Genomic DNA, 280301 nt, shown 5'->3' on the forward strand with positions numbered 1-280301 from the left:
AGGGTGGGGTGCTGAGCCAAGGGTAAGGACTCACCACAGCAGCCAACGCACACCTCCCATCCACTTCCAGCATTTGGGTTTTGTTACTGGATGTGTGATTGCACAGCTGGTACCTGACATGCCTGAGGTTAAGATGAAGTGTGAACAGTACCCGGCTAAAGAGGCTCTGGCTGTGGAGCAGCTGAGCAAGAGGGACCATGGCTGATGCCTCCCCTTCCTCCCTTACATCAACAGCATCCCTGGCATCAGCTGCCTGGAGGGGAGCAAGTTTGTTTCCCCACCAGGGCACAACCCCCACCCCTTTCCTGCTCTCACCCCCTTCCTTGGACCCACCACTTGCCATGGGAGTCCCACCTCTTCAAGGGCACGGCCACAGCAAAGACTCAGGTGTGCACACTTGAAGTCCTTAAATCCCTGGCCAAACCAAAGCCCAGCACGGGCTGTCTTGGATCTCACCCCACCAGCAGAAATAACATCCACCACACTCCAAGCTGTTTCAGGTTTTATTTTAGAATTTATAAAATTCCAGTGTCATCCATACTCATGAGCCTTTTTACATGTTTGCATATAGTCTCCAAATTCCAAAGTTAAGGCCAAGGGATCATTGCTATGGAAACGTACAATATGGAAGACGTCAAAGAGAAGAAATGGACACATGCCACAGTCTGCTGCGGAAGGAGGGTGCTGGGGGGACAGTACTAGGTACAATCACTTCATGACCTTCTTTAGAGTGGAAGGTTGGGCTGTGGGGCATGAGCCCAAGGCAGTGGGTGCCCTGGATATAACTCAAGCCTTGCTGTGCAACTGGTGAGGGCACGGGGGAATTAAGAGGAGGAGGGGGTGATAGGCTTGGTGATGCAGGGCAGACCTAAGCTACAGGGTATTAACCATTTTCTGACAGACGCAGATGGGAAGGTACCACCCTAGTTCCCCTTCTCCCGTGCTGGAGGCAAGGCCACCCTGTCCTTTAGGGGCAGCCAGGCACCCCACAATGGGCCATGGTCTGTTACACTTGGTTCTCAGACTAAAGGAGAGCACTGTGAGGTTTTGGTTTGACTTCTGCATAGCAGTCTCTGCCAAGAAGAGCTGGCGCAGGAAGGAAAAGCATCGGCATGTTCAGCCTGTCCCAAGGAGGGAAAGGCAAGGCAGCTGGGCTCAGCCTGCCACGGTTGTGCTCTGTCAGTAGCACTAGACAAGAGAGACTAGGGACTCCTGCCTGTCCAAGAGCTGAAGCAGCTGGGACAGAGGAATGGCTCAGACTACAAGCTCTGTAGGACCAATGCAGGGAAGTGGGGGCACACAAAAAGCCCATGCTACATGCCTCCCTCCACGAAGACATGGCTTCCCTCTTGCTGGAGGAGCTCAGACATCATCCTTTGAGCAAGCTGTGGCAGGGCCCAGGCGCAAGAGGCCCCGAGTACAGATCATGGATCACCCTCTACCACATGATGGAGGTCTCAGGAGGGCTCAGCACACACATCAACCCCCAATGCTGTCAGAGCAGAAGCCTGCCTCGCACAAACTCTGCAGCCCAGGGCTACAGCACAGCTGCAGCCACGGCCCTGGGGCCAAGCCCTGTGCTAGCTCAGCATGCAGTCCTACGGATTCACAGCCTGCCTCAGCACCACCAAGCTCTGCTTCCCTCTGGAGCAGCTCTCACAAGGCTCCTCTTGCTTCTCCTCCACACTTCTGCTACGGCTGCCCAGGTGACAGCTGGAGCAGCTGCTAAGCCACCACCATCGAGAGGCCCCCATCATACTGCTGTTTGAGGTAGAAAGAAGGCAACAGGAACGGTGTGACTGCCGCTCAGGCCGAGCTGCTGCAGCGCTAACAGCCAGCTACAGCTTCTCCAGGCTGTGCGTCCCACCAGCTGCTCCTGAGCCGTGTCACTGCAGCCACCTTGGCCCAGCCAAACCTGTCCCATCTAGCCACACTGCCGTGTGCTGGCTCTCCTGCCTGCTCACACTGCTGGGAAGGGGGAACAAGGAGCGGGGTCTGTCATCAAGCACTGGAAGACTGGTCAAGTGTGCAGGCTGGGGCTGTGCTTGGTGCGGCGCAGGGACGCGCGCTCGCTGCGCTCACAGGTGTTTTCCTGACCAGGGTAGCCATACGTTGTTCTGGCCCCTTCCATCTCTGTTGTCTCTACAGCCTATTGAAGGTTTTGTTTCTTTAAAAAGCAGGTTTCTGACCTTAGAGATTATTTGAAGCTCTCTCCCCACAGTCAGCTATCAGCATTAAATGAATTTTTGGCAGTTAAAAGGAAAAAAAGTTGATTGCACTCTACAAAGGTAAGGTAAGGCCTGGGATAAACACAAAGGAAAGAGGGCAAACGTTTTGGCTTTAGAAAGTCAAGGAAATTTATTTCCTGAGGTCATGAGACAGGAAGTAGATTCCTAGCCACAGTAAAGGAGGTCTCCTAATGAAGGCGAGAATGCCTAGTCAGACATGCTCAAGAAGAGCAGATTGCTCTGCTAGCGCTTGGGAAGCTGCAAATCTTAGCCACTTGGAGTCAATTATGAAGTTTCTAACAAAAACACACACATTTAGTGTTTGAATCTGAGTGGAAGTCTTGTTCCAAAGGAGGAAAGAATATCCATCAAGAGATGAGGGTGGGTCCTAGACACGGTGATAGCTGAGGGGAGCAGGATGGGGTCTAGCACTCCAGACACCATTAGGAGACCTCTTGGGACAATTGATTTGTGCTCCAGCCACTGGGTCAGATTTCAGACAGGAAGTATTTGTGGCAGGTTAGTGTCAGGTCAGCAGGCTGGAGTAGTTTCTGCTTCCAGGTCATTATCGTTTGGGTCCCCAGGGAAGAGTCTTGGGGGCCACTTGAGCCCCAAAGCTGGGGAAGTCTTCAGAACTGCTCATATCAGGGGCCTAGAGCAAACAAAAAGGGAACAAGTTAAGCTCCTGCCCTGCTGTGAACTTACATGGTGAGGCCCTGAGCTAAGCAGGGTCGTTGATATCCCAGGAGGAGAGACAATGGGGAAGGGACAAAAAGGATCGTTGTGGCCCCAGGACATCTAGAGGTGACATTGAGGAGGGTGCAGATAAAGTGCAAAGGGCTCCAAGTCCCAGCTCAGTAACCGGGACACTGGAGCAGGGTCAGGCCAGCCCTGCAGCAGCACTGGGGCAGCTGAGGATGAGCTGCCACATGTCCCAAGTCAGAGCTGCAAACACTGAGCCAGTTCTGCGCTGCAGCATGAGTCTCAAGTCCCAGGCCCTACCCCTACCCCTACCCCTAAAAATAACAGCCTGGCAAAACACCTTCTGGTAAGGATCCCCTACTCCCCAACAGCTCCACATTGATGTAGCCAGAGTGACAAGACACTGGGAAGTGCTTTGAAAGCTGGACAGGAGAGCCCAGGCCTGTGCTCAGGCCTCAAAGAGCAGCTAGAAGTTGCTTTCTCTGTCACCAGGGAGAGAGTGTTGTGTCCCCAGCACAGACAGAAGTGTCCCCATGCTCTGCCCCCAGCCTGCAGCACAAGCAGCACTCACCTTCTCGTTGTTGACAGTGGCCCAGGGGGCATCTCTCACCACAAAGCCCTTGGATGGGGCCTTGGACTCTTCATGTGAGGAGGGCTTCATGTACACCTGCATTGCCTCGTTGTCCACCACATCTGCAAGCTGCAGTGACACAACCAGTGAGGGGGGATCTGGACAGCTCCTCAAACTGGAATAAAATGCCCACCCCTCCATCTCACCACACTGCAACCTGTTCAAGCTCACCAGCCTGTTCTACAATGACCAAAAATGGTGTGTCTGCACTAGTCTGAGGGCCACAACTTTTAGCTGGTGCAAGCTGCTACAAGGCAAGAACATGCACATCCTGGGTGTCCCAGCATTCCCATTCACTGTCCTCTCCTGGACATTAGTCCAGCTGGTTTGAGGGACAGCTGCAGTGGAGGCTGACAGTCACCTGCACAGGGCTCAATTTCTCTAATGCAGTGGAAGAAAATACCACATGGACATAGTTCAGACATCCAGCTCTGTGTTGGGAGAAGCTCTTGCTAAGCCCCATCACAGATTTGCTGAACACTTACATACTCCTCCTCCAAGTTCAGGATGTGATCAATAGCTTCTTCTACATTCTCAGGGAGTCCTGTTACAGTCACACAGTTGGGGTCAGGAGCTCCACTCTGGGGAAAGCGAATATCCACCTGGAACACAAGGAACAGCACAACACTTACACCTGCACATCTGAAATGCCAGAGACTCCCCATGACCCTTGTCACTGGAATCAAAGATCACTGTCACTGATGCCCTAATTACTGTCTGTTCACAGCCACAAGTCTGTTTCAGACCTGCACAGCTCAGACACTGAGGGGTAAGCAGGTATATAGCTGGCCCCAAAGCTTGCCCAGTTTCCTGTGGAGGAAAGCAGAGCAGTCTGACGTAAGGACCCAATTTCCAGCAGCCCCTGCTGCTCTCACTCCCAGAGGCTCAGTTTTCTGGGCAGTACAGGCAGGAGAGGGGCTGCATTTCCAGACAGTGTCCTCACACTGCTGCAAGCATTTTTACCCCTGATCCATCACCACAAAGCACAATGAGCTTTCTGTGTTTGCCACAGAATAATCCTGGCTGACAATGGCTTTATAGAGATGACCTAGTGCACCCCATGCACAAGCACTGTGCTCTCTCACACCCTGCCTTCTAGATAGGTGCCAGAAATCTAAATAAGACAGGACCAAACCCAAAGGCTGCTCATTTGGGAACCAGTTTGTTTCAATAACTGAGCCCAGAAAAAATGCAAGTCTTCAAAATCCCATCCCTCAGTATTCACATTCACTGCTGGCCCTGCACAAAGCCTGCTGCTGATGCCATAGGCTATCAGGGCAGAGGTCCCTGACCTTCCCAGAGCCAGCTGACGTTGCCACATCCACAGCCCTGAGAATACACCATGATTCCCAGAGTCAAGGGGATCCACAGTGGCCTAGAGGAAAGCCAGAAGAATTCCCTGAATTAAGCTCAAAGTAGCTGGGGGCTCCGGGGACAGCCTCCTTGCAGAGCCTCCCAGCAAGAGGCCTGGCTGCCCACTTCCAGTAATCAGAGTAGCTGACATACACACCTCCTCCTCTCTCTCAAGATCATCTGGGACTCTGTCTACAAAAAACCCAACAAAAGGGCTCCAGAGAGGGACAGAACTCAGTACTGCTTGCAGAGCTAATCCAGAGCACCAAGGAAGCATTCCCAGGTTGGACTTCTGTCTGAGTTCCAGCAAAACAGGAAAAGCTCCTGGCCTGGCTCCCAGAGAAACGTGACACAGAGCTGAGGTGGTGTGGGGATGCTTCAGCTGGTGTCTGACTATGGTGTCCAGACAGCCCAGGTGCCCCAGGCATATCAGGGTGCCCTGGGCCAGGGATGCTGCTCATATGCTGGTGGATTTGAGGGTGAGCAGGGCAGCGGGCAGCACTGGCTTTTCTTTCATGTCTGTTCTAGCTGAAGATGCTGAACAGGCACAAGACACAAGAACCATGAGATGTGAGCCTCATTCAGCACCAAGCTCTTTCCACAGGAGAACGTGGCTGCCCAGGCCAGCCTGGCCTGGCCTGTGTGGCACTGCCCCAGTGCTCACCTTGAACTCATCCATGATTTTACGGATGGCTTTTCCACGTGCACCGATGATGCGGGCGTGAACACGATGGTCCAGAGTCACATCCTCGGAAACCATCTGCTCCAGCTCGCCAACGATCTTCATGATGGCATCTCGGGCAGCCTCAGCATTCTTCTCATAGCCAGTAATTGTGATCTGGTCCTGGGCCTGGGGCACAGAGATGTGTGAGAGACCAAGTATTGCATTAGCAGGGACCCCCGTGGCACAACTCATACCAGAATCCAATGAAACAATCACCTGTGGGTAAACAATCTCCAAATATATTCCACATGAGCAAAACAGAGGAAAAGCAAATGAGATAAGAATTGTTTTCCTTTTCTCTGAGGCTTCTCAGCTTCCCAGGATTTTTGGGCAAAGGGATTTTTTCAGAGAATGTGAATGCACAACCAAGCTCATAAGCAGCTGAACAAGCTTTCTCCCTGCTATACCCCTTCACCATCCACCTTAACCAAAAGCAGTGGAGAGAGTTCAGAGCTCTCAAGAAGAGGATCAGAGACAACCACTAGCCATCCTTGCACTCTGTCTGATCTCTCACCTGGCTTTCATCATCCTTGTCAGGGAACTGGATGTTGACCTCGTGCTCTGTGCGTATCTGGGTGATCACTGCTCCCTTCCGCCCAATGATTTTAGGGTGATACTTGGGATCTACAGTGACTGTCAGTTTGAAGCTCCGCAAGGCCTGGAACAGGAGAAGCAGAGTGAGAGCAGGGAACACACCATGGCTGTGCCAGTGATGTCCACTTAAGTCACAGCATCTCCTTCTGACTTCTGAGATGCATGGAACAGATTTTGCAGGGCCATGCTTGAGTACCCAAGCCATCCATCCACTGGAGCCTTGTGCTTTTGCCAAGTTCAGAGGGAAACTGCAAACAGCAAACAACCACCCAACTCATCCCTTAACCTTTTATTCAGAGCTGTGATAAGGATTCAGTGAGGACAGGTAGAGAGAGACTGGCAGCACAGTGAGGTTCCCACCCACCAGTGTCTCAAAAGTACGTGAAGGTGCGAGAGAGACCCAGACAGTGCAAAGTTACACTCCCAAACTCTCCTGTCAGTTCATGGTAAATGAGCTACCTCTGAGTAAACCATTTATGTCCATTCCACACCCACAGAGCAGCTAAGGATGTCCCTAAAAGATGAGGTGTTCCACGAGTCTGCACCCAGAGGCTGAAGCCGTGTTTGGCTGGAAGGAAGAAGGACAGGCACAGGCCTTACCCGATCCTCTTGTTCAGCTTGCAGCTCCTTCACTCTTTCCAGGAGCCCGACCTTGGCACGGTCCAGGTTGGTAGCCAGCCCAGTGATTGTGATGATATCTGACTGCAGCTCAGGAGCAGGCACCTGGATGTTCACCTGAGTAACAAGTAGCAATTATTATTTTGTATCACTGCTTATTCTGTATCACTTCTGATGCCTCTGACTGCAAGCTGGCATCTCGCTGGTCTCCCCTGGCACCAAGCCCAGCTCCCACCCAGGCAGCCAAAAAACCACAGAATGGCTGAGGTTGTAAAGGACCTCTGGAGGTCATCAAGCTGGGCTACCTGGAGTCAGTAGCCTGGGACCATTTCTAGATGGTTTTTGACTAGAACGCTGTTTCTCCAGCCCCTGTGCTGGCCTAGACAGGCCAGGAAATAAATATATGTTCAACAACACTGACTGCAGCCAACCTGCATCAGCCCCAGAGGCTCTGGAGAATTCTCCTGAATGGGTAGGCACAGCAGAGCTGTTTCCCAGGGCCCAGGAGGAAAACAACTCTCACACTGATGAGGAATCCCTGCAGACACCAAACAAGTCATGCAACACTCACAACATCAACACTGACTGTACTGCTTCAGCATGAAACCTACCAAAACCTGGATCCAGGGTCCAAAACACCCAGGGATCACTTTTCTACCATGGAGCCTTGGATTCCATGGCAGAGCTGAGTATGTTTTAACTGTCCAAACCCCCAACACAGTCACTAACAGATTCTCCAGGATAGAGGAGATGGAAGGAAGGGCAACAACTTACTTCAAACTCATCCATCATCTTGCGGATCCCACTTCCTTTCTGGCCTATGATGTAACGGTGAAGATCAAAGGGAACTTCCACCTCAATGGTGACAGGAACCAGAGCCTGCAGGGGATGGAGCAGAGTTTACCAGGAAAAACTTCTCCTGTCTTCTAGCTTGCCATATACTTGCCCAAAAGAACACGTTGCTGAGGTACATTCCTTGTAGTCAGGATACAAATTTGACAGTAAGAAAGGACAGCTGGAAACACCAAAATAACCTGTTGCATGTTTTCGAAAGAAGCCATGTGAAACCCCACCTGTGGGACAGGTTGCTTTCATATCCTTGGCTTCAATCTAGCAGAGACTTGGAAAACATCACTACAGAAGCATGGCAAGGTCTGCTGAACCTGAAATGACTCAGCCTCAACCAGACTCCTCCTCTTCTCAGCTGTGCTCCATAAAACAATCATATCATGCTTTTATGGCTATTGGGGCTGCTTACAAGCACTAGCAATTACGAAGTCAGGCACTATGATTTCAAGCTGCCAGGCTAAGCCACAGAGCAGAGGGGCTTCCATTGAGCAGTGCAGACCCCTCTACAGAAAAAATCACTGACCATTTGCACTGCACCTGGACTGAGCAGCTTCTACTACCACCACCAAAAATTACATCCAAGCATAACCACCTTAACAGGGTAAGGGGCTGAGAAAGCCACACACCTGCAGCGCTTCCTTTGCTGCCTCACACTTCTCCCTGCGGCCAGAGATGATGATGATATCGCACTTCTTTGGAGAGCTGGGATCTGTGTCCTTCCCTTCCTTGCCTTCCCCACCTTCCTCACCATTCTCCTGCACAGCTGGCTCGACAACAGGGGCTGAAAACATGGAAAGTTTCGTGTTCAATGCACAGAGCCCCCTCCTCACTCATCATCTCCCTCCTCCAGATCCTAAGGCTCAGCCACCAGTGAGAGCTCAGAGAGATCTCACTAAGCCCATAGAGCCTTTTCTGTGAGGGTAAGTCCTTGTTCTCCCTGTACTATGCAGTGACAACATGTTCACAACACCCAGGTCTGCTGTTTGACCACCTGAAACTGTCCCGTTCCCAAGAGGACAAGGTTGATGCTAAGCCCAGATTCAAGGACACTGCAGGAACACCAGGAGTCAGTTCTCTCCATAAATTTTAAGTAGAACACACCCACTGGTACAGAGTGTAGGCTACACTACATTTATTTGATCATCCCAACTACCATCCAACCATTCATCCACAGGTATACCTGGGTTTTCCTCCCTGTCAGGGAATTTGATCTGGACGCCGTAGTCCCGGGTGATCTGCTGGATCCGGGACCCTTTGGGGCCCATAATGGAGCGGTGGAACTTCTGTGGAATGGTGCATTCGATTGTCACTTGAGCTTCCTGTGGGAAAGCAGAGTTGCTCTATTGTGATACAGCCTCTTTCACACCAGAAAACAGGATGTTTGTGCATGGTGAAATCCAAAATGGACACAGAGAGGAGTCAGAAAAGATAAAAATGGCTGACAGGGGAAGAACTCAAAATTTCCAAGAATTGTTGTTCTTTTAGAAGACCAGAGGATTTAAAGAAGGTTGCCTTCAACTCAGGACATTAAAGGCTTCCAAGAGCAAAGCTCAAACTCTTTAGTACTCTGAAGAGGAGGAAACATTAGAAGAAATTAAAATCAAAAAAAGCTAGATGGGGAAAGAATAGATTTGACACTTGTCTGCTTCCAAAACCCAATACCAGCAGTGCAGGAAACCGCTGAAAACGACCACTGGCCAAGGCCAGACATGGAGAGACACAAGAAGGCTCTAATCTTTTAATGTATCAATGTACATCAAGGAGTGGCCTCCTCCTTCCACCCCTAAAAACCAAGATTGTCAGAGGAGATTCATTCATGCAGCATTGGCATTTTGGAGCCAGCTGCTAGCCCCAAGCCAGGATCTAAAGTCTGCAGACCCCATATGTTGACAGCAAAGGTTCAAATCCAAGAACTAAAATGGGACTTGTTCACATAAAGCTTGGTCATACAGCAGGACACTGAGGGAACAGAGTACAGAAGAAAGCTTTTCTACAACATACCAGGTCCTCGATGATCTCCTGGATGCGTTTCTTGGCTGCCTCCACACAGTCCTTGGCTCCCTTGAGGGTGACTTTATCGCTCTGGGTGCCGGAGCGCGGGAAGCTGACCATCACACCACCGTATTCATCTGCAATCTCACGCAGAACTTGTCCTCGACGGATGACAAAGTGGCGGTGGTGCTTGGGGTCCACCACCATGGAGTCTTCAACCACGTTATCCTGCCAACACACAACAGCTAGTTCAACCCCACCCGTCCTGGTGATAGGCTGCACTCAACAGCAATCTGCTTACAACCTCACCCCAAGGTAAGGAAGGATCTTCCTGAGCTCCCACAAAGGGCAGCAAATGGTTTTAGGACAAGCAGGTCCTTTATGCTGACTCATTACACCTTGCAATAGTGAGAGGCAAGAAAGTAGAAAAAGTTCATACCAAGTTCTTGATGAGGGCCTCCAGCTCCTTCTGTGCTTCTTTGACAGCCTCCTCTGTTCCCATGATAGTGATCAGTTCCTGATCTTTGTCCTCAGAGGTGGGGAAGATGATGCGGGCCCCCGTGTTGTCTCGCACCTTACGGATGTTGCCACCACCCTTACCAATAAGGAATTTGTGGTACTCTGGCTTTGCACGGAGGTCCACAGTGTAACTCTTTGTTTGCTGAAAGGAGCCAGAGACCCATGGAACATGTCAATATATAGAAAATGCCACCAGCACCAACAGTCAGCATGTAGATATGTTACCTGCACCCACATGCGGAGTGCTGCAAAAGCAAAGTAGATGCAGCTCACAATTGAAAGTAAAAAAGGTATACAATGTCTTAAATTAAAAACTCCACCCCAAAGATGTTCTCAGGGCCAAAAAAGTAACTGTACACTCAGCATGACCAATGAAGAATATGAGCAGACTTCCCCAGGAGAAGGGTCTGACCTGCACAAAAGGCAACACAATCATTTGCTAACTGTTGCAAGCCAGGCTCCCAGAGGCAACCAACCAATTCCCATGGAGAACATGTTCACATGCTGACCCTAGAAAGCTTGCTATTAAAATGACTGAGTCAGTCAGACACAACTGAGAGCAAGGTCTTGTAACCAGAAGCTCTCAAATCTGAATATATGCAGTGACATGGAATAACTGGAAATGAAATGTAGAGATCAAGAAAAAAGTGAAGGAGATCTACAGATTAAAGTGCTTCAGAGAAGTGCAGGTAAAGAACATTCAAACCACAAAAGCAGGGAGCCTTAACTCTGAGTGTATCATCAGTCTGCCCAGAGATGGACTACAGGCAGTTCTGCCCATGAGAGAAGAACTCGTTGTCACAAGGATGGAAGAACTGCTTTCTTTTAATCATCCAAACTGCACTCAAATCCCTCTAAGAGGATTTGTTCTACTGATGCCAAAGGCTTCCATGCAGACAGAGGGAATCACTTCAACCTCCAAAAACAAACAGCTGGTCAAACCAACCTTCCCCTGCGAGGCAAGGCTCACCTTCTCCTCTGCCAGATGTAGCAGCTGTTTCTTGGCTTTCTCCACATCCTGGGCTGGGCCCCTGATGGTCACAGTATCACTGCCAGAGCCCTCTGTGGGGAAGTGGATGTGGACTCCACCACATTCCTCCATGATGGAGCGGATGAAGCGGCCTTTGGCGCCAATGAGGGAATTGTGGAGTTTGGAAGGAATAGAGACCTCCACCTCTGTGATGTTGGCCTAAGTGAGGACAGTATGAGATGTTAGTCAAGCTATAGCTATGTGTTTGCAGACTCTGCTTGCCCCCTAACTCCCATATTGCCAGGAGCTTAGCAGAGCTGAGTGTCAGAAACGCCTGACCAGAGGGAATTGGTATTGGCCACTCCTAACACATGAGCAGCCACAAACTTCTGCTGAAGCATCAAGAACAGACTGACATCCATATTTGTCTCCCCCCTGCCACGCCCCACTACAAGCACTTCTTTATTTGTATCTCCTGAAACTCCTATATTTGTGTTTTCAAGTCTCTAATCTGCCACAGGCCAGTTGTTTCACTTACCAGTTCCTTTTGGATAGCCAAAATTCTGTGGCGAGCAGCCTCACAGTTTGCTTTTTTGCCCGTGATAACAATTGTCTCCGAGTTGCTGTTCTCAGCTGGGAGATCTATTTTGGTGTTGCTTTCTTCACGGATCTGCCACCAAAAAAACCCAGAAATAATCCCAGCAAAACGATTTGAGAGGTGTCCCATGTCAGAAAAAAAGGCCTTGGAGGTTTTATTTTGCATTACCAATGAGCAGGGGAGACCAGGGAATGAGATTTCACTGCAGGCAATCATCGTAATGAGCAGCAAAGACAGGAAAGATATCTCACCTTCTTGATGTTGGCACCTCCTTTCCCTATGATGTTCTTGTGGAATTGTTTGAAGATGGGAACAGAAATAGAAAAGCTGTTTTCAACCTAAGAGAGAAAGGAAGGGAGAAATGAAGATTACACCATCCTGGCAAGTGAGACCCCCATCCCAGGAACTTGATAAACAAGCTTCTGACAACAGGCTTAGACCCAAGGAATTCTCCATATGGGACACTTCCAAGGATAAGCAAAGACATGTACTCTCTCCTATAGCCCTTAAATAACAGGTATTTCTTGCCTGCCCCCATACACATAGAACCATGTCCACAGCTCCCTCATCTTGAGGTGTGTCAGCCCCAGCCAAGCCACTAAGGCTCTCCTCTATTCCAGGATTACCCAGGCATGGAAGAGAGAATAGCAGATAGAAATCTCCCTTACCAGGTCTGCCACCATCTTTTGCATGTACTTGGTACACTTCTCCACCTCGTTTTTGGGACCTCTGAGTTGGACAATGTCACTCTTGTGTGCAGGGTCTGGGAAGTTGATGATAACCTGCAGGAAATGGTCACTTAGGGTCAACTCAAACAAATACAAGGATTGTCATGTCAGACATGTGCAAAGGTTGGGGGGATCCTGCACATCTCCTTTCCCATTTGGAAGCAGGTAACCATGTCAGCAGTCTCTGGCCAGAAGAACCATCTTCTCACATATATTAGATGAACGAGCAGACACATATCAGCTAGATATTTCTCATACTCACAGAGACACTACATTAATGACTTTACTGATCATGTGTCTATTACCCATGTAGAAACTATGCCCTCTGAATCCCTCACCTCCTAGAAAGACTTACCTCTGGGAATTTCTCCCGGATTTCCCGGATCCGCTCGCCCTTCTGCCCAATGATGGTCCGGTGGAATTTCTGCTCAATGATTAGGTCCTTGGTGCGTTCATTTTCCTGTGGAGAACAGAGTTTAGAAGGAGTGTTCAGCAGGAGAGCCACAAAACTGTCATTACCAGTTTGCTGCCTGACAGCTTACTTGTCATCAATGTTTTTCCTCCAGATATAATTCACTCTAGGCTGACAGAGAAGGGGATCCAAGGGAATACAGGAACTGGCACTTGTCACGAGATCCAAGTGCTCAATGGGCCAGGGGCACACATCTCTAGCAGAAGGTCACTAAGGAACAGAAGAGCTCAAACCCCGTGGCCTCCCAGGCATCATAACCCACTAACCATACGGGAAGCGAGTTCCAGCAGCTCTTTCTTGGCCTGTTGGACCCCCTGTGGGTCTCCTTCAATTCTGATCAGGTTGCTCTTCTCATTGTCCGGGGGAATGCGCACAGACACCTTGTAGAGGTCCTTAATCCTGTTAACTGCAAGGCAAGGGCTGTGGTGACACATTCTGCTAGGGCACAGTTTCGAAGCAAAGACACCTTGACTAGAGGCTTTAAGAAGTACATCAGCCTCTGAGGAAAGGCCAGAGGGATGGAGCTGAATCGGGGGAAAATGCCTCTTCACTCTGGGGTTCAGCAAGAGCAGATCCATGCTACACAGGAATCTGTACAATTAATGTACTTGAGGCATCTATGGCATTGAGAGGCAATAGTTCACTTGTTAAAGTGAGGAATCTGTTTCTTCCCTAGACAGCACCTGTCTTTTTGGGGGAGAAACTCACCATGCAGATTTCTACTCCCCCAACTGAGTTCTAAAATGAAATTCACATAGACCAACTTGAAAAAAAGAAAAAAGACAACTTTCCAACATCCCCAAAACACAAAAATTCTGCCAGGACACAGCAAAGTAAATTGATCAACTTTCCAAGACATTAAAGCCGTCCCATTTATATTCTTGTGCCAACTTCACTCCAGAAGGGCAAAGGCAATGTAATGGAAGCAGCATCCTGGCTGAGCTGCAGAGCCAGGATATGATAGGCTTATCACAGAGAGTCTGAGTACAGGAAGGATATGAAAGGCACCCCACTTACTGTTAGCTCCGTTCTTGCCAATGAGGTGTCGGTGGAATTTGTGGTCAACATTGATTTCTGCATAATCCATCCGGTTGATCTACAAAGAATTGTACAGGGCTAGGCAGGGCAGGCCCCCTCTGCTGCTGCCTGTGCCCACTGCCAGCACAGGCACTGACTCCAGCTGCCAGCTACAAGCACTCCTCCTGCTAGTGAGCAGAGCAGAACACTCCTCTGCTTTGAGCTGAGAGCACCATGCTTGTGAAACATTCAAAGGGACTTAAATGCCTCTCCAGCTGTGACTGAAAGAGAATCTTTCCTTCTCTGCATCGAAAGACTAAAAATGTGCTCATGATTTTTTAAGAAAAGCTTCATAACCAAGGTTTTTGTTCACCTGCCACATAACTTGCCTTCTGCAAGTTCTGTTAAGCCTGTGAAGGTACCCACAGACATAAGCTACACTTCATCTCTGTTCTGTTCCCCCACCTTTCCCCACTTTCTTCTTATACACTAGAACTAGCACCAGCAACTTACCAGATCCTTAACCATGACTTCAATCTGTTCCTGAGCCACATTCACATCTTCTGTAGGTCCTTCCAAAGTGATTTTGTCTTCTCCTTCAGTGAATTCGATGTGAACCTTGAGACACAAGGCAAGGAAACCAGTAAGAATTTTCCAGGACACAAGCCAGGTCAATGCTGTCAGTCAGGCCTACACCATCAATCCCTGCCACTAAGGGTACACATGATTTCTGAAGCAGGCAACCTACAATTTTGGCCATATTGGTGTCTAGAGCACAAGGTTTTGGTGCTGTCCTGGAGTCTGCAAGGGCTTTGGAGAAGTTCCTCACCTAGCCTTTCTCCAGATACTGTCTAACTCACAAGGGAGAAGTCTCATTGAACTTAGCATTTCCAGGTCTCCTACTACATCAATTCTCCAAATACTAGCACATAAAGCATTCTTTGAAGGACTCAATGCTTGAAAGTAGCATGGGATGGGAAGTGTTTGAGGCAGTAGAATCTGGTAGTTCCCCTGAATATGATAAGATCTGTGTCATTTCCTCCCTGGTTTTATCCATACAAGAATACATTTCTCTCTCTACAAAGAGTGAGCTGGATTAAACCACATTCTACTTCAACTGGTGCTAAGCTAATAGTTCATCCATACCTTTGGCATCTGCTGAGTTATTTTGGCCAGGTTTTGTCCTTTCTTTCCAATGATGAAACGATGAAGCCAAGAGGGGGCTGAGACCGAGGAGACGGTAAAACTGTTGGCCTGAGAGACAGAGAAGCTGTTGTGGACAGACTGGAAGATGCCTTCATAAAAATTCATTTCTAATTCCCATGCTGCACCCTCATTGTTAAGTTCTAAGCTGCATCTCTGACAGCCTGACAGAGACCACCCCCCTCCACATGACAGTGGCCCAGGGTTGTATCTTTGTGTGGCAGTCAATACCTTGGCATAGACTTCAGTCAATGCTTGCCCAAGCTTTTCAGGCTCGCCTCGCAGTATCACCGTCTCCGAGCTACTGTCAGTGGGTGGGATCTCGACAGACACTCCAGTTTTCTCCAAGATCTCCTGCAGGGAATTACCCTTGGGGCCGATGACATACTTGTGCTGGGACTTCTTCACCTCCACAGCGATGGTAGTAGTCTTCTTTTTCTGTAGGAGCAGAGGCACTGGAGCATCAATCACAAGGGGGCAGGGAAGGACAAAAGTGAAAGGAAGAGACACAAGATGCGGTGAAGCTCAGCTCCCAGGAAAGATCAAAGCAATGGTGAGCACAGGAGTTCTGCAGTACCCTAACATCTCTGGGACCTGCCTACAGAAAGCCCTATTCTCAAAAATTGACAGGTGAAATACAAAAAATTCTGTTTAAGCTCCCTGGGACACTGCATGGAAGAGACCACATACACACCCCTGCCCTTGCACAATGCCCAGCTGTCCCCAGGCAGTGCTGAAATGCAACACCAAGCTATAAGCTGATTATCTGTGTTGAAATTCAGACTGGTACAAATGCAGATGTAACCATGAGGAAAAACAGACCAACAACCCACAACAAGGATATTCACAGTGACGCTAGCAATGGAAAATAAACTGAAGTGAAATTTACTTTTCAGCAACTTCTACTCATGTAACAATTTTGATACTGTCAGTTGGCCACACTGTAGCCTTCACACTTCCCTCCTTCCTTTGCAGCACCTGTGAAAACACGCACCCAGAGAGCTCTTTGTGGTCTGCTAATTTCCATTACACAAAAAAGCAGGAGATCTGTCACCTCCCCAGCAGAATCACCCCAAGTCCCACGCTGTTGAGCAAGGAAATGGTAAGACCCAGGTCCATGTACTGCAAGGGCTGCTGAGCAAGAGCTGACACGAGGAGTATGCAACTGAGGGATGCACAGAAGTAGAACAAGAAGGGAAGAGGGGCTGTGAGCAGGTGGGGGGAAGATGGGAAGCTCTAGGGACCATCCATACCTTCTCCTCATAGATCTTCTTAACACGAGCCACAGCCTGGGCCAGCTGTTCCTTCTCCCCTGTGAAGACTATCTCTGTCTTGTTGACGCTGGGCGGGGGAATGTTGATGCGTGTCCCTGTCTCCTGCATGAGCTCGCTCACCAGCTTGTTGTAAGGGCCAGCAATGAAGGGATGGTACACCTTCTCCACATCCAGCCGCTCCACGGCACGCTTATCCTACAAGAATCCAGAACAGCCCTCAGTGGAAACTGTTGGTGATATTACCATCTCTGCCACACACAGCTGAATTCCCAGTGCTGTCCTGCTTGACACTCTAGCCCAAGCACCCCTTCCAGTTTGCAGGCTCCATCCCCAAACACTGCTGTTCCCAATTTATGATTTTTGCCTCTAATCTCTTGTCTTATCTCAGCTGGCATCTAATATGGTTCACTTCAAAATATGAAAAGTGCTTATCTGACTTCAGAGATAGACAAAAGGGACAAGCAGAAGGTGCAGAACCTGGAAGCAGTGCTCAAACAGCCAGTGGAATGGTATACATCTCTGTTCAGACTAACAATGTTACCACTGGCTGTGGCCATGGTGGCTACAAACATCTAATTTACCATGGAGAACCAAAATGGCTGTTCAGATAACGACATGAGAGATATCACAGGACTGAAGTACCTGCTCAGCAGAGATAAGCAAGATCTCGTGTCGGGCCTTTTCAATCCCTTCCTTAGTGCCAGTGATCTTGATCTGGTTGCTGGGGTCATCTGGGCGGGGGATCTGGATCTTGGTTGCAGTTTTGAGCTCCAGGTCCTGCAGCTTCTCACCATTCTTTCCAATGACAAAGCGGTGGTGCTCCTTGGGGATGGCAACTGTCGCTGAAGCCTGCAATACAAAGGCCAAGGATCTGTGAGAGCCCCTGCCTGTACAGGGAAAGCTTTTCAGATGCTGCTTAGTGCTACAACTGCGGAGTAAACACAATGTCTTCCAGCACATCCATCTAGCACAAGACTGATACTCTGTCAGAGGAGCTGATTTAAAGTGCCTGTATTCCAGGAGTCTAAACCCCACTATTCCCTAAAAACCCTTCTGTTTTCCCAGGACCAACACTCTGAACAAGCAAAAGCCTTCAGGCACAGATGAGGAGGTGTCTATGCTCCACTGTCTCACAGTCTCTCAGCACTAGAGAGCAACTGGGATGACAGCTCTGGGGTAGAGTTTATCTGAACTCTGATATCTGCTGCCAAGGCTACAGAGAAGAAGACATAGCCTGACTCCTAGGAAACTGAAACTCAACACCAGAAACTTATTCCAGCAGGCAGACAGCTCAACTATGCTTACCATTACTGAGTGCTAAGGTGTCTTCAAAGCAGCACACAGTGCTTCAGGGACTGCTCTTCTCTTGAAAAAGAGGGGTCCCCAGAACTTTTCTCAATCTAGCATTAAAGGGCTGGCTTGTAACAGGGATTCTTGAGAGCTTAGGACTGCTACTTTGCTCTAATCCCAGTGAATATGTAACTATTAACTAACTAGGCACTAACAATTCAAGCTACAATGGAAAAATAAATAAATCAAATAAAAACCAGATCACTTGGTGTGACTCTTCAACTTCCTGTTCACATATTGATGCCAGCAACTAGGAGAGGTTGCAACACAGACACACCTTTCAGAACTGGAGCCAAGTAGGAGGGATATTTGAGGACAGTGGGGCATGGGATCTGTGGCAGTACAACATAAACTATTTTTTCAGATGCACATTATGTAGAGTTTGTCCCTTTTTTGTCCCTCTGGCAGGGTATGACACATGGGCTGAACAGCACTGAGCAGACATGGTATTAACTACTGCATTAACTACCTTGGACATTACACTTTAAAACACACCATGACACCTGGCTATGATGGATCTTAATGAGAAATACCATTTTGATAATGAACTCAAGAACCTGAAAGTAAGAAATCAAAATGCAGAGGACTGAAAGGAGAAGCAACTGAAACAAGGAGTCTGTAATTATTTACCAATGGGGCTCAAGTTACACAACTCAGAACCCCAATCTGAAACTTCCAGCATTTGGAAGAACTCCCTCTTCTCTACTTTTCTTTCTCCCATCCCTCCACATTCTTCTCTGAAAGACTTCAGAGAAAGCACCATTCTGTTCTCACACACCATGAATTTTGTGTGAGGGGCCTGTACTCTGCCAGCACCAGCACCTCAGCACAAAGTCACAGGTTGAAGACTCCACCCTTCATGCAACACCACGGCCTGTAATTAGCTTTGAACCCTATTTTAAGCCTCATTTCCATTTCAAATTGCCAACTGTATGCTTTGAAAATATATGGCAAAGCTGAATTAGTCATCTAATAACACCTCTTTGGCTTATAAGCACACACACCCAAGGGTCTCAAAGCATTCAGGAGTCTTGGGGAAGAGCAAGAATCAAGTCAGAAACAGTTAGCTGCCCTCACCTGAGTCTGCAGCCGAGCAACAATTTCCTTCCGAGCCTTCATGACTGCTTCCAGCTTGCCAGAGACCATGATGGAAAGGCCCTGGTCCTTTGCCAGAGACAGCTCCAGGTGAGCTCCTGTCTTCTGCATGATGTCAAGGCAGATCTTGGCCTGTTCCCCTTCTCCAAACTGATTCATGTCCTTGTATTTCCTCTCCTCCAGCGGCACATGGAACACCTGCTCAGCCAGAGACACAAAAAAGAGCACAGCAAGCTGTCAGTGTGCTTTTGCCTGACAGTACCTCTCTCTCATGGCTATAGAGGACTTTAGTGGCAAGCTGACCTCCCAGGTTTGTGCAGCACATCAACCAGCTGTGCCCAGGGAAGTGCAGGAGCACTTCAGCAGCCAGTCTGCCCCACACTAGGACTCTTCTTAAAGGGGGATTAGCACTCACTACAGGAATTCTGCAATCCTCCCTCGGCCTGCTTCAGCTATTTGTGGAACAGGGATGCAGAGCTCCTTCTGGACAGTCTTCCAACAGAGCCCTCCCCTACACTCCAGAGTAGTCCTAGCTCTCAGCTGCAGTTCCAGGGTAAAATACAACAAAGAGGCTGACATACCAAGGATTTCATACTTCAGGGAATGCTTCACTTCACCTACTTTGGGGAGTGGGGAAAAGACAGGAGATAAGACATCCACTCCCACCAACCTGAGTGATGACAGAAGCCTTTATTGGTCGAATTTTGCTCCAGGGACCAGCAGGTTCCTGGGCAGCTTCCAAACATGGTGCTTTCTCAGGGAGTGGAGGGAAGGCTTCCTTGTAGGTTGGAGGATCATTCTCTTCTTCAGAGTTTAAAGCTGTAACTGGAGTAAAGCAAATAGGGCAAATGAGTCACTTTCCCTGCAGAAATGCCCCTGTTCACAGGCAGTGCAATTGTAATTAGGCACCACTAACAAGGGAGAGCAAATGGCTTGTGCCCTGCTATTAATCCTATTACAACTATGCCTATGGGGCTGCCAAGTCTGGAGCACGACTGACATCAGCATTGTACAGACTGCAGTGGATGCCACAAACCACCAGCCTTGTCTGAGCTGGCACAGGGGGTGCAGGGAGTGAAAAGCACCTTATTGCCTACTCTGTCAAGAGGAGTTCAATTAGGGGAAAACAGGCTGAGCTGAAAGAAGTGAAAGGACCAAAGGGTACAGGTCAGAAGGGGATAAGACAAACATAAGCTCAGGGAAAAGGCAGAGAAGGACTATAGTTAGGGCAAAGTCTAGGGAAAGCCTGTATGCCTGTACATTATGTTCGACTCACTTGTGCACTGGGCCATACCAAATGGCAGCTCACAGCTGGGAATGGATGCCAAAGCCCACCACAGAGTCAGTTTGTATGGTTAGTGACCACCCCCAGCACCTGGCTGAGCAAAGGGTGGAAATGACAGCCCAGCACACTGATCCATGAGGCTCTCATGCAGCTCAGTGCCCCACTCTTGCATGTGCCTCATCCCAGGGCTGAGAGCACTGGTAGCCAGAATTCTCTGAAGTGTTCAGGCCCATCTCCTCACAGCCCTGCATTGTGCAGCACCACCACTGTGCTGCTGGGGGTGGAAAGCTAGTCTGGCAAAACACTAATTTAGGAAAGGAAAATGCACACTTTTGGGGAACCAGACACATGGAGTGAGCTTGGGTAAGAGGTCTGTGCAATCTGGATCTAGAGGCACATCACAGGCACTCACCTTTCACTTGCTGCTGGGCCAGGCCGCTGCGGTGTTCAGCAAAGCTCTCCTGGGTCAAAACTGCCACAGAGCTCATTGTCGACTTCCCACCCACACACAATCCGGGTATGCCACTGGAAGAGATGGAATTGGCAGCAGTATTACCAACACCAACCAGGGTGAACAAAGTCAGTCCAGGAAGACAAAGTATATGTTACTGAGCACTCTTCCAGTCTCCCTCTTGAAAAACACCCCCAAGGCCCATTGGCTGCCTGATTTCCTTGTTGAAACAGACAGGAATTTTGGGGGGATTGGTGGTCACCAAAACCAGAGCTCTTCCCTAAGAAGGCAGAGGATGTGTTACCTAAGAAGGTCACTGGAAAGGGGGACACCACAAATTTTTAAAGCATACTCTAATTAACTTAAAGTACAGTCTCATTAATCTATTAATTATTAATGGTGTGCAATTTTTATGTGACTATGTGAATGTCTGGACAGTCAGTCCAAGGCCATCATGTACCCCTAGAGATAAAAGAAAAAGGACCCAGGAAGCTGTTTCCTCTTCATGAGAAACTTATTTAGGTGCCTGACTTAGGGAGACACTCTGACTAGCAAGCTCAGCAACAGCAAGATCTTTGGCTCCCCAAAATAAGAACTTACCAGCTAAATGGTCAGTAGCCAGAGAGTCCGTCCTGTAAGCTGCCTGTTTGTCAGCCTGCCAGCTTTTGCTGTAGAGAAAAAAAATTATTTAAAATAAACAAATTAGGTCCAAGACAACAGAAAAACATGACATCCCTCTTACTGTGACTTCCAACAGAGCGCTGCCTGTAGCTTTCAAAGCTGCACCTTATCCAAAACACTCTCATACCCAGCTGCATCTCCCCACACATGACACCTGTTAGATTTTACAAGCTGTGCCACTATCTACTCCAACTTCACAGCAGGAAGTCTGGAGTAGTTACTCTTTCACCACACTGGCTACAAGAGAAGCCATCCAATATCAGGCAAAAATATACTCAATTAATAGCAGATGTTCAAACCATGAAATTTCAGGGTTGCAAGCAAGACCTTCTCTAGTCAGAAGAGACTAACAACCTGAAAACCTGCCAACAACACTGCCATCAGTCACAAGTTAGGAATGTAGTTCAGTGGAGCTTGGGTGAATCAACACAGACATCCTCACAAACTAAGGCAAACACTTAGGGCTCTCTACACTCAACTGCTTGGCAGTCCAGCTCTGCAGTTTTTATTGCAATAAGATCAAGCACCAAGCAATAAATTCTGTCTCCAGGCCTAAATCTGAAAGTTTGAAGAAGAAAATTTACACTGGTTTACATGGACTATTTTAAATGTGTACAAAAGGCAGAACCAGGAAGAAAAATACACTGCTGGGAAAGGATTTCCATCTCCAGAACCTGGATCTGCAGATTTATTGAAAAAGTGCTTAGGAATACAAGTGAAAATGTAAAAGTCAGTACAGTACACACACTGTCAGTTGTACAATATCCACACCCAGAGTCCCCCAGAGCTGTTCTGTATGCTTCTGCAGAGCTTGAACTCTCCTAAAAACCCAGTGCCTCTGCCTGCTCATGGGACAAGAGGCTCCTCTCCCACACACACCCTGCAGTGCTGCTTGGACCATCTTCTGTACAGCTTGGTTGCTTTTCAGAAAAGTGACAGTTGCCATCTCTGACATTCCAATATGTTAGAAAAGGCTCCAAAACCAGGCTCACTCCTAAAAACGGTGTTGCTGATGGGGTGTCTCACTTTATGCTAGAGCTGTGATGCAGTAAGGGAAGCTGATGATGGCAGAAGGAACGGAGGGAAGAACAGAGAAAACTGTGATGCAACAGAGTCATACAGGCCTGATCTGCACCTCAGCCAAGGCCACTGTTTTCCCCTACTTCAACATGCCTTTAACAGGCAGAAGGCAGCACAAACTGTGCTGTCAGAGCAATAGAGCTAATGCTGCAATTAAGCCAGGAATGAGGCAGCAGGTACTGGGACAGCCAGTCATGCTGCTGAAGTACAGCTGCTGCAGCAATGCAGATCTCTGCAAGGCATTTGCTGTGTACAGAAAGGGTGGCTAGCAACCCGATCTTGAAGAAATCTCCTTGCTGTCCAGGGTTACACCACAGTGTAAGACATGGTTACGTGTCCATGCTACATGCCTGTGCTGCTCAAGCTGCTGCAGATCCAAGGAAAGCAAGTTACTGCCATGGCACCTGTTCCAGACTATCTCACCAAGGCTTGCAGACTCTGTGGCAGCTCCTCCAGCCCCTTGGGTCACTAACGAGGGTGCCACCACCTTGTGGCAAGCTCCAAATGAAGGCAGGAGGGAGAGGCATGCTAGACATCACAAACAGCTGTCAGGCTCTGGCCAGAGCCTTGCTAAAGGCACAGATGCACTTATAACTCATTTCTCCAGAAAACACCACCTGGCTGATCTTGCACGTATTTTCCTCCTTAGAGGAGGAGGGTAAGGATAAGAAATAAGGGAATGACACCCAATATAGCACCTACTTGAAAGACACAACCTCAAGGCACAGCTGCTGGTTTCACTGTGTACACACCAGCTGCACAGATCCTCCTTGCAGCCTCCACCTTAGAGAGCAGCCAGACATTCAATGCAAAATCAAAGGGCAGCATTTATCCATATGAATTTCTGCTTCGTCACCCATACAAGAAGCTAAGAACAAATACTCCTCATCTCCAGCAATTCCAAGCATCTGGTATATTGTAGGCCTCAGGGATTCATCTCTGGCCAAAACCAGAGGCAACCATTAGAATGGTATTTTAAATGTAACATCAAAACCAGCAGTTGAAGCACTGCATTTGGATCTTACACCTCCTTGGCTTCCCACTTAGGTTTTGAAATTAGGGTTACAGCTACGTCATGCCAGTATGGAGCTGACTGGGTCAACAGGTTTCAAACTGCCTGGTTGATACACTGCCTGTAGTGCTGGCCTTGTGCACCGAATAAAGTTACAGAAGTCTAGAGCACACTTCAATAAAGAGAACGAATTCTCAAATAAAGAGAAACATCCTAAAAATAACCTTCAGCAATGGCCAGACCTACTCACACGGGAAACATTTGTATGAAAAGAAACAAAGGCAAAGTCATGAGTTACACTGCCAATACAGTCAGCTCTTGTGGATGGAAATGTCAGTTACATGTTATTTAAAAGTATACTTAATAAAAACATTATTACTTTGTTAATGCCATAAAGTGAGGACCACACACAGCAACCGGGCTGGGCTGGTTGTAGTAGGCACAGTCCTCTGTCAAACGTTCACAGAGGACAGGGCAACCTCTTGGTTGACGAGTGGACACCGATGAAAATACTTGCTTTCTGAAAACCGACGGGCTCCCTCAGAGACTGGAGGCCCAGGCCCCCTAGTTTTGAGGGAATCACGCCGACAGACAGCTGCTGTGTGGCAGAACGCAGTCTCCCCTTCGTAGCGATTCCCGACTTAATGCATCATAGAGTGCAACTCGACCGCAGCCCTGGCCGCGGGCAGCCCTGACCCATCCCCCCTGTTTACTCTTCCACTAGCGCCGGCCCCGCCACCGCGTCTGGCCCCGGACAGGAGGAGCCCTGTGGCGGCCCCGCCACCGAGGACGTGCTCCCGGCCGCGTCCTGCTGGCCGGCCCGGTGGGGCAGGCAGAGATGGCGCCTCTGAGCGGGGCTGGGAGAGGGGCAGCGCCGGGGGAGCCTCCCGCGCGGGGCTGTCGGCGCCCGGAGCCTACCCAGGCTCGCACCGCCACCGTGACCCCGGAGCAGCGGCATGGGGCCGCCTGTCCACTCGGCCCCGCCGGGCCCGGCCGAGGGGCGGGGGAGCCGCCAGGCCCCGCGGGCCCGGCCGGGCGGGCGGCGCCGCCAGCGCCACCTCAGCACTGGCGGCACCGGGGGCGGGGCGGCGGGGCGGGGCGGGGCCCTTAAAGGGCCCGGCGGGCCCCGCTGTCACCGCGCCCCCCGCGGGGCCGAGCGGGAGGGGGCGGCGGGGGCGCGTCCAGAGCACCAGGACCGTACGGGAACGGGGTCGGGGCGCGGCCAGTGCCACGGGGCAGCTGCAGCCCCAGCTCCGGCAGCTCCAGCCCGCCGCGGCCCTGTGGGTTGCAGGCCGGGGGCGGTCGCATCAGGCGAGCGGGGGGCAGGAGCTCCCGCGGGGGCCCAGTGACAGCCTCAAGCGCGGCTCCGCGACCGCCGGAACGGTGCTGGTGGAGGGCAGGGCGGCGGGCACGGCCAGCTCCGGGCCCGGCGCTGGCACCTCCCCCCGCCGATGGTGGCCAGGGCGCTCGTCCTTCTATAGCCACGGCAGGAGGGGAGCGCTCGGCCCCGCGGCCCGGGGTAGGCTGGGCTGCCCGCCGCCGGCGCTCCGCGGGCTGACCAACACCGGACGAGCGCTCGCCTCCGGCCGCTTTGGCTCCTATCAGAATCAAACTCTGAGACAGCCGGGAAGGGCACGGAGCCGCCTCGGTCTGCGCCACTAACCCTCTCCCACCAACGACGGGATCCACGCCGCACCTCGGCCCGGCCCGGCCGCCCCTTCCCCAGGCAGCCGCGGGGCCCGGCCTCCCCAACGGCCCGGCCCCACTCGTCGGCCATAGGCGGCAGCTGCTGCCGGCCGGCACAGCCATGCCACCGCCGTCCGAGGCCGCGCCGCGGGGCCAGACTTTTCCCCACCTCCCGCCGCCGGATGCCCTCCCTCGCCGGACTTTGCCCTGCCCGGCCCGGCCGGCGGGAAGTTAGCGCGGACTTTCCAGGCAGCGCCGACACGTCGGTGCCCTGGGGAAGATGCAAGGCCGCTTCGGGCCGGGCCGGGCCGGGCCTCCCCGCCAGCCTCCACGTCGGCGCCGCAGCCGCGGCGGAGGGGCCGCCCCCCGTCCCCCGTGACTCACTCCGGCCGGTGCCCGCTCGCCCGCCCTTCTGGAGAAACGGAGCGCTCCTGGGAGAACGGCGCGGCGCCCGCCCCGCCGCCTATATAGGCCGGGCCGCTGCCAATCCCCGGCCCGCACGTCAGCGGGACATGCCCCTTCCCGGCGGGGCCGGCCCGCCACGCGTGCCCTGCGCCGCCGGGGACGCCCCGCTGCGGCCGAGCGGGCCGGGAGCCTGCGGCTCTGCTGGCGGCCCCACTCCCGCACGGCCAGGGAAGCGAATCGTGGGTGGCTACCGCCCGCTCTGCGCCCTCGGCACCGTGCTGCCGCCGGCTCCCCGGCTGATATCCGCGGTACAGGCCCTTTGCACCTTCCCTGCGGATTCATCGCGGAACGCGCCGCCCGACCGCAGCCCAGCGGCAGAGGGGGCTGGGGCTGCTGTAGCACCGAACCGCCCGCGGGCCCTTACCTAGCCCTGCGACGGCTACAGAGCTCAGGATTACCCCTGGTTTCACGTAGGGTTAGTGAGCAGTGGCGCATGAGGGCACTGATCAGCCTGAAAACCACGGCTTAGAGAAGAGAGCGAACAGCTGGGGCTCCTGCCAGGTCCCGCGAGTGGAGAGGGACCGCGAGGCCCCAGCCCCAAGAGGCCCCTTGATCCACCTCCTCCTGCACACACTGTATCAGAGCAGCAGCTACCCGAAGTGAGGCTGCAGGCAGGCAGAAGGGGCAAGGTAAGAGTACGAGGGAAAAAAACCCAAAAAAACAAAACCACAGAAAACCCCCAAAACCACAACACACCCCCTATCCCCCAAAAAAGTTGAGGGGAAAAAAAAGTACCCCCTTCTTATTCCAGTCTCTAATTTGGAAATAGCGAAGAGTGAAGGAGGGGAAAGGCAAGCCAGCAAGCACAATACCCTCCTTTCCTGCATAGAGGATGTTTATTACGTTGTGCAAATAGATGTTTTTAATTATTAGCTCTGCACCCTCAGGGAACGAAGGAAAAAAACCCTGTCACATTCCCATCACTGTAAAAATGCATCCAATGTGAACTGATTTTTGCATCAGCTCATTTTTCTACACGGCATTAATCTTTCTCATAATTCACAACTTACACTTAGTGACTGGTTTTCTCATTCCCACCTTGAGAGAGAGCACTCCCAGATCCTAGCAAACAAAACGAAAGCTGCTCTGTGGAGCTCTGACCACAAAAATCTGAGGTCTTTGGGTTAACTGCTTTTGAGTACATGCAGTAAATTTTAGACATTTCATGCACTGTATTTATGGAAACATGGATGGTATTTAGCCTTTAGTAAAATTATTACTTATTAGTAAACAAGAGTAGATTTCTCCATTTCTCCTCTTTTTATCTTATGACTGCAAGGACATCATGAAAACACTTGAATTTTTTGACACAAACAATTTATAACTGTAAATAAAGATACACTTGTGGGTGAAATCCGGAAGTCGGCTGAACAGAGAACAGTCATCAAGAACTGACACCATGGCCAGGCACCTCTGTGATCTCCTCCCCCAGCCCAGGCACGGGGCTCTCCACAGAAAGGCAGTGACCACTGCTGCCACGTCATAGCTGCTGCAGGAGCTGGCTCTGGCTGCTCTGACACAAACCACCTGGGCTGTGGATGCCACCAGCACCCCTAAGGCCCCCAAGCAGGCTGCTGCCTACCAAGGCATTTGGTGGTTCATGCAAAAGCAGAGCTCCAGGGACCTGGGCAAACCTCAGCACCCTCAGGCTCTGGGCAGCAGCTGCAGTGCACGGTGTAGTAATTTGGGACTCAGACCTTGTTTAAGGTGCAGGATGCTTTTCAGATGCTTTTGCTCCCTCGTGTTTATCTCCCCAGTACAAAGCTCCTCTCAACACTCTAACTTCCAATTAACTCTAACATGAGCAAGTACCACGATCCCCTGTGTCAGGGAACCAGAGAAGCATCACAACCTCCAGCCTACAGCATCAGCCCAAGGCACCAATATCATTGTCCCTTAACTCCATCTCATTATCTGGTTTAGCAGGGGCCCTCTGTGGGGACATGCCACCTTGTGCCTCTGGGATAACAGCGTGGCTCTCTCCTGCTTTCTCTATACAGTGCTGCTGCAGCCACAGATTGCCAGATCATTATGGATTTTTAGCTTCTATCACAGCTACCTCTCCAGGTCTGCTTAAGAGGCAACCCTCCTCTGCCTGTTGCTCTTCCTTTATTTGTAGTTGCAAGTGGTGGAGGGAAGTTTGCCAGTCCCAGAAGTTACTGGAAGGCCTGGAGCACCTCACTGTGTGCCACCCTCAAATAATGATTTCTGCTGAAGGAAACGTGTCACAGGCAGTTCTCCTTAGAGGAAGATCTTCCACAGGGAAAGAGGTGTATGTATGGGGGGAAGAGCTCACCTTTCCTCCCACATTCAGTAAGTGCTTAAGTGCAATATACTCTGCATGGACAAAAACACATTTAGAGGGTGCCAGGAGGCTCATTTCAACCTCCTGCTCCCACTAGCACATCAACCATCCGTGTTCCATCCCATACCTTTTCTTCAATGAGGCTATGGAGTCTGGGCAGAGATGGGTTTGCAGGGATTGCTTCAGGTCTGTTCTGTCTACTTACTTGCCTAAAAATGCAATCTCACATTAAAAAAATAAATTAAAAATACACTTGTCATGGAGATGTGTGTAAAATGGCTCCTCTACAAGCCAGGTGCAGGAATTTTTGGTAGCAGAGGGTAATGGAGACAGAAGAAGCTACCCAACCCCTTGACAAACACTAACTTACCACTCTCCCCCAAGCAACCTGTGTTTTGGCAGCATTACAAAAGGCCCCAATTTCTTGACTAGTTAGAATAAAGGAAAAATAAGCCTCCCAAAGAGAGCACCAAAGGGTGGCAGAAAGGGTAAAGGATTGGGCAGTCTGTAGTTTCCATGGCTTATCAGACTGGCAGCTCATATCACCAGTCTGAGGGAGGACAGGAATGGGACCAGCAAAAACATCAAACACACTGAGAGATAAAAGTAACACAGAACTGATTTGGGGCTTGTTTTTTTGGAACATGTGTTCACCCATGTGAAGGCAAGGTTGAGGAGTTAAGAAGCTTTCCATGATCACTTCACCCCAGAGCTCTTGGGGAAGGGAAAGGAAAGTGCACCTTAAACTACTGGAGCAAAAAGGCTGGTCTTTCCTGGCACATCTACCCTCAGCTGAGCTGGGATTTTGCAAAGCATTTCTTCTAGCCTATTCGTATTTTCTGTTGTTATAACAGAGCCCTATTTTTCCTGCCAGAAACCAAAAGCCTTATTTGGAAAGCAACCCAAGTATGTTCCAAAGAGTGTGTGCTGTGATTTTATTTCCTGTTAAATATAACTCCAGATTTCTAAAACAGTACAAATAAGCACCCTTTTTGTACTCTGGGTGCTTATCCCACACCCTCAAGTCAGAGAACACCACAAAAGAGCTACCCCCTGAAAGCATCCATTTCAGCACATGCCTTGCCAGTGGCATTAAGAGAAAAGGGTTGGGGGTATACTTTGCATCACACTAGAAAAAGCAAGCAAAAGAGGATTCAGGATGCAGGGCACTTGTATGGCAGAGAGTACTGAGGTTCCCAGCCAAAGCAGGATACGTGTCAGCTCCACAGCTATCGCTGTGGCTCGCCAGGGGATCTTCCAACAGAACATTTGCATTTCTACAGAAAATCTCTGTTCAACTGAAGTTAGGAGTCAAACTATATAGATAGTTCTGCTAAGAGAATAAAAAAAGTTTCCTCATAAGAAATGACTGAACATGAGCCCACATTGCTTACGTCTCTGACTTTGAGACTAGTTTTTACTTATTTACCACGAGGAAGAAAAGCTTCAGGGATGTGCAAATCAGACCCCCATCTTCCCCATTCACACGACAGTGCTGGGAAGAAATGATTCTGTAGGTTAAATTCTGCCCCTTGGCTATACTTAATGCAGCTCCACCATCTTCAGAGGCCCACTGTAAATACCCAATTAGAGAATTATAGGTAGAAAGAGAAAAGTCTACCCAAGCCTAGACACTAATCCCAGCTCCAACCACTTATGATGCTGTGAAGAAGAGAGGGTGGTGGAAGGAAGATGAGTGACTGTGTGTGTTTGTCTCACACAGGATCTGTGGTATAAAATAGATGGTCCCAGGTGGGTGCAATACCACTTGCCTTTCTCCTGCTAACCTACATTGTTTATTGAGGGCAATGCTCTTGCAGGAACAGAAGAGCACCCTGGATATTGAAGGAAAATGACAAACCTCGGCAGGGCTCTCAGGCAAATATAGGTCTTTAAAAGACTTATTTCACGGGCACTCTGACAATAAAATTATGCAACCATCAGCTAGCAAAGAATATATACACTGCCCTTCCTAGGCTATCACAGGGTGCTCTATAACAAGGGGCATGCAGAACAGGTAGGAAGAACAGGAGCAACTTACTGGTGTGACAGAGTTCTAGAGTGAACAAGGAGCATCAGGCCTTCTGACTGCAGAGGGAGGAAAAGCTGCTGGCTTTACACAGGGACACTGAGAAAAAATGAGATTTAATGGGAAAAAAAACCCAGTAAAGACACTCAAGCTCTGCTCTTAGATTTGCTGCAGATTTGGTGAACTGACCAGCAAAATTCTCTTGGTTGCCCTGGCTGTGCACACACACACACACACAGAGAGAGCATCTTGATTTTCTCTGTGGACTCGTTATTTCATTTCAAGTTGTCCAGAATGCTGTGATCCTTGGATGTCAGGTGCTGTGACAAAACAAATGCCTTTTCAGAGATGAGAAAGAAAAAATAAATAAAAAAAAAAAAAATCAATGGACAGTTTAATAAAATCAATTCAAAAGCAAAGCAGAAGGAAGCCACAGAGGACCAATCTGTGTCTGCCCTTCCACTTGCACTGTGAGAGCAATCTGATTTAACATAAACGTGGTTTTCAAGAAGCTGCTAAGGAGTAGAAGCAAATTTCAGGTTCCTGGCCTTGGGGAGCCAATAAACATTTTCATGAGGAATAAACAGGAGGGATAAAGTAAAATACAGTATCTTCCAGTTTCACAGTAAAGCAAAACACTGTTTTGACTCAAAATGGAAAAAGTGATTCAGAAAACAAAGATTCCAAATATATTGCCTGGAAAGTGGGAACAGCACAGAAATTACAGAAATTCAGAATATCTGGCAACTCAGGGAGGTCAGAGACTCTGGGGCCTGCTCAAAGCAGGGTCAGACCAGGGCATTCATGGCTTTCCTCCCTCAGGTCTTGAAAACCTTCTTAGCTAAACAAACTTTCTGGGCAACCTATTCCAATACCTGACTATCTTTACAGTAAAAAAGGTTTCTTACTTGCAGTTAGAATTTCAATGTTGGCTTTTTATGCTGATCTGAACTTGCTTTTTAGTTTAAATTACCACCACACTGCATGCTTATCACTCCCAGGTGATTTCAGAGTGGTGCTGCAGCACTGCTTGCCATTCTACACTGTAGAGAACAAAAATCTTCCCCAATCAGCGAGCTGAGAAGTGATTTCCAAAGCCTGCTAATATCCCAGCTACCCAAGAAATGAGGATTTTAGAGATACTGCAGAACAAAGCATGTACAATTTTTTTTCTCTGTTCTTCAAATGGAAACTTTCACTTTGCTCTCCTTTGGCTACTGGGTTCAAGTTCTTTTGTTTACCTTTCAGTGTCTCCTGATCTCTCTCCATTGGCCACTGCAATATAAAATGAACACGTGGCAATTTTTTTAAAGAAACGCTGCCAGCAGCTCTCATCCACTCTACATCACCAGCTTGAAAAGGCAAGGAATTTGCAAGCCCTAAACTTACCTTTTTCCACATTAACTGTCCTATACTTAGAAAATGTGAAGTCAACTATGTCCCTGAGCTCAAACCTGTCACCAGGCCCACTAAGACCCTCCCCCAGGTACTCTTAAGCTGATGTTTTGCAGGGCAGAGTCAAAGTACTTGCTTACAGCAGTTTATAAAGACAACAACAACAACAACCACTTCTTTTCATATTGATTGGATAAATATATACAGAAAATAAAGAAAAGAAAAAAGAACAGTAGCAAACTAAATGAGACCTCCCCAGTGCCACTTTTCAGGGGAGGAGCAGAAAAATTGCAACTTAAGCAAAAATGTAAACAGACATTTGGTTTTGTCCACTCTGTTTGGGTTCCAGTTCTTTTTAATCTTGCTTAGCTACTTTGATTTGACATATTATATAAAAAAACCTCAGCAAAGTCGTTCAAGGCTCCTTGAAAGATTTTAAAGATTCCTCAGTTCATAATGTTTATTGGATAACAAAGAGAAGAGAATGCCAGAGCTCCATTTTTATAAACTTCTATGTGCTCTGGTATGTTTTGCCCTGAATTCCAGTTTCCCAAGTCACATGGCTTCACGAGACTCTAATTCTGTAAATTTTATTTTTCTTTATTTCTATATTTCAGTTGCAATAAGCAGCTTGAAATTACAACCCAGAAAGTCAGTGTTATTGTGACAAACAAAACACTTGAAAGAATAAAAGCCTGAAACTTGCAGGGAGGCTAGTGCTTTGTTTGGAGCAGGACAGAACTATTTAAAAATGAAAAAAACCCACCTTCAGTTTGGCAACAATTCTTCTGAAAGAGCATTAAAGCAAATATCTGATTCCAACTGCCACTTTGGAAAAGCAATGCTCGGACCCTCACTATTTAAGCACTGCCTTCCCTTTGTCCTATTCATAGCACATGCAACAGGGGCTCAGTATATCCACAGACAAGCACTAATTCCTAATCTCTACTAGGCCAAGCAAAAGGATCTTCATGTGTTAGACAGAATTACATCACAGTGATCTAAACTGACAGTGAAAAACCCAGATGGTCTTCCCTTCCAAATTTGCAAGGCCACTCTAAGCCTGCTATGAAAGGAGAGAAAGACAGCTAGGGAGAACTCAGAGTAAAACTATTCCCCCTAATTGTTACAAATAATATTATTTTACAGTTAAAACCCCTTTTCATAACTGAATCATTCCCAGTTCTACCCTGCTCATCTTTGGGCTGAACTGGGACAGGACATGAACCATTTTGGGTACAATTTTTTTGTTTTGATACCTCATGCTGCTCAGTCCTCCACCCACTTGGAATGGTGTCCTGAGCAAGATGAGTTTTCAAATAAAATAGAGGGGTAAGGTTTCCTAAATTTGCAAGAACTTCTAGCCTTCTGTAAATACTCACTGCTTGCTCTCATTTTACCCACAGCTATGCTGCAAGCAACAGGGCCATCTACTCAGGATTTTAATTTAATGAAACCATTTATAAGAGCAAGAGTTAAAAAATCACTTTTAAGCTTCTTCAATGCTACATAACCAGCTCTACTTTTAAGCAATAGTCATATACCTACAACTTGCTATTCTCCAGCCATTCCAAGGCTCCTTGTAAGACCAAACACCTAAATCCCAGCACACTGCACCAACTGCTGAAGCATTCACTTTGAAAACAAAGGCGTATGCACTAGCAGGTCAACCATAATACATTCCCATTCCCACTCTCACCCTGCCTGCTCTTGCAGTTGTTCTTTTCAGTTTTCCTTTCAACTGCTCCAGCACAGGTTTATATTCAACTTTATCACTGGCACGGAGATAACAGCAAACTTACTTTCTCCTGAGCAATGGAAACTGCTGGGGCCTGCTGTACAAACAACAGACCCCTGCTCTCCTCTTTCAGAAAGGCAGGAGAAGTCAGGCAGTCCACACCATCTCCAGTGCCCACTGGAGACACAAACATGCCCCCCAAATTCTGGGGCAAGAAGTAACAAGTCCACGGCAATCATTCCTGGCCTCCTCCCCCAAAGTGGCTTTCCCTGGCTTTGCCTTTGTCCCTGCCAGTGGGGAAAAGTTAATTCTGTCTCTTACTCTCTTCCTTTTTCCTAACTCAACCCACGTACCCATCCCATGCCTGAGGTCCCTTTTCTGGCCACACAACCTGCCTTTGGCTTTGTTTGTCACTCATCTTTGGCAAATATCCAGTTTATTTTGTGAAATATCCAGTTCAATTCCCAGTGCCACAAATGTAGGGATAGACAAAAACACGGGACTACAAAAAAGCAGAAGAGAACTAGAAAGTGATGCCACAGCAGGTGGTACTACCTGAATCCAGCAATGGCCATCAAGGCAGTCAGTGTTCCTCTGAAAAAAAGCCTCTGCAGATTTTTACAGCAACTTGCAGTAAAACCTTTGAAATACCAGTCAACCAAAACCAGCATGGGTGGGGAAAAGGGACAGAGTGATGCCCATGCTGTGTGCCAATACCTGGAACCAAACCTGAAATCTGAATGATGTAAGAAGATTATTTGTTATCCAATCCCTGATGAAAAACATGCCAGAGGTTACCTTTGTGACAGTCAGCTATACCTGCCTCGTGGTATTTACTGGGAGATATGATACCAGTAACCTTCCTTTAAAACCAGAATCCTGACATGTGACCTGGGTCAGACAGCACCTCATGGGCTTTGAGAGAGATCTCAACAAGTAACTATCACACAGAGAGAAGGCTGGGTCCTGCCTCCTCCAAACAGGACTGTAATAGTCATAACACAAAGGGTTCCAAGTCTTTCCTCCTTAAAATCCAGTTATTTGCTGGGATGTTGCTGAATTCAGAGCACACAAGTATCAATTACCATGATATAAGGACTCCCAGAAACTTTCCTTCACAGGTATTTCTTTTGCAGGAAAAAGATGTGGCACACACCCCAGTTATTTATGTGTGGATACTTTTACCAGAATCACACTGATATACATTTATAAGCAAGTTCCTTACAGAATTCTGTTTTTTGGTTTTGTTTTGTTTCCAGGTTTGAGATTTTTTTGTTGTTGGGGTCTTTTATTCAGGGGGAGGGATGGGTGTGTCTCTTTTCTTTCATCAATGCTAAATAAATCTATCTGTTCCATCCCCAAACTTTTCCCAAGTGATTCTCTCATCACTGAAAAATTGCCAGTAAAACAGCAAAACTGTTGCTGGAAAACAGCTCCAGACACTGTGCTGTGGAGTTTAAGAGAATCTGGTACTACTTCCATTCTACGTCAACAAGTAAACCAATTTTATTTTGCAATTAAATTAAATAACATCATTTAAGGGAGGTCGCATAAACATGCCTCTGCTATTCAATCCTCTCAAAGGCAAAACTTCTCCTGTGAGTCACCATTTCTTTGTGTCTTGCAGCTACTGAACCAATCCCTTCCCTTCTTCTAGGGCTGTTTTTCCACTGAAGTTAAACTCGTTATGACGTCCTCTAGATGAGCCTTTTGTGGTCTATCTTTTCTCTCAGGTTTCTCCCTGATTTTTTTCTGCCTGCTGCTTTGCAAGTGCCTCTTTTGTGCCTCTAGCTGGACCTAACTCCTTGCTCCAACCCCTGCTCCTCACAAAAGAGTGACATGCTTCCCTTGCTGCCTCAGCAACACAGCCAGCTCCCCCAGGCCAGGCAGCTGTGGCCAAGGTCAGCCCTCTGCACCCACAGGAGTGCTTACGTTTACTAAGGGTACTCACACGCTAATATATCTAGAAATAAGTTGTAAAATATTAGTAGGTATCATGGAGGCTTGAGAGATTCAAGATTCAACAACACAGAACAAGTTGTGAGAAACAAGTGAAGTCTAGCAGCAGGATCAAAGTATCTCTATTATATGGCAGCTGCCAGAAGTGATTCCTGAACTTCTGCAAGACTGCTGGGAAAATATCAGACCTTGTGTAGTAGAAACACCACAGATCACCCAAATGAAAGATAAATTAACTGTTTCAGCTTTAATACACCTTTTTTATGAAACAAAGAACACTAATCACAGCCTGATTACGCCTCCTTGTTGCAATTAAAACCTTAAATGCTTTGGCAACTCAGTTTTTCCTCTTGCTTTGGCCAGAACTTTTCCTCCCCATTTATTGATACATCTTTTTCCAATCTGACTTTCTGATCTCCTCCCACTGAAGTCACACCATAAGAGCTAAGGGCCAACATGAATTCACAGAAGGAAGATGTGGAAAAAAATCACTAGAGTCATTAGGTATTCAGGATTTATCATTTAAGATGGGAATGCAAATTACAAAAATTTAATAGACTGTTTATATCCTAAAAATCTGATTTATTTCAAGGCTAAAGGGCAAATAAATTCAAATATAAATATAAATACAAATCTCTCAGATCTAATTCCACAGCCAGGATAAGCTAGTAACCCAAAACTGTTCTTCTAAACCTAGGAATTTCTAAAATGCAAAGAGCTCTTGAAACAAGCCCTAGATTCTCGACTTAATCACCAGTCTAGCATGAACACCTGGAGGCCAGAGACCACCTCCAGGTGCCCTGAGTTCTCTGCAATCCCTTCCCCAAGAGGCCAGAGCCCTCCCTTCCACTCCAAATGCAGTCTCACAGGCCTCAATAAACATCACAGACCCTGCAGGAATAGCTTCTAGACCAAAGGCCTAGAAAAAACAATAAGTAAAATAAAAAAACATGAGCAAAGCCCAACAAGCTACACAATAGCATTCTGCTTTCAAAGGTAGGGTAATTAGGAAGAGGAACAGAGACTTTATCCCACAGCTGGGTTTTATTTTCCTGTCTCTTCTTTATTTGTTTTCATATTTTAGTTTTAATACAATAACACCTACTTAATTTCTGCACAGACACATGCTGCAGAAGTTCTGCAGGCCCTGGGCCTCTCAGCACTGTGCTCCTGGACAAGTCAGACTTGTTAACACCTGGGTGAACACACCAGCCTGCTTAAAAAACCCTGTTGCAACTGCTTCAGTGGTGCACAGAATGCCAGAATCACAGACTGTTTTGGGTTGGAAGGGACCTTAACCACCATCCAATTCCACCCCATGTCATGGATTGGAACCTTGCACTAGGCCAGGCTGCTCCAAGTCCTGTCCAACCTGGTCTTAAACATTTCCAGGGATGGGGAAGCCACCCCTACTCTGTATATCTTTCTCAAGACTGTAACAACATTCCCCTAAGGGTTCAAAACACCCATGGGAACACTTGCCAGTCTCATTATTTCATTCTGAGGTTTATTTTATTAGCTCTGCACAATACAGGCCTGAGGATTTCCTTCTGCAGAATTCTTGAATACCAAACAAAATTGAACCATTGTTGAGTGAGTTTTTTTAAAGAGAAACATTTTCATATAAATATGATACTCTACACAAACCCACCATTGAATTGACAAAACCCTCCCAGTTATGATAAGTGAACCATTCATTCATAAGGGAAGGTTCAGATGGGATATTGGGAAGCAGCACAGGCTGCCCATCAGCCACCATCCCTGGAAGGGTTTGAGATGTATGGATGTGGGAATGGGTCAGTGGTGAACACAGCTGTGTTGGGTGAAGGGTTGGACTTGATGATGTTGGAGGTCTTTTCCATCCTAAATGATCCTATGATTCTAACCACACACCTGCATTCAGTTTGAATGCTCTAGACTGGTCCCAGTGCCACTGCTGACCACTCTGACCATCTGATTGCAGTAGTGATTGGAGGAATTACCCAAATTTTCATTTGCATGCATTTGTACCAGCTTAACAAGCTTCTATATACAAAGAGAATGGTATGCTTTGGAAAAGGCAGTATCACCTGAAATACTGTAACCATGAAACATCCCAATTTTCATCAAAAAGGTGCAAACTGCGCAGTTGCCTTGTCTGGGATGGCTCCCACTCAGATAACAGCTATGGAAAGCCCAAGGTTACAAAGCTCTCTTCTAAAAGACCATACTACCTTCAGAGGTACCCTAATGTTAAATGGGAAAATTCCAGCTACTTGACTAAGAATAACCACCCCTAACCTACCAAAATCAAGTTACTATTGATACCATTAAGCTGTGCAACAACCAACAACAACATTATGATCCACTTCTAGTTCAAGGGGAAAACTCCCTCATCATCCCAGTCTAGGTAAGTGAGACTAATGAAAAAGTAGGGTCCATAATAACACACAATATCCTAAGAAGATATGTCAACTTTTTCACCCTATCAGGCAAAACTGGGAGAGAAATGAAAAAGAAGCCAACAGAAAAAATCAGTTTATCTTGTAACAGAGGAAACAGGAGTGTGTATCACACTACCAGCTGTGGACACACCAGAATGATCTACATAGAAAAAACTGGAGAAATCTTTAAGTGTTTCTTATAGAAGCTACTTGGAAAACTGTCCTTTGAGAATGATCTGGATTAACTTTGCAGCAGCAGCAAAGCTCAGGCTGGCTGGTGACACTGCCTCTGCCACTCTGCAGTCACATACCACCATTTATCTAGCGAGAGCTCTTCCTGTGCCTGTCATTCTGATCCTTGTAAAACTATACTGAAAAAGGTTGTGTGTTTTTGCTGTGGATGGCTCTGCCTAAGATTTGGGCCATGCTTTATGAAAATCCATGTACAAATAGGAATACTGTTTTTTTTTTTCTTTTTAACAGATTGAATTTAAACAGGCAAAGGGTTAGCGAGACAGAGCTTTAGCAGATACACAGCCACACATCAGGTTATTGCTTCCTTTCCTGCTTCACCTCTGATATATGTTCCTTTACCACAGAGAGGGATGCCCAGCCCACATATAAAACAATACATGAAACACCACTTCCAATTCAGGTTTGAGGGGAAAAAAACCCCAACACAAATCTACTATTTGTTGTTTTCTAACTGAAGACAGTTGTCAGAATAGAACCAGAAGCAAAAATGGAGACTAAATCACCAGGCAGATTCCTAACCTACCTTACTGAACAGATGTGATAAAGCAATGCAGCACATATGAGTGTGCAGATTTTTCTCTGCCATTACACAACAGGATAAGACAAGAAATTACTCTTTCAAACACCTTGGGACTGAATGTCACTAATCTTAACTTCACAGGCACAGAACTGAGGATGTTTCAAAATCTACTGAATTCAAAGCCCTTGTCTCATCTCACAAGTTAACTGATCTCTATATTACCAACATTCCCAGCACAATCTCCTCTCCTGCACCTTGTCTTTCACTGGAAGAAATTATTCTTGCCAGTTACAAAACCTCCCCTACTGTTTGGGGAAATGCTATTTATCATGTGCCATTTCAGCTATAGCTCAAGAATCATCAGTGCCCCGTGCTTAACCCTCTCCAGGGCTGCTGGATCATCCCGGTCTATAAATAACCCGAAATAAAACCACACTGCGGGCATGGAGAGCAGGTCAGCTGAGGCTGAATTTCCCCTGCTATCATGCACAGAGGCGGCTGACGCTACCTGCAATGGCACAGGTGAGGCCAAAACCCTTCCCCACCGCGGCCCGCGGCGCAGCCTCAGCCTTCGGGACCAGCGGGAATGGAGACTACTGCCCTTGGAGAGCCCGCAGCCGTCCGGGCCCGGGGGCACAGGGCAGGACCCTCCGCCAGCCGAAGGCGGGGGGAAGGCGACCGCTCCCTCAGCCGCATCCCCTCAGCGCGGGGCCGGCCCAGCCCCGGCCGATGCGCCGCAGGGGAAGGGAGCGGGACATGACTCATGGCTTTTGTCCGCTCGCGGGCGGCCCCGCAGCACTCCCCAGCGCCGAGGCGGCGCGACCGGAGGAGCGAGGCCCCGGGGCGGCCCCGCGCCCCAGCTCGGTGCGGGGTGCGCGGGCGGCACGTGGCCCGCGCTGCGCCAATGGCAGCGGCCGCGACCATAGAGCGGGGCCGTGCACTCGCTGCACATCCCGCCTGCCGCCCTTCTCGCCGCTGCCGCCATCTTGCTGCAGGCGACGGAAGGCGCCCGGCCGCGGCGCCGGGCCCGCGCCTTCCTCCCCCTCACCTGAGGCGCTCCCGCCCCCGCCCCTCCCGCGCCGGGCCCGGCATTACCTCTAGTCGGCCCGCAGCGAAGCCTATGCTGGGTACGAGGCCGACGGCCCGGCCGCCATCTTGGTGCAGCACAGGGGATGTGCGTGACCTACAACATGCGGGCGGCCCCGCCCCGTCCCAGCGGGTTGCTATGGGGATGGGGCGCGCGCGTGCGCGCGGGGGCCTGCACCGCCCAAGGGCGGGGCCTGGGGCGGGTCGGCCCCGCCCCCTCCGCCGGCCGTGCGCGCGCGGGAGCGGAGCTCAGGGCTGGCGGCTGCGGGAGGTGCTGAGGTGAGGGGCCCTGCCCCGCCCCGGGGAGTCCCCGGCAAAGGGACCGGGCCTCAGGGGAGACGGCGGGCAGGAGCGTTGGGAAGGGGTCTGTCCTTTTCAGCCGTGCAGACGGACCCCCGAACCTGAGGGGTTCGGTTGAGGTGGGGTGATGCTGGTGAGGAGGGAGCGGGACGATGAGCGCTGCGGGCTGTGCCGGGGAGGTGAGGCGCCCTGGCCGCCCTCGCAGCGCGGGATCTGGTGCTGGTATGGGCCGCCATGGGACCCCCGGGCGGGGGCCCTGCCACGGTGTGCAAGGCAGTCGCTTCTGAACATGCTCTCGTAGAAAACTCCAGCCGCGCTATACCGACCAGCTCCCGAGGAAAGTCTGGGCTGCTTCGAAGCGCCCGAACCCCGATCTCAGCCCCAGCTTCCCCCGTGCGATGCTCTGGGCTCAGGTTTGCGGTGGGACGGGGCCTTGGCCTTCGGGTTGGGGTGTGCTCCCGCCTGTGTGGGGGCGCTCAGACCTGGCGGGAACGCTCTGGGAAACATCATTCCTGAAAGTTTTCTGTGCTCGGTCTGTATGTTAAAATATAATGTAGCTGTAGTCGTCTGCATAACCCTGTTCGCTGCTTCGTTTCCTCAGTAGCTGTGAGAAAATTTCCTCTGCTCTTAGCCCGCCTCTGAGAAATAGTTGGGTGACAGACAAGTCTCACAAATTAAAAGAATGTTCCTCTGTGTTCCAGCAGGATCTAGTTTTGTTTGGCATTGAAAACCTCTCATGGAGAATGCTTAAGCAGGAATCAATGACATCACTGGGCAGGAAACACTCTTGGAAGGAAGAGTTGCTATCAGAGCAATCTTATGTGATAAAAGGCTCAAGTTCTTCACTAGCTGAATACATCACGGGTCATAGATTGTTTTGTGGACTGAAATGCAGATGTTGCAGATACTAGGTTTTCTTTTTATCTTACAATTTCACTTGAGAGCCATGTTATCCAGTTTTGATTTTGTGTCACTAACCGAGTTGCCAGATTTTTCTCAGCAAATTTGGCTTTGTGAGAAAGGGCACCACGTTGCTTCAGTGTTTAACATCTTCAGTCTGTAACTCCCATCAAACCGAAATGAGGTTAAAATTGTGTGAACATACACCTATATGGTAGCTTTGAGAAGAAAATCCTGGGCATCATCCCCACATTGAAACAACTTTAGCTGGTGCCTGACACAAAAAGTTGGGCTTCTGCTGTCTAGTGCTGGGCAGTTTGTTTTGATTCCAAGGTGTCTCTTTGCTGGGAGGAACAGACTGAAGGGTGCTGCAGACTGAAGCAGTTTGGTGTAATTTCATACAAACCTGAACTTGCTGACAAAATCTGCTTGGAAGATGGAAAGAATCAGGCAGTGATAATATCAAATCCATGGAAATAAAGTGCAAGTGAGCTTGGTAAGAGGTGGCTGAAGGATTTGGGAGTGGGAACTGATACCTTGTGGTAAGAGGGTGAGCCAGGGGAAGGACTGGAAAGGGGAATTGAGCTCTTTATCACTTGCAGATACAGCATATGCAGACGTTTTTGTTGCCACAGTAAATCACATGTTCTCCTGAAATCATGAAAGCTAGTGGTTGGCGAGTCTTTGTTAAGAGATTTTTTTTGCACAGAAGTGTTAGATAAGAAATCTTTAAAAAAATTTTTTTGTGCCTGTCTTATATTTCCCATGCAGCTACATATGAAAATTTTATATTGGTAAACAGAAGATAGAATGACTGAGTATGCAAGCATCTAGTTAAAAGAGGAAGAGAAAAAGTTTCATTTTGAAGCTGTGAGCTCTTTACAAAACACTCAAGCATGGATGGAAATGTTAAGGAGAAAGAGGCTTGAAAAGAAAAATAATACATGAGTTAGGGTTTTTTTTGGCCTTGAAGAAACTGTTTTCTTTAAAGAGCAAGGGGTCTTTTAGCAAGGTGTTTGGTTTGGTTAGTTTCCGGAAAGGATGTGGGCTTTGAAGGCTTCAGAATGGTTTGTCACATATCTGCTGCCTTCAGCACCCCACATTCATCTTGCTTGAATTTCTTGTCTGACTGCATTTATGGGAGCAATGATAGCTGAAAATTCTGCCCCTTGTTAGTACAGAAGAGTCAAATACTTGTGCCCAGTGAAGAAGTTGACACTGTTTCAGAGTCTGGACATTCAGTCAGGGATGCTCCTTTTTCAATTTAGTGTGCAACAGCAGGTATTACTCTGGTTTGTGGGTGAGTCTTTTCCTCATACAATTTTTAACAAGCTGATAAACATTATTATTTTTTCAGATTTTTTCTCCTGTCCTTCTCTAAAAATGTCCAAGGTAAGAATAACATTTGTCTTCCAATGTAACAGTGGGAAATACATGTTTTGTTTTTAAATACTGATCTTCAATGACAAATTGTGCAACTTGCATCTGTTTGATGATGAGGGTTATTTGAAATTTGCTGTCTATGGGAGACACAATATTGAAAGATGAGTGATCTAAGACATAGATTAAAGTAGTTTCATGCAAATATAAATCTCTTCAGTTAACTAATACTCTTGGAAGGATTTCATTTTGGTCAGAGTTGTTTAAAAGCTCCCTGGTGCATCTTCATTGAGACTTCCTTTCTGCAATTTTTGAGCAGGCATCATTTAAGAAAATGGTGGTTTAGATTTAATTTATTTTTTTACTAATAGAATCAACTGGTTTTCCAATAAAATCCTTCATTTAAAACATTGTAACCTAAAATATGATTGTCATGCTGGGATTCATCTCATTTTTGTCTCCTGGCATTTGATATGATGGGTAGAACACCCATGTTGGTTTATTGGAGAGACATGAGTGATAAAAGGTGCTTGAGTAATGTGTTTGAAGAGGGAACTAAGAGATGTAAAGATTTCTCTGCCATGTCTGTAGCAGTGAGCATTCTGAACACTATTGTGTAAATTCCCCTCACCCTCCCTTGAAGAGAGCTCTCTGAAGAGCACTCCCAGCAGATGGCTTTCACTTCACAACTTGCTCAGGGTTTTCCTTTGGATGTGCTAAAAATGGATCAGGAGTAGCCATCTTTTTATTCAAGTCCATAGAAAACTATTTTATTTTAACTGTGTGTGAAGACTGTTCAAAAAGTGATTAGTGCCCACAATTAATACTTTGTCAAATAATTATTTGTGATTTTGTTTCTGTTTTACTTAAAGTGATCTTAGCTGGATATCTGAACAAGTGAAGCTTTGTTTTTTAAGCTCTAGGTCAATGTAGTTGTTCTGCACTTCTTTGTGAAACTGGTGAGTAATAGGAACCCCTGAGTAGTTTCCTCTCTATCACATAGCTTCAAACCTTTTGAGTTAAGTGAGGAAAGCAGTTATACAGACTACTAAGTCTTGAGTGGTTGCTTGTTGTAGTCTTATTTTATTTTTTAAGTCTTATTTTAGTCTTATTTTATTTCATTTTTAGCAACAGCCTGCTCAGTTTACCAATCCAGAAACTCCTGGCTATGTTGGATTTGCAAACCTTCCCAATCAGGTTCACCGAAAGTCTGTGAAAAAGGGGTTTGAATTTACTCTGATGGTGGTTGGTAAGGAAGCATTTTATAGTTTTTCTCACAATTAGTACTTGCTCACAGGGAATTTGAAGTTAAAACAAATGTTTTTTGCACTATTTTAAGGCTTCAGCTTGCATCAGAAACTTTGCTTAACTGTTGCATTTAGATTTCTTTTACATTTTGTTGATTCTTGCAGCAGTTGTTAACCACAGTGAAACCATGGTTGAATACAATAATAAGTTTGTGGGGGAAGAAATTTGATTGTGCACTCCAGCAATCCTTCCTTCCTTCCTTCTCCCCTGTCTTACAGGATTCCAGCACTCCATTTAAAATGTAGTTTAAAACTGGTTTTGCATTTGAATACTGTCTTAGCTCACTTGTGTGTTTTGATTAAGAGACTTGTATTAAGGAGGCCATTCTATTTAAAATGTTGTTTATGCTTCTTCAGTTCAAAACAATCTGAACTCTAGTCTTTTCAACCCTTCCAAATACTCTTGTGAAAGAGTGAGAAAGACTGAGAATTGAACCAGTTGGTTTTGATGTGAGCTGTTACTTTTTACTTTGATCATGACTTTATGTTAGCAGTAGTAACCTAAAGTGTTATTCTGTTTGATAATTCATTGGGAGTCTGTGTTGGTAAAAAATCTGATGTCTGCAGAAATACCTTGATCCTTTGAGAAATTGGTTGCTATTCTTGAAAATTAATAAGACTCCCAAGTTAGGCTTGGGTGTTTTCTCTGTTTGTGAGCCATAACTTGTGAGTTTTGGTGTTTGAACTCTGTAATTCTTGCTTTTAAACAGGCTTTCACAAAAAGTACCCTAATAGAATTAGGCTCTTCATTACCTGGCACCACAAGAAATAAATCTCATTTGTGTGCTAGATTTGCCTAAGAGAGATCACAGTGGGAATGAGCAGGAGAGGTGAGATAGAGCATGATAGGAGGTGTTTAACTTCTTAATGGTTTTGGATTTCAGTAGTTACAGGGAGAGTCTATCCTCAAACCTTTCATTAGTTTTGCCAGATGACAGCCCTAGCACTGCTTTTGTCCTACTTCTGTATTTTGTTCTTCAGTGTTGTACAAAGTTTGCCCTTATCTTTGTCTTCCTAGAGATTTATTGTAGTTTTTTACTGTGTCTTTCATTGGATTTGATTTGGATGACACCATAAGATATCTCATAAAATCTAAGAGTAAAACCAAACTATAAGTAGCTGCTTCAAATTATTCTGTCTACTGTAGCTCTTTAGAATTTACTGTTCAGTGATCCTACCAGTGTGAACAGTTCTGAGAAAGAAAATATTTGCTTTCTCTAAACTTCCAGATCTCTTTGAATTCTAATTGCAAATTCTGCCACGTAAAACAGTTCTGGAAAAAAGCAATGTAAAATTATATAGACCAACAGTTGTTTCTTGTCTCTTGTAAAATAGAAATAGAGGGGAAATGATATGGTGTAAGAGTAGCAGAAAGAGAATTAATCCACCCATGTTGGAGTGAAGTGGAACTTTACTGTTGTTGCCTGCCAGTATTTTAAGGGATAAATGAAAACTAAGGGAAGAGGACTTGGAAAAAAAATAATTTCATTGAAAATTTGGAGTGGTATTTTAGATACACTAGCAGAGGGAGACAGCTGATGTAAGATAAAATAAACTGTGCTTTAAATTGTTGATTATTTCAACAGTTTGGAATGTGAATGCTTTCTCTTCAAAGATGCCTGGAGTTTAAGTATGTTCTCTTGTGGGCTGTGTCACAGTGCCTGTTTTGAGCTAGCATTTTTCATTCAGTTGCCATCCTCCTTCATTTCTGAGCAGAATAATACATTAAAAGGTGCCTGTGCTGACAGAATCCTAATCAATGATTTTGTCTTTTACACAGCTTTTGCTAATGTTTTATTGCCCCTGCTATTGTTTACTGTGGTATCTGAAAATATGAGCTGTAGTTTATAAGAATTTGGCTGCTTGGCTGTGTTGCTCCCAGAGAAATCCCAGTCACTTGTGTTTATTTTTATGTTCATTCTCATTATTAAGCTATGACTTCATCTAAATAGTTATTTCACTTAAGAGTCACTAAACTGCTGTAGCCAATATAATCATTGACAGTGACTATGGAAACTGATTTGGTTTATGTGCAATATTTACCCTTACTGAGACAGTGGAATGTGGCATTGGATGAAATCATACTTTTCTGATTTTGCTGAAATGATTCCATGTGACTGTTGAGTTACTCTGGGTGTGTGTCACCTTCACTGGTGCAGGCTGCACTGGCACAATCTGATCTTCAAAGCTGCATTCTGTAAGGCATTTAAAACTGGCAGCTCCTACTCAAATCTTCATTTCAAAACAGTTTCTGTCCTTTTTTTCTGTTGTTCAGATGTTTTTGTCGGATTCATATTGCAGTGTTACTCAGAGATTCTGTGGCCCATCATTTTTTAAGATTTATTTTTTTTAAATTGAATCCTATCGACACCTGAAATAAAACTAAAATTTTAGAAAAAGATCTCTTCAGTGAACTCAAGTACTGAGCATTTCAAGTTGCTACTCTTTTTTATGCTATAAACATTTGTTCTGATTAAAATCTTCATCTTTAATGTGTCTAAATTTTCCTCATGGCCATCAGTATCTCTAGAACAAAAAAATACTTATGTTACAATTTGGTAATCCCCAAGTTCATCAGTATAAAAAAATGCTCAGTGGCCATATTCCTCTTGCTTTGAGTTCTTGTTTGCCATATTGGCATAAAACCCAGAAATAAATCCCACTTTATGTAGCCTGGCTGTACAGAAGTTCAGCAATGCAATTTTCATTGCTTAAATTGATGATAAAGCCTTGACAGGATATAGCTTCTCACTGGGCATGATATTTCACTTTCTGGAGTGATAACAGAAAAGCTTGTCTTAAGAAATCTGGAGACATAAAATGGAAAATATAAAGTCTAAATGGGTCATAACTCCACTTGACTAGCAGCATTAAGTACAGATCATCAGTGAAAGCTCTGGGAAAGTGCATTACAAAGGCAAGATGGAAAAATTGTTTTTCAACCTTTTTGTATAAACTTGGCTAATCCAAAATTAGAATTTGTAAATTCTTACTTGAAAAAAATATGAAAAAAAATCTATAGTCAGATAATACTGTCAGATACTTTTGAAATTATTTATGTAAATATTTTGAATTTATCTTTATATTGAATCACAGGTGAATCTGGATTAGGAAAATCTACATTAATAAACAGCCTCTTCCTGACAGATCTCTACCCAGAAAGGATAATCCCAGGAGCTGCTGGTAAATACATCTTTGCTCAATGGTTTTTGGAGTTGATTGCTTTTATCTTTGAGTTTTGGTAAAAGCCAGCAGTGATTTCTAGCTCCAGTAGTTTCTAATGCATTTCCTGACACTTGAGCTGTTTGATAAAACCATTTTCCTCTGCAGCCAGGATGTCTATCAGGTCTTTGTTATTTAGTCTTTGGGTGTATTTGTAGTAACACATAGAAATTTGATTCCTTCTTTTGCTTAAAAACAGTCTTTGTGTCACAGTAAGATAAACAATCAACTAAAACAGTCAGAGAATTTATTTAGTTTTTAATCTGTTGCAATTGTAAACATATGAATTGTTTATGCCTGTTTGCACCTTATTCCATTTACTTTAGATTGATATTTAGTGAATGAGAACTTCACTTCCTTTTCTTCTTCATTTGCTTGTGCTATTTTTGTTATGTTATTCAAGGTGTGCAATAATCCAGCAAAAGAGAACATTGTAATAAAAGAAAAGATGCAATTTTTCTCTTTTTGCTACCTGTTGAATGACTTGCTTTAATGATTTTATCATGTTAGCTGATGATTACTTTTAACTTCCAGCCTTAAGAAAACAATCCATTACATATAATTTTATATTGTTCCCTCATTAGTGATGGTTTTGTTTCAGTCCCTTTTGCCTTAATTTCTACATTATTTTTAAGAAAAATATGAAATCTGATACTTTTCTTAAAAACAATGTAGAAATCTCATACTCAGTCCTTTAATAACACTGAAGGAATTTATGTACTGAGTCTTTTTGTTATCAGGCCTTAGAATGCAATCGATAGAATAATATTTATGTGTTTTATCTGCCAGTTAATCTTTGGAGCTGATCTCAGAGTGCCATGGTCTCAGACTGGATTGGGCAGGATGCAGTTTGTTGTTTTTCAGATAAGATTGAGCGCACGGTGCAGATTGAAGCCTCCACAGTTGAGATTGAGGAGAGGGGCGTGAAGCTGCGGCTGACGGTTGTGGATACCCCGGGATATGGGGATGCCATCAACTGCCGAGACTGGTACATGCACAGAGAGCATCTCTTGATCTATCTATGGAGAATGACTTAGATTTCTTATCTCTCCTGGAGGGTGAAAGTGTGCTGTGTGTCTGGGAAATGCTGAATTTGAGGTGGGATTTTTTGTTTCCTAATTTTGAAGAAGCTCGATTTTGGTGTTATGAATGAATTCCAATACACGTGAAGAGGCATCAATAACTTCAATACAACTTGAAATAAATTTTGTGACACTTTTTCTTTCTTTCTTAACTTCCATTTTGCTTGAAAGAGCTTTAAGTGAGCAATGATCTTGAGTCTCAATAATACTCTAGGAAAGTAAATCACCTGCTCTTCAGTGCAAGTAAAAACTCACTCCTCGATCTTGTCCACATTCACTTGAGCATTCTCAGATTCTGTGCCTAATTTTTAAGTGCTTTTCATTGACTTAGATTTTGTTTGTTTGCTTAGGTTTATTTCTTTTTACAAATTTACATTATAGTAAATACTGAGAACTAATCTTGAGGTCAATAGCAATCAGTTTTCAGTGGTAATCCCTTTTTCCACGTCTCTCAAACCCCCGAACCTCAAGGCAACCTCTGCCTTTCCCCATAATTTTGGAAATGAAATTTCCTGATAAAGTGAAATTCAGCTTCAAGATCACATGTCCTGTCCTGGTGAGTCCAAGGGCTACTGCATGAACAATCTCTTGTTTCATTTATTCAAAAGCTTGTTGTTGTTCAGGACCACACTTGAAGTAATTCTTCTTCTGGGTCATGTGATAGAGAGGCCTTGCAATCTGACTGTGCTCTGGAATGTGCACCTTACAAAATCCCACAGCACCTGGGAAAGCCTGAGCTCATTCCTGCTGGTCACTGGGGACAGAGCTGCTGTATTATTGACCACATCCTTTGGAGTCTGACAATGCCTATTTTGCCATTTTACTCCTAAAAACCAGATTTCCTGAGCTGGTCCCTTGACCTTACTTTGTTTTATGGCAAAACCAACCTTCAGGAAGATCTGGATTCTCCCCTTGCTCAAAAACTTCCTCTGCCATGTTTCCTCACATGATGATGTCATCAGTGTTCTGAAGCCTTACACTTCAGGAGTAACATCAGCCCTTCTCTTCTCTCTGAGGATCTGCCCTCTTGAAGCTGGAGCTGCATTTATGCTTGAAGAATTTCCTGTGCTGGTTGTACTTCCTCTCAACTCCTGCACCCCTGCTGCTGAGGCAGTGGTGGGTTTTCCATCCCACTTCCTCATGTCTTTTCTGTGGTCATGCAGGTAAAACCACAGGTAACCACGTGGTGTACATCCTGTCTCTAGAGGATGGGGGTGTTTGTTCCCAGCAGCAGAGACTGGCCCATTCTGGTGGAGTATGGAACACTTCCTCTCTAGTTTGCTAGAGTTTTTCAAATCTGTTCTTAATCTTGGACAGTCTTTCCACAGCTGAGGTGCAGGTTGGTAGGGAAGAAAAAAAGTTATATTCATGTTGCCAGAGCTGGGTCACCTGAAGCACTGTTGGCTCTCCTTCTTTCATTGCCAAAGAGTTGACATACAGCAGTGGTGTGCTCTGTACAAACTTCTGCCACATGGATTGTGTACAGTGGACCTTATCTGGATTTAGAGGGGACTGATACTTATTTGGGCCCCTATAGATTGCTTCCTGCACAGCTAATTCTCTCAGGTACTGGATACCTTCCTCTATGGCCTTCCACCTGCCTGGTCACACCATTAGATCATCCTTGAGATGATACCTTTCCCTCACACTTGACAGAAGTCACCACCAGAGCTGAGAGTTTCTGTCTTCTTCCCAATGCCCTTGTCAATGCCCACATCCCAGGACAGGGGTTCCAGTTGCTTGGTTTCCCTGTGGTCTGGTTCCATGTGGTGGGCCACCATGTCCTGGTTCTAAAGCAGCCAGGTTGCCAGGGTCTCCCCCAAATGGCAGCTGAAATCTTTTCACATTATCTTGCAGCTCACCAGGGGTAGGAATTGGGTGATTATCTCTGGTCCCGCCTCTTCCTCCTCCTGTAAGGGCTCTGCTTCCTCTTCATCCTTCACTAGGCAAGCTGATTTGGTCTTGGTGGTCTTGGATTTCTTCTTCTGTGTAGGGACAGCTGTTTGTGGCACAGGTTGTGGCAGTGGTTCAGCTGCAGTTGGAATGGCTGTGGTGCCTGTTGCTCTGCTTTCCTCCTCCTTGCCTGAGGATGCTCTCTAGTGATGAGCAGTGTCCAGTAAATAAAATTCAGGGCTCAGCAAACTGCAATAAGTTGCTCCTCTCTGGAGTTGCCCCCTCCTGTAGATCTGGGCCAGAACCAGGACACCAGTAGACAAAAATTGGATATGAGCAGGCAGTCCCTGAAAGCCATTAGTGTCCCAGGCTGCATCAAAAGCAGTGTGGCCAGCAGGTTGAGGGAGGGAGTTCTGCCCCACTCCTGTGAGACCTGCATCCAGCTCTGGCCTCTTAACACATGGCAGACATGGAGCTTTTGGGGTAGATGCAGAAGAGGACCACAAAAATGATCCAAGGGCTAAAACAGCAGTAAGGAGAGGCTGGGAGAGTTGGGGTTCCATCTGAAAAAGAGAAGATCCAGGGAGACCTTACTGAGGATTTGAAATACATCAAAGGGGCTCACAGGAAACATGGAAAGAGACTTAATACCAGGGCCTGTAGTAGCAGAGCAAGGGACAATGGTTTGAAACTGAGAGTAGATTTAGATTGGATGTAGCAGAGACTTTTTTCCAGTGATGGTGTTGAGGCCCCTGGCACAGTTGTCCAGAGAAGCTGTGGCTGCCCCATCCCTGAAAGTGTTCAAGGGAACCCGGGACTAATGGAAGGTGTTCCTGCCCATGAGAGTAGCTTGGAAATAGGTGATCTTTAAAGGTCCCTTCCAACACAAACCATTTATGATTTTAAATCAGTTTGCAAAAAGAACCTTAAAATATCTTGAAAATGTGTAGTTAATGTTAATCAAGATATAAATATAAATTTTAAGGTCTGTGCTCCTCTATGTTCCCTGTTCTATAGAATCAGTAATTGAATTTTTGTCCAGCAGAAGACTGGTTCACCAGCAGCTTAGTTGTTTAATATTACCTTTGAAAGAGTCCTAAAGTTGAGGACCATTTGGTGATTGCTCAAATCTGTGTTTGTTTTACAGCTTTAAGACCATAATCTCTTACATTGATGAGCAGTTTGAGCGATACCTGCATGATGAGAGTGGATTGAACAGAAGGCATATCATAGATAATCGAGTTCATTGCTGTTTCTATTTCATTTCACCATTTGGTCATGGGTAGGTGCTTCTCTGTCATTTTTTTTTTTACATTTTATTTTAGAGAGGTGGTTTGTGCCTGGTGACTTAAATTTTCAGAATCAGGTTGCCATTACTTAAGCAACTGCTATAACTGCTGACATTAATTGGCTGCTTTCTTTCTCACTGTACAAAGAGAGATATTTATGTTGAAGTGAAAATAAATTGGTAATTTAGAATAAAAATAAATATTTTCCCCATTTTAATTTTAGCCTTAAGCCTCTGGATGTTGAGTTTATGAAGGCCATACACAACAAAGTAAACATTGTACCAGTGATTGCAAAAGCTGATACACTTTCTCTGAAGGAGCGAGAGAGACTAAAGAAAAGGGTGAGTGTTTTTCTGGCTTGCAGAAATGTGTTGTGCTTTGGTTGTGGCAGTGTGGTGGGTGAAGAGAGGGGCATTCTCATTAACCTTGCTCTGTCCTAGCTGAGGAAAATAAAATCTCATGCACAGTGTAGCATCACTTAATATGTAGTTTGATATCCTGTAAAATATTTTATTATGTATTTAATGAGAAATTGTCCTTAGAATGTTCTTTGCAAAGTAGCAGTCTGGCTACATTTACAATTAGATTGAGTGAATTTTGAAACTTTGGAAAAATATTTAAATACATTTGCTGATGGTAATTGCTCTGTTACCTGTTTAATCAGTCCCAAAGCAGAGACAGCATCTGCATATAGAATGTACATGTGTATATTTGGGTTTTTTACCCAGTCAGAATTCTGATGGTTAAAAAATAGGATTTTCAGAGATGTTTCTGATTGTGGGGTTGTTTTTCTTCCCTTTTGTCACTCCTTCTAAAGCATTCCAGTTCTGTCTTCCAGAGGCAAGACCTCTTAACACATCCAGTCATGCAGGACTTGATGCTGTATTTGCTGGGAGGAGGTGGGATTCAACAAACCATCATGAGCTAATAACAGCTATGAAGTTTAGAAAGAAGTGTTAGAATTAACTTGTCAAAGGCATGCTCCAGTCTTAGCTCTTGCATTGAAAACTTTGATTCTTGTCAGTTATTCTGGAAATCCTTATAGCTATTTTACCCAATCTGGAATAAAAATAGAGACTTTATCTATAGTATACTCTAATAAGTATGTTTAGAGTGCTACAATTCTGCAGAAGTAAAGATTATGCTTTTATAAAGAGCAAAATTTGGGGTCTATGGTAGATGGATTCCTGGTGCAGATGCCATTACTGTCAATCATGAAGAAAAAAGTATTTGTAGTGTTTATATCTCAGTTTTTCAAACACTCCCATTCCTACCCCCCCAAGTAGTAATTCAGAGGTAAGAGCAAGGAGGTTAAACTGTAGAAAGCAAGTATGACTTCTGAGTCAACTCCTTTATTATTACCAAAAAAATTGCAAAGGTTTAACATAGCACAGTTTCCACAAAGGATGGTGGTTTTGTGAACACTATTGTTTGTATGAAAGTCTGTGGCCAGTAGTTGTTGAATATCATGAAGAAATGTAATATTTAAAACTAAATGCTTGTTGAGCAATTTGGATCAGTAAGATAAATCCAGATTTCTTAAGAGACTATGTATTAAGTAATTTTATGTTAAGATTTAAAAGTACTGATCCTCCATGTACATTATATTGATTTATTTTATTGCATATCTCAGATTCTGGATGAAATAGAAGAGCATGGTATCAAGATTTATCACCTGCCTGATGCTGAATCTGATGAAGATGAAGATTTTAAAGAGCAGACCAGACTCCTGAAGGTGTGACTGGTTTAATAGATTATGTACATGGATAGTATATTGTATTTTTTCAGACTGTTCTGATGGCTTTAGGACAGGACCTGCAATGCAACCTGGAGTGAGTCACCCAGGTTCACACAGAAATGAGACACCTGAAGTGTCTCTGCCCAGGCCTCCCTAGCTTGGAAGATGGTGGCAGCAGTTCTTTTATTTATTTTACACCTTTAATTTAAAATAATTACAAATTTATTATCATAAAATGCAGTGCTGAGCAGAACAAAAGTTGTTCTTGGAGTTGTTGGTCCTGGTTCATTATAAGTAATTTTTGCTCTTTTGGCTTTCAGGCCAGCATTCCATTTTGTGTAGTGGGGTCCAATCAACTCATTGAAGCAAAAGGTAAAAAAGTCAGAGGTCGGCTCTACCCGTGGGGTGTAGTTGAAGTGGAGAATCCAGAGCATAATGACTTCCTGAAGCTGAGGACCATGTTAATGTAAGTTAGAACATCCCCATTAAATGGTAGTTTCGAAAACAATCACCAAGATAATCAAGCACTGCCGTGGGGGTTTGCAGCAGTTCTGTAATCCCTGGACACATTCAGAATTTGTGTGGCCATGAGCAGCCTTGACACAGCTGAGCTAGGCCTAGTCAGGGGTTGGACCACACAGGACCCACAGGTTCTCTCTGATCTGAATTGCTCAGTGATTCTGTGAAAATACTGATTTGTCTGCTTCTTTTGTCCAATGTAGTGTTGAATTGCTACTCAGATCCCCTGGAACACAAAGCAGGTTGTGCTGATTCCAGTATAAGTAGATACATTTGCAAGGGAGCAGACTTGAAAAGCCCCCTGGTTGTTTTTTTTTTTCCTGGTCTTTGCTACTCTGTTTTGCCTGCTCAGATTAGTGTAAGGCCTCGCCCAGGAGTGCAGCTTCTGTCAAGGCAGTCTCAGGGCTGAGGTGACCTCTCTGTGTCCTTTATTGCACCAATTTAACTGAAATTAGTTTTAAATTAGTATGCTTAGTGGGTGTGCATGCTGAGCACATTGATCCAAGACAGTGCTGAATGCCAGAGTTGCTTAAGCAAACTGATGTGACACAAGGATGTTTTATCTTTTAATTACTTTGCTTCCTCCAGCACCCACATGCAAGACCTTCAGGAGGTGACCCAGGATCTTCACTATGAGAACTTCCGCTCTGAGAGGCTCAAACGAGGCACCAGGTTGTCATCTCATGGTTACATGTTGCTTTTTCCTTTTCTGAATGTGTATTTTGCTGTCTCTCTGTCTCACCTACCATTTCATTGCTAGGATTTGGTAAACCAAGGGTAGCTCTGTAACTCCAGTCACCATCAAGTTCTATTGAGCAGCTTACAAAGAGTGTAACAAAAAAGATTTGGTAAATCTGAAGTGATGGTGGTGGAGTTAGAGAATCTGTGCTTTGGTCTGAGGCTTAATCATAGTTGGGTGGGAATGTTGAAGGTACTAAGCAGGACAGATGTCTATGATACATATCTTTAAAAAATGTGCAAATCAGATCAGAGATGATATCTTAAAAAGAGTGTGGGTTTTTTTCAGAATTAACAACCAGAATATTTGGATGGGACATTTCAAAAGGAATGATGAAACTTTTTTGCAATGCTTTATTAAAAATGACATACATAAATAGTAGCAGTCTGATAATGACTGTTAGCCCTGTTTTGAGCTGGCTTGGATAGGGCACAGCTTTCCTGGAAAGAGAACTGGGCAAAACACCCCATTTTTAAATACAATAACAGGGTCTGTAAAGATGAGTTGGGGAGTTCTTGAGGGTAACTATATGTTTCCTGGTTTAGGTGTCTCAGCTGCATCTCTTCTTACAGCCACTAGAGGGTTCCAAATTGCACATTTTGGGGTTTTTGGGGCATTTTGCAAGTTTCCCCATCAAGCTGTAAACAGACATTTTGTAATGTGTCTGGTCAGTTTTTAGCAAAAGGAGTTTTCCTTTTAGAGTTTTCTGCCTGTAGCATTGGCCTACAGGCAAGATAAAATGCTCTTCTCTCCTGATTTTAAACCCTGCTTTCTGAAATTCAAGGTAAAAGTCCCCAAACTTCCCAAGTTCTGGCACTTCTTATCCAGCAGGTGTGTACAAAGGCCTTAGAGGTAATGTGACCTAAGGTCATCCAATTTTTAGAGGATTTCAAGTTGCTGTTAAGTTGGGTATGTGAAACTAAAACATGTTTTTGTATATTTTCTAGTTAGGTGGCCCATTTGCTTTCACATTTCTGAAATGGTACTAGAACATGGTTAGGTTTACTGTAAGTGGGGATAGATTTCATGTGAATTTATTTCAAGCTTGCACTTCTGCTACCAGCAGTGCTTGACAATAGGTGTTTGTTTAACTGTACTTACTAATGATCTCAGAGGTTTTGGGGCACAGCAGACTTTTTTGCAAAGTATTTATTTACAATAATTTATTTATTTTTATTTACACAGGATTTTTTTACAAAGTATTTCTCTGTTAACTTTTTAACAAACACCAATTTGTTTGCTTTGCATGTTTGATGGCACTTGCTTGATTAGCTCCATTAGTAGATCTCTCCTGTTGTGACATGGAGAAGGAGAAAGCTATTAGCAAAGTGGTGGGAAATCTTGAATAAAGCCAGGTGGGAGGCAGTCACTTCTCCCAAGTAACAAGTGATGCAATAACAGGAAACAGCCTCAGGTTGCACCAGGGAGGTTTAGACTGATATTGGGAGAAACTTCTTCAGAGAAAGGGTGTTTGGGCACTGGCACAGGCTGCCCAAGGGCATGGTGGAGCTGCCATCCCTGGAAGTGTTCAAACTGCTTCTGGATTTGGCACTGGAGTGTGGAGTTTGTGAGGTCTCCAGGACAAGGTGAGAGATGAGGAATCTGACTCCATGTTCTCAGAAGGCTGATTTATTATTTTATGATATTATATTATATTAAAGAATGTTATATTAAAACTATACTAAAGAAAGAGAAGGATACAGACAGAAGGTTTAAGAAGAATGAGAATGAAAAACTTGTGATTGACTCTTCAGAGTCCAACACAGCTGATGGTGATTGCTCACTAAGTAAAAACAATTCACATGAAACCAATCAAATATGCACCTGTTGGTAAACAATCTCCAGACCACATTCCAAAGCAGCAAACACAGGAGAAGCAATCAGATAATTATTGTTTTCATTCTTTTATGAGGCTTCTCAGCTTCCCAGGAGAAGAAATCCTGGCAAAGGGATTTTCTAGAAAATATGACAGTAACACTGGGGGACGTGGTTTAATGGTGAACACAATGGTGGGTTAATGCTTGGACTCTGCAATCTTATGTTTTTCCAACCTTAATGATTTCATGTTTCTAACAATATTAATATTATTTTAGGAAAATAGAAGATGAAGAAGTAAATAAAGACCAGATTCTGCTTGAGAAGGAAGCAGAAGTAAGATGACAGAACTTTGTATTCTTGTAATGGGGGAATTTTTGTTCTTTTGTTGCTACTTTAGAGCAAATATTTATATGATCTTGGTAATTTATAAAGGAAAAACAGTTATATGCCAATATAAGGTTATTTAAGGTTCACTAAGAAAGCAGAATGAGAAGAGGTGAGAGGAGACTCAGGAGAGGGAGTTTTTGGAACAAGTGGAATCTGGTGAAACATGATTCCATTTTACTGATCAGCAATGGATGTAGCACACACTGTGTGGGCAAGGAGAACCATCCTCATGGGAATAAGGGTTCTACAGTTAACAGCTGCAGACTGGGACAAAGTCAGTTCAGCTCTGCAGCAAAAGAGAGAATGATGGTAGAAATGGTCAGAAATAAAAAATTAAACTGAAATTCTCATTCTGCCACTATGACAAATTCATAATGCATAGATCTAATGCTGCTTTTCCTGTTCCTCTAACCTGTAAAATCTATAGATAGGCAAGACTAGAAAAAGTGCAATGAAAAGCAAATGTGGGCAGAAAGGCTGAAGGGGAGACCTGAAGTAGGTCCTGTGCTAGGGTAGATGAGATTAATAGCCTTGTTGAGAAGTAGATGACAGAAGGGAAAGGGTCTGACATGATCAGATGGCAGCATGAATGGGAATCTACTACACAAGCAAGAGGTCATGGTTAATGGGATTCATAGATGGTTTATTTCAGTTTAAAAAGCTACTTCTAACATAGTCTGTTAGTCTAAAATGCAGTACTCTAAAACTGAGCTTCAACCAAGTTTAGTCATGCTCGTGTCTCACTGGATGGTTTGCCTGTAATACTTGCTTCCACCTAGTCATCCCTAGCAAGGGAGCTGGGGAATAATCCTGACAATTGTTTTTTTGGAGGACACATGCAGGAGTAGTTTGGAGGAACGTATTCAGGCTGCCTTTTTTTTTTCTTCCATTTACACTTTTTACTAAGTGTAAATGCTTGTTCAGTACTTCGAAACAATAATTTTTATACATGTAATGTCAGAGATTTCCACTTAGGGATGCTTAAAAATCCCATCCCACTGTATAATAATAAACCCTATTTATTTCAGTCAGTAAATGCCAGCCTCTTCAGTGATGAAGAGCAGTAAAAGAAGATGCCATAACCTGAATACATTACCTGTCAGATAAAGAAAATGCAGATATGTGATCCCTCTTTAATAATAAGAATTAGAGTGGTGACAGTGAAGAATTATATTCTGAGCTACAGAATTCTTCTGTGCTGCTTTTCCAGCTCCGTCGCATGCAGGAGATGATTGCAAGAATGCAGGCACAGATGCAGATGCAGATGCAAAGTGGAGAAGGTGACAGCAGTGCAGTTCATGGGCACCATGTGTAAAGTCTTGGGTAAGATGCTCAAATAGCCACTTAAAGGGCTTCTCCTTTAGCTGCTCTCTAATGTGCTTGGTATTAAGAAGTTTTGGGAAAATGTTAACGAGATGGGTTTCCATAGGTTTCAGTCTGAATTTTAATTTATAAGGATTAACTGCTGTTTGCAAAGTTAGATGGCTTGGAATCAAACTAAACAGTGTGGTGGTGTGTGTGTATACATATGAAAATTTCCCAGAAAGTCAATACAATATATCCTGGTAAGAATTATGGAAGAAGTCTTTGAAATAGTTTAACCAGGTTTCTTAATCTCATGATGAAGTCATTGTTTACTTGTGACTTATAAAATGTGTGCAGTTCTTTCAGGTTTCTTAATGTGAGAAGACTGCCGATCTGAGATGGTATTTTCCTGTCTTGTTTTTAGATTATTTTATCCCCTGACTCACAGGAGACCTCCTGGAGCTGGATTGCAGTGGTGGAAGTCAAAAGGATGCCTCTTGCTTCCATGTGATCTGGAGCTTGCTCTGGAGTTTAATGTGGAACTGTTTTGTGGTAACATCTTGTGAGATGTATTTCATAACATGTAGTCAGTTGGTATTTTTACATATTATACACATTTGACTTTCATTTTCTTTAGTCCTTCTTTTCTTGAGGTTATTTTAAATTTCCTATTAGGGATACAAAATAGTCATTGAAAGTTTTCTAGCCTGATAAGCAGTAGATAATAATATTTTTTTAATATACCTTTTTAGCTCCCTGCTTTTAACTTTGTATTCCATTTAGAAAAAAATAGCTGTCAGTGATACCTTGTTCAGTGCCAGGTAATAGTCACCTCACTAAGGTTGCACCCCTGCAAGGTTAATTTTATAAATATTGCAGTGTTTACATGTGTGTGTGAGACCAGCAGCCCTTTCTCTGTCTCTGCTCACAGCAGAGGATTTCCTTGGCCTCTGCAAAATATCAAATGAAAATTCAAGCATGCCTTGTGTCTTAGCAAAAGAAAGAAGAGGAGATGCCTCTGTGAGAGGCATACTGTATGTTACATGACAGGCATTATTTCTTTTAGATTTAACCTTAAGGGTTATTGTTCTCCTAAAATCTCTTACTCTATTGCAGCTAATTTTGAATAGTTTCTTGTAGGCCATCACAAATCACTCCTGCTATTTTCTGGCATTATTGTAGCCAAATAAACTTGAATAAGGCTGATTTTATTGTTGAATGAGGTATACTCCAAAGAGTAGTTTTCTATGCATGGGTGTTTCCTATATCCAAAGGATAAGAAATTCTATAATTCCTACTAAGTATTTTCATACTATTTTTAGGGCATTGAAAACTGTTACATGTAGTAAAAATATCTATTAGCACACTTCTCTTTTTAAAAGTGACCTGTTCCTGACAGGATCAATGCAAACTGTATTTTAAGTTCTTGCTCCAGGATGGAGTCAGCAGTATTACTTCAGGAGAGACTGTTTTCTTTTATTAGGCCAAGGTCACTTTTTTTAATCCTGGTAGCAAAGGAGACTGTTTTTAGCTTGGCTGGGCTTGTGCTGCAGATCATTCCTTGTGTTGTGTTTGCAGCAGATAATCAATGATCAACACAAGTGCCCAGGTGGTGGCTGACAGGGCAAGCAGTGACACAGCCTGGGTTGTTTGCTGCTCCTGATAAAGCCAGCAATGAGATTTCTTCATCTGATCTATCACAAAACATCCTTATCTGAGCAGCTAATAAACAGATAGATAGAATTGCAACTTCTTTTGGCTCTTTGAGCTCAGGTGCAGCTGTGACTTTTGTAATTTTGTTAATGTTCCTGTGAAAAAAAAAAAATAGAATTTCTACAGCTAATGTTTAATTCCAGTGGTGCTTCAGTGGCTAGATTAAATATAAATATCAATTGAAATTTTTACCTGCCTGAAACTGCTGTTTTATGTTTGAATCTTTCTAAAAATGTGAAGTAAAATCCTGCATTGTAGCTGGGGATCTCCAGCTCTCTCTTCCAAACAAAGTTGGACACAACTCATTTGACACGACTCATTTTCCCTTACCTTGACAAAAGTAAGAAAATGAGAACCTTTTTGTATGCACAGAAGAGTTAAATCCCATTTTGTCAAATCTCTACATATAACATTTGGATGGAAAAAACATGTGCTTCTAAATTCTTGAATTGCTTTTTCAAAAGAAGGTGTAGGACCAAAGTAATGTAGCAGCACTGTCAGAGAACACTCCACAACACCTTATTTATTTCTATTACCATGAGCCTGTACTTGAAGAAAAACTGTGAAATGTAAAATGTCTGCACAGGGGCCTGGTTGTACTTGTCACTCTCACTGTGTATATTGGGTTGATAGGTTTTTTCCCTCTATTTTTAACATAGGAACAAGAGCACATTGTCCATTCGTTTAGTGCTGTTTGGTCACCATCTGTGAAATTATTTCTTTGAAATATTTACATATCTATTAAAATATTTGTTCACGATAAAGCATTTCATGTTATTATTAAGCAAAAAAAAAAAAAAAGTAAGTGATCTAAAAATTCAACAGGATAAATAGTTTTGTATGTTGTTTTGGCATTTAATGGGAAAAACCAAGTTTGTGGCACTAGCCATTTTAGGTGATTAATTACTGCTTCTTCCCAAGCCTTTGGGACAGTTGTTCATAGTGTGCCTGATGTCTCTGAAGGTCTAGTTCCCCTTCACTTTTCTTGGGATTCTCTTGAAATGGATGGTTTTGTGCTAAGGCATGAAAAGCAAGACTACTTTTCTCAGAAAAGCTGCTGGTAAAAGAAAGATATGAGTAGCAGAAAGGCCTGGGGACAAAAGGTAAATTCTGTTTGGTGGCTTGCTGAACTGGCCACAGTTCTTTTGCTTTTACTGTGTTGTGATGGTTTTTATATTGGGAGTAAAAATACTTTGGCATTTGCAGAGCTTTATAGTTGATAGCAAAAATTACTAGTTCTTGGTACAAAAACCTGTTATGATCTATGTACTACAATTAGCTAAAACTGTAATAAAAATGCTAAAAAGCTGTTTTGTGTTTATTATGATTCTTTATTGTACTCAATACTAATTTGTGGTGATATGTTTGAAATATTGTCCTGTTCCAGCCAGGGCAGCCAGTAGGGCAGGGTTGGAGTGGCAGTGGGTGGGGTTGGGCTCCATGGTGAGCATTTTTCCTTGTGAAGCTCTCTCTCTCTTTTGTATCATTTTTGTTATTTAATATGGTTGCTATTACTGTTCTTTTTCTTATCTCATTACTGTTTCCAGTAAATTGTTCTTACAACATTTTGTGTTTCCAGTTCTCCTCTCCATCCTGATGCAGAAAAGAGGGAGCGAGTGATTGGCAGCCTGGTTTGGAGTTTCAGTGGGAACACTGAATTGGGGAATACCATTCCTAAACCAGGACAGCCTTAATTCAGCCCCAGTGTGGGGCACAAAGGGGTGAGATAACCACAGATCTGCCCAGAGCAGGTTGGAAACAGGTTTGATCCAAGCATTTTCTGTATTTGCGAAGTCACAATGTTGCTTGGTCTGTTCGTGTGGGTGTGGTGCCTAATTCTGTGTATATTGCCCTAGATGCTCCTCATGGGGTTTTTTCAGGGCAGGGAGAGCAATCAGGATTGCTGTGGGATGCCACTTTGACATGATAACATCGAGGACAATGAGGGTCACTTGCTGAGTATTCAGTGTTGCTATGCAGGGAGAACAGGGAAGGATGATTTTCCCCAGCTTTTCACCCCTTTTTCCTCCCTCCAGCCTGTTACAACAGCTTTTGAGAGTTTTGAATTCCTTTTGTATGTTAAGGAAAGCATGTTCTTGTTGCTAAGTGTGCCAGATCTACTCAGTGGGCTCCATACCATGTTGAGAGTCAGAGCAGAGATTTCTAGGGAGGTCATTCAGAGATTTGCCCCCAAGGATGAATAGACATGCATAGCATGGGAGAAAATGGGCCAGGTTTTGGGGAAATTCTCTCCTACAGTGGTTTGGAAATTCACCCCTAAAGAAGTACAGAATATTCTGTCACTGTTAAAGTGACAGAATATTTGCAAGGAGAATGCTGTGGCAACTCCAGAGAGGAGAAACCTCTTGCAGTGTGCTGAGCCCTGGCTTTTATTTACTGGAAAGCAGAGCAGCAGCCACCATGGCTGTCTTTAGACTCTCTCCCTTTCTTTGCTCCTTCCATTTGGGATCCTGCAAGCTCCCAGCTTTTTTCTTGTATTTCATCCATACTTTTGGGGTAGCATTTTGTAGGCTCCACTTATTCTGGTTAGAATGATGGTGGCTTGTATGCCCAAATGTTCCCTTTTCTGAGGAGAGTAGTTCAAGTCCACTCCCTGGCCATCATGGCTGTTCAGCAAAGAATGAGGAAAAACATCATTCAGAGCCTGTGATGTGCCCTTTTCAGGTGGTTTTGAATATGATGATGGCTGGGCTGGAGATCAAATTGACATTGCTTGCTCCCAGACTTCCCATTTGTGTGACACCTGTGGATGAATTAGTCACACCTCTGTCTTCATACACACTCTAATGACCTCAGAGTAAGCTGCTGAGGAGAAAGCTCTCCTGTGAGGTGAGTGGAAGGGAATGTTTGGCATTCATTAACAAATGCCACCAATCCCAACTATATTCAGAAGGCATTTAGTAGGAAATCCTCTCAGGACTGAAAGAAATTAAGTTCAGATTCATGGGTTGTAACTTCGATGTCAGTTGAGTCCTTTGCTGTTTCTGTCTCAGTAGACAGCATGAGTGCAGAGAAGTGCCTTTTTCAGGCAGCTCTCCTGCTCCACACTGCCAGATACTCCACTTGTCTGGATCTTCCTGAGTATTTGGACAGGGCTGAGCACACTTCATGTGTCTGTTTTGTTGGCCTCTCTGTGGTGCTCTTGCTGGTTTATCTGGCTTTTGGGCCTTGGAGAAGGATTTCTATCAGCATTTTGCTAGCTTGTTACACACATTTAGTGGTTTCAAAAAGAAAAAGAAAGTGAGCAAAATATCTATAAACCTTTTTTTCCTGACATCTGTGTAAAGAAAAATGAAAAATATAACTTTTCTTGCCTTTCTCTGGACACTTTGTAGTAGATCCTGAAATGCTACATGCTTTAGGGAAGTGTCTGAACTAGAGGACAAATGAGGTGATAATTGCTCGGAATGTGCAAGAATATAATCCATAAAGGCTTTGGGAAGAGTTGAAACTACTGCTTGGAAGGACATTGTACTGGAATTCAGTGCAAAGGACTCCATGGAATTATGTGCTCTTCCCTATTTGCTGTTTTCTCTCAATGCTATGTATGGAGTAGAGCTCAAAGAGCTTAACACAGGACTCCTGCTGTCAGAGAAAGCCAGAAAGAAATGCTTAAAGGATTCCTGCAGTGCAAGAAAGCTGTGATTAAAACACTTCATAACTCAGCTTGCCATAGTGATTTCCCCACAGCCCACGACTCCCAAGGGCAATTTCTCAGGAGAGATAACAGCTTGATGAGCAGCTTGTTGTCCTGAAGCCCTGTTCCTGCCATGGCTGCCACCTCTTCCCAGAGATGCTGAATGAGGCTCTGGGCTGCTGTTCCTTTGGACAGCCCCAAGGGCATGTGGCTGGGACTGCAGGTCAGTTTACCAGTGAAGCAGGGGTGTAATTGTTTCCTAAAGAATCTCTTCATAATCCAAAAGATGGGAGGTGCTGTCACCTGCTCATGTGTCCTTTTATATGAAGATTTGAAGGGTGCTGGCACCAGGCTGTTGTCACAGTGCCCAGGTGAGCATGTGTGCAGTGAAGTTACATTTGATGTCATTACAGGTCAAGCCCAGAAAGGGGGAATGGAGTATGAGGAGGAAGAGCTTTGTCTGAGGAGTGGTGTGATGGCCAGACACCCTGCCAGTGCAGCCCAGACATGATGGGATCACCTGGCTCTGGCTCACAGCCACCCCAGGGTGTGCCCAAGTTTCAGGTGCCTTGTGGAGTTTCTGCAGCATTTAGCAAGGCAAGATCTGATGTAGCTGTGTGTTTGCAAGTTTAGTTTCGGTGCTTGAAATGCAGAAGGCAAATGAATTTCACTCCCACCCACAGGAATGAGAGCCTGTCAGTCCAGCAAGGCAGAGGAGGTGTCCAGCTACCTCAGAGAGAGAACTACACACTTTTGGGGTGCTACCCTGGTGAGAGCAGACCCAGCCCTGCAGCCATCCTGCCTGGCTTCATGGAGCAGTGCCACAGAGAAAGCAGTGCAGCATTTACTGCTGTAGGAAACATGAACTCCTAGGTAGGAAAAGCATGAAGAGCTCTGCTCTCTCTCCCAAGCCTGGGGCTTATCCTGCTCCCTCTGAAACCTGCAGTAAACAGTTCTGTAGAAGAGCTGGAGCTGGTTTTGCTCTATCCCAGCCCTCCCTGGCTCTCAGCTTTGCACATCTCATCTGTGGTGATGTAAATGGTGTCAGGTTTAAGGTTTTGTTCCAAGAGTGATCCATGTTGCCAGATAGAAATTTCTGTTCAGCCCTGTAAGTCACATCCAGGAGGACATGATAAAAAAGTCAGGGAGATCTGAGTTATAAGATGTGCCTTCCATTAGTAACTTTACCATGTTGAGGCATCATGCTTAAAGTGCCTCAGCCTGGCTGTCCCCCTGTTTTTTATTGACAAACAATTTGAAGCTGGTGGGGCAATGAGGAATTGCCTCATTTTTAGAAGCAGAAGCCAAAAATTCATGGGGGAAAACCCATGTAGGAAGCATAGGAGCTCACAAGTGTTGTGATGGTAACTCAGTGTATTCTACAAAATAGGTAAATATACACACCCATGAGAACTAATGCAAAACTCATTAAACCAGATCCTGTGCTGCTTCAATAGCCTATTTATTAAAAAAAGGTAAAAAAAGGGAACTGGCAGTAAAAGGCTTTGTTCAGAACATGCTCACTCCTGTGCCTTGCAATTTCCATTTCCCCTGGTTTTTTTTAATTTTTCAATTTATTTTTACTTTTAAGAAGCTTTTCCATAAAGGAGAGCCTAAAACCTAGGCTGAGCTGTTCCTGTAGTGGTACTTGGTCTGAGTTCAGAGCTTCTCCCCTGCAGAGAACATGCAATTGGGCTCTCCAGGAATATTTCAGTCTCTTGGAAAGTTTGCACCCAGAGCAAGAAAACTGGTTTGAATCTTCCTTTCCTGCCCAGCAAATAGTCTCAGGCTGCTTTGAAACATGGAAGCAGCATGGCAGGGATGGCTGTCCATGTGTCTGACAGCTGGGCTCAGCTCAGGGGCTGTGTCTTGGCAGCAGTGGGGCTGCTGTGCTCTGTGTCCTGGCACAAACAGCTGCAACAGCCCTTGGGTTGAGGGCAGAGTGGAGAATCCACCAGTTTGTTTTGCCAGCAATCTGTGTTTGGCTGCCTCATTTCTGAAAGAACTCAATGCAGCAGAGTTGGTGTTACTGACAGCCTCATCTGTGGTTTATCTGGCAGTAAAATAATTGCCAAGCTTATCCATGTCTAGTGTTTAGAGCTCCTAAATTTATCCTTTTATTCTAAGTTTCCTGTCCATGAAATAGAACTAGACCTTTTTCTCTTTTATATTTAACTGGACATTTGTGCATTTGTTGACTCGTTGACTGAAGTTGATTGGTATGTGAGGATGAGGTGATCTTTCTTGTCAGAATTTCAGATGGTGGGGGAGCAGTGGTTTCTGTCTGGGGATGTCTTGTTCCCCACCCCCCAAACACACACAGACATTTTTCATGTAGATCTTTGAGGCACTGTACAAGGCATCGCTGACTTGAACCCTTGTGCATCTTATCTGAGCTAACAAAACCCAGGTTGATTTGATGGGCAGGGAAATGAGATGAACCTCAATGGGATTTAAAAAATAATAAAAAAATAAAAGGCAGGGTGAGCTTTTCGGCACTCCCAATTTTTTTGGGAGGTGGTGTTCAGGCCTTGCTGCTTCAGACATGCTTTGTTGCCCTCACTGTGCAGACATTATTAAGTGTGAGAGAGGAAAAAAATCAATATAATTGCAGAAAAGACCATTTGGTAGCAGCTTAATGTTTAGGCTGTTACAGTCACAGAACTAACATCTATCAAAAAACCTTTGGATTCAATTTAAAGCAAATTTAGAAGAATACTGGGCATATTTCTGCTTTTGTGCAATAGGATTGATGCACCACGTGGGGGCAATAAGGGATTGTCTGTCTCAGCTGCCACCTGTGGATAAGAACACAGCAGACACAGTTGTCAGATTTTGCCTGGACTTTTGTTCCAGTGTTGTGGCTCAGCAGCTCTGTTTTATTGCAGTTTGTAGCGTGTCTATGCCCTTGATTTTTGTGCTGTGGCCTCAGAACTGCTGCTGGCTACAGACTGTACCTTCTGGGCAGGGAGGACATGCTGGAACAAGTTCACTAGTCAGACTGAGAGAAGCTGCTGAGTGAGTGTGTCTGTGTGTGTGCAGGTAGGAACATATGCTGTGCCTAATTTACTTGTTCTAATTGCCACCTTCACCATGAGAGCCAAGTTAAAATAGAGATATAATTATGAAAGTCAAAGTAGGCGATTGCAAAAAGGGATTGCAGCCTCTTGGGGTTTTTCTGTGAGCAGAAGTTTTTCCTGTACATAAGTACCCAGGCCTGTTCTAAAGAATTGGTTAATAATGAGGGTTTAATTCCAGGTCATGGTCTAAGGCTGGTGGACTTTGTGCTTTATAAAGGCCAATATAATTAGAAGTTGCCGTGTGTGTAGAAGGGCTCTTGAAAAATACTCCAAAGGGGAACAATCTGAGAAGCTCAAAGAGAAGTGCTAGAGCATGATTGTGGGGGGCAGAATTATTTAAGATTGGAAGTGAAAAATCCCAACCACAGAGTCTACAAGTATCTGTAGCATGGAAATCAGTTGGTTTAGCAAGGTACTGCTACTGCTGAGTGGCTTTGCCATTCCATCTCTGCCAGTAGAAGGAGGTGTATTCTGACCCTTTTTGAAGCATCTTCATTCATTGCTCCTGAAGAACAGTATTTCTCCTATGCTTTCAGTAAATTTTAACAGTAAGTGAGCCTGGAGTAAGAGAGTAATTCTGGTAAGTGGCATGTACAGTATGTGTTGTTCAGTCTTTGTGCTCATCATGTGGATCATATCTCTGCTTATCCAGCAATTCCTGTTCACCTTGACTTGAGTCTTTTGTCATTTGCTAATAAGAGTTAGTGGATTGGTCAGATTTTATGATTTCACTCTTTTCAGTTTTTCTACCATCTGGGGTACTGGTGGGCTGTTAGTACAGAGCACCACCTGATTAAAATTGCTGAAATTGGCTTGATTTTGCTATTTAAGAAACAATCTTAGGCTCATTGTGACTGTTGGGTAGAGAACTTGTTAATCAGTGATGAGGCAGGTTGAGGAATGACTTGTTGATCCATGCAGACTGGTCCCTGCTGAGATATCTAAGGTGATGTGGGAGGCAATCCAGAGGATGGGTCAGTAAGACAAGACAACTGGTCTCTGTCTGGTTCTGCTGCACAGGCCATTACAGGCTGAACTCTTCAGGGCTGAAACACTTCCAGACCAGACACATGGCCAGGGTGGTCACTAATTACCATGACTTTTCATCTAACACGTGAATACAGTTGTGGAAAAGTGAGTTTTTCCCCTAGTGCACCTCTGAGGTGCTCTGCAGGTGGTGCAGTGTCACCAGGTCCTCAAAAGTGATCATCTTGTGGAGAAAGCTCTCAGCCTTTCTTGCTGCTGTAGACAGCAGGGAAGACACAATGTAAGCATTTGAAACTGCTTGCCTTGTTCTTATGAGATGGAGACCTCTGAGAGACAGAGCTTTGTAGTGTGTATTTGGAAAATATGTGCTGACAAAATCACCATTTTCAGTGTGCAGAGTTTCTCTTTGTCATGGTGAAGAAGCTTTCCCAGCTGTTATCTTGGTTGGTCTGCTTTGAAGGACTTCCTCAACCCTCATCCAGAGGATGATTAAAGATAAAGATGATATTATAGTGTAGTGAAAGGGTAATTTTAATTGTCCTGCTCAGGCCAAGAGGAGAATGTGGTGCAGATTATCTGTTGTATTACTTGAGTGAAAGAGTTACACCTCGTTATCAGTTTTTATCTCAAAAGGAGAAAGCTGTGCTTTGTCCTGACACTGCATCCTTCCAACAGCAACAGCTGGCTTTCATGTGTAGTGGCATTCTTCTTCTAGTTTTGGTCTCTAAACTTCTTCCTCCTCCTGTAAAGGCTTCAAACACTGTTTGGATGGGTGAAAAGTTTGATTTCATGGGTGTTACAGAAACTTAAAAGTCTTTGTGGACAGCTGTGAAGAACATACTGCTGAGTCTGGTAGAGATAACCATCCACTCCCTCTTTTAGTTTTCAAAATCACCAAACAGCACATCTCAAGCATGTTTTTCATTACAGATGCTGACGATTTATTAAATGATTGAGTGTATAGAACAGAAGTTTAACCTGATATGGCCCTTCCTAATTGTACCCTGTGGCTGCTCCAGCCCTGCAAAGTTGGATGGGGCTTGGAGCAACCTGGGATAGTGGAAGGTGTCCCTGCCCATGGCAGAGGAGTTGAAACTGGATGGTTTTTAAGGTCCTTTCCGTCCCAAACTCTTCTGGAACTCTCTGATATGATGGAAAAGATTTTTTGTTTTTGTTTGTGTGAGTAGACAGGTCAGAAACGAGCTGTGTGTGGAAACAGAGTATTCAGGATGAGGACAATTAAACACTGAACCTTTGTGCCTTTTCCTTACTGCACTGTTTCAGTTCAGTAAATTACCTGAGTTAGTTTTTGGTAAGCAACAAAGTCAAAACTCTTGAGTGAAGCATCAAGAGCAGCAGCAGGGTGTTGATGTTTCCAAAGGTTCTGCCACATCTGTAATTTTTGCTTCCTCTCCTGAATGTGGTGGTATGTGGCTTTAAAGTGATCACATCAGATTTGTTCTCTTAGTGGCAGCTGCTTTTTTGCACAAGAAAACTTTAGTGCTCTTTTTAGATGTTAAAGAAAGTGATTGAAATGAAGATGACTCTGAAGTGTCTGCCCTTTGAAGGATGTGAAAGTGTATTAGCAGTTAAGTTGCAAATAAAAAGCCATGCAAATAAGATACTGAAACAGCCTGTCAGTAATGAAAGCACTTCACCTGACTGAAATCACCATTGATCTTATAAATGGAGTTCTCTAAAACGTTCTGCACACTTTTGCAACTTTCCTATTTATGTTTTTTTTTTCTGTATCCATGAGATTCTTCAGCTCCGCATCACTTTTTAAGGAGAACAAATCATGGGGTGTATTTTTTAAAACCTTGTGTCTTTTGTTCTTTTGAAGAGATGAGAATGCTGTTAGTCAGGAATTACTCACTAAATTTGCAAGCTGCCTTTTTGTGAGTGAGAGTAATGAAGCTGCTTCTGTTTGAAAGTGCTGTTCTGCATAATTTATGTGCTTTTTATTACCAAAAGTCATATGCTATGCCAGTATTTTGTTTTTCATATTGCTGTGAAAAGGTCAAGTTCTCAGAAACAAGATGGCTCCTTGCATTTCTCATGCTGTTGGCCAACAATCCATATCTAGAGAAACCCAAGGATTTCTCTCATTCCTGTTGCTTGTCTTGAAGAGCAGACTGTAGTGAGCTATGGGTGACTCAGGAGTTGTGAAAGGTGGCCCTTTTCAGGAAGAGCTCTTTTCCTGGCTATCCTGTTATCTGCCAGCCTTGGCCTCAGCTTTAGGGCTGATGAAATCCAGACGGTGCAAAGATCTGTTTGTCCTGTGCTGAATTTCCTACAGTGTTTTGTTCTTGTCTGTGTCAGTGAGGGCTTGCTGGTTGGGGAGAGAGGAGGAGGAGGATGCTGCTGCTTTTGTGGTCTTCAGCTCCTTTGGCCAGCAACACTTCCCAATGCCCCTGTACAGCACCCACAATTTCTCCTGTTCTGTATTGCTGAGTCTGTTTCTATCCCCACTTAAAATTTATATCTGAAAAGTTTAACCTAGTAAAGACCTAAAATTTTCACTGCTTGGCCTGCTGCTGGGTACTGGCATGCTGTCGTCCCCTAGGATGGTGTTCCCCTGAGCAAATGAGATTTGTAGGGTGCGCCTGATGGATGGCTGGGGTGGCACTGGGGGATCTCATGTGCCTCTTTCTGGGGTGCAGGCCTTGAGCAGCAGCCTGGGAGCTGGCTGCCCTTCAGCTTCGCGTGGAAATATTGTATTAGAGCCTTCCTCGTGCTGCAAAACCACACTTGGGGTTTCCCTTCGGTATAAAACAATCCTCCAATCCCGGCGGAACCGGCCGGGCGGTGGGGCAGCGGGAGGGCTCGGTGCGTTTCTGTCTCGTTGTGCTGCAGCTCCGGGCGCGGAGCGAGCCGCGGGCCCTGCCCCGGGCCCCGTTACCCGCCCGCAGGGTGGGGCCGGCCCCGCCCCGGCCCCGCTGCCCACTGCCGGGCGGGGCGGGGCGGGGCCGCTCGGGGCCGGTGTGAGCGCGGGCGGCGGCGGAGCGGGCCCGGCCTGGAGGTGAGCGCGGGGCGGCGGCTCCGGGGCGCGAATCGAACCGAACTGGGCCGGAGCCGGAGCGCGGGGAGCGGGCGCGGGGCGGGAGCCGAGGGGGCCGGAGCTGAGGGGGCCGGAGCGGCGCTGCCGGCGAGCGGCGCCCCAGGCCGGTGGCTCGGCCCGCCCCGCCTGCGCGGCCGCGCTTCCGCCGCTGCCGGCGTGCGGCCCCGGCCCGCGGCGCTCGTGTGGGAGCCGGGCCGGGGAAGGGAACGGGGTCTGCCCCCCGCGCTCTGCCAGCCCCCGATGAGGGCTCCGGCTCGGGGGCTGCCGGTGCTTTGGGAGCGGCTTCCCCGGGGGCTCAGAGAGCCCCTTCGTAGCGGCTGCCGCAGGTCCGGCCTGGGCGGCTTCGCCACTGCCCTGTCGGGCTGCGAGTGTGTGGGCAGCCGCGCCCCGGCACGGCCCGTCCCCTGACCGCCTCCGTGCGGGGAGCCGGGCCGGGAGCGTCCTGCGTGGCCCGGCTGCTCGGTCCGGGAAGCGCTGCTGGGCGCCGCTCACCTGGCAGGCACCGGCCGCGGACATTGCCCGCTGTCCCCGCCCATCCAGCTCCGTCCCGGCCGGCGTGTGGCTCTGCGGGGGAGAGCCATGAAACCCTTCGAGGCCGTGAGCAGGGACCGGCTCCTAGGGGAGCTTGAGGTACGGCTCAGGGAGACACATCGCTCCCCTCACCATTGAGCACTCGGAATCTTCCTCGTCTTCGCTGCGGTGGTGGAGCCCTGGTGCATCATTTGTGTCAGCTCGGTGTAGCAGTGCTAACGGGTGGCTGTAGCTTAGAAAGTTAAAAGAGGAAAGTTTGCTCTTTTGTACTTCCTTGCTGCTCCGTGTGTTGTGATCCCTTCCCATGGAAGGCAGGGACCACGCTGCTCACACTCCTGGGAAACTGGCCTCACTTCAGATCTGCCTCCTGCATGGGTGAGGGATGGAGCATGGACCCTGCCACTGACCAAAAGACACCGTGCTCAGAGGAGTTCCTTGGAAAGCCATTGGTGGCATCCAAGTGTGCAAAGCCAGATTGAATGGGACTTGAAGTAAACTGGTCTAGTGGAAGGTGTCCCTGTCCATGGCAAGGGGTTGGAACAAGGTGGACTTTAAGGTGCCTTTAAACCCAAGCCTCTCTATATTTCTATGATCTTGTGTATCCTCAGGTATAAGCTGCCTTTCCAGATTTGCTGGTAGCTGAAAACACTGTCTTGCCTCTGAAAAAGATGTTTATTCCATCCAAGTAGGAGATGAAACTCATTGCGGCTTAAAAGCTATTTCAAAAAGTACCTGTTACAAAAAGTAAAAAAAAAAAAAAAAAAGATTATATACAGTGATCTAAATTTTGTAAATTTTGTTTTGTTTGCTCCTTCATTTAGGGCTGAGAGCAACACTCATTCAGTCACTGTGCTTCAGGGAGCAGATTTAGCTTTGGTGCTTGGTCCCAGATTGTAGGAAATTATCAGGATAAACACTAGGTGCAAGCAAGTTCAGGGAGAGGCAATGCAAGGAAGATTTTTTTATCCCAGAGCACCAGTGTTGTGGTAATATTATATTTTAGTTTGGCATTGTTGAGATCTTGTTGTGGCTCACCCATGGCAGGAGGCTCTCGGTGGGATGCTCTGCTTTGCTCTGCCTGTGGAAATTCTGTGTTCTTGGAGCTTGCATCCTGTCTCTAGCTCATTTTCCTCCTCCTTTCATGTAGTCAGCCCCTTGAACTGAAGTGTTTCCTCAGCCATGACACTGTGGTTTTTGTCCAGAGATGTCATATGTGGTCAGAGACTTAAAACATGATACGTAGCTGTGGTGTTCAAACTGGAGATAGTGCTTGGCTTGGCTAGCACTCCTCACACATTGGGTGCTGAAGGCAGAGGGAGCAGACTGGGCTGTCTGGGGATTGTCAGCAGTTGTGATGGCATCAGTGGGGTGCCTTGGGAGGGAGCAGGATGTGGCACAGGGGAAATGCTTCCAGCTGGCACAGCAGGCCACTGCTCTTCTGGGCATCGTGCTTCTGCACATCGTGTGTTCTGCCCAGTGCTTGTTTGGCCTTTGAAATCTGAATATTGGCCGGTGTAAATATTTTTAGGAAGATGTCGCCAGTAGGACGTGAGATCAAGCCCCACTGAATTCACTTTTCCTGTTTCCACCTGTGGGGAAGGACTTTGACACATGCAATTTCTGTTTGGTATGGCTTTGGTCTCTCCTGGCTGGTGACCAAAGCTAGAGAGTGCCCAGGAGCCCCTCCTGAGTCCGGCCTTGGGTGGCCTGCCTGCCTTGCCTTGGGGAAGCAGCTGCCTCCAGCTGGAGGGGAGGCTGCTGAGGTCTCTGCAGGGCTGTTCCTTCTGCCTGCCTCTGCTGTTGCTGCTTGCATTTTTTTCCTTTTGAGTAACTGCAGAGTGTGTCTCTTCCAGGAGCTGTTTATTCAGAAGGGAATGAGTGCTCCTGGAGCACTAATTTTAAGAGTGGCTGGCTAATAAGGAGCTCTGTGAGGAGTGTGACTGATCCTGGGCAGCTCCAGTTGATCATAGGTCCTGAATGCCAATAGCAAAAATTTACCATGCAATTACCTGATAAGGGACACGATATCAAGGGGATACAGATCACCAGATCAAGCTCTGGTTTCTCTTCAGATTAGCAGTTAGCAGAAAGAGATACCCAGTTTACACTTCTGAATTTTGTTGTTAGGGTGCTTTTAAAATTTGTGACCTAAAAGTGTTTCTCCTTGGCTGTTTGGCTGCCTGAGCCAAGAAGTTCAGCCAAAGAATACACACAAAACACCCCAAGAAAGAAACTTCCTGATTATTTATCACCCAAAGCTGGGAGGTTGGGCACAGGGCAGTGTGTGCCCACTTTTAAGGTTGAGCTCATCCTTGATGCTGGGTTTGGTTTTGGGTCCCTGGTGCATGTCCAGAGAAGGGCAGTGGAGCTGGGGAAGGGTCTGGAGAACAAGTCAGGTGAGGCACAGCTGGGGGAGCTCAGCCTGGAGAACAGGGGGAACCTTCTTGCTCTCTCTAACTCCCTGACAGGATGGTGCAGCCAAGTGGGGGTCAGGCTCTGCCCCCAGGGAACAAGGGGCAGGACAAGAGGAAATGGCCTCAGGCTGTGTCAGAGGACATTTAGATTCGATATCAGGGAAAATTTATTCACTGAAAGGTTTGTCAGGCATTGGAACAGGCTTCCTAGGGCTGTGGTGGAGTCCCCATCCCTGGAAGTGTTCAAACATTTGTGGATGGGGAACCTGGGGACCTGGTTTAGGATGGTGTTGACAGTGCTGGGTTAGGGGTTGGACTTGATGATGTCAGAGACTTTTTCTAGTCGTGATTGTCACACTTTCTTGTTGCATGCTGTCAGCTGGGAGGCTGGTAGCATCTCTGGGTGGTCTCAGCTGTGCTGCTTGGTCAGGGCTCTGCAGGGGCTCAGAGGCCACACAGGTCTTATGGTTGGTGTGATTAGGTGGGGAGGCATCTGTCTGCCCTTCTGGGATAAGTTTATCTCTACAGGGATCTACAAGTATAAAAATAAAACCCCCAAAATGTTAAAATGCCCAGGGCTGCAAGCTAGGAAGATTTTGACCAGTCTTGATTTGTGTGAGAATGAAAACATAAACCACCCCCAAGTAATTTGTAAGGACATCTAGGGCTGGCTTCATTCAAATCCTTGGAGTAGGCTGCCTACCTACTCTGAGCACAGAGAGACAAAGGAGTGTTGTCATGAGCTGCCTCTCTTCTTTTCTGACAAAACACTTTTACTACAAAACAATAACCTGTCACTCCTTTGAATGTGAAGGCTGTCCCACTGCAGTACCCACACACTCTGGGCTGTTGGGACACAGTGTGGTGTTTGGGTAATTCCCCCAGAAGGCCCAGGGAGCCTCCCTGAGTGCTCCTGCTGGGTGCCTTGCACCTTGCTGCCAAATACTCGGTGCCAGCGGTGGGCATGGGGCAGGGGCTGTGCTGCACTCTGAGCAGACAGGCCTCACCTTCCTGTAGTCCCCACTGTGATTCCCCATGCAAATGTCACCACTGCTCTGGTGGCATGGGAGAGCTGGGGACAGCCTCATGGGGCATTTTCCCCATGTCAAATTAAAGGTTTGCTCTGCACAGCTGCCACCAAGCCCTGACAGCAAGACTCCTGTGTAGGAGTCAGCCTACACTCACTAGTGTCCATCTCTGTAACTGAGATTTTTGCCCACTGGTTTAATCTGGGTATAGCACAAATTTCCTAGTGAGGTGAGGAGCTGTTACCTTGTAGCAGTGCCTGATGGGGGCTCTGAGCTGCCAGCAGTTAAGGTTTTGCCTGAGTCATCATTTTGGGGATGCAGGAAGTTAATAGTTCTTGTTATCTCGGTGTGCAGTCAGTGGGATGGTTGGGTACCCATGAGAAGCACCTGCCTCACCCTTCTCTGTGCTGCTGGTAGGAGGAGGCTCATCAGCAGAAAAATCTTGTCAGAAGCAAAAATGTTCATGTTGAGAGGGCAGAAGGCACAGGTTTGACTACCTCATTTCTTAACTGTGCTTCAGAATGGTTTGTTTTTCTTCCTGCTTTTTCTTCCCAGCTGTTGGATTTTAGTCATTATAGCATGGTTTGGGTTGGAAAGGACCATAAAGCTCGTCTTGTTCCAACCTCTCCCATGGGCAGGGACACCTTCCACTAGACCCGGTTGCTCCAAGCCCTCTCCAGAGCTTCGTTAACCTTATTACTGATTTTGGTAGTGGGATAAAGAGTGTTAAATAAAGATTTTGTGATAGTCCTTCAGTGGGTGGTATTTTCATCCACAATGTCAGTGTAAAATCTTTCAGGTTGTAACCCTAACCCTCTATTTTCTTCCATGTTTCTACAGACTCTGCTTGCTGTTGGAAGATGGGAGAGATAGAAGGAACCTACAGAGTCCTGCAGACGCCGGGCTCTCGTTTGGGTGCCCAGAAGAGCTCAGGAGTGAGTACCTTGGAGCCAGGACAGAACCTCTTGACTGCCATGGCATCATCGCCTGCCAAGGCGCACGAGCGCGACCTCCCCGTCAAAATCAAGATGTTGGACAGCACAGTGGAAGTTCTTGACATTGAGGTAAGAGATATTTAAGTCAAGTACACTGAGCCTCTGAGAATTTAAAGCTCCCAAGGATGTGCCTCTCTAGAGAGCTGAGACATTTTGAGGCAATATCTGAATGAAGATTCCTGTTGGGATTTACCTGCTTACAAGCAGTGATAGCAGTTGCATGGCTTGTTTTTTAAAATCTTTCAAGTATAACAGATGTTTTGTGTTTTTAACAGACTTTAAATACAAGCACAGACTGTAAGGAGAGTCTTTATTTGTTGTTTGCTTTGGGGGAGCACCAACTATCTCCTGCCAAAATGTTCTTGCTTCCTGAGCCACATGCCGCTTTGTCAATTTGGCAGCTGGGAGAGCAGAAGAGCTTTGCCTTAGTTACTGCTTTATATTAATTGTTTTGATGCTTTGTATCCTTTCCAAGTAAACTTGCTCCTATTTGAAAGTCTTTGATTGCCAGCACACTTTAGGAGGGATGTACCAAAGCAGTGTCAGTTCAGTGTTTCTGAAAATGTTTATTTAAAAGTATGCTTGGGGAAATCTGCCATAAGACATAGAAGCCATGCACAAATTAGGAAGATTCTGCTTTGAAACAATTTTTCTTTTCTTCCAATTCTTGTTACATTTTCAGCATTAACCTCAGAGTTTAATTCTAGTTTGCCTGAGATCTGCTGTTAGGAAACTGTGTTGTAGTGAAGATACTCAGCTATCAGATATTCTACATTAGTATCAAGCTATAATCAGTAATTTATAATTATCACTTGGAGCCTTAGTTTGTTGCATAGACTCAAAAAGGGTTTTTCAAACAGAGTGAAAAGGATGTCTGTGGAACTCTGAAGAAGTAGTGGATTTGGGGATGTCTTCCTCAGATTCTGTCCAGCTGTTCAAGTCTCAGACATGAAATCTGTGGGGTTTTTTGTTTGTTTGTTTTGTTTTCTTTTGTTTTTTTAAGAGTGAGGCTGTGCCTGTATCCTTCCACTTGAGAGCACGGAGTGTCTGGTACTGCAAACCCACCCATCCCTCATGTACCACATAGAACACAAAAGCCTCTTTTTCCCCTTTACATTATGTTAGAATTTTTTTTTACAAAATCCGCTGACTTTGGTTCTTTTGAAGGATAATTTTATTTATTTTTCCAAGTTGATGTAGATGGTGCTTTTGTGTTTTGATTAAAAAAAAAAAACCCCAAGCAACACCCTCAGCTCTGTAATTTTGAAAGTCAGTGCAAGGCCAGGTTTATGAGGCTTTCAGCTGGTTGTGTTGTATGTGTTGACCATAATTAGGAGGTGTCTTCGTTTTCTTTACCTGGAAAGCTCTCTCTGATTATGGCACCCACAGAAACACCCAAATTCAGGCACTAGCATGCTGAGGCCATAATTAATATTGTACTGCTTTTCTTGATGAGATCAGTTGGAACTGAAAAACTTAGTAACCTCATGCCTGATGCTGTGAGTGATGAGGAAAAGGGGTCAGCCTTGGGTCAGCTTCAGAGCATTGAGCACAAAAAGGTCCAGAGTCAGCAGCTGTGGCATTACAGTCCAGCTAACACTGCCTCCATGGCCTTTCAGTTTTGGCTAAATAAGGTAGCAAATGATAGAAAACAGGCATGAGGTATTAAACTGTGACCATCTGCCTGATTTCTTTGGTGAGTTGCTGGGATAGCAGGGACTGCTGACTGCTGTTTGTCATGGAAAATGGGAATTTTTCACTTGGAATTGAGGACAGAAATTAGGAAAAGGCAGGGACATGGCTGAATAGGTGGTGTGTGCTAGCACAGTAATTTTTCAAAAAGCAGTTAGAGAAAGTGGTGGTCAAGCAGCTGTCCTGGAGGAGTGCAAGTTCAGATTGCCATGCCACTTGCCCACTTCTCTTTGCTTTTGTAATTTTTGTCACTAGATGTGAACACAAGATGTGATGTGGTGGGGTTTGTCTTTGATTCAGGTCAGCAGTAGTTTGTCAGTGCAGTGGCACACAGGCCTTTCCCATGGGGTTTTGGCACTGCCTGCCTGGGGAGGTTTGGGTGATCCCAAAAGGTGGTTTGGGGCTTTTTTCCCCCAAATGATTTTGAGAAAAATCATTTTTCTGTCTGTAGGAACTATGGCAAGTGACTTTTTACTGGGGAACGTGGTGTGTCAATGGGAGGATAGACTGAGTGTAGGATCAGCTCCTGGAGAGACCCTTCCCTGTGCAGTGTGGTGGGGAACTTGATGCTGTAGCTCTGTTTATTGCCTTCCTGCCTAAAATGAGCCACAGTAGCATTTTTAACCATATGGGATGAACAGAGTAGCCACAGAAACAATCCATGCAGCTTTACCTTGTCATCCCTTCCTTTCTCCAAGATGTGTTTAAAACAGTTGCTTCTCTCCTGGCAGGAGTTGGTAGCCCACTTGACTTTTGAACTTGCCAAAGAGCAAGGAAAGAGACTGACAGAGTGATGTAATGGATGGAGAGAGAACAAAATGGGAAAGAACAGTGTTTTCTTTGTGTTATTGGTGTACCTGGAGCAGTTGGCTAAAAGTTCCACATTCTACCACCTTTTAAGTCCACTGGCTCTTTCCATTTTGCCCATCTGTTTCATAAGGTTTGATTTCTAAGTAGGAATTTTATTAATTACTAAGAGGAAATTATTCTTTAAAGTATGTTGGGAGAGCCTTTCTCCAGTGAATCTGATTTGAATGTTAGGGGATGGAGAAATACTCAATGTTTTCTGGAGTTTAAAACAACTGAAAATGGGCTATTTATGGGTTCTCCTTTCCCTTCCAAAACAGAAGAGAGAATGAAACTTATCCATTCAAAGCTAGGCTGCAATATTCATTATTTCCATGAGTTGTTTTTTTTTCCCCTTTTTACAGCCAGCTTGTTTAGTCAGCTCAAATCTTGCATGTGCCATTTCATGGGGTACCTGGCCTCTTCTCTCCAAACTAAGTCAGTCCAAAGGGTGTTTTTGCAGACTATGAAATGAATGATTGGCAAATTCAAAGTAGTTCACACTTCAAAGTAATCAGGGTTTTACAGTAGAAGTTCTGCCAGCTTTCCAGATTTTCTGAAGAGATTAAACTTGGAGGCTTTTGATCAGCACAAAAATGTGGCAGACTCTTAAGTAAAAGGGTCTGGGCTGGGTTGAGTTCACCAAAATGACATTTAATGGAATTGCTGCCAGCAGATGATGTTTAATATTTGGCCTGTGTGATATGTGTCATTTAGGAAATTCTTTTACATGAAACATTCTCTATGCTATGAGGAAGTGCCCCAGAAAAAGTAGTTTATATTATTATGCTTCAAGTTTACTGAATTGTTTGGGGAGAACTTGGTGCTTATTCAATGGCATGTACTTCCTCTTCTCCTTCTGCTTGGATGTCAGATGAAATTTGGGTATCAAAAATATTTGTACATTTTATTACAGGGTCTGCCTGCCTGCTCCACTCTAAGGGAAAATTTAAACTGAAATTTTTTTCTTTTGTGCTAATCTTTGTGGAGTTGTTTTGAGAACAGAAGTCAGTTATTTTAATTTTTCTTTTAATACAATGCAGTAATGATGTTCTGCATCCCTGCCATACTGTCTGAGATGTCCCTCTCCCTCCGACAGGGGTGGACTCCTAGCAGGGAGATGCTTCACTCCACTGCCATTCTTGAGAGCAGGCTAGTTAGATAAGAATACACTGTAATTCCCTCTTTATTTTCTTATTAATTAGTGTTCTCTCACTGCTCTTGTCTGCTTTGGTGTTCATTGATGTACCCTGCACAACTGTTACATTACTGCAAAACCAAAGTGGCTTCTTCTGTACTAAACTGAAAATGTGTACTTGATGATTACCCTGACAGTGATAGGGTCTTTGGGCACTTCCTTGGCTTACTGAAATTTATAAATTGCATTAATAAAAGTGCAAAGCTACTCTCCATCCTCATGTTTAGAATGGAGTAGAATAACTCTGGTTATTCTGGTTTCTGTGCAGTTTGCAGTTCTCTGTGATTGAAAAAGTGCCATGAAAGTGGCTTCCCCTGGGATGCCCATTGTTTTTGACCAGCCATTGGAGGCCCTGAAGTCAGGAGCTGGGCTGGGGCTGCAGGAAGTTTTTGGGATGGCAGAGGAAGCAATCTGACTGCAATATCCTTCCCATGCTTTGGGGAGTGTTTCCCACTCCTGCACATGGCAAATGCTGCTCTCAGTAACAACATCTTGGTAGCTTTAGTGCCCCCAAGAACTTTCATGGAGGTGATACAGAAGTGATGCAACTTTTAACTGCTGTTTTTGAGTAATTTTAAGTAAGAAACATGTGTATATTAAACACTGGGATGATGCTGTGGGCACTGAAAAGCACTTGAGGAGCCCTAGGCATGCTGCTGGTGGACCAGGCAGCCCAGTCCTGGCTCTGGCACTTGTGCCCTCCTACCTGTGCCTTGCTCTCCCTGTGCCTGCTTAGACCTTCCTTGCATGAAAGCTTTGCCCCTCTGTGCTGTGAAAGTATTAACAGCTTAAATATGTGAGGAGTCAAGGGATAGTCTGCTGCTGAATCCTATTAAGTGCTGTGCTGGAGGAATCGAGGTGCTGTTGGTCAGCTCACAGTGTTTTTCTTCCCTAGCCAGGAAGAAATAGTCAAAATTCCAGAAAGAATCATAGCCAGATGTTTGTCATTGCTTCAGTTTGAGTCTCCTAAATATGGCAAATAAGCTGCCTTAGGACTTATTTTTATCTGACCTCAGAAGAGAAAGTTAGTAATTCACTCTTTTAAATTTGCAATTATTACAGGGTTTAAAAAGAAGGTAACTAAAGCTTTGCATTTTGTGTGCTGTTTGATTCCACTGTATATTTTTTAGGCCTGTCATTTTGTGTTTGGAAGCTTGACTTTTTTGATGCTATGTAGGAATGTGGTATGGGGTGGGGAAAGGTGAAACCACAGCCATTTTATTGACAGACATTTGGAGTGTGGCTTTTGTTCATTCAAGTGTTTTTTAATTTTTTTTTTTTTATTTTTGAAAAATGTGAACTTAAATTGTGTAAGCCAAAATTATTATTTTACAGTTCTCTTGACCTCAGGTGTCATATGTAAAGAAAATTGAGTTGTACTGCAATAAAGAAAAAGCAGTCTGAATATCCCTGTACAAAAAGTTGATTATGTGCACCCGTCTTAATACACAGAAACCATTTAGGAAAATGGTGATCAAGTGTTATTGCAGTCCTTGAAATATTAATGTAGTGAATTGATTCATAACAGTTTGTATGGCTAGACAGGTGTTTGTTTCTGTTTTCATAATGTAGGAGAGTGAAAATCAGCTGTATAGGTCTTATGCCATTCCAGCAAAATGGCTGTAGGAAATGCTGTATTCTACAAAAAAACCAAAAATAAGAAGTCCGCTGGAAACCTTCTAAACCTTTTTTGGGTGTGGGTGGCATTCAAGGTGGGGACCACAGATGGGTAATTCTGTAAAATACAGGGAGCCTGAAAGGGAAGAAAACCAAAAGCAAACCAAGAATCAGCCCACGGGCAGCTAAAGACAGCTACAGAAGTTCAGTGTGCTGAGAGGTAGATCAGAGAAATTTTAGGTTTGTGCCTGCTGGAAAAAGGGACTTGGAGCTGAGCAAGGATTGTGTGCCATGGTACTCTCAGGCTTCAGAGCACACAGACTTGGGGATGTGCATTTAGCTAAACAGGGTTGCAAATGCACACCTGTGTGTCAGCCCTTTCTCCTTGCAACCAAACTCCTGTTTGGAAAGGGCACTGCTGCCTACTTGGGTAAAAGAGAGACCATGTATATAGAATATTTAAAAAGCTGTGCTATGGTGGCAATGCCTAGCATGAGAGATTTACTGTTCAAGGCTGGAGGGTTGGATATGAGAGAGGGGTGGGCCCCTCTCTCTGACTGAGCAGTCATTCATTAATAAAAACAAGAGTTAGAAAAGGGATAAAACCCCAAAGCTTTGTAGAGACTATTAGAGCTGTCTGACACATCTTCAACTGAAATAATGAAGGAAAAGTGTTGCTGTGCCCTCAGCCCATTTCTCAGGCAGGCAGCCTGAAGCCAGTGGTGTAGGAAACCCCTGCTGGCAAGGGGGAAGTTAGAAAAGCTTGGCCTTATCTAATCTGGCTTGTAGGTATTTATTAATCCATCACCACCTCTGCTCAAAGTACAGTGGGGAGTGATGTTAGAACAGCTGGTACCATTTCAGCTTTGCACAAAACAAAAGGGAGTTTTGGCCTTTTCTGTAAAAATACCCAATTTGTATTTGTCTTTTATCCAAGAGTCTGTCATAACTGTCTTCTGGATGTTTTAAACTATTTCCTTTGGGCAGATTTCTTCAAAAAAGTGTCAGTCTGGAGTAGCCTAACACCTTGCAGGGGAAATACAGTCCCTGGGTGCTGTAACACCTCTCCTAGGAGAGAAGGCTGGGAGAATTGGGATTGTGCAGCTTGGAGAAGGAAAATCTCTGGGGAGCCCTTGCTGAGGTCTTTGAGCACCTGAAGGGGCTCCAGAAAAGCTGAAGAGGGGCTTGGGACAAGGTTTTGGAGTGGCAGGACAGAGGGAATGGCTTCCCACTGCCAGAGGGCAGGGATAGATGGGATATTGGGAGGGAATTGTTCCCTGGGAGGGTGGTTAGACCCTGGGACAGGGTGTCCAGAGAAGCTGTGGCTGTCCCTGGATCCCTGAAAGTGTCCAAGGCCAGGTTGGACAGGGCTTGGAGCATCCTGGGATAGTGAGAGGTGTCCCTGCCCATGGCAGGAGTTGGAATGAGATGGCCTTTCAAGTCACTTCCAACCTGAACTATTCTGTAATTCTGAAAACCCAGATCAAATCTGGTGAATGTGGGGCATGGATGATAGTTTTGAGGCAAGAGCATAATTAATGGAGAAAGACTTGCAATTTTAGTGAGGTGGTGTTTTGGTTTTTTTTATGAACAGAGGAAAACAGAGTATTTTCTATGTTTAAAATGACTTAAAAATACAGAGTTTTATTTATGTGCATATACATGTCTGTGAAATGAATCTGTGCAAGGTCCCAGGAGCACCAGCACTCTGAGTGTGTGGGGTGGCCAGGCCTGAGGGAATGGCTGTAGGAATGTTCAGGGGTTTGTGCAAGGAACAAAGTTCAAGGGGGAAAAATTGAGATCAGTCTCCTGACTTCTCATTCCTTGTCTTTATTAGCTTGTGTGAACAGAGGAGGTGCTTAGACTTTCTGGTATGAACCTGAATTTGGGATCAGCTACCCCAAAGCTGCTCCTCTCTGTGATACTGTCACTGTTGTCACCTGGATGTTTAATTATTAACAAGCAGGAACTCTGGTGCCAAATCATCCAGCAGTACCTGTGAAACTCTGTCCAAGGATGTGGCCCACGGTGTTAATGAATGTGACTTCCTTCCCCAGGTAGTCTACAGCACTTTTATTCCAAGTAGTCCAGGTATTTCAGGACAGCACCATTTCTAAAAGCTTAGGACCATTTTTTGCCTCTACATGCTCTCTACCCAAGTATACATTTTCCAGTCTCATTCATGTAATTCTCTTTTGGAATTGCCTTCCCATGTCAACCAGTTGTTGTTTTCCTACTTTCAGGCATCCAGCAAGTCTAGCCACTCTGGAAAAGCTTGTTTGTTGGGTAGAGCTGGTTCAGTGCTTTGACTTTGCCTTAAATGATCCTTTAAATGATCATAATTTTAAAGCTAGCCTTAATTAAATGAGCCAGAGGCTTCCATTTCTAGAATAATTTGTCTGGCTGTGGATTCTGCTTAAAAAAACCCTGACAAAACCACATCAAAACCAACCACTGAAATCCTAAGACAAAAAAAAAAAAAAAATCATGGGGAGAGAGTCTTAAAATTTTATTTTTTTTCCTAAACAAAAAAAAGCCCAATATGGAGTGTAATAATAGAACTTAAAATAGCTCTGAGATTTTTATTTGGGTTTTCAGCTTCCATAGTTGAGTAAATGATACTTCAGTGCTGTGTGGAAATACTGTAACACAATAATTCTTCTTTCTGTAACATAATAACTTCTTTTTCATAAAGAAGAGCTTTCAAGATCAAAGTGCACTCTATCTCATTTTGTGATAATGAAGCTGCCTCCTGTGCTCTGTAAGCTGTTAAATGCTCTGCAGAATATTCTTGGTGTGGCCTTAGTAAAGTAACCTGTAGTTGGGACCTGCCAGTATAGAAGGTGGATAAAATAAATGTATTTAAAATACCCTTTTCTTCACAAAGAGCTAAAAGAAAAATTGAAAGAATTGAAGCTTCAAGTTATTGTTAAATGTTCAGATGATCAAAATAAAATAGTATTTAAGCAATTTGGCTGAGCACATGGAAACAGTGTTTGGCAGAGTTGTTACCTGGTGCTTGTTTTTGTGGGGAATCAGGGAGTATTTTCATTGGAGTCACTAATTCCAATCAAAATTGAGGAAACTAATAAAGGACTGAAAAGGAAGGCAGTTGTTTCTTGCTTTTCCAGTCTGCAGATTGAATACTAGATATGGAACTGTAAGGTCATCTTGTTTCAGCCATGAAAGCACAAAGTTGATGACTGGTATTCCTTGCCACATTAGAGTACTTCCTTCTTTCTAATAAAGATTCTAATGTCCACCCTGTATTCAGAAATGCAGTTTTGTTTACATATGGCATTAATGATGATTATTTTACAGGGAGTTTTGAGGGTGTTTTTTCTGTCTCACGCTTCATTTGGACAGAGATCTAACAGATTACAGAAGGGTTGGAGATAAACAGAGCTATAAACTCACCAAAATGTTTGCATATTTCTGATTAAGAAAGGAAATAACAAATCTATGTTTAGTTGCAAATTGTCTATTTTTTAAAATTTGCCATAAAGTGAAAAATCACTTTTTCATTAGGAAAACTTTTAAAGTGGCCTGAAGAAGAAAAACCAATAAAAATCTGTGTTGAAGTGGCCTTTATTTAAATCAGTTTAGTTTGCCTTGGCCATTCACAGGGTGCTCTGTGTTGGCTGCTTGTGAGTGATGATGTCAAACCTAAACTTCTGCCTCTCATGCACATCCACTGTTAAGTAGAGGAATTGGTCTCCTGACAGATGCAGATTTCTGTGACACAAAAATCCAAGGTGTTTGCTGGTGCTAGGGTCCAGTGGCTCTGGCTGCACAAGAGTTTCCATTCTGTACCTCAGCTTTAGAACTCTTTTTTTTCCAAACTCTTGACTTTTGGACTGATTTTCCCTTCCAGCTTATCTGCTGCCAAAAGTGGATTTCTTTTTTGGAAAGTTGGAGCAAGGAACAGCTTGCCAGTTTTGGAAGATGAGAGTATTAGTCCTTATGAAAATATGGGGGTTTTTGGTTTTTAAATTAAAGTATGTGGAAGCAGAAAGTTAAGATGTTCTGGAAGACAAGTTTGGGAGGTAGAGATGAAGCCTTGATTTTGAAAATATTGAGCTATGGTCTGCTCAAAATCCTAAGCTATGAGTTTGTTTTTCTCAGAGATTATGGCAGAGGGGGGATCTGCCATGTAGGAGTGATATTTGAGAAAATAGCAAATAACACTGGGCTTGATTGCCCCTCTGCTCTGGTGAGACCCCATCAGGAAGACATGGATCTGCTGGAGTGAGTCTGGAGGAGACCATGGAGATGCTCCAAGGGCTGGAGCCCCTCTGCTCTGGAGCCAGGCTGGCAGAGCTGGGGGTGCTCACCTGGAGGGAAGAAGGCTCCAGAGAGACCTCAGGGCCCCTTCCAATGCCTGAAGGGGCTCCAGGAGAGCTGGAGAGGGACTGGGGACAAAGCATGGAGTGACAGGACAAGAAGGAATGGCTTCCCACTGCCAGAGGGCAGGGATGGATGGGATATTGGGAAGGAATTGTTCCCTGGGAGGGCGGTGAGGTCTGACACAGGGTGCCCAGAGAAGCTGTGGCTGTCCCTGGGTCCCTGGAAGTGTCCAAGGCCAGGCTGGACAGGGCTTGGAGCAACCTGGGACAGTGGAAAACAGCACATTCTTGCTCTCAGATATTTTAATTTGCATTGTATTGAATTATCCTAATTCTATCACTAATTTGGCTTTAAAATGAAGAAGGGTAGATTTAGATAAAATGTTGAGAAGAAATTCTTCTCTGTGAGGGAGGTGAGGTCCTGGCACAGGTGGCCACAGAAGCTGTGGCTGCCCCTGGATCCCTGGAAGTGTCCAAGACCAGGTTGGACAGGGCTTGGAGCAGCCTGGGCTAGTGGGAGGTGTCCCTGCCCATGGCAGGGGTGGGACTGGATGAGCTTTAAGTTCCCTTCCCTTCCCTTTCACATTTACTTTGTTTTGTAAAACAAAAATAACTGCTGTTACTGCTTTTAAAAAAATTTATATTTTATTCCTCTGTCCTATGCATTCCTAACATTAGGTATGTTTATTCTTCTGAAAAAGTAAAAAATCAAGGTATCTCCTTGAGGCAAGAACCTTCAGCTGGGAATGGTTGTTCCTGTTTGATGCTGTCTTAGCACTGAGAGGGTTTTGGGGTTTGGGTTGGGGTTTCTCTTGCCACACAGGGCTCTCTGTGCCATGACTGGCTGTCAGGGTACCTGGTGGCACTTGCACAGCTGAGGCAACTTTTAAAGTTTGATGTCACTATAGAAATCAATTTGAAATAAATCTATTCTACTTATCAGTCTTCTAATGATGCCTTATTAAAATTATCTACAGTACAGTTAGATCAGGGTCACCAAGGAAGCTGTTGATAACTGCCTGTTTAGTTTTTTTGCCCAATTTTTCTTCTTTTTTTAAAATGTGAAATTATTCAGCAATATCAGTAGTCATTGTCTTGGCAGAAAATAAAGGGTAATTGAGAAGTTTGGAATGGAAAGTATGCCATGTTGTGAATTTGTATTGAAAGCAGGACCTTTATGAAATGCATTCATGCAGCTACTTGCCCTGATGTCAAAATTACAGTAATTAAGGAATTACTTCAAATATTTTGCTTTGTGCTGCTTTTATGCAAATTAAACAATGACATGGAGCTGCCCACTATGTTACTTTCATTTCTGTCTACTTCAAAATGTTCAGCTTGTTGGAAAGGATGGTTATAAATGCAGTAAACAACTTGAGGAACCAAATAGTTTTAGGAGGAGTTTTCCCAAAGAATTTGAGGGAAAATAATAAAAGACTGTGTTCTGCCTCAAGCTTTTGGACACCATTTTTATTTTAAAATAAAATTAATACTGTTCTTTCAAAATGTGACATTTATCCTTTGAAGGATGCAAAATGATACTGAGCTTAAACTGAGGTTTTTCTCAGCTTTTCATTGTAAATGACACCCAAAATTACAGTTGGTAGCCCAAGCAAAATTATTTTACACTTCTAACATTTGGATGGCACCTTTATAATTTAATTGGTTGCCAAGCGCTTCCAGCTCCAACCATCTAAATTTCTTCCCCTCCAGTTTCTCTTGGAGGAGCATGGACTTGACAGTGGAAGGAGAGAAGTGCCAGGGATCTGTGCCATAAAGCCTCTTTTTTTGGGGAGAGATGAAGGCAGCTAGATTGTCTTCAGGCACGGAACCTGATGGAGCCAGGAGATGTGGCTCAGTTGAGAAGGAAGAAAGCTGTGCATTAGAATCCAGTTAGGATAATTTTAATGCCTGTATGGAATTAGCCCTGCACACAGATTCCTTGATCAGTACAGCACAGTTTGGCTGTAAAACTTGTCTGATTGTTAGCAGGTATCTTTCAGGAGTTAATCCAAGTGTGTCAGTTCTAGCAAAAGGTGGTTGTTTCAACCAGAATTGGTTTTTGTTTCATGAATGAGAAATCAGGGACCTGGGTCACAGGACATGTTCTCTTTGGAGGTTTCTAAAGGTTTGTACCAAAAAAAGGCAAGGTGCATGTCCCATTTTCTGCACATGAGGTTGGTCAGGGTGTTGCTGCCTCCCCACAAACATTGCTGGCTGAAAAGTGTTCCCTTCTGTGGGGCCTGGGAAAGGGAGGTGTACAATTACAGATGTGAGGGCATGGACCTTAAAAAACAAGGCTCCTACTAGATTTGAGGATATTTTCTTCTGTTCCTATTTTAAGATTTATGCACAAGTCCATAGCAGAGTCCATTGGGGAGAAACTGAGGGAGCTTGAGGAATGACTGAGGGAGCTGGGGGTGCTCAGCCTGGAGAAAAGGTGACTCAGGGGTGCCCTCATCACTCTCTACAGCTCCCTGAAAGGTGTCTGTGCTCAGCTGGGGCTGGGCTCTTTCTCCAGGCAGCACTGACAGAACCAGAGCTCACAGCCTCAAGCTGCACCAAGGGAAATTGAGGTTGGATATTAGGAAAGAGTTTTTTACAGGAAGAGTGATAAAGTTCTGGAATGGCTGCCTGGGGAGGTGGTGGAGTCACCATCCCTGGATGTGTTTAACAAAGTCTGGATGTGCCAGGGTTGAGTTGAGGTGTTGGGGCTGGGTTGGACTCCATGGTCTTTAAGGTGTCTTCCAGGCTGGTGATTCTGTGAATAGCAAGAAATGTGTTTCAGTTAAAAATTAAAAAAAAACACTTGATTTCATTTCTCCAGGCATAAATATCTCCTGTGGTAGTGTCTGTAACCTGCATGGGAAACATGCAGGAGGCCCCAGAGAGAGAATGTAATTTACTGGAGATGTGGTTTTCCATTGCCTGTATCATTCCTTATTTCATATTCCTTATTTCACCTTTTAAAAACCAAAACCCATACCCACAGAGTCTTCTGGAAGCACAGATTTTGACTAAAAAAATGCAACTGTATTCTTCCCAAGAAAACACCTTGTTAGACATCACAAAACCTGTTCAGACAAAGAGATGAGTACTCATATTCATGTACCATGTCAGCACTCAGCCTGGCATCTCTGTACCATCTGCAGCCACTGAGAACTGCATCATTTCTCCTGACTTGCAGTTCTGTTTAGGGGTTTCAGCATTAGTGGCCTGAGCCAGTGTGATACCAAGAAACTTTTGGAATGAATTATGTTTGCACCAGAGGAATTCACCTGACTGAAGCTGTGGCTGCTCTTACAGGTACCATGGCTGGTGAAAGCCTGAGTGCAAGGTACAAACCCATCTTGTGTCCTGCTTCTCTGCTTTTCTCTGAGGTTCCAGGGTTGCATTCAGTCAGCTTTGCTCACACCACTGCAGATACCAAGGCTATTTCAGATTTGCAGCACTGCAGGGCTGCCAGACTTTTTCTCTATGAAATTTTAGGGTTTTTTAAGAGTTGTAGAGGCATTTGCACTGTTGTAAAAACATTGACAGTTTATATCTTTTTCCTGTAAGAGGTGATTACTTTTGAATTATTGTGCACCTCAATCATGTGAAACTATTTCCCCAATATACCCCTTTTTTAAATCTTTTAAGCCTAAAATAACACATTCTAGCTCTCAGATATTTTAATTTACATTGTATTGAATTATTCTAATTCTATCACTAATTTGGCTTTAAAATGAAGAAGGGTAGATTTAGATGAAATGTTGAGAAGAAATTCTTCCCTGTGAAATTCTTTCCTGATGTGAGGGTAGTGAGGTCCTGGCACAGGGTGCCCAGAGCAGCTGTGGCTGCCCCTGGATCCCTGGAAGTGTCCAAGGCCAGGTTGGACAGGGCTTGGAGCAGCCTGGGACAGTGGAAGGTGTCCCTGCCCATGGCAGGGGATGGAACTGGATGAGTTTTAAGGTCCCTTCCTACCCAAATCATCCTGTGACTCTGTGATAGTTTATTATAGTGCCTGATACTTTTAAAGTAGGAACTATTCTGAGTTTGTAGAGTCATTACAGGACTCTGTGCCTGCTTTGGTGGGAAAGTCATAGAGCCTTCCATCACTGGACTTTTCCAAATGAACAAAACCACAGTGGCATCAAGGCTGTCAGTGTGTTCTGCTGGATAACCCAGTCACCCATCCAGAATGGTGCCACACCCTGTCCCCACAGCTGGGGGACTGCTTTGTGGCCCAAGGTGGAGCTTGGTGGCCATGCAACTCCTGCTGCACCCTGCTAGGTTTTGTGTGTTGCTGGGATGGGCTGTGAGAGCCTTCTGGATTCCTTGCTGGGTGATGCAGATGGGCTGATGTGTGGGTTCAGAAGTGCTGGTTTCCTCCTGGTGCCTGCTGCAGTCAGAGGTGCTGAGAGCAAGCTGGGTGACTGAACCAGCACCCCAAGTGTGGCTGTGGAAGTCTCCTGGTCTCTCCTGTAGCTGCTTCTGCTGATGTTTGTGGCTTTGCCCCTAACTTGGCTCTTAGAAAGGGTTTGTGAGTGAGAGAGTTTCTCGAGGGAGAGATTTGTGGAAAGGGTTCCCCAGGCAGCGTGGTGTGAGAGGAGGATTGGTTGGGTTCCCACTGTCCACAGGCATTTCCAGCCTGCTTGGTGCAAAGGCTGTGGGTGGCTCTGGGGTTCCTGGTGTGGGAAGGAGTGAGGGTCTGTGTGCAGCAGGGCTTTGGCAGCTCCTGCTCCAGGCCACAGCACTCAGCTACACAAACAAACGTGTGGGTTTATTGAGGGAGCTGCAAATAGCCCGCAGCTGCTCTCCTCAGCTCTCTGCTGACCCTGCTGGGAGCAGGAGGCTGGGGGTGGGTGACCTCCAGTGGCCCCTGTCAACTTCAGTTCCTCTGGTTCTGTGAAGGATTTTTGGATGGAGTCTTGTATATCAGATGTTTGTGTGTTACAGTGACGAGAACAATGTGAATAATCTTTGTAGGAATAGCAGCCTCTTCCAGCCAGGCCTCATAAGCTCTTAGAGGTCTGTTACTCACCCGAGATAGCTCAGCTACCTCTGGAGGCATAAAAATCAGCAGGATGGCTTCTGTTGCAGTGTTGAAAACAAAAAGGTTTAATAAAAGGTAAAATAACAAACAGAGAAAAATCTTCTGTTGCAGTGTTGAAAACAAAAAGGTTTAATAAAAGGTAAAATAACAAACAGAGAAAAATCGAGCCAGTTGCAAGAGGTCCTCCTGCCCCTCGTAAAACACCTTACAAAAGCAATTAGTTTCTATGTTCTCTTCTTTTTCTAGTAAATTGTCTAGGCAGGGCTTTTTGCCTTCTGTCCAGTTAGCTATCCTTAAGTTTGAGGTTAAGTCCTCAAGGTCTTATGAGGTATCTTTTTCACCTGATTGAGGGGAGAAACTTCTGGGCTTCTTTCCTTTTTGAGGGGACAAAGGATAGTTTTGTCACTCCATCAACAGGGGGGCACATTCCTATACTTTGTGATATTTTTCTCTAGTTTATAAAGATGCCATTTGTTTTTGCTGTAAACTTATTCTTATTAATCTCACTGTAACTTTTTTTTTATTATTTCCTTAGTCAAAATGCTATGGCCAGACGTTACTGACAGAAGTTTACAAGCATCTGAATTTGATTGAATCAGACTACTTTGGAATTGAGTTCCAGAATATCCAGTCATATTGGGTGAGTACAGTTCCCTTACAAATCTGGTATAATAAAAAGGTTGGGTGAATGCAGTGACAAAAATTTCTTGAGTGACAAAAATTCCTTGAGTGACAAAAATTTCTCAGTCTGCTGCAGTTTGCTGTAGTCTCCTGTGGGATTATCTCTTGGATTCTTGTAAATCTGTTTCACTCAGCAGAATGCAAGAGCTATTGAAGAAGGGAGGAATCAGATCCTGCTTCTTGTTAAGTCTCAAAAATTGTATAAAGAAGTTAAATAGCTGGTGATGCTCCCACTTTCAGGGACAGAAATAAAATCCTCCTTTCCTATGAAAAGAGAACAAAGTGTACTCTGCAGAGCACTTATAAAATCAAATTGTGGTGTGTAATTTTGGTAGTGTTCATATTTATCTTCAGTTAATTCAGTCTTCAATTAATTTTCCTGAAGAGCCATTACAAACCTCTTTCTAATCAACAAAAGCCTCAGCAGGCACACAGTCCTACAAGCTTTTTAAATCATTGATCTAGATCAGTGCTGACACCTTTAAGCCTCCTAGTCACTTATCCTGAACCTTAGAAAGAGGACAATGTGCCTTCTAAACTAGAAAATGTTCCCCAAACTTTCCTTTCATTTTGATTGCTTTTGGTTTTTTCAGCTTTTTATTTAGTTTTAGGACTCACATGCAGAGAATGTGATTGAGAACATAGGGAATGCTAGTGACACTATCCATGCTGCTCTTGAGCAGAGGAAACACACTAAAGCTTGTTTAGTTTCTGTTGCTTGTGCATGGTGTGCAAACTGTTCCTGCAGCTAATAATGTTCTTAAAATCCTCAGCTTTCTCACAAACAGAGCAGTAACTAGTAAGGACCAAACATAATTGTCTTGTAACAATTTTCTCTTTGGAAGAGTGGGGAAAATAAAAGGTTGAGCTTCCAGAATATTTTGTGTTGCTTGTATTGCTTTTGTGGATTCTCCTTTTACTAGAACAATAGTCTTTCTTGTAAAACACCCTTGTCAAAAGGGAAAACATGGTGGGAAGTTAATATTGAGTAAAAAGCCTTAAGTAGGTAGGGAAGAGTGACAGAAATAGCACGGAAGGGAAAAAAACATTGGAGCTTTTCATGTTCTGCAGAGTTTCTGTAATTCTGCAGCCTGGCTCCTGTCAGACTGTGGGTTTTGGCATGACTCCTGCCCTCTTGGCACTGGGGCTCTGCTTTTGCTGACCTGGCTCTTCTTCTGTCCAGATGAGCTTTAAGCACAGATCAGTGGCTTTTGTATTGATGCATGAGAAATGTCAATTCAAACAGATAAGTACACTTTTTGTAAAGCAAAGGAATTACTGCATTGAGGAACAAATGCTACTCATAAATTACTGCTTAATTTGAATTTACTTTTGATGTTTTCATATTAAATTAAATAAGAATGTAATTTTTTTCTCTTCAATTTCAGATTTGGCTGGAACCTATGAAACCTGTTATTAAACAAGTACGGAGTAAGTAGTTTGAAAAAAGGAAGTTTTCCTTAATTTGCATCTTCTTTATGTGGGTTGCTTTCACAATTACCACTTGATTTACTGGTTGTGCTTCCCTGTAAAACACACATGGCAGGGGTGAGAGTGGTTCCTGCTGGGGCATGCTAACCTGACATTTTAATAGGCAGTATGTGGTGGGTGGAATGGAAACTTCCTGCGGGTAGGGTTCTTTCTCTGATAAATATCTGGATAGGTTGGCTCAGCTGGTGTTGTCTTGAAGTGAAATATAACACTTGCTGTGTTAGCTTTTGGAAGTTGTGTTGTCATACCGTGGGAAGAAAAAGGAACATTTTGGCTGATTCCCATGGCAGCTCTTTCCACATGCTCAGGAGCAGCTTCCCTGGAGGAGCAGAGATGGAGATGTCCCACCTAGGTGGTGGCTGCAGCGTCAGAGCCTCTGCCTTGGCTGTGAAATGTGGTCTTGTCTTTATACCACCTAAAAAGTGTTAATGTGACAGGCACTTTAAAGGCCCAAAACAGTTGAAGGATGCAGATTGCTGGTTGGTTCTTCAGTGTTGTTGAAAGATTAGATCCAGCTTTTTGTTTTCTCTCTGTGGATCACAGTTAAGCAATTTGTTTGTTTTGTGGTTCTGATTGTAGAGGCTTTGTGGAGGAACAAGATCAGGAGGGTGTGGTGGATTCTTACTCCTTTGCAAATCTTGAAAATGAGTCCTGGGAAGTAGCTTTTAGCTACACTTCTGTCTAAAATTGATTGCCAGAAAATATGAAATCATCAGTTCTAGCTTATTTTCTATCTTTAAGGTCATGATCTTTGACTTTTGTCGACATTGTTTTTTAAGCAGGAGAACCAAATCATCTATAAAATAGGGCTCCCTTGGGACAGTACAGAATATTTCACTCTATTTTCCCTGCCAAAAAGATGTTGGGAGTGCTGTCTTTTTATGTGCTCCTGGCTAGAAGGAATTATGTCCCAATCAAAAGATCTGATGGGTCATAGGTCTGCAGTGCTGCTTGGTTGCTCCTTCTGTATCCTCTCCTATACTATATAGATTGTGGAAACCTGACCTTAGACCACACACAGTGTTTCCTGATGATACAAATAATTGTTCTAAAATGGTCTAAAATCATGGGGATGTACTAAGATTTATGGCTGCTTTACAGTCTGCCACCCATGTTGTGGTGCCAGTGAAACTGAAAGATTTATTTCATTTTTTTGTTAATATTATTCTGTAAGAGATACCACTCAGTTGTCTGGCAAATGTTCATGTTCTGAAATCAATTTTAAATTTACTGAAATGTCCTATTTTCTATATACTGGGGGTTTTGTTTGTTTGTTTGTTTGTTTTTTCCTTTTTCTGTAGAATGTCATGATTTTGAAGCTAAACTTGTAACTTTTAGTCCAGCAGCAGGGAAACACAGATGTTATGGGCTTTAAGGTGATCTTGCTCAAACTTGTTGGTTGATATTGCTGTGTACCTGCAGATAGGCACTTCTGAGTCTTTGACATCCTCTCCAAAAATGGAATTTCTTGGCTTACTCCCAGTTGGTTTGGGCTTTGTGACACCCATTGAACTTTGTCTTGTGTGATAAGGTTTGGAGTGTTTTAATTAATTTCAAATGAATGCAGTCAGTTTTACTAGTGAGTCACTCCAGATGGGAGGGAGTTTGAATCCAAATTTTCAGCTTCCTACCAGACACACAGTGTAAGGTTGACATTTGGGTACCTTCTCTGAGGTGCTGCTACTTTATATAATACAGAGTTGTATTCACCATTCCTGCCTGGGTAATTTTTCCTCACATCCTTTTTGTTTCTTTCTTTTGCTCAGACTTGGGTTCTTAAAATAAATTCTGAATATTGGTTAAGACTGGGCAAGTGTTTCTTTTCCTAATTTATTCATAAAGGAAAGGCAAGACTGGCTAACAAAAAGAGGAGGGTTGTGCTACAGAAGCAAATATGCAGTATTATGTTTTTAACTTTTTATATTTATTATTATTTGATGTAAATGATGCTTGAAACAATTCCAAAATTGCTCCCACATTAATACTTCCACTTGATTGGCATCAGTAATGTGCAGGACTCTTCTTAACCTTGTGAAGGTCTTCCAGAGGCTCGCAGTATTTTCAGAAGTTTGATGTAAAGTTTTGGTCTTTTAACTGGAATCATTAAAACTATTTATTTCCCTCACTTGGTCCATGTCTAGAACTGTAGAATCCTTAGTCTCTGCCAAATGTGGGCTTTCTGTGTCATTATAGGCTGTTATTTCCAGACTCTTTCAATTTCTAGATACTACACTGTAATTAGGATGTGGATTTTAGGGGTTTTTTTTGGGTTTTTGTTGTTGTTTTTGACCAAGGCTTTGGTAATTCTAGAATTGGAGGCTAGGAGCTGCTCTTGTCACAGCTGTGATAGTCTGTGAGTTCTCCCAGCTACCTGTCAGAGAGCAAAGTTTGTTATTCTCTCATCAGCAAACGAGAGGATGGGTGAAGGAATGTTTGGCCTTCGGGAATCAGATATTCCAGACAGAAAAAATCAGTGTGCTTTGGGACTGATAGGGTTAAACTGGACTTTGTGAAGCTTTGAGAGATCCTGGTGCTTAAAGTAAATTAAAAAGCAAGCTGCTTGTGCTCCAACAAGTTTGATTTATTTTTAATTTGGGTAAGTTTACTTTGAAACAGCAGTGGCACAGGGAGTCCCTGGGGGCACTGCCTGGCTCTGCTCCAGGGGGTGCCTGTGCACATCAGGTGGATGCTCAGCAGGCTCCTGGAAGCACAGCCTGCCCAGTGCTTTGCCTGCCTCTGGAATACTTGGCCCCATTTACTTTCAGGCAGGAAAAACAATGTGAAAACAGTGGTGCCCAGTCCTGGCATGGTGAGGGATTGTTGTAGTCTGTAGTAATTCCTTCAGAAATCCAGGTGAAACAGGGATTGTGGCTCCACAGGCTGAGTTGTGATGTTGGAAGTGATAATTTAGAGCATTATGGACTGTTCCCAATAGTGACCAAGGGTTCTCTTTAGTTATGGAAATTAAATTAGTTTTCTGGAAATGGGAGGAAATGTGTATACCAGGCATGCTGGGAGCAGGCTGCAAACACCTTTTATCTGCATGGGGAGCCAGCCAGGTCTGCTGGCATCAGTGCTGATGGTGGAGGTGGGTGTTGGGAGCCTGTGGGATGTGTCTCCCTTCTGGGACCCTCTCCCTGGGTCACCTCTGAGGATCTTAATGCAGCCAAGCAGCTGCTTTGGGGTATTACAGATTTCACACTGCATGAAACTGTTTTTCCAGTTTCAGCCTGCAGACTCACCTTGTCACTGATGACCAAGTTCCTCTGGAAAACAGCTGCTTTACCTCACTTGACATGAACAATCTACACCAGAGCCTGCTGTGGTTAGCTTGGATTTGAAACTGGCTAGAATTTCTCTGTGTTGTTTCTCTGCCTGTTGGCAAACAGAATATGCATGTGTTTATGAGGGGTGTTTTTGTGTGAAAATGACCAACTTTTCTTCTAGGACCAAAGACTACAATGCTTCGTCTGGCTGTGAAGTTTTTCCCTCCTGACCCTGGTCAGCTGCAAGAGGAATATACTAGGTAAAGTATTTTTAGAACTATTGGACATGCTTTATGTACTGAATTAATAGATCAGGAAGGCAGCACAGCTGCTTCCAAGCAAAACTGAGGTGGAAGATGAATCAAAGAGCACTTACAGTGAATGTTACAGTTTCAGCAGACATGTGTTGGCAGATGAATGTTATCAGAAAAAATACTTTTCAGAATAGGAAACAGCACAGGTTAGGGCTTTCTATCATCCTGGTGTCAAGGGAGTCAGAGTATACAGAAAATACTAATGTTTGTAAACAGTGTCTATAGAAATAAATATTGAATAAACAGTACATGTTTTAATAAGTGATTTAAATTTCTAAACACACTCTGCACTTGCAAACACACTTTACTGTCCACAGTTTTAACCATGCTCACCATGGATTATTTTTGGGGATTGCTAATCAATCTGTGGTCAGTTAAGCAGCCCTATGCACCTGCTAGCACCTGGGGACCTGGTTTGAAGTCTGCCTCTTACAAAGACATTACACAGATGTTGGTGTTTAAAGAGCTCATTTAGTGCTTTTCACAGTTTCACTATTTTAATTGGAATTCCTCTCAGAGAGGTTCCTTATTATCCTTCAGCTGTATTTAAGAACAAACCAGCATGGCAGCAGTTGTGACTGTCTCTTGTAAGGAGAAATACTCTCTAAATATTTCTTTTGCACCAAGTTTTCTTGTATTAACTGCTGTTTCATATAGGAAATTCATTAGGAATGCAGCTTTTTAGAGCAGAACTGTATTTTGCCTACTTATTATTTATGGTTTGCACTTAGGGCATCTGGGTAGTTAATGATGCTGTTGATGATATTGTATTCTTTATTGTGAATGTGCTGAAGAAACTGAGAGAGCTCATCAGACAGACAGAAAGCAGAGCATACTTTTTGAGAAGCCTTTAATACATACTTACAGTACTTAAAATGTTTTCAAACCCCTATCATTCAAAATGATAGTTTGATACTTTTCATACAAAATGATACATAAAGATACTTTTAGTATCTTTTACTTCAAGAATAAAATTTTAAAATAAACTCTTTTAAAAAAATCTTATTACCGTTTTTTAGGGTGTAATTCAGTAAAGAAAAAGAATCAGTCTGTCAGTTTGAAGGGTTATAGTTGTGAGTTGTTGCCTCTTTACTGAAGTCCTTACTGTATCTCCTTCCAAGTAAAAGGAGCAGCATACAAAACTGTTAAACAGAAATGATTCCTCTTTAACAACTGAATGGGAAATATTTCAGTGGAACTAATATAGCAGTATAAGAAAAGTAAATTGAACTTCTTACTGTCTTTGTAGGCTGCTAATATAGTTCTGGAAAATACAGCTGTTGAGTAGATTAGTGGAGTGCTAACAGAAAGATTTATCAGTTTTCCTAACAAAATACTGAAATCATTGATATTCTTGAATTATTTTTCTAATAGATGAGATCACTTGAAATGTTCTTTAAGTTTCTTTCCAGCTAAAAATGACCACTGCTGTTACTGCACAGATGAAACCTGCTTGAAACATGGTTTTCCTTGTGCTTCCTTGTTCCTGTGAGTCTTTTTGTGCTGATAAATTGCACTGGAACAGTCACAGGTTATTTTGGTTCGATTTGACACTCCTTGCTAGCCAGGCTGTTGTTATTCTCTGGAGAGCAGAAGGATCAGGAGATGCTGCTTTTATAAACTCCTGCTCAGTTGTTCTGTTGTGTTTTCACGTGTCAGGATGTAACTCCAGCCCTTGTACTCTCCTGCAGATACCTGTTTGCATTGCAAATCAAGAGGGACCTGGCAGAGGAGAGGCTGACCTGCAGTGACAACACAGCTGCTCTGCTGGTCTCCCACCTTCTGCAGTGTGAGTATCCCAGCTGGGCTGACTCTGCTGACGGTGCCACTGCTAACCCACATTAAATCACATAGAGAAGCTTTTGGTAACTAAAAGAAGTCTCTATCTCACAGTATTTCCTTCTCCACACACTGTAAAAGTGTTGGTTTTCAACCCTGGGATGGTCATCAGGGGGAGGAACAGCTGGTGCTTATGTATGAGGTAAATTTGGCTTCAGAGGAGTAGTGCAAAACCAGCCCCTTACTGTTTCCCTGGCTCTGCAAGCTCTGTTGCCAGCCCTCCACATCTTCCAGACAGCTGTTCCCACCTGTCTAGGTGCTCTCTTGGCTTCACTTCTCACTTTCCCTGTGCCTGGGAGGAGATGGCTGTACAGGAACTGGGCTAAATGCAGCTGAGAACCATGCTGGAACAGGTTCTGCCGTGGGGCTGTCAGCAGCTTTCCTTCTTGCTGGGACTGAAAATGGAAATGGGAAGCAATTTATTTGGAAGCACTTCATGCTGCTGCTGGCTCTCTCTGTACATGCTTAAAAACCTTTGAGATGAGGAGGTTGGAAACCCTGAGGGAGTTCAGACACCAAACTGCTGCAGTGAAGTGTTCACAGGTCTGCAATCCAGACAGAGTCTTTGGTGGCTCTTTGCTGGCTGGAAGCAAAAGCTGATCAGTGATTCTTCACATGTGCACTGCTGAGTAGGTCTTGGTTGTCTAATTGTGCAATGCAATATAGCAATACAGTTATAATAGTATTTCTTCTGGTGATTTTATTGGAAGAGCAAATCTGTCTTGTGTGTGTGCAAAACTAAACCTGCTCATGGTTTTCCAGCACTGTGGAGCTGATGAGAGAATCTCACCATCAGGCCTTGCTTAGCCTGATTCTGCTCTTCTGGAAAATGTGAGAAAGAACAGATTCATTTTCAACAGAAATTATTTTACTTAAATATTTAAAATATTCAGTACTTTTGACTCATTCCTTCTTGTGCTGGCTAGGTTTTAAATAGGATTTGCTGGGTTCTTGTTAAGAGCAATCCCACTCCTTTCTCTGACAGTAGCTGATGGCAGATGCCCTCAGGCACAGAGCAAGCATATTGCAGTTCTTCCTTTGCTGCATCCATCCCATAATCACTGCACAGCACCACAGACTGACTCTGCATCTGTTTGGTTGCCCTTGTGTTTGTCTAATTTTTGAATTTTTGGCATTCTTCCATAGAAATGAGCTTCACAGCTTGGTTTTTGGGAAGTTCTTAGGACAACATATGTACTTTTATATTTTAAAACATTTTAGTTTGGAATTTAATGTTGCAACTTCATATTTTTTTAATCAGAAAAAGTAAATTCTTAAAATTTTTTTATTCAACTTGTAATTTTATGTACATTTGCCACATGTTCTGCCTGCTTTGGGCTTTTATACTCTGAGCCAAAGACTTCTGATTGTTTTGTGTTGTATCAGGTGGAAGCTGTTCTGCACTTTACAATAATGCTTTTTTCTTCTGTAAATCTTCTTAAATTCACAGCATTGCATCTGAAAGACATGGATGCATGAAGGGGAAACCAAAATTCCAGCTGTAACTTACCATCTTCCCAAGTAGCCTTGTCTGTTACTATTTTACAATTATATAGTCAAAAAATAAATTGAAATATGCTGTTTGGTATAAGGTATTTGTAAGGAGGAAATGTTCAGACCACCTCAGGGTCTTCTAAGCATTTCACATCTTACACCCTGAAGAAGTCTAAGTTTTCCAGACAATGTTCAAATACTGCTGTAATCCCCAGGAAGTCAGCTTGGCATAAATGTGATCTTGGTAAAATGAAGCTGGATGCAAAACATGCACAAATTTGAAGCACTTAAAGGTCTCTGTAATTTCTTACCAAGTGTTTTCTGTCATTGTTCCTTTTCCATTGTTCTTTCTTCCTCTAACATAGTTTTGTGTTCTGTTGTAGCTGAAATAGGGGACTTTGATGAATCAGAAGATCGAGAACACCTGAAAACAAACCAGTATTTGCCAAACCAGGAAAAACTTGAAGGAAAGATCCTGGAGTTCCACAGGAAGCATGTGTAAGTGAGGATTAGTGTAAACCACCAAGGGGACCCCTGAGCAGCAGATGGGCTTGCCTAGGAGAGGTTGAGCAGCTGCATGACAGGATGACATTAAGAGTGTGTAAATTAAACATCATTTACTTTGAGCAAGAAAGTTTGGTAGCAATAGTTACATAGTCAGGATGGAGTTGTTGGGCAGTAATTTTTTCCTCAAGTGATTTTTGCAGTGTGCCTTTAATAAGGTCCCAAAGAAAGCTTACATGTAATAATGGGTTTAGGCAAAATAATTCTTCAGAATTTCCATTCTACAAAGTTTAAGCTCAATTTTGCCAGCATATGCAGAGCTCTTGCTTTTGTCTCAATAATTAGAAATCAATTGCATTGTATTCTTTTGCTACAAATTAGGCATAAGGGAGATGGAGAAGGATGGAGGGAGTGGGGAGGAAATAACTTCCATCAGAATTCATGCAATACCTTATCTTAACAGCTGAGTATTTTTGAATTAAGGGAAGATTATTGGTGACAAAGAAACTCTGCCACAAATATAGGATTAGTTCCAACATGGAGTCAGGAACTGCAGAACCATATTTTTCTGTAATTTTTGAGACCTTGCATATTAGGATTTAGCAATTTGAAATTCTTTTAAAAATTGTGAATGTCCACACACACATTTTATTGTGTTTTAATCCAAACTTAGATTTTTCTTTGTTCTCTGTGGGTGAACTCCTGGATTGTTGCTGACTGATTTTCTTTTAAGACAGAACAAAGAGTTTTCAGGGAAGCATCTGTGTTTAAAGACACATCCTGTAGTATTGGGCAATTAGTTCCTGAGAATTTCAGTAATTAGATATTTGCTGTTTATGAGCAGTCATTTTAACTTGTACTGAAATTATTGCTAATGATAAAACTTCGGTTTTGCTGATTCTTCATGAAATCAGGTGGTTACTTTTTTCTGCTTTTGAACCTTTTGAGGTGCTTGTGGAAATGATGAAGAAACAAAGGAAACGTTTTAAGTAATTTAAAGTAATTTTGAAGTAAACCAAAATATATGCTAGGATTCTTCACCTTGGGAGAAAGTAGCTGGAGTAGGGAAACCATTAATTTCATTATTTTTCTCTTGTCTGAAGAAAAGTGCTGAAATAATTAGTAATTTGAAAGCAAATTAAAAGGGGAACATCCTTTTCATAGAACTTGTAGCAATATTGTGATACTACTGCAAGATGCTGTGGAATCTGGAGCTACCAATAGGTCATGCAAGGTTTTGATGACACCATGCAGGGCAGGCTGATGGCTCTGAAATTGGAGGTGACATGTGAGATTTTTAGATCTAAGTACCCTCAGAGCATGGGCAGAGCAGCCCAGCATTAGTCACATATCAAGATTCTGTTCAGTTGCTTTTGCTTGTGGGGAATTTTCCTGGTTTGCTTCTCTTAGAAAGGTTGTGACTGCAATCTGAGTCAGGGACTGGTAGTTCTGATCTGATTTGAGCTTTTTTTTTTCAAATAAGTTTCTTCTAATAATTGGTTACAATAAGGAAAGTTTGTATTTTTGCCTGTCGGGAAGGAATCAGAGGAAGGGTAGTAGGTAAAGATTCATTGCTTCATAAATTTACTTTTCAAAATTAGTGTAATAGGAGTTGCATTTAATACTGCCATATTATTAAAATTATTATTATTAAAATTATTAAAACTTATTTTAGGGCAAAAAAATTTTTTTTAAGAAGTGTCCATGCAAGCCACATTTAGATTAACAGCTGAGGCATGAGATTAGAAAAGGTTTCATTTGAATGTTAGTGATACCTGGATACCTTGAAGGCATGTTTCAAATTTCTCCTGTGCCTTTGGAAACATTTTTATAGAGAAATGTCATTTTTCAAGCAGTGCAGTCTTAAAATTAGCTGTGGCTTCCATGGTTTAACCCCAGCTCAGCCCCATGCTGCTGCTGCTGACTCCCCCTTGGTGGGCTGGGGGAGAGATTTGGAAGGGTGAAAGTGGGAAAATTCACAGCTTGAGGTACAGACAGCTTAAACTGGTGTAGCAAAAGCATGCAAAGCAAAACCAGGAATTCATTCCTTACTTCCCACTGGCAGGCAGGTGTTGAGCCATCCTCAGGAAAGCAGGATCCCATCACAGGTCTCAGTGACTTGGGAAAACAAGCAGCATCACTCCAAATGTCCCCCTTCTCCTGCTTCCCCCAGCTCTGTGTGCTGAGCACGAGGCCAGATGGGATGGGATATCCTTGGGGTCAGCTGGGATCAGCTGTCCTGGCTGTGCCCCCTCTCCCAGCCCCTCCCTGGGGAGCTGGGTGTGGAGCAGGAAGGGCCTTGGCTCTGGCTGAGCTCTGCAATAAGGAAAACACCCCTGGGTTATCAGCGTGTTCCCAGCTCAAATAGAAAATCTCAGCCTGCTACCAGCTGCTGTGAAGAAAATTAACCCCAGCCCAGCCTAGCACACACATCCCTTCCCTCTCCCTTACTCAGGGAATATTGACCACCCTTTCCCATCTTCAGCAGGTGAGGGGGATTCTGAGTTTTCTCAGTGCAGACACATTTTTCCTCATTTCTGTTCCAAGGAGCAGGCACCTGGGCATTTGGCTTTTTTCTGATGAGGATGCACAGTGCAGATGGACAGACAAAAATGCTTCTCTTTCATATTTTCCTGGTGTGTCACATTTTTACTTTTTTCCATTTATTTGAATATTTCATTTCCTTTAATTTACTTTATTATTCTCCTAGTTACCTTTAGCAGACTAATATTTTTGAGGCCAGGCTGGATGGAGCTTGGAGCAGCCTGGGATAGTGGAAGATGTCCTGGATGATCTTTAAGGTCTCTTCCCACCCAAACCATCCTGGGATTCTGTGATTCTTCCACTGATGGTTGCTCCTGACAGAGATTTCTTGTACAAACCAGGTGTTCAGGAAGAGAAACCTATTTCTGGCAGGATGGCTCATCTCCTCCAGATTGTTTCTGTGGCACTTTCCTTCTGCCTGTTTTCTTTTTTTTTTTTTTTTTTTTAATTGCTTCACTGTTGCTATCAGAAGGGAGAGAATGTCATCACCCTTAATAAAACAGAACCTCTGTATCCAATCCATTCTGTAAATGGAGACTGTTGTAATTGGAAAGATGGCAATTGAATGCTTATTTTCTATTAAACATATCTTTTTCTTTTACATTTGGAAATACTTTCTTTTACTTTCAAAAAGAATAGGAATATGGTTTCTATACTTTGCAAATATAGTAATGGTTAACAAGATGAGTTATATTTTTGGTGTAGCACATTAATTATTGCTTCACCAAGAGCCTGAATTAACCTATTTTATTTCTATAAAATGGAAATAAATAAAAACTATCTTCTATAGTTTATTAAAAATAAAAGATGTATATTTTGCAGATAGTGTATTGGTGCTGGTGCAGTTAATTCCTGACACCCAGACACCCAAAATACAATTTTTTCTGCCTTCCTGTGAGTAGTAGAATACTTGCTGCAAGGGGAGTGCAGGCTTCAACATGACACATTTGGCCTGTGTTCACATGTCTGTGGTTTCTTTGTCTGTGCATATTTAAACAGGAAAGAAGTACAAGATTTAATAGATTCATATTTACATTTACTGTTATCCCTCACGTCCTTTCACAGCTTGTTAGCTTAGTTGTCCACGAATTCAAATTCTTTAAATTGCTTGTAAATTAGAAAATCTCTAACTTGACACTTCATCTTTAATGTTCTATATTAATCACTGGGTTTAAATGCCCTGTAAATCACTTAACACTTGACACCATTTATTTTCAGTTCATTGCCATGGGAATATCGTATCACAACCAATATTTGTCTAGCTGGATGGTTGTAAGGAACCTCTACACCAACACCTATTGCACTGACAGCAATTTTTGCTGGAAATACTGATATTAGTGTGTTATCCATTGACCTGGGGAAGATTAAGTAGATTTATCTGCTTAATGGCTGAACAAAATTAGAGCAGATTGTTTTGGGGCTGGGCTGTGCAGCTAAGCCTGCAGGCAGCATCTGAGGGCAATTTCTGTAGCTGCCTCTCTTGGTACCTGTCTGTGGTACAATCAGAGCTGCCTGGCTTCCCTCCCAGTCCTCCACACCAGGCTCAGCCTTCTCTGCTGGCTACAGGCAGGTTGTGTGCAAGTGAACACTCTTAAAATTGGCTGGTATCTTATTTTTATTGTTTATTTCCTGAGGTGTGCTGTGCTTGGGATCATATCTAATGGTACATGAAATAACAGTGGTTCTACATCAGTTACACCAGACTTGGTACCTGTCTGTGGTACAATCAGAGCTGCCTGGCTCCCCTCCCAATCCTCCACACCAGGCTCAGCCTTCTCTGCTGGCTACAGGCAGGTTTTGTGCAAAGTGAACACTCTTAAAATTGGCTGGTATCTTATTTTTATTGTTTATTTCCTGAGGTGTGCTGTGCTTGGGATCATATCTAATGGTACATGAAGTAACAGTCCGTGGTTCTACATCAGTTACACCAGACTGTTCACGAGGAATTTTTAGTACTGTAGAGCTCCAATTTTCTAGTTGCCATTTTTTGGTTTTTTGCCTTCCTTCACTTCCAACCCTCCTTCCCAACCTCAGCACCCTTTTTAAAAGACAAAGCCCTGCTTTCATTCTTAATGTCGCTGTATTCAGAAGAATTATAGCAGGAATTAGCGTGGGTGGGAGTTACACACAGTGCTCAGAGTGTAACTCAGGAAGCCCTGGCCAAAAGCAGGATTTATGATCTACCTCTTTTGTCTTGTGTGTATTTAATAAATAGGAACCATGGTACTCCAGGTTTTTTGATGTAGTTGAGGAATCTGTGGTGGAAATGAAACAACAGTTAAAGCAATGTTAAAAGCATTTACTCTCCAGTGTTACTCATGTCAGTGAGGGGAAGGGAAATCTGCTTTACTAGTCTGAGCTTTTAGACATAACTAGTCCATGTAGTAGTAACAGTGGTGGAAATTACTCTCTCTGTTGTTTGGCATTTCTGTTTCCATTTGAAATCAGGTTTTTGTGCCCCTTATGTTCTTCCCTTTCTATTACATGGCTGCATAATATTGACATTTGGATAAGGGTGGATTATGGGGTGAGCTTGTAAAGTCAGGAATGTCGTTGAATCTCTGCCTTCTGCAGCTGGCAAAATAAATTTGTGATTTCCTGCTGTAGTGTTTTTGATTCTTTGTTTTTCCCTCCAGAATGAGCAAGGCAACAGAACACTGCTGAAATGCTGCTGTGTGCATTCAGGTTTACTTTCTCAGGGCATTTTGTGTGTGTGTGTTTTACACTAAAGAGAATTATACTACATATAAAAAAATCATTGCTTTTTCTAACTACTTCTATTTTTAAAACTGTAGCATATTAAATAAGTTTCATAATTGCATTCTGAATTGTAGAGACAGTTCCTACTTGGGGTTAATATGCATTGTCATAATTCCTAGTTTTGTTAATTCAAATGTAATAATTCACTTCAGTATTCTCTATTTGTATTTAAAAAAAATCTATATGGAGCTAAACAATTGTTTGATCTAACACATGATTCTAGGTAGGGAGAATGAGGTATTTTTAAGGAGTATGACTGGAAAAGCCAGTCAAGGACCAGGAGAATTTATTTAGTAGTGATGCTGTGGTTGGCACAGCATAGTAGACAAAAATAGGTAATGCTAAAAATAGTTTGTCAGCTGTTTTAATAAAAGGAAATGCAGATTTATGAAAGGAAGGCCACTTTCTTCTTGGAAAAAAAGGCTTGTAAAATTTGCTTAGTCTGTGTGTGCAGGAATCTCATCTGGTTTCAGCACTGGTTTTTTGTAAATAAAATAATAATTTTTTGAGCACCTGTGTCTTCTGTGTATCATTACATTTATCCTAGTGAACTTGCACATGGAAGTAATTTGGTATTTATTATTTCTAATCATTGTCACTAGTGATGTAGGGGGTCAGTTTATCCAGCTGTGGCTGATGCAGCCTCACTGCTCTGAATGCCCCAGCAGGTCCTGTGCTGCTGGTGTTTCACACAATTCCAGAGTGGTTTGGGATGGAAGGGAACTTAAACTTTGATCTGCCATGGGCAGGGACAGCTTCCACTATCCCAGGTTGCTCCAAACCCTGTCCAACTTGATCTTGGACACTTCAGAGATGGGGCAACCACAGCTTCTCTGGGCACCCTGTGCCAGGGCCTCACCACCCTCACAGGGAAGAATTTCTCCTAATGTAATTTTAATCTCATCTCTTTTAGTCTAAAACAATTTCCCCATCTCCTATCACCTTTTGTCCATAGAAAAAGTCCTTCTCTTTTTTAAAAGCCCTTGTTAAGAACTGAAAGGCCACAATGAGGTCTCCCCAGAGCCTTCTTTTCTCCAGGTGAGCACCCCCAGCCTGTCTCCAGAGCAGAGGGACTCCAGCTCTTGGAGCATCTCTGTGCCCCCTCTGGTTTTCCTTCATCTTATGGAGTGTCCACTTAGGCTGGGGACCCCACATCAGCAGCTCTGCAGTGGGGTTTCCTTGGGGTTAGCACAGGAGAAGGTTCTCCTGCTTTTCCTGGTTCTCCTGGACCATGTTATGCCTAAAACTGGGTAGTAGAGTTTTCTTGCAGGGTGTTTGTAGTTCAGAGACCTACTTGGATGACATGCTCATGTTTGTGATAAACACTTTTGTGCTTTGTAGTGTAACTGGGGCATGATCAGTAGCAATAGCTGGGCTTGATCATCCTCAATGTCTTTTTCAGCCCTAATGATTTTATGATTCTATGACTCCAAGAACTCCTTCATTTCCACAGCACCATTTGCTCATTCTTGGAGGATCTTTAACTCCTTGTCAGGACCCATGAACTCAGAGTGTTTTGACTTACAGGGAAAAGCTCTTGTACCCACTGAAAATGCACTACAATCTAATGCACTCCCTCTCATGGAAAAAAACAAGGGGGATTGAGAAAAAAAGGACTGTTTTCATGCAGGAGAGCAAAATGTTAGTGGTTTGATGTCAGCCAACCCAGGGAGCAGTCAGTGAGGGCTGAAAGAGTTACAGGTCATGAGCAGTCTCTGTGTTGCTCTTTTGGACCTTGTGCACCTTCACAGAGCAGTTGCTCCTGCCTATGTACAGCTTCCTCTTGTTTTTAAAGTAATTTTGACAACAGTTGAGGTTTCATTTTAAAGATTCTTCTCTGGATTCCTTGGCAGGGAGGGAATTATCCAGCCAAAGGCACCTGGTAGTAATAGAGTAATAATTTTGTGGTCCCAAAACCTGACCTGAAAAGGGTCATTCTGTTGCAATATTTACATTGTTTCTGTTTTGCTGGCTGTGCAACCCTACCAGCTCTCACTTCTTATCTGTGTTAATGCTAATGTGTCCGCAAGCAAGCAGAAGGAGGAGCACTGTGGATTGAATTTGGATTTGTTCAACTTTCTAGATTCTCAACTGGAAAAAGCTCTGAGCTGATTTATATCTCTCTCAGCATTTGTCTTGGGATGCACTTGACCTTGGCCATCAGTTGTGTCATTACAGAACTTGCAGTGTGACACATGACATGGAGTGAAACCACCCAACTAGATGAGACAGAAAATTCTCATTTAGTACCAGAGTTCAGCTGAAAAGCGTGTTGGCAGTGTTATAGAATCAGATTGTTCTTAAAACTTTATTTTTCTTCCTCATTATAGGGGTCAAACTCCTGCTGAATCTGACTTCCAAGTGCTTGAAATTGCCAGGAAACTGGAGATGTATGGCATCAGATTCCACCTTGCCTCCGACCGTGAGGGCACCAAAATCAACCTGGCAGTTTCACACATGGGTGTGCTGGTGTTCCAGGTATGGCAGGGATGGCAGACTCTGTCCTTTAGCATGTCTTGGAGTAAGTCTCTCATTTTAACATCAGGTGTCTCTGATGCCTTGAAAATTTAACATGTTCTATGGTCAGGGAGTGTCATTTAAGCCCCCAAAATTCTGTTTGGTGCAGCTTGTTCTTGTGCAGAGCATCAAAACCAAGTGACAGTGAAGTAGAGGGGCTTTGTTTGCAGTTAGGTGTGTGATGAGAGAAAATCATCAATTAATTCATTTTTGGAACAGCCCTGGGACAGGTCTGTCATCCTGGAATTTTGGTTTGGTTTCTCTTATTTTAATATTCCAGTGGATTTTTGCTGGTTATTGTTGTTCTTATTGCATAGGAATGCTGATTGATTGCAGTGATTGGACCAATTAGTGTTACTATATTTATTGTATAAAAGAAGCAACTCAGTGCTCAGAGTCCTGTTTATGAATGCAATGATAGGGTTTTCCTCTCCCCAAAACACAGAGGTTTAGAGAAATATTTCTGTTTGGGTACTCAGCTGTGTCTTACCTGTTCTTTGCTTACTGTGGGGCAGCTTCTTTTGGGGGTGCATCAGTCCTGCAATCCCTCTCAGACTGCTTAGTGGCCTGTCTTGTTTAAGGGAATATTGTCACCAGAACTAAAAATCCATATGGATACAAACACATCTATATACCCACAACAGAATTTTGTTTGGTACTCTGATTTTCTGAAACTTTTGCTCACATTTGGTCATTCTCATTTTGATTCAGGGTAACACAAAAATCAATACCTTCAACTGGTCCAAGGTCCGTAAGCTGAGCTTCAAGAGGAAAAGATTCCTTATTAAGCTCCACCCAGAGGTCTGTGTGACTTTTACTGTAATATAGACTGGTCAGTGTTGAAAAAAATACCTGTGCTTTATTTTATTATGAACATTTCTGGAGTTTGTGATTTTATAAAACAGCCTCAGCAGGCAGGTTTGGCTGCATCATTCAAGTGTCAATCTTTCCTTTCTCACCCCACAATTTAGAATCTTTAGGTTTTGTGTTCCAATCTCAGCTTATCCTTGACACAAGCTTACACATGTATAAATGTAAGACAGAAAAAAATTACTAGACCCAAGTATTTGGTGCAGCCTTTCTCAGTATTTCTCCTTTGAAAAAGTTGGATCCACCTTCTTGATTCAAAAGAAAATTATCTGATACACCTCAGGTAGGAATAAGTGGCTGAAACTATTGTTGTAGCTTAATTTTAAGGATGGTATGATTACCTTTGCTTCATCTTTTCTATAGATCTCTATAGCACAAGTGTCATTTTGCATACTTGGCTGATTTACAGTAGATGTTTTTCATTGCAGATGTCATCAAAATTGTTGCTTCCATGCTGGATGACTAGATTGCATTCAGTGTTTAATTTATATCAAAATAGAGGATATCAAGAATACCTGAAACAGGACACACTGTCTGCTGATGTAGCAATGGTCTCACAAAGAGACCCTGAGAAATTTCATGTGATAGCTGTACTCTGACATATGCAGTATTTTCTGGTTTTGTCTGAATTTCTAGGAGACAAGCATCAGAACTCCTGAAAAAAGGAATAGTATTTTAAAATAGCTACTATTTCACTTGAATATTTAAATTTCTTTGAATTTTCTGAAGGTGGGCTATATTGAGCATGTTTCTAAAGTCAAGAGCTGTTTAAACACATTTACAGTTTCAAGGTAAGCAAACATTTTGGACAGGTATTAAATAATTTTTAACTGCATTCAGAATCACTACCATTGTTTTAAAGCAGATGAGAAGTGACTTAGCAAAATCCTACATCTTGCTGAGTTCATCTTTTTTGTTGGCACACATTTGTGCCTTCATGTTCTCCTTCCTGTCATTTTAGGTGCTACTGAACTTCTATGTTTTTTTTCCCAGGGCCCGTATCAAGATACATTGGAGTTTCTTTTGGGAAGTAGGGATGAGTGTAAAAACTTCTGGAAAATCTGTGTTGAGTATCACACATTCTTTAGGCTCTTCGACCAGCCAAAGCCAAAGGCTAAAGCAGTGTTCTTCACCAGAGGGTCATCTTTCAGATACAGGTAGGGAGAAACAGAGCACACTCATTTTGTCTTAGAAAATGAGAGCAAAAAGGAGAAGTGTTCTAAAGACATTCCTCTCTAATGCTCATCCCCTGTGTTTGATAACCTTTGTACTTCTGTGGGTTCACAGTGGACGAACACAGAAGCAACTAGTGGATTATATTAAGGACAGTGGGATGAAGAGAACCCCATATGAAAGGTAAGATGAAATGGCTTTGTAAGGCAAAACATAGCTGAGACTTTCACAGTGCCCTTCTTGCCTGAATTTCAGGGTTTTAATGCTGCTTGGAGGCAGGCTCATTCTCAGTTACCAAATTTAAGGGAGCTGAACTAAAATGTAAAACATTTATTATTTTGTGATGATATAAGAGGCTTTGAAAAGTTTTGGTGCCACATTTTTATGTCTATGGTTAATGTGGCTTAGCTGTCTGAAAGTTCAGCACGTGCTGAAGATTCCATAATGTCATTGAGGACCTGTCTGTGCCACTGTAGCTGTGCAGTCAGCCAGTGGCAGAGCACATAATGGAACTTGGGATCTGCAAGTTTGAAACTGTGACCTAAATACTGAATTGTTTCTAAATATGTAAATATATAAATTAAGAATATAAGTTTTCATTATAAAATTGTTTTTTCCCAACTTGACTCTAATGCTGTCCAGTCTACATGTGGGAAACTCCTCCTACTCCAAATCCAAACTATGTGTGGGAAACTCTTACTCCTAATACAAAAGATTGTAGGGACTTAATGGGAATGTTAAAAAGTCTGCATTAATCTACTATTAATAAATAATGTTAATGTCTCAGACTCCAGCTGAGCTCCTTTTCTATTTCAAAATTTGATTTTCTATTTAATTATTGACATAGAATGAATCTAACCATGAGTGTAATGCAGGATATCACTTTTTGAAGTCTAACATACATACAAAATTTTATATGGTTGGCTGTATTTTTAAAAATTTGTACAATTGTTGAAGATTAGCTTATTCTGCTTCTGAAGCCATTCTTCTGTAGATGTTTATAATAATGAAAAGGGATGGAGTTAAACTAAAATGTGCTGTTTAGTATTTAGTTAGTATTCAGCCCCAAGTTGTTCTTGAAGTCTCCTTCAGTGGTACCAGGAGATCCCCACCAGCCAGGTGGGGTCAGTCTCTTCTCTCAGGTAACAAGTGACAGGACAAGAGGAAATGGCTTCAAGTGGTGCCATGAGAAGTTTAGGTCAGATAGTGGGGAAAATTGATCAGGCACTGGCACAGGCTGCCCAGGGAAGTGTTGGAGCCACTATCCCTGGAGGTGTTCAGAAAAGGTGGAGATAAAGCCCTTTGGACATGGGTTAGTGCTGGGGGAACAGTTGGATCTTAGAGGCCTTTTTCAATCTTAATGATTCTCTGATTCTGTGAGTGATCTGGATCTTGCTTTATTCCATTTTTGTACCTTTCTTATCTTGCATCATTTAATTTACAACTCTTTTGACCTTTTAAAACCTGAACCAGTTATTAACAAAACACAGTAAAACAGAACTTGAGATGTTTCTGTTGGCTAGTGACATGGCCATGAGTGATGGGGGAAGGAATGAGGCTGAAGCATGTCTTGGATGCTGACAGGCTGCTCTGTTCCACAGGAGGCACAGCAAGGTCAGAGCATCCACTCGCACCTCCAACGCAGACGTGCCAAAGCAGGTCAGTTCTGCAGCACTCTCTGGGTTGTGGTTGTGGCCAGGGGCATAGACAAACAGCTTTCTGAGGTGCTAGTGAAGGAGTCAACTCACCAGAATTGCTGCCACTGTTTGCTCTTTGTCTGCTGCACAGTTCTTTTTGTTGGTGTTCCTGATTTGATACTTGTAGCCAATGGAGTGTGAAGTGAGTAATATTTTGCTCAAAATTCTACTGAACTGAAAAGGAAGTGTTGGACTCTCTAGTATGTTGTTATTTCAGAGGATTAATTTATCTCCAGGTGTTGTCTGACAGCTCTCTTGCAGTCTCAAAGCTGTTGTAAGATGCCTTCTGCAGGACACTGCAAGAAACAATCATTTCACTGAATGCTCTTGTGTTACATGGGAGAGGTTAAGGAAGCAGCACAGAATTTCACTGTCATTTTGTTGTTCTTATTTATGGATGCTTGTTCAGCTTTAAAATACATGCTTTTAACTTTCCATCCAGTTATCTGAATTAAGGAAAAAAAACCTTGCCTTTTTCATGTACTGCTGGATCAGGTTCAGTGTCTGCTGTGAACCATATATTCCTTCTGCAAATGGATGTAACTGGATGTTGCATTTGTTTTTATGTATTACAAAACCTTTTTATCTGTTGTGTTTCTGCTTCCCTTTTAGAGTGTCCCATTCACTGAGGGCTTGAGAACTCCAGGGTCTCCTGCCTCAGCAGCTGCCCCCTTCCACTCGGTTCACTCCTTGGCCAGTCCCACTTCCATCCTGCCCATGTTTGCTGAACCCAGCCCTTCCTCCTTGGAGCCCCGAGCATCGTACACAAGGATTCCAGACAAAACCACTGCAGCCCCAGTGGAAGAAGTGGGGAGGAAGCTGATGCAGCAGCCTGGATCTCCCGTGCTCCAAGGTGTTGGGTTTGGTAGTGTTGCAGGAAACTGTGACCCGTCTTGTCCTGTCGTTGAGAGTGGTTGCGGTGTAGATGTAGATGTAGTGAGAAGTAGTAAGGAGAGCAGGGTTGCTGGTTGTAAAAATGACAATGATGAGGATGACTTTACCACAGGTGTATTCATTGCTGAAAAAGAGCAGCAGCATGGCAGCCGTGGGGCCCCTCTTTTCACCCTGACAAATTCCCAGTTACAGGTGTCAGAGGAGTTTATCGATGATGACCCAGCAGAAATGTCCTTTTTTGCTGGGGGCTCTGAGGCATTTTCCTATGTGTACAGTGGGTTAGAATTAAAGGGTTCTGAGTTTTCCAAGTGTCTGTCAGAGCCCACTGGTTTAGCAGATGCCCTCCAGCAAAGCTCAGTCTCTGCTCAGTCGAGCCCTGACAGGTACTCAACCGAGGCCGTGGATATGAATATGGAAGAGGAGTTTGAATTTGAAGAAGGCAGCGATTTCAACGGCAACGAGAGGCCATCGGACACCTCGGAGCTGTTTGAGGTGAAGGCCCAAGCCAGCAGAATGCAAAGCCTGCTGAGCCCCTCTGAAACCAGCTCCCTGATCAACAACCGCTCCGAGAGCAGCTCCCTCAACAACCTGGCCCTGAACGGGAGCTGCTCCCTGCACGCCTACGGCTCTGCCAACCATTCCGAGGCCAGCTCCATGCTCAACTTCCCCGCCTACTCCGTGCGCTCCGAGTCCAGCTCAGCCTTCCAGTTCACGGACATCATCGACCAGCTGGAGCAGCTCAGCTGCCCTCCCACCACCACAGAAGACTCCAGCAGCACAGACACCGACTCCTGGGACTCAGAAACAGCTGCACCTTTGGATGTAAACCTTTTCTTTAGTAACCCCTTTGCTCAAAGCACGGGGGACAACTATGCCTTTGACTTTCAGAATAATTTAAAAAATCTCACTCAAGAAGACTGGACAGAGAAGTCACAAATCAATTGATTGGTCTTGATTTTTGTGATGGATCCTTCTATGCTTTTCAGGCTTGGAAGTCAATAGGGTGTGATATCACTCAATCCAGTGGCTGGATTTTAAATCACATAACAGAGTTGATTTTTAAATGTTTTTTTAAATCTGTGTCCCTCAAAACATCCAAGTTTTGGTGCCGTGTTTCTGTGCATCACACTACACCAAGAATGGGTTACAATAGGCTACAATGTTGGAAAATACTACATCTAGGAAAAAACACTGATTTCAAAAAATTTTAAGTATCAGCTGGCTCATGCAGACATCACAACTTACAGTATACTGAAGGATTCCTTCAGCTGTAAACATATCTGTAGGAGTCTCATATAATATGCTGTTCTTCCAAAATCCAAATAAAACAGTCACTTCTGCACATGCTTGTTAACCAGCAGCTGCATCCAAAAATTGACTGTTTTCCTGCACTGTAGCAAGATCCTCATTTTGGGGTTGTTTTTGTTTCCATCATCAAAAAAACCCCTGAAGAATCTTCAAATCATCTCTGAAGGACAGTTTTAAAATATCAACCTATGCAACATGTCTGGTATGCTTTGAAGAATAAATAGCCTCTGCCTACCTTTGGAAGAGGGAATGTGTATCCAACCAAATGGAAATAGCAGTTTCCAAACTTCTTGTGAAGACAAGCTTATTTGCTGACTTCCAGGTGTCCTCAGCAGTCTAGCAGCAAATGTTTTGCAGCAGTTTGGAGATATACAGAGACTTTAAAAGCACTTAATCCCCATCACATTTCCCTTCTTTCTTATTATTAATCACTCTGCATAAAAATACTCACAAAGTAATTCAGAGAAGTGTCCTGTGTCTGTGGAGGACAGCTGGTGGTAAACCTTGTGTTAGCTTTAACTTTTTCTTTAGAATATGGACTGTATTCAGAAAAAATACTGTAATTTTTCTGAGAAATTGGGTTGTTAGGAGAGGTAAATACTATAGACAACAGTTAGAGCTTCAGGGCTTTTGTAAATTCTTTTAGACAGGTGACTTTTATGTGAGACATGAGCTGTCAGTTAGGAAGTGTAATGGAAAAGACAATTGAATTGTTGTTTAACTGGTCACATTTAATTTAGCAACATTTATTGAGGCAAAACAACAAAAGCTGTGAAATGTCCTTCCCAACTGCTGTGGATTGTGGAGGTGAAATTCTGAGCTTCAGCTTGTGAGAACATTTTTTCGACCATATGCAAGCTAGAATGGGAAATCCATAACACCTGACCCACATCTGGTGATGGAAAGCATCATCTCCTTCAGCCACTTGGTTTTGGGGCTCCCTTCTGCCCAGTTTTCAGTCCTTTGCAGAGAGAGTGCAGCACTAATACAGCTGATGCCTCCAACCAAAGCAGCTTAGTTACAAACATAACTTTGTGGTCAATATTATTGCTACCAGTTTAAATATGGTCTTGATATATCATTAAAGACCTTCATTGTTTACTCAAGCATTTAAAAAATACTATTATTTCTCAAAACTCTGATAACTAAAACTTCAATGGAATACTTTTCAATGTGAGGCAGAACTCGAGGAGGTAAAACCTCCTTTAGTCACCCATTTCTTCCAGGTTAGTTTTACCAAGGTATAACTATTCTACACAGTGCTTGCTTTTATCTTGTGTGTGAGTGGAATCTGTGTTGTCCCATGAGAAACCTGTCCCCTTTGCCAGCAGCACAGAAAGACAGAGCACATTGAGAACAAAATATTAGCTCAGACCTCCAGTAATCTACTACAAGGTGCCTTTTTTTTTGCTGTATGTTACTTCCATTTTATTTCTTTCCTGTTGAATGTGTTCTGGCTCTTTGTGGGACTTTATTCAGGCCTGTGGAGATGATGTCATGGGTGTGTGGTGTGACATTTTGAAACAGGGCTTGGAGGAAGTCTGCAGTGGTGTAGAGAGCCTTTAAGTGCCTTTAACTGTGTTTTTAGGTGATTTGTCTGATTTCTTCCCAGAATGAACTACATTATGTAACCTAAGAAAGGAAAAGAAAATCAGCAGAGACAGAATTCTGTCTGCAAACTCTGTAACAGGTGGTGGCATCAGGGACAAATATAAAGATGTAGAGAAAGGCTGTTGATGTCTTTGATCTTTTAAAAAGAGGATCAGGATTCAGCTATTGCATGTAACTGTATCTGCCTCTGTTTCATGTCCTGTGCCTCAATCACAAGCATTCCTTTAAATGTGTCAGAACAGGGAATAAATCCAACTAAATTCTCTTACTTTTCAAAAGGTCTTGGTAAAAAGCTGCCTGTATTTTCAATGTACAGGCTTGCCAATTTGCCTTCTTGCACCACAGTTTGGAAAGACATCTTCCATGTTTTTCTTCTTTTATTTCAAACTGTGCAGATCTTTTATTGGCAGTTCTAACTCTCAGGGATTTTCTATTTTTTTTTTTTTTAAGAAAGCAATAAGATTCTTAGTGTAGTGCCCCTTTTAGTTTTCCAAAGGAATGGCAGTGACTAGGATTCCAGTCTTTTACCTTAGGGCAAGTTGTGTGGATCCACAGGTGAGGAAGAGCTGAGGGGACCTTTGACCCTGGTACAGATCTGTTTAGATGAAGGTTTTAGGTACAGAATGAGAGTTCAGAGCTGCTGCTGTGCCCCTGTGAGTTCTATCTGTGCTCTGGCTGACTGATAGCCTAGAGCTGTCATGGTTTCCTTCTGTGCCTCACTTGATTTCCAAAGCCGTGTGGTTTCTGATATCTTTGCACACTGAGCTGTGTTGTTTTGTTCAAGTTTTCCCTGACAGACACAATAGAGCAGAAAATCTGGTTCTTAAGTAGAGTTTTTATTATAGCAAGGAAGCTATGAGCAAAGGCTCTTCATCATTTCCTTCAGAGACATCAGATTGACTTTCTGGTAGAGATGGAGAGAAAACCAGCTGCCCACGAGGGAATGTGGCAGCCCAGACCTTCCCAGAGAGCTGTGTGGGTTATTTCAGTGCAGTGGAGCTGTCCTCTTCTCCCCTGGCTGGCTCCTGAGGTGGCAGAAGGTGGGACAAGGAAGGTCTTTCCCTGCTTTGTCCCTTTCATTTACTTGTGGGTAGCACGAGGGGAGTGGTGAGCTGTAGGGCAGTGTGCTGAGTCCTGGTGATGCTGCTTAACTTCCAGCATTGTTCCCTGGGCTTTGTTTTATTTTTTGTTACAGTGTTGATACTAAAACTTAGTTCCTGGTACTGATTTCTGTTTATTTCCTGAGAACACAGGCTTTCCTTTCATGAAGGTGAGTGATGAGCTGGCAGTGTGAGAGCCAGGAGCCTTGCAGTGACCTCTGCTGTGGGAGCCATGCAGCATGGAAAGCAGGGGAAATGACTTAGGAAAAATGACAAGATGGAGATCTTTGTGAAGTATCACATGCAAGAAGGCAGCATTTGAGGAGCTGTGGTAGAGCAGATAAAACCTGGGGGTAAACTTTGTGCTGTGGCCAGCAAGTGGTCTTGCCCCCACTCCTCTCCCAGTCTGCACCTCTGCAGGTTCTTGCCCATTTGCTTTGTGCCTCCCACCCTGTGGGGAGCTGGGGACACACAGGTATGAGCATTTCCAGTCAGTGCACAGGTTTTGGTGCTGTGTTTTTCCAGTAGGAGAACCACAGGGGTGTCCAGGTGTGTTCTCCTGCTCTACACAGTGCCCCCAGCAGCTGTTTGCAGCTCAGCAAAGGGAGTGTGCCAGTGCTCTTCTCCATCCCTCCACATCTCTCTGCTCTGTTTTAGCAAACACAGGCAGCTGTAGGATGCATGCCAGTATTGGTGGCTTTTCCCAGTGGTCAGGCTGCTGGGCTTAGCTCTGCAGTGCTCATCTGAACCCTGCAATGCACCTGAGAGAAAGCAAAATGAGTGTTTTGAGTGAGCAATTTAATCCCCACCTGTACTTCTCTATGTGTGTACTTCTAACCCTTCTGATGCTTAGAAACATTTATTAAATGTAAAGCACTACATGAGAGCATTTTTGATCATCATCTATGCAGTTAGTGAAACTCAATTTGCACAAAACATGGGTCATGGAATATTCTCTGACCTATCCACCACCTGGTTAAGCTTTGTTAAGTTTACTAACCTGTGTTGCCTATTGTGTGTAGACTTTGTAATTTTAAAGTATTCATTAGTCAAGTAATACATGCTGTATATTCCCAGGACTTGCCATATGTTATCTTAGGGTGGAATAGGGTGATGTATCAAGCTACCCTCAACTTTCACTTTAATTTCCAGTGAATTTCAGAGTTGCTGAATAATCTGGATAATACCAAGTATTGATCTCCCTTATCCTCTGCTTATTTGTATTGTGGTCATAGGTGATTTTGTTTAAGGGATTTTTATTTTGGTTTTCTTGGTGGCTTGGTTATGGTTTGGTATTGGGTGTTTTTTATTTGATTTTTTTTTTTTTGTGGTGGTGGTAGATTTTGTCTAGCTGCAAGTCTTGGTAGGGATAAGATTTTGTGAAGACACTAATAAAAGTTATTATAATTTCATGCTTTTTTGGTGCAAACCTGTCGGTAAGTCATTCCCATTATTGTCATTTTGCAAAATGTTCTAAGCCATAATTACTCAGTACAGAATGAGTGTAACCACAGGTGTCAATGTAGTCCTTTAGCTGTCATTGCCTGTCATTTTTAGGGACTCTTACACCTCACTTGTCACAAGGGCTGTGTGTATATGTATGGCTGTACATATACATCCTCTGTCTGAAGATGGGGAGACCTTACAGTTCCAAAGACATCATAAAATCCTCCTCATTATTTACCTGCCCATGGGCTCTCATAGGATCACTCCAGTGGCTGGGCTGGAGGTTTGGAAGTTCAAATTTGGAACATGACTAATTGAACCTGGTCTGTGGGAAGGTTTCCTGTACATTTTCAAAAATCATCATGTTCTGCAGTTGCTGGAATCCCAAAGTTCCTGTTGATTGGTACGAACAGGGGTATGTGTGCCTTGGTTAGAGGGACTCCCCAGTTCCATAGGTGCTACTCTTGCCAGGAAAAGATTGCATTCAAACAAAGAGAGCTGGAATTTTTTAATTGATCTCTTGAACTTGATCTTTTATATGGGAAATGTTTATTGAATTATATGTTGGGGTTTTGAGTATCTTTGTGTCTGTTCAGATTGCCAATTATGAACCTACAGATTTGTACTAATTCATAATTTTAATTGTTTATGCAATAAAACAAGGAAAACTTTGATATAAATGACAACATGGGCTTTTTAGCTTTATTTTCACTACCCTTACCTTTGAAATAGAATAAATATTTGTTCTCCTAGCCAAGGCATCTTACAGTTTTATTCCCAGCTTTCTCCACACAGTTTTCCCCCAGTAGCACTCTGTTGGAAATAGAGCACAGTAGGCAAACACTGGTGTGTGGGTTTCAAATTCCTGCTCTGTGCAGATCTTTTGCTTGGAATACAAATGGGACTAGAAGCTCAGATTTCTTTGTAGGAATTATATTTATTGTGGAGATCTTTTCTTTTAAACTGGCTATATCCCTTGAACTCTCCTGAATATCTGTTTTTATTGGAAGATTGTCCTTTTTTGCAAACACTGCATGTGAAGGTGATTGCATGTTTTCTAGCTGGCAGGTTCTCCTTCAGGTGTCTGTGGCCAGTGTTTAGGTAATCCCTCTTCCCTGCAAACAGGGCTTTTGCAAGGTGGAAAGGTGGCAAAAGGAGGGTGGTTATTTGGGATTGTTTCAGCTGTTTTATGGGCATCACCATAAAACTAGGGCTAACCTTAGGATTCTGGTAGTACCACATGTAGATGTGACTTCACAGGCACATGCCAAGTGCTGTAAATGTGTTTTAATGTTTTACATGACCTGTACCTGTTGGAGGATAAAAAAGAGACCTTTGAATTTGAAGTCTCTTGCATCTTTAGGCTCTCAGATAATTTTCAAGATTCTCTTCTCTCCCAACTATTTCTCATCTTTTAAAGGGAAAATTTGCAGAGGGACAAGCTGCTAGTTGGGATGTTTTGAAATAAGGAAGATGGGGAAAATATCCAGCATTTTACTTGTAGTACATCAGCTTGCTAGTGACTTCACTCTAAAAGTAATACTGTCTACTTTCATTCTAGAGATAATCATTTGGTCTGTGCATGTGATGGGTTCAGCAGGGCATGGGGTGGAAGGGAGGCTCAGAGCAGGCTCCCATTGTCCTCTAGTCAGCCTCTGCAGGGCTTTAGCCTAAAAATAATCTCTGCTTTTGAAGCAGTACTAATAGCAATGATATAATAATAAAGTTGTATCTCTCAAGGTTTTCTGTTGCTCCAGTTGATAAGGAGCTGTTGCTGACATTTGACCCTCACATAGCTTTTGTCCATCCCATAATGCTCAGTTACTATTTTATTGTCTATTTTAATTGTCTGTCTTTGAATTATTTTAGGCATCCAGGCATAAAACTTAGAGAACCTGTATTTTTTGTTTTGGCCAGCCTGTACACTCAAGTCTGGCTTTCTGTGTAGGAATTGGATTTAGATTGAAGAATGGAAATACCTGCTGAAAAGATAACTGGGAAGTGATGCCAAAAGCTTGTTATCTTATTATTCTTGTTATCTCAGTGAAAAATCAAATGGAGCCTGCTTCTACGAGACCAATATTACACAGTAGCTGTGGAGGATAGCCTCAGCATTCTCACCAGATTCTGTAGCTGTGCTCTTGAATACTACAGAGCTTTTACAATGCTTTATTGATTAGTTTTTATTTATTATTACTATTAGGTGTATGCTGGGCTTTCTGAAACTGTGTCTGCTTAAGGGCATGTTTCTAACTATGTAGTGTAACTAAGAAGTATGAGCATACTTGAACATCTTTGAGTATGTGGAATATTACACTGAGCTGGTGCCTTTTTGGATGTTGCCTTAAGTTCATTTGTGTGTGATGCAGAGGCAGAAATTTGTTGTGTACAGGATGCAGCCATGTCTGACTATCTGTGCTACAGTGCTGAATTCCCACATCAGTGCATGGAGGGCTGTGCTCCCAGCATTTACAGACAACAGTTTGGGATGTTTGTGTGACTTGGAGAGAACAAATTTCCACTGGATGCAGACCACTGAAACACAGAAACATCCCTGTGAAAGAGTTATCCCTTTTAATGTAACTGGAGGATGCTGCCTATGGGGAAGGGAAGACCTCAGAGCACCAAGGTTTGATGTCAGAGGGAATCATTCACATGTTTTGATCTTCACATCAATATTTCCACCTAATGAGGAGTTTTCTACATTGAGCAGCAGTTGAAATGGCTTCTCCCTTTACCATCCCTCTCTGTGAGAATGAGGAATTGCTGTACCTCCTACCTGCTTGCCTGGAGTCCTCTTGTGCTGCTCTGGTGGAGAAGACTTGGGTTATGAGAATGAAAATTTCAGTCCTCACCTGTAATGTCATCTGCCATCACACTGAGCTTAGATCAAATATTTAATTAAACAAATGTTAGCCAAAAAGCTAACTTGAGCTACTCTGTGAGTTATAGCCTTTTCCAGGAAAAAAAAAAAAAAAGAAAAAAAAAAAAAAGGGAAGTGACAGGACAAGAGGGAATGGCCTTAAGCTGAAGGAGGGATGTTTTAGGTGGAGTAAATTCTTCCTTGTGAGGTTGAAGAGGCCCTGGCACAGGGTGCCCAGAGAAGCTGTGGCTGCCCCTGGATCCCTGGAAGTGTCCAAGGCCAGGTTGGATAGGGCTTGGAGCAGCCTGGGCTAGTGGAAAGTGTCCCTGCCCATGGCAGGGGGTGGGACTGGGTGGGCTTTAAGGTCCCTTTCCTCTCAAACCATTCTAAGATTCTGTGAATGTGCCTCATTTCCATCGGGCACTCTGGCTTTGGGGAGGGGTTGTTGCTTTCAGATTCAATGTTTGCAATTGATTTCCTGGCCATCTTCTGTTGGAGGAGATAAAAGGTAGAACAGCTCAAGTAAAAAAGCAGGGTGGTTTATAGCAAGTTCTATCCCATTTGTTCCCTCTGTGTCTGAGCTTTCAGGCTGTCTGGAAGCAGTTCAAGTTACAGATTCTGGAATTTGTTGCTACTTCATGTTAAATTCCAAGAACTTAAAGAAGCTCCTCACCCCTGCACGCTCATTTGTTTGGAAGCTGGTTTTTTCAGCATTCCTGGCATGTGAAAGCAAACTTGAATCCTGTGCCTGGCTAGGTGACACAAGTGCTTTTTTCAGTGTTGCTTTCCTGGGGTGAATGGACAAAATGCTTAGGGAGAAACAAAAATCTCCTCCAGAACTGGTGCTGGACTAGTGTACAAATAGTTAACTCAGCAGCCTGGATGATCTGAATCTCTTCCAGGTGACCGAGTGCAGCTCTGTTTAGCTTCCTGCCTTTGTCCATGTGGAGTCACAGGCTGGGGCTGCCTCGCCCTGGGTGTGCTTTCCAAGCCTGAGCAGCTGGGAGAGCTCCCAGCTCCTCCTGCAGCACCCATGACAGTGTGAGGAGATACTGGATACCTGTGAGGGCTGATTTTTTAAAATTTTAAGATTTTATGATGATTTCTAAGTAATTTGGGAAATGATGATTTGGCAGTTTGGGGTTGGCTGTTGATTTCCCCATTTGTCTTCGGGTGGGTGGTTCAGCACTCGTGACACAACAAATCCTGCTGGGGAGGCTTGGGAGGGTGTTTCAGTTGTAGTTGCTTAAGTGCTGATACCTGTTTAGTTACCTGATCTGAGGAAACGAATTTGTTTATCACAGGGAAGATCAGAAAAATAGTATGTGAGATTAGGAGGAATTCTCTGGGTGTAGTGTGTCTGTCACCTTCCTTTAGTCCAAAAAAGCTGATCTTGAATGGTCATTTTCACACCCAAGGGGGGGTCTACATGCTGAAAAGAGGAGGCTTAAGTGTGTCAGAAATCTCTAAAGGGTCCACAAAATAATAATAATTTTTTAAAAAGTGGTACCTGTTGCTTCTACCAGGTTTAGCTGTGGATTGTGTCCATCCAGTTAATACTCAGTGCTACAAAATTGTTTTGCTTGAGATTATTCTCTTTGTATAGTTAGAAAAGCCAGGAATTAATTTTTTCCATGCTCCCTCATAGTATAGCAATTGGCTTTCCTTTCCCTTTGGATCAATTTTGGAGATACCCTAATTTCTGAATGTATTTCTAACATACTTTGTCTTCTGGAGTGACAAGTCATGGAATAATTTGTCCTAGCTTTTCCCTTTATTGAATAGTAACTCTTATATTGAAAAGCAAAAATTAAAAGCTGTATTCCAGTCCCTGCAGTATGACCCTGTGTTGTGAACTGTGCTGCTACTCAGCAGCACTTTTTCTGTGACAATAAGCAATTTAGCCTTCCCTTTACTGTGATTTTGCTGTGTCTGTCCTTACTGCACTGCCCTATAACCTCTGGGATGCAGGGAACCCTCCCTTAACTTTGAGATACACACTGAAGTCATTGGATTTGTATGCCTTTTTGCTCTTTTTCTTTTACCTTAAAAAAAAAAAAAAAAAGAGATTGCAATGCTGGTTTACTGTAACAGTGGATAATCACCTTATTTGCACTATCTTTGAAATAATTTTCTCTCCTTTTCCACTCCATTTTCTTGTTGTTTTCCCACCCAGGCCTCCCTGTGGAGCATGCCCAGCTGTCCTCCCTTGTGCTGAAGAGTCCCCTGGGTTTGAGCCCAGGCTTTCAGGTGAATGCAGTCACCCAGGGCTCGTCCCCTCTGCTCAGCCCCGTGCTCAGCGATGCTGGCGGCGCCAGGATAGAAGAGGATGAGGAAATGAAGAGGAAGGTAAGAGCACAGAGCTGGGCACTGATGGTGCCATGTGGGAGCTGTGCTGGTGCCAGTGAGGAGCTGTGCTTGCTGGGTGCTGAATGCTGGGTGTGTTTTGTTCTGTGGTGGCTGGGGCAGAACTCCAGTGCTGAAGGTTGGTTGGATGTGTTGTGCTGTTGTGGCAGGAGTCCCCTCTGCCCTCCTGGCATCTTCTTGTGTCTTCTTGGCATGGCCACTGGGAGCAGCTCCCTCTGTTTTAACAGGAGCAGTGTGTCAGGGAACTGTGTTCAAAATCCACCTTTTGTACCCCAGAATGGAAATGAGTTCAGGTTGGATATTAGGGAAAGGTTCTTCTAAGGTTCTTCACCCCAAGGCTGATCCCTGGAGCAGGAAGTGATCACGACACCAAGCCTAACAAAGATCAAGGAATATCTGGATGATGCCCCCAATCATGTGTTTTATTTTCAGGTGGATCTGCAAGGAGTGGGGAGCTGGACACAGTGATCCTCAGAGATCCTGATTTGTTCTTATATAAGGAGTTTGTTTCCTGGGTTCCTTCCTTCCCTTGCAGTCTTGTCACAGTCTCATTGCTCCATCTCACCATACATTGTTCTTCCAGGTCGTGCTTTCTGATCATAACAGGACCTTTAGAGGGGTCCTGTGGTGTTCCCTTTGAGCTGTGGAGGACCTGAGCTCAGTGTGAGCTCTCTCACATCCATGTCATCATGGGTTTGGTCAGCAGAGCTGGCTGTGTTGAAGTTGTCCTCTCCATGGCTGACCCTTCTGTCTGGAGAGAGGTGGACAGTGCTCTGGCCTTGCAGAAGCTTGAGGCTCACTTTCTGGAAAGAGGGGGACAAAAATGCCCCTGAGCTTTGCAGGTGCAGTGAGTCTCAAACCAGGAACAGCTTTGGGTCTTCAAGATGTACTTATGTCTGGGTGCTGCTCCATGTCTGGGCTGCTTTCTTCTGCCTACCAGTGAGCACTGGTTGCTTTAACCAGGGACTCCCCCAGATGATGTGGGGTTTTCCTCACCCCCATGTAGGGCTCAGCATTTGCTGCATTTCTCCCAGTAGGATAAAGAAGTCCACAGTAGAGTTCCATGACCATTTTTCTGGAAGACTCTCTGCTCTCCTTGCCTTGCTTGCAGAGAGGTTTGTTGGCTCTGGTGCTTGAGAAGGATCCAGAACCTTCCATTACAGTGCAAGGAAGGCTCCACTGTCCAAACTCAGTTCTCTATGGAGTCTGTGGCCACACTGGCATCTGCAGTTTTCCATGCAGCCACAGAGAAGAAGAAACCACCTTGTGTGGTCTTTGCTTCTGCTCTTCTGCTTGCCCCATCCAGTGTTCTGGTTGTCTTACCCCTGTCAGGATCAGGATCCTCAGAACAGAAGGTCACAGACCCTGCTCTCTGGTGTCTTTACCACATTCTTGGGCACCTCCAGGCAGGTTTGTGATGCTGTTAAGAAACACCCATGGTGTGGACGTGGTGTGAGTGCTTGCCAGAGAGAGGAAGGTTTAACCAGTGTCTGGGAGCTGAGCTGCACACAACCCACCCCACTGGCAGCTTCCCTGTCTCATTTAGACTTTCTGAGGTGGAGTTTATAGCTTTGGCTGATCACTCTGCTGTTAGTTTCCATAGTTATTTTAAAAATAACTCCTCTCATTTATCCTTATGGCTTGGAAATAATGAGCAGAGACTGTGGTAGCTGACTTAAATGGTGAAGCCCAACCCTTTCTGCCACATTCTGCAAGGTCTGGTGTTTTGGCAGCTTGTGTTCTCCTTCAGGCTGAAATTAATTTATGAAAGTGAGACTCCTTAGAAGGGAACTTCTTTTTATTGTATTGATCCTAAGCCTGATCAACTCCTGAGTATTCCAAGGCTTTGATGTCTATTCAGAGGCATAGTTTTAAGTGAAACAGACACAAGAGGAAGCCCTGTGAAACTGGTTCCATTTCACAGGAGCTTTACAGCTTTGTTCTACAAGAAAAATGTAATCTGACACCATCTCTCTGACTAGAGCTCTGATTTGAAGGTGATACTGCTGTAGTTCCACCTGGTTAATCAGGGCAGGTTCTTCAAACTCTCCAGCCTTCCCAGTGTGTGCTCTCTGCTCTTTGCTGCCATGGTGCTGCTCCTGGTCCAGTACTGATACCTTCAGAAAGATGAGGGTTTGTTTTTGTTTTTTTTTTTCTTTTTAAATCACTGTGCTTTTCTTTCATCTCACTGGTAGATTTCTCCCTGTTCCTTTTCTAATGGAGGTTGGTTGTAGCAATCCACTTAAAAAAGGACATTGAAACTGGGCTTTCTGGGGGAGTTCCCCCACTCAGAGTTATTTTTAACACTTCTGAAGCCTGGTGTTCGAAATGAAAAGTTAAACATTCAGAGTAGACCTCTTCCCTCCCCACAGGCTGGGGTTGCTGCATCTGGTGAGTGTTGAAGGTTTCCAGGTGGGGTTGTTTGTGCATTTTATGATGAAACATCGGTTTTTCCTTGTGGGGATCTTTGCCTGGATGCCTGCTATGGCTGTAGAAACATTTTCTTTGGACTCTAGAAGGAGACTGCCACCTGAGAGAGTTCTTGTGTTTTGGCTTTTGAGGCATGAGCTGATTTTCTTTCCCCTTGCAGAGCCTGAGCAGCAGTGAAGGTGTTTGGCAGGGCCCCTGTGCACTGTGACAACCTTTCCACTCCTCTGGTGCAGGGTCTGCCCAGCAGCTGCTGCCAGCACTCAGCACAAGGGATGCACTTAGGACTGCTGCAGGACTGAAAAAAAACAAGTTAAGAGCACTGAATTCCACCAGGGAGCAATTTGGAAACAGCAGGAACTTCTGAGAATTAACAGAAAGGGCTGATGTGTTGGGGAGGGAGAAAGGAAGAGAAGGTGCCTGGGAAAAATAAAAGCCCTCTTGTGCCCTAGGTTAGCCCAGAGTCAGCTGGAGAATGAGGCAGAAACCTGCAGAAGTGTTCAGAGGTGGAGGAAAACATGATCCATGCAGGCTATGGGAAGTGCCAGGCTATGACCATGGTGTGTTTTAGTTTTTAAAGTTCCCCCATCACTACCTGCCTGTGTGGAAGTCATGCTCCCATGTTTTCACACACCTGCATGCTGTGTAAGATTTCCAGGAAGTGCTGTAAGATCCTGTACATAGTCCAGAAGGGGAGGTACCCAGAGCTGTGTGAAAACATCCCTGACAGCAGAAACTCTCCTGTCTGTAAGGAACTGCTGAGGCTGGGATGTGAGATGGTCAAACTGTGTCACCTTAGGCTCCAGGGAGGCCAGAAAAATGATGATGTTTCCTTTGGGAAGAGGCTGTTTATGGAGGATGCCCCCTGAGGTTCCACAGCATATGAGGCTGCAGTCAGGTAAATAGGCCAAGGAAAAAAGCCAAGATCAGGTAGGACTTGGCCTGTAAGACTGGTAGATTGAAGGGGATGGCTGTGGAGTGAGTAGGAGCATGTCCTCTGCTTCCTCCAGGGAGTGGGCTGACATGTGGAATACAATAACTAGCATAAAATAACCTCAAAAGAGAATAGACAGTGTCTCAAAATTATTTATTTGAGGATAGACACCTCTTGGAATTCTCTGGACTCAACAGAGAGATTACTGAGCAAGAAGGAGAATGTCTCCTCCGTGGGTAACACTGAGCTGGAAGATTGGGAAACACTCAGTAGCTGTGCTGACAGCACTGGAGGCATCTCAAAGTGACTCTATAAAGAGAATTTTTAGTTAACTCAGAACATACAACGAAATAGAAGAAAAAATTTTCAAAGCAGTGTTTCCCTCAGGAGGGGCAGAGATGGAGCAGACCAAATTTTGACATAACTCAGTGGCATTTGGCATGGAACTACAGCACAGCATAGTGAGCTAAGGAGGCAAAGCAGTCCCTTACCTTGAAGAGTGACTAATTCCTTAATATTATGTGATTTTTAGGAATCTATTTTTCAGGCTAACTCTGATTTTGTGTAGCAAAAATCACAACTTCTCTCACCACTATTTCATTCCTTTATTTTTCCATGTCCATTCTGTGTTCTCTTAAAAGAGCAGCCCAGAGCAGTCCTGCAGCCAACAACTGCTGTGGTTTGATTTTCTTTTCTTCTTAGCTAATTATTATGGTCTTCAAAGGAGTAGCTTGAGTAAAAGCTGTAAGTGGAAAGAAACAGTTTTGGAAAAGGACTGCTTGCAAATCTGTTGGGCTGTGTTTGCTGGTTAGAGAAGTGTTTAAAATCTTGGTGTCTTGGATTAAGTGTTTCCATATTTTTGTAAAGTGCTCCCTTGATTTGAGGTGGAAGTTCCTGTAATGGAAGTGTCCAAGGCCAGGTTGGACAGGGCTTGGAGCAGCCTGGTGTAGTGGAAGGTGTCCCTGCCCATGGCAGGGGCTGCAATGAGATAAACTTTAACCATCTATGATTCTAAGATAACTGACATATAATTGGCATTATTTTTTAATACTCTTACAATATAAAGAATATTTTGTAGCAAAGCCAGCATTTTGGAATGTGATACTGAACAAAGAGATGTCCTGTTAGTAATGAGCTGCTCCATTTACACACAGCAAGGGGAAGTGGATGTGAGGTTTGAGCTGATGCCCAGGAGGAAATGGAGGTTTGTGCTTCAGTACTCACTGGTGTCTGTGTGTCCTTGCAGCGCTGCCCCACAGACAAGGCATACTTCATAGCAAAGGAGATCCTTGCCACAGAACGCACCTACTTAAAGGACCTGGAGGTCATTACAGTGGTAAGTGGCTTTGGCTTTATTTCTTTTCCCTTTTTATGACAGATTTGTGATTGTTAGGTTGGAAAAACTTGGAATTTCTTCTTGTGATGGAGCATGAAGCATAAGCCAAGTAGCTGTCCCCTTCCTTGTTGCATGGCTCCTTCTGTGGGAGAGCAGATACCAGTGCTGCACTTCCAGCACTTGCTCCAGCAGCTGCATCCTGTGCCATCCTGATGACCTAGGCAACCTTTTGCTGTGAAAACTGTGAACAAGGAAAGCCTAAAAACATTTTGCAGGAGTCCCTTACCTTGAAGAGTGACTAATTTGTTAATATGACATGATTTTTAGTAATATGTGTTTTCAGGCTAACTCTGATTTTGTGTTGCAACTGCACAACACTCGATTTCAGTGATATCTGCCAGCTCTGCTTATAACCTGGCTGTCTTCTCTGTGGTTTTCCTTGGGAAGCTTTTAGCCTTGGAAAGCTTTCAGCCTTGTGCCTGTGGATCTGTGAGCAGATGACAGTTTTAAAGGGCATCGAACCCGTGGGGGTTTGAAGAGTTTCTTCTTGTTTTGCTGCTTGTTTCTTCCTCTGCCTTTCACCCAGAATAGACAAGTGAGTCCCAGTTTGGAGGGCAACATGAATTTCTAGTTCATGTGCTTCTAAAAGAGCTTTTTTGTTTATGAGCTCCATGTTTGAGCACTGTGACTGTTGCCTTTTTATAAGCTGTTTTAATTTCATTCAAGAAAAGCTTGAGTCCCTCAACGCTGCGTGGCCTCAGTGGAAGTGTTCTCTGCAAGCTCACTGAGCACCATCTCACTCCAATTCCTCCTACAGGCTTCCCAGCAATTCTAAAAGAAGGGGGAATCCTTCAGAAAAAGCTCAGAGGATTTTTGTAATGTCCCTGTCCCTGCCAGAAGCACTCCAGTGTGGAATGTGACCTCAACGAGATGTCTTCAGCTGAGTGACTGGCACAGGGCTCCAGGCCTATGAGAGCAGTTTTATCTGCGTGGAAGTGGCAGCAGCTGGGGCAGCCACTGGGTAACTGACTGTCACTCAGCTGTCCCCAACCATCCCATCACTGCATTCAGAAACAAGCTTGTGCCCACAGCCAGCCATGGGCCTCATCTTCCTCATATTTGGCAAGGAAAAAAAAAAAAAATATCCCATCTTTCCATTTTTCACAAATTACCTCTTCCCTAAGTACTACTTCTTCCTTCCTGCTTTTTCCCTGTGCATACTCTCTCCTCCCCCATCACTGCAGGAGCAGGAATTTTCATGGTAACAGTGAATTTCTGAAGCAGTGACATTGATGAGAATTTCTGGCTTTCTGGCAGTGGTTCCGCAGTGCTGTGATCAAGGAGAATGCCATGCCCGAGGGCCTGATGACACTGCTCTTCTCCAACATAGACCCCATCTATGAGTTCCACAGAGGCTTTCTGAAGGAGATTGAACAGAGGCTCTCACTCTGGTAAGTGACATGGGGGACCTTTTTATACATCCTCACATCCAAACCAGACTGCAGTTGAAATTTCCTCATCGATAGAAGCAAGGAGAAATCTCTTAAGAAATTAAAGCTGTGAAAAAAAGTACAAACCATGTTGCACAAAGGCCATTTTCCAATCTTTGCCTTGTATAGAATATCCTGTAGTTGTATGAGTGAGGGTTTTGTAATCACAGAATGATTTAGCTTGGAAAGCACCTTTAGGATCATCAATTGTTGATATAATCTGATAGTGCTTATTAAGCCTTTAAAAAAAGAAGGAACACAAGATCAAAAAGATGATGCATGTGTTTTTCCCACACCTTCCAGTTAATGAATCTCCAGGTGAAAATCTAGGAAACATTTTTGTGATTAAGGTGGGAGTTTGCTTCTTGCAATGCAGAATGTCTATTTCACAGATGATGTTTTTAGTCTTTTAAACTTTGTATTATTTTCTCCTGACCTGACATGTTACATATTACAGTATAACTCCCTTTCAAAAGGAGGTGATCAACATAAGCAAAGTATGAACAAAAATAAATTCACAAAATCAGGTGGGGTCGTGTTATGACATTTATGTGGAGGTCTGAAACATAAAACTTTCAAAGTGACTTTCACACAAGTTCCTTTCTAGTCCTTCCTCAGTTTTTTAGGCATGTGTTTGTGTTTGCTGTTTTGTGCAGCATCCATATTTAATGTACCAGGCTTTCAATCTGAACAGTGAAATCAGAATGTCAAATGCCTAAAGATTTTTGTGAATTACAAGGGAAGATGGAGGGAGAAAAGAGAAATTTCTTGATCCCCCATGCATGTTGCCTTCTCCTTTGCTCCTCCCGTGTGCTCCAGGGAAGGCAGAAGCAATGCTCACCTGAAGGGGGATTTCCAGCGCATCGGGGATGTCATGCTCAGGAACATGCACGCTCTCAAGGTAACACAGCATGCAAGACCTGGAATTTGGGGATTATTGAGGTGTTCTGTTTGGTTTTGTTCTGTCAAGGATCAGAGTTCGGGGTTAATATTTCCATTCATCACAGAATCCCAGGAGGGTTTTGGTAGGAAGTGGCCTTAAAGCTCATCTCATTCCACTCCCTGCCTCCCAGGTTGCTCCAAGCCCTGTCCAGCCTGGCCTTGGACACTTCCAGGGATCCAGGGCAGCCACAGCTTCTCTGGGCACCCTGTGCCAGGGCCTCACCACCTGTAATGGTCTGGTTCTTAAAATTCTTAGAAATGCAAAAAAAATTAGAAATGCAAATGAGACCATATGCCAAAGTCAATAGTATGGGCTTTATTTAATAGTAAATATCAGAGAGAGAGAAGGAGGGAAAGAAATAGAAGGGGGGGGGAACAGAAGGAGAGGGACAGAGACAGATTAAAGAAAATATCACCACTCTGTGCATCCCAGCAGTGTCCTGATGATCCTGTCCAGCTGGTCTTCTTGGTGGTGAGGGTCCCCCACATAACATAGAATCCAAGGGATTAATGTATGCTCAGGCCAGGTGGAATGCCCAGGTACCTCCCCTGGAGGGGGGCAGTTCCTACACAGTCTGTTGCAGCAGACTGAATCACTTTGCATCCCGTGCAGTCCTGTGGTGCAAGGCCACAGGAATGAATCTGGGGAGCACTTTGGGGGGGTCTTTGATGGATTATGAGCCCCCCTCAGCTGCCTCCCACATGCATGTCCCATGGATGTGGCCATCCTGGGGTTGGGGGGTTTTACAACTGATCCAGTTGCTGTAGGGGAGGATGGGTGTTCACTGCCTCTGACCAGAGGTTTCACCACTCACCCCAAACTCTCCTCCTCTCCCTTTGTTTGGGGTTCTGTGCAGACCTGACCTCTTGGGCTATGGCCTCCCCCTCCCAAACCAACCAGGAATGATTTTCTGCTGGGTTTGGCTTTCTTGGGCATGCATTCTTTTCCCTCTGCCTTGTTTCTTCTCCCTAGAGCCATGATTATTGAATAATAGTGTTCCTTTTATCTTATCAAGGCATCTTAACTCTCAGTCCAAATTTCCAGTCAGGCATCTTCAGGGAGGGCTGGGCTTCTGTGGCTGTAGCTTCTTTATACAACAGGAAGAAGGTTCCTAACAATGTTAAAGCCATGAACTATCAGATTTTAGTATCTAACATCACCCTCACAGGGAAGAATTTCTCTCCAATATCCCATCTAAACCTTTTCTTTTTCAGTCAATCTTGAAGGAACTTGCAAACAGTTATTGTTGAGAAACATTTTAAAAAGAAAGCATGGTAAAATAATTGCAGGAAGGTTTTGTATCACTGCTGCTTATTTAGGCACCTACATTTACCTTGATAAGGGGTGTTTGTTGGTTATTCAGCAGAAAACAAAGAAGAGATATTTATTTAGCTCCCCTGTTGAGACCTTGATTCACAAGGCAGAATAATTTCTTCTGAAATGAAGTAATCTTTATTTGGAGTAGAGTGCCTATGTAGGACAGTTACATAGGGGTGCAGTAGTGGAGTAATTATTTAATTAAAACCAGTGGCTTGAATGGGAGTGCAGGAGTGTGGGACTGCTATTTCCACCACCAGCACTCGGTATTCCCAGCAAGCACAGGCACAATGCCATACAAACACCTATTTTGACCTTGACTGGGAGCTGCCTGCCACTTCCTTTAGTGATGAAAGCCTGTTCTCCTTTGATCCAAGTCACTTTTTGTCCATTTCCACAGGAGTTCACCAGTTACCTGCAGAAACACGACGAGGTCCTGACGGAACTGGAGAAAGCAACCAAACGCCTCAAGAAGCTGGAGATGGTTTATAAGGAGTTTGAACTGCAGAAGGTTTGCTACCTGCCCCTCAACACCTTTCTGCTCAAACCCATCCAGAGACTGATGCACTACAAGCTGATCCTGGGGAGGCTGTGCAAGCACTACACGGCAGAGCACCGGGACTTCGCCGACTGCCGCAGTGAGTGAGCGCCCGGCCCAGCCCTGCCCTGCTGGCAGCACCCTCCCCGTGGGCATCCAAACTCTGCCTGTGCCCTGGGAACACAGAGTTACACACTCATACAACCTCAGAATGGTTTGGGTTGAAAGGGACCTTAAAACTCAGCTCATTTCCCTTCCACTATGGACAGGGATAGTTTTACTAGACCAGGATGCTCAGAGCCCTGTCCAGCCTGGCCTTGAACACTTATATTCACTTATTTTCAGTTATGTCCACAAATTCAATGGAAGTGCTTCTTTTTCCTGGCATTCCAGGAAGTGGGTTTCTCATGATGGATCCCAAAGCTGGAAAATTAGTCCTTTTCTTGTCTCCTAGCAGGGAAAAAAAAGAGGAAGTTTTTTTACAAACTTTTTTGTCATTTAGATGTAAAAGTGTGACCAAAAACATGCTTGTTTTGCAGCATCAGAAGCGTGTGTAGTAAAGTCCATTCATGACAGAGTAATCTTTGGCAGAAATAGTTTGGTTTGATTTTTTCCTTTACTTTCAGCTACATGGTAAATACTTTTTGATTAAGCAAAAGCTCAGATGCACAATAATCTCCAGAAGCATAGGAAATGCTTTGAAGTTGCTTGCTCTTTTTACCCTTCTCTGAAATACACTTAAATTGGCATTTGGACATTGTAGGTCCTTTCCATATGAACCATTCCATTTCAGAATTGGCTATAAATTTCAGATCTGAATTTCAGATTCAGTTTTCCAGGGGTGAAGTGGGTGGCCTGGGTTGCTCTGCTCTGGTCCCATTGGTGCTGTTCTCCACACAGATGCCCTGAAGGAAGTCACAGAAATTACCTCGCAGCTACAGCACAGCCTCATCCGCCTGGAAAACTTCCAGAAGCTTACAGAGCTGCAGCATGACCTGATTGGGATAGACAATCTCACAGCACCTGGCAGGGTAAGTGCCTCTGCTTGGTTTTTAGAGCCTTTGTTGGTTTTATCTCCGAGGAAGTGCCTTTGAAGTGAGGATTTGCTATCACTGCCCCTCTGGTCTGTGTAACTTCATGTAACTGTCTCTTAGTGGATGCCATGGATGGTGGGATCATCCCCTTGGTGATATTCTGAGGAATAGATCAGGAAAGCTTCTGCTTAAACTCTGACTGCAGTTCTGTGTTTCCAGTGCAGACACTGGGTGTGCTGGGCTGTGCTGCTCTGTGAGGGAGTGTGTCCTACTGGAAATGCACTCCCAGCTCTGCTTGTGTCTGCCTGCTGCAAACTCAGAGAGCACAGGGATGGTGAGAGCCACAGCACTGGGCTGAAGTGGTGTGGGTGCCTCTGTATTCCAGGAGTTTGTGCATTCCTGCCTGGTTTTTTGTTTCTTTGTTTTTGATAGATGTACTGGGCATAAATACAGGAGCATCGAATGTGCTTTGGGGATGCTCTGGCAGTCACTGCAGTGGGATGTAAGTGTGATAGGTGAACTGCTGGTGTCCAACAGGAATTCTGCTCCTTTCCCTTCTCTTCCTTCACTGATTTAAATGCTGGCTGCAGCAAGGAGCTGATTCGTGTCACAAAAAAGGAAGGAAAGTGTCATTGGGCCTCCCAAGAAATCTGTTAGTGGTCATTGCTGGGCACCAATCAACATCTGTGTACTCTGGGATGACAATAAAATTCCCTCGAGTCAGAAAAGATCAAACATGGTTTAACTTTTTCTTTTCCACTGCAGGAGTTTATCCGGGAAGGTTGCTTGTACAAGCTCACTAAGAAGGGCTTACAGCAGAGGATGTTCTTTCTGGTGGGTGTTGCTCCTGACTTTTATAAACCCAAAGTCTTCAAGATAAAGTTGTTGGGGAAGTGTGTTTTCATGTGCTTGTGTTCAAAATCAGCACCTGAGACTGAACACTCACTCTAAGCAATGTTTTTAGAGGGTGTGGTTGTGGTACTGCTCTCTGGTCAGCTTGGTTCCTTAATGGCACAGAGTTTTAACAAAATTTTAAAATTTAATTTCCTCTCTTATAAGTAAACAAAAGAGAGGTTGGAAGGGTAGTTGGCCAAACTGGCTGAGAAATGGCAATTTTCGTGCATCTACAGTGGCCTTTAAACAACAGATTTCCAAGGAGATGTCAAAAAATCCTTGGCCCTGCCTGCTGCTTTCAGAGCACTGATTGTTCTCTTCCTGCCTTTCCAGTTCTCAGATATGTTACTGTACACAAGCAAAGGGGTCACAGGGACAAATCAGTTCAAAATCCACGGACACCTCTCTCTGCATGGCATGTTGGTAAGTGGTTCCATGTTGCACCACAGGGTTAAGGAAATGGCTTTGCTTATGGCAGGCTGAGGAATCCCTTCAGGGCACGAGGACCAAAGCCACAAACTGCTCCAAGGCAGCTCTCAGCAGCAATTGGACCTTGATGTGTGTCAAACAGAGCTTTCTTTATCTGCAGGTGATCAGTCTGTTCCTTCCACATTAGCAAAACAGCTGGAGCACACCCTGTTGCCCATTCATTTTCACACTGCTGTGAGAGGCTGATCTGGAAACAGGGATTTATTTATCCTGGTGTTTTGTCCCCCTGCACACACCTGGGCATGTAATCAATCCTCCTGCCTCCCCACACCTTTTCTAACAGGATTGTTCTTTCTGTCTTTGGTTTGCAGCTGATAGTGCTCGACCCCCCGGTGAGTAATGAGCCAAATCTGCTCCAACCCTTCCTTTCCCTGCCCTGCTGGAAGTGCTGCAGTAGAAACACACCTTAGATTTTCATAGAGAGCCAAAATAGACTTGAAAGTAGCTGGTACTCATCAGAGAGTTGCTGTTCTGCACTTCCTGCAGCAGGGTTGGAATCCTGTTTGACTCCAGTCCCAGCCAGCACAGGACAGTTTTAGTGTTCATTGGTGCCTGAGCACTGATGAGAAAAATCTTTTCTTTTCCTGCAGGTGGAGGAGAGTGAGAATGAATGGTCTGTCCCACACTGCTTCACAATCTATTCTGCACAGAAAACCATAGTGGTGGCAGCCAGGTAATCCTGGTTTTCCTGTGGCTTTGATGGATTCCTTCTTCAGAAAGTTACTGCTCAGGTGGTGCAGAGCCAGAGGGGTGTTTCATGCATCCTCTGGACTTGAGAATAAGCCCAAGGCTCTCCACAGCTCCTTTTTCAGTGTTGAATTTTGGGAAGGAGCAGTTAGTTTATCCTGGGCTGATCCCAGGGTGAGCAGCAGGAAGGGGATTTGGATTGTGCCCTTCTGCCCTGCTCAGGTGAGACCCCACCTGCAGAGCTGCCCCAGCCCTGGGGATCTCCAGGGGATCTCCCCAACTCCAGAATTCCTCTCCTGACCCCTGCCAGCTGTCTGTTCATTTTATTTGCTGTAAAGTCCAAGTGTTTAATTGTTAATTTAGTCTTGTTTCAAGGCTTGACTAGAGAGGTGGAGGCTGCAGGAGGTCAGTTTCCTCTCTGGAAAGCTCCTGCTTTGGAGGAATTCTAATTTTGATTTTTATTTACCTAATGGAAGGATATTGTGCCTCGTTTTGGGCAGTGACCTGTGCCTTCAGCACCTGGGCACAGCTCTGGGCTGGCCCAGATGCCCATTGCCACTGCTTCCCTTGCAGTACCCGCCTGGAGATGGGCAAGTGGATGGAAGATCTGAATGTGGCCATTGAGATGGCCAAGAAATCCACAGAGAAATCAGAGATGCTTCTGGAAAATTCCGTCTGCAACCGCTCCAACAGTAAGTGCTGTTCCCTGCCTCCTTGAAAGCAGCAGATGTCCTGTCCTTTCTGCTTTTCCTTTTGTGAGTTTGCTGACATAAATGACATATTTTTATAATTCATATGATAATGGAGAGTTAATTGGGCTTTGGTTTTCATCAAAAGAGATATGCTTGTCTTCCTAGACTAGTGTTCAAGGCAGCTTTAAATGCAACTCCCATTGCAGAGTTGTTAATTTTATGAGGTCCCTTATAAAGGGATTTTATAAAATCCTAAAAACCCTTACATAGATTTTTCTCAGTTTAACTATGTGGTGAGTTTTTTGTTCAAACTGTAGTGTCTCTGGAGGTCAGCTTTTACAGCCCAGTATTCCTGTGCCTGTCTGGTGGTGTTATGGCTGTGCTGAAACATGGAGTATTTTTTCTTGGAGACCTCTGTTCTGTTCCTTGACTCAAGATGAAGTGTGGTCAGTTTTGTTTGTTTCACACACCACTGACTCAAACCACTCTGTGATTTTATTCTAGTGGAAGGTGTCCCTGCCCATGGCAGGGGGTTGGAATGATGAGCTTTAAGGTCTCTTCCGACCCAGACCATCCTTTGATCCTGTGAGTCAGCTGCCCAGGCAGAACTGAGTAAAGAAAGCCAGCCTGATGTGCTCAGAGTGGTGTAGGAGCTGTGTAACCAGTTGTGTGACCTACTTAAAACTGGACACGGCGAGAGCAAACCTTTCTCAGGCATCCCAGCTTCTCTTGCTTTTGCATTGCACACTTTTCTTCAACCACCACCCGTTCTCCTCCCCCAGGATCCTCTGATGAGGTGTCAGTAGAGCAGGAGTCCGAAGATGACATTCACTCCTCCCGTAGCTCCCTGGACAGGCAGAGCCAGCACCGTGCCAACACCACCATGCACGTGTGCTGGTACCGCAACACCAGCGTCTCCATGGCCGACCACAGCGCGGCCGTCGAGGTACCCGGGGCAGCCCCTCCTGCCCTGGCCTGCAGCTCCCTCCTGGCCTTGGCAGAGCTGCTGTGCCCCTGGAGAGCGTGGGCCACCCGCCACCTCTGCATGCTGTCCTCTGTCTGGCTGTCTGTGTGTCTGCTCTCCGTGCAGCAGGGCTTTGCTCGGGCAGAGGGAGCAAAGCGGGGAAGGTTTACAGGAAAGCCAGGATGTGCTGGGGCTGAATCCTCCTTTGGGTGTCACCCTGCTGAGCACCCCCTGTGCTGGGCACTGCTGGTGCACCTCAGATCCTGGGGTCAGTTCTGGGACCCTCATGACAAGAAGGACCTTGAGGGGCTGGAGAGTGTCCAGAGAATGACAGTGGAGCTGGGGGAGGGTCTGGAGCACCAGGAAGGGTCTCAGCCTGGAGTAAAGGAGGCTCAGGGGGAACCTTCTGGCTCTCCACAACTCCCAGCCAGGTGGGGGTTGGGTTCTGCTCCCAGGGAACAAGGACAGGACAAGAGGGAATGACCTCAAGCTACACAGTGGAGGTTCAGGTTTGGACTCAGGAAGAATTTCTTAGCAAAAAGAGTGGTTAAGCATTGGAACAGGCTGCCCAGTGGTAGGGTCACTATCCCCAGAAATGTTCAGAGAATGTGTGGATGTGGCCCTTTGCTAAATTGTAAAGTGGAATTTGGTCAAATTGATGATTTTGGAGGTCTTTTCCAACCTTCATGGTTCTGTGATTATAATGGGTCCCTCTCTATGATATTTTCCTTTAGAGACTGACTGTGCTGCACTGAGCTCTGGTTAGCTGCTGTACTGCACCCAGCATTGAGAAGAGGGAATTCAGCTGGAATTCTCTGCCCTTCCCTTGCTGGCAGGACTGAGCAGCCAAGTGTCTTTTCAGGGCAGCATCATTTTATGCTGAGCAGAGATGTTTTTTATGTGCCCATGGAGATGTCCAAGGCCAGGTTGGATGGGAGTCTGAGCAACCTGGTCTAGTGGAAGGGGCCCCTGCCCATGGCAGGGCTTGGAACCACATGAGCTCCAAGGTCCCTTCCAACCCAAACCTTTTTGGGATTCTGGGAGCCACTGGTTCCTGCAGTCTGGCTGTTCCTCACAGTGCCAGGCAGCACTGGTGGCACATTTGGGCACTGAATCCTGCAGATTTTGAGGCTGATCAGCTCAGCACTCCTTACACTGCTTGCACCAACTCTGGTTTTACTTCAGGCAGCAGTTTGGCAGGGCGGGACACCTGCCTGGAGGCTGGGAAGACTTCCAGAAGTGGGGAGGACCCTAAATAACATGGACAGGAAAAGGAGGTCACTGACTGACAAAAGCAGTGGGGCAGGGGGCTGCAGCCTGTGTCTGTGCCTGCCTGTGCTGCTCTGCTCTTGAGGCACTTGTTTAAGTGCAGTTAAAGGTTTGGGCCCTGGAGCTCCTGTGTTTTTCTGATAGAGAGACCTTGTGGATCAGCTTGGTCAGGGAAGTGCTGTAGATGTGACCTGGGCTTGAGGTACAGACATTGGGCACTAGAGCTGGCTGCTGTTGTGGTTTCTGTTGGAGGGGCCAGGCCTTTCCCTGCTGGCACCAGGTGACAGTTCTGTGCATGGATAACAAGCCCACCCTGCTGCAGGCTCTGGGATGGAATCTGTGAGTTCCTGCACCCGCTCTCACTCTGATCTGTTCCATGTTCTAACACCGTCATTTTTCTCACAATCCATTTTCCTTTGACAGCCACCTTTCTTGCATCACTCCTCTCACCCTAACATTCTGTTTTTCTCTTTCTCTCCCCCTTTCTCTGCTCAGTTTTCTGCTCTCTTGCTGTTTCTCCAGAGCTTCCTCCTCGCTATTTGCTGGGCCAGGCCCAACGGCCCAACACAATCACCCATGTTTGTTGGTACCGGAACCAGAGCCTGTCCCTGTCTGATTACTTGTGCATGATCCAGGTAAAGATGCCTCTCACACGTTGTGCTGGTGGGGAGGAGCCTTGGGATGCCCAGGAAAAAGTCCTGCTTCCTAACTGCTCACCTGAAGATCCTCATCCTCACAGGCAGACGTGTGCCATTGCCTCGTTAAGACAGGATTTCCTCCTGTTTATGCCTCAAAAAAAATGATTCTCTCTGTAAATCTGCCACATATCCTGTCTTTTTCTCAAACTACAAAATTCCTGTGCTGCCATTCCATGCCAGAGGTTTCCCTGTCCTGCTGGCTGACTCCAAGGCAGGGGTGTTCCCCTCCCTGCAGCCCCTTCCACGCCAGCTTTGCTTCGTGTAGCTGCCACGTGTTGTTTATCTCCCAGCTCTGCAGCCCTCTGTTTCCTCTCCTGCTTTATTTCCCTTCTCACACAGTGTGTTCCACGTGGCTTTTCTGCATGTCAGAAAGGGTGGCTGGAAGGGAGGGACCCTGGTGGCTGTCACCATGCCTGGGAGGCCTTTGCCACCAGGGAGCAAGGGCAGGAGCAGGGCTGGCCTGCAGCAGGATGGCAGCCTGTGATCTCATGGCAGTTCTCTTTTCCTTCTGTGCCAGAACCAGCTCTCTGGGTATTTGCTGAGGAAGTTCAAGAACAGCAATGGCTGGCAGAAACTGTGGGTCGTCTTCACCAACTTCTGCTTGTTCTTCTACAAGACACACCAGGTGGGCAGGTGTAGGTGAGGGGGTGAAGGGCAGGGTCTTGGGGGGACTGGGGATCCTTGGCTTTCAGCTCCAGGGGCAAGGCCCTGCTGTTTGGGGGAGACTCCAGGAGGAAGAGGAGGTAATTCATAATGAAGCTGGTCTCTGAAAGGCTGTGGGCATTTCTTGTGGGACTTCATCAGAATTTCCAGTTCTGATGGTACTGAACTTCTGTGGGTGAGGGGGAAATGTCTCCTCGTGCAGTGACTGAGGGATGTGAGAGACACAGCAGCCTTTGGGCCTTCTTTGCCCACTTCTCTCTCTGCTGGGCTTCAGCTCAGCCTGACAGGCTCCAGGGATTTTTCTGCCCATGGTGCATCCAGCACCTGCTTGAAAATGAACCATGGTGCAGTGCAATTTTTTAATCTTATAAACCAAATAAACTGTGTTAACCCAGTAATTGGGCTATTCTGGCTTCTTGCCTTGAGGTCACATTTCTTTTGTGAGGGTTACTTCACCTTTTTTGTCAGATCTCTGCTTCAAGTTCCAGAGGAAGGGTGCAGAGAAGGAGGAGGGAGCCCAGGAGGCAGCATTGGGCAGAGGAGCAGAAGCAAATAACCATAAAAAATGAAAAGAGCTGGGGGAAGGTTTAATCATAAGCTGTTGGTGGCCTTGCAGAAGAGTTCTCCTGTTGTCTCCTGAACAAGGGTGCACAGCCCTCCCGTGTGGCACACAGGCTGCATGGCAGGGTGTGGCACTCAGGGCTGGGCTCTTGGGCTCTTGCAGGATGATTATCCCCTGGCCAGCCTCCCCCTGCTGGGCTACTCGGTCAGCTGCCCTGTGGAGGCTGATGGCATTCAGAAGGATTATGTCTTCAAGCTGCAGTTCAAGTCCCACGTGTATTTCTTCAGGGCTGAGAGCAAATACACCTTTGAGAGGTAATTTTCTGTTTTCTCTGTCTTGGTTTATAACCTGCTCTTAACTCAGTGCTTGGTCATTCCATCCTCTCAGAGTAATCAGGGAATGTAGGGAATGAGGGGCGTGTGACTCCATTGATGCAGGATGCTGAACAATTGCTTTATTAAAACTACAGTACATTACATTAAAGAGATACTATACTTTACTAAATTACATACTAAAGAAAAATCCTGTCTCCTGACAGTCAGGACACAGCTTTGAGTGATTGGTTAATTAATATTAACCAATTAATATTAACCAGGGCATGATTGCCATCTGACTCCATTGATTCAGGATGCTGAACAATTGCTTTATTAAAACTATAGTATATTGCATTTTACTATACTATATTAAAGAGATTCTATACTATACTAAACTACATAATAAAGAAAACTCCTGACTGTCTCCTGAGTGATTGGTTAATTAATATAAACAACCATCACCAGAATCCAAATACCAAATCCCTTCAGGTGAACAATCTTCCTAACACATTCCACATGTGCAAAAACAACAGGAGCAGCGAGTAGAGATAAGAATTGTTTTCTCTTCTTCTCTCTGGGCTTCTCCAGGAAAAATCATGTGAGAGAGAATTATCTCTCTCTCTCTGTTCAGAGAATGTGAATGCCACACTCTCTTTACTCCTAGTCTGAGTGATCTTCCAGCACATTCTCAGGAATAACATTCCCTTCTTCTCCCCACCAATGATATTTGGAGATCCCTTCTCTGACAGAACCCTCCTCTGTGTGTGGGAGAGCTGGGGATACACCTGGAGCTGTGAGCTGTGCTTTGTGCCAGGAGTCTGGGGCTTCCTTGGGGCCTGGGAGGGATGTGGGAGGGGAAGGACCGTGGGGTGCTCAGCTCCTCCAGCTCTTTGGGAGTCAGATTGCCAGGTTCTGTAAAGAGTTTTTTGGTTTTTATCTTCCATCTCTGGGAGCAGAAGTTACAACACGTGGCTGAGAGCAACAAGTGCAGGGCTCCCTTTCACTTGTCTGCTTTCTCTGTAATTACATTTGATTATTATCCCCTATAATTACAATTAATTGCTTTTAGGGGCTTCCACAGAGAGTCCAGACTGTGTGAAATGCACCAGGTACAAAACTTTGCTGCTGTGTTGAGAGGCCCTGCTCTGGCTCCTGCCATGCAGGGTTGGATTGGTAGTTTTGGAATGTGGTTTTACTGAGGTGTCACATGTCCCCCTTCCTTGGGAGAGTGTCACACACTTGTGAACAGCTGAGGTATCTCCTACCTGAGCCATAAGTTGTGCTCTTTAATGCACTGGGCTCATGGTAGGGATCTCAGGGGAAAAAATGTCCAATTCACAGTGCATTTGTCTTGCTTTTTTCACTATTGCTTTGCTTTCTTCCACAGGAGCAAGACTGTCACCTATTTTCTAATTTCTTGTTAAGAAAAGCAATAATTATCATCAGCTTGTCATCCTTGCTAACACTGAGGAGAGAACACAGTGAGCTCTCATGAGAGTTCTCTGGAGCTCAGAGCATTGTAGCCTCATTACTTGGACAGGCAACCACGTTCTGCAGGGTTTTTGCTACATCTCAAGCTGTCCCTTTGAGGAGTTGATTTTCCAGAAGACTTGTAAAAGAAAATGGCTGTTTTGGGAGGTTTGGGAAAGAGGTACAGCTCATAACAAAGGACAAGATTCCCTGTGAGTGAGGGTTAAACATTTCTCATGTCTTTTCTTGGCAGGTGGATGGAGGTGATCAAAAGAGCTACCAGCTCTCCAGCCAGGTCGAGCCTGCTGCTCCCCAAGGAGAAGGACACTCACACAGAGTGATGTGGGGCAGAGCTGGATCTCTGCTGGCAACACCAACAAAACAGGCAGGAACAGGAGGCTCTGGAGTTGGCAAAGCAAAGACCCAGGAGGCTCCTTCCCCCCAGAATGGGAAGTGGGGGTGAGGGGCTGCAGACAGGGATCCCATCCATTCCCAAAGGTGGGGAAGAGGGTCAAGTCTGTTCCAGCTGAACCTCCTTAGAGAGAAGCCAACAACAGCAGTGCTGGCTGGCCCCATCATGGAAGGGTTCTTGTTCCATGGTACCTGTACAGTGACACCTTTACCTGCCCTGAGGGCAGGTCCCACCTTCTTTTTACATTTTGACTGGATGATCAGCACTCATGGGAGAAACCCAGCAGCTTCCAGGGGTGTAGCTGGCTGGCAGCAGTGGGTGCCAGGGCTCCCTGTCCTGGGTGCTCGTGGGGCTGGCAGCACAGCCTGTCCTGCTGCTGCTGTAACATCAGCCTGCTGGCACAGCTGCCTCAGACAGACAGGAACACACCCTGTGCTGGCTCACTCACAGCTCATTCTGAACAGGACACTGCAGCTCTCCCAGCACAGCTCTGCTCCTCAGGAGCTGCCAAGGCAGCAGTTTTCCAGGCAAGCTGAGTCTCTGCTGAGCTGTGGAGGTGCTGGTGGATTGTGGATCGGTGCAGGGGGGTGCATGGTTTGTCCTCTGAACTCAATCACTGTTCTCATATCACTGCTCCAGTTTCTTTATCCTGTAGTAGGAGTTAAGTAAGGCACGGGATGGCAAAACTCTCCACTCAGGTGTGGGTGATGTTTTCAAGGCATGTAAGCACTGTAGGAGAACAAGCCTCTGAAGGTCTCTGTTGCTTGTGCTTTTGTCATGCAAGGATTTGTGAAAATCCCTAATCTTCTATTTCAGTTTGGGGTGGGATCCATCTTCTGTTTCTCATGAAGGTGTAAAAGTCACTGGATTCCAGATGGAGCATTCGTGTCTGCAGACTCTATTAAATTTCTGTATTAAATCGGAAATGTTTGCAGCTTGTTCTCTTTTGTAAAGCTGTCACCTTTGGGTGCCTCCACAGAAGGACTGACATTTGCCAAGTGCCACAAGATGCTGTTGGACGTGGCTTTGATGTGCTGTGGGGACTCTGGCTTATATTAGATAGAAAAGTGTTTGTGTACTAATGGAAGGAACAAGGCAGTGAAGCAGTGAAAGCAAAAGGAAAGTGTTGCGTGCTGTGGGGATGGAGGAATGTGGAGATCCCATGGGACAATGGGATGGACAGAGGCCAGCACAAGTGTTCAGGTCTCAAGCATTTGTGGGATGAGGACTGAGGGGAGGGGGAATCCAGAGGGATTTTCTTGCTTGGCATCTGCATCCTAGAGGAGTGACTGCAGACCCAGCCTTTGCCACCGCTGCCACGAAGACCATTGTCCCATCTAAGTTAAATGTACTTAATTTATTAGTGTCTTCATTTATTATTTTTTTAATTACCTGTTGTAGGTGTATCCATGTGGATTGATTAGACATGTTATACTGTGGCTGAATATGACTGTTCAAAGTAAATAGCATCTTGGTATAAAACTCTCTCAGCCTCTTATTCCTGAGCTCACCATCCCCCTTCCTGGGCCCACCATCCAGGTTCAAGTTAGTAGTTTTCCACATCTCTGGGTCTCAGCTCACCCTCTACCAAGTGCTCTCCATCCAAAGTGGGGCTCCCACAGTGAGCAAGAGTCTTCCCTTAAGGTCTGTGGGCTGGTGAGTGAATGATCCTTCAGTTGTTTCTGTGCTGAACCTGCAGCTCAGCATCTCTCTTGAAGATGCAGTGGCTGAGGTGGGGTCTCTAAACCAGGAGCCTCTGGAAGGACAGCAGGCAGCTAAAGTCCCTTCTTGGTTTGAGAATGCTGAGCTCAAATGTCTGTGCATTTAAAGGGCAGGAGCTCAGGCTAGGAAAGCCAAAACCATTGCAACACTACAAACACCTTACCTCAGTGAACTTTAAAAATGGTGCAGTGAATTATCCCCGAAGATGGAGACTCCATCACCTCCCTGGGCCTCCCCTGCCCCACCTGGGCCCCAGAGGAAGGCAGAGAGCCCCTGGTGCCAGACTGCAGATAATGAACCAACTCCAGCCCATCCCTGCAGTGCAGTGTGCTCCAGGTCACAGCTCTACCTTTGCCAACAGTGGGGGCTTCCTGGAGTGCCAGCAGAGAAGACTGATGTGCCTGCAGCTGTTATCCTTGCACACTTGGCTCTGGGGTCTCTTATAGATGCATGAGGAAGATGTGGAGGAAGACCAAGAAGAATGCAGAGAAAAGCAGCTGGAACCAATCCTTTTCCCCAATAACACAGTTACACCAGCCTCATTTGTTCTGTTACTTTATTGAAAGTGGCAGATCCCTTTCAATGTTTTTGAAAACTAAACCCATTGTTTTTGAATACTGGGCGAAGGGGGTGGGGATTGTTTCCTTTAGAAAGTTTCCTCCTTACACTGCAGAGCATGTGAGGAACAACACAGGTACCTTTTCAACACCGTTTGCTACTGCTGTGAACAGCAACTTGAAAAGCAGCAGGGGCCCTTGTGCTGGCCTGCAGCCTCTGCCTTCCCCCTCTCCAAGCCTCCTGTCTGTACATTAACTTCTCCTCCTGAGGGAAAAGTGGGTTTGTTCTGTTCTTCCTAACTGCAAGCTCTGAGCTGGCTCTCACCACAGAACACTGCTCTGCATCAGAGAGCCAACAGCAGCACCTCTTCTCTACTGTACAAGTTCATAGTGTTGCTGAGCCTGGCTTTATCCAGCAGGATAAATAAAGGACAGTCATAAGGTAAAGAACACCCTACACCAGGATCAGGGAACGTGTGGTCCCCCTGAGCTACTTGCAGCCCAGCACTTCAAATCTGAATCTAAGTACCAAACACCAAGCCTTGTTTCTAACCAAGTGGCCTGTCATTAAAAAAATGCTTAACAGCTCCAGCCTTCGTTCTCAGGGGCTCTGGGGTGAGCCCAATCATCCACACACAAACACCCAGACAGAAAGAGCTGGGTAACTGAGTTCCTGTGACTTCATGGGAATCTCTTCTCTGTTAGAGAGCAGCTCTCTAAGCAACCAGCTCTTGGGGTTACTCTTCTAAGTCTATTTTTCCTGACCTTTAAAATGTAGATTTAAGATCCGTGTGCTTACCTGAATGAAAGATTTGCTTTATAAACCAGTATAATACAGAAAGCAAAGCTCCTGGGGATGGCTCTGCTGGGATACCTTAAGCAGCCAACACAGCAGTGGATGCTGTAGTGTCTCTGCTACCAAACACCACCCCAGCCTGTCAACTGGAGCAGGGCCCTGGCTGCAGTGAGTCTGAGGAGCCACAAAGGGAAGGTTGAGAAGGAGAGGGAGGCCTAGAGCAGCTTTTGGGAAGCCCCAGCCCTACCACACTGCTGTGAGCCATCCAGCTCATGCCTTCATGTAGAGCACAGGTACTTGCATCAAAAGCTGCTATGCAGTGTCACTCTGCCCTGTGAACCAAAGCCCTGCTGACCTCTGTGTTGTGTTCTCCCCACTCCCCTTTTTAACCCTTCTGCTCCCTGCGGGCCTGCCCAGCTCAGACCAGCACTGCCCAGCCTGCCTGCCAGCTGCTTCAGCTGCCAGGAGCACCAAGGACAGGAGCTCCACAGCTCCCACATCAAATACTCCCCCTTTGCCTCCTGCTCCCTGCAGACCCAGGGCAAGTTCTGCTGTTGCCTGAAGTAGATGAACTAAGGCCTAACACAAAATAATGTCCCAGAGCCAAAAAAAGAACAATCAGCAAACCCATCCTCCTATGAAATGACAGGCTGGGAAAGAGCAACCATGTATCAGCTCAGCGGCTGCAGCACTGGAAAGTGTTGTTACTTGTGTGTGAAGGGCTTGAAGTGATCCTCCAGAACAACTGGAGAGCTGCTCTGACTCTCCCAGAGGCCCTAAATGCCTGGAGAGCTTCCCAACATCCCTGCACTCACACAAGACTGCTCACAAACACTTCTTTAGGAAGGGCAGGAGACTAAACCCATCAGACTTGCCTGTGAAACATCTATCAATGGAGGAGAATCTCCCTTTTTCCAGCAGCCAGGCATTTACCAGAAACAAGCTGTGAATCAAACCAAGCCAAAATGGACACATCCATTGTAGGAAAACAATTAAAAACTGCATTGATTACATTGTAAAAACAATTAGACCACCCATCACAGGTTCTGCAAAAGGTCTAAATTGTACTTGCATTGCAAACCCCACCCTGGGTTATCATGGAAACATGGCTAACATGAAGGCTCTGAAATGTCCCGGGGTCCATCACAATGTCACATCCAACAGAAGGTGGTCTGGATTAGAGATGTAGTTCTTATGAAGCTGGAAAAAATCCTTCTCCCCTGGCAGCAGCAGCAGCAGGGAAGGTGAGTGTCAGCGGGCAGAGGTCAGGTGGTTCCGACTGTGTGAAAACCTGCAAGGAGGAGTGAGCAAGGGACACTGGTCAGTGCTGCTGTGGGGAAGGGGCCAGGCTGCCTGGCTCTGTCCCCACTGCCACTGCCAGGTTTTGCAGTCCTGACAGACAAAACCAGCACTTTAAACAGAAAGCCAAGGTGGTTTGACACTTCTTCAGGCTTTCACGATTCGGTTTCAACCTACTAAGAAGTTTTCAGCACAGATGTTTGATGCTAAGAAAGCAAGCAGGTCTCTGAGGTTTTGCAAGCCCCTCAAAAAAACAACAATCTTGTGTTTCTGCCCTGTGTAGCAGTGTCACTTCTAGGCTGAGAGAAGTGAATGATGCTGGAGCCTGGCTGCAGTCACCCACACATCAATGTGCACCTCCTGCTCTCTCTACCTGCCCACCAGCCAGCCTGCTGGTCTAGCTGACACAGCGGGGGTCAGTCAAAGGCTGGATTCAATCCTGGACACCTTTTCCAACCTTAATGATTCTCTTCTATTCAACAGGTACTTGAGTTACAAGGCACAAACATTAACCCACCAGAAAAAAATGCTTAGAAAGCCTAAGTTTGAGGGAGTAAAGACTGTATAGTTTGGGCTGTGTTTATAGGGGCAGCCAGAGCACAGAACAGCTTCTTTTGCAGTGGTAAAACACTTCCAGCCTGCCAACCAGGAGGAGTCAAATGTTAAGTTTTCCTTACCTCTCATGGTAAGGAAAGGGTGATATTTAGGATAGCCTGCTGTGAAAAGGAGAAAAGCCAAATTCATGTTAAATAAAGCTTGGTAAATCTGTGACCAGGTTAGCTGGGCTGCAACATATGGATGTGACTGGACTTGGTGCCAGCAATGGAGCTAAGTTTGACCCAGCAAAGAACTAAATTCTACCAGACTACATTCCTTCCCTGGTTTACAAATATTTCTTGCAGGAAAAGTACATTTTTGTGTACACCTAAAGGTGGGCAAGCAGTGACTAGCTGCACGTAGTGCTTTAAAGCACATTCCTTGCAATGGAACAGGTATTTATTAACAGAAACTTTCTATCCCAGAAGCAATCCCAGTGAGATTTTGCAGTCCTTGCTGGCTGGGTAATGAGACCAGCAGGACACCATGTGTACACAGATTTATGTGCAAAATGAAGGTGAACAGCAGCATCTTTCTGTGCCTACAACACACACCTACACTACAGAAACCTGTCCAGTGTGAGGAAAGGCTTCTGAGGCAAAGGAACTGTTGCCATTAAATGCAAGCAGTTAGAAGAAGTGCCACAGGAGCTGGGAAGGCACTTTTGTCTGCGTGGACTTTGCACAGCCGTGGTGCCAGCTCAGCCTCAGGCACTCCTCACCTTTGGACCCGCTCCACCATGTGTGCTATCAGTTTGTCAGAGATGCCTGGGCAGGACTCCTCGGCCAAGCTGAAGGCATTCTCCAGCTCCTCCATGGCTCCCACGTTGCCTCCAGTCTGCTTGTGCTTATCTTTGAGCTGCAAGGCAGAAACAGGGCGTTAGGTCCTCATTTTGCTGCAGAAAGCACAGGTCAAGAAGTGCAGCACTGACATTAAGGCCCTTTCCCACTGCACCAGGGTGTAGGAGGGCACCCACATTCCACTTAAAGGAACCAAAAAGAGCTCATTTGTAGGCCAGCAAGGTACAAGTCCAATGTCTGGGGTTCAAATTTGCCACCAGGTACTAATGGCAATCAAAGCCCTTACCTAACAGGATGTATTCTTAAACTAACTAAATGTTGTAAGGAATGGACCAACAGCCCTGAAAACTCATCACAGCACAAAGAACTCCAGGTGCATCTGAAGCAGTACAATCACCTCTGCTGCTGATGACAGCCCAGCACCCAGACACACACACAGGCTCACAGCCAGGCTGGGCAGAATATACCCAGTGCCAGGAGTCAGTCACCACCACTTTTGTGGTAGTAACACACCCCAAGGCAGGGGAACTCCTTGGTCCTGGCATTCTACCAACAGCAGTCTGTACAGATCAAGGAATGGTCTAGTAACCAGCAAAGCCCATTCCTGCTTTAACCCACCTACCTTCCCCTCAGTAACTCTGCTGTGGACATGCACAGTGACAGGCAGATCCAGTCTGCTCTAACAGGAGCTGCACTTCAGCCACAGACATCAGAGTCTGGAGCTGCCCAGGCAACAGCAAGCCTAAGATGCAGGTAAGAGACAGATGCTCCCCACCAGAACAGAGATTACCAGAAGGGTAATGCCTTTCTTCCAAACACAAGTGTTTTCAGGAGGACATGCCAAGGACACACTCACTTTCCCCACATATGGCCTAGCCCTCTGAACTACTACAAAGGCTTCAGTCCCTTAACCCTACGAGACACCCTTCCACACCTCCTTTCTCCAAATCCTTCCCATTTCCTTATCTATGTCAGGTATCTCTTAATCTCCAACCAGCAGAGACACCAAGAAGTTTCTACTCACCTCCCCAAAAACTGGGTGAACAAGTGTGGAGAGACACTGTGACCGTGGTTGCCTCTTGATGGGCTCAGTAGGCTGGAAAGCAACAGGAGAAGTTACAAGCATAGGCAAAAGCTGTGCAAGGGCACACGAGGTACTCAGCCTTTGGTGAATTCACAGCACCTCCACAGCAATCCCATCACCAGATCTTGGGAAAGCCACAAGTCACAGTGCCCTGATGATGTGGAAGAGGCAACTCTGGAGCACCAGCCCTTGGTGCCAGACTGAAGTAAATTTCAGACAGAAGATGAGGGCCTGGTGGCTTCCCCAAGACACCCAAAAGCTCATGTTAGTTCAGTCCACTTCAGAAAGACCAGACAGCACACAGACCTTCTGGGAACCATGAAGAGCCATTCCTTTGTGCAGCTTGCTCAAGGAATTGGGACGAATGGTTGGTGGGAATGTCCAGATTGGACCCTGGTCTCCATCCTCTGCATCTCCATCACTGCAAATGAAAAGGGGGAAGTCAAGACAAAGCCTCAGCTCCATACACTGGGGGTTTGCCCACACTTTCCCAGAATCACAAGTTCTCCCCACCCGACTGCCATACTGCTGCAGGCCTTCAGGTTTTTCCCTATCCCAGAAAAAATCTGAAGAGAAATCACTTCAGTCTCTACTACACCCATAGAGCATCAAAAAGATGAGTACTACATCATGTTTCCAAATCACCTCTCTGATCCAGCCAGCTTGAAGAAGCTTCTAGCGCTGGTTAAATTTAGGAAAATTTCAAGACAACCCAAGCTCACAAATGTGAGGGACTAGACTTGTGTGTCAGAAGCCAATTTCCCCAAGTCCTTGGTCACTTGAGTGCTGCCACAGGTGAAGAGCAGCTCTGTGACACCATTCTGGCAACGAAGTGCCCTTTTCCCACCCAAGACCCATAACCTGACAGTCCTGCATAGCAGTGCAAAGATTCACCCCTGAGTACACATCCACACCAACACAGCCCTCACCACAGTTCCTAAAGCCTGGAGCTCTTGTAGTTAATGAAGGGTGCATAAAATACAGGCAATGAGAGCCCTGTTCTACTGGTTACACACAGATAATGTTTTGTGTCAGTACTGTGATTCCTTACACCCAGCAAAGAGGCTCCATAGGTTAGGACCAGAACAGAGTCACACTGAAAAGGAGGTAACAGCCTGGCTCTTCAGGCAGCACTCACTTGCTCCCACAAACAAAAGCTCCAAGTTAAGACCTCAGGTGGGAAAAGGACCTGACCTGTTTGCAGTAGGCTACTCTAGGGCAAGCAGGGGCAGCAGGGGCAGCCTCCATGCAAAACATGCACGTACATATCAGAGTCACCAGAACTGGAATCCTCCCCGTGGCCCTCTGACTTCCAGCGTTTGAAGCGATCGATCAGCTCCATGAGGAACGAGGTTTTCTTGGTGTAGCGTGTGATGAACTTGTGCTTCAGCAGTTCCTTAGCTGTTGGCCTCTGGAGCAGATAAGGAAAGCATGTCACATCTAACCATCTCTGCACACTGAACACACACTCACTGACTTCTGCTGGAGTCACAGAATAACCTGAGCTGGAAGGGATGCACAAGGATCATCAGATCTACTCAGGACAGCCTCCAATCCCCAACAAAGTCCCTGCGAGTGTTATCCAAATACTCCTTGAACTCTTGGCAGCCTTGAGGCCATGACCACTGCCCTTAGGAGCTTGTTCCAGTGCCCCACAAGCCTCTGGGGGAAAAGCCTTTTCCTAATATCCAACCTAAACCTCCCTTGACACAGCCTCATGCCATTCCCTGAGGTCCCACTGCTGGTCATCAGAGAGAAGTGATCAGTGCTCTCCCCTCCATGTCCCCTCATGAGGAAGTCCAGCTCATGTGTCCATCCTGTAAGCTCAGCAATTCTCTCTCTCTCTGCAATTCTGGAACCATCCTGTTGAAGGCATTTTTAACCTCTGCTGGCCTTTACTCAAATTGATAGGTGGGCAGCAATACTCACAAATCTAGGATCCTTATTGAGGCAGGCTTCCACAAACTCCTTGAAGGGCTTGCTGTGGTGACCTTCAAGTGTTGGAGGGTTGTTTTTGGGGATCAAGAAGAGAACCCTCATAGGATGCAAGTCAGAATTTGGAGGCTCTCCCTTTGCTAGTTCAATGGCTGTAATCCCAAGGGACCAGATGTCTGCCTGGAAAAGAGAAGAAAAAGAACACAGAACAGCAAGGAACAACTGTACAACGTGAAAGCACAGTTTTAGGACAGCTAATCACATAAATGAGATGGGGCACTTAATGTCTAATACACAAACTTCTCCAGCAGACTCTGCATCATAACAGAAAAGAATAATTCCTGCACTAAGCAGCACTTCCAATCCCTGTCTCTGTCCTAGCACCACCTCATGTATAGCAGCCCCAAGCAGCAATCCTCCTGCTCCCAGCTCACCTTGAAGTCATAAGCAGACTGTTTGATGACCTCTGGTGCCATCCAGAATGGAGTTCCCACAAAGGTGTTTCTCTTGATTTGGGTGTCTGTCAGCTGTCCAGCCACCCCAAAGTCAGCCAGTTTCACATCTCCTTGTTCCGAGAGCAGCACATTGGCAGCTGTATGCACAAATAAGAAATTAAGTCTGCTGGCCTCTGAATCACCTCCAGCCCACACAGAACTGAATACTGAGCAGAGCCCTCCTGTGGGATCCTCCTTCACCCCAGTGATAATCCTCAGCCTGGATTTCCAGCCTCAGACACATTCTCATGCTTTGAACTCCACTGGGTAACATGGAACAAGCTCATGCACTTTGTTGGATCAGAAGAGGAATATTGCTAAGGTAGGAGCAGGGAGGAGATGTGAAGGACCACACCATCAATTAGATGTTGGCCACACAGAGAAGGGAGGGTGTAACAGTCTCTAATGCTCTTGATTTTTTTCCAGAGTAGCATTCAGCACAGGTTCAACAGCAGATCCTTCTAAAGAGCTCAAGGCCCACCCTTGCACTGGTTCCCACTGACTCATAAGACTGTAACACTGTTCAGGTTTGGGAATGGGGGGTTCCTTCTGAGACCCTACCTAACAACTTTCAGCATTTCCCCACCACTGGCAGCCAACACCCCATCACATCTTGCAGTGTTAGAAACATGCAGTCTCACATACACAACAAAATCTTTTCTCCCAATCTCCCTACAAGAGGTTTCTGTGCCCTGAGCACTCACACCCCCTCCTGCAATGGCTGGAGCAGTGAGCATCTGGCCCAGCTCCACAGCTCTGTCCCTCCATCCTCCTGCAGTACTTTGATGCTCTGGGCTTGCTGGGACACTGCTCTTTGAGAGGCAGATGCCAGCTCTCTCTACACCACACGTGGCCAGTGACTATAAAAAACATCAACAGGATAAGCTGACACAAGCTGCCCTGATTTTCTAGGGCTGTGAACCCTGCATGAGGACAGCTCACTCCTGCTGTGAGCTACAACCACAATAACCAGCACACACACCCTTGGGGTCCAGCAGAAAAGCAAAGGTCCAGACACAAGTCAGCTAATATCTGAGCATGCCTTTCATTGACTCCTTCACTTCAGCTCCCTGACTTGTCCAAACTCCAAGAGCCAGAGGAGAGCTACAGATCCTCACTGCTACTCTAAACCCTAAAGACATGAAAAGCAACAAGCATCAGATGCAGAAAACTGCAAGCCAACAAGAAAAGCAGCACAGAGAAAGAGTCTTTGAAACCTTGCGGATTATGGTGAATAAAATACCTCTGAGTATGATGGTACTAACATCCATTACAAGAAAGGGAGCTGAGCTCTTCAGTCTTACCTTTGATGTCTCTGTGGATCTTCCTCTCTGAATGTAAATAATCCAAACCCTTTAGGATTTCTCTCAGGATAGTAGCTATATAAGTCTCCTCCAGTGGTCCTGGCTTCAGCTGACAAAAGGCAGAAAGGTGACTTTAAAGTGTCACTGATGCCTTGGATTTTCCAGGCTCTCAGTTTGTTACTTGGAAACCTTGGCCAAGCAGGTTGTACTCAGCAGGAAGCACCTTCTTGCACACCTGATTTAGGTGCTACAAGCAGAATGCTGGTGTTTGCACCTGGCAGCATTCAATGGAAAAGCTTTGGGGGATTTTCTGCTAGTCTATCAGTCTGTTAAAGGTTTCCCAAACAAACAGCAGTTCATCTCTCACTTTGGCCTGGAAATACACTGGCCAACAGAACATTTTAACAGTTTCTCTTGTACAGGTCTCTCTGCCAGCATGCAAGTACTAAATTTCAGCCTCTGAGATATCAACCCTCAGGCTGTGGAGTACTGTATCAAAGCTCTTCTCCTTTCCATCAGTTCTCCTCTAACCAAGTCCTGCCTACTCAGTGCAACAGCTGAGGTTCTGACACTCAGATAACTTCTGCTGATGACAGCCCCCCACTACATCTTCCTCCAAGTCACTCCAGGCTCAGCAGTTTTCCCTATATCATTAGTTACCTCTCTGGAAAAATGGGCATTATTGTCCTAAAGAGAAGGGAAAAATGCTGTGACAGAATACAGTGCAGTGCACTTTTGCCTATGGGTAAATTCTGCATTTGTATTCTCAACATTTGTGGTAACTCAATCACAGACCATGTCTTTCTTTACTGAGCTATGCAAGCACTGAGCAACAGCACGACTCTGACTAGGTGAATTACAGATTTGCACTGCTCAAAACCAACTGGCTGTGCTCCCTTTTCACTTCACTGGCTCTTTCCATCATACAGCAGCACAGCATGCTGGACAACAGTGCTGGGACAGCTGAGCTCCATGAAAACATTCCCTCAGTCCTGGGATAAGCATAAAAAACATGTCTGTCCTGCACTGCTTACCCCTTGGGCACAGGGCTGTCTAAATGCTGGAATGTGGCGAGTGTCTGGCTTATGGGCATTTCACAAACCAAGTCTTCAGTCAGTATTTTTCAAAGTCCAGAACTTGCCACTTACTCACCAAATCCAGGGCTGAACCTCCTCCCAGGTACTCCATGATTATCCACAGCTTAGTGCCCTGCAAGCAAGAGCACAAATCAAGAGCAAAGCCAGTAAAAAAAGCAGACAGAAAACTAAGACACCCACGATGCAGCAAGACACAAGAGCAGTCCTGTACACAATCCAAGAGATGCTGCACACTGCAGCTCTCAGGGGCTTAAGGAAGGAGCCCCAAGCTCCCTTATTTTCTGCTGACACAGCATTACCTGCCTCCAGCACATTTCTGACTCTCAGTCTGCAGTTTCACCTGGGCAAGTACCCCTACCGGCACCAGACTGCCCAGCCCACAGATAAGCTTATTCCCAGGCTGGAGCCCTTTAACATCTCTCCAGCAGCTCATCCAGCATAAATCCTTCTTGGCAATGGCAGGGGAGCACTGCAGCCTTTGATCTCATTAATAGAGCTGCCAGCATGAAGGGTACAATCAGCAAGACACTCTTACTCCTCAGAGAAGAGATTCCATGATGAGGTTCCAGGGTCCCAACAGAATATAAGGCAGCAGGTCCATGAAACTACAGCAGAAGGCTGAGAAAATGCATTATGGCCTTTGAAAATTAAAAGAGGAATATCCAGGACCTGAAGAGCTCAGGAACAGTTTGTTGCAGTCCCACTGTTACATTCACCTCCAGCAGCCAGCATGCACAGGCCACTTCTGATCAACACTACCTGAATCAGGGATTCCTAAAGCTGCTCTCAGTGGAACCAATATTAGTACTCCTCCATAGACTCAGTTCATATACTTTTCACCATTTCTGATGAAATGTGAAATGAATGAATCTCAATCTCCTCTTTTTTTTTCAGAGGCATAAATCCCTCAGTGGTACTGCCTTAAGACTGTGCTATTCTGGAAAAGTATTCCATCAACTTCCTTTCCAGAACTGTCAGACCAGGGAAAGTTCAGTCTTCAACAAAGAACTTGCTCTCCAGTGAAGTGCCCTGGTCTGGGTACCACAAAGTACAGGGCACCTCATTTCCATGTGCTTAACAAGTGCCTTAAAGCCCAGTCTGCTATCAAATGCACATCAATGCAGTGAGCAGAGCCACCACTGTCCCTGCTGCCATGCTGCCACTCACACGTCACTTTGCAGTGCCATGCGCCACCACCCACTGCAGCATCCACAGAGCAGCCCTTCTTGTCACCATCATATTTTCTGAAAAATCCTCTTTGCCCAGGATTCTTCTCCTGGGAAGCTGAGAAGCCTCAGAGAAAAAGGAAAACAATTTGTTTCTCCTGTTTGGAATGTGGTTTGAAGATTGGTTTCATGTGAATTGTTTTCACTTAATGACCAATCAGTGCCAAGCTGTGTCGGATTCTGGAGAGAGTCACGAGTTTTTCATTATTATCTTTTAGCCTTCTGTAAGTATCCTTCCTCTATTCTTTTGTATAGTTTAGTACAGCATTTTTTAATATAATATATATCATAAAATAATAAATTAGCCTTCTAAGAACATTGAGTCAGATTCATCATTTCCTCCCCACGATGGGGGACCCCAAAAATACCACACCTCCCCATTCCCAAACTACTGGCAAGGAACCACCCAGGTTTGTCCTACCTTCAAGTAGGAGCCATAGTACCGGGTGATGTAGGGGCTGTCACACTGGCTGAGCACTGTGATCTCCTGCTGAATGTCCTCAATCTCATCCTCAGCCTCCTCCAGATCAATGATCTTGATAGCAACCACTTCCTTGGTGCGGTTGTCGATGCCTTTGTACACTTCCCCAAAGGATCCCTTGCCGATCCGCTCCAGTTTGGTGAACAGCTCCTCAGGATCCACCCTGGAGTGCTAAACCATGAAGCAGACATGGGAGAACTCCATTAAGTTCCCGGGCTGCAGAGCACCACACATACCCATACAGCTCATCTCCACATCTGTGCAGCTACTATGTTGATAAATTCACCTCAAACTCACGTATCTTAAACAGCCTTAGAAACTTAGCACAGAATATATCCAAGATTAGAATTCAAGAAATCTTTTCCACAGGCTTTCCAGCCCTGCAGATGACAGAGGGGGAGGAAAAGGAGGGAAGCCCAGCATGAGAATGTCAGCAAATACTGCTATGGAAAGTGTCAGCTCCAATGGGACAGGGCTGCTCAACTGCAGGCACCAACTGGTGCCAAAGCAGCTCCATGAGCTAGCATCTGTTCACACTTCAATACAGACCAGCAAGGGGTACCAGAACCAGCTTTCTCCTGGAGATCTGATGAGAAAATGGGCACAAGCAAGAAGCCATAAAAATGTTTCCCTAGTTATCCTTCCTGCACTCAAAGACTGAAATGATTAGAAAGATCTGCAGGACGCTTCCCTGCCTGTCTGGAGAGTGAAACATTACAGTAATATGAATTCACATTTACTGTCTCCTCTGCTGCAGCCTGATTTCCAGGCATCTCCCAGCCCAGCTCTCCTCAGATGTTTGCAGATGGAGCCTCACATCTTTTGGAAGGTCAGAAGCAAGGAGGAGGCAGGAGAGCAGAATGGACACTCCATCTTCCTGAGCTGCTCTTCTGTACCAGCCTCTTCTCTAGCTGGCACCCTCAGATGCAAAGGCAAATAGCATCTCCTTCATTACACAAGCACATCAACTAGGCAGTTACTAACAGAGAAATACTGACTTTTTAACAGCAGTTGCACAGTTAGTTCTTTATTAAGGTATGGGTAAGAAAGAGAATAAATCAGTCACTTTCTCATGCTATTTAATTCAGTCCACCTGCACACCAGGAGGTCCTCCATGCTACTAAAATGCTCTTTGTGATTAGCTTTCTGCCCTTTTTTTTTTATTTAATAGTTTGAAAAAAAAACCCTGGAAAATATGGCCTGACCTTATGAAGTAGCCAAGCCATTAGAAGGAATTTTCCACACCCAGAACTTCTCAGTCTCACCTCCAACACGTCACCCAGTGAGAGTGCTCTCTTCACAAGGGCCTTGAGTTGGCAGATTTTATCAGAGAACACAGAGGCTGCATTTTTCCATCTCACACCAGGTTCTAGCAGCAGGCCATCACTGAGCAGCCCAAGGTGTTGCTTAATGATTAAGCCAGTCTGTCATCACAGGTTGTTTGCCTTCTGTGCATTGCTCTAAGCCAGGGCCAGGTGAGTTTTACAGGCAGCTCACTCAACAGGATTTCCACACAAACTTCAGCCCAAGATATAGAAGAATAACCAAATATCCTTTTGCATCCATAGCAACATCCAAACAGGCTGTACTTTGAACAAATGCACTGGAAAGAGACTAGAAGATAAGAACTGGAGATGCACAGCAGAGATTGGAGAGAGGGAGGTGGGGGGAAGAGGATGTGAGCTTGAGAAATGTTAGGGGACAACATGAGAATGATGACCACTGGCAGGAAGAACAGTCTGACTAGTCCAGGCTCACTACAGACCAGGAACAGTTTCCACCTGCTGACCAACTTGGATGAAGGGGCAAGAAAGTTCCCCAGACATGACAGTGCACAGTGACCTACTGCACCCTAAAAATGCCTATCAACACATCAGCCCCTCCCACACATCAGGGAGAAGGGAGAGAAAGAGGATCATCTCCTAGAAGCACCTGCTCAGCTCAGAAAAGAAACGCTACCTACATGAATACTGCAGGGAAGCAAACCTTCAAGAAAACATTCCTCCCCTCCCATGTAACTTTTCCATGAAGTAAGAAACAGCAAAGTGGAAGTGACTGCTTCCCCCTCAGCTTGCTAGGGCACATCAGAGAGTCAGGACTGATTTCTCCAGATGAAGACATCAAACATAAGAGCATTGGCTGTGGCAGGCAGCTTTAGGGACAACTACTACTCTATGTGGCAGGCTCTGTAATCATGGACAGCTTTGTAAACAACCTTCCAGACCTGGATGTTGGTTTATCCGGTTTTCTGTAGAACAAAGAAGTTCAGGTAGGTGTGGTGGAGGAGACAAAGCCTCTGACAAACACACAGAAATTTTGCCCAAGGGACTCAGAAAAACAATGTAACAGATGGGCAGGTGAGACAGGCCCACCCCCACTAGGGTGGAAACATGAGGACTGTTTGTTTGTAGGTACTGGATTTACCCTCCCAATACTGACCTGGAAATGCTTTAGAGCTCACAGGTGACAGGGCAGGAGTCTGACTCTGTGGAGGGCCTGAGGATGAACATCCCCTGATGCACTGGCCAAAACTGCAGAAATCAAACCCAGCAACAGAAAGAACCCAGGGAGCCAGCACAGGGCCAAGGGGTACAGAGTCATTCCAGCCACAGTTACACTGTTACACACCAGATACTGCTGGAGGAGCACAGTTGGCTGATGAATTTCTTCCCTTTCTGTAAACAGCGAGGAGGAAACAGGCCCATCCCCAATTCAGGCAGGACAATGTCTGCTCAAGAGCACACCTTGTGAACTACCATTGTGGATGCCACAGAAGAAACTGCCACGTGGCATTTTCAGCAACTCTGAACCTTCACAACAAACTAAGATGTTCTGTCTGCAGGACATTGTTCAAAAGCCCTTGCCCATTAAAAAATCCAGTCTGAGACGCCACATGGTGACCTGTGCTGACAAACAAAAATGCTCAGATCTGTGGGCATAAAAGCCTCAGCACTCATCAGACAGCAGCACAAATGCAGTTCCACCAGGAATGGAGAGCTATGGAACTGCAGGGCTCTGTCAGGAGAGAGAAGGATGCACTCCATGAGCCTGACTCTCTCCTTCCCCAGCACACCTGCACCTGCAAAGCACCACAGTGAGAACTGTAGCAAGCACCATCCCTCCCTCTCCAAAACATGATTTATGTCAGTACCAGTCATCTCGTTAGAGAACCACTCTGGCTGGAAATCTGCTGGAATTGCAGTGCTACAAACACACCTGGAAAACTTCATTAGTAGGAAGCAACAGAATCCAGATGAAATGCTTTATACCTGCTTAAATGAGCACAGATAACCCGAAGCAGCTTATTAGGACCTGTCACCTTTGCAACTGCTCACCAGCTTGGGTTCTTCCCATTTATCAGAGCTGAAAAATGCATCTCCAGGACAGCAGCAGCTGCTCCTTGTTTTACTACTGCGTGAAAAGCTGTTAAGGGATGATCACTACATTGTAACTTTTTCCTTGGCTGACTGCTTGTTACACAGCAGTTCTGAAGCAAAAAGCCTCCTGCTGTTCCTCTCCACGGAGAGCAGTCAGTCAGGCCCTAGAGATGGCTTAGGCAGGCCTGAGCAGGCTTTGGAGGGACAGCACACAATGCACCAGCTCAGCTGCAAGTGCAGGAAGGGAGTAAGTATGACAGGGATGATGGCAATTTCCTGCTAATGTGCTCCACTTCTGCCCTCTGGGATCCAATCTCACAGCACAGGAAAGAAGGATGCTCTGTCCTGACAGGTGTGGGAGTGTTTGCCATCCTGACTGATGATACCATGTTTTAAAACAGACCAACTCACTGCAGCCATCAGCTATCAGGAATTGCAGTGTGTTATGAGACAAGCCTGGCAGTAACACCAGCTGCTTCATGGGGAAAGAATGGTTTTGGCAGCTCTGCCACCTCCAGCTGCTGAGACATGATAGCCACAGTCTTTGAGAAGAAGGGTACCTATCTGCCCTCATTTCAAAGCTACTGCCTGAAAAGATAAGCTGCATATTGGGAACAGAAGCAAACACCATTTGAAGCAGCTGAAGATCTTCTCTCAGGGCCATGTCCAGCTGGATCTTGCTTTCAAAATATTCAAGAGCAAGAATCATGCCTGCATTTGTTGCAAAGAAACCAGTGAGGGGTGCTTAAATTCTTTTGGAAATGAGAACTCCTTAATCTGGTGCAGGTTGGAACTGGAGTCACTGTTCTATAAGGGACAGCTCTGTAACAGAAGATTGCCAAGGCCACAACACTTTATGAGCTGAAGCTGACCAGCAACTTCAAAGGGTTTATGTGGAACCACAGCCACATTTGGTGTTATTTCTAACTGCAGCACTTTTCAAACAGCCAAAAAAACAAACAAACACAATTCTGCTCTGCCAAACACAGTGGAAGAAGGAAGTTGGTTTTAATAGAACTCATATGCTCTTCTCTTTCCCTCATTGCCTTCTCTGCTCCCCAACTTCCCACCCAGCATGATGAACACTCACCTCTGAGCTACCAACAGTCTCTTTGGTGAAACCAGCTTTGTACCTGGAACCATTTGAAAGCCTCCCTCTCTATATGAAATCTGTGCATAGCTCTCTGCAACTGCCAAAACCTGGGACAGTTTTGAATTTCTGGAGTATAGAAAAGAGGGAAGTTTGTGTTCAACACTTTGAAACACTGTCTGAAACTCCCAGCTCTCTTCACAGACAGTATTCTTTTGCTTCAGGAGATGAAGCATTATGTAGCCAAAAAAACCTAAATGGCTTTTCCAAGGTCAGGTAAGGAACAACAAATCTAGAAACAGAGAACAAATCAGAGCTTTAAACATAGTAACTAACACAAATACATCCCCTGGCAGATAGAGCTTTAGACCAAGACCAGAGGCCTGCAGTGCTGTTTGTTCACAGCACAAGGGAGCCAAGGAAAGAGAGCAGACAAGCACCTGAGGCAGGGAAATGGCAGCACAGAGTAGAGCAGCCTGGGCAGTGACCTAAGGTAACTCTGCCCATCAGCACCAGAACTGAGAATCAAAGCCAAGCCTCTGACAGCCCAATGCAAGTCTTAGTCTCTTGATTTTCACAGCACCTCCCACTGCTCCTTAAATCCCAGGGAAGTAAACTTCAGGCCAGCTCCTACTGCCCTCCCAGCAAGCCTCAGTTACACCAGGGATTCCTGAAAAGACTGGAGGAATGGACAACACAGAGTGGTTTTCTATTCCAAGACCAGACAGTCATGGGATGACAGGGTCTGAGAATGCCTAGCATTACCATAATAAATTCAGAGCTGAAACCACCTAGAATGCTGATAAGCTTAATGAGTGAATGCTGTGTACAAAAAAAAGCTTCAGAGCAGCCTCCTCTGCAGCTACAGGACTGTTTTCAGCCCTAATCAGACAGTATGCCTCCCTTTCTCTCCCTGTACAGTGACTCAGCCAGGCATTATATTTACATTTAATTCCACACACACTTTGGGGAAACAGTTGATGTGAAAGACAGCATGCAAACTAAGGTGCATTGCAAATCAATTTTAAATCAGTAAAGGTTCAGAGAAAGCATTAGCTCAAACCACTAAAGCTTTTAGTAATTCTGCACCTAGGAGAAGAACAGAATAATGCCCCAAAACATGGTTTAAGAAGACCTGTGCTCAGTATTGACATCTGCCAATAACCAAACACACATCACAACCAAATTCAGAGGGAAGAAGATGCAAGGCAATACTATTAATGTGGTTTAGCTTTTAGTCCCAAAACGTGGCATCATCTTTCCACACTCCTCTTATGAAAATGTCATCACAACAGCAACATTTAACCACATCCATGGAGGCTGAGATCTCTTGGAAGAGTTATGACCCAGTATCAAATATCACTGCCTCTTATGCAGCAAGGTTACAAGCACCATTTTTCTGAGACTAATGCCATGAACACTTTAGAAAGGTATGTAGGGTCAGCATACACTGTTTTTCTATTCCCATTTCTAGACTTCCCCCTCCAAAAATGCTCAGAAAGCCAATGACTCCTGTCTCCCTAAAAAGAACACACTTAATCCCAGAGAAAGGCTCTACAGTGGGTGAAGAATTCACTTTCTGTATGGCTGGCAACACATCACTATCAGCCCAACACCAGGTACAGAGTCAGGCACAGGTCAATCAGCTAACAGGAGTAAGCTGAGACCTGTGCAACAGAGATAAAGAGTGGCAAAAAGTGATTTTCTGGCTATTTGTTTGAAATCCTCGTATCAAGAGCAAACACCATTAAGGAAATCCTTCAAGGGAGTTTTAAAACAAACTTTTAACCACCACTTACCTGGCTAGCAAATTCTCTCAGGTGAGCCATGCCTACAGGATGAGTTTTTTTGCAAAATCAGGGAGGATTAGGATGTTGCAGCACAGCGGGAAAGTGATGATTTCTCCACTGGTCAACTGTGACAAGCAAGAATACAGAGCTCTCAAGTGAGGTTCTTGGAAGCTGGCTCACTCCCCTGAAGAGTTACCTGCATCTTTTTTCTCTCCTTGATCTGAAGTGCTCCTTGAGCCTGCCAGCACATTTTAAGTATGCTAGGCCCTCCTTGCACACCACATTTCTCAATTCTTTACAGAAATGCCTTCCAGATGTAACAAGGAACCTCACTCTAATGATACACACTGACCGAGTCCCAGGCTCCATTTTCCCTGCCATCACCTCAGCATACTCCCCAGTATTATAGTTAACCCCACAGTTCTATTGCCTCACCACCACTCCCAGCATCATCCTCAGACACTCCTTTTCTCCTGCTCCTCCTCAGCAACCCCCTCACTGGGAGCACTCCTCCGCTCCCACTGTTCCTGCTACAGCCACTGGCAAAGCTCAGCCACTCAGCACACACCTTCCTCTTCAGGGAGCACCATCCCTGCACCTCACATCATCCTCTTCAGTGAACACCATCCCTGCACCTCTCACCTTCCTCTTCAGGGAGCACCAGCCCTGCGCAGCACACACCTTCCTCTTCAGGGAGCACCATCCCTGCACCTCACATCATCCTCTTCAGGGAGCACCATCCCTGCACCTCTCACCTTCCTCTTCAGGGAGCCCCAGTCCAGCACCTCACACCTTCCCCCTCAGGGAGCCCCAGCCCTGCACCTCTCACCTTCCCCTTCAGGGAGCCCCAGCCCTGCACCTCCCCGGCCGCTCCCCACTCCTGTTCTCCTCAGCGGCCCTTCCCTCCCTGTGGCACCCCAGCCACAGCTGAGCCCCAACCCAGCCCGGCCTCTCGGCCCGGCCCTTTCCAGGGCCCCTGAGCCCAGCATCCCCCGTCGCGGTGCGGTCCCACAGCTGCCCTCCACCCCCACTCCCGTCACGGACACCTCGTCCCGCCTCAGAGATCTCCCCCCTCCCGCATTCCCCTCGCCATCATGGGCTACCAGCGCGCCCCGCCCGGCACCCTCACAGTCCCTCTGTGGCTCATCGCCGCGGGCCCGCCCGGCCCTGGGCGCCGCCGCACCTACGGGCAGCGCGGCGCCGCCGTCGGGAGCGCCATGCCGGGCCCTGGCGCACGGAGCCGCCGCCGCCCCGGGCTGCCCCGCGACACCAGGCGCGGCGGGGGGGGGGAGCGCCGCGCCGGGCCGGGCGCAACAACACGGCGCGGCGGCGGGGGAGGCCACGCCGCGCGGCACGCCGGGAGATGTAGTTTCCAGGCCGCGCCACCCGGCAGTGGGACGGCGCTCCTGAACTGCAATACCCAGAACACCGCGCGCGCAGCGGCGGGGCGGAGCCGCAGGGCGGGGCGGTAGCGCGGGGGTGGCTGGGGCGGAAAGTCCTGAGGCTCGGGGGGCGGGCGCTGCCCGGCCTGGCGGCTCCGCAGCCCCCGCGCCCTGGCGGGGAGGAGGTGACGGGACAGTCGGTTTGGTGCTCCCAGCCCGGCCTCACGGGGCTTTCCTCTCGCCAGCCCTTACGGGACGGTGCCCGGGAGCCCCCCGGGTGACGCCAGGCAGGCCTGCCCTCAGCTGTTCTGCCCGCTGCTCGTCGTGAGGGTGAGGGGCTGTCCCCTGCCAGTGCCCCGGGAGGAGGAGAGCCGAGGGGACCGGAACTCCCTCGTGGCCTCGTTCTCTGCGGGGGGTTTTCCTCCACGTGCTGTAATGTCAGTGACTGATTCACGGTTTTCAAAGGAAGAGAAAAAAAAAACAACCCAATTTTCTTAGCTTCTTGCCAGGCAGCTTTAACGCTGGTCCCGCATCGAACAAACCAGGCACAAGTTTTCCGTGGCGATAACAAACAAAGCCTTTATCACAACCGGCTCCTTCTAATGGGGAGCTGGTGCTGCTCTGAAGCACAGGTGAGCTGTAGCAAGAGGAGCAACCGTGGTATGAAAAATGCGTATTTTATGATTGGCTTTCCGCAAATATTATGTTGTGTTATGTTAGAAAGTTATGCTGTATTAATTTTCTTAAGTGGTGTGTTAAATACCATTTTAGGTTATAACATAATGTTAAAATAGAAACTATGCTATGTAAGGTACTTTTTTTAAAGAGAGGAATGAGGTACTCCCACTGAGATAGTAGCCACAGGACACTTAAATCTTTCAGAGAAAAAGAATTTATTGTTCCCTTATCATAAGAAATGAACTTCTTCCTGCCTCACTCAGCCCTGGAGACGCTGTCAGGAATCAGAGGAAGAAGCTGACACTGACCAGAGAGAATCCTGTGTTTGAATGGAATTTATGCATCATGTATGAGGTGTATGAATATGCAACAGGCTGTTGTTTTTCAGGGTTAATCCTTTGTTAACGGGTGTCCTTTTTTTGGGCTTATTTTGCCCAGAAAGACGTACCTGTATGTCTGTAACTCTTTGTTTTTATTGTCTCATATTGTCTTAATCCCAACTGTTCAAATTTTTATTGCTCTAATTATATTACTATTTTTATAACCATTTACTACTATTAAACTTTTAAAATTCTAAAAACAAGTGATTGGCATTTTTCACACCTGGAACTGTCGCTGCATGAGCAGATGGGTCTGGCAGCAGCCAGCAGCTCCCCCACATTCCTCTTATTCCCTCCTGCATTGCCTCCCCCATCCATCTCCCTTCTCTTTGTTTCCCTGCCCCTGATCAAATCAACCAGCACTTTGAGGCACCTGAGTGAAAACATCAAATAGAGGGAGTACAGGTATCAAAAACTCCTGCAGTGAGATTCTGGCTTTGTATTTAAATCAGCTGTGCCTCACTGGAAGATTTGCACAAAGATCTTGCCCGTAGGATCCTAGCTGAAGCTGTGAGTTTATCCCTGCAGGACCAGCCTTCCAGCCCCATAAAATCAGACCATCTTGTCTCATAAACAGCCCTATTCCAACAGGATGTCTTCACTATTCCAGCGTGGCACCTTTACTGAGGAGATCTATGAACAGACAGAAAACAAAGCTTCATGTGAAGCAGGAAAGCAAGGAGAGTGAAGTTCTGCTCTGGTTGCACTGCAGCAAGGGCCAAGGGGTGAACTGTTCTCTCTCTGAGTCCCTGTGTGTTACTTAATTTGACCCCAATGCCATAGCTCTCCACCTCTTGTCACATTAATTTCAGTCATTAATTCAGCCACTGTTGGCATGAGGCCAAAGGGCAGAAGTCTCATGTTAATTAATGTGTTATTAAGTCTGAACATACACACAGGAGCAGCAATTAATTTGTTTTGTCAGTTCAGGATAAGTCTTTCATAAGGGTGATTGTCCTGTGGGGTTAGCATGGCAATTCCTTCTGAAATTGCTCAAGCTGCCTCAGGAGCACAGGACACAGAGGGGTTCAAATGTGGGCTGGTGTTTTTCCTCATCTGCCTTGTAGCCTGTTGCTCCATGGGTGGGGCAGGAGAGATTGTGTGTGGGATTTTGGTCTGGCCACCAGCTGGAGGAAGCCATTTATGGATCACTGGTCACCTTGGACACTTTGGTTGGGTATTTTTGGACAAGCTGGGGTACAGGGCCTGGAGATGATTGCTCTGTTATCAGGCAGCTGTTTCTGGGCCTGTTTTGTGGGGAGATTATTAATGTGCTCAGAAGAAAGCAGAAACAAATGCTGACCCTGGGGAAGCAGGTGTCCCTGACTTCTCCAGGGTTGTCCATGGCATATTTGTATCCATCATCACCTCCATTTGATTTCCAGAATGTATCAGCTGGAGCCAAAGTCTTGCTCCCTGGTTTTCAGGCAGTGGTGCATTCCTAGCAGGCTAGTTCTCTCTCTCTCTCTCTTTTTTTTTTAATTGATTTTAACATTATCAGTTGTGACTACAGAACAATCATACTACAAGTTGTGGATGTGTATGAAGAGGTTTTGGAAGCCAGCCTGGTTTGCTCTGTGATGGTGCCAGCAGATGGCAACAGCGCCCTGCAGCTCCGGCTCTCCTTGCGGCACCCACTCGGTCCCTTGCAACAAAGGCTCCTGCTCCTGCCAGATCCCCGCTGCTCTGCCACTGCTCATCCCTCTCCTGAGTGGGTCACGCAGCCTTCGCGCCGCTGCATGAGGCGCTGCTCCAAGCCAGGAGCTCCAAGCTGCTCAGCCAGCCTCCGAGCCGACATCTCCCTTCCAAAGGAGGGAGCAGCAGGGTGGGTGGTGGGAATCCTGTGCCTGGATCTCTGTCCTGGGACTCTGAGCTTTCCTGCTGTGGGAGTGGGGTCAAATCTGGTTCAGTTTCTTCTCTCTGCCCTGGGTACCGCATTAAAAATTCAGCACGGTGAGGGTAAACCAGCAGAGAGTGGAGTGTATCATGGACGGTGACAAGAACTGTGCCGGGAGATGGGTACAGCCATGACTGGGGACATGGTGGCTGCCTGGTACTACGCCTGGCACTTTAGCTTTGGAGTCACTAAGGGACATATCAGGAGATGACTTTTGAGGTCCCTTCCAACCCAAACCATTCTATGATTCTATGATTATTTGCAGCAGCAGCTTAGGCACCTTGAGCCTGGAGAGCCCTGAGAAGTGGTAGCACTTTCCTAGCATAAACAGAGCTGTGGAGCTGAGTGGTTAGCCCGAGAGCTGGATGTTAAGTGCTCTCCCTAAAGGTAGAATTACTTAGCAGGATAGATGGGGGTCAGACTTCCCTGTAAAATGTGCTGCAAGAGCAGCTCTCTTGGTGCTGTGGTGCTTGTTTGGAGAGGAGCTATTTCTGGCTCCTTTTGGATACCAAGAGGCTGGAGTGGTTTGTGACTGGAGTGGTATTGTGGAGAGCAGTGATGTGGAGGAGCACTATTGCTGCATTATGCAGTTAAACACCACTGCTATAGAAACAGAAGGCAAGTTATCTTCCTGACAAGAGGATCCTTTTGAATCTGTCATGTTCTCAGGGCATATGGCTTTGCCCAAAGTGGAGCCTTCAAGCCCTAGGAAAGAATGCACTCCTACAGAAAGAAGCAAGAGTTGGACTCATTGGCAGTTTTACTCTGCTGTGGATTATAATTTTTGTCTGGACTTGGCCCTTGAGCTTCTGTAGAGCAGATGCTAGCCACATTCATGCCAAATCAGTCTCTGCCTGAGCTTGCAAGCTACATAGACAGTTTTAAGTGGGGATGTTCTCCACAGTCACCTTTATTTTTGGTGAAGGCTTTGAAGTGCAGCAGTCCCTTACCTGAATTCAACAAAGGAAACTAGGAGCAGAGAGCACTCTGAATCTAAATTGCTCCTTCCTTTGGTGTAAGGCATAAGACATTAGTTCTGCTCTATTTGGGTGCATCACAGCTATTGATAAGTATAAAGTGATTGTGTTGTTTTGGCAGTAGTGTCCTGCTCCAGGCCTTAAATGGTGCTCACTGTGGGAAAGCCAGGGAGAATTCAAAGAGAAATCCATACTCTTTAGGAGACAGATCAGTCTGAGCTGGTACTGTGAAAATCCACTGGCTCTGATGATGGCTCTTCAGATCTGTGCTTGTATGGAGACTGAAGCAGGCTGTTAAAGCTACATCAGTCTCCTTCCTGCTTTCAGACTCTATCACTACAAATCTTGCAATATTGGCTGCACAGGGCTGATATTCTGCTGATAGTGTGGCTCTTAAGGCTGTCTTGAGTGTTGAGCAAAGAAAAGAGCCTTTATTTCTCAGTCTTGCTGGCAGAGTGGAATAAGCAAGAGTGATGCTTGCAGCTGTAAAGCTCAGAGTGCAGCTGACACTCTGTTGGCTCAGCAACCCTTTGCTTCCCACAGCAATTAATCCCTAAATTAAATGATGGTTCCTCCAAGCCCAGAGCATGGAATGCTTGTTTTTCCAAGTCATGTTTCTGGGTACTGGTAGCAGGCAGTTCAAGAGGATTGAGCTGAATTCTGGGTTCTTGCAGGCCTCTGTGCTGTGCAGAGGCAGGAATGGATGTGGCTAATGTAATTCTGGAGGGATTTTTGCTTTGCTGTTTGTTTCTTCTGGCTGCCCTGGAAGCTGTATGCAGGTGAGTGGGGAGAGCCCTGTTTAATAGAGCTGTAAGGGATAGCTGGGCACATGGTTCATCTGGGTGATGGACCTGGCACTCACTGAGCACTTCAGGGGTAACTCCTGTCTGGTACCACACAATACCTATGAAAATAGTTTTAAAAGCTCCTTGAAACAGAGGAAAAAATGCTCTGCTGGAACTGACAGCGTGGCACTGCACCTCAGACTTGCTTTTAAACTGGAGCTGCTAAATATGGCTGAATCCCCTCCTAGTTATCCACCCAGAAAAATAAGGGGAAAGATGGTACTGTCCAGAAGTGCTGGAGAAAATCAGCTTTTTCTGGCTGCCTATTGCCTGTGCAGATTGGCCAAACACCTACCTTCTCACTCCTGTCCCAGTTAGGAACAGCAATACTCAGCTGTAATTGTGGTAAAACCACAGTGTGGTCACACGTGTGTTTTCAAAGATCTCTGCAATTCAAAATGATCTGCTGATTCATTCTGAGGTGCTTCTGACCCCTCTGTGTTCCAGCTTTCCCCTGTGAAAATTGCATGATGCCTTCTGTGCTTCCACTGCCTTAACTGCTGCTTTGTGAGGCCAGCAGCAGTATGTGCAAGGCATTTGGAGACTCCTGGAAAAGAATCTCAGGGTTTCTGTTGAGTGTACAGAACCACAGGGAAGTAAAACCAATGCAGTGCTGATCGCTGGGTCTGAGTTCAGCATGCAAGGTTGCATGGACAAAAACCTAGAGAGGATGTGACAGCTGATATTCTCCTTTCTGACAGCATTTTTTCTTACCAAAACATGTTTTTTCAAGCCATTGAACCATTGAACTAGAATACAACACCAAATAAAACCAATTATTCAGATTCATGTACATCAGAGGAAAGAACTGAACTAAACTGAACTGAGTCCACACTCTCATTAACTCCCAACATGCCTTGTGGAAGGGAAAACTAGAAATTAATGAAAGACTCCTCTTTTATTTCATAGAATAGTTTGAATTGGATGAGACCTTTTAAAGGTCATCTAGTTCAACCCTCCTGCAAGAGCAGGGACATCTTCAACCAGAATTGTCCAGAAGCATTTTGAAACAGGAAGATGCAGTTAGCTGGTTGAGTTAATAGTTGCCTGAATTAGGATTCTGAAGAGCTTTCTTTCTGTTTTCTTGTAAAGCAAGGTAGCAAAGCTACCTGCTCTTTTAGACCTCTTTGTGTTGAGGGACTTAGAGAAGGACTTAATTCTGTTCATTAATGAGCACTTCCTTGGCCTCTGCTGGCTGGGCCAAAGCCACCATTAACATCTCTGTCCCCTCAGGTTCTGCAAGGTTCACTCCTCATTTGTGTAAATCACTCCATTTACATAAATCACTCATTTTTGTAAATCACTCCAGGCCACTGCAGTGGGAGCCTGATGAACTCATGGCTGCTTCTACAACTGAAGTCACCAAGATTGTATTTCTGCTAACAAAATGCTGTGTGTATGTTAAAGCAAGAATTTGTATCCTGCCTTGGCTTCTATCTCCAGAGAAACTGGTCTGTGCTTTCCAGGATATGAGAAATTGAACCTGAAGTGAAGATGTGCTTTGGGAGTTGGTGAGAGACACTGTCACAGACACATTTTGTGAAAAATCCTTTTGCTAGGATTTTTTCTCTTGAGAAGCTGAGAGGCCTCAGAAACGAGAAGTAAACAACAATTCTCTGCTGCTGTGGAATGCAACAGGTGCAGCTTTGATTGGTCTCATGTGGTTGTTTTTAATTAATGGGCAATCACTGTCCAGCTGTCTCAGACTGTCTGGTCAGTAACAAGATTTTATTATCATTCCTTTCCTTTCCTTTCAAGCCTTCTGATGAAATCCTTTCTTCTATTCTTTTAGTAGAGTTTTTTATATTATATATATATATATATATATATATATATATATATATATATATATATAAAATAAAATAATAAATCAGCCTTCTGAAACATGGAGTCAAGATCCTCATCTCTTCCCTCATCCTGGGACCCCTGTGAACACCATCTCAAGACACAGACCCTCTGCAGGTCTGTGTGAAGCTGCTTTTGCTCTGGTAACTCATGATGACCAGCATCTACTTCTTTTATATCAAGAATGTCTATTAAATTACTCATCTGCCCTACTTTGAGGCTTCTGCCAGGGGCCCCACTGTCCCTTAAACAGCAAACATATGGCAGGAAATGCACAAGACAGCTCAGTAGCAGCTTGGCTTCCTCACAAAGAAGGAGATGTGTTGGGCTGCTTCTGGGGTCTTGGTGGCAGTGAAAATCTACCTGGGAGTGTTCCTCTCATTGCTTGCTCCTATCCAGTGCAGCAGTTCTTAAATGTGGGCTTTGACTGTGTGTTATTTCTCACGGTTTTGCCACATGTAATGATGCTGAACAGCACTGAACTCCCCCTTAAACCACTGACTTGCAAATACTGAAGTAACTCCACGCTTCAGCTGAGACTGGTCGCTGGGAGATAACCTCTCTTCCCCAGAACTGTAGTTTTATGAGTTGCTGCTTCATTCTTTGAAAACACTTCCCTATTTTTATTTTACTTATTAACCTCCTCCTTGCTGCTGAGAGACTTCAGATTTAACCTGGCTAGAGTATTGCTGGTTTCTCCCCCAAAGCACCTGTGGGACACTGCACTCATGGCCAGTTCAGGCAATGAGTTCTTTGCTCAGGTGAAATTTGTGCAATGCTAAAGGGATCTTTTGGTGCAAATTTTCATTTAGAGTTTATTCATGTGGGTAAGTAAATATTTCTTAGAATCATTTAGGTTGGAAAAGACTCTTAGGATCATCAAGTCCAATTTAAACCCTTTCTTTGCTGTAAAACAAAAATATCAAAGCTGTGAGGATTTGTTGAAATTCTAAAGGGAAGAAAAGCATGGCATAAAATTTGACTGACTTTTAAAATACAAACAACCAGCATTGCTTATGTTGAGGTTGTTCTTCAGGCTTTTTGTGAAAAGTAATTAATCTTGTCTAATATGTAGTAGATTTTTTTTCCCCCTCTACTTTTCTGGCTTCTCATAGTCAAAGGACAAACTGAATTAGCTCAGTAAGAAAGACTTATCTGAGCTTGCAGCATCTCAGAAGTCTTGAATTTGACCCCAGAAAAGGCTTTTGGTTTCCAACTGCTTAATCATGTCAACAGTTGACTCAGTTCAGACCTGTATAAGAATGGCTGTGTTATGGGATTGTTTTGGTCTTGAGTGCTTTTTTGCATTCCAAAACCCTTTCCAACTTCATGTTTGATAGTTTATTTAACACTTTAAGACATAATTTTATTTCTATTTTCCTTGCATTTTAAATTCCTTTTTTTTTTCCTAACGTTCAAGGGCGCATACACTAGCAACGGGAAGTCAAGATAGCATAAGTACAAAACAACCTGGGCACATTCAGATTTCTGATTGCTATCAGCTGTAAAATTGCTTAAACACACATCACTTTTCTCCTCTTCTGCTGAGAGAGAAACCCTGGCAATGAGCTGTGTTCAGATACAAGTGAACAGGTGAGTCTGACTCGCCTTCTCCTAGAAACAGATCAAATCATGACTGCAAAACAACATTTCCTTCTTGCTGATTCCTAAACACGATTAAGATTGATTTAAATCACTTTGACTGAAGCGGGCCCACCCTGAGCACCTTTGGCAGTATTTTTTTAACATCTGGCCAGATGTTTCCTGTTGTCATGGCAGTGCTAAGTGACACACTTAGCAAGCCTCCTGGCTCTTGCTGAACTGATGGTCCAAGACCTGCGGCAGTTCTTTTCCAACCAGGATGCACTAGGGAGCCTGAGAAGGGATTGCTGATGATGGTGAGGTTTTCCTTCTTCCCTGAGCAGGGATGGGCACGTGGATCACCTGATCCCAAACACTTTGAGCAGCTACTATTGTATTTGTGGGGTGCCCCGTGGCAGGAAGGAATGATGAATCTGACTCCATGTTCTCAGAAGGCTAATTTATTATGTTATGATACTATATTATATAAAAGAATACTATACTAAACTATACTAAAGAATACAGAAAGGATACTTACAGAGGGCTAAAAAGATAATAATGAAAACATGTGGCTCTTTCCAGAGCCCTGACACAGCCTGGCCCTGATTGGCCAAGGAGTGAAAATAATTCACAGCAGAATGCAATGGAACAATCACCTGTGGGTGAACAATCTCCAAACACATTCCACATGAGCACAGCACAGGAGAAGCAAATGAGATAAGAATTGTTTTTCTTCTTCTCTGAGGCTTCTCAGCTTCCCAGGAGAACAATCCTGGCTGAAAGGATTTTTCAGAAAATGTGAATATGACACAGCTACTGCCTTCCAGAGTCATGGGAACACTCCAGCCCAAAGTGGAGTGAAGTAGGGGAGTCAATGAAATTCGTGGTCAACAAATGCAAGTTAACCCTTGCTTTGGACACCTACTTGATCAAGCTCATGTTTCAGCCTGAAGGTGGGAATTGCTTTTGTCCTGGCTATTGCAAGGGCCAGATTTGGATACCTTAATGTCAGGTAATAGAATGTTGCCATGTCTTTTTTTTTTTCTTTTTCCTTCCCCCTCCTCCTGGTTAAGATCTCTTCCATCAGAAGCCACAAAAGCTCTCATCTTATAAATGCAGGAAAATCCAGACATGCTGAGCTCGTGGCAGGATCTGTTGATTTCTTTCTTTTAGCATTTCTCTGTCTTCTGCAGTGGACTAGGAAGCTCCAGATCACCACAGCTGCATTTTTATGTGGACAATCAACACTAATGCAATTGCTTCCCAGGCATTTTTCTTGACAGAAAAGCTGAATTTGTTTCCTTTTGCTTGTAACTACCTTGCTTGTACTAACACATCTCTGCAGATGTGCTCTGAATGGAAGGTTTTATCACATCCAGATGAAAAACAAAAAACCAACCAGCTCCCTGAACCAGTCCACAGTGCCAGCAATCCCTAAATTACCACAGTGCAATTTGGAAGGATGATTTAGGAATTGCTGTGAGCAGCTGGACATGAATGAAGGTTGCTGTAGCTGCCCCTGCTGCTGAGGAAAGCAGCCCTGTACTGTTCCACAGAGTAAGAGAGGTCACTCTTCTCAACCAGTGCAGCCTTGAAGAAAACTTTTGCCACTGTGGAGTTCCACAAAGTCTAGAGGTGTATCAAGGCTTTAAAAATGTTTTGCTGCACTGAGAGTGAGCTGCAGCCAAATGGAGGTGCTGTAAGGTGTAATATTGTGGATGAGGCAACCATGCACTCTGAGTTTGATCTGTACAGACTTGAGACATCAGCCTTACCTCCTTGTCTCAGACCTTGAAAAGACAGGTTTTTTAAAGCCACAGCAGCTGCCCTGCCCAGCAGAAGAGGCCAAGACTGAAGAGGCATTCCAAAAGTCACCGAGGGTTTAATTACTAGTCAGGTTACATTCTGAATATGCAAAACTTGAGTCTAAATCCCCTGGAGCATGTTCAGGGCATGAAGATGTGCACAGGGCAGAGTCCTGCCCATGTTATCAGATCCAGCAATCCCTTTGCCTATGTAGGACATGTCTGTGTGCCAGCACACGTCTTGCAGCTGCAGATAAATGTGTCAGAGCTCACAAATGCTGCAGAACCTGTGCAGAAGGGCCTGTTCCCACTTCAGGCTCTCTGATTTCAGGATCACTGCAGGCAGAGGCACCTGCCTGTCTTTACCTGTCCACGTGCATGTATCCCATGTGTGAGTGGGAACTGATTCCCAAACCTTGCTGGTGGTCAATTGCTGGAATGAGACAGAGGTTTTCCCCTGCCTTTGTTGATTAGAGCTTAAAGGGAGGAGAGCTCTGATCTCTTGGGGACAGTGACCTCCTCTGGTGTTTTCTTTTTGGTGGTAAATATTTGTGTTTCAAAATAAAGCTTTAGGTTGAACAGCCTAAAACTTTTTATTTCCTTGTGTCTGCTGCTTTCTTGGCTGTGAGATGATTGATCCATTCAGTAAAGTGTGTCACTTTGAAGCAAATTAGGAGACAAGAGACAAAACAGATTTACTGAAATAGGTTCTGAAGCAGATGATGCAGCCTCATCCAAGTCCTAGGTGTAGCTAGAAGCTGCTGTCTTGCAGTGAGCAGCTGATTAACTGCTACCTGAGTAGCAACAGTGGTTAAACTCTTCTCAGTAAGATTCAGGAATATAGGTAGAGATGTTCTATGATTTAACTCCAAAATTAAATTCCTGCCACAGTTTCCCCTTCACCCAGCTGGTACATCAGCTCTGGAGTGAACCATATCTCTGGTCTGTCTTTGTCAAAACACATGGATAACAGAGAAGTTGTGTCTGCAGTGACAGTGGGTTAAGAGATGAAAGCCTTGGGTGTCAGTGCTAGTCAGAAACCAGAGTAGTGGTTTGGCTGTTAAACTTGATGTGCTTAAGTCACTAGCTCTGTATCCTTGTGAAGGAGAATTGTCTAAAGGCTGTGGAAACAAGTTGACTGTGACACAGACTGTCTGATATGTGACACTCCGAGGTGAGCCCATAAAGCAAGTGATTCAACTCACTGCATGGCTTTGAGGAGGCTTTGAATCAAGGCCTTCAGAAACAAGAAAAAGGTTCCAAAAGCCTCTGTGCTTTACTTGGGTCCCTTTGAGCTGCTGCTTCCATGGATTGTTTTCCTGGCAAAATATTTCTATGTAAAAAGTGTTTTGTCCAACCTTCCTTTGCAGCACAAAGCCAGACATTGAAAGTATGCTTGCAGAGGTAAGTGATAACTTCACAAACACAGACTGGAAGTATTGCTGCAAAAACCACACAAGATTGTACATTAAAAGTGGGCGAGACAATGCAGAAGGTGATTCTGGCTTGGTTTGGGAGGAGGATTTGGTCTGGCTGCAGTGCCAGAGTTTTGCCAGAGCGTCTTGTCTCCGAAGGGACACAGAGCAGGGAGAGGCTGGGTTGGAAGGATGATTTAGGAATTGCTGTGAGCAGCTGGACATGAATGAAGGTTGCTGTAGCTGACCCTGCTGCTGAGGAAAGCAGCCCTGTACTGTTCCACAGAGTAAGAGAGGTCACTCTTCCCAACCAGTGCAGCCTTGAAGAAAACTTTTGCCAGTGTGGAGTTCTACAAAGTCTAGAGGTGTATCAAGGGCTTAAAAATGTTTTGCTGCACTCAAAATTGCAAACTACTATGCTTGCAGAGGTAAGTGATAACTTCACAAACACAGACTGGAAGTATTGCTGCAAAAACCACACAAGATTGTACATTAAAAGTGGGATAGACAATGCAGAAGGTGATTCTGGCTTGGTTAGGGAGGAGGAGTTGGTCTGGCTGCAGTGCCAGAGTTTTGCCAGAGCATCTTGTCTCCGAAGGGACACAGAGCAGGGAGAGGCTGGGTTGGTTCCCAGACTCTCTGAAGATTGCCTGGATGTCTTTGGCAACCATCTGCTCCTCAAAGTCCTTGCTCTGCAGGTGTTAGTAGCATGGCACAACCATGTGTGTAGTTTCTGCTGGAGTGGTGTGTGAAGTGGCTGGGATAGCTCTGCAAGGTGAGGCACAAGAACAGCTCCAGTCAGAGCCAGGCTGTGACAACATGATGCTGAATGACCTCCTTGGCCTTTGGGGCTGCTCTCTTGCTCTTGCAGGCACCTATGCCATGCAGAACCTCTGCAGGGTGCTCACAATTCCCTGCCTATTTTGCTTCAATTACAACTGCTGAAAGGGCTTCCCAGAGACTTCCTTCTCTAGCAGGTGAACTGTCTAATATTGAGCAGTAGCTGTTCACAATTAAACTATCTCTATGTTCTCACTGATGTGGCTTCTCCAGGGTTTGTTCCCACTTGGCATGCTTATAAAATATATCTTTGTGGTCCCCTGGTTTTACTAAAGGAGTGCTCCAAGATGTTTTGTCACCCCACCTGAGACAGGAGCTGTGGTGTGGAGCCTGGAACACTCTCATGCCAGGAACAGCTACACTGGAAACAGTGTTTTAGGGGGATAAAAACTGCTTTTGCACTGTTGCCTGTCATTCCTCTCCCTCAGGGGTCTTCCCATTATAGATCAAGTCCCTAAGCATAAACATTCCATGGAAAAAAGGGCTCTGATTACACTGACAGCACCTTGGATTGTAACACCCTCCTCTTTTCTGGTCAGCTGAGCACTGTATGCTGTGGTTTCATCTGTTTTTACTTATTGAGGCATCATTCAGTATGAAACTGTATTTTTAATACAAATGTGTAAACAATACAGGTACAATACCATGCCCTGTTGGGTGGGGGTTTTGTGATACAGAGTCTGTTTTTTTATGCACAGCCCCCTCATGCTTCTAGGTTTTGTGTCTTTGCAGCAGGGTGGAAGTTGAGGGGGTGCTGCATGCTGTGACAGTTGGGCAGGGAACACATGTGGGATGAGATTGGCACTCACAGGGAGCTGGGAAGCACTGTGGTACTTGCATATTTGCCAGATTTCTGGGGAAAATTTTCATTAATTAAGCAATACTGATATTTAAGCATTCCTCCTCGTTTCATAGCCCTACTGAATAGGAGCAGTTTAGATAGGCCCCTGTGTCAAGCTGTCAGCTGCTGCAGCAAGCTAAGGCATAATTTTTAATGATTTTTCAGCCATCAAGGTGGCAAAGACAAAAATACAATTTCCCAAGACACAATCAGGCCCACTCTGCAGGGAATAGGTGGATTAAGGGTAGGCAGTAGCACAGAATCTCTGGAGTCTTGATTTCAGCTTCTGTGGGACAGGCCTTTGTATTTAAATTTTAGTAAAGCTAGTGGGTAAAAACAAATTTCTGAGAGAACCTTGGAGCAAAGACCTCTGGTCACTATTGGCATCTTACCCTGATGCCACTGAGCTGAGCTGGGGTCCCAGCTGGATCACTGCATGCACCTCTCCTTAGCCCTGCTCCTTTCCCTGAAAAAGCCAGCTCAGACAGAAGATCTGTTGCTGCAGGGTGGGAGATACCTCAGCCCTTTTCCAAGACAGCAAAGCAGGCTCCAGCAATCCAGTTAACAGCAGCCAACATGCTTTGTGTTAATCTGGGCTGGAGCTGGGTGCTGGGTGCTGGCCAGAATGCTCAGCACGTCACATAATGAGGTTTTTTTCATGCAATTCATTTGTTCTTTTTTATCCCTCGATTTGGAGGGCTAAAGAGCAGCACTGGTGCATGGTGTACTGGAGGGATTTATGTGTTCAACACCTTGGAGAGGTGCACTTGCTTCTGTCTTTTCTTGAGGACAAGAAGATGACAACAGTTACATCTCACTTGTGACCTCCTTTCAAAAATTGTGTTTCAAACATGCCCAATACCCAGTTGCTAATATACAAATTGTTATTGGGGAGAATTTCTGTTTGATCTGGTAGAATTTCTTGGCTGCAGGAAACTTCTATTATTAAAACTTCTTTTGTTTCAAATTGTAGCACAGCAAGCCAATATTTGTGTGTGGTGTATTGAGATGGAATGGTATAACACATGCACGTGGAAGAAAGCTGAACATTGTGGCATCAATATGACAATGTTGCAACAAGAAGTTGACGTTGAAATTAATTTATAAATATATTGGAACTTGCTGACATGTTTTTCAGAACCCATTGAGATAAAGTGGGCAAGTTCCTGCAATACACTTCATTCTGGATAAACTATTTCCTATCAACAAAGCCACTTCATTTTTTTTTTTTTTTCCAGACTGCTCATAGTTCAGGGGGAGTTGCAAGCACTGCTTGCCTCAGCCCTGAGCTGTGGCTCTCTGTGTAAGAGCTGAAATGAGGGATGTGGGACTCCAGGCAGCTCTGCAAAATGCAGTTTATTGGATACAAAATGCAGTTTATTGGATACAAAATGCAGTTTATTGGATACAAAATGCAGTTTATTGGATACGAAATGCAGTTTATTCCATCCAAGATGTCACAGCAGCCCAGGGTCATGGGTGACAGAGCTGTGCCCACAGCTGTCAGCTCCAGCTGCAGGCAGGCCAGGAGACCCTTTAATTTTGGTTACAGTGCATTATAGACTTTTCTTTGCTGAGCATTTTAATACAGTAGAACCAATCTGTACCTTAACTATTATCTCTAGCCTATCATAACTCCTGTCATTACCATATTCATGTTGCTGTTCTCCAATCACTCACAGTCCGTACATTGCAGTTTAAGCCAGAAGTTGTTTTTCAGTTTTCTTGCAGTGGAAAATTCTGAGACTTTTTTTCTACTTGCCACATTGGCTGCCTTGTTTGCCTGTGCTCTCTTTCTGCTTGGTAAAAACATCTTCTTGTTTGGGGTGGGTTTATCCTTTGCTCTAAGCCATAAAACCCCTTCTAACTAACAGACCCTTTGCCTCCTTGGTTATCCAGTCAGACTGGCTCAGCAATTCTTTTCTTCTATATCAAAACTTGCTTCCATCTCTATTCCTTCATCAGACTCTACATTCACAAATCTTTCTGCCCAGCACACATATCTGTGAGACTTTCTTGTCAAACTTTCATCCTTCCCAACATCTCTATGTTAATCATAAAATCATTGTAGAATTGCAGAATGATTTGGGTTGGAAGGGGACCTTACAGATCATCTGCTGGGGGTTGAAACCCCCTGCATGGGCAAGGACATAGTCCAGAATGATGGCAGGGATTGAAGTGTAGGATTAACCCACGGCTGAATATGACAGTGTAGAATTCCCCCACTTGGCTACTGGGTGAAAAGGACTGGCCAGCATCAACTCTGCAGGGGCTGCTCTGGGAATCCAGCAGGAATTATCCCTGTTTCAGCAGGGCATTGATCCCTGTTTCAGCAGGAATTATCCCTGTTTCAGCAGGGCATTGATCCCTGTTTCAGCAGGAATTATCCCTGTTTCAGCAGGGCATTGATCCCTGTTTCAGCAGGAATTATCCCTGTTTCAGCAGGGCATTGATCCCTGTTTCAGCAGGAATTATCCCTGTTTCAGCGGGGCATTCATCCCTTTCTGTTTCGTGGCTCCAGCAATGATGCTCGCAGCCTCACCCTGAACCTGGAGCAGCGCAGAACAGCAGAGAGCCTCCTTAAGAGAGACCAAAGGGGAGGAGAGAGCGTCTCCCTCCGGGTATAGCAACCCCACCTCCCGCTTATTTCATCTTCCTTACAAGGCTAAAGCCAGAAGCTTTCCCCTGCGCCTGGGTCCCTTAAAAGCAGGAGAGCAGCCCCAAGGATCCCGGTGGAGCTCAGCCAGGATGTGCGGCTGACAGAGCCCGGTGGAAAGCACAGCAGAGAAGGGTGACAGTCACCTGTGAATCCTAAACCAGGTGTCCAGTGATGCAGATCTTCTAAAGAAACATGAAACCAAGCCCAAAAAGAAATCACTGAGGGGGGAAAAAGTGCAACATGAGAGGTAAATATATTTTTCCTCGGGCAAATTGAGATTACTGGCTGTGTTTTGTTTGAAAATTGTCATTGTGAGTAGGTGTCTGAAACTGAAATGCAGACTGAAAAATGCATTTATTAACCTCTGAATAAAGGCTGGTCTGACTCTGACTTCAGAAGCAGCACCGGGTTAAAAACTCAGATCAGCAGATGAATTCAGGTGCCTCTGAAGAAATTTTGACGTTTCCCTTAAGGCATTCACAGCTTAAACCTTTTCAAAAATCTACTTTTCTGTTTTGCTTTCTCTGCTATTGCTAGATGTTTTCAAGTAGTAGTATGCACGTTGTTCTGGGGAAAAATCATGGCACAACTAAAACCTAAACTGAGAATATATCTCAGAAGAGTGTCTCCAACAAGGCATTTCCAATGCTCCCATAGCCTTGTTCTTGCAATAATGCCATTTCTTCAGAAAGATCCATGACCCACTGAGCTGGAATGCCTGTTGACATCTGGTTGAGGTTACTGTAACTGGTATTTGGGGTTCTTTTTTTTTTTTTTTTTTTTTTAAAGTTTAATTGAAACAAGCTGAGATTGCCTGCACATTCTGTGAAGTGTTTCCATGCTCTGACTGTCTAGTCTCTCTGATTCTCTGATGGGTAATTCTAGAACTGCCAAATCTGAATGGGAAAAGAGGAAACACCTCGAGAGTTCCAAACTGCAGTGGACCATGCTGCCAGGGATAGTCAGTGGCTGAGAGATGCAAGACTTTGCCCCCTCTCTGTAAGATGGACCCAGAGAAACATTTTGCAAATGTGATGCTACTGACTTCAGCATATCTGTGCTGTTAAACCTCTGATTTACATCTTTGCAATGCTAGAGGACTTACAGATGCTTTTATTTACCAGCTAAAACGAAGAAGTGGCCTGTGGAGAAGAGCTGCTGGGAGCTCTGACAGACCTTGAGGACATCTCCTGCAGATTCTCCTGGCAGGCTGTGGCTCAGCCTCGCAGTCGGTGCGTGCAGAGCTGGGGGTTCAGCAGCCCAGCATGGAGGTGCTGCGGCGTTCCTCAGTCTTTGCTGCTGAGGTGATGGAGGTTTTTGACAGGTCTCCCACTGACAAAGAGCTTGTGTCCCAAGCCAAGGCTCTCTGCAGAGACTACATAAACTCAAGGCTGGTCCAGGCTGGTGTCAGCTGGAGCAAACCCGAGTACAACGCCCCAGTGCCTGGGGGGAAGCTGGCCGAGGTCTCCACCATACTGCTACGACTTGGTGAGTCCTGGCAGGGGAAACTCAGCTTGGATGGAGGGATTTGCACCAGACTAAGGCTTCTGGAAGAGGCTTTTCGGGCCAGCAGAAGTCCTGGGCACAGGCAATGCTGTTGGAGGTCATAGGGAGGGAGACTCCATCAGCTCAGTGAGGCTTAGCAGCTAATTAGTGCAATTAATGAGTCAGGCATGGTAAAACCTAATGGTGCAGGCAAATGAGGCAGCCCAGACCAAGCTGCTGTGTCTGTCCTAGGCCTGGTTTATCTGGACTTGGCCTTGGGAGGTGCCCTTTGACCACTGCAATAAAGAGGTTTCTCTTCTCTCCTTTTGGTTTTGGTGATCTTCCCTAAAGAGCTCCCTTGCCTGAGTTTCCTCAGTCTCTTGGAGCACTGCTCAGCACAGGGTTTCTGCAAGGTTGCCTTTTTCTGAGGACCTCCAACAGCTCAAAATCACAGAGCAGTCTAAGAAAGCCCAGCAGCAATCTGATTCTGTGAGCACAGGTCTCCAGATGTGTACCAGTTCTCACAGCCTTTCTCAGCTGGGTGTTTTAACTGGACTGCAGTGTTTTCTCCAGAGTGAGTGACTTGATTGCCACAATGCATCTGGCATCTCCTAGGGCACTGCTACTGCTGGACTTGGGCTTCAGCAGTAGCTCACCCAGCTTTAATGTGGGGGGTAGATGCTCTGAAAATGTGTTGTTGGAGGTTTTATAAAAGCTGCTTTTTCATGACAGCGTGCCTAATTTTCCTTTGTCTACCTTAGTTATTCAGCAAGACCTGGGTTTTCTTGCTGGAGCAAGAAGGAATTGGCTGATGTTGTGTGGCACACACTGCCACTTGGTGCCACCTCCACAGCACAGCAGCCATGGGGGCTTCAGGGAGAGCAGTTTGAAGGTCATGCCTGGTGGCATGAGGATGTGCTTTAGAGCTTGTACCAGGAACACCCTTTAAATGTTAACAGCTGCCTGGCCTTTTGTGTTGGGTTGTGGAGCATCCTGTGTGCTCAAGTCTAGCTGTTTGTCATTTGGGAACCCAACACCTTTATTCTTGGAAGCTGCTTCCAACATCTCTCTCTGCCTGCAGGCTGGTATATTAGCTCACATCTGGCTGGAAACCACCACCAGCATTTGCATCTGATTTAATTACATCAGAGTTCAGGCAGGTCTGGTGAAGTAAGCATTAGCTGGGCCTAACAAAGTCAGGACCAGGGCTGGTGTTCCCACCCTCTCCCCTTTCTACCATTCTGATATTATCCCAAGTTTCTTTTTAAGGCATAGCTGGGTTTGTTTTAATGGACTTTTATTTTTTTTTAATTCATTCTTTTTCACCTTTTCTATGCTGATTTTACTTCTGCTTTTGTTTCCAGTGGTTGTTTGGTCTTTGGGGGAATTTTTTTGTCCTTCTGTCAATCTCACTGTCTATTTGTAGTCCCTTTCTTCTCTGCCTGCTTTGGGGGTTGAGATTTATGTGCTTTCAACCCAAAAATTCTGTGGGTGGCCAGGAACGTGGTAAAGGGCAGGCAGGTGGCTCTCTGGATCTGAAGGCGTCTCCTGGATTGTCCAGATGGAAAGATTTGGCTGATAGTCCCAGGAACTTGGTGCCTTCTCTGAGCAAATCTGTTTGGAGAGCACCGTGTGGTACCCACACCACCAGGAAGGTGAGCAGTGCACCTCATTAGGATGAGGAACAGTTTCCATCCTGTTTCTTTGGAAACTCCACTTGTCACGTGGCCCATCCCTTTCTTTCCCCCTTTGCTGCTGTAACCAGCACTAGGCCAGCTGGTATCCAGCCACCTGCCAGGAATGCTAATCCTCAGCCTCTTCCTGAGCAGGGCAACAGGCAGGACCAGTTTTTTTCCCTTCATGACAGTGCTGAGAAGCCTCTGGAGATGGGAAGGTGGGGGATTTCCTAGCCCACTTGCACACAGAGGCTCTGGTGGGCCAGCAGAATTCCTGGGCACAGGCAATGCTGTTGGAGGTCATAGGGAGGGAGACTCCATCAGCTCATTAGCTTGGCAGCTAATTAGTGCAATTAATGGTAAAACCTAATGGTGCAGGCAAATGAGGCAGCCCAGACCAAGTTTCTGTCCTAAGCCTGGTTTATCTGGACTTGTATTTCCTCTGGCCAAGGCCTAGGGAGGTGCCCTTTGACCACTGCAATGAGCTTCTGCATGTGGAAACTGCCACTGCTGCCCTGCTAATTCCTCCATAGCCACTGGAGAAAGGAAGAGAAGCCCCCAAAATGCTCCAAATCTGCAAAGTTGGGCATCAGAGCAATGACACTGGAGACCAGCACCGATGTAGAGGTCCTGGGGCTGCTGGGCAGGGAGGCTCTCCAAGCATGGGAATGCTTTCCTTCCCTGGATGCTCCTGCCTGCCATGTGCCTTGCAGGGCATGTGTGCCTCCAACCAAACCCTGATCTCCTGTGGGGCCTCCAGGAACTGCTTGTTAAAAGTTGGAGCAGTGGCAGGCTACCAAGTGCTGATCCCAGGCTCCTGGGCCTCCCTCTCAGCTAACCAGGGCTATCCCCATTTCCTGACGTTTTCCAGGAAGCCTGTGTGCTGCCTGGGAGGAGAAAACAGCTGTGGAGTGGTCCAAGTAAGGTTTGCTCTTATCAGGGCTGACCATGTGTTGGCAGGTTTCCTCTTTCTGTCAAACAGGGACAATCCCTTACTCAGAAAGGGCTGGGAGAGCTCAGCTGTGGAATTCTGTAGAGCTGGGGTTTGCTGAGTGCCAGATAAATGAATTAAGGATCAGTAGCTAATGGCTCTGTAAAAAGGTCCTGATTGCAGTGAGCTCTTCCTTTTTATCTCTCATATAAATGAAATTTTGAGGAGGATCAGTTGCCCTCTGGCTGGGCCAAGTCACCTGGGTCTTGCAGTGGGATATAAAGGTGTTGGGATCCCTCTTCCTCTTCCCAGAGCACCCTTGTGCAGGAGAAGAGCACAGTGTGTCCTAAATCTAAGCCAAAAGAGCACAAAGGGGCTTGGTCCCATGTGGTGTTTCTGTTGTGTCACACTCCTACAGCAGCTGTGCAACCTTCATTAAATATCCATGAACCTCTACAGAGAGAGAAATCCTTTGGGAACTGGGCTTTATTAATTCTACTACTCAAAAAAACCACTTGTTTTGCTGGAAAAGGAAAAGCTTTGCTGTTGTTTCCCAAGGTCCATAGCTCAGCCCTTTAGGAGGAGGTTCTCTGCTTGTCCTTGGTGGTTTTTTGTTTTGGTCTTCAAGCTGGCATCACACCTCCTGCCATTGCCTAGCTGGGCAAGAAGCCCTCTGGAGGTGAAAGTCAGGTGCCTTGCTGCTGGGCAGTCAGCCATGCAGATGAACATCTCTTTAACCATTTGGAGGGGAGAAAGAACTCCAGGCTGACTCTCAAATCCCTGTGTGAGCATAAATAGCTGGCAGGCTCTTTGTTTAATTAATGTTGTGCAGCTCTGGGTGGATCCCTGGCTTTCATCAGCCTTCAGCATTCTTGAGTCACTCTCTTGCACTTGAGGCATTTTTGTAGAAGCCTGATGAGGTGCTGAGGAAGGGCGTAGCTCTCAAAGGCTTCCATGGATGTACACTTGTCACCATGATATTTTCTGGAAAATCCTTTTGCTAGGATTTCTTCTCCTGGGAAGAGGAGAAGCCTCAGCTTCTCCACGCTTTGCTGCTCTGGAATGTGGTCTGGAGATTGTTCATCCAAACATGTGAATTGTTTTTAATTAATGACCAATCACCATTAGCTGTGTTGGACTCTGAGGAGTCAGTCATGAGCTTTCATTATCATTCTTGTCTAGCCTTCTGATGTCTCCTTTCTCTTTCTTTAGTATTGTAATATAATATAATATAAATCAGCCTTCTGAGAACATGGAGTCAAATTCTCATCTCTCACCTCATCCTGGGGACCTCACAACACCACATTCATGCCTCCTTCTCATTTCTGAAATTAAATGTCATGGCTTTGCTTATCTGGGGCCTGTCTCCTGTGCTGGAGGAAAGGCAGGCAGCCAGCCTGGGAACAGCTTTTATATCAGGGAGTAGCAGCACACCACAGGTACAGGGACACTGCCTGCCCCTGCTCCAGGGTGGGAGCAGGGCTGGGTGCTGTGTGTCCAGCTGACCCTGGCTGTTTTTTGGCTGGGGATGAGCTGGAGTGTATTCACCTGATGGCATCCCTGGGGTGAGCCCAGCTGTGACTCCTCCATGGTGGGAGCAGGGCTTGGTGCTGTGTGTGTCCAGCTGACCCTGGCTGTTTTTTGGCAGAGGATGAGCTGGAGCACATCCACCTGATGGCATCCCTGGAGTGAGCCCATGGTGGCTCCTCCATGGTGGGAGCAGGGCTTGGTGCTGTTTTTTGGCAGGGGATGAGCTGGAGCATACCCACCTGATGGGATCCCTGGACTCCTCGATGGTGGGAGCAGGGCTGGGTGCTGTGTGTGCAGCTGACCCTGGCTGTTTTTTGGCAGAGGATGAGCTGGAGCACACCCACCTGATGGCATCCCTGGACTCCTCCATGGTGGGAGCAGGGCTTGGTGCTGTTTTTTGGCAGGGGATGAGCTGGACCACACCCACCTGATGGCATCCCTGGACTCCTCCATGGTGGGAGCAGGGCTGGGTGCTGTTTTTTGGCAGGGGATGAGCTGGACCACATCCACCTGATGGCATCCCTGGACTCCTTGATGGTGGGAGCAGGGCTGGGTGCTGTGTGTCCAGCTGACCCTGGCTGTTTTTTGGCAGGGGATGAGCTGGAGTGTATTCACCTGATGGCATCCCTGGGGTGAGCCCAGCTGTGACTCCTCCATGGTGGGAGCAGGGCTTGGTGCTGCTGTGTGTCCAGCTGACCCCTGGCTGTTTTTTGGCAGGGGATGAGCTGGACCACATTCACCTGATGGCATCCCTGGACTCCTCCATGGTGGGAGCAGGGCTGGGTGCTGTGTGTGCAGCTGACCCTGGCTGTTTTTTGGCAGAGGATGAGCTGGAGCACACCCACCTGATGGCATCCCTGGGGTGAGCCCGTGCTGGCTCCTCCATGGTGGGAGCAGAGCTTAGTGCTGTTTTTTGGCAGGGGATGAGGGGGAGCACACCCACCTGATGGCATCCCTGGACTCCTCCATGGTGGGAGCAGGGCTGGGTGCTGTGTGTGCAGCTGACCCTGGCTGTTTTTTGGCAGAGGATGAGCTGGAGCACACCCACCTGATGGCATCCCTGGACTCCTCCATGGTGGGAGCAGGGCTTGGTGCTGTTTTTTGGCAGGAGATGAGCTGGAGTATATTCACCTGATGGCATCCCTGGAGTGAGCCCGTGATGGCTTCTCCATGGTGGGAGCAGGGCTTGGTGCTGTTTTTTGGCAGGGGATGAGCTGGACCACATTCACCTGATGGCATCCCTGGACTCCTCCAGGGTGGGAGCAGGGCTGGGTGCTGTGTGTGCAGCTGACCCTGGCTGTTTTTTGGCAGGAGATGAGCTGGAGCACACCCACCTGATGGCATCCCTGGACTCCTCCATGGTGGGAGCAGGGCTGGGTGCTGTTTTTTGGCAGGGGATGAGGGGGAGCACACCCACCTGATGGCATCCCTGGACTCCTCCATGGTGGGAGCAGGGCTGGGTGCTGTGTGTGCAGCTGACCCTGGCTGTTTTTTGGCAGAGGATGAGCTGGAGCACACCCACCTGATGGGATCCCTGGACTCCTCCATGGTGGGAGCAGGGCTTGGTGCTGTTTTTTGGCAGGAGATGAGCTGGAGTATATTCACCTGATGGCATCCCTGGAGTGAGCCCGTGATGGCTTCTCCATGGTGGGAGCAGGGGTTGGTGCTGTTTTTTGGCAGGGGATGAGCTGGAGCACACCCACCAGATGGCATCCCTGGACTCCTTGATGGTGGGAGCAGGGCTGGGTGCTGTGTGTGCAGCTGACCCTGGCTGTTTTTTGGCAGAGGATGAGCTGGACCACATCCACCTGATGGGATCCCTGGACTCCTCCATGGTGGGAGCAGGGCTGGGTGCTGTGTGTGCAGCTGACCCTGGCTGTTTTTTGGCAGGGGATGAGCTGGAGTACATCCGTCCCAACGTGTACCGGAACGTGGCGCGGCAGCTGAACATCTCGCTGCACTCCGAGTCCGTGGTGTCCGACGCCTTCCTGGCTGTGGCCACGCAGATCTTCACTGCAGGTATGGTGCCCACACACACACACAGAGCAGCAGGGCTGGCTGCAAGGAGCAGGATGGAGTGGGAAATGGGTTTGTGGAGAGTTCTTACATGGTGTGTGTTTGTGTCTGAACTTTGAGACGAGGAATTGCCTGCTAAGTGTTGGTTTGGAAATGCCGTGGAATGGGGAGGATATTGTTGAGAGAGAAATAGAGCTAAAAATAATTCAAAAAATAGCCTTACAAATAAGACTAAATAGAATTATGAAAGATTCATTCCAGTGGGACCCATGAGGGTTGTTTTAGATGATTGGTTTTAAGGCATCTACAGCGTGATGTGGTAAAAAGCTGATAAGCCAAAACACACTTATAATGTACTGTAAATAGGAAATAATTGGCTTCTGATTGTGATAGCGTGAATTATACCATCTGTATTGTCTCATCCTTCTCATGAGACTGAAAACAGAATAAAAGTTTTTAAAGCACCCCTCAGCTGCCCCATCTCTGAGCCAAGAAGAGGGTATTATCCAACACCTCTCTCGGAGAAGGCACAGCCTGCAAGGTGGGGCCTGCTTTCTGCAAAGGCCATGGGCAGTTTGGCCATGTGCCCTGCTTTAATGATTTAATGAGAGCTCCTCTCTGCTGTCTTCTGGCAGGGAAATGTCTTGGGGTGTAATATCCTCCCTGTGGGTTCTGTCTCATTCTAGAAGGCACCTCCTGCCCTTCCTCGTTAGGAGGTGGTTGTTGCCTCATTGCAGGGGGAGGTCACTCATTCCAAGCTCCTTTGCTCACCTTTGGCAGCTGCAGAAGATTCATTGCATGGGAGTCTCCCTTGTTCCAGCTCAGGCTGCTGATGCTGGGAGCCAGAATCAACTCATCACAAGAGAGCTCCTCTCCTCCTGGCTTCCTTTCCCACAGCAACACCCAGGGTTGCAATGAGACCTGCTGCTTCTCCCTTCTCATCTTGGGCAAGTCCTGCTCCTTAAGGCTGTTCCAGATGAGCAGATGCTTTGAGCTTTCTCTCTGCTTAGATGTGAGTGTGCTGCTGCTGCTGCTGTTAGACTGGTTCCAGAGATGATGGTCAAAAGCAAAAATAAGCCCTGTGCTGCATTCAGCTTTTCCTGGAAACAATCCCTGCTCACAACTGGAAAAGCAGCCTGTGGGAATGGAGGGAAGAGAGAAGCCTTTCAGAGGGATTTATGTCAGGCAGGTTCTGACATGGTTATAGGTTTTCTGCAATGTCTTGTTGTGTTGTCTGTGGAAGGGATGGTAGATGTTAAAGACTGGAAACAAAACCAAAAAAAAAAGGGGAAAAAAACCCCCAAAGAAAACAACTTTCTAGCAGCATAGCAGTATGAAACCACTGAAACCAGTGACAATGGCATGGAGGTGTCACAGGGACTCCTGTCACTTTGGCAGTACTTGCTACAGGATAGAAATCCAGGCTTCAGATGTACTTTCAAATAGGCTACCTCACTGAAAACCTTTTAATCCTCACAATCACCTGTGCTTCTTTATCTGGAACCACTGACACTCTGGAGAAGCCCTGACATGCAGAACGTAGGAATGTGTCCCCTGTTGATGGAGTGACAAAACTATCCCTTGTCTCCTTAAAAAGGAAAAAAAGCCCAGAAGTTTCTTTCTTCAATTAGTGAAAAAGACACCTCATAGGACTTGAGAGGCTTCACTTTAAACTTCAGGATAGCCAATTGGACAGGAGCCAAAAAGTCCTAGAATTTACTAGAAATTTCTAGTAAATTTACTAGTAAAAGAAGGGAACAAAGAAACTAACCACTTCTGTGAGGTGTTTTACCAGGAGCAAGAACCTCTTGCACCTGGCTCTGCTTTTCTCTGTAAAGAGTTTTGTTATTTTGCCTTTTAGTAGAACTTTTTTGTCTCCAACGCTACCACAGAGGCCATCCTGCTGATTTTATGCCTTCTAAGGTAGCTGAGCTCTCTTGGGTGTGTGGTAGATCTCCAAAAGCTTAGGAGACCTGGCTTGAGGAGACCATATACCAGCAGAAGGTCTGAAGCCCTGTGGTGGAGAGCACAGATCCTCCCCAGAATCATAACAGATGGCAGAACAGATCTCAGAGAGGGGCTGCCCAAGCAGGGCTGCTGGCATCTTGAGCAGGGCAGATTTTACTCCCTGGCTTAGGGAAAGTGATGCTGTGTCACTGGAAATGGTGGCATTGGACTGTGTGCCTGGGTCTGGAGCCCTCAGCAGCCTCTCAGAGCACGCCTGGGCTGCAGCTTGCCTCTGCCCTGGGCTGCCCTGGGAGCTCAGAAAGCAGGAGCTGGGAAAGTGTGGCAGGAATGTCTCAGTGTGGCTGTGTGCCAAGTGCAGGTGCCCTGTCCTGTCACTTCGTGCTGAGCCTGGCTGGTGTCAAGGCTGACAGAAAACCAGCCAGGCTGGCAGGCTCAGGTGATCTTAGGTGGCTGCAGCATTGGGACTGGGCCACCTCCAGAGCTGGAGTGACACAGGGAGCTCAGGCAGAAGGCCAGGAATGCTGCAGGCGGAGCAGACTGTGTGTGCTGTGATGCTGCATGCCCATGATGCTGGGGAGAAAGCCTGCTGCCTCCTGGGAGTTCTGCTCTCAGTGGAGATTGACAAATTCATGGAGAGCTGCATTTTTTATACTTTTTTGTGTTCTTCAGCTTCTCAGATCAGGAGCCAAGTGTGTGGGTAGTTTGAAATGCAAGTAGAGATCATATCCCATAGTTCTGAACCTTTCAGGGTATTAAGAATAGGATCTGGACTCAGCCCTCTGGGGCTGACAGTGCTGGAGACTTTGGACTCTGGTGCCAGGGCTGCCCCTCCTCTGGAGCCACCCTGCTGCAGAAATGGCTGCTGGTGTGCTGATTCAAACCTTCCCAGAGCTCTCCATGTATGTTCTTAATTCTTTCTCATCCCTGCTGGGACTTGTGCATCTAATTGTTTTTATTAGCTTGTTATTGTAATTTCTCCTAGGTAGAAGGTTGCTGAGTGGCAGAGGGGTAGGAGCCTGCTGTTTTTTAGCATTCCTGGATCCCACTGCAGTCTCAAAACTCGGCATTTAACAATAAATCCAGCAAATTGGAGTTGGCTGTAGCAGCCAGACATTCATTCCTTTTAATTTTTATTTTTTTTTTCATACTGCAGAGGAAAGAGGCTCTTATTGAGCAAAGGAAACCAGACACTCAAGTTCAGGGTGAGTTTTCATGCCAATTACCAAGTTTATTAAGAAAACAGCCACAGTCTGACACTACAGTGCTTAGACAGCTTGGGGAGCCCCACTGGTCACTTAAAATGCCTTTGCAGCAAGGAAGCAAGAAGAATTTGACCCTTTTTTTGCTGGAGAGGTTTTCTCCTTAATCTTTTACATGTCTGTCTTCCACATTCTGGTCTGGTTTTGAGTCTTCACCCTGTGGCTCTGTCTGTGCTCATTTCCTGTCTGGAAGCCCTGACTAAGCCCAGACCTGCCCTGAGCAGCCTGGTTCAATGCCTCTTCTCTCAGTGAAGAAGTTTTCACTGATAGCCAATCTAAACATCACCTGGTGCCATTTGGGGCCATTTCCTCTTGTCCCATGGCTTGCCATCTGGGAGAAGAGACTCTGTGTTTTGTGCCCCTGTTTCCAAGCCCCTCATTAGTTATTCAGGGTGAGGTGAGCCCACCTGTGTGGAGACAAGCCCTGCAGAGCCCTGATCTGCTTTGGAGGGTGAAGGATCTGCAGCCCCATCACCTCTGTGATGCTACCACTTGTTCTCATGTGTGCTCCAAAGCTGCTCTGCAGGTAGCAGGAGACATTCCCCTGACGTCTCCAAGCTTTGGTTTGGGGCCTGGCTAAGCTGACATTTTTCCTTACTTTTTAAAACAAATGCCAGAAGGAAGAGGTCGCTTGGTGGAAAAACAGAAGTAGAAAAGGGAGAGGCGTTTTCCTTTCCTAAAGGAAGCAGTTCTGCCCTGTTGGTGAGAGCTGCTAGGCATGAGGGCTTCTGAAAAGCTTTCAGCCTGGTTTTCACTGGGTTTGGCTTTTCTTCAGGAGTGCCAGGGCTGAAGTGAGCCCTGTGCAGCAGGAGTGCAGGGTCAATGCTTTCTGAGCAGGAAGCACTTTCCCTGCAGGAGCAAGTGGATGCAGGTGACACCAGGGTGACTGGTGCTGTTGACACACTTGAAGGATGGGGTGACATCCAGAGGGACCTGGACAAGCTGGAGAAGTGACCCATGGGAATCTCATGAGGTGTTACAAGGCCAAGTGCTGCACCTGCACTGGGACAGCCCCTGGGACCAGTCCAGGCTGGGGATGAGCAGATCAGGTACAGCCCTGGGAGAAGGACTTGGGGGTGAGAGCTGGACATGCCCCAGCCCTGTGTCCTGGGACCCAACATCACCTGAGTGCTGGGCAGCAGGGCAGGGGAGATTCTGCCCCTGTGCCCACCCAGACCTGTCTCCAGCCCTGGGCCCAGCACAGGAAGGACCTGGAGCTGCTGGAGAGAGCCCAGAGGAGGCACCAGGGTGAGCAGAGGGATGGAGCAGCTCTGCTGGGAGAGCTGGGATTGTTCAGCCTGGAGAAGAGAAGCTCCTGGTGACCTCAGTGTGGCCTCCAAGCCCCTGAAGGAGCCAACAAGGAAGTTGGAGAGAGAATATTTGCAAGGGTGACGAGGGGGAATGGCTCCAAATAACAGGTAGTAGGTTTAGATTAGATATAAGGAAGAAATTTTTCCCTAGGAAGGTGAGGCCCTGGCACAGGGTGCCCAGAGCAGCTGTGGCTGCCCCATCCCTGGAAGTGTTCAAGGCCAGGCTGGATGTGGCTTGGAGCAACCTGGGACAGTGGAAGTGTCCCTGCCTGTCAGAGACTTGGAAAAAGGAATCTGTTCTGAGGCATCTTAGGATGCTTGGAGTGAGTGGTAGGGGTGGGTCAGCCCCTGCTGGGGTGGGGTGGTGCCCTGGCCCTGCAGTGTCTGTCAGCCAGGGCACACTGAAGGCAGCACCCAGTGTCTCCAAGAAACTGCAAATCCCACCTGGGAGGAAGGGCCAGGATGGGCCAAAGCTTTGAGAAGCCTGACCATAAGGCAAGAACATTGTCCTTTGGCCCTGGGGTGTTTGTGAGGTCCCCAGGACAAGGTGAGAGATGAGAATGTGACTCCATGTTCTCAGAAGGCTGATGTATTATTGTATGATATTATATCATATTAAAGAATGTTAAACTATACTAGAGAAAGAGAAATGACACAGACAGAAGGCTTAACAAGAATGAGAATGAAAAACTCGTGATGCCTCAGAGTCTGACACAGCTGATGGTGATTGCTCACTAAGTAAAAACAATTCACATGAAACCAATCAAACATGCACCTGTTGGTAAACAATCTCCAGACCACATTCCAAAGCAGCAAACACAGGAGAAGCAATCAGATAATGATTATTTACTTTTTTCCCTGGGGCTTCTCAGCTTCCCAGGAGAAGAAATCCTGGCAAAGGGATTTTTCAGGAAATATCATGGTGACAGACCCTACCTTCATTTTGGAGTTTTACATCCCTGGAACTGGAGTTGGTAGCTATGTCTGTTTTTCTGTATCTTTCCTGTCTTTCTGTTTTTCTCCCTTTCTTCTCTTCTCTCATGGAACATGACATTGGATGGCTTTAAAGGTTCTCTGTGTTCAGTGGGCTGTCTGTGCAATGGTAGGTGATGTTATGTTGCATTTACACTTTTGCCAGTGCTCCTTAATTTTCTGTAGTTTGCCAGCAAACTTTCATGTGTTTTTTTTTACCTCTTGAGTATATCTGGTTGGAATTTTCTCCTTTGCATCTATCCAGAGCAAAAGAACCTTGGTTTTAACCCTGGAATTAAGGGATTGGGGTATAACACTGCCCATGACAGGGGACTGGAGTGAGTTTTGAGTTCCCTTCCAACACCAGACCATCCTGGGTTTCTCTGAAATGCTGTTAGAAATGCATCCTGCTGCTCCCTCATCACTTGAGCATCCTGCCTGGTGCACACCTCTCTCAGCTTTTCTCTCCACCAAAGCTTGTTGTGTCTGGCTGCATTCTCCCAGCTGCTGAAGTGCAGCAGTGGATGGTGCTTCTTTAAGGTCTGATTTGTGAGCAGGACTTTGATGCTGAGTGGAGCAGAGGGAAGTTTATTTGGATAACCTCAGGTTGTGTGACTGCACAGTCTCATGGCTTCTTCATCTCTCCCCTGGGGCAGACAAGCTCATATGAGCAGGAACACTTTCAAGAGCATTCCTCTCCTGCTAATTCATTTTACCCTGGGCTCAGCAGTGTTTACATACCTTCAGCTCCGTGGCTGGCCTAGAGAGTGCAACTTGTATTTCTTATTTTTTAATAATGCTTCCTCAGCAGCCCTTCACTTTTTCCATATCCTTTTGTTCCATTTCTGTGAGCAGAGCTTTCTCTCTCCCTTTGCTTCCTTTTTGGACCAGCTTTCCATTCCCTGTTGTTGTTAGCTCCTGTGCATGTTCATCCACGCAGTGGGAAGCTGTGAATGGATTGTCTTGCTTGGTGATGAGTGCCTGTTTCACCCAGTGTGGATGACAGCCAGCCCTTCGGAGGAATTTGGAGCAAGCCAATGTGTTTTCACTTCTCATGAGCACTGGGGAGATGCAATTCCAGCTTATGCTGAGATGTGTCACACTAGTGTCACTTTGCACCTGGCCTGGACATCCCAGGGGACAGAGGCACTGCCCTCTCAGTAACTGTGCTCCTCTGCCCCTGCCAAGGGAGTCCTTGAGAGAGAAAATTCATGGAGCTGGTGTCCTGGGAAAGTGCAGAGGGGAGCTGCTGGGGCTGCTGCCCTCTCCTGCCTGGGGCTGGGTGGGTGCTGGAGCCCTCCTGGGCAGGGGGCTCAGCCACAAGCATGGCCCAGGTGTTGGAGCAGCCTGCTCTTCCCTTGCTTCCTACCATATGAGAAGAAGAGCACAAGCTGTGCCCTGCTGCTGTGAGTGAGAAGCCCAGCCTGCTGTCTCCATCTCCTGCCTCCAGCAGTGGCAAGGGGACTTCAGACAAGGGGAAATCAGGAAGGGATTCCCTCCTGTCCTGCCCCCATGGACTGACTCTGCTGGTAACAGGAAAGGCAGACTGAAGGATTGGTTTGACCCCTTTGGGGGTGCTCTGGAAGGAGGATGTGACCCCTGAGGCCTCCACATCCATCACCATCATTCACCAAGAACCTGTTCTGTTCTCTCTCTGCTGTGGAAGGGAGAGGGATTCTCCCTCCCCACGTGCCAGGAGCACTCCCCTCGTGCAAGTCCTGCAGCAGGAACAATCTTGGCAGGGAAGCTGGAGCTGAAGGGTTTCCTCTCCATCCTCCCTGGACTGATGTGCCTTAGAGCAAGCTGCTTTCCTGTGTGCTGGGGGAGGCATGGGTCTCTGTCTGTCACAGGCTGTGGATACACTTTTCTTCTCTTGGAAAGTGAAACTTGGGTTCAAAACAACATTAACCAAGAGTGGAGCTGTTTTTCTGCACCAGAGTGACTTCAGTCCTGTCAGTCTTTGTTACTGCCATGTAAATATCTCAGAGCTAATGGACTTGCTTCAGATATTTGAGGAGTGCTGTCAGCAAAAGCTTGGGAGTAAGCCAGTGAACTCTTCCCTGGAATTTTGGGTAACTTTTGTTATGTAACTCAAGATGCAGGGAAACACATTTCTGCAGGGATGGAGAACTGTAAAACTGACTTAGACCAAAGCTGAATAGAAGCCAGCTGAGGCTCTGGTCCTGAATGTATCATCAGCAAGGAGTGTAACCCCTGAAAGCCTCTTTCATTAGGTGGAACTGCATTGACCTGCACTTGGACAGCCTCTTCCTTGCAGGGAGAACCCCTCTGTCTGCTCTTCTGGGGTTTCATAGCCTCTTCCTGGCTCATTCTGCTGGCTGTCATGGTGACACACAATGTGGGAAAGGCAGATAAATAGTGTGAATGCCAAACAGGGAGTGAACTTCCTGAGTGACAGCGCTGGTGTCAGGGACACCGCGGGGTCTGCTCAGCAAATAAAGCCAACAGGAGAACAGTCACTTCAGCTACATTAAAAACTTCCTCTGCTCTCAGGGATACTTCTGGGGAAGGACAGAGTACCACAGAGGATTTGAGAGCCTCACAAAAGGTTCATCTGTGGATTTTTATCTGACATTAGTCATGAAAAATGTGGTTTTTTTGTAACGCTGAATGGATTTTCTTCAGTGTAACAAGGTATTCCCGTGGCTGACATTTGAAGAGTTCCTCTAAAGTTCAGTTCTTTTTTTTTTTTTTAAGGAAAAGAAAAGCAAGCAATTCCTAAAATTGTTAGTGTGAATGTCCCTTTTGAAGCACCAAGTGCAAGGATTGTGGAAATGCTCTGAAATCTGCAGCTTTTCTAAAGAAATATAGGGCATTCTGCTGCAATGAGAACTGCTGTGAGGAGGCTGGAGCTCATCCCAGAGCTGGTTCAGGCTACCTGGGGATCTGAGAGTGCAGTGAAGGAAAGGGGGAGACTCTTTACCCCATTTAAATTGGTTTTTTTTCTTGCTGAGCACATGCAGATTTCTAATGGTGTGTTCAACCCCTCCTGATCCATAGATCCAATCTCTGCACACATCTTCCATCCTCTCACCTTGCTGCAACCCTGCAAAAACAATTCTCTGTGTTTTTTAAACATTAGAACTTCACCAGGCTTCTGACTATGGTTGGGAGCGACTTTGGACAGATTCCACAGAGACCCAACACTGTAAAATACTTCCCAGTATGCTCAATAAATGTGGCTATTGCAGATAATAAAGTAAATTGTGTGCATGGGAGCGAAAGGGTTGTGTTTCCAGGTCACTGGTGCTGAGGAAAGCCTGATGAGGGGCAGCTGACTGCAGTGTTTGAGCATCAAGGATTTATGACTGCAGTGTTTGAGCATGAAGGATTTATGCCCTGGTGCTGGTGAGGGGCAGGGGAGCCCCCAGAAGGTTGGCTGGGACCTCGAGCTGAGCTCCCACTCTTATCCCTGACACCAACAGGAAGGTCCCAGCTGCTGGGACAGCTTCTGTGGAGCACTTGCTGCAGGCAGGTCAGCCTGGCAGGAAGGCTGTCTTTTGGGAGATTAGATAGCTGACTGACTCTCCACCCCTGCACTGTCTTCAGTGGGGCAGTATGGTACTCACATTCTCTGAACAGAGAGAGACAGAATTCTTTCTCCCAGGATTTTTCCTGGGGAAGGCAGTGAGAAAGCTCAGAGAGAGAAGAGAAAACAATACTTATCTCTGCTTGCTGCTCCTGTTTGTGCACACGTGGAATGTGTTATGGAGGTTGTTTACCCAAAGTGATTTGTTAATTGGGCTCTGATGGTTGTTTGGATTGATTGGCCAGGTGGGCCAAGGCTGTGTCGTGACTGTTGGGGACAGTCACGGGTTTTTCTTTAGTATCTTTTTAATATAGTATCTCTTTAATATAGTATTTAATATAATATAGCTTAATAAAGCAATTTGTTCAGCCTTCTTCATCAATGGAGTCAGAGCACATTACTCCCTGTGCTGGGGATGCCCTGCATCAATAGGGGAGCACAGGCAATGTTAAGTAGGCAGTGGCCAAGTCCTTGCAGCTACCTTCAGGTTTTTCAGGTGGAGACTGAGGCCTGGTGCTTCCCTGGAAGAGGACACCAGCCCTCCTGAGTGCAAGTGGAGGGGTAGGCACTCTGCTCTCTGGTGAGCAGTGACAGGACCCAAGGAATGGCATGAAGCTGTGCCATGGGGGTTAGACTGGATATTGGGAAAAGATTCTTCCCCAGAGGGTGGTCAGGCACTGCACAGGCACACCAGGGAATGTCACAGCCCCAAGGCTCTAGAGGCATTTGGACAACACTGTCAGGCACAGGGTGGGATTGCTGGGGTGTCCTTTGTGGGCCAGGAGCTGGTCTCAGTGATCCTTGGAGGTCCCCCCAGCTCAGGATTCTCTGACTCCTCTATTCTTGGCCCTGTATCTTTGCCTCCCCTTGTGGCTTTTGTGCCACTCTAGAAGTGAAGATGCTTATCCTGTATACTTTGAGTGTCACACAGAAAAAAACAGGAATGCTTTGTCTAAGGGTGTTTAAGCTTTATATTGAAGACAAAACCCCCAGGTTGTTCAAACTATTTGACTTCTGTCACCTCCAAGGCAGCATGTGCATGGCTGGGAGCCAGTGGCAATACACAGTGGTGCACATCTCCCCTGTCCTGATGGTGTCTTTGGGCTGCTTTTTTTCCAAAGCAGTGCAGCCATTGCTGAGAGGCAATCAAACCATACCAAGCTCAGATTATTTCATTCTGCTTCTCCATGTGGAGAGTTTTCCCTAATTCAGGTCCCCTGCCATTTCTTTCCCACCATGTGGAGAGCACACGGAATGGTGGCTGCATGGAGGCAGCACGGGCACATGAAATGGAGCAGAATAATTCCTTTGGTTATTCAGGACTGAACTGAGTGTGTGTGTGTGTTTAAATATGTGTTGGGAAGGATGAAAGTCTGACAAGAAAGTCTCACAGATATGTGTGCTGGGCAGAAAGATTTTTAAATGTAGAATCTGAAGAAGGAATAGAGATGGAAGCAAGTTTTGATAGAGAAGAAAAGAATTGCTGAGCCAGTTCTTACTGGATAACCAAGGAGGCAAAGGGTCTGTTAGTTAGAAGGGGTTTTTATGGCTTAGAGCAAAGGATAAACCCACCCCAAACAAGAAGATGTTTTTACCAAGCAGGAAGAGAGCACAGGCAAACAAGTCAGCAGATGTTACAAGTAGAAAAAAAGTCTCAGAATTTTCCACTGTAAGAAAACTGAAAAACAACTTCCAGCTTAAACTGCAATGTACTGACTGTGAGTGATTGGAGAGCAGCAACATGAATATGGTAATGACAGGAGTTATGATGGGCTATAGGTAAAAGTAAAGGTACAGATTGGTTCTGCTGTATGAAGATGCTCAGCAAAGAAAAGTCTATAATGCACTGTAACCAAACCCAAATGGTCTCCAGGCCTGCCTGCAGCTGGAGCTGACAGCTGTGGGCACAGCTCTGTCACCCACGACCCTGGGCTGCTGTAACGTCTTGGATGGAATAAACTGCATTTCGTATCCAATAAACTGCATTTTGTATACAATAAACTGCATTTCGTATCCAATAAACTGCATTTTGTATACAATAAACTGCATTTCGTATCCAATAAACTGCATTTTGCAGAGCTGCCTGGAGTCCACATCCCTCCTTTCGGTTCCTACAAACGTGAGTGTCCTTTTCCCTTCTCCCAGGCATCACGTGGGGCAAGGTGGTGTCCCTGTACGCCGTGGCAGCGGGGCTGGCCGTGGACTGCGTGCGGCACGCGCAGCCAGCCATGGTTCACACCATCGTGGACTGCCTGGGCGAGTTCGTCCGCAAGACCTTGGTGACCTGGCTGAAGAGGAGAGGAGGCTGGGTAAGAAGAGCTGCATGTCTCACTGGAGTTGTTTCTGTATGTTCAGATCCAGCTAGTGAAAGTGAGAGTGCGTGCTCTGCAGCTTTATGCAGGAAAAGGCTGTGGGAGATTCTCTTTCACAACGCTGTGGCCACCTCTGTCCTGCTCACACCTTACACCTGTGCTGGACTTACATAACTCTGTTACTGCCTCGTGGTCCCATCCTCAAAACCATCAGTTATTCTTGTCTCAGCTTCCTGCATAGCTGAGACGACAACAACAACATGTCCTCCTTCTTCTCCTCCTCCTTCTTCTCTTTCTCCTCCTCCTCCTTTCTCTTTCTCCTCCTCCTTTCTCTTCCTTTCTCTTCCTTTCGCCTCCTTTCGCCTCCTTTTGCCTCCTCCTCCTCCTCCTCCTCCTCCTTCTTCTTCTTCTTCTTCTTCTTCTTCTTCTTCTTCTTATTATTATTATTATTATTATTTCAGTCCTGACCCACCAGCACCTGTTGTGTTCCTGATCTTCTCCAGAGCTAACAGCCAGCCATGGTGGGACCCTGTAGGGTCATTCCTGTGAGGCACAGGCACAGATTGCCCAGAGAAGCTGTGGTTGCCCATCCCTAGAAGTGTTCAGGCCAAGTTGCATGGGGCTTGGAGCAGGCTGATTTTAGAGGAAGGAAGGTGTCCCTGCCTGTGGCAGGGGGTGGAACTGGATGATCTTTGAGGTCTCTTTCAACCCCAACCATTCTTTGCCTCTGTGATACTCCTGGCCAGCTGTTTTCTAGAAACTGGCAAACAACGAGGCCTGCCAGCTTTTTTCTCATTTCACCTCTCAGCACTGGATTCCTTGATCTCTCTGTATTTAATGTGAGCATTGGTTTCTGTAGAGGATCATTTTTAGTAAGAACTTTATTTTGGTGCTGTGGCAGAGCTAGATACCTTCCCAGTGACCTTCCCAGCTGACTGGAGAGACTGGCTGGCAGCTGGGTGATGTCTGCACGTACCAGGCAGGGACACAGACAGTGCTTGGATCCTCTAGTGTGCTGCTGGGCAGATGCTGCTTGGGGCAAAATATTGTCCTGGGACACCACTCATCATAGGACATCTTGTTCCCAAGGCATGCACTCTTTCCACAGCAGCAACTTCCCTCTTTTCCAAGAGGTGAAATTTATTGCTAAGCTGTCAGGAAAACGTCAGGCTCCTCACCCATACAGATCTGCAGAGAGTGGGGTGTCTTTTTCCAAACTGAGTATTGCTCCTTTGTGCTGAGACTTCCCAGCTGTGTCAGTAGCTGCTTCAGTTCCCTGATTTCTTCAGGAGTGTGAAGAAGAACTGGAAAAGCAGCACTGTTCTGATTTTGGATCCCTTGCACTTACTAAGTCCCAGTCCTGCCTTAAATCATCCCTGCCCTCTCTAAAACTGTGTCACCTCGAGGCCAGCTCTCTCAGGGTGCTCTTTGGTTGGGCTAAAAGTAACCTTTGATATGAATGCCCTGATCTGTTTCATTTTGTGTTCCAAGAATTGATTGTGCTGAGGCAGGTGAAGAGGATATCCTGGAATTAAGTGACGCTGTTCCTGCCTGGGAATGCCAGTCCCTGCCTCAGTGTCATTTCAGGCTTTCTTTAACTGCATACCTGTAGAGCTGCTTGAAATGTACTCTCTGAAACCTTTTTTTCCCCCTAAGATTTAGTTTCATTGAAACAGAAATGCTGTAGGAACACATCTCTTTCTAGTTTCCAACTATTTTTATTTTGTTTTGGTAAAACCTGCATGCTCTGATAAGCTAGCATCTTGTTTTAATTTTTTTATTGCTTCATTAGAATTCAAACCAGAATGTTTGGATAGTTCCAAAAGGATATTTTTGGAAAAAATTGTTGCATAGCTGCAAACAAGCTGCAAAACCCATCTCCAGACCAGCACTTATTGTATGTAGGGTCTCAGGAGCCAGGGAATGATTGGTATCTGATTCTATTGATTCAGAAGGTTGAATAATTGTTTTATTAAAACTATACTATATTACATTAATACTATATTATATTAAAGAGATACTAAAAAGATATTATAGAATACTAAAGAAAAACTTGGGACTGTCTCAAGACAGGACACAGTTTTAACCTAATTGGTTAATTAATATAAACAACTATTACTAGAATCTAATTACCAAATCCCTTCAGGTAAACAACCTTGTTAACACATTTGACATGTGCAAAAACAACAGGAGCAGAGAACAGAGATAAGAATTGTTTTCTCTTTCTAGAAAGATTTAAAAATTTTTTTAGCTGCATTTGCTACAAAGCAGTGTAGGTGACTTGAATTTGTTTGAACAATTAACACGGAATATCAAACTGCCATTGCAACAGTTTATCAGTGCCTGGCCAGGCAAAAAGCCCTAAGTGGCTTTGAAGTTTTCAATTCCACTGCCTTATCAGGTGGGCTTGATTTGGATAACAAGAGCTGAGGCAATTGTTAAACAGCTGAGCAATTTTGCTTATCTGAGCAAGCCCCATAGAAATTTGTAAGTGCTCCTGAGTGCAGCTCCTCTTGGTTAGAGCAGTGAGGTCACTGCCTTTGGGAGAACAGAGCAGGGCTTTAAGGAGTTCATTTCCTCATCTGGCAATTAACCCCTCATGGCTGCAATCAGCCCAGTGCCTTGGGTTGGTTGTCCTGGCTCATGTGAGGCACTAGAGCCCATCAGAGGTTTTGTTTCTCAAGGATCAGGTGCCCTAAAATGTGTGTTCAGGCAGGTTCCTGCATGGCATGACTTCCCTCAGCTAAAGGGACAGTTGGGCACAAGGGTGTTTAAAACCTGACCCCATGCAGGCTGCTGGGATCTGGCAGGTTGAGTCAGTTCAGACTATTTTAAATGCAAATGGGGTGAGTGTGCTGGAGGTGCTCAGGGAGACCCACCTTGCTTTCCTCCACAATACAGATCAATACCTGTAACCCCTGGTACCACACTGCAGCATCCTCTGCCAGCTGCCTTGGCTCTGCTGGCTGTGTTTGTGTTTTCCAGCAGGATTTCCACACCTTGGTGCTGACTCAGCTCTCTCCTGCCATCCTGTTCCTTCCCATCACTGCATGCCCTGTGTTCCTCCCTTCTGCAGTCTCTGCTTGTCAGTTATCCACGAGCTCAGCTCCTGCTGATGCTCCCAGGAGATCAGCAATGGGGTGAGCTGCACTTCCAGACCTGGTGAGCAAGGAACTGCTGGAACCTGTGGGAGGCTGCTGGCAGCACAGCTTTGGTCTGGAGATGATGATGGGGCTGGTTGGTGTGGCTCTACCCACTAACCAGACTCTGGGATTTGTCCCTTCAGCCCCTTTTTCCTTTCTTCTGATGACCAAGGTTGGTCAGGCAAGGCTCATGCATGTCTTGAGCACAAGCAGAAGGAACAGAGAAGATTACTGTCATCTCTCATGTCCTGTTTTGGGGAGGAACACCTCAGGGCTGAGAGTCTCACTCGTCTGTGCTTGTGTCAGAAGGTAAATTTGGAAGACTGCTGAGCTAAGCTTGTAAAGAAAAAACTTTTGGGGCCGTGATGTGATCCTTGTGATGTGATTATTGCTCCCAAAAGCTGTGTCTGCAAACCACAGGGGGTTGATGAGCTAACAGTGCACCCCCTGTTACAGCCTCAGTCCACATCTTCTTGTGCTGGGCTGGAGCTTAACCAGAACTCAGTTATGTCATGGGCAAAGCTTTTAATTTTGATTCCTGCACCAGAAAATGCCTTTTTCTCTCTACCTCTGTCCTGTTCACCTCACCTTCTCGATATTTTCCATTTTCTCCTTCCCATGCCAGCTCAGAGCCCATTTCTATCAATTGGATGGGGTTGTTTGTTTGGGTTTTTAAAATTTTTTTAATCATTGCAGGCCAGCTTCTTGTTAATACTTGAAGCTGGCTGCCCAAGTGATCTTTAAATCTGGCCCACACATCTGGGAGGCATCTCTGCTGGCATATGCATTTCCACAAACAAAGCTTGCATTGCTTTAGATTTAAATTGGGGCATGGCTTGCTTGAATGCCTTCCAAAGAAAGCATTAAAGGCAAGAGAAAATGTACCAGCAACTTGAGCTGATATTGAACAGGACAACCTCTGGGAAGCATCTGGCTTTACAGAAAAGGATGGGAATGCTGATACTGCTGAGACTTCCTTTTGAACAGGGCAAGAAAGTTGTATTTAGCTGCCCAAAATGGGAAGTGCTGGGTAATCTTCCTGTAGCATTTCTTTCCCCAGGGGTGGCTGAAGAGGGGGATGCTTTGCCTCACTGGTGGGGAATTAGGAAAGTGTATTTTGCAGGGCATGATTTAATAACTTTCAGTGTGTGGGAGTGTCAGAGGCAGCCCCTGGTGCTGCAGCAGGGCTGGTGCCATGCCCTGCACAGCCTGCAGAAGGGGCTGACCTGGCAGCAAATGCCAAAGAAAGCAGCTGGAAAGGCTGAGGAAAATTAATGCAAGTTCTCAGGAGTCAGCACGGGAGATTTTGGTGCAGTAGCTCAATCTTTTTGCCTGGGGATAGTCACAGATTTAATCCACCTCTCATAGGAGGTGTTGAAGCAGGTGAACAACAACCTATGAAAGTTATGCTGGGAGTGTTCCAGGACCATAGGAAAGATAATGCTTCCACAGGGTTTTGCCAAAATAAATGTTGGCCTGTATAGCACATGACAAGTGTTTATCAACTGCTGTATATGTACTAGACCCAGCTGCTGATTTAATAACTGATTCAAGCTCTAGTCTTTTCTGCTGTGACACTGAGCTGCTCCTCAGGGTGCAGATGCCAGGTGGTCTCTCAGGATCTCTCTGACAGTCTCTCTTCCCTCCTCATCAGGCAGACATCACCAAGTGTGTGGTGAACACTGACCCCAGCCTTCGCTCCCACTGGCTCGTGGCTGCTCTTTGCAGTTTTGGTCACTTCCTCAAGGCCATCTTCTTCGTCCTGCTGCCTGAGAGATGAGTCTGAGTTGCCAAGCACAACCCCCTTGCCCCATCTTCTCTCCCACTCCAGAAGCAACAAGAGGTAACTGGAGAAGTAATTCCAGACTGGTAATGGCAATCTCTGAAGAGGAGGAAGAGAAGAGCTGGGACAAAAAAAAGGCTTGTTCTCCATTCCCATCCAGTGGGAGCAGATGATCAACCACAGTCTCCTGTTTGCAGCCACAGGAGCCTCTCTCACCATGGATCCTCCCAAGACTCTTGTTTCCCTGGGTATCCTGCATGCGTGGCCCAGGTGTAGCTGGGACTGTCAGATGGCTGCTCCTCATGTTGCATGCTTCTGCTAGCCCCAGGCAGAGGGGAGGAGGATGGGAATATTCTTTCAAATGGGATAAGAAAAGAGGAGAGGGGGAGAGTCCTTCCTCCACTCCATGTGGTTTCCCTTTCAGACTTGCCTTGTGTTGATTCTTGTTGTTTTAGTTGTGCTTAAACTCCATCTCCTCCTTTATCCCTGATTCACTTCACCCACAGCATGGTGGGTTTTTAATGAGATAAAACCAAGTAATCTGTCAAGAGATGCTTGTCCCTGCCATGTCTTGGGGGTGAGGGGCAGGATGGCAGAGCAATGTGTGTTTTGCTGACCCCTCTTAGTGCCCTCACCCCAGTCAAACAGCAGAGCAAGGGGCAATGGCTCCAAGCAGCAGCTCAGGATGGAACTTCATCATGGAGAAAAATGCTTTTTCCACTGAGATTCTGTCAGACCTGAGCATGTAAGGAGGAAAGGCTGGGGGGTGTGGGCAGAAATAGGGAAGCAGCAAGTGAGCTGGCTGGCATTGTGAAAGCAGTGAGCTGTGCTGAAAGTCGCTGATGTATGTTTCTCCTTTAATCTCTTTCAAGTACAACTCAGTAGTCTTCTTTGTGGCAAACAATAAAAGAAAATAAGTGGTATTTCACTGCTGCAAAGGCTATTGTATTTGTTTCCAGAGCAGAGTTACCAATTCCAAAAAAGGCCAGAGCAGTGCAGAGACAAACACTCTGGCCATGCTAAAAATACTTCAGCTTTTTCCCCTGGTAGAGCATGTTAGCATGTTAAAGCTATGACTTGTTTGTCAGGCCTGGAATTTACCCCACGTTGTTGCCCTGTCAGAAACATGCTGTTTCCACAGGGCCCTCCTGATGTCAGAGGTCTCTCCTCTGCCAAAGCCTTCTGGAGACTCCCTGCTCCCAAAAGTGTGGCACCAGGCACAGAAAAAAAATTGGATTAAGAACATATGGCACTATAGGGGAAGGGTTGCTGGGTTTTTTCCCCTGATTTCCCTCCCAAACTTTTAGAGGGGCTTTGCTCTTCCTCCAGGAGTTATGAGAATAAAGCAAAACCTTTATTTTGGGCACTGTCTGTGGGCCAGGTCTGTACTCACAGTTAGCAGTGCTGTGCCCTGAGCAGCAGAAGCCCCAGCAGAGGATGTGTAGGAGTTGGATCCTTGCACATTCCTGCTTTTTCTGCCCCAGCCCTTTGCACCTTGGCTGATGCCTTGGCATGTAGGTGCCCAGCTTTAAGGGCTGCACCCCCCTGCAGAGTGCTGTGCCAGCTTGGGCTACAAGTACATTTTCAGTAGCAAAGCAATTCTTGTGGCTCAAAGCCCCTCTAGGACAACCTCCCCATCCCCAATCCTTCAACAAGAGCACTCACTGAGAAGGAGAGAGCCTCCCACTCCTCACCAGAGCTCTGTGCTGCCTTGGACAGTGGCTGCAGGGACTTTGGGGTGGGTTACACTGATGAAGTTGCCAATGTAGATGCAGCTGATGGTGCCATGAAGTTGGGGAATTTTTATGTGTGTAAAGCTTGCAGCAATTCCCCAGATAAAACCAAAATGCCAGAGGAACATTTAATTTTTTTTTAAACTTCCTGACATGTTGGCATTAGGGGTTTTGCTGGCATCACTTACAGTCAGGATTTCCTTCCTTAGACTCTTGGTAGATCTGGCTATGGAAATTTAGAGCAGGTACAGAGCACATGGAGAGCTGCACTAAATCCTTCCAGTCTGCAACAGAGGCACTAAAAGCTCTGTAGTCCATAGCAGGGGGGTGCAGATTTGTTGTCCTAAAGGAGCTTGTGGAAAAGGAGATTTTGGATTTCTGGAAATACCCTGGCTGTGTGCAGACTTTGACTTGGTTGGCTTCACAGCTCATCAAGCTTGCCTTGTGTCTCGTGGAGTGAATGGGAGTTACTGGGACTGGCAAGACCTGTCTCAATTCAGATGCTGTCCTGAAATGCTACACTTAAGGCTATGGGTTTGGGTTTTTTTTTTCAGTAAACAAGTGATATCAGAGGATCTATTGAGGAACACAAAGAGTTAAATGCTCCAATTAAGTGGATTTGACAAGAAGATAATGACAAGCCAAATAAAGCAGCATTGCTGGAAAGGAATGTGTGTGGGTGGGAAGGGGGTTACAAGAGGCAGACAAAGGCTCAGCCTGGAAACTGCTGATAGTGAAGAGATGGTGGGGCTCCCCTCAATAGCTATCAGACTTCTCTGGCTTCTCTCTGCCTTCTTGTATCTGCCAGTCCCTGAAAAACACGTGCCAGAGCTGACCAGTGTGCTGCTCACCTTTCCTTCAACCCTTCTCCCTCCTGTAGCCATCACATCACCCCCAGCCTGCTCACCAAAATAAACAACAAAGCAGAAAGAATCACACACACCACTGTGCATTTAGGACCTGACAGTACTGAGCACAATACAGACAAGTGTTTATGTTGTGCTCTGTCCTATCTGTGATGTTTAGTCATTTTGGAGTACTTCCAGGAGTCCTTTGCAATCTCAGCTCTTCTGGGGCTCTGTGATTTTTCTATTCCCTCTTCTCTTTTTGCCAGTTCCACCTGATGGGAGACATCAGGGTTGGTTGTTTATCACTCTAATAAACATTTTCCTTTTAAATCATTGGTGAAGGTCCTAGGAGTAGATGTAATCCTTTTAGCTGTTAAAGAAAAGCAAGAAAAAAACAACTACCAAGGTTAGTACTATTGTGCTCCCCCGAACCAAAAGCCTGACTGTTGTTCCTCTTCCAGCATCAAAACCTGGAAACCCCAAACTAACCACCTCATTCTTTCCCCCCAGTGTTCCCAAATACCTGCTTGAGAAACCTGCTTGAAGTAGAAGCTGCCTTCATTTTTTTTCGAGCTGTTTCCCGCACATTTAATGTCCCTAGTGAGACTTACAAGCTGCCTTGGGGGCTGTTCCCTGTCCATAGTGACCTTTCAGTCCCAGTTTCATCCCCTTTTTGCTGAAGGGCAGCAGTCACAATGGCAGGGGACAAACCTCCTCTCAGCACAGGGAGATGTGGCTACTGCTCACCCTGTTGGGCACTTGCAGAATCCAGCCAAGCTTCAGCTGCCTCCTGCCTTTCTGTGCCACCAGAAAAACTGGGGGCTCAGGGAAAAGGTGAGGAAAGGTCAGGTGGGGGCATGAGAGGTGCTTAGGGAGAAGCAGGAGGAGGAAGAAAGGGTTGGATGGAGGTGGGAAAATGGCACCTTAAGTATTTTTGGGGCTGTGGAATGTTTTCCAGAGGGGAGATCTGCCTGTGGTTACAGCAGAGCCTGGAGGTACCCGAGCCTCATCTCCTTTGTTCACAGAACTTGCTCCATTAGGGATTATCCACCATCCTCCCCCTCCAGCACCAACCTCATTCTCTGTTTCTTTGGAGTGAACAGTAAGAGCCTGAATGAGAGATGTGGGACTCCAGGCAGCTCTGCAAAATGCAGTTTATTGGATACAAAATGCAGTTTATTGTATACAAAATGCAGTTTATTGCATCCAAGATGTCACAGCAGCCCAGGGTCATGGGTGACAGAGCTGTGCCCACAGCTGTCAGCTCCAGCTGCAGGCAGGCCTGGACACCCTTTAGTTTAGGTTACAGTGCATTATAGACTTTTCTTTGCTGAGCATCTTCATACAGTAGAACCAATCTGTACCTTAACTATTATCTCTAGCCTACCATAACTCCTGTCATTACCATATTCATGTTGCTGCTCTCCAATCACTCACAGTCAGTACATTGCAGTTTAAGCCAGAAGTTGTTTTTCAGTTTTCTTACAGTGGAAAATTCTTTTCCATTTTTTTCTACTTGCCACATTGGCTGCCTTGTTTGCCTGTGCTCTCTTCCTGCTTGGTAAAAACATCTTCTTGTTTGGGGTGGGTTTATCCTTTGCTCTAAGCCATAAAAACCCCTTCTGACTAACAGACCCTTTGCCTCCTTGGTTATCCAGTCAGACTGGCTCAGCAATTCTTTTCTTCTATATCAAACTTCTATATCAAACTATATCAAGCTTTCATTTCTATTCCTTCATCAGACTCTACATTTAAAAATCTTTCTGCCCAGCACACATATCTGTGAGATTTGCTTGTCAAACTTTCATCCTTCCCAACACTGAACCTACACTGAGTCAACAGAAAAACCTTTATCACCAAGGAGGGAAGCAGGAAAGCCCTCTTGGCTGGGGGGTTTCAGTGATAAGCATTTCAGAAGTGCTTATCATGTCCTAGACATGGCCTTGACCCAGCCACAGCCTGACTGGTGCCTCTCCCATATCAAACACCTGCAGCAGGTTCACCTTCTCCAGAGCAGCTGCAGAAAGTGATCTCAGCCTGGCAGCAGATGTCACTTTGTTCCTGCACTGCTTTTTCTCCTGCAAAGGGAAAGAAAACAGCCCGTGACACCCATCATTTATCAGACCTGTGTTACAGACCAAAGTGCAGAACAACAGTGACAGGGAGAGAGACTGAGGCTTCCCAGGAAATTGCAACACCAAACTTCCTCATTTTCAGGCTCGTTTTATAGACCCTGAGAAAAAGCTCTTAATTTTTTTTTAAATTCTCTTTTTCATGCGCAAAGTCTGCGAGTGGTTTGTTTTTGTGCACAGTTAAACTGAATATGAAGCAGATTGCAAGTCCCTTAGATTGGTTTCTGAAAAGATCAGACCCTGAAAAGATCAGACCCTGAAGAAATCAGACCCTGAAGGCATTCCAAGAGCTTTGCCAAGAGCCTTCTTGATGAGGCTCTCATCAATGTGGGTCCTCTTGAATTTCTTAATTTCTTCTTTTTTTTTTTTTAGGCCTACTATTTATAATTGTATAGCCATAAAATTGCCACAGATTAATTACTCTCTTATGGCAATGGGAAAACAATGCATATTACTAGATTAATGACAAGAAAACAGCAATTTCATGTACTGCTGGCTACAAACTTCTTCTATGCAAATGGTTTGACAGCTGGAATTTAAATACTCCCTCAGAAAAGCCCATAACCTCTTTAACTCTAAACATTTTGACCCACTGGGATTATGAGCCCCCAGCACAGCTAAACAGAGCAATCCTCAATTGAACTTTACACTGTCACCAGGACCTGGAAATGCATTGCATGCTCCAGTCTGTGGGAAAGGGAGTGCCCCTGGGTCAATCACATGACAGGCAGACCATGTCCAGGCAAGGTCAGATGGAAAAAACCTTCCCCTCTCACAGAAGGAAGAAAATAAGAAGGAAGGAGTTGGGAAGGGAATTTCCAGCTTCCTTCCTCAAAGCATGTTTATTTCAGGGCTTTAACTGAGGAGAAATGGCCTCCTTTGGAGGACAGCAGGCAGCATTGGAGTCTTCTCCACCAGGAGGAAAATTTTGCTTGTACCTCTCTGCTGGTGTCAAATCCAGCCCCCTGTTGTTTCAAATTTCCATTTCTGTCCCGATCTCGTGACTTTCTCTCTTGCTTTCTGTTGAGCTCTGTGTTTAAGCAAGATAAACTTTTATTCCCCATTCCCTGCTGGAGTGTGACTCGCCCTGGGTTTGCTCTGGAGTCCCTTTCAGCCACCTCAAGGGCACCTGGTTTGGGCTGTGGAGGACAAAGGTGTTGGGACCCAGGGCTGCCCTGGAGGACTCCAGACCCTAACAGGGGGCTCAGAGACATTGGCACAGGGTCAAAACCACCTGTGCCTTGGATTTTAGCCCATGGAAACAATTACCAACCTTGTGTGAGGATTTACATGCCACAAGAGTTTGAGTAGAATGACAGTGAATTTGTCACAGGGTGAAAAAGTAGAATTTTGGGGATTTAGAATGGGGTTCAAGAAGCACAATGAAAATATCTAAGTGTGTCCTGTCCTTCTTCTCCTTCTTCTTGTCCTCCATCCTCTACTAGAATAGTGACACTTTTTGATTAGTTTAGAATAGAGACAGACTGTCTAACATAAGTAATAAATATTAGAAAATTATTGTAAATAAAGTACAGGTAGTTCTTAATATGAAAAGCCAACACCACCCCAAGGGCAGGCACTGTGCCACAACCCAACCTGCTGGACTGATCTCAGAGAAAGAATGTAACAGATAAGAAAAAATAAACAACCTTAAAAAACAAAACCAACGAATCTCAACAAATTCTTCAGTTGCAAGGCTAAAGAAAAAACCCTTTCTAATATCTGGAGAGTCATCTCAACCACAAAAACCCAAGAAATGGGCAGCACCAAGGACCTGCAGCATCACTGCTGGGATGGGAGCTGAGAGCAGGGGCTGCTTGGTGGGACCAGCCCTCCCAGTGTCCCACCCAACCTGGAGATCCTGCACTGGTCTTTGCTGTGCAGATCCACTCTCCCAGTGCTCTGGGCCACTGTCCAAGGGACATAAAACCACCTGAGAGTTGGTCTTGAAGCCCTCTCAACGTTGTGGTGTTGCCCTTTTGCTCCTGCTGTGGAGGTGTGAGTTGGGGGCTGTGCAGGGGTGGCTGGGTACAGCTTGTACCTGTTTCCCACCAGAGCTGAGCCAGGATTTTCTGGTAATCCCAGATGGGGATTAAAAAAAACCACCCAAAATAGCCTTTTATTTTGATCTCCTTGTCACTTCAAAAGAACAATTCAATCACTGCTAAGCTGCTAGAACATTCTTTGCTCTCAGTTCCTCAGCCAGAAGTGGCCAGACTGCCCTTTTTAAGCCTGGCAAGTTTCTGCCAGCCAAGTCCCTTGCCTTCTGCTGTCAGCTTTCCCTCTCAGCTGGCTGGCACTGCTCCTGGGTGGAGGTGGCTGATGCCCATGGCCACCTGGGCCAGCAGGTTGTTTTCTCCCCAGACAAGGCAGAGCTGGGTGCTGCCCTGCATGGCACTGTACCCCATTTCCTGCTGTGTTTGCCCTTTTGTTAGGGCTGGCACATTTTTCTACAGAGTGGGAAAAGAGAGAGCAGAACTGGCTTTTGGAAGGGAGCAGACTCCAAGGATTGTGTTCAGAGCCCCTCCTGCTGCCTGCAAGGTTTGGGTACTCTGGCACTCAGTGAGCCTGTAACCTGTGCCTAGTGGTTCTAGATTACTTGAAGCTGGGGAAAGGTGCTTGGAATATCTGTGCCCTTGGGTTTTATGGCTTAGCTGGAGGAGGAGAAGAGCAAAACCAAAAATACTTACATGTTCAAACCAGTGTTTTGTCTCTGAGGGGGAGCAATGAATTCTCAGAGTCAAGCCCAGGCTGTGCATTATTACAAGCAATAAACCTGCTGGGGGTTGGAACTAGCTTGGGCTAAATGGGGAGGCACCATTCCCAAACCCTGCAGCACATCAGGGGGGAGGCTGGAAAAACTGCACAGCAGCTTTGCTTAAATTTAAGCAGTTTACTAAAAATAAAATGTTAGTAGAATGGCTTGTGGGGTTGGCATTGGATTCACAGCCTTGAGAGGGTTTCTGGAGGGGGCAAGAATGTGTGGGGCAGCTGAGTGGGATGTTCTGCCCTCAGAGATGGCAGAGAGGTTTTCCTGTCAGCTTGAGGCTTCAGCTCTGCTCTCAGAGCTGGAGCAGGAGGAGAAGGAGCACACGGACCTGCAGGGATGGGTGAGGGGACAGCAGCTGGGAGGAGGCAGCCTGGCCCCCACAGCAGGGCTCTGGCCCTTCAGATCACTGCTGCTTCTCATGACAAGGGGCTGGTTCTGTTTGCTGTCTCCCCCAGCAAACACAGCTCCAGGGCTGAGCAGAAACCAAAGCTTGAGGACACCAGGAGCCTGAGCTGTCTGCATGCCAAGATTAATGTGCAGTGCCTTAAATCTGCTCATTTGGGAGTTCATCAAATGTAAAGCACTTAAGGAGAGGAGAAAGGAAAGCTGTAAGGAGAGCAGTGTGGTCCAGGGGTATCCCATGGATTCTCAGTGTACTTTCCAAAACCCAGTTATCTTGTGGAGACAGCTTCCTAGCAAGGAGCATTTGTTGACTGCACATATTTCTGTCTGCAGACATAAAAATTTCACTCAGCCCTGCGTTTGAAGGGAAGAAGAGCAGCTGAGAAAACATTTGCCCTTTTTCAAAGAGCTTTATTTACTTTGGGATCAGAGTGATTCAGCATGGAGGCACCAGCCAGGGCTGAGGCAAAGCTGCATTTGCCTTGAAGAGAGAGTTAAGGATTACATCAAAAGTGGAATTTAATCCTGCTATCTTTCACCTTCAGCAAAGTGCTTCCAATTTACTCCAGAAACTTCTCAAAGTGATGTCCTCAGGGAGTGAAATACTGGGAGATTGTCTGAAGGAAGGCAGCATTGAGCATGGCCCTCCCTGCCCTGTGACCACTGTAGAGCTGAACATTCCCATCCCACGACCAGAAACCAAGGGAAGAAGGAAGAGAGGAGCAACCAAGGGACTGGACAGGGTGATTTGACACCCCAGACCCAGCCTAGGACAGCACAGTTGGCCTCTGTGCTTGCAGGGTGTGTCACTCTCAGGCTGACTCTGTAGAGGGAGGCTCGGTGACCACAGTGGTGGCTTTGGGACAGGCTGGCACTGGGGCAGGGGCTCCTTGGAGACGTGGGTTACTGCTGGCCTTGGCAGTGCTGGCCTATCAGTTGGACTCAAAGATCTCAGGGGGCTTTTCCAGCCTTAGTCATTCCATGATTCCATGATTAATCCCATTTTGTGTGGCTGACAGCTCCTGGAAGATGAGATGTTGGGATGCTGGGATGTTGGAATGTTGAGATTCATTCTGGGATGCTGGGATGTTGAGATTCTGGGATGTTGGGATGCTGAGATGCTGGGATGCTGGGATTCTGGGATGTTGGGATGCTGAGATGCTGGGATGCTGGGATGTTGAGATTCTGGGATGTTGAGATATTGGGATTCTGGGATGCTGGGATGTTGAAATGTTGAGATTCTGGGATGCTGGGATATTGGGATGTTGAGATTCTGGGATGCTGGAATGTTGAGATGCTGGGATATTGGGATGCTGGGATGCTGGGATGTTGGGATTCTGGGATGCTGGGATATTGGGATGTTGAGATTCTGGGATGCTGGAATGTTGAGATGCTGGGATATTGGGATGCTGGGATGCTGGGATGTTGGGATTCTGGGATGCTGGGATATTGGGATGCTGGGATTCTGGGATATTGAGATGTTGAAATGCTGGGATGTTGGGATGCTGGAATGTTTAGATTCTGGGATGTTGAGATATTGAGATTCTGGGATGTTGGGATGCTGGGATGTTGGGATGCTGGGATGTTGGAATGTTGAGATTCTGGGATGCTGGGATATTGGGATGCTGGGATTCTGGGATATTGAGATGTTGAAATGCTGGGATGTTGGGATGTTGGGATGCTGGGATGTTGGAATGTTGGGATGCTGGAATGTTGGGATGCTGGGATATTGGGATGCTGGGATTCTGGGATGTTGCCAGGTCATGAGAGGCAGGGAGAGCAGAGCAGGGTTAACCCAGCCCCTTAAAATGTGCAGCTTAAGGGGGCAGCTGTGAGAGCCTGGTGTGATGGAGAGCAGTGGCCTCTCCTGGGGAGCCTCCAGTGCTGATTCCCACAGTCTGGAGCTCCAGGAGGTGGGGAAAATCCCAGGGCTGTGTCCCTGCAGCCCTCTCATGCACGTGACCATCTCAAGGGGCCCCTGGGTCCCAGACAGAGGTGTGTATACACAGCACAGACAAATGGGATTTGCAGATTTACAGGCACCAGCTTCCTGGCTTACTTTCCAGCAGCAGGAGTGTCAAGAGTGCACAGAAGACTGAGAAAAACAGCTCTAAAAGGGGAAAAACATTTGCAAATGTGTCAGCTCTCCAGGCACTCCTGGGAGAACATAAGGAGTAGGTTTGGAAAAAAACCTGACACCTTCTTCTCCTCCTTTAGGAACACTTCAACCTGCTGAAAATACATTATTTGACTCAAAAACAGTCTGGGAACTTAAACATTACCCTTATCCCTGTAGCTCCAGCCTCTCCCAGCCAGCTCTAATGCCCACAGGCAGGAAGGCCTCCAAGGCACCAGCATGATGCTGAGGAGACCCACCACACAGTGGGATGGTCCATTTTTTGCTGAAATGTTTGTAATTAAGAGCTCTGGCTCCCTGATGATGTGTGTCCTATAAAGTACTAAAAATAAAGCCATTAAATAAAGGAGGCTGTTTCAACTCCTGAAAAACTAAACAAATCACACACAAAAAAAGGCAATTTAGAAGGAAGCAGAGTTTGGACTGCCTTTCCAGGCCTGGGATGCTGCTTCTGCAGGTACAAACATGGATCAGTGAATGTAGCTGAAGCCATGGAGTGGAGTTATCCACACAAACTCAAACCCTAAATGAAATCTGGTGTTTGTGCCCTTTGGATGGCAGCCACACTGCTTTCCCAGCCAACACCAGGCTCCAGAAAGCAGAGTGGATGCAAGAACATACCTGTGTCTATTTTTGATAATTCCCACTTTAGCTTCCTGCTTTTCTCTGCCACACTCAGCCAGCACAGCCTCAAGAGCAGCTGCTGATCCTCCAGCTCTGCCCTCTGCCCAGCCCGCTGGGATACTGGGATGCTGGGATACTGGGATACTGGGATGTTGGGATGCTGGGATGATGGGATGTTGGGATGCAGGGATGCTGGGATGCTGGGATGTTGGAATGTTTAGATTCTGTGTTGCTAGGATGCTGGGATATTGAGATGTTGGGATGCTGGGATGTTGGAATGTTGAGATTCTGGGATGCTGGGATATTGAGATGTTGGGATGCTGGGATGTTGGGATATTGAGATGTTGGATGATGGGATGTTGGGATATTGGGATACTGGGATATTGAGATGTTGGGATGCTGGGATGTTGGGATATTGAGATGTTGGGATGCTGAGATGTTGAAATGTTGAGATTCTGGGATGCTGGGATGTTGAGATGTTGGGATGCTGGGATATTGAGATGCTGGGTAATTGAGGTGTTGGATGATGGGATGCTGGGATATTGGGATACTGGGATATTGAGATGTTGGTATACTGAGATATTGGGATACTGGCGTATTGGCGTTGGGTAATTGAGGTGTTGGATGATGGGATGTTGGGATATTGGGATACTGGGATATTGAGATGTTGGGATGCTGAGATGTTGAAATGTTGAGATTCTGGGATGCTGGGATGTTGAGATGTTGGGATGCTGGGATATTGAGATGCTGGGTAATTATGGTGTTGGATGATGGGATGTTGGGATATTGGGATACTGGGATATTGAGATGTTGGTATACTGGGATGCTGAGATATTGGGATACTGGCGTATTGATATGTAGGGATACTGGGATATTGAGATGTTGGAATATTGGGATACTGGCATATTGATATGTTGGGATACTGGGATATTGAGATCTTGGTATACTGGGAGGTTGGGATATTGGGATGTTGGGATATTGGGATGCTTGGATATTGGGATGCTGGCAGTGGTGTTGCAATGGTAGCAGCCACCATCCCAGGTTGCTCCAAGCCTCACCCAACCTGGCCTTGGACACTTCCATGGATGGGGCAGCCACAGCTTCTCTGGACAACTGTGCCAGGGCCTCCCCACTCTCCTAATATCACATCTTAACCTGCCCTCTAAGTGATCCTTTTCCATCTTGTAATCCATGAAACATCTTCTGAAGACTGTGGCAGAGAAGACAAGCAAGGATGCCCTGCAATATTTCCTCATGAAGGCAAGGTGACCAGACACACATGGCTCCTTGAAGGTGGCAATGCCAGGTGTCAGATGGCAGCATCTCCATGGCTTTGGCAGGAGATGGATTTCCACCTCTACCCAGCTGCCTGTTTCCCTGATGCTTGTACATGTTTGGGTTTTGGAGCTCAAAAAAATATGTCTGTATTTGTATATATGTGTATATTTGTATCTCCCGCACAAAAGAAAAGGATTTTCAAAACAGCCACTGTTCAAAAGCTGCAGGGGTTTGGTGGGGAGGGATGGATGGATGGATGGATGGATGGATGGATGGATGGATGGATGGATGGATGGATGGACGGGGGATGGATGGATGGATGGATGGATGGATGGATGGATGGATGGATGGATGATGGATGGATGGATGGAGGGATGGATGGATGGATGGATGGATGGATGATGGATGGATGGATGGAGGGATGGATGGATGGATGGACGGATGGATGGATGGATGGATGGATGGATGGATGGATAATGGATGGATGGATGGATGGATGGATGGAGGGATGGATGGATGGATGGATGGATGGATAGATGGATGGATGGATGGATGGATGGGTGGGTGGATGGATGGATGGATGGATGGATGGATGGATAGATGGATGGATGGATGGATGGATGGATGGATGGATGGATGGATGGATGATGGATGGATGGATGGATGGACAAGGCTACACTGACTGGCTGATCTGAGCAAGAGCTCTCTTTTGCAGGAGGTGTGCACACAGTGGCAGCTCCCCAAACAAACAAACAAACTGCTAGCTTGGTACAAAGCATGGCATCACCAAAGTGTTACCACGCCATGCAGAGCTTCACCCAAAAATGGGGTACAAAGGGCTGGTGGTATGAAGAGGTGGGAATAATGCAGGAGAATAATTCAGGTGGGAATTATTCTCTCTCCAGGCTCTGGAGAGAGGCTGGTAACACCAGGTGCAGGTGGGTTGAAACCCAAAGGGAGGAGCAAGCTGTTCCCTGGTGCCATTCAATTTAGAAAAGCAGCCAGGCTGTGTCTGGCAGAGTGACAAAACTCCTTGTTTCATGACTCATTTCAGGAGAACAGCTTTGGTAAGCAATAATTTTGCACTTCTGTGATTTCAGAGGGTGTAAACTAAAAAACAAAACAAAACAAACAAACAAAAAAAAAAACCACAATAAAATACAAAAAAAAAACCCCAAAAAAACAAACCAAACACAAAAAAAACCCCAGGAGCTGACCCCTAGTGAGAACAGGCCACAGGGCTGAGGGCTTAGATGTGTTCTGAGCCAGGAGTGGGGCACAACTGCTGCCCGTGTGCCTCGGGGCACGCCGAGCCAGGCAGAAATGGAACTGCCTCAGCAAAACCCGGGCTGGCTCCACACCAGGCTGGCTGTTGTCAAAGCAGGTGGCTGGGGATGCACGGCAGGAACTGGGGCTGAGGATGTCTCCTCCCACTCACCTGCTCTGTGACTCATCCCGGTGAGCTCATCCCGGGAAGCAGGAGGCTGCTGCCAGCCTGGCCGGGTGGAAATGCCACAGCTGCCCCAGGAGATGCTGACCTACACCCATGATGCTGCCTTGGAAGTGGGAACCTGAGTTTCACAGTGCTCAGCAGTGCACCAAGCTGGGGGGAGCCCTTGTGTGGGGTGCCAAGGTGGAGGAGTAGAAAATTTCCCTATTTCCAGCAATCCCTTTCCTGTTCCTTCAGGCACAACAAAATCAGCGAGGCCAAGGCAGCCAGCATGCCTGTGCAGCACTGGTAATCTTGTTTTGTCCCCCTGGAGGGCTCTGAGTGAAGCCATAAGAGCTCCACAGTGGGGATCTCATGGGCTTTCAGCATCTCTGCAGCAGCATAATAGGCACACACTGCACATATTTTCCTCCCATCTCCATTGGGAACATCCCCAGCATCACCACCTTACTTTTTGGTGCCATGACAAGCATCCACAGGGATCACTGATACCAAAAGAATGAGAGACTGCCATGAAAAACCCCGGCATTCTAATTTGTTTTCCAAGAAATATTGTTTTCTTTCCACTTCCATCTCGAAAGCAAAGGATTTTGAAGCCCAGGAGAGTACCACTAGCCCACCCACCGGGTTTTTGCTCCTCACTGCTCCTTCCATACACTGCTTTTCTTTCTCAGCTGTCTCTGAGCAGCCTAGGAGATGAAGAGGAGCTTTCAGAAGGGTAGCTGAGGCTGGAGCCTGGGCTGCTGCTGCCCTCTCCTGGGTCCAAGGTGGCCAAGAAACCAAGAGATGATTTTTTTTTTTATTTTTAAGGGATCCCTGCAAGCCTGGGTTCATGTCGCCCTTGGCAGATCCTCTTTCATCCTCGCAGGGAGCAGCACTGGAGGGTGCCAGGCCCAGGGATGCTGCCCATTCTGGCACAGGACTGGCCTGGCCGTGCCCTTTGAAGACCTGATTTGTCACCAGATCCCTTCAGGAATCCCAACCAATGTGTGGCAGGACAATGGATGGTCAGCTCTCAGTGCTGGGGTGCAGCTGTGCTGACCCAGGGCTGTGGGAGCTCAGGGTTTCTCACCTCATTTGCTGCCTGTTCTGTCCAGGGTGGTTTTATTTATATTAAACTAAAAAGCCTTCTAAAGAAGAGGCTGTGACTGATTCCTTGTGCTGCAGACAAGTTCCCAGCTCTGCCCCTCGCCTTGGCTCCACTGCCAGCTGGAACAAAACCTCATCTTGCATCTTTTGCTTTGTCTCACCCAGGCTGGCCCCTGCCCAGGACCCCTCCTGGCCAGAGGGAGGCACCAGCCAGGTGAGCACCCAACCCTTCAATGCAGGGAGGATCTCCTGCTTCTGCAACCAAGTGGGGGCACCCTCCTTCCAAAATCTGAGCCTCTGGGCTCCTATTGCTTGCCTCTCTAAAAAGCGGCCAAGAAATCACAGAAAGCTATAATGATTTGGGTGGGAAGAGACCTTAAAGGCCATCTAGTTCCACCCTCCTGCCATGGGCAGGGACACCTCCCTCTGGTAGGTTGCCTGCCTCAGGATTGCAGGTTCCTCAGGTTCTCCAGACAGAAAATCCTATGGAGGGGACCCACGGCTGGGAGTGGTCCATGGGCACCTACAGAACACAGGACTAACAGACAGTTACTGCCATAGTTAATGATAAGAGGATGATGGAGCCTCCCCTGTAGCTCTGAGAGCCCTTAATTCAGCAATTGGCTCACGGTTTCAGGAGCTACTTAAAGGCTTATTCCAGTGTTAGTGGCTTGTGAGAGGCTGGGAGCTCAGTGTTGGAGGGCTCTGAGGCTCTGGGGAGCCCCAGCTCCCTTCTCAATGGAGCACAGGACGAGGTGGGCTCAGTGGTCTCCCTCTTCCTACATCCTGCCAGGAGTGAGAGGCTTGGAGTCAGTAACACAGACCCACATCTCCCAGGAAAGCCAGCACAAAGCAGAGAACCAAGCTGTGGCTGAAGCCCTCCCTGCCACAGAGTGTCCATCCCACGGGTATGAACCACATTTGGACACCAGAGACCTCTGCAGATGTGCGGCCACCAAACCCCGTGGTGGCCAGAAGCAGCAGCTGGACATCCACGAGGTGGTGCCAGACCAGTGTGAAGGGAGCTGGGTGTCCTGCACACTCCCAGGTGGGAGTTCCTCACTTCTCCTCACTCACCAGCCCAGATTTTGCTTGCCTGATCTTTTTGGTCGTTGTTCTGTTTTGTTTTGGTGTGGTTGTTTTTGTTTTTTTTTTTTTTTCCTCTGGGGTTGACTCATATTGGAGTTGGCTCCACACACAGAGCCACTCATGTTGCTCCAGGTGTTTAAGAGCCAAATCAACCCACTTACTGAAAACACTGAGTGTTTGAAGAGCTGGGGAGGAGGAGAGGAGCTGCTGTGATGTGACCTACCTCCCTGGCAGAGCCAGCTGCCAAGCACAGGCACGAGGCCACCACCATGGGCCCTGGGACGTGGGCCAGGGGGGAGCTGTGCCTCACTGCCCCTGGTGGGCCAGGCAGCACCTCCAGCCTCGAGTTCTGGCCTTGTCAGTCCTGCCAGAAGAACGAGCTGCATGGGCAGCAGTTCTTCCCCAAAATGCTCTTCCAGGCAGCAATGGAAAACTCTGTCATGGGCTATTAAATATGAAGCCCCTGAGCCACAAATCCTGCCCCAGTCGGAAGTGCCAGACTATTTATACACTCCCATGGAAGAGCCACAGCAGACCCTTGGCTGTCTCTGTTGCTTTTTGAACATTTTCCAGTCCTGCTCTATGCTTCCAAGACAGGGAGAGCAGAAATGTGCTCCATGAATTATGGATGTGTAAAGGGTTGTAATGATCCTCTCCCTTTTACAGGCTCCACTTTTCCAAATGATTTTTAACCTGTGCCTCTTGGACCATCTGGTAACTCCAAGCTCTCCTTCCAGGGAGGGGGGAACTTGGGGCACGTTAGAAAGACCATGAAACAAAGAAAATAGGAAAAAGCACATTTGTCCCCATTCAACACCAGCTGCCATTCTATTGTTTGCTTACCCAGTGTCACAGATTGTTGCTCACCCCGAGCTGCTGATGGGCTCTTCACCACAGCGACCACAGAGAGGGGGAAGCTGTGAGCTGGAGGATTGGACACCAGCACTGAGGTTTTTCCCAGCCTGGAGAGATGAATCCTACCCAGAATGGATCTTCATTGCTCACCATCCTCTCTGCTCGCTCCTCTTCATCCTCCCCTGTGGCTGGGAGGACTGGGAGGAAGGCAGGAGGCAAATGGTGTGGGAATATGGGAGGAGGGGGCCAAGGTGGTGAGCCCTGGGGATGGAGCAGTGGCAGCCTGAGCCATTCCTGGTGCTGGGGGCAGTGGTGGAAGCTGCAGTAGTGCTCCCCATCCCATGGCATGTTGGAGCATGTCCTAAGAGGGCACATCCCTGTGCCTGGAAGCAGCATGTGATGGGGCAGGAGGTGAGAAGGGAGCACACGTGCTTCCCCACCTGCATCCCCTCCATCTCCCCAGCTCCTGGCAAATGCTGGTCCAGCCCCTGCTCTGCCTGGGAACTCTTGCCCCCATCCCTGGGAGGCTGCAGGCAGGACACTGAACAGCTCTGGCTTGTCCCTCAGCCTCATGGTGGGGACAAGTGGGACCAGACACCCAGAGCAGCTCCATCCACTCTGGAGCTTGAGGACAGGGAGGGGTGACACACAGCAGGATCAAATGAGGGGCAAATTCTTGGTGTCCTAAGTAATAAAAGGCAGTGAGGTATCAAAGCCTTTGGGGCCTGAACCTTTTTGTCCCACACTGAAATCTGGAACAGAAAAACCCCTCTTCCCAACCTCTCCCTTCGGTAAGAGCAACATCAGAGATGCCCTTGGGGCCCCAGCTCTGCCCACAGCAAGATTGGCAGGGCCAGGGTCAGCCTTGTGGTGTGCCAAGATGCTCGATGAAGGCTTTGAAAGGCTTTGCCTTATCTGCTCATCCTCATCCTCACCATCCCTAATTGGTCCCAGATCTTTGCCCCCTCGGCCATCTGCCCGCCGGCCGCGCTGCCGGTGGCCCCGTTTTCCCCTGGCTCCATCCTGAGCCCCAGGACTCAGCCTGCTGAAATCCCCACGGAGGTGGGATTACCAGGCACTGTCTGGAGCTCAGAGCACCTGGGTTTTGCAGTCTTGGGCAGAACTCTGTGGAAAATAAAGATGGAATGGGTTGGGAGTGTAAGATATCTCCTGAAGCTAAACAGCTGATTTAGCTCCTTGAAGGCTTCATGCCAAAGGAATTGGTTTTGCTGGATGTTTTAGAGCCTGGGCTGGGAGACAGCTACACTTCCCCATGCAGCTTAATACTTCAGGCATGATGGAAGAGTAGCTTAAGGACCCATTAGCAACATGGCTGGCAGCCAGCAGTGGATGCAGGCGAGCTGGGGTGGGTGTGTAAAAAGCATCATGGCACACAAGGTCCTTTCATCTCTCCACTGCCACATCCAGGGAGGGGGTTTGGCTGGGCAGTGAAAATAAGCTGGAAGAGGAAACATGTCAGGGTAGCTCCAGCAGCATCACACCAGCCCCCTGCACAGGATGGGCTGGGAGCCCGTGGACACCCAAGCTCAGCCCTGCTAAAATTGAGGCCAATGGCAGAGAGAAGTTCTGGGGTGTTTAAATTTTTCTCCAGCCTGTCAGGAGAAACACAGACCCTCCATCTGAATGAAGTCCTCTCAGAACAGCCCTTGTCCTTCACCCACCTCCTTCATCTTTCTGCAAACCTTGAATTTTTCCCAGCCTAGAAATGGAGACAATGGGGGACCAGTGCCAGGAGCTCGTGGAGGGGCTGTCCTGAGAGGTCCCCGCCAGCTTTAGCCCTGCTTGATGACAGGTGCTTGAGTTTCCAGGGGAGTGGAGGACTCACTGAGAAACCCTGGGAAGAGGAAACATTAAATTGCACCTACTGGGCAGAATCCACCCCCGTTCCAAAGGTATCCTCTCATGGGATGTGGCTTTGTGAAAGCCATGGCACCATCCACACCCAGGAGCAACAAATGCAGAACTGGGGAGAGGGCAGGGGGACTGTGGAGGGAGCAGCCCTGGTGACTGAGTCCCAGCTCCAGACACACCATGCTGCAGCCCCAAATGCTGGGCTGTAGCCTGGACCACTACAGACCCCACAAGCACATCCAGGGGATCCTCCCAGCCCAGGCAGCACCTCATGGCACAGGCAAAGCAGGAGCCCAGGCAGCCAGGGAGGAACAGGAAGCAAGATCCTTTATTGTACACAGTACAGAATGTAATGCAGCTTTGCAGGAGATACATAGCCCTGCTTGAATAAAGATATTTCAAATCAGTCCTCAGATTAACTCCTTCTGCACTGCAGACCTGCCACACCAAGCAAATGGTTAAAAACCTGTCCCCAAGGTGGGGTTCCCAAAACCAAATGCTCCCCACGGGGAGAGCAACCAAGTCATTGTAGAGTTAATCTTCATACTTCCAAAAAAAAAAAAAAAAAAAAAAAAAAATCAGACAAAAAAAAAAAAAACCAAAACCAAACAAAAATTCCAACCAAAGCTAACTAAAGAAGAGAAAAAATTCCTATACAGCATTTACAACAAAACATGTAGCCTGCTGCAGGGGAGGCAGGTATGGATAAATGAGTGGTGGAGGAGTGTTAAGAGGTGCAGCGAGGGGTGGGGGGAGCTGGAGAGAGGTGGGGCATTGAGGAAGGGGGGTGGGAGACCCCCCATCCCTGCCCACCTCAGCCTTACAGCCCAGCTCCGAGGCCATGCCGAGCGGGGGGAGCGTAGCTGAGCCAATACTGGGATTCAGGCCTGGCTCCCCTGGGAAAGAGGACTGGAGCAGTGAAATGGAGTGGACCAGATCCTTCGGCAGCCATCCCAGGAAGCCACGGGCATCGAGGGCTCCCCCTGCCACCTGGAAAGCCACGGGGGTGTCCCCAGGGGCTCCAGGGACAGCAGCCGAGCTGCAAAAAATAGCTTTGCCTTAAAATACAAAAAATCTACAAAAATCAGTTTAGAAACCTTTAGTATTTTCCTAAAACATCCCGGGGGAAAAAAAAAAAAAACCAACCGAAGAGGAAGTTAGTGTCAGGTTCTCCTCCCCCAAAATGCAACCCATGGCCCACAGCCAGAGCTGGGGAGGATATCGAGGGCACGGAGTGGATGCAGGAGGTTCTATGGGAACAACAGGAGGTTATATGGGGAGGGGGCTCAGGAAGAAGGCAGAAGGCTCCTCGGGGTTGGGGTAGGATGCTGCGCACATCAGCCCCGGGGCGCTGGCCCGGGCGGCCCCCCCGCATCCCTCCTCTCTGTGCAAATCAAAGCCCTTTCCACCACACAAGGCAGCTACGCGGATTGTGCTCGATGCAAAGCAGATTGTCGTGACAATTGGCTCGGCAGCCACGCAGCCCAGCCCTGGGGCACGGCCAGAGCCAGGGCCTGGGGAAGAAGAGACTGCAACTTTAGGCTCCCGGCGCCCCAAGACATCACACTGATGCACGGCAGGAGGTGCCAGCCACGGGCAGTCCTGTGCACTAGCCCTTGGAAAGGAAGGGTGGGAATTCGGCGGCGACACACGTGGGGCGTTTTAAATTCCTCGAATTTGTGTGTGCACCCATGCTGTTTTGTCGTTGGGGTTTGGTTTTGTTTTTTTCCCTCTTATGGACAGCCAAAAATATTCTTTAGAAAACTGCGTTTGCCCCAGGTGCATGCGCTAGTGCCAATGGCTCTGCCGGCCGGCCGAGTCAGTAGGCGAAGCCCTCCGCGTAGGGAAGGCTGCCGCAGGGATCCATCTCCAGGAGGAACGCAGGGCTGTCCTCAAAGTGTGTCAGGGGCACCGTCTCCTCCTCTGGCACCGGGCAGTCCGGCTCTGTCTTCAGGAAAGGGCGCTGGTTGTCGGGATAGGCCATGGAAAAGAGGGCGTCAGGGTCACAGACGAATTTATAGACGTACCGCTCGCCGGCAACCTGTGGGGAGGAGGGAGGGGGTGAGGGGTGGCCTGAGCATTTCCCTGCCCTGGGGGAGCACCACACACCTCACGTTGGACCTAATCCCTCTGCTGCTGCACCCTGGGACAGCAGGGGACGGCCACACCCTGCTGTGACCTCACCTTCTGCATGATGCCCTTCTCGTAGTAGTAGCGCAGGGAGCGGCTGAGCTTGTCGTAGTTCATGGCTGGTCGGTTCTTCTGGATGCCCCAGCGCCGTGCTACCTGTGGGGAGAGAAGGGACAGCCATCAGGGCTCCAGCCAGGGCTGGAACAGGGATCCTCAGAGGGAATCACAACTGAAATGCAGGCTAGAGGCTGGTTTGAGGGGGCTGGAGCGAAGGTGTCACCGTGGTCTGGGAGCGGTTCCCCGCCTGCCATGATAAATGCTCAGGCTGTGACCACACAGCCACCGCCAGATCACGGGCCAAATCAAAAGTCATTTCATTAGGCAGAGCCTGCCAAAAAAGCTGCTTCAAAATACCACAATTTCCATGCATGGCGCAAGAGATATTATGGGTAATTACCCACAATGCGCAGCTCGGTGCTGCCTACAGCTGCTCTCAATTACTCCCCAAACAGCTCCTTCCTCTGTGTCATCCTCCCGTGGAGCCGTGTGGTTCCAGCACGGAGCTGCTGCTGGAAACCCAGGGCAAAGGACGGGAGCAGCTTGGGAAGGAGAGAGCTGTGGCAGAGCAGCAGAACTCAGCGAGGCACAGCACAGAGGCAACACCACCACGGCTGGTGGGCACTTTGGGAGCCAGCACATGCCATGCCAAGAGGCAGCGGAAGGTGCTAAAGGAAGGATCCACTCCTGCATCCCCACAGGCACCCCCCAGCTCCAGGGCAGGACCCTCCTACCTCCTCAGGCTCGATCAGCTTGAACTCCATGCCCCGGCCGGTCCAGGCGATGAAGTGGGCGTTGGCAGGGTCATCCAGGAGGGTGACCAGGAACTGCCAGAGCTGCAGGGAGCCACGTCGCTGGTAGGGAGGGCCCTCACGGTATAGGGTGGGCTCCTGCTTCACTTTACCTGCTCACACAAAGACACATGGTTAAACAGCCCCTCTCCCAGGCTGTGCCACCAGCAGGAGACATGTACAGCAACACGGGTCATCCCTGTGCTGAAACACCTGAGCAGGATGAGGCCATGGGGTGGGAGAGGTGCTGGGGATGGTGCTGCAGGCAGGTAGGTGCCAGTAGCAGAGATGGAGCATGGCAGTGATGCCAAGTTGCCACGTGGGATGATGCTCAGCAGCTCTCAGAGCACCGTGCCAACACTGCTTGGCTTTATAAGCCAGGCACTGCAGATCCCAGCGCTCCCACATCTTCCTCCATGAGCCCCAGTCCCCCTGCAGGCCTCCTCTGGGGCCAGATTCTTACCCTCCAGCCTCTCGGGTACCACGCATGTGTCATCAAAATACAATCGTGTGTCCTTTTCGTATGAAAATCCTGTGGGGAAAAGACCCTTGGTGAGCAGAGGGCCCCTCTGGACCCTCTTTTGGGGTCCCTGGCTGGACCCCAAAAAACCCTGCCTTGGCTGAATCCAGCTCAGGACCCCATGCACAGCTCCGGGAGCAGACCTATTCCCAGGTACTTCAGTGGCTGAGTGCTGTGCAGCTCTGCCCCCCTCACTGCTCCCAAACCCGACTGGCAGCTGTGCATTATCCCAGATTCCATGGCGCTGCTGTGCCCTCACAGGACACTCACAGGGGCTGCTGGCTGCTTTCTAGGTGCCCAGGGGGTGCTGGCCACAAGGGAGGGGTGGGATGGGGCCAGGGCAGGGGGACAGTGGGGGAGTCACTCACCGTCATGGCTGTTGGGGAAGACATTCCCCCGTAGGTACGAGGACTGGCAGTTAGGCACTTCTGAGGGGGAAATGAAATGACATTAGGGCTGTAAACCCTGTGGGTGCCCCCACGGATTTGGCAGCATGTTCTTTACCCCAAGCATGTCCTGCAGTGAAGTCTGGGAACCTTCCCCTCCTCCCCATGCTCCCTGGTCTACTACATCCACCCTCAACATTGGGGAAAAGAAACCCAGTATGATTTGGGGTGGCACTGGAATTTAGACTGGAGCAGCTGGAGTTTTCACAGGCCCTACATGAAGGGAGGCACTGCTGCACCTCCCCTACCATCTGCTTGGCCGTGCCACCCTCCATCCCGAGGTTGGGGTATTTTTAGGTCCTAAGGCGATTAGAGGATTTTTCCGTGATGCTGGTAGGGTCCAGCAGCCAGCAATCACAGCTGGCCCTAGGCCAGAGCCAAGGGGGGACCCACCAGGTGCTGTGGGGCACCCCAGCCCGTGGCTACAGCCCTGACCACACCACTGGCATCAGGTGATCTCCTGCTGTATCCCCTGGCTTTGGGAGAGGAGGAAAGAAAAAGGCAAAGCACCACAGGAGCTCCACTGCCTGAGGCTCAGCCCTGCCCCTGCCACTCTGATGGCAGAGATGCTCTGCTCCCTGGAATGTCACTGCTGTGAGCCCACCCTGGCTGTCCCCTGGCTCACCTGAGTCAATGCAGTAGTCCCGGGGCTCCTGCTTGATGCCCATGGGGGGCTGGAAGCTGTGCCCAGGGGGACCGGGCAGGCCAGGGCCGCCGTGCTCGTAGAGAGGGTCGTGGTACTCCTGCTTGAATCCCTGAGGGGGGCGGGGGGCAGCAGGGCCCAGGGGCTCCGACAGCTGCCGGTGGTAGAGGGGGCGGCCGTCCCCGGGGACCCCGGCCTGCGGCGGGAAGGGGTGGCAGGGCTCCGACAGCTGCCTCTGAAACCTGGGGGGGAAGGACGTGGCATTACTGAGGAGTGGGGGTCAGCTCCCACAGCAGCCTGGGATGGCTCCTCAGAAGCACAGCCACCACAGGGGCTCATCCCACGGGGTGCTGAGAAGCTCTGTGCCCCTCTAAGCGCTGAGGACCCCAAGATGGAACAGCAGGATAACACATGGGCCACCACAGCAAAGAGCTCTGGCCTTCAGGTGTCTGGGAAGGAATGAGAAAAGGACCAAAAAACCACCCCCCAGCGCTGACATCTCTGTAAAGCAGTAAAATCTGTGCCCAGCGTGGGGGGCAGGGGCCAGGGATGCTGAGCATGGGTGGGCGCTTACGCAAAGCCAAATCCACTCCGCAGCTCCAGCCGGCTGCTAATCCGCCCGCGCAGCTGGGATTAAACCTTGAACTCGACAGCAGGGAGCACTATTTTGGGCCCCGTGGTGCTGCCACCACTGCTCCGAGAGCACGGTCTCTGCCGGTGGTGATGGGCGAGGGACCATCCCGAGGGGGTGCTGCCACATCCCCTCGTCCTCCTCCGGCACCTTGAAAGGTGATCTTGGATCTCCGTGCCGGCTCCTCTCAGCCGGCCTCGCGCCATTTGCCTTTGTAACCCGAGCCCTCCCAGCTGCCGGGCTGGGATTACTCCATTTCCGAGCCATGTCCCTCTGCCCTTCCTGAATGAAACCCAAGCCCCGTGCTGGCACGGTGCTTCCCAAGGGGTCGCAGCCAGCCCCCTGCACGGCCTGAAGGTCACACGGAGCTTTGCTGGGGAGGGATGCTTGCCTGCTGTGGGCACATTCCAAGGGCTTCCCTGGCCCCACTGCATGGCCTTTGCCAGGCTGCCACATCTTGTCCCATGCCCACAGGGGTGACACAGTGGCTGTCACAGCAAAGGACATCCAGAAGCCACAAGCCACCTACTGAGAGTACCCACAGGAGCAAACCCCGGGCAGGGACTGGCAGAGCCTCCAGGGACGTGGGAATGATGGGACTGAAGCCACAGCCTGGAGAGGAAGGAGGAAACAGGGGTCTCCCACCACAGCCCACAAAATCATGGTGATGCCATGCAGTGCATGGGCAGCTCTGCACCACCCCCAGCCCGGGGTGCACACGGGCAGGACAGAGATGGTGGATGCAGGAGTCAGCCTCTGTCTCCCCTGCCTTTCCCAAGAGGGAGGCAAAGGCTCTGCCCAATGTTCAGGGACTGGAAGGAGCAGGAGAAAGAGCCACAAGATCCCGGTAGAAAGTGGCAAGTTTTGCCACATGGGACCACAGCCGACAACATTTGTCCCACCAACTGCACCCGCAGCACGGGGACAAAGAGAAATAAATGCTTGTACCTTTCTCCCCCACACTTTGGGACACCGACCCACCCAAGAGTGCCCACAAAGCCCCGGAGCACTCCTGTGGCCACCGGGGGCTGCCTCCCTTACCTGTGCTCTGCGGGGAATTGGTTCTCAGACATCATCTTTGGCATGTGGATGGGCGGGTGCGGCGGCCTCGGCACGGCGAAGGGCGGCTGCTGCCGCTGCTCCTGCAGCGCCTGGGGGGCCGGGGCGGCCCCGTGAGCGGCCGCTGGCCCGGCGGGGCCCGGCGGGGGCAGCGCCGGCCCGGGCTGCGCGGGGGACACCGGCGTGGCGGGCGGCGTTAATGGCTTGAACCCGGCGGGGGGTTTCCTGTCGTAGGCACTGCCAAGGGAGAGAGGGCCCGGGGGTTGATGGTGACACCGAGGGACAGCACAGGGTCCCCGAGGGCTCTGCCGGCAACGGTGTGGCCAGGCTACCTACCAGCAGTTGTAGAGGCACTTGTCCCCATAGCCGGCGCAGAGAGCCTGCTCGTGGCTGCAGGAGGACAGCTCCGAGGATGGGCTGGGCAGCTCCCGCTTGATCTTGGCCGGAGGTGGGGCGTGCAGGACCACTGCAGGGACACCGAGGAGGACACAGGCTCACCCACAGGGGAGAGGGTGATGGGAGCATCACCCCTGCAAGCATCAGCTCCGTGCTTGGGGATAAGGGGCTGATTTTGCCCTGGGAGCACTCAGCAACTGAGCCGGGGTGATGCGGTGCCCTGCCAGACCCCAGCACTGGCTGAGAAGTGAGCCAGGGTGGCAGGGGAGGGCAGAGCTGGGACAGTCACAGCAGCCCAGGACATTGTTCTCAGAAGGGGAATTGCTACAAGGGCTGTGAGGCAGCTCCACACGTGCTGTCACCAGCCCCTCAGGGAGTGGAGCAGGGCCCAGGCACCACAGGCAGGGGCTGCCTCCCCGAGACACAGAGCAAGCAAGGGGTGACAGACTGGAGCTCCAGGGCCCCACAAACACCAACCCCCTCACCCTCACAGGGGCATTCCCACTCGCAGAGCTTTTTTAAGTGGGATCCACCTTCCCACAGCCGAGGTGGTCCAATGGGATCTAGTCCTGGGGTCCCGCAATTGTATGAGCTCAAGTGACAAACATGCCATTAAACCCAAATCCTCTCCACCCACTCCCAAGCTCGCTTGCTATATATATAATTATAAACTGAGTAATATACGCTTAAGCTAATTAATTTCTAAAAGCAGGCGCCCTAGGAAAGGGAAAGCGCCTCAGAGCTCTGTACCTAAATAGTGCCTCAGAGGAGAGCCAAGACTAATCGGAAGTGGAGTATTAGCTTCATGTGAAGCCTAAACACAGCCCAGCTACACTGGAGAGGAGCAAATAGCTCCAGGACAACTGTTCACAGCTTGCCAGGTAATTAGCTGCTCCCCTAATTTGTCAAAACCTTTAAAGAGCTGCTGACTCCCCTTTCTACCCATCCCCCCCTCAAAAGGCCTCCATACAGCTGGTACCAAGGGCATAAACCCCCCCTTTCCCCGAGAAGGATTTGAAACACAAAGCCCAGCGCTGAGCCAGCACAGCCCCCCACACGCCTTCCACCCAAGCCGGATTTATCCCACTCCTCCTTCCCCCCTCCCCAGCGAGCTTTTGCCACTCTCAGCACTTCCAGCCTTAAAAGGGGGCCAGCAAAGCACAGGCACCCCGTGAGCCATGGGAAAGCAAAGGGGAACTGGCTTTGGAAGGGCTCCAGCTGCCTATCGCGGGCATGGCTCTCCCAAACAGGCTCCGTGTTGTTGGAGCGAGTTGTTTTTCCGCCAGCCGTACAATGGGGTCTGGTTATTCATTGAAAAAAAAAAAAAAAAAAAAAAAAAAGCCTCCAGTCCCCGAGCAGGCACCACCCTCCATTCACAAACACTTCGCAGCGCTCCATTCATGTGGCTGAGGGAGGGGAAAAAAAAAAAAAAAAAAAAAAAAAAGGAAAAATTTCCCCAGAGCTTAGCACTGCCATTCAAAAAAAAAGGGAAATGAGCCTTAAGATCCTAACAGAGACCAGCTGTCCGAGCCGGGGCTCTGTGCAACGTTTGGATTCCTTACACAAACAGCACGGGGCCGGCCGGCGCTGCTCAGCACGACGGGCTCCCAGGCCAAGCTCACGGCCAGCGAGGCTCTGGAGGAGTCTGGGGGCACTCAGGGGCAGATTTTGGGGGGAAGGCGCTGGGTTTGGGTCCCAGCAGCCGGGTGGGAGGAGCTGCCCTGCCCCAGCACCCAACACCTCAAAGGAACGCCGGGTGCACAAGCGCTTTTACCCTTTCCGGTCCTGCCCTGGGCACTATAATTAAAAGCTAAAAAAATATAGAAAAGTACTCAGAGGGAACAGCTCAACTCTACAGAGGGCTGGAGCAGATGTGTCAGCAGATCCACACCAAGGCTGAGCCACGGCAACAGCGAGGACACCCGAGGGTGCCTGGCTGCCCCTCTGGGCTGCTTCAGCCTCTAGAGGTGGAAGGGCCCTGGGGAGGCTGGGCAAGGCACCAGCCACACGTGCCACAGCTGTGCCCAGCCAGGAGAAGAGGTAGGGGAGGCTCAGGCAAACCCTCCCAGTGCCATACAAGCAGTGGAACTGGAAATGCCCCTAATGCCAACCATCAGCCATCTCCCATGAAACAGGGTGACACCACAGAGCCACTCGAGGCCTTGAATTCCCAGTGAATCCCTTGATGGAGGGCAGGGCAGGTTATTCCCACCCATCAGCAAGACTGGACCTCCGTGAGACTAAGCTCAGAGAGTAAACCAAGCCACCACTTCCAGCCCAGGGACACTGGCACCCACTCAAGCTGGCACCTGGGAGCCGAGCTCTGCGCCTGCCCCTCCGTCCCCCAGCACTGCAGGAGGCACCCAAGGTCACACTAGGAGAGGAGTCAGAAATAGAAGCCAGGATCCTGCTTTCCTTTGTTTGAACAACTCTTCCTCACAAACAAACCTCCCTCTTTCATTTTGGTGTGTAAGAAACTCCGTGCCCTGCCTGTGGCTGTTGCCACGTGCTGCCTGCACAGGGAGGCCACAGGTTCCCTGGGAAAAAAAAAAAATCACTTCTTGTGGTGCTTGATCTCCTCAGCATGATCCCATCACTTCCCAGGTACTTAAACAATCAGTGGAGACATAACACTGTATGTCCACCCTCAGCCACAGGACCACACTGCTGGTGAACTCACAGCCATGCCCAGCCAGGGGTGCAGCATGCTGAGCTCTGTGGAGTCACCACAGCCTCCTGGCTCCCATGGAAGGATCCACCACTTCCCTGGGCAGCTTACAAGCACTGGATCTGGCCTCCTGCCACCCAGTCCAGGGCACTAAGCACAATGCATCCCTCATGTGGAGCAGCCTTGCCTTCCTTACAGTGGGATTTCCTCCCCAGCACAGCGACCCACTGCCCTCCATATTACCTTGCCACCAAGCCCCAAGTCTAAGACCCTGTCTGCCAGGGATCTTGGCTATGGAATTGGGAACTGAGAGCGGGTATTAACAGAGCTGCAGGCAGCTATGAGGGGGTTTCAGCAAGGCAAGAAGGATTCTGAGCATCTCCAAGACTCCACGTGGCACATTCCCCTTTGCAGTGGGGTCCAAACCGAGCCTGGTTTGTCCCTTTTTGCTGCTGTGCCAAGGAAGCTTGGCCCTGGGAATGCAAGATGGGGCACAAGACTGAGGTTTGCTCAGGATAAGAGAGCAGCAGTTTCCTCAGGGAAAAGGCACGGAGCCACACAACTGCAGAAACAGAGTCCACAAACATCCACAGGGACTAAGGGGGGATCTACCTTTCCTCAGAAGCCAAGGGATGCTGAACTCCATTGTGGCTGCCAGCCCAGGAAGGCAGCATGCCCCTGCTAGTGAAAGCTGGGTGCAGACCTCAGCTGCACCAGAGCCATCCTTCTCTGCCTTTCTACGTGGTACAGAACTGGAGTTTCTCTGCTCTGTAAACTCTCTCTTAGTGCAGGGATGCAAGAGCTGGGCTTCCCATTCCCCTCTGCCTCAGTCTGAGACCCTGCACAGCCAGCACTGCAGCAGCAAGAGAGACCTTTGCTTTCTCTCCCCAGGCAAGATAAAGGAGGTTATTGCTGCCAGGAGTCACGCAGGCGAATCTTTCAAGTGACAAAATAGTTTCAACACCAGGTCCACAGGCTGAGCAGACCAGAACATTTAAAGAGTCCTGACCAAATAAACGCCTTTTTCTTCTTCTCCTCCTTTTTCCTGCATCACCCAGAAAAGTTTGTCTCTCCTCTCTGAGCTCTTCAGGTTACAAGGAAAAAGAGACTGCCAAAAGGCACTGGAAACAGCTTCAGCTTCAAGAGCCACCCTCCCACGCACACTGCAGTTTCTGCTGCTCCGAGCAAGAGCTGCTGGGCTGTGCTGGGGATGTCAACAGACCCTTGTGTTTCTGACTCCGGGCTCGCCTTTTATCTCAGGGGAGACAGGGGAAAAAAAACACATCTGAAACTCGGGCTGTCTGGACGGGCTCAATGGCAAGCTTCCCACTCCAAAGTAACCAAAGAGCAATAATTAACAGGCCTTTGCTGTCGGAGGAGATACCCCGCTGCATGCTGTGACAGAGCTGGAATGAAAAATCTGTTCGACTGCAGGCTAAATTTGATTTCCTTCGAGTTCCCTAGCTGCCTGGCTCAGCAGCAAAACCCAGCCACCGACACCAAGCCACTACTTGTGTTTGCCAGGTAACAACTCCAAACATCCTGAATCCTCCCCCGCTCTCCCCGGGCCGACCCCGGAGCTGTGCGAGCTCCACGCGCCATTCCCCGGCCCCTGCCCTCGCCACCAACCCTCTCTGGCAGCACAGCACGGCTCAGAACCGACTCTGGCTCTTATGCAATTCACCAGGGACTGCATTTTCGCTGGCCTCCTTTTAGAGAGGCTGGCTTTGCCAGTGATTAATGCTGCTTAAAGCGGCTCAAGTTTCACCGCTCGCGCTCGCTCCTGCCAACAGCGCCGGGCCAGGACTCGGAAAAGCTCTAGAAACTGCAGAGATTGTGGCTAACCAAGCAGCCCAGCACGGGTTATCTCTTCCACTTGAAAAGGAAAAGGAGGGTTTAGAAGGGAATCCAGCTCACTAGGAACAAGCATCACGCCTCAGAGGAGCCCAGAGAGCATTCAGAGCTGTTTCCATGCATCTGGCCACGATTTTCCCCATTAACAAAAGGGCAGGACGTTGCACGCTGCATCTCGATGAACCCAAAGCACACGTGCTTTCTCCCTAAAGCCCACAATTTCACGTTTCTGCCCCAGGAACAACTGCTTTCCCAAGGAAGCAACTCCGAACCCAGTGCAAATGTTTGCACAGGCACCCAAACATCTACCCCCAGAGAACAAAACCCCGGAACAATCACTCACAGTTGTCAGACTGGAAATCTGGGACAAACTGTTCGTCATCGGGGACCTGAGCTAAAAAAAACAAACAAAAAAAGTGGGTTTATGGCGTTTTCAGTTCTCAAAAAGATGCTCGCAGAGAGATTTTACATGGCAAAAGGAGGAGGTGAAGACTTGCCTTCAGCTAGCCAGGCCTCTTGGAGCTGGCTGAGATCCTGGAAGAGCTCTGGAACAGAGTGAAAGACTTATGTGCTCCACAGAAGAATAAATAAAACTGCCATTATTTGCAGGATTAGTTCTAAAACAGCCAACACGAGGCAAGTGGTCTCACGGGGCCAGCCCTGCCTACCTTCCGAGTCATGGGCCAGGTCAGTCTCCAAAAATTTCCTTTTCCTATCGGACCCCGGCCGGCCTCGGCCCTCCTCTGTGCAGGACTTCTGCAAGGAACAGGGTGACAGCTGCCCGTCAGGGTGGCAGCCCCCTAGGCTGGGGGTGCCCCCAAGGACGAGGGAGGCACTCCCAAGGATGAGGAGTGGGTGACTCAAGGATGGGGTGCCCCCAAGGTCGGGGAGCAGGGTGTCAGCAGGGAATCAGGGTGGGCAAACTTACCCCGGGGCCCATGAAGGGAACCTGCTGGTCGTAGAAGCCGTCCATGGTGCGGGCGAAGCGGGCAGTGCCCCCGGCCCGCTCAGCATCGACGCCGGCCCGGGAAGGGGTGTCCCGCCCGGGCTCCGGCAGGTGCGCGGCTGGGGGGTGGAGGGGACGGGGTGGGGGAGGGGTCACACCCTGGCCCCTGCCACCCCCGGGGCTGGCTCGGTGCCGCCACGCCTCCCCGGGGAGCCGGCCCGCTCCTGTCGTGGCGGGTCGCAGCCCCCCGGCTCGTGATGTCACCTAATTTCTATAGAAACGGCCGTGACATCACGCGCCGTGGGAGCGGGAGGAGGCAGCGGGGAGGGCCGCCCTTCGCTTCGCCTCGCCCCCCTTCCCTTCCCTTCCCTTCCCTTCCCTTCCCTTCCCTTCCCTTCCCTTCCCTTCCCTTCCCTTCCCTTCCCTTCCCTTCCCTTCCCTTCCCTTCCCTTCCCTTCCCTTCCCTTCCCTTCCCTTCCCTTCCCTTCCCTTCCCTTCCCTTCCCTTCCCTTCCCTTCCCTTCCCTTCCCTTCCCTTCCCTTCCCTTCCCTTCCCTTCCCTTCCCTTCCCTTCCCTTCCCTTCCCTTCCCTTCCCTTCCCTTCCCTTCCCTTCCCTTCCCTTCCCTTCCCTTCCCTTCCCTTCCCTTCCCTTCCCTTCCCTTCCCTTCCCTTCCCTTCCCTTCCCTTCCCTTCCCTTCCCTTCCCTTCCCTTCCCTTCCCTTCCCTTCCCTTCCCTTCCCTTCCCTTCCCTTCCCTTCCCTTCCCTTCCCTTCCCTTCCCTTCCCTTCCCTTCCCTTCCCTTCCCTTCCCTTCCCTTCCCTTCCCTTCCCTTCCCTTCCCTTCCCTTCCCTTCCCTTCCCTTCCCTTCCCTTCCCTTCCCTTCCCTTCCCTTCCCTTCCCTTCCCTTCCCTTCCCTTCCCTTCCCTTCCCTTCCCTTCCCTTCCCTTCCCTTCCCTTCCCTTCCCTTCCCTTCCCTTCCCTTCCCTTCCCTTCCCTTCCCTTCCCTTCCCTTCCCTTCCCTTCCCTTCCCTTCCCTTCCCTTCCCTTCCCTTCCCTTCCCTTCCCTTCCCTTCCCTTCCCTTCCCTTCCCTTCCCTTCCCTTCCCTTCCCTTCCCTTCCCTTCCCTTCCCTTCCCTTCCCTTCCCTTCCCTTCCCTTCCCTTCCCTTCCCTTCCCTTCCCTTCCCTTCCCTTCCCTTCCCTTCCCTTCCCTTCCCTTCCCTTCCCTTCCCTTCCCTTCCCTTCCCTTCCCTTCCCTTCCCTTCCCTTCCCTTCCCTTCCCTTCCCTTCCCTTCCCTTCCCTTCCCTTCCCTTCCCTTCCCTTCCCTTCCCTTCCCTTCCCTTCCCTTCCCTTCCCTTCCCTTCCCTTCCCTTCCCTTCCCTTCCCTTCCCTTCCCTTCCCTTCCCTTCCCTTCCCTTCCCTTCCCTTCCCTTCCCTTCCCTTCCCTTCCCTTCCCTTCCCTTCCCTTCCCTTCCCTTCCCTTCCCTTCCCTTCCCTTCCCTTCCCTTCCCTTCCCTTCCCTTCCCTTCCCTTCCCTTCCCTTCCCTTCCCTTCCCTTCCCTTCCCTTCCCTTCCCTTCCCTTCCCTTCCCTTCCCTTCCCTTCCCTTCCCTTCCCTTCCCTTCCCTTCCCTTCCCTTCCCTTCCCTTCCCTTCCCTTCCCTTCCCTTCCCTTCCCTTCCCTTCCCTTCCCTTCCCTTCCCTTCCCTTCCCTTCCCTTCCCTTCCCTTCCCTTCCCTTCCCTTCCCTTCCCTTCCCTTCCCTTCCCTTCCCTTCCCTTCCCTTCCCTTCCCTTCCCTTCCCTTCCCTTCCCTTCCCTTCCCTTCCCTTCCCTTCCCTTCCCTTCCCTTCCCTTCCCTTCCCTTCCCTTCCCTTCCCTTCCCTTCCCTTCCCTTCCCTTCCCTTCCCTTCCCTTCCCTTCCCTTCCCTTCCCTTCCCTTCCCTTCCCTTCCCTTCCCTTCCCTTCCCTTCCCTTCCCTTCCCTTCCCTTCCCTTCCCTTCCCTTCCCTTCCCTTCCCTTCCCTTCCCTTCCCTTCCCTTCCCTTCCCTTCCCTTCCCTTCCCTTCCCTTCCCTTCCCTTCCCTTCCCTTCCCTTCCCTTCCCTTCCCTTCCCTTCCCTTCCCTTCCCTTCCCTTCCCTTCCCTTCCCTTCCCTTCCCTTCCCTTCCCTTCCCTTCCCTTCCCTTCCCTTCCCTTCCCTTCCCTTCCCTTCCCTTCCCTTCCCTTCCCTTCCCTTCCCTTCCCTTCCCTTCCCTTCCCTTCCCTTCCCTTCCCTTCCCTTCCCTTCCCTTCCCTTCCCTTCCCTTCCCTTCCCTTCCCTTCCCTTCCCTTCCCTTCCCTTCCCTTCCCTTCCCTTCCCTTCCCTTCCCTTCCCTTCCCTTCCCTTCCCTTCCCTTCCCTTCCCTTCCCTTCCCTTCCCTTCCCTTCCCTTCCCTTCCCTTCCCTTCCCTTCCCTTCCCTTCCCTTCCCTTCCCTTCCCTTCCCTTCCCTTCCCTTCCCTTCCCTTCCCTTCCCTTCCCTTCCCTTCCCTTCCCTTCCCTTCCCTTCCCTTCCCTTCCCTTCCCTTCCCTTCCCTTCCCTTCCCTTCCCTTCCCTTCCCTTCCCTTCCCTTCCCTTCCCTTCCCTTCCCTTCCCTTCCCTTCCCTTCCCTTCCCTTCCCTTCCCTTCCCTTCCCTTCCCTTCCCTTCCCTTCCCTTCCCCCGCCCCTCACCGCTGCGGGGCCGCGCCGCAGCCGGGCTCGTTCCCACGCCACCCCGCGCGCCCCATTCATAAACTCCGCCCTCCCCCCCCGCGCTTCTCCCCCGAGCGCGCGCTCGAGCGCCCGCTGGCGCGCGCCCCCCGCCATTCACACCGCGCGGCCCGCGCCATTCATAAACACCGCCCCCGCCCCGGGACCGGGCCCCGGCCGCGCTGCGCCCCGCCGCCAGGCCCCCACGTACCCGGCCGGGGCGCCGCAGCCTCAGCGGCAGCGGGACGAGCCGGGAGCGGGGCCGGGGATGGAGCGGCGCCTCTCCGAGCCCGGGCACCGCGCTGCCGCTCTGCGCCGGCCCGCAGCCCCCGAGCCAGCGGCCTCCGCCGCGCCCCGCCCCGCGCCGCTTGTTTACCCTCCGCGCCGGCCAATGGCGTGCCGCCGCTCTGCCGCCCGCGCCACCTGATTGGCTGCAGCGTGGCCCCGCGCCCGCCCGCGCGCCGCTCCGCTGAGCACCATTGAGAACGGCTGAGTGGGCGGGGGCGGAGGCGACCAATGGGCGCGCGGCGATTTGCCTGGCTCCGCCCGGAACGTTTTTCATTCATAAAAAAATAGAAGGGGGAAAAGACTGACGGGTGGGGCCGGAGCAGCGCAGGATTTAAAGGGGCCGCGGCCCTTTGCAGCAGCGGGGATGGGGCTCCACGGGGGGCCTGGGGGTGGGAGAACTGCGGGGGGGACAACCTTCGGGTCCGGGTCCAGGGTGGCGAGGAGAGAAGGAGCGGGTCCGTGCACAACATGCCCAAGGAGCTGCCACCCAGCGAGGCACGCAGCTGGCACGGACCTCGGGCCTCACAGGCCGTGGGGTCCCCTCTGCTTTCTTGGGACGTGGTTCCACACGAGCAAGGCAGCGTCCGTGCGAGCCCAGGGCTAAGCCAAGCCTGAGTACTGGTTTTGGCAGCCTTGCCCTGCAGCCACGGCTGCCTTTAAAAAGGGGCATGGGAAAAATAGTTCCCACCTGCAAAGGGAGGGAGCCACGCATCCCTCCAAGCAGATTCGTGGACACACACCCTTGAAGGACACCAAACGTCCCAGAGGTTTGGGGATGAATTTAGGACAGAATGGAGCTGCTGGGTGCCTGCCAGGGCCCCCACTGCAGCATTTCCCTGCTAAGTGCCTCAGTTTCCCTACCTGTAAGAAGGGGGTGAGACCTGCTGTGGGCACCCAGCAGTTTGCACCAGATAAAAGAGCTGTGGGGAGGCCTCACATTGCTGTGGAGGGAGACTGGGAAGTTATTGCTGGAGGAGGCAAAACCCAGGTGTTTGGTTACACACTGCACATCTCAGCTTGGGAAGGAGAGGAACATTCTGCTCGGATCCTGGGAAGCTGCCCAGGGATTCAGAAGCCTGTCAGTACAGAGATGTCCTGGCCAGCTTGAAATGCTCAGGTCATGGGCTTGTCAGTGTCCTGGGCGAGGTGCCCAGCATGTCTTTGGGCTGCTGGAAGGAGCTGCTCTGTGGATGCTGGGTTGCTAATGAGCTCCCAGAGTCCCCCAGGGCCACCTCCACCCCCCGGGGATCATGGCAGGTAGCTCATGTGCCATCGTGTCCCGGCTGGAATGACGGGGGTGCTGCTGGGGACAGGAAGCACAGAGGGCACGGGGTGTCCTTGCTGCTCAGAGCCCGTTCCTGGGGGCTCTGCAGGCTCTCACTTCCCCTCTGCACAGAGGCAGCTGATGAAATCACTGCAGGTAAAATTAGCAGATGACACATGGGAGGGCAGGTGGCAAAACCCGGGCTGGGGAGCACGGGGGGCAGTGGGGATGAGGGGGTCCCTGCAGAGCTGGGGGCACAATGGGGAGCCCAGGGCAGCTGCAGATCTGCTCTGGCTGGGGGCTGCTCAGCACCCCGGGGACACGCAGAGGTGACAGCCGTGGGACAGGCGGGTGGGAGCTCACAGGAAGAGCTGAAACCCCTGGAGAGCCAGGGCTGGCAGGGGGGGATGGTGACCGGTGCCTGCTAAATTTAGACCCCACTGATGAAAAAAAAAAAAAAAAAATAGAATTTTTTTTGCAGGCTCCAAATTTAGCCGGATGCAGCTCCCACTGAGCACCACTCCATCGCTGCTGCCTGCACCCCTTCAGCCCCGGCAGCCTGGAGTGGGCACCGTCTCTTTGAGTTCCCAGAGAGCCACACCTGGCCAGGAATGACCCCCATGCAGCCCAGGAGCAGCTGAGGAGTTCATGACCATCTTTATTGGAGGCAAGGCCACAGCACCCGGGTGTACACGGCAAGACGCGCTACAGACACCAACCAGGGGACACACACACAGGGACTGGGCTCAGCCCCCTGGGGCTCCCCAGCTCCCAGGGCTCCCCCCGTGCAGCAGGGGCTTCTCTGGGGGTTTGGTTCCACCCCACGTGCTTGGGAGCTGGGCTGAACTGGGAGGCACTGGGGAACAGGGAGGGTCAAGGCCTCGAGTGCCCCTCAGCTGCATGGCTTCATGCTCCCTGCAGCCAGGGACAGCTGGGCTGCACTCCCAGCCCCTGGGGCTCCCTCCTGGGCTCGGGACCTTTGCACCATCAGGCTAAGGAGGTGGGGACTGGCAGGCCTGTTGGACCATGCCTTTGGCAGTGAGGGAGCAGATGGAGCTGGGGCAGGGGGCAGGGATCACGTCCCTGGCCACCAGAGGGGCCTCTGGGTTGGAGCCCGGCAGAGTGCTGCTGGTGTGTCACCGTCCCACTGGCCCAGAGTGGTGGCCCTGGGCTCCCCGTGCCCTGCAGGACGTGGCTGAGCGTTCAGCCCTGGATTCCAGCTGCTCTCCCCTGGCACTGCCAGCCCCAAGGGTGCAGGCACAGGCACAGTGCCCTCCTGCTGCCCCAGACAGCAAAGCACAGCAGAGCCCCCAGTGCTGCTCTTTGCCCAGAGCCCAGCAAACTGTGACTGGGGCAAGGAGCAGGAAACCACAGCTGACTGCCCAGGCACTGCTGGTTCCTCATCTGGGACAAAACCCTGCCTTGAGGCTGGGTGGGCAGGGAAATAGAACCAAACCTGTTGACCTGGTGTGCTGCCATCCCACAGATTGTCACCCTCCTGCTGGCAGAGCTCTGGAGATGGCTGAGGTGGTTTTGTCACCCTCCCCAAGTGTGGGGCTGCGAGGCACTGCTGCCCTTGGCAATGCACTGGGGAGGTGGAGGCAGCTGGGCTTTGTTTGGCCTTGCTCCATCTGCTTTCACCTGGCTACTCATAAACAGCTGCCCTGGGGGATGAGGAGGAGGAGGAGGAGGAGGAGGAGGAGGAGGAGGGTGGATTGATGCACTGTGGTGACGCCTGCCTGTGTCACAGATCACCAGCAGGTCCCTTCCAGCCACTCTGGACCAGTGATGGCAGCACCCTCTGCCAGAGAATGCTGCTGAACGGGGACCTGCAGCATCAGGAGGGGCTGAGTGGGCACTGGGGAGGACAGGGGGACTTGTCCCAGCCCTGTGGCAGGGACACAGTGGGGACAAGCAGGAATTTTCCTGCCTGCAGTGACACCCATGGGGCACAGGAGCCTCCAGCAGCCCAAGGGAGCTGCCTGGGGGCAGGTTTAACTCAGGATATGGCTGTATCCTGCATGCAGGCCTGCTGCTGGAGGCACTGGGTGACTGCAGAAGCAACCAGCAGCCTTTCCCCTGGGCCAGCTTGGCCCCTGGGAGTGCATTCAGACCACCACAAACTCCTTGCATTCATCTGCCTTTTGGTCCCTGTGCATCCTGGAGAGAAACTGCACCCCCTGCTCTGTCCATCCATGGGTGATGCCACCAACACCAGCCTGTGCATCCCAGGGGGCCCCAGCTGGCAGCATCTGTGAGGCTTCTTGGGTTTGGAGAGGGCTGGGGGAGAGCTGGCCCTACAGAAAGGGAGGTGCAGCCACCCTGCCCCACTCCCTGCAGCCCAGGGAGAGCACCAGCCTGGCACAGCACACTGGGGGATTGCAAAAGGTGCTGGGGACACCTTCAAGTGAGAAGAGTTTCTGGATGTCTGTCCCCAGGGCCTCCAGCCCCCAGGACAGGCTGGCAGGATTTAGAAGAGAGGAAAAGTCCATGTGGAAGGAGGATATGCCACGGAGGACAGCCAGCAGAGAGGGGAGGTGGTGTCTGTGTCCAATCTGGGCTCCTAAAAAGGTGACCCCCAGAGTCCCTTTTTTGTCCAAAGTTTGCTAAATAAATACATAAACACGAACACAAAGCCCAGAGCTGGGGCTGCTTCCCCAAAAATCCCTTTTTTTGCCATTTCCCTGTAAAAACACAGTCTCCTCTCGTCCACCCAGGCTTGTCCCTGCGCACTGCCTGTCCCCAGCCTGTCCCCTGGGCTGGCAGCAATGGTTCTTTACATGTCTCTCAAACCCCACAGCCCAGAGGTGAGTGCCTGAGATGGCTCCTCTGGGCTAAAGAAATAAATAATCCCTCCCATTGCAAGGACTGGGGGACAGAAAGCCACTGCAGGGAGACATCAAGTGGTCTTCAGGAGGAGGATAAATAAATAAGTGGAGCTCAGTGCTGCCTCAGGAGCACATTCACTGGCAGCTTGGCTGGAGGGAATTTAAATAAAGGGAGGAAAAAAAACAAAAGCCCAGTCCTAGTGCTGCTCCAGCAAATGTGCTCACTGCTCCAGCCTGCCTTCTCCCCCTTCTTCCATCCCAGCTTGAGAGGATGCTTCTGGTGATCAGGAAGGAGCCTACAAGACCTTCCCAGGATAAATAACCCCCAGGTGGCTGGGATGCTGAGTGCTCCAGGCTGTGGATCCTTGGGTGATGCTTTAATCCCGAGTTCGGTTCCTCCTCCTCAGGAAAAAGAAGCTGCTCTTCTGGGGGGGCCCCAGCAGCATGGGCACCTGGCTTTTATGGGTAATTTTGACCTAAAAAGAAGCAGAAAATCCCAGCTCAGTAAGAGGGTCCTGAGCCCTCCCAGGCACCCTCCAGCCCCAGGACCCTCAGGAGTGACCCCATGAAGCTGGAGCAGCTCAGCACCGGGGTGAAGAGCTCCGGAATCACATCCAGGTCCTGCTGAGATGGGAAGAGGAAGAGGAGAAACAGTAGGGGACCCTGCTGCAGCTCCCCCAGGGAGGATTGCTGCTGTGCCCATGCAGCAAGAAATGGCTGGGTCATGAATGCAGGGCACGGAGCCACAGCTCAGCTCTGTGGCCACCCATCAGCAGCAGCACCAGGCTCCCTCCAAACCCAGCACCAAACCCAGCACCAGGCTCCCTCCAAACCCAGCACCAAACCCAGCACCAGGCTCCCTCCAAACCCAGCAGCTTTGCCAGCAGGAGCCAAGGCTGTCCCATCCTGCTGTGCTGCCAGCCCCTGCTGCCCATCCAGCCCATCCCACACTCTGCCAGCCCCTCCTGCCCATCCCCACGTCCTGCCACCTCCTCTGCCCCATCCCCACCCCCTGGCAGCCCCTGCCCCTCCCTGGGCACTCACGGTGCAGGAGGGCTGCATCCAGGGCTCCCCATCCACCTGCATGGGCAGCAGCTTGGACGTCCTGCAAGGCACAAAGAAGGGAAGGCGGTGACACAGGTGTCAGGTGGCGGTGACACAGGTGTCAGGTGGCGGTGACGCAGGTGTCAGGTTTCGCTCGGGCACTCAGCTGAGAAGGGGACCGATACCTGATGATGACGGAGGAGCACTGGGCCAGCCTCTTCCCCGCACTCTTCAGCCCCGTGTAGATCTGCCCCATTTCCATGGCGCCTTCCAGCCCCACCACCTCCAGGAGGTGATCGCTGAGGTCTGCAGGACAGAGGGATCTGAGCTGCTCCCCCCATGCCCAGGAATCCCCCTCTCCTCCTGCCCTCACTGGGAACCTCAGGGCCAGCACAGCAGGGCTGCTGGCTGTCCTGCTGGCACTGAGGGGATTTATCCTGATGTGCTCAGTGTCCCAAGACCACCAAGCTGGGTGTTTCCAGCGCTGGGCAATGCTGCTAGCCAAAATCTTTGGAGCAAAAGTCTGAAACAGCACCTGAGCCTGCATGGTGCCAGCCCAGATCCCCACCAGCCCTTGCACTGTTTGTTTGCAGTGATGAAAGGATGGCTGCCCTGGGTGCTGCAGCTCCCCAGAAGCCAGCACATGTGACAGAATGTCTGGTCAAATCCCAGGGGATGGCCTCTGGGCCACCAGCAAGGACACCTGATGATGGCACAGCTCTCTGCTTTCACACCCACGCCTGTGAGCCCCAAGGAATCCTCTGAGCCTCCCATGCCCTCTGACCCACCCAGGAGTGGGGATGTCCCCAACCCTGCTGTCCCCTGCAGCCCCTTTGGCTTGCCCTGTACCCCATTCCCTGCTGCCACTGGCTCAGGCAGCCAGGGACAGTGACAGTCAGGGATGTGGCACTGCTGTTCTGGGGGGCTGATTCCCACCCCAGCCCCAGGCTGTGGGAGCTGGTGGGTGGAAAACCCAGGCACTCTGTGGATTTTGCTGGTTGCTTCCTACCCCTCTACTCCCAGTGCTCCTGTGCTGACCCCACCCTCCCCTGGTGCCCCCCACTCACCCTGCACGCAGAACTTCAGCTCCTTGGCATCGGTGACCACCGTGCCTGGCACCTTCTCTGGCACCTTCTTGCCCAGCCTGTTGTAGCCACGCTGCTTCTTGGTCTCTCCCCAGAGGTTGGAGCCCCCGTACATGCTGGGGATGTTGAGCACAGCAATGCCCTCCAGGGATGTGGTGCTCAGGTCCAGCAGGGTCCCATCACACTGCCAGGGACATGGGGGGGGTGTCAGGGGGGAGCTGTGCCCACCACGTGGAGCCCCCTCCTCTCCCTGCCACAGAAACGTGGCTCCCTGAGCACAGAGTGACACTGGGGGGTCTCCAGGGGACACTGGCAGCTCCAGAGTGGTTGGGGCTGGAGATGCAAATACCTCCCCCCTCACTTTTTCCTAGAGTTATTGTCAACTCCTTGTGCTGCTCCCCCCTCTGCTTCCATAGGAGTTTTACCACAGGTCCAAAATGGCAGTTCCAAAAAGGGAATTCCTGGGGGAGCACATAAAACCTTGGCTAGAATCGGGGCTGTCACCCAAAATGGGAGGCAACAGCACCTTGACCCTAAAGCAACTTCCACCCAAGGAGCTCCAGCACCTGCCTTCCCCCTCTCCCCAGCCAAACTGACTCCAAAGGGCTGGAAAGTTTGGCTGCCTCAAACCGGTTTGTCTTCAAGTGCCATTTGGAAAAGGGAAATAAGGCTGGAAGGAAATTAGGGGAAGGTGTCAGAGGGAAAAACGTCAGGGTTTGGAGAGCAAACCACAGCACACAGAACTGGCATCCCAGGCTTTGCTGTCATGCAGCAGGGCTGAAAATTCCCTGTGAAAGTTAAAATATCCATTGCCTGCAGCTTTCCCACAGAACTGAAGGCACCAGCCATGGAAATGCATTTCTTAACTTCAGCTCTTCTCACACCACCCAGACATGGATCCCCTTCCTAAACACCTCTGCTGAAAGCAGCCACTTTTCCATCCAGCTTGCATTTCTTTAAAGCATTCCAATTTTCCTTGAGGCATCTGCTCTTCACCTGCCACTCTGTGCTTCAGCAAATCCCAGCAGAGCTTTTCCCTTGCATTCTGGTGATGCAAAGGCACCTCTGCCCTCACTTCTTGAGCTGAGAGGAATGAAATGGGCTGATAAGCCCCTTCTGCTGCTCCAGTTCTGGGTGTTTTCCTTGTACAAAAGTCTAGAGTTTATTTTTCCCACCCCTTTGGCCATTGCTGAGGACACCAACCCCATGTGAGAGGAGCTGGGTGCTCACACCTCGAGGTGTCAGATCCTTCCTGCCTCCCCTGGTGCTGCGGGATCTTATTTTTAGAACAGCAAAAAAAGCAGGAATCTTCTGGTTTGGGAGGGAAGAGCTGTCTCTCCAAGGATTGGGAAGGATGTTAATCCCTTAGTCCTCAATCCAGTGTAATGATAGTGTGATTTGGAGGGAGAGAAAAGACCTCAGTGCTCCGAGCAGTGGCTCCCAATGGGATGGCATGGGATGGGATGGGATGAGGTGGGGTGGAATGGATGGGATGGGGTAGGATGGGATGGATGGGATGGAATGGATGGGGTAGGATGGAATGGATGGGGTGGGATGGGGTGGGATGGATGGGGTGGGAGCTGGCTGCCAGGAGTGCACCATGCTAGGATGCTGCAGCAGGAGCCTGTTCCTGCCCAGGGCCGCCCACGCCTGCCCAGAGCCATGAGCAGGAGGGATTCTGGATTCTGGATTCTCCCTGCAGAACCCTCCCTGCTCCTGCTCCTGCCAGGGAGCCACAATGGGCCCTTTGAGCTGGGGCAGCTGACGGCAGCGAGGCTGGAAGGAGAAATTTGCAGCTGGGGGAAAAAGCAAATTCATTTCCAGGAGTTGTAGGGGGAAGGAGTGCCAATTTCCAAAACAAAACTGCTATTTCTCTGCGAGGCTGACAGTTGCCTGGGAGCTGGAGGGAGGACAGGCGGCTGCTTTCAACTCCAAACGCGGTGGGATTAACACTTTCCTGGCCGTGGGCTCGGCTGCTGGGGATGCACACTTGGTGGGGAGCACCCTGAGAAGGAACAGGGGGGCACCTCCTGCCCATCTCCAGCAGCACTCAACTCCACAAACACGGATTTTATCCACCCTGGGACAGTGCAGCATGGATGGGGAAGGGGGTGAGATGGTTGTGATGCTGGTTCTGCCCCTTCCCACAAGTTTGCAAGGGTGTAGCTACCCACCCCAGGTTTTGGGAAGGGAAGAAACTCCCTGGATAGAAACAGGGACCAAAATCCCTCTGCACATGGGCACACTCAGCAGGGCCAGCTCTGCTCTGTGCCCACCACCAGCACCCTGCACCCACCCCCTGCTCTGATTCCCACCACCTCTTGCAGGTGCTATTTTCTCCCCTCACCCTCCAGCCCAAGTTATAAAAGGGTGGATTATCCAGAGATAGGGAGAGATGGAAGTTTACAGCCCAAATCCTCTGCACAGAGAAGTGACAGCACTCTTAGCAACCACGGGCCCTCCTCCCAGCTCTAATTAAAGGCTGTTTCCATGTCATCCAATGAGGGCTGGGAGCAGAGCAGAATTTACAGGGAGAATGTTCCAGGCATGCTCTCAAATACAGCTGGAAGTGGGGAATACAGGATTATTCTTCTGCCCACAGCTGGCTGGCTTTGTAGCAAGGGCTGTGTGGTGGAATAAGGGGTCCTGCCCAGCCACCATGCAGTGAGGGGTCAAAGTGGTGGCACCCTCTCCTCAAAGAGCTGAGGGATCCATGGGCAATGGCTCCAAAAAGCCTTTGTGCCATGGCTAGAGCCAGGGACCACGCCAGGAAACCCACCTCAACCTCAACATAGTCATGGAGCTTCTTGCAGGTGGCTGCAAAGGTCTCTGATGTCCCGAATTCGAAGTACCACAGCTTGTTCTTCATCCTGGGGCACAGAGACACGTCAGTGTCCCACTTGGAAGCAGCACCCTACCCCAGCCAGCAGCAGGACAGGCTGCCAGAGACTGTCTGGAGCTGCTGTGATGGGGACATGAGCCACGGATGAGGACACAAGCCACTGTGCAGAGGGACCAGCAGCAGGCTGGCCCTGGGAGCTGCGTGGGGGGACCAGGGTGTGCCTGGGGGCTGTCACAGGGTGGCTCTGACACCCATCAGAGGGGGAGGACGGGGGTGCTGGGTGCTCCCCAGGCATGGGATGTGCTGTCAGAGCACAGGGCACCCTGTGGAGGGGATGTCCCACACCTCAGCAGCTCCAGCACCCCGCTGAGCAGCCCCTGACCTTGGCTCAGTCCCTGCATCAGCTGCTGTGCCAGGCTTGGAGGGGGAGCTGGGAGAGGCTGTAATCCAAGAGGAGCTAACTTGAGGGCAGAGCCAGACATTCTGGTCCACTCAGGGATTTTTCTAGCAGGTATTTCTAAACCTGGGGCGGGGGCTGTGGCTCCTGCTGCCACCTCCCCACTTCCTGAGCACAGCAGGAACGAGCTGTGACCTGCTGCCTGCCCTGCCCTCCCTGCCTGGCCTGCTCCTGCCTGTCCTGGAATTCCACACTAATTATAAAGCATGAATGAACCTAACTGGGGGTGTGGCTGAGTTTCAGCAGCCTGCCACCCTGCACAGGGCTTGAAGGAGCATCCCAAACCATGCCTGCCTGGTGCCTGTCCCCTAAGGGACAGGCCAAACACCAAACCCTCCTGGATGCTGCATGGGGTGCTGGGTCCCCCCACCCCCCCAGCTCTCAGGGGTCCCTGGGGAGCCCTCACCTGCTGTTGAACTTCTCAGGGTGCTTTTCTCTCATGATGTGGAAGCGGTGGGCGATGGAGGCGTCCTGTGGGGGGCACAGAGACATCAGAGGCACAGAAACAGAAGCAGAACCCACACCCTGTGTCCCCTGGGCATGAGCCAGGGCAGGGCTGCTCAGCTCTTCATGCTTGCCAGTGGTCCCTGTGGCACAGTGACACGGTGTCACTGAGGATGACATTGATGGCCCAAGGTGATGGAGGGACCCTCAGCCAGGCTCTTCCCAAAGCTTGTCAGGTGGGACATAATTAGAGCACGTGGCCTCCTTCCCTCATCACTGCATGGAGGGGATGATGAGAGGGGAGGGAAGGCACCCAGTGGAGCAGTGGGGCTCTGGGGACACCCCAAGGGGCTGCACCCTGACAGCTCCCCCGGCAGGATGGCAGCTCTCCTGAAACTCATCACCTTGTGCAGAGTCAGGAGCTGTCACCAAATGCCACCTGCATTAGCAGCAGCCAGTGTGAGCCCAGAAGCATCCTGCAGTGCTGCAGGGGAGTGACCCCTGCCATGGTGGCAGCCCTGGCACTGGACAAAATTGCTGCAAGCCCTTGGGAAGAGAAGGGCTTTTCCCAAAACACTCCTGCTCTCAGGACTGACCCCCATGGCACAGGGCTGCCGTCCTCCCCAGGCTCCCTAACCTCTCTAGGTCAGGAAAATGGGGGGGAACATGGGTCTAAACACCAAATCAAGGCTTTGCTGATGTCTTGGCAGGTGGGGTGTCCTTGTCTTTGGCACCCCAAACTTCCCTGAATCCTGCTCCTTTCACACTCATTCTTGCAACATTCCTGCTGGGAAGGCAGAGATCCCATGCCTGCTTATGTGTCTTGGTGCTGCCTTTACAAATGACAACAAAGCCAGAAAAAAAAACAAAACCAGGATGTCACAGACATATTTTCTGAAAAATCCTTTCATTGGGATCTTTTCTCCTGAGAAGCTGGGAAGCTTCACCTTCCCCATGTTTTGCTGCTTTGCAATGTGATTTGGAGAATTGTTTACCCAGCCTGTGAAATTGTTTTTACTTGATGACCAATGACAGCCACCTGTGTCGAGGCTGTGAGCACTCACAAGATTTTATTATCCTTCTGGTCTTTTCTTTTCTAGACTTCTGATGAAATATTTTCTTCTATTCTTTCAGTTGAGCTTTAGTATGTAATTTTCTTTTAACATAATATATATCATAAGATAGTAAATCATCCTTCTGAAACATGGGAAGAGATGAGAATCTTGAGCCCATGTTGGGATCACCTGCAAATTCCACCCCAGGAGCTGGAGGGAGGTTGGGAGAGTGAGCAAGGGAGCAACAGGGAGGGAGAAGCCAACTCCTGCCCCACGGAACTCACCACCCCAATGGAGAAGTAGTTGTTGATGATGGTGGAGGGGACAGGATCCCCGTTGGCCTCCCTGTCAGTGGGAATGATGTCGATGTGCCAGCGGTCCAGCATCACCTCCGTGCTGTGCTCTATGTCCTTCAGCACCTTCATCAGGTTGCCTCCTTCGTAGCCTGGAAGGGAAAGAGGATGAAGAAGGGGAGCACAGGCAGGTGCCAAGCACTTGGGGATGCTGCTATGGCACATCCTTGCAGCAGTGGCAGAGATTTTGGCTCAGGCAGGGCTCTCCAAATGGAAAAGCTTGGGCAGGACCCAGCTAGGGAGGGCTCAGAAAGCAGCAGCTGCTCTTTTTGGAAGGAGTTCGAGGCACCAGGCTTAGATGCAGCTCTGAACCTCATCCCAGGAGCCCGGCAGCCCTCCCTCCCCTGCGGATGGCCCCGCTGAAGGGCTCCCAAGGGCGGCCACGCCCTGGGCGGTGCTCGCCCATCCTCACCTCCTCCCCAGCGCAGGCACCGAGCGAGGTCATTGCCCGTCCCCAGGGGCAGGACGGCCACCGGGGGGTGCTTCACCAGGTTCGCCTTATCTGCAGGGCAAGGGAGAAGAGAGGTTTGGGGCTGACGAGGCTCATTCCCTGCTCCTCTCCGTGCCCCTCCTCAGCCAGCAGCCTGGAGGGATGCTGCTGGCAGGATCACTGTGAAAAATGCGTGGTTTATGGTTGGCTTTTTGCAGATATTAAAATGAATGTTATATGTGTTGTGTTAGAAAGTGATGCTGTGTTAATGCTCTTATGTAGTGTGTTAAATATAGTTTTAGGTTATAACAAAATGTTAAAATAGAAACTATGCTATGTAGGATACTTTTTTTAAAAAAAGAGGAATGAGGTACTCCCACTGAGATAGCAGCCACAGGACACCCCAATCTTTCAGAAAAAAAGAATTTATTGCTCTATTATCAGGAGAAACGAACTTCTTCCTGCCTCACTCAGGCCTGAAGATACCGTCAGGATTCAGAGGAAGAAGCTGACACTGCCCAGACAGAATCCTGTGCTTGAATGGAATTGATGCATCATGTATGAGGTGTATGAATATGTAACAGGCTGTTGTTTTTAAGGGTTAATCCTCTGTTAATGTGTGTCCTTTTTCAGGCTTATTTTGCCCAGAAAAGGTACCCAGACCATCTGTAACTCTTTGTTCTTATTGTCTCATATTGTCCTAATCCAAATTGTCCAAATTATTATTACTCTAATTGTATTACTATTTTTTAACCATTTTATTACTGTTAAACTTTAAAAAATTTCAAAACAAGTGATTGGCATTTTTCACCATCACCACCCCACTTTCCCTGGGGGAATATGGGGAATCTGTGGCAGAGCACCAAGGATGCAGGTGGGTGATGCTCTGCAGGAGCACAGCTGTGCTCACTCACCTATGCAGTCCAGGATCCAACCCACGGTGCCATCCCCTCCACAGGCCAGCACACGGAAATCCGGGGTGTCCCGAAAGAAGTTCAGCCTGGGGAAAGCCAGGAGAGACAAGGGGGGATGTGGGAGAGCAGGGCCCCGTGGGAGGGGGCAGAGGATTGAGAGGAATGGCAGATTTGTCTTTGCAAACAAGCTGTGGGTCTGCTGGTAGAGAAAACTAGCTCTGGGAGATAAAAGAAACAACGGGAAGGGTTCCACTGATTGAGGAATGGGAAAAGAGATTTGCTTTTAAAAATGAACTTTAGGTTTGCTGATAAACGAAATCAGACATTGAGTGATGAAAGAAACAATGGGGAAGGGAAAAAACCCTAAATTCTGTAGGAATCAAAAATTAAAAGGGAGGGTTATACATTAGAGGGAAATCTTTGGGATCAGGTGTTTTGGGAAGTCTGTACCTCTTAACTACCTCAGCCAAGGGGGAAAGAGAAAGGGAAATGTGGGAAATTAGGATAAAAAGGAGGCTGCGTCCTCCAAAAATTGGAGAGATCCCAGGGGAATGCCCCATGGCCTCTCCCTTTATTGGAATAAAGCCAGAAAGGACTCCTCTGTCTCCTTTTTGGACATCAAGCTCTGGTGTTTGTGGATTAATTTTCCTACCAGGATCACCTGCAGCAGCTCCTTACCCTGGCGTGGGCCCGCCACGGTCCAGGTTGTACACTTGGCGTGGGTTGAGCAGGTAGTGAAACTTCCGGAGCACCCTGGGAGGAGAGAGATGTCAGGGATGCCATTGCAATCTATGTGTTATTAGAAAATAATTAGTGCTAAAGGAAATTAAAAACCACAGCATTTTGTGCACTAAAACCAGTGCCGGGCAACAAGCAGTAATAAGCTAAGGGATAAGGAGAGAAATTCAAACACCAGGAAGATGACTGTCTCCAGAGATGGATATTTCAAGGGAATTTTTTTCATCTGACAAGACCCCAGCAGGAGGCATTTGACAGGCATCATCAGAAGTTTATCCCAGAAAGTTTTCACTGGACAGGATTCCAGCAACTATCCACCATTTCTGGGAAACGTGGCAGCAAGAAAGAAGAACTACAATAATATGCTAAAATATGCTAAAGAGAAGTCCCTTCCAGAGCCCAAAGGACTGTATAAAATGAAAAATGACATAAGAAATGACATCTGGACACCCACTTTGGGGGGATTTTGGTGTGACAGAAGCCAAATCCTGGGTTTCCCCGACTCTGATCGCCTGGCTCAGAGTGGAAATTGCTTGTGACTTTTTCCAAACGTACACCTTTATTGTTTAATAAATCTCCTTGATTATTAAATTGGAGTATTCATTTAGAACACCATGAAGGTGATTCCCACACCGGGAGGGATGCCCAGCAGCCCTGGGGGGAGGCTGTTCCCAGGCAGGAGCCCACCTACCGCTCCCCTTGCCTTCCTCCACTCTTGGGGTTCACAAACACGAGCAGCGGGTGTGTCCCGGGCTGAGGGCTGATCTGGGGGGGCAGAAAAGGCACCTGTGAATTCCTCACCTGTGCAGCTTTCAGTGGAAAACTGCAGCACCTGGAACCTACCTGCAGCCCTTGCCCATCCACTGTGGTGGAGTTGAACTTGAAGGCCTGGCTGTCCTCGGGGCTGGTGCTGGCAGGGGAGTCGCTCTCGGAGCGCCGGCAGTGGGACTGCCTGTCCTTTGGGAACCAAGGTGTGGGTGCCCACCCTGCCCACGAGGCAGTGCCAGCAGCCAGGGGAGGCACAGCAGCCTCAGCAGGGCCCCTGTCACTGGCAGCGAGGAGGGGGACACTCACCAGGATAACAGGGGGGCACTCACCAGGACAAGGGGGACACTCACCAGGATAACAGGGGGGCACTCACCAGGATAATAGGGGGGCACTTTACCAGGACAAAGGGGGGACACTTTACCAGGATAAAGGGGGGGCACTTACCAGGACAACTGGGCAGATGTAGGATGGGAGCAAGATGTGGTCCCGCAGCGGGCCCCCATCACACTCTGGCTTCACGTGGGAGGCACACTTGTTGTGGAGCTGCAGGGGTGGGAGGAAGGGATGTGGAGCAGAGGACACCTGCCCTCCCCTGAGCAGGAGCCCAGAGCTGGCCATGCAGGCACTGAGGGTGTGCCCCAGCCCCGGGCACTCACCGTGATCTGGCACCAGACACAGTGCAGGCCAGTGATGCCCTGGTAGCACTTGATGCTCTTGTGACATCTGTCACACTTGGCAGGTGAGTTGCCCTCGATCCAGGTGTGCTGCATCACCTGCAAGGCACGGGGACACGGTGGCACAGCACCCACTGACCCACAGGCACCTCCTTCCTGCTAGGGGTGTCCATCAGGATTTTGGAAGCTTGTCCTGCAGGGATGCTGCTGATCCAATCCTGCCCCTCTGCAGAGCCACAGCAAATCTTGGAGCTGGGGGTCGTGTGGGTGCCTGGGGACGGGGGATAGGGTGCATCCTGCAAGGCTCTGGATGCTGGGAATGCCCATGAGCTGCTGCCCAGGATGTGAGGGGCAAAACCCAGGGGAAGAAGCCATGGGGAAGCAGAGCAGGAGACCAGGACACCCAGTGGCTCAGAAATGCACCAGCTGCCTACTCACACTTGTGTTTTTCTTGGATTTAACATAGGTGCTGATGCAGGAAGCGATGTCTTTGGACACACACCTCTCATGGACCGTGTACTTGCAGACTGGTCAGAGACAAAAATCATAAAGAAACTGAATCATTCAGGTTTGAAAAGCCCTGTAAAAATTCAGGTTAGAAAAGCCCTGTAACACCCTTCAGTCCAGCTATCACCCCAACACCACCAGGGCACCACTACCCCAAGTACCACCAAGAAGATGGCCAGCATCCCTCCCCAGCACGGCAGCTGCTCCCTCCCCACTCAGCCTGCAGCACCCACGGGGCTCAGCACGAACAGGGACCAATCCTCCCTCCCCAGGGCACCACTGGCTGTGGCAGGAGCCATCAGACTGGGAGTTCAGGGCTCTGGCCAGGACTCACAGGAGCAGCAGAGGCCCTGCTTGCGGACCCCCAGCAGCATGGTGCGGCAGAAGTTGCAGTAGGCAGGTTTCTTGAAGTGCTTCAGCCTCCAGGCATGCTGCCCATCATCTTTCACGTTCTGCAGAGCAGGGGAGTGGAGGGTGGAGGTCACTCCCCTGCTGCCAAGAATCCCAGCACCCTCAGCCTGTCATTTAAATCAGCTTTTCCTGCCCTAAAAACCCCACGGTGTTTCTGGGAGTTGGCAGGATCGTGGGCTCTCCCTGTTCCCCCCTTCTCTCGTGGTGTTCCCCAGAGCATCCCTGCCACTGCATCCCCCTGGGCACGTCCAGCTCCAGCTCCCATGGACCCTTGGCACAGCCCAGCCACAGGGAAGATCTTGGCAGCTGACAGGAAAGTGCCTTCACATTTGGGGCCAAGCCACCACGGGGTGACAAAAGCACAAACCCCTTCATCTGGGGCCAGGCATGAGTGCTTTGCAGGAGCCAGCTAAAATTCCCTGCTGTCTTGATTTTTTCTGCCAGAAAGCCTGGCCCCCACCCCCCCTCTCAGGGGAACCAGGGGCACCACGAGCAAAACCATCTTTCCCTGCAAATTTTTACCTGAGGGCCAGGGGTGCACTTGAAAGAAATGAAGGCCAAAAGGATGAAAAAACAAGACAGAGAAATAAAGGGGGTCCCAACAACCCCACCTTTGCTCTTTAAGCCCCACCCTACAAGAGGAAATGCCATTTTAGGTATCTAAAATGCAGGAGGGATGCTCCTGGCAGAGGGGCCCTTCCTCAGGGGGTGGGGGCAGCTGTGACTGTGACCTTCTCATTTTAGGTTTTGATTAAATGCTGATCCAAGTGGAGTGCACTGCCATAGCAAGGAGCAAGCCCAGCCTCAAAAATTGGAACCTGGAAAGATTTGGGGGGTGAAGAGGGCAGGGTGGGGGTGTCAGCAGGGGCTGGGGGCCAGTGTGGGGCTGTGTGGTGCTCTGTGAGTTCGTGGTGGGTTGCTGGGGGTAGGCTGGACCAGGTGTCCTCAGGGACACTCACTGTCTCCATGCCCAGGAGGACCAGCAAGGGGATGGTGGTCATGCCACCCCGGATCCACTCCTCCAGTGTCACAGTCCCATCGTGGTTGTAGTCGATCTCCTCCATCATAGCCTTCAGGATCTGGAGGAGGGCACAAAATGTGGTGTGTGGGACAGCAATGCCAGCCAGGGCTGTGGCTGAGAGCCCCTGCAGCTGCCCCTGGTGCCTCCAGCCCCAGCACTCACAGGCTTCAGCTCGGTGGAGTCCCACTCCAGGTACTCAGCCACGTGCACCATCTGGTTGATGATACGATCCAGCTCCTAAGCACACACACAGAGCAGTGCCCAGGCTTAGGGATGGCTCCAGGCTCCAGCAGAGTGTCCAGCTCCAAGCCCCCAGGGTCTACATCCCCACATGCCCAAGGCTACCCCAGCCCCACCCACACAGGAGGGGCAGCAAACCCCAATCCTCAGTGGGTGCTCCTTCTTTTTTCAGGGCCTTCTGCCCTGCAAAAAAATCTGTAAAGGATTTTCCTTGGGAAGAACTATTCTGATAAACCAGATCTTATTTGCAGCAGGTTTCAAGGAGAAAACATCATAGGAGAAGGAGCTGTGCATGATTTTTTCCTTCCCTGAAGCACCATGACCTGATGCAGTGCTACAATCCTTGGTGGGTGGATTTTTTCCGAGCTCCTGCTGGATGCACCAGAGCTGCCATGTGAGCCCAGCTGCTGCTTCCCTCCTCCCTTCCCATATCCCTGCCCCTTTGTGGAGCCCCTCAGCAGGGCAGGGGGCACCCCAGCAGTGTCCTGCAGGTCCCCAGCCCCCTGAGCAGCCCCTGTCCCAAGGGAAGGCTCACCGAGCTGTCCAGGAGGCCGTTCCCATCGGTGTCGTAGAGGCGAAACATGACTGCAGGGAGGAGAGAAGCTGCTGAGAATTGGAGCCCAGCCCCAGGGCACCCAGGCTGCTGGAGCTTCAGGGTGGGAGCAGCACTGTGCTGGCTCAGCCAGGCTGAGGTGTGACCCCAGGGCTGTGGAGAATCAAGCCCTCTTGGGCAGACACTGTGCTAAGCACACCCTGCATGTCCCTGCCCCAGTGCAGCTGCTGGCACCCCCTGGAAGGGAAACTCATCCCACAGGCTGCCCTGGGCTGCTCACTGGTATCTCCAGGAGGTGCCAGGAGGGAGAATTAGAAATGTATTCATGGAATCACAGAATCATTTAGGTTGGAAAAGCCCTCGAAGATCATCAAGTCCAACCATTAACCAGCACTGAGACAGAAATGTCCCACATCTCCATGGCTTTGAAATACCTCCAGGGATGGTGACTTCACCACAGCCTGTTGCAGGGCTTGACTTCACTTTTGGGGAAGAAATCTTCCTGAGTATCCAATCTGAACCTCCCCTAGTGTAGCTTGGGGCCATTCCTTCTTGTCCTGTCACTGGATTTGTCCATGCAAACTTCCACACAAGTAGCAAAGACACAGGCAGGAGCAGAAGGGGATGCTGAGGGGTTTTCCCAAGTGGACAGGAGCAGCCAGGCCCCCCTGCAGGTGACACCCTGAGCCCCTGGTCCCCCTCCCCACAGCGTGAGCCCAGGGTGACACTTACACTCCAGCTTGTCCTCTGCTCGTCCCCTCTCCAGCAGGGACAGGTAGCAGACAATGTCCTTCAGGTGCACCACCTGGGCCACGGGGGTGGGAGGAGGAGGAGGGGTGGCCTTCAGGGAGCTGGAGCCTTTCCGCAGGCTGAAGGGCAGCCTCTTCTCCACGCTCCTCGTGCCTGTGGGCAGGGACAGAGGCCACACACAGGGATGACTCTGGAGCAGGGATTGTCACCAGGTGGGACATGGGAACTCTGTGGCAGGGACCCTTTTGGCATGGGACTGAGGGACACCACAGGGACAGGGCTGGGACACAGAGGGGACATGGAAATGGGCATGAAAAGGGCACTTGGGGCTGGTGCCACCGCAGGCTCAGGGCTGGGCAGTGCCACTCAGTCCTTGGGGTGCAGACTCCTGTGGCATTCACATTCTCTGGAATAATCCCTTCGCCCAGGATTGTTCTCCTGGGAAGCTGAGAAGCCTCAGAGAAAAGGAAAACAATTCTGATCTCATTTGCTTCTCCTGTGCTGTGCTCCTGTGGAATGTGTTTGGAGATTGTTCACCCACAGGTGATTGTTCCATTGCATTCTGCTGGGAGTTGTTTTCACTCTTTGGCCAACCAGGGCCAAGCTGTGTCAGGGCTCTGGAGAGAGTCAGGAATTTTCATTATTATCTTTTTAGCCTTCTTTCTGTATTCTTCAGTATAGTTTAGTATAGCATTCTTTAATATAATACAGTATCATAAAACAATAAATGAGCCTTCTGAGAACATGGAGTCAGATCCATCATTCCTTCCTCCCTGCCACAGGGGTCCCTGCTAATACAGCAGACTGCCAAATCCCATCACTGCAGCTACGGGATGGGCAGCTGGAGAAATGAGTCCTGCTGGGAACAAGCATCCACCCAGAGGGAGGGAGGGAGAAGCTCAGTGGGCAGCAAGGCAGCTTGCCAGGGTGCCAGGACAGCCCATGCTCACTGATGCCCGTGCCAAGAGCAGGAGGGATGCTCCTGGCAGAGGGGGGCTGGGGCAAGGGGCAGCTGTGACTCACTGCCCATTTCCCCCTCCACACAAGATGCTGCCTACAGCTAATTAAGACTTTGACTGATGGGAGCTCTATGGGATGGGATCTGTAGCTTAAGTTTGCCAGGATGCCAGGAACCCAGTGAGTTTGGGAGGTCACTGCCACCACGCTGGGGACTTGACCAGAAGGTGGGGAGGGCTTGTCACTTGTCACTGCCCCAGTCTCCCTGTGGAGCCCCAGGCAAGCTCACCTGGTGACTGAGGGCTGAGCAGAGACACGGAGGAGATCTTGGAAGAGCCCGAGGAGTTGTGAGCAGAAGTGGTGCCAGCGGTGGATTTCTGGGAGGATGATCTGGACCAGCTGGGGGAGGCATTGGGGATGGATGCCAGGGTGAGGGATGCTGGCTGGGGCTCAGCTGAGTTGCTGTGGCAGCCCTTGGGCTCGGGAGTGTGTCGTCCCAGAGCACTCCGAAGGGTTTTCCCATTGATCCCTGCAAGCAGACATGCCCAAGGGCAGTGTGACACCAGGGTGTCCATGTCCCTTCCTCCAGGAGCTGGTGCTGGCTGCTTGCCCTGGCTCCTCTCTGCTAGCCCCATGCCTCTCTGCCCTGGCATCCCAGCCCCAGGGCTCTCTGAGGGGCACCACAGGCAGCCCCTCACCCTCCTGCCCTGCCCAGCAGTGTCACATCCCTGGGTGACAGCCACCACAGTGCCCAGAGCAGGTAGGGAGGATGTGCTCCTCCATCACCAGCCAGAGCTGGGGACGTGCTCCCTTTCCCTTTGCAATTTATAGTCCTTTCAGCAGATGTCACCACCAGCCACTAATCCTCCCTCTGGGGGAGGCAGAGCTGGGTGCCTGGCACACACAGCCTGCTCTGGGTGCAGCTGGGTGCAGGGTGGCTGCTTGCACCTGTGACCCAGGCACAGGCCACCTCAGCCTGCACAGAGATGCTGACAGAGTGACTTGGGCTCTGGAAGTGCAGAGGAAAGGGCAGGTGCCATTGCATCCTGGAGAAATCCCTCCCTGCAGCAGCACAGAGCCTTAGCAGCCCACCTGACAGATGGGGTTGTCTATATATGTCTATATGCCACAGGAGAAAAAAAAAATCTCTGTTCTCAAAACCCCTCAAACCCAAGAAATAAATTAAAAAAAACCTAGTGTCCAAAAAATAAAAAACTGTTTTAAAACTAAGCAAAACATCCTTAAAAGAAAAACCCTAAAAGCAGCCCTAGTCCATGTACAGTAGTAAAAACACTAAACATAAAAAAAAAGTCAGAATAGCAAATATTCTCCAAACATTGCCACATGTAACATAAAACCACAAAAAGTTTCAACTGTGTTTCCTAAAAAAGCCTATAGTACAAAAAACCCTCCTCTCTCCTTAATAAACTAAAAGTCGATTATCTAAAAAGTAGTAATGAACTGAGAGTCAATTATCTAAAAAGTAGTGACTAAATTAAAAATAAAAAGTTTTGCCTCACTGTGTTATGTTAAAAATCAGAAAGAAGGAAAAAAAAAGCTTTTAGAAAGTTTTCATCCTAAGCTCTGTGTGTTCCTTTTCCCATATTGTAAATTGATAAAGTTCTTTCCTTTATTCCTAAGCTAAAGCCTGCTTTGCTCTATTTCTAGTCACATCTCACATAAAAAAATTATATATTTTCATAAAAGCACTAACATTACACTAACACTGGCACCTTCAGGTGCCACCCCTTGAGGTGCCACCCCCAGCCTTCCCTCCTGTGGCAGTGTGGGAGCGTGGCACGGTGCCCCAGTGCCCAGCTGGGTGGCAGGGCTGGCTCACCCAGGCTGCTGTGCTGGGACACTCCAGGGCTCTGCTGCTGGCTCTCGGGGGAGGCTGGGCAGATCTTACGCTTGAAGGAAGTGAAGAGGTGCTGGCAAAGCTCCTCAGGCACATCAGCCTCCAGGTAGGTCTTCATGAAGAGGCAGAAGCCCTCGTAGTCGATGGGCTGGGGAGCAGACAGAGGAGGAAGAGGAGGATGGAGGTGCCCCAGGTCACCATGAGGGTGCCAGTGGGGCTGCATGCCCTGGACCCCCCCCACCCTCACTGGGCACAGCAGCTGCAGAGCCCTCCCCAAAACTGCTGCTTTCCCAAATCCCAGTGGCTGGGGTAACCTGAAGGGACCCAGGGGTAACAGAGCCAGCAATGCCCAGAGCCAGCCTGGCTGAGCCAGGTGACAGCAGGAGCTGGGGGAGTGGCAGGAAAGGGCAGAGCAGTGGGACTTGCCAGCCCAGCCCCATGGGGACTGTCCTTCTCCTGAGGACTCTGTGCCCCCTCCTTCCCTGCTGGGCACTGCCATTGTGTGACTTCTCAATGGCTTTTGTGGCTCCAGCTGTAACGAGGGTCCTGTGGTGCCCTGGAATGACAAGGTACCTTTGTGCACGTCCAGCCCACTGATTTTTCTCATTTTGCCTCGATTCCAGTGATTACAGCCCCACAGAAGGCTCTGTCCTGCTGGCACACCTACAGGTCCCTCTGAAAGCACCACTGGGAAAAAATAATCCCAACCTTCTTTGGAGGAGAGCAAGAGGGCACAGAGCTGTCTCATCCCCATGCTGGCCAAGTCATTTGCTTTGAGGGGAGAGGAAATCCCTCCCAGATTCTGCCTGCCAAGGCAATGCCCCAAAAAGCTCTCAGCAGGGTGGGCTGGGCTGGGGTGGCCGTGCAGCCAGCACGCTCTGGGGATGGCCAGGGAATCAAGTCCTGGGAGCAAAACCACGGGGAGAGCTGGGGGCCAGCAGCCAGCCCTGCCTTCTCCTGACTGCTCCCAGCTGGGGGAGCTGGGCTGGGGGAGCTGCAGGGGGCTGGGGGCTGCCAGCAGCACGGGGGGACAGCGGCGGGCACGCGGCCGTACCTGTTCGGGGTTGTACCTCGAGAGGACACCGTCCCCGTGGAACTCCTCCAGAACATCCTTGAGCTTCTTGGTGGAGTCTGGGGAGACAAAAGCACCTTGCTGAGTGTGGCCCCACTGGGCTGCCTCTGTCATCCACCAGCAGGGTGCTGCAGAGGGGTTTATGTGCTGGATGGACAATTTCTGGATCCTTCCGTGCCCGGAAGAGGCCGGCCATGCCCTGCTTCCCCTTCCACCTTCAGAGGGCAGATATGGAAAGCTGGCCTGGGAGCTTTACATACACAGAGAACTTCCTCTTGCCAGTATGAAAATAAACACAGACCCAGAGCCAAGCAAGGAAGGCGTGGACACTCCAGTCCCAGCTGCTCTGGTGTGCTAAGCACACCCTGCGTGTCCCTGCCCCAGTGCAGCTGGCTGCTGGCACCCCCTGGAAGGGCCACTCATCCCACAGGCTGCACACTGGTATCTCCAGGAGGTGCCAGGAGGGAGAAATAGAAATGTATTCATGGAATCACAGAGTCATTTAGGTTGGAAAAGCCCTTGAAGATCATCAAGTCCAACCATTAACCAGCACTGAGACAGAAATGTCCCACATCTCCGTGGCTTTGAAATACCTCCAGGGATGGTGACTTCACCACTGCCCTGGACAGCCTGTTGCAGCCTTTTCCTAAGAAAAGAAATCTTCCTGAGTATCCAATCTGAACCTCCCCTAGTGTAGCTTGGGGCCATTCCTTCTTGTCCTGTCACTGGATTTGTCCATGCAAACTTCCACCCTGGCTGAGTGTCCTTAAGGCTGGAGTGTCTGGAAGGACATTCATCATTTCAAGATAGTAAAAAGAAAGGGAAAAGCAGAAAAAATGATCAAGGTGAGTGAACATTCAGTCCTCACCTTCACACACTTCCCTGGGCATGTGCATTTAAAAGGTTCTCAGACACACCAGCCTTGTTAATTACTGGGAAATCCTCTCTCCATGTGAGGGCTCTGCTGGCTCTGATCCCCCAGCCCTCTGCTGGGGACAGAACTTGGCACTGGACCACAGCTGTCTGGGATGTCTGGGGCAGTCAAGGAGAGGGATCCTGGCCCTCCTCAGAGGACCCCAAATCCCATTCCCCAGCCCAGTGCTGAGCCATCCTACAGGGGAGAAGGCAGCTGCCCCTGCTGCAGCCTTGCTGGCCACACTTTGGTTAACGAAACCAAAAGATGCCACCAGTGTTCTGAGTCCAGCATTACAGAGGGTGTTTTATGGTCTGGGACTCAGGAAAGCAAAGCCCATCATCCTCCAGAGAGGCAGAATGAGATGCAGAGAGGGATGCTGCACACACACAGCTCTGCCTACAGCCCTGCCTGAGTCTCTGGCTGGTGGGCAGGAGCACCCCTTGGAAAAAATAATCCCAACCTTCTTGGGAGGAGAGCAAGAGGGCACAGAGCTGTTCCATCCCCAAGCTGGCCAAGTCATTTGCTTTTAGAGGGAGAGCAAATCCTTCCCAGATTCTGCCTGGCAAGGCAATGCCCCAAAAAGCTCTCAGCAGGGTGGGGTGGGGTGGCCATGAGGAACTTGTCCCCAGCCTCACCCTTCTGACAGACAGCCTCAGAGAGCTCACCATGTCCCCTTTGGCTCTCAGTCATCTCCCACCCAGCCTGCTCACCCCAAGGTGAGCCAATTCTGCAGAGCAGCAGCACCCTTGTGATTTCACACCCCTTCTCCCTTCACCCTGTGGTTTTCCTGCCCTACCCTGCCCCGCTCTCAGCACCTTCACGAGCTGCACTGCTTCTCCATCCACTGCTGTAAAAAGCACACCCACGCTCCAGCTCTGGGGCAGGCAGGACCTCAAGGACCTGGTTTTGGACCTCTGGCCTTCACCCAGGCTCTGTCTGCAGCTTCCCCCAGCTCCAGGACCCCTTAGGTGCTGCTGCACATCTCCTTTCCTCAGCAGGAGCTGCAGCAGAGCGTTGCTCTGCAAAAGCACTAAGGAAAATTACTGCAGAGGGCTGGCAGCCCAAAGCACGCCGTGGAGCAGCTCTGGTGTTTGGGAAAAGCCAGGCTGCTTTTCCTGCTTGGCATTTTACTCTGCTCAGAACGTGGGAGCCGCCGCCTTCAGACGGACTGAGCCCAGCTCACGTGTCCAGCCCCCAAAGCTCAGCTCAATCCTCCCAGCCAGGCAGGCACAGGGACCCCAGCCAGCCAGGGTGAGGGGTCAGGGGCTTCCCAAACATCTAAGGAATCACCTAGGAGGACACTAAGGAAAGGTAGGACACCAGTCCAGCACAGATCAGCAGTGCTGAAAAGCACTGGGTACTCACAGTCTGTGTACTGCTGGAGCTGGGCAAACTCGGTGGGGCTGAGCGAGATCCACGTGCCATCACTCATCTTTGGGCAGCAGGGACACTGCAGGGGCCACCAGCCACTGCCTCAGTGCCAGCCTCAGTGCCACAGGTCCCAGCAGAGCTCGGTCACATCGGCAGGGTGAGGGGCAGGGCCGGCTCTGGGGCTGCTGGCATCATCCTGCTGAGCCTGGGAGAAGCCAGCCCCAGAGCTTCAGGGCACCTGCTCAGCCTGGAGGGGACAGAGAGAGAGGAGGGGTCAGCAGGAGGCAGAGACAGGGTCTTGCTGTCCCTGGGGACAGTCACCTTCAGTGGTGTGAGCTAGGAAATGGGCTGCCAGGGTGCAAACACTGTAGATGTGGGGGATCTGAACTCCAGGGAACGGGGAGCAGAGCGTGTGAGCTGCAGGGAAACGGGGGTGAGCACAAGGAGGAGCACAGGGCACCTCACTGGTGAGCATTCTCGGGTGTCCTCTGCCACAGAGCCAGCCTGGTGCCACCCAGGCACCCCAGAGCCACAACTCTGACTGGCCAGAGGATGTGGCTGACAGAAGCCAAGCAAATTCCTTGGGCAAGGAAAGGAACTTGTCACCCCCAGCACTTCCCAGGGGAGCCCAGCAAGGGGAGCAGAAGGAAGGGCACGATTACTTAAGGATGATGCAAAAATTGGAGGCAGGGAATACAAACTTCCAGTGTACTCCTGCACCTTTGAAGCTGGTGCTTACTTCCAGAGAATCATTGTAAATGAAAATCTACAGTGCCACAGAAAAACCCTGACCAAAACTCCAGCCCACCCATTTATAGGTTTCACAATTTATTGGTCTTTTACATTCAACCAAATTGGTCATCAGGCAAAGGGCAGCATTTGGAGGAGGTGGTTGCTCTCCAAGGAGTTTGATCCCCATTTTAGGGCTGTTTCCCTGCTAAATGTTGGCTCCCACTTTCCACCAGCTGAAGCTGACAGACTGGAGAAAGCAGAGCAAGGATGAGCTGGGAAAGATCACAGGACTGACTGGGGATGATGCTTGGGGAGCACCCACATCCCCCAGCTGGCTGCACCTCTCCATTCACAGAAAAACACCTTTGATTAAGATGAACAAGTAATTCTGGGGAGCCCTCGGGTCCCCAGGGAACGTCCCTAGGGACATTCACATATGGGGATGCACCAGGAGCAGTCCCTTCACCCCCCATCCTCAGGACTTTGCCCACATTTCTGTACCAATGCTATTCTGGTTCTAAATTCAGCTGCTGAAAATGCTCCAGGGCAAGAGATGGTCCCAGGGGCTAAGCCTGGTGTTGGCAGAGGAAGAAGCAAACCCTCTTTGGGGCTCTGGGGAGGATGGAGACCCTTGAGGGCTGCCTGGATGGAAAACCAAGGGGTTTTCCAGCTGCAAGGAGTGGCTGCACACAGAGAGGAGCCCACCAAAGCCTGGCCACACGTTTGCTAGGGTTCAGTGGCACAAACCTCAGTCCTGCTCAGTCCTTTCCTCCCAGGAGGACAAAGTCACCGGGCTCTTGTTCCACCCCTCCATGGCCTGGGACTTCGTGGCTGCCCCTGAGGCAGCCTGGAGGGCTCTGGGCCTTGGGGACCCCACAGGGGGCTGTTCCTGCCCAGGGGCTGAGCAAGGGCTGTCCAGGACAGGGAGCAGTGCCCTCACTGCCCTGCCCTTGGGCATTCCTGGTGGGATAACATTCAATCCTGGGGAAAATCTCACCTTCCCCCTCTCACTGGGGCCCTGCAGCCCCATGGCAACTCGCCTGCAGGCTGTGACTATCCCAGCTCGTCCTGGCAGCCCTGTGCCACCAGCTGGGGACAGGCTGGACACAGCAGTGCTAAGGCTAGGGAAGAACTTCCCAATGTCTTCCCACACTGGCTTTGGCTTTGTGGGGATCTTCACTTGCTGAAAGCACAAGCAAGAAGGCGGTGTTTGCTCCTTTCCTGGATGATGGGTTTGTCCCAAAGTACCTCTGAGGTTGGTCCAGAAGAGCTCAGCCTGTAAGAAATGCCCAGGAACACACACAGACTTCACGTTTCCTGTTCTGTTTGATCAGAACCTCTTTTTTGTCCTGAACTTGAGAGGCTGAGAGTGCAGAACTAGCTAGAAGAAAAGGCAAAGGAGGGGACCTGGCTGGCTCCAGCTCCCTGGAGGAGTCTGAGGGCACTGAGGGCAGCAAAAACAACCCTGGCTTCTTTTAATGGTGGGTGATGGCGTAGCAGAGAGCTCCAGAAGGAAAGCAAAGCAGAGCTAATTGGGCCATCCCAAGGGGCTTTTCCCCAGCAATTGCTGGAATAACAAATGCCACTCCTGGCACGTCAGCCTCGGATTTCAGGAAGGGCAGGAAAAAGCCTCCTCAGGAATCCAGCTGCTCCTCGTTCGGCCGCCCTCTGAATTGTCAGCAGCAAATTATGTTCTATTAAATCAAATTTGCCTCTCTCTAAAAATAGCTCCCTACTAGTGTTACAAATAACACCGGATTACCCTGCCTGGAGGCGCTCACCGGGCACGGTGTGGCGTGACTCAGGGTGGGGGAGGATGGACAGAGGGACCCTGGGGGCTCCCAAACCTCCCTGGGGGAACGAGCAGGGCTGGAGCTGCGTGGAACATCCTGCCAGAGGCAGCGATGGAAGAGGAGCTGTCGGGAGCACGGATGGGTGCAGCTCCGTGGGAGCCAGGGTGCAGCCATGTAGGGCCTGAAATGCATCAAGGAGGGAAATGAAATGCCAGGCTGCAGTGAGCCATGGGCCAGCCCCCAGTGGGAAGTGGAGCCTGGACACGAGGCAGGACCAAGCCACAGTCCGTGTCCCTAAGAAAGGGCTGTCTGTGGGCATTCGGGGATGGGGAATCCCAGAAGCAGCAGTGGGATGGCAGAGGAGCTGATTTCCCAGCCAGACATCCCTGTCTGGAGCCTCCTCACCAGCCCCCAGGTGCTGCTGTGGATGGAGGACCCAGCTCCTCATCCCACAGCACAGTGCTCTGGTGTCACCGTGGCACTGGGAGGCCTTGTTCCACTGCCCCCCAGGGCCACAGCTGCTGATGGGGACCCAGCTCTGCCCACGCTGGGGCACAGAACCACAGACAGAGGGCTGGCAGAGCCTCCAGCCTCCCATCAGCTTCACAGGAAACTGTGGATGGGGCTGCAGCACCTGCCCTGTAGGAGATTTCTGCTCCAGACACCTTTGGGAAGGAAAACCATGGGCTCCTTGAGCTGCAGGAGGTGGCAGGAGGTGGCAACACTCCTGCTGAGCTCACACACACACGTGCAGAGGCTGTGGCTCCCTGGCAGCAGAGGGATCCAGCAGGGAATGATGCTGGGCTCATCCCTGCTTCCCTGCCCAGGCTTGCAGAAGCCACGGTCACGTGCCACATCTCCTGGGGCACAAGCGTGGCAGGTCCCTGCAGGAATGGCATTTTCCAGGCCTCCCCCACCATCTTTTGGAAAGATCAGCCTATTTTTGTGGTGGATGGGGAGAGGCCCCTGAGGCGGTGGGTGGAGTATAAATCCCTCCTGTCCCACTGCAGCAAACAAACCCCAACCAAGTCACGCTCAAACTATTTTCTGCAGCCACAGGAGAAGGCACTTTTCTGCATTTTGCCAGCCCAGGAGGACACTCAGGATCAGGTTTTTCCATTCTCCAAACCTGTTGCTGTCTACACATTCCCCTGACCCTTTGAGCAACACCCACACAGAGCAAGTCCAGGTGCCTCACACCAGCTTTGCTTTGGAGACCGAGCACCCTCGTGGCACCTGGGTGATAAAAGGTGCTGGCAGGGGTGCCTGGAGCATCTAGCACCAGTGACACAGGGAGAGGTGGGTGGCTGTGGCCACCCCTCCAGCCCCAGGGCTGGGCTGTGGCTGTACCAGCTCCCAGCTGGGTGCTGGGAAAGCTTGGCTCAACCTTGTGGCAGCACAGCCTCCCTTGGAACTCACCCACCACCAGGGCCAGGACAGCTCAGCTCATACCCCAGAGACACCAACAACTTCCTGACTTACTACAGTTGGATTTTTAGAGAATAATTTTGCTGGCTGAGTTCAGAGCAGACTGGATCTGAGCTAGGATACCTCTGGAGCAAGGCCCTTCTCCTTGGACCTGCAGGTCCCACTCAAACCAGACCTTGTCTCATGGAAAAGCCCTTTCCCACTCCAGACAGGGCAGCAAATGCTGGGCCTGCAGCATTTGGAAGGACTGGGATCCACCCCAGGATCCCACCTCCATCACCTTGCACATGTAAGCCCAGGACTTCAGGACACCTCCAAAGCTGTCAGACAGAAGCCCTGGCTCTCTCTCCCTGCAGGAATCCTGTGGCCACGAGTCCCGTGGCTTATAGCCACACCTTGTGCAGGATAGTGCTGCTTCCTGGTAGCTTTGAAAGGCATTCTCCCCTTTCATCCCCCAACACAACCTGCAGAACAAGTCACATCCAGCCCCCTTCCACGGGCCAGACACACCAGCACCGCCTCAGCCCTCCCAAAGTCCTCCAAAGCCAACGGCCCCGGCAATTTCTACTTAACAAGAAGGACACTAACGAGCTTTTCCAGCCTGGCAACACACAGGAACAGCTGGATTGGGCTGTTCTTCTGCCCAGCCAAAGCACGGGTGGTTTTATAGCCAGGCTGAGAACCAACACACACGGAGACACCAGTGAAGGTGGTGTAGGGAGCTGTTGGGGGCTGTAGGGGGGTGTAGCCCCCTGGGCTGCTTTAGGGGCTGGTTGCCATCCTCCCCACCCTGCGGACGAGGGTACGCTGCCCTCTCTCCACCCTTCGGGAAGCTTTCCTCAGGAGCGGAGCCACACGCCGGGGAATCCCGATTCCCCAAGCCCAGCGCTGCCCCGCTCCCGAAACCGCGGGGGAAGGGGGTCGGGGCTGGCCCGGGGGAGGGTCGGGGACTCCGAGGGCAGCAGACGGGGACCGACGTGCGCTGCCGAGCCGCTCCCGCGTGGGGTGGGGGATCCCGAGCGGATCGGGGGGTTTGCCCACGACTGAAAGGGGTGAGCCCACAGGCATCGCCGCCTCCCCGCCCAGCCCCGCGTCCCCCCGCCGCTGTCCCCTTACTTGGCGGCGGCAGCGCGGTGCCATCGGCGGGACCGGCGGGGCGCTCCGGCGGCGGCGCCTCCGGGGCTGGCGATGCTCAGGAGGGTTGCTCAGCCCGGCGGTTCCGGGACCAGCGGTACCGGGCAGTGTTGCTCAGCCCGGCGGTTCCGGGGCTGGCGGTGCCGGGGACGGTTGCTCAGCCCGGCGGTTCCGGAGCTGCCGGTGCCGGGGACGGTTGCTCAGCCCGGCGGTTCCGGGACCAGCGGTACCGGGCAGTGTTGCTCAGCCCGGCGGTTCCGGGACCAGCGGTGCCCGGGAGGGTTGCTCAGCCCGGCGGTTCCGGGGCTGGCGGTGCCGGGGACGGTTGCTCAGCCCGGCGGTTCCGGGACCAGCGGTGCCCGGGAGGGTTGCTCAGCCCGGCGGTTCCGGAGCTGGCGGCGCCCCGGAGGGTTGCTCAGCCCGGCGCTCCCGCGGCGGGGCGGGGATGGGGATGCGAACGGGCCCGGCCCGCCCCGCTCCGCTCCGCCCGCCTCCCCCGGCACCGGGCGGCCAGGCTGGGAGGGGGAGGAAGATGAGGAGGAGGAGGAGTTGGAGGGAAGAGCCCGGCGGCCCCGACCTCGCCCCAGCCCCCGCCCCTCGTCGGGCCCGGGGCAGCGCCCGGGAGCAGCGGGGCGGGAGCAGCCGGCTGCGGGGGCGGCGGGAGACGTGTTTCCATGATAAAACTCATGGGTGGTGAATCCCCACCTCCCCTCAGCGGCAGGGTTTTCCCCACTTCCCGATGACGGCGCACACTGCCCCGCCACCCTGACGCACCCCGTCCTTGTCGCCGTGCCTGTCTCCATCCCCAGCCCTAAGCCCATCTTTGTCCCCATCCCCTCACACGTCCCCATCTTCATTCCCGTTCATGTCCAAATCCCCTTTCATGTCCCCATCCATATCTTCATCCCATCCTTGTCCCCGTCTCTCTCTCTGTCCCCATCCCAGTCCCCATTTCACTCTTCCTCGGGCCTTCCCTCCCCCTACACCTCGGTCTCTCAAACAGTTTCACCCATGGCAAAGGCTGCTCTTTCCTCAGGAACAGAACAAACCACTGAAAACAAACAAACAAAAAATGCCAAAACAGATAAAAAGCATTTTTATTTTCTTTCCATGACGCGTCTGCCTGCCTGCTTGGGAGTGACACTATTTCAGGCATGTCTATTATTTATGTTTGGCTATATTTATATTAATTAGAGACGTGATCCACGCACGTAGTTCTCCAACTTGAAAAAAAAAGGCAGGGGAAGGGGGCTGACAGCTGGGACTGAACTTTCTTGAGAGAAACAGGAGCAGGTTCCACAGCCCCAGCTGTTCGCTGTGTGCCAATCCTAGGTGATGTTCTTGCTCCACGAGGGGGATCTCTCCAGCCCCAACCCCACCTTCCCTCCCTCTCTTCTGGCTGGGATCCCAGAGAGATGGGTTGGGGCTCTTGGCCAGGATGCTGAGAATGATGGAGTCCCCAGAGCCACACCAGTTTTAGGCGAGACAGGATCATGGAATCATTTAGGTGGGAAAAGACCTCTGAGTCCAACCTCTAACTTTTGATGGTGGCACTTGTCATCTGTGCCTGGGAAAGAGGAGCATCCCTTCAAAGAGCTAACTGATCTCTGATGATGGGCTGAGCTGGAGCACAGAGAAGTCTCACCTTCCAGAGCAGGAGAAAGGACTCTGAGCTCCCTGCTCCCATCCACGCCAGCCATCTCCCTCAGCCCTGAGCCTCACCTGAAAGCAGGTGACATCTCCTCTCCCCTGAGTGTCCCAGCCCTGTCCTCATCCTGTCTGGCTTACTTCTCCATGCCAGGGATGAGGACTGGGGACCAGGGTGAGGATGGAGAAGTGGGGCCTCAGGGCACAGTGCAGGGCTGGGGTGGGATGTAGAGAAAGCCCAGCCACTGTGGGGGAGGCAGGGTAGGAAATGAATAATCAATGAGTTTTCTCATTATCAACTATTGCATGGAGGCAACAGTTTGTCAAACACACAGGAGGAGGAGGAGGAGGAGGAGGAGGAGGAGGAGGATGAAGTCTCCTGGCCAGACACCCATTGCTGGTCTCTGGGCTGGGCAGGAAGAGACCTGGCCAAGGCTGTTGAAATTCCTCCTGCAAGGGCTCAGCTGGTAGACACAGAGCCCTTTTCCCAAAAGAAAACTCACACCAGCTGATGCCTTTCCCAGCTCAGGGCTGATCCCAGCCCTCACAGGAGCAGCACACTCAGGATGCATTATTACCTCCTGCCATCATTTCCAGCCAGCAGCAGTCTCCCAGGGCTTTCCAGACAGCCAGGAGCTCTCACAGGTTTTCCAGCCATGGGAATGGCCCTGCAGGAGCGGGGCATGATTTTTTTTTTTCCTAGGCAGTGTGGCCAGCTCAATCATGAGAAGCTGCTGGCCCAGTGAGATGCTGGATTCCTCTGCTCTGCTTTGACTTTGCTAATGCTCTGCCAGGGCTATTGGGGAAATTCTCAGCACTCCCAGATGAGAGAGTTTAATTCTTTCCCTGCATCCCAGCAAGTATCCCTTCCAGGGATTAATTAGTAAATTAAAAGGGTAGAAAGACCAAATTATTATGGTTAGGCACAAGCCCCAGTGATGATGTGTCTGTGTCCTGACACACTCCCAGTCCCTAAAAGGGCTGAAGCAGCAGATTCACCCCCCCAGACTGATTCCTTCAGTGGAACACTGGGGTCAGATTTGGGAGGAGGAGACCTACTAAACACTGAGCTCTGAGTCTGAAAGCCCTGACCATGCAACCCACAGTGCTGCACACCTGAGGGAGCAGCAGGACCCCTTTGCTGAGGTGGCAGTGCCCATGGGCCAGGGGGGCTGGCAGGAGCTGTGAAGCCTCTGAGTGCTGCCTCTGCATATTCAGGAGGAAAAGCCCAGTTTGGAGAAGCAGGAAGGACAAGGTGCCAGAATGGGGATGCCACCCTGGGCATTTGTGATGCCTCCCTGGTCCCTGCCAGTTTCCCAATATTGTCTCTGCTCTGCCAATGGCTCCCTGGGATGACCCATCACCCACCAAACACCCCCCTGGTGTGTCTGCAGGTGCCCCTTGGCACAACACCTCTGCCAAGCCCAGTGCCTCAAGGCCAGGTCTGCCCAAGCCTCGCTCCCCAGATTAAGGCATTTGATGGGTTAATGAGAGCTGCAGCCCTGTTTTCCATCCCTGTCCAAAAAAGCCATTACATTTTGCCTGGCAAAAATTGTTCTTCTTAAACCTGAGTCACTTATGATTCCTTGTTCTGAAATCATGCTCAGTGATTTCTTCTCTTTCACTGTTGCCCCTGGCAGAGCCCAAACCCAGCAGGGATCAGCAGGGAGGGGGCTGAACCTTCCCTGACCACCCTGGGCACACACAGGGGATTGCCCTGCAAAGGATGGGCACTGATCCAGCCTTATTTTGGGGGCACTCACAGGGAAGAAGATGCTTTTTTGCAGTATGACAAGAAAAGGAGAGGTTAAAAATCTCTTTTCATCACCTGGGCAGATTTGGGAGATTTTTATCAGCTCTCTTCTTGGTTTAACTCTGGTTAATTTTCTCTTGAAATGTTGGCCCAAGGCAATGCCAAGGCTGGCTGCTGACTCAGTTGTAGCTCTGCTTCCCCTCCTGGGCTCTGTGACGTAGGAGAGAAGGAATCCCAAGCAATTATAACTTGATTATTTTACTGAACGTGTGATTACAAATGGGAGCTGCAGAGCAATGAGCACTGCAGTCAAGATAAAATTAAAATTATCCCAGGCTCCCCCAGCCCCAGCTCTTGCTCCAAAGACAAACAGCTGCTTGGGAAGCACTTCACAGCCCAGTTATTTCTCAGTGACCACAGGAAAGGTGATAAAAACCCCATAAAACCAGAAGAAATTTCCAGGATGACTTTTTTTGTAGAGTTCTGCTCAGCACAGTTCTGCTCCTTGGGAGAAGGATGAGCTCATGGGTGGTTGCCAGTGTTATATTAAGTCTCAGTGAGCCTGGAGAGAGGTAGATTATGTTGGAAATTAGAAAACACTGCAGGGATGGGGTGTCCCCTGAGAGGGACCTGACTGAAGAGCCAGGAGATGTCAACATGGCCAAAGTGGCTCTTTCCCAGCTGCCACTCATGGTGATCTGGGTGTCCCTGGGCATTGTGCTGGGGCTCCTGCAGGCAGTGAGATGAGCCAGAGGCAGGGCAGGGGAGTCACTGGCTCTTTCACTACTGTGGATATTCCCAAAGAACTTGGTGTCACCCCAGCAGGCTTTTCCCAAGCCTTGGGGTGCTGAGCATTACAGAGGGAATAAAAACTTGGCTGCTGGCTGCCAGCTGACTCCATCCCTGCCTCTGCACCTGGAGAACAGCCTGCACGGATGACTTCTAGGCAGGGTGGCTTTCTGGAGGGTGAAATAACTCTGATTTGGGAAACCATGGGGCTGACAGGAAGCAAGAGAGAGTTGCAGCAGCACAGTCAGAAGGAACATCCATAGCAGTGCCAGCAGAAGCTCTCCAGGGCTGTGTGGCTCATGCCCAAGCCCAGCTCCAATTGCAGAACCAGCCTGCTGTCAGGGAAAGATGGTGTGAGTCAGGGATTTTGGCAAAGCAGCGTCTTCCCGAGGCTGGAGGAGGACTCTGTGCTGAGAGCATGGAGCCTTGAGAGCCATGGCTACCTCTGAGCCCAGGAACTCAGCACAGGCTGGGGAAACCCAGCAGGGAGGGAGCTGGGAGACTGAGAGTGGTCGGAGCACCCATGGATACTTTGAGTTTCACCCCTGTCCTATTTCCCCTCTAGTGACCTGGAGCTGGTAGAAGGTGACCACAGAATTATAGAATCACTGAGTGGTTGGGGTTTGAAGAGACCTAAAAAGTCATTCAGTTCCAGCATCTCATCCCCACAGGTGGAGACACCTTCCACAAGACCAGGTTGCTCCAAGCCCCATCCAAACTGGCCTGAAACACTTCCAGGGAGGGGGCATCCATGTCTTCTCTTGGCTATCTGTGCCAGGGCCTCACCATTTTCACCATTCCCTCAAATCCAGTCTAACCCTGCCCTCTGTCAGTGTACAGCCATTCTGCCTTGTTCTACCACCTAGCCCTTGCCCAAAGTCCCTTTCCAGCTCTCTTGGAGACCCTTTAGGTACTGAAAAGCCACAATAAGGTTCGCCTGAAGACTTCTCTTCCTTGAACTGAACAATCCTCACCATTTATTTATAGGAGAGGGATTCCATCCCTCCAACCAACTTTGTGGCCTCTTCTAGACTTGAGATGGCCATGGTGACAATGCAGCAGTTCAGAACCTGATAGTGTCACAGCATCACCACATCAGAACCCATTGGCACAGGGCACCAGGTTCCTTCAGCCTAGTGATTTCTTCTTTTTCAGAAGAAGAAAAAAATCCCAAATGTAACAAAAAATATGGAAAACCCCCTCTTGTAAGAGATCCTGATGTATCATCTGCAACCTCAAGCATCCATTGCTGGGGGTGACACCTCACTGCACACCCATGGGTGCAGCTGGGTGCCTCCATGGTGGAGAAGGGAGGTGGGAGGAGGAGGGCAAGGGAAGAGCATGGAGCAAATTCAGAGTGCAGGAATCCATGCAAAGGAGAGCCCCAGCTCTGTGCTCTTGGGGCAGGTGTGGGAGCAGAGGGATCCTGCCTCCTGTTTCCATCTCTGGCTCGCAGATTGTGAGGGGAAGATCAGGGCAGGGAGCACGGGAGCTGTCAGATGTTGTTAGTGCTGTGACACCTCTTAATAAGGCCCATCTGTCTGGAAGGCAGCAGATCCAGCAGGATTTCTGCAGACCTGATTGGGAGTGCTACTGCCAGGGTTTTACAATCAGCACTAATAAACACGCTGGGGCAGCATTTGGCACCACGAGCTCCAACATCCCAGCGTGAGAGCGAGGAAATCAGGATTGCAACAAAAATCCTCACCACAGCACAGAGCTCCTGGGAAACTCCTAGCATCTCTGGGGATGTGTTGATCCAGCTGTGGGTCACTTCTGGTGAGGTACCTGGTTCCCACAGACACCCCTCTCACCTGGGAATGTGCACATGGATCCTGCATCCTTAATCAGAAGAATGAACAGGTTTTCCAGCAGTCTTTATCAGAATCTCCATCCTGTCTTGTCCTTGTCTCAAGAGACACAGGCAGCTGCATGAAACAATGACTGTGAGAAGGAAATCCCTGTCTGGGGGAAGAAGGATAGTGGGGTGACTGTGGGGATAAAATCTGCTGTAATAAACCTCTGTGTCATCTCAGGCCAGCACATGTCACTGGGCAGCGGGCACTCCTAGTGCAGGAGGGCACCACACAGAGGAGCAGCTGGGCCCGGAGGTGTGGAGCAGCAGCAGAAAAAGCCCATGTGATTTGGGAAATGCCACATTCAGGCATGATGAAAGGCTAGAGCTGAGTCAAGTGGCTATCGATGAATCACCAGGCTGCAGGGAACACGCTGGTGGGTGTTGTAAAGCTCTGTAAAGCTTGGCTCAGCTGCAGCAGACATTTGGGCGTGCAGGAACGTGCTCTGCTGCCTCTTCTGAGGATTTTCCCACCAGGGCTGGGGATACCTTGTGGGATCAAGGGAGCCAAACTCCACAGTGTCCATGGGGGTCCCCAAAGCAGGGGAAGGTGTAGGACACGAAGCAACACGAGCGCACACACCGCTGCTCTCGAGGTGAAGAAAAAGGGAAGTTTATCTTCTGACTTTAACGTTTATAGTTAAGTGACAGTGGATTGGAGGGTGAAAGTGACACCTCTCCAATGACACTGGACAAACCAACAGTCCATCAAATTTCTCTTCTTCCATAAAAGAATGCAAAACAAGAAGGTATTTGCAGAAAGCGTGTGAGAAAATTTGTTACAAGAATGGAAACGTCAGAAGGCTTAGAAAATCTTAAAAAATCAGGGCAACAGGAAGGGACCTGTAGATGGGTGCCTTGGGATGGAGCATGTGGTCCCAGCATGGCATGTTGGTGTGAACTGAGCTGTGCCATGACTGGCCTGCCCAGGGAATGTGGGGTGCCACCTCCAGCTCCTGAGCCCTGCAGAGCTCGCAGTGCTCCCTCAGATGATTTGGCCTCTCTTGAGGGAGGAAAATTAAATTAATTTCACTAGAAACCCTATTATGTTGAGCACCGGGCTGCAGGGGACAGTGAGTCTCCCCTCTGCTGGGGATAGAGGGGTCCCCAGATCAAAGGTGCTGATGGTGTGCATCCCCACAGACCCTTCCCTGTAGGAGCGAGGGGGGTAGGACGGTCGGGACAGATGGAGATGAGAGATCTCTGCAGCCAGGTCTTGGAACTTGCAGTTTATTGCAAAGGGCCTGGGTGCAGGGGCCTGCTTGGAGCTGCCAGCCACAGCTCAGAGCAGGCCCAAGAGAAGTAAAGAGAGTGGGAAAGAGAGAGAAGGCAAGAGCGTGGTAAAGAGAAAATGAGAGAGCAAGGAAGAGTAAAGAGAGTGAGGTTCCCTTATAATACCATAAATCTTCTTCTGTGCTGAATATTCTAATTTTCACTAGCCAATCTAGTACAAGATACAAGTCCTATTGCATTTACATACAGCCTATAAAAATCATTACATCACCACACTGTGTTACATTTTAAACCCTAAAAACTCCTCTTTGGACCCTTCTGCCAAGCTAGTAGGGTCTGCTCTGACCCTTGGACCTGCCTGCAAGCAGAGGGTATTGTTTCACCACAAGGGGATTACCTTCAGCCAGCCATGCCATTGTTTTCCAGTTGTTCAGTAACTGAGGTATCTCAAATCTTGCTTTCATTTCAATCTTGCTTATAGTTTCCATATTCACAAAATCTTTTGCCAGGCAATCATATTTATTAAGCTTTCCTGTTTCATCTTCCCCAACACTTCCCCTTTGCGTTGTTCCCACAGTGGCCCAGCCTGTGGTCCCCACTGAGGCTCCCCTTCCTCAGAGTCGTGGTGCTGGGTTGCAGCTCTGCCCCCAGCCCTGGCCACTGTCTGTGAGGGCTGGCTGGAGAGCTCCTCACTGCCAGCGATAAGAATTGCTGTAAGTTTACACTTCCCTAAATCCCTTCAACTCCTGAATTCAAATACGGATGTGGGATTTAACTTGGAAGGTTTTTGAAGGAGATATTTTTGTTATACATCATCACGCGTGTCACGAGCCTCAAATATTTGGAAGGGCTGTATAAATAACTGTGTGATCACCTTTTCTCATCTGGCTTCTGCCTCTCCCTGTTCCACAGATGCCACAGAGTGGGGAAATGTGCACGGCACACAGAATCTGCAAGTTTACTCTCAATTACTTTCATGAGAGGTTTCTCGAGTTTTCATGAGAGGTGCTGTCACAAGACTTGTTTAATCTGAAAGGAGAGGAGAGGAGAGGAGAGGAGAGGACAGGACAGGACAGGACAGGACAGGACAGGACAGGACAGGACCAGGGTTCACGAGGACGCTACTTCCCCGAGAACATCCATCAGACACGTGCAAACTGTCAGGACAAAACTGTTGACACTGAAATACCATCTGGGACAAAACACATACTGGGAACTACACCATGCACTGGGCAGCATTTGTGTCAATCCCAGAAGTCCTGGCATGTGAAATCTCAGAATAATGGATGGGAATTTTTATTACATTTTCAGTGGAGAGACAGGCAAAATAAGCCAGAAGCTGTTGCCCACCTTGACAGCTGAACCAGCCATGGAGACCTGGGGATGTGACCTGGCATGTCCCACATCTTTACCCCCATCACCCCAGACCAGCAGCCAGTAGAAATGCCCCAAGGCCTGCACCCCAAAAATGCCCTCCTGGCCCTGGGGCCTGGGGTAGGAGGTACCCTGAGTGCTTTTTTCCCCAAAAAGATGTTGCTATTAAAAGACTTCCTGGGTCTATGATGTGAATCCTCAGCCAGACAGCTTATCTTGGGTTCAGCTTAAACCCCTCCATGCCAGGCTGCCGCTGCCGCAGTCACTGGGAGAAGAGAAACGTTTGCCATATGCTGAGGGATTACTGTATAAAACTGAGATGCTTGGCTGCATGCCAAGGCACAGGGTTTCCAAATAGAGTCTGAATCCTGGACAGAAAAGTTCCAACTAAATATAGACATGACAGCCTCAGAGTTGACTACTTTTTTTTTTTTTTTACTTTTTTTTTTTTTTTTTTTTTTTTTTTTTTTTTTTTTTTTGAGTTCACTTAAAATAGTGTGTTGAGGGTTCTTTTGTGCCCTGCTGAGGGGGCAGGTAGAGGCATGTTTACAAACACAGTTACAAACCCAAGGACATGGTGGGATGATGGGAACATCACCCTTCCTCCTGCACATCCTTGAATGGTCCTGAGGGTGGAGCAGATGCGGGTGCAGAGCACTCAGGCTGTCTCCAGCCTTGGGCAGGAACCAGGCGAGGTGTCCTCTTCCTCACACCCTGCCCAGAAAGGTCTGACAGCCTAAAAAACATTGCAGCAAGCCAAAAAATTTGGGACACAATAAGTGGGTGGCACCTGTGGAGACTCAGTCATACACAGCTCAGCAAGGAGAAGATTTGCTGGGTGGTTTCAGAAGAGCCAGCAGGGATGGAAAGCTGAGAAAAACTCAGCAAGGAGATGGAGCTTTCACTTGGATTTTCTCAGCTGCCAGCCCTGCTCACACCTCTTGGAGATGTGGGCTGGATTACTCAGCCCCAGAACTACTGGCAAGTGAAGGAAAAAAACCTGAAGTTCAGCACCAGGATGGAGCAAGGGATCTCAGTGGCTTTGGGATGCAGCTGCTCCCAGTGCAGTAAGTGAAATGCTTTTGCAAAAGCCCATAGAAAAAGCAACAAAGCCTAAATATCTGGGATGGGAAAGCAGGTGTTGGATGTGCTCCTCACACCCATCATGGAGTGCTGGGAAAAAGCATTGGAGAAGGATTGGAGAGAACTCAACCTCATAAGCTGGCCATGTGTGCTTGAGGCAGTGAGATGCTGGAAGCTCTTCAAAGGGTTGGAGGAGAAAACTCCCAGAAAGCTGTAAGTCATTGGCTGTCTAACATCACATAGATATAAAATATAATATGAGAAAATATTGTTAATAGGCTTGATGACAGAAAGGAGTTGAGACAAGCCCCTACATGCATGTTGGCTTGCACAGTATCCACCAAGGGCTGCCCCAATACCTTTGCATTTAAGGGTCCACAGCTCCCAGGACAGCTGAGAAGGATAAAAATTAAGCAGATGTTTGAGACAGGCCTTAAATGAAGGTGGCCCTACAAAACATAGGATGGCTTAGTATCAAATAATCAATTGCCCAAAAGGGGGAAAAAAAAGGTTGAAACTAATATAAAAAGGCAGGAAAGTGGCTGAGGTGGGATCCCACTCCAGCAGTAGAGCTGCCAGGAGGAAGAAGTCTGGCTCTGTAAAATTCCTGTTCCTAAACAATGGTGCTGGGAAGGTCGGTGACACGGGGGAGGTAGGGCTAATAATAACAAATACTGTTAGAGTTATACCTTACATAGAGAAAACTGCACTGGAACTGGCTTTCCAAGAGCCCAGCAAAAAGCTTTTGTTTAATTTATGGGGCTCAGGCTATTTTTAGCTGGCAGATCCTTGGGGGTTTTATCTGGGATCGCTGCTCTGAGCCAGCAGCTGGAACATTTTAATTGTTTGCTCTGGATTTAGGGTGGGTTTTGTTTCTTTTTTTTTTCTAAAGGGAGAAAGATGAAAGCAGGTGCTGGGGCCTGACCTTGTTGGTCTCCAGATTTCCTTGGCAGCACCTTCCGGAGTGGGGAGAGCAAGTGGGTCTTGGAGCAGCTCTCTGCCTCCTGGGAGACTTTTTGGGGTGGTGCTGAGGTGTCATCATTGGAACCCCTGTCCTCCAGCCCAGCCAGCACCCCACACTCATCCCCAGCCCCTGCCAAAGGCCAGCAGCCAGCAGGTGAGAGGGTGGCAGGGGGACACCGTGTCTCCCCATCCTCTGGTTGCTATGCAGGTCTAAAAATAGCCTGGGCAGTGCAACACGGAGGGAGCATCCCCTTCTTCCAGGAAAGCCAGAAGCGCTCCAGGGCTGCGTGCGGCGGTGCTTTGTTTGTCAGGAAAGCCCTTTGGTATCTGCCTGGAGCGTGGATGTGAGAGGAGCCATCTGCTCGGGGACAGGAGGTGTTTACACCAGCCCGGGCACAGACGCCCTCTGCGGAGCCTCGTCCCTGCTGGCACCCCCGCCCTGCTCGGAGCTTGGCCCCGGTGCTGAAGGCAGACGTCTCTGTTTATGAAAACACCGGCTCCTCCACCCTGGGAGCTCCCGGGGCAGCTCAGAAATCCGTGCTGGCTGGTGGCTGCTGAGAGCTGGCGTGGTGGGTGACAGCCACGTGCTGGGCTGGTGTCCCTGCCGGGCAGGACACCACTGGGAATGCTGCTGGCAGCCTCTCCAGAGCTGTGCCCTAGGGCTGGGCAGGGCTGGAGGGGCTGCTGAGCTGCAGCCCACGGCAGAACCCCTGGCCCTTAGGGGACCCCACAGCTCCAGAGGGTGTTTTGGGGTCATTGTTCCACTGCCTAAGCTCAGAAGTACTCCGAGACCCCCAGCTGCCTGCACTGACCCAAGAGGAAGTGGGATTGGCATTAAAGGGAAAACTTTAAGAAGTTTTTCTGAAGAACAGCAAAAAAGCTCAAGTTTTCAACCTTACTTCCTGCCTTTTTTTTTTTTTTTTCATTTTTGTCTCCCTACAGAGTAAATCTATTTCATTTGGATCCCGCTGACACAAATAACCCCAGGTTTCAGGCTGAAACATCAGCAATCACCTCTTTCCATTGCTGGCCAGCATGGCAAGCTAATTTTAACTTCCCAAGCTCCCTCCCATCTCCTGGAGGTTGTCCTGTTGCAGCCAGGGAGTGCTAGAAAATAGTGCATCGCCCACTCATCCAGCCTCCTTCAAGGGAAATATTTATATGATGCCAAAGAGAGGGTTTCCATGGCAGTGATGACTCCAGCACCGTCGCCTTGGAAACCACTTGAGGCCATCTTGAAGGGTTTGAAAATCCCCTTCAGAGACAAATAAGGATAGGGAGAGGAAAGGCCACTGGGATCAGAGTGGTGTCCTGGTCTCCCCTGACTTTCCTTGCCTGGGTCCCTGCTCATGCCACTGGGATGATTTGTAGTCCAGGTGTCGCTTCAGGGATAGACCCAGGACAAAGGAATGAAGGGCTGTGCAAACAGAAATGGTTTGGTTGGTGCTTCCTCCCGCTTCCCAAAGCATCCAGCAGTGACTCTGGTGCAGGGGCACTGCTCAGCCCCAGAGGGGGCTTCAGGGAGACTCCCCTGCCAGCAAACACCGGGGTGATTATTAGCGCCTGCCCAGCTTCAAGCACCAGCTGCTTTCGGAGCAGCAAACGCACAGGTCCCATGTCTTAGACAGCCCAAGTTCCCATCACACGTGAAGAGCCCCGTGTTTCTCCTGACGAGCTGCCAAAATCTGAGCCACAGGCACAGACGGCTGCTGGCAGCAGAGCGCTCGCCTGTGGCGGAGGGAGGAACGCACCTCTGTGTCACACACATCCCGGCTCAGCCCCCGCAGCCCGTGCTTCAGCTCCCACATCCCGTGCTTCAGCCACTCATGCTCCCAGCCTGCAGGAGCTCTGTCACCGGCAGCCAGCCCATCTGGCTCTCAAGGACACCAAGAACACGGCAGGGAGGGCAAAGCTTTCTGAGCAGATGGATGGTGAGCCCCACGATGCAGCTGGCGGCGGCCGGGGTGGCCAGTGTCGCTGTTTGTTCAAGATAGAGGATTGCTTTCTTTGGAGTTTTGCTGAAAAATATGAGTTATCTTCTTCATTTTGTTTAGGGTAATCTAAAATATTATCTTCTTGCTCCCCGAGCTGCCTCCATACCGAGGTGTCAGTGATTCTCCAAGCCGGAGCTCTTCCCTGGCACCCACGCTTTGCTCTGCAGAGCTGCCTCTCATCCTCACCTACAGGTACCTTCACATCACCCCTCACCTGCCCTCCAAAACCCAGAGAAAAACACCCTGCAGTGCTTAGTCCCTCAACCTAAACCCAAGGGAGGGTCTGGCCACAGTGCCAGTACCAGGGTAACTCACATCTTGCCATCCTGTTGCCCGTGCCAGGCTGCCTGCTCCTGCCTGCACCTCGAGGGGGGCATCTGGAGGTGCCAGGGCAGTGCCCAGTTCACTCTTGATCTACAGCACGTGAAAATCCTCACTTCTATCGATGCAGCTTCTCATGTCTTGAATGTTGAAACACATGGGTGTGAGACCAGGGCTTTGCCGAGGAGGGAGCTCCTAGCACGCTGTGTGTGTCACAAAACTCATGCCTGGCCAGTGCTGACCCAGGTGCCAGGTTGGGATGCAAAGCTTGGAACTACAAGTGTAAATATTTATTCATGGGTGTGAGATGTCCCAGCCAAATCAGAGCACCCAGGTGGGGTTTTTAATGAGGTTCTTACATCCATCACATCCTCGGGTACAGCACAAATTGACTGAGCACTGACACCCACACTAACAGATCTCCAGTCACAGGAAAACTTGGCAAAGCTGCTCTGTTTCTGCTCATCCATGGATCCAGGTGTCCTTGAGTCCCTCTGGCTGCAGTGACTGACCTGTGACACCAGACCAGCCTGGGATGCTGTGGTACCCTGGCCATCCCAGAGATAAAGCTGTTCTTTATCCCTCAGGGACTGCTCTAAGCCTCCAAAAGCAAAATCCTTCCCTCCAGAGCTGGCCTGTTTGTTTTACTTCAGCACAAACAATCCCAAAGTCTTCCATAAAACTCCAGTACCCCCTCACATCTCGGTGTGCCATGAGCACTAATATTTATTTTACCATTAACACGCTTCTGTGCCATAAAGATTCGTGAACCGGTGCGGGAAGGGATGCGGGACCCTTTGGGGTGGATCTCCCGGGGAGATTAACCGGGGAGCTGGTGGAAGGGCCGGTTCTCACCCGCTCCTCCTGCTTCTGCTCCCTTCTGCGGGGGTCTGGCCCCCTCCTGCGGGCGGCCGCGGGGCCGGCGGGTCCCGGTAACGGTAAGGGCCAGCGGGGTCCCGGTAACAGCCGGAGGGTCCTGGTAAGGGTGGCGGGTCCCGGTAAGGGTAAGGGCCGGCAGGGTCCCGGTGACGGCGGCGGGTCCCGGTAAGGGTAAGGGCCGGCAGGGTCCCAGTGAGGGTAAGGGCCGGCAGGGTCCCGGTAAGGGCGGCGGGTCCCAGTAAGGGCCGGAGGTGCCCCGATAAGGGTAAGGGCCGGAGGGGTCCCGATAAGGCTAAGGGCCGCCGGATCCCCGGTAAGCTCTAGCAGCCCCAGGGGTCTCTCTGCCCTCGACAGCTGCTCCGCCCGCCGCCCCCGGCCCTCGCCGCCCCGCGGGGCCGCCCCCGGCCCGCCCCCGGCCGGCCCTACATAGCGGCGGTGCCGCCCCCGGTGCCGGCCCCGCTCCGCCATGGCCCCGGCGCTCCGGCTGTGCGCGCTGGCCCTGGCGCTGCTGCCCGCCGCCGTGGCCGCGCAGGAGGTGGCCGGAGGTAAGCGGTGACCGCGGCCCCGCGTGGGGCTGGGGGCGGCCGGCGCTCCTCGCACAGCACCCAAAATCCCGACGGGCAGCGGCTTTGGACCCCGTTTCTGTGGGGTGTCCGGGGCGGGAAGCAGGCCGGCAGCCAGCGGGGGCGGGTGGCCGCTGGTCAGGGGGCTGTGGGCAGTGAGAGCTGGGAGGGAAGGCCGTGTCCCTCGCTGGGAGTTCCGCGGGGAGGGATCCCGTGCAGCCCGGTCTGTCCCTTCGAGGTCGGGAAAGTTGGGTGGGTGCTGCAAGTGGAGATTTGCTCGCCGTTTTTCCGGCTTCCACTGCAATGGAACTTCCATGCCCAGGGGAGCTGAGGCTGCCCCATCCCTGGAAGTATCCAAGGCGGGGTTGGACGGGGCTTGGAGCAGCCTGGGCTAGTGGAAGGTGTCCCTGCCCATGGCGGGGAGAGTGGGACAAGATGGGTTTAAAGCCTTCCTACCCAAACCATTCTGTGATTCCATGATTTACTGGTGATAACAGCTCAGGTGAGAGAGCTGCTTGCCTTCCCTGACCAGGGGGCAGTCACTGGGCAGCCAGGCTCCTGCTGATGGCCCTGTGGAGGGTGGGGGAGAGTGGCTGGGCAGCCTCAGACCAGGAAGAAGATGGGTGTTGTTGGATATGGATGGGTGTCCAGCTGCTCCTCCTTAGTGACTGGGGGGTGGAGCAGAGCCCCCAGAGGTGCTGCACCAGGTGGAGAGGAAGCTGTAGCAAAGGCAACTGCCTACAGTGTCCTAAGAAGTCTTCCCCCTCTTCCAACTGTTCTCCATTCACTTCACTCCTCCTGTAGC

At 48.1% G+C, this 280301-nt stretch overlaps 8 protein-coding genes and 1 long non-coding RNA gene across 20 annotated transcripts in view; 5 read left to right on the forward strand and 4 right to left on the reverse strand.

Moving 5' to 3' along the window:
* Nucleotides 1-490: 490 nt before the first annotated feature.
* HDLBP (high density lipoprotein binding protein) lies at nucleotides 491-39432 on the reverse strand. Of its 3 annotated transcripts, none has more exons than XM_059855028.1 (28): nucleotides 39297-39432; nucleotides 21254-21321; nucleotides 20615-20727; nucleotides 19588-19742; nucleotides 18900-19115; nucleotides 17115-17321; nucleotides 16452-16667; nucleotides 15430-15636; nucleotides 15142-15249; nucleotides 14509-14613; nucleotides 13996-14074; nucleotides 13245-13384; nucleotides 12862-12966; nucleotides 12447-12560; nucleotides 12030-12116; nucleotides 11719-11850; nucleotides 11181-11399; nucleotides 10131-10352; nucleotides 9701-9919; nucleotides 8880-9018; nucleotides 8326-8480; nucleotides 7625-7729; nucleotides 6833-6967; nucleotides 6153-6296; nucleotides 5579-5764; nucleotides 4047-4163; nucleotides 3502-3630; nucleotides 491-2880 (listed from the first exon to the last, which is right to left on the reverse strand). In XM_059855028.1, the coding sequence occupies exons 3-28, from the start codon at nucleotides 20688-20690 to the stop codon at nucleotides 2794-2796; spliced, it is 3804 nt and encodes a 1267-aa protein (XP_059711011.1). In that variant the 5' UTR covers nucleotides 20691-20727; nucleotides 21254-21321; nucleotides 39297-39432; the 3' UTR covers nucleotides 491-2793. The 3 variants fall into 3 exon arrangements, with proteins under 3 accessions (XP_059711011.1, XP_059711010.1, XP_059711012.1); XM_059855027.1 differs by lacking the exon at nucleotides 39297-39432 and adding an exon at nucleotides 25497-25620; XM_059855029.1 differs by lacking the exon at nucleotides 39297-39432 and adding an exon at nucleotides 25282-25300.
* Nucleotides 39433-39467: 35 nt separating this feature from the next.
* Nucleotides 39468-60188, forward strand: SEPTIN2 (septin 2). Its single transcript, XM_059855034.1, has 13 exons — nucleotides 39468-39566; nucleotides 41845-41879; nucleotides 42996-43116; nucleotides 46271-46357; nucleotides 47261-47384; nucleotides 50519-50653; nucleotides 50884-51001; nucleotides 52294-52395; nucleotides 52719-52864; nucleotides 53506-53589; nucleotides 55750-55807; nucleotides 57072-57184; nucleotides 57591-60188. Exons 2-12 carry the CDS (start codon nucleotides 41871-41873, stop codon nucleotides 57174-57176), a joined length of 1089 nt encoding a protein of 362 aa, XP_059711017.1. The 5' UTR covers nucleotides 39468-39566; nucleotides 41845-41870; the 3' UTR covers nucleotides 57177-57184; nucleotides 57591-60188.
* Nucleotides 60189-69527: 9339 nt separating this feature from the next.
* FARP2 (FERM, ARH/RhoGEF and pleckstrin domain protein 2) lies at nucleotides 69528-142724 on the forward strand. 3 transcript variants are annotated; one of them, XM_059855030.1, is made up of 28 exons: nucleotides 69594-69626; nucleotides 70206-70295; nucleotides 74479-74702; nucleotides 89906-90010; nucleotides 91440-91482; nucleotides 94990-95068; nucleotides 96814-96911; nucleotides 98839-98953; nucleotides 106594-106741; nucleotides 107492-107581; nucleotides 108644-108807; nucleotides 108938-109006; nucleotides 110425-110482; nucleotides 111133-111373; nucleotides 121919-122091; nucleotides 126717-126806; nucleotides 128124-128257; nucleotides 129116-129197; nucleotides 130957-131194; nucleotides 131995-132125; nucleotides 132894-132962; nucleotides 133356-133445; nucleotides 134102-134184; nucleotides 134772-134890; nucleotides 135673-135836; nucleotides 138339-138446; nucleotides 139209-139360; nucleotides 141084-142724. In XM_059855030.1, exons 3-28 carry the CDS (start codon nucleotides 74499-74501, stop codon nucleotides 141169-141171), a joined length of 3135 nt encoding a protein of 1044 aa, XP_059711013.1. In that variant the 5' UTR covers nucleotides 69594-69626; nucleotides 70206-70295; nucleotides 74479-74498; the 3' UTR covers nucleotides 141172-142724. The 3 variants fall into 3 exon arrangements, with proteins under 3 accessions (XP_059711015.1, XP_059711016.1, XP_059711013.1); XM_059855032.1 differs by lacking the exon at nucleotides 70206-70295 and having other exon boundaries at nucleotides 69528-69626; XM_059855033.1 differs by lacking the exons at nucleotides 139209-139360; nucleotides 141084-142724 and adding an exon at nucleotides 137646-137758 and having other exon boundaries at nucleotides 69592-69626.
* Nucleotides 142725-143506: 782 nt separating this feature from the next.
* Nucleotides 143507-162206, reverse strand: STK25 (serine/threonine kinase 25). 3 transcript variants are annotated; one of them, XM_059855035.1, is made up of 12 exons: nucleotides 162075-162206; nucleotides 160901-161016; nucleotides 154575-154805; nucleotides 152983-153039; nucleotides 151831-151939; nucleotides 150467-150624; nucleotides 150027-150212; nucleotides 149363-149508; nucleotides 148404-148518; nucleotides 148038-148109; nucleotides 146935-147071; nucleotides 143507-145608 (listed from the first exon to the last, which is right to left on the reverse strand). In XM_059855035.1, exons 2-12 carry the CDS (start codon nucleotides 160928-160930, stop codon nucleotides 145569-145571), a joined length of 1281 nt encoding a protein of 426 aa, XP_059711018.1. In that variant the 5' UTR covers nucleotides 160931-161016; nucleotides 162075-162206; the 3' UTR covers nucleotides 143507-145568. The 3 variants fall into 3 exon arrangements, with proteins under 3 accessions (XP_059711018.1, XP_059711019.1, XP_059711020.1); XM_059855036.1 differs by having other exon boundaries at nucleotides 162079-162185; XM_059855037.1 differs by lacking the exon at nucleotides 162075-162206 and adding an exon at nucleotides 162021-162045.
* A 182-nt stretch (nucleotides 162207-162388) lies between these two features.
* LOC132331554 (uncharacterized) lies at nucleotides 162389-163534 on the forward strand. Its single transcript, XR_009487626.1, has 2 exons — nucleotides 162389-162905; nucleotides 163156-163534. It is a non-coding gene; the product is annotated as an uncharacterized LOC132331554 (long non-coding RNA).
* Nucleotides 163535-178028: 14494 nt separating this feature from the next.
* On the forward strand, nucleotides 178029-202909 carry BOK (BCL2 family apoptosis regulator BOK). 2 transcript variants are annotated; one of them, XM_059855038.1, is made up of 5 exons: nucleotides 178029-178283; nucleotides 179161-179524; nucleotides 185549-185677; nucleotides 196879-197042; nucleotides 201843-202909. In XM_059855038.1, exons 2-5 carry the CDS (start codon nucleotides 179302-179304, stop codon nucleotides 201966-201968), a joined length of 642 nt encoding a protein of 213 aa, XP_059711021.1. In that variant the 5' UTR covers nucleotides 178029-178283; nucleotides 179161-179301; the 3' UTR covers nucleotides 201969-202909. The 2 variants fall into 2 exon arrangements, with proteins under 2 accessions (XP_059711021.1, XP_059711022.1); XM_059855039.1 differs by having other exon boundaries at nucleotides 201847-202909.
* Nucleotides 202910-220559: 17650 nt separating this feature from the next.
* On the reverse strand, nucleotides 220560-235466 carry ETV5 (ETS variant transcription factor 5). Of its 2 annotated transcripts, none has more exons than XM_059855040.1 (13): nucleotides 235327-235466; nucleotides 232374-232510; nucleotides 232114-232201; nucleotides 231943-231990; nucleotides 231789-231839; nucleotides 226864-226993; nucleotides 226510-226764; nucleotides 224820-225079; nucleotides 224117-224176; nucleotides 223692-223760; nucleotides 223172-223341; nucleotides 222435-222536; nucleotides 220560-222291 (listed from the first exon to the last, which is right to left on the reverse strand). In XM_059855040.1, exons 2-13 carry the CDS (start codon nucleotides 232416-232418, stop codon nucleotides 222070-222072), a joined length of 1500 nt encoding a protein of 499 aa, XP_059711023.1. In that variant the 5' UTR covers nucleotides 232419-232510; nucleotides 235327-235466; the 3' UTR covers nucleotides 220560-222069. The 2 variants fall into 2 exon arrangements, with proteins under 2 accessions (XP_059711023.1, XP_059711024.1); XM_059855041.1 differs by lacking the exon at nucleotides 235327-235466 and adding an exon at nucleotides 235098-235154.
* A 1839-nt stretch (nucleotides 235467-237305) lies between these two features.
* Nucleotides 237306-265462, reverse strand: LOC132331558 (diacylglycerol kinase gamma-like). 4 transcript variants are annotated; one of them, XM_059855042.1, is made up of 25 exons: nucleotides 265025-265459; nucleotides 259950-260202; nucleotides 257651-257749; nucleotides 256579-256744; nucleotides 255028-255267; nucleotides 253764-253934; nucleotides 253014-253063; nucleotides 252401-252475; nucleotides 252177-252296; nucleotides 251141-251258; nucleotides 250738-250826; nucleotides 250282-250398; nucleotides 250070-250168; nucleotides 249701-249814; nucleotides 249549-249622; nucleotides 248798-248872; nucleotides 248120-248205; nucleotides 247188-247277; nucleotides 246707-246867; nucleotides 245330-245394; nucleotides 244404-244494; nucleotides 241607-241808; nucleotides 240725-240845; nucleotides 240540-240600; nucleotides 237306-239971 (listed from the first exon to the last, which is right to left on the reverse strand). In XM_059855042.1, exons 2-25 carry the CDS (start codon nucleotides 260007-260009, stop codon nucleotides 239873-239875), a joined length of 2643 nt encoding a protein of 880 aa, XP_059711025.1. In that variant the 5' UTR covers nucleotides 260010-260202; nucleotides 265025-265459; the 3' UTR covers nucleotides 237306-239872. The 4 variants fall into 4 exon arrangements, with proteins under 4 accessions (XP_059711025.1, XP_059711027.1, XP_059711028.1 ...); XM_059855044.1 differs by having other exon boundaries at nucleotides 257651-257727; nucleotides 265025-265458; XM_059855045.1 differs by lacking the exon at nucleotides 247188-247277 and having other exon boundaries at nucleotides 265025-265462.
* A 13890-nt stretch (nucleotides 265463-279352) lies between these two features.
* The window catches only part of PTTG1IP (PTTG1 interacting protein), a 9269-nt gene continuing 8320 nt past the window's right edge, over nucleotides 279353-280301 (forward strand). The window contains exon 1 of the mRNA XM_059855047.1: nucleotides 279353-279478. Within this exon, the coding sequence (XP_059711030.1) occupies nucleotides 279400-279478 (79 nt within the window). The 5' untranslated portion in view covers nucleotides 279353-279399. The remainder of the gene's footprint in view (nucleotides 279479-280301) is intronic.

The sequence above is a fragment of the Haemorhous mexicanus genome, chromosome 10, assembly GCF_027477595.1.
Source record: "Haemorhous mexicanus isolate bHaeMex1 chromosome 10, bHaeMex1.pri, whole genome shotgun sequence".
In the NCBI taxonomy this organism is placed as follows: Eukaryota; Metazoa; Chordata; class Aves; order Passeriformes; family Fringillidae; genus Haemorhous; species Haemorhous mexicanus.

Excerpts from the sequence above, each read along its gene's own strand:
- HDLBP (XM_059855028.1), bottom strand. The coding sequence starts at position 20,690 with ATGAGCTCTGTGGCAGTTTTGACCCAGGAGAGCTTTGCTGAACACCGC. Across the intron at positions 17,322-18,899 it reads TTGCTCGGCTGCAGACTCAG|GCTTCAGCGACAGTTGCCAT; the intron begins GTGAGGGCAGCT and ends TTTGTATTGCAG. Across the intron at positions 4,164-5,578 it reads AAATCATGGATGAGTTCAAG|GTGGATATTCGCTTTCCCCA; the intron begins GTGAGCACTGGG and ends CTTGTGTTCCAG.
- SEPTIN2 (XM_059855034.1), top strand. Across the intron at positions 47,385-50,518 it reads GCCATCAACTGCCGAGACTG|CTTTAAGACCATAATCTCTT; the intron begins GTACATGCACAG and ends TTTGTTTTACAG. Across the intron at positions 55,808-57,071 it reads TGCTTGAGAAGGAAGCAGAA|CTCCGTCGCATGCAGGAGAT; the intron begins GTAAGATGACAG and ends CTGCTTTTCCAG.
- FARP2 (XM_059855032.1), top strand. The coding sequence starts at position 74,499 with ATGGGAGAGATAGAAGGAACCTACAGAGTCCTGCAGACGCCGGGCTCT. Across the intron at positions 131,195-131,994 it reads GGACTTCGCCGACTGCCGCA|ATGCCCTGAAGGAAGTCACA; the intron begins GTGAGTGAGCGC and ends TTCTCCACACAG. Across the intron at positions 133,446-134,101 it reads TCTCTCTGCATGGCATGTTG|GTGGAGGAGAGTGAGAATGA; the intron begins GTAAGTGGTTCC and ends CTTTTCCTGCAG.
- STK25 (XM_059855035.1), bottom strand. The coding sequence starts at position 160,930 with ATGGCTCACCTGAGAGAATTTGCTAGCCAG. Across the intron at positions 149,509-150,026 it reads TCAATAAGGATCCTAGATTT|AGGCCAACAGCTAAGGAACT; the intron begins GTGAGTATTGCT and ends TATCTGCTCCAG. Across the intron at positions 147,072-148,037 it reads TTCACCCAGTTTTTGGGGAG|CTCAAAGATAAGCACAAGCA; the intron begins GTGAGTAGAAAC and ends TCTGCCTTGCAG.
- BOK (XM_059855038.1), top strand. The coding sequence starts at position 179,302 with ATGGAGGTGCTGCGGCGTTCCTCAGTCTTTGCTGCTGAGGTGATGGAG. Across the intron at positions 179,525-185,548 it reads CACCATACTGCTACGACTTG|GGGATGAGCTGGAGTACATC; the intron begins GTGAGTCCTGGC and ends GTTTTTTGGCAG. Across the intron at positions 185,678-196,878 it reads CACGCAGATCTTCACTGCAG|GCATCACGTGGGGCAAGGTG; the intron begins GTATGGTGCCCA and ends CCCTTCTCCCAG.
- ETV5 (XM_059855040.1), bottom strand. The coding sequence starts at position 232,418 with ATGGACGGCTTCTACGACCAGCAGGTTCCCTTCATGGGCCCCGGG. Across the intron at positions 226,765-226,863 it reads AAGTGCCTCTACAACTGCTG|TGCCTACGACAGGAAACCCC; the intron begins GTAGGTAGCCTG and ends CTCCCTTGGCAG. Across the intron at positions 225,080-226,509 it reads CAATTCCCCGCAGAGCACAG|GTTTCAGAGGCAGCTGTCGG; the intron begins GTAAGGGAGGCA and ends CTTCCCCCCCAG.
- LOC132331558 (XM_059855042.1), bottom strand. The coding sequence starts at position 260,009 with ATGGCACGTGGATCTCGCTCAGCCCCACCGAGTTTGCCCAGCTCCAGC. Across the intron at positions 250,399-250,737 it reads AATCCAAGAAAAACACAAGT|GTGATGCAGCACACCTGGAT; the intron begins GTGAGTAGGCAG and ends CGTGCCTTGCAG. Across the intron at positions 244,495-245,329 it reads CCTGAGAAGTTCAACAGCAG|GATGAAGAACAAGCTGTGGT; the intron begins GTGAGGGCTCCC and ends TCTGTGCCCCAG.